General features: G+C 35.4%; 15 protein-coding genes across 24 annotated transcripts; 9 read left to right on the top strand and 6 right to left on the bottom strand.

Moving 5' to 3' along the window:
• Positions 1 to 36,896: 36,896 nt before the first annotated feature.
• Positions 36,897 to 77,359, top strand: LOC120777246 (proline-rich protein 36). Its single transcript, XM_040108437.1, has 3 exons — positions 36,897 to 37,885; positions 74,419 to 74,985; positions 75,048 to 77,359. The coding sequence occupies exons 1-3, from the start codon at positions 37,021 to 37,023 to the stop codon at positions 76,049 to 76,051; spliced, it is 2,436 nt and encodes an 811-aa protein (XP_039964371.1). The 5' UTR covers positions 36,897 to 37,020; the 3' UTR covers positions 76,052 to 77,359.
• Positions 77,360 to 82,300: 4,941 nt separating this feature from the next.
• Positions 82,301 to 102,311, top strand: LOC120776649. 4 transcript variants are annotated; one of them, XM_040107485.1, is made up of 9 exons: positions 82,310 to 82,999; positions 83,116 to 83,315; positions 89,248 to 90,338; positions 90,421 to 91,707; positions 91,895 to 94,369; positions 94,459 to 94,696; positions 94,760 to 96,598; positions 99,316 to 99,711; positions 101,747 to 102,311. In XM_040107485.1, exons 3-9 carry the CDS (start codon positions 90,303 to 90,305, stop codon positions 102,178 to 102,180), a joined length of 6,705 nt encoding a protein of 2,234 aa, XP_039963419.1. In that variant the 5' UTR covers positions 82,310 to 82,999; positions 83,116 to 83,315; positions 89,248 to 90,302; the 3' UTR covers positions 102,181 to 102,311. The 4 variants fall into 4 exon arrangements, with proteins under 4 accessions (XP_039963421.1, XP_039963419.1, XP_039963418.1 ...); XM_040107484.1 differs by having other exon boundaries at positions 82,310 to 83,315; positions 89,248 to 90,129; positions 90,185 to 90,338; XM_040107486.1 differs by lacking the exons at positions 82,310 to 82,999; positions 83,116 to 83,315 and adding an exon at positions 87,745 to 88,179.
• A 13,719-nt stretch (positions 102,312 to 116,030) lies between these two features.
• Positions 116,031 to 117,598, bottom strand: LOC120778672 (vacuolar protein-sorting-associated protein 36). Its single transcript, XM_040110605.1, has 3 exons — positions 117,400 to 117,598; positions 116,619 to 117,344; positions 116,031 to 116,521 (listed from the first exon to the last, which is right to left on the bottom strand). The coding sequence occupies exons 1-3, from the start codon at positions 117,493 to 117,495 to the stop codon at positions 116,141 to 116,143; spliced, it is 1,203 nt and encodes a 400-aa protein (XP_039966539.1). The 5' UTR covers positions 117,496 to 117,598; the 3' UTR covers positions 116,031 to 116,140.
• A 377-nt stretch (positions 117,599 to 117,975) lies between these two features.
• Positions 117,976 to 119,750, top strand: LOC120779084 (metaxin-2). 2 transcript variants are annotated; one of them, XM_040111235.1, is made up of 2 exons: positions 117,976 to 118,068; positions 118,162 to 119,750. In XM_040111235.1, exon 2 carries the CDS (start codon positions 118,201 to 118,203, stop codon positions 118,960 to 118,962), a length of 762 nt encoding a protein of 253 aa, XP_039967169.1. In that variant the 5' UTR covers positions 117,976 to 118,068; positions 118,162 to 118,200; the 3' UTR covers positions 118,963 to 119,750. The 2 variants fall into 2 exon arrangements, with proteins under 2 accessions (XP_039967169.1, XP_039967168.1); XM_040111234.1 differs by lacking the exon at positions 117,976 to 118,068 and having other exon boundaries at positions 118,075 to 118,952; positions 119,445 to 119,750.
• A 109-nt stretch (positions 119,751 to 119,859) lies between these two features.
• Positions 119,860 to 123,067, bottom strand: LOC120779083 (26S proteasome non-ATPase regulatory subunit 2). Its single transcript, XM_040111233.1, has 3 exons — positions 121,854 to 123,067; positions 120,868 to 121,704; positions 119,860 to 120,803 (listed from the first exon to the last, which is right to left on the bottom strand). Exons 1-3 carry the CDS (start codon positions 122,922 to 122,924, stop codon positions 119,976 to 119,978), a joined length of 2,736 nt encoding a protein of 911 aa, XP_039967167.1. The 5' UTR covers positions 122,925 to 123,067; the 3' UTR covers positions 119,860 to 119,975.
• Positions 123,068 to 123,611: 544 nt separating this feature from the next.
• Positions 123,612 to 124,850, top strand: LOC120777497 (exosome complex component MTR3). The gene is made up of 4 exons (XM_040108843.1): positions 123,612 to 123,858; positions 123,918 to 124,035; positions 124,092 to 124,408; positions 124,468 to 124,850. The coding sequence occupies exons 1-4, from the start codon at positions 123,714 to 123,716 to the stop codon at positions 124,767 to 124,769; spliced, it is 882 nt and encodes a 293-aa protein (XP_039964777.1). The 5' UTR covers positions 123,612 to 123,713; the 3' UTR covers positions 124,770 to 124,850.
• Positions 124,785 to 127,156, bottom strand: LOC120777496 (U4/U6 small nuclear ribonucleoprotein Prp3). The gene is made up of 2 exons (XM_040108841.1): positions 125,787 to 127,156; positions 124,785 to 125,640 (listed from the first exon to the last, which is right to left on the bottom strand). The coding sequence occupies exons 1-2, from the start codon at positions 127,006 to 127,008 to the stop codon at positions 124,889 to 124,891; spliced, it is 1,974 nt and encodes a 657-aa protein (XP_039964775.1). The 5' UTR covers positions 127,009 to 127,156; the 3' UTR covers positions 124,785 to 124,888.
• A 417-nt stretch (positions 127,157 to 127,573) lies between these two features.
• On the top strand, positions 127,574 to 166,188 carry LOC120776620 (chromodomain-helicase-DNA-binding protein Mi-2 homolog). Of its 2 annotated transcripts, none has more exons than XM_040107416.1 (6): positions 127,574 to 127,707; positions 156,962 to 157,038; positions 157,895 to 158,138; positions 159,076 to 159,371; positions 159,674 to 164,885; positions 164,958 to 166,188. In XM_040107416.1, the coding sequence occupies exons 1-6, from the start codon at positions 127,671 to 127,673 to the stop codon at positions 165,110 to 165,112; spliced, it is 6,021 nt and encodes a 2,006-aa protein (XP_039963350.1). In that variant the 5' UTR covers positions 127,574 to 127,670; the 3' UTR covers positions 165,113 to 166,188. The 2 variants fall into 2 exon arrangements, with proteins under 2 accessions (XP_039963350.1, XP_039963351.1); XM_040107417.1 differs by lacking the exon at positions 127,574 to 127,707 and adding an exon at positions 130,927 to 130,954.
• On the top strand, positions 130,383 to 156,162 carry LOC120776621 (RNA polymerase II elongation factor Ell). 2 transcript variants are annotated; one of them, XM_040107418.1, is made up of 4 exons: positions 130,383 to 130,528; positions 145,055 to 145,328; positions 145,432 to 145,611; positions 146,347 to 156,162. In XM_040107418.1, exon 4 carries the CDS (start codon positions 149,885 to 149,887, stop codon positions 153,656 to 153,658), a length of 3,774 nt encoding a protein of 1,257 aa, XP_039963352.1. In that variant the 5' UTR covers positions 130,383 to 130,528; positions 145,055 to 145,328; positions 145,432 to 145,611; positions 146,347 to 149,884; the 3' UTR covers positions 153,659 to 156,162. The 2 variants fall into 2 exon arrangements, with proteins under 2 accessions (XP_039963352.1, XP_039963353.1); XM_040107419.1 differs by having other exon boundaries at positions 145,055 to 145,336.
• A 2,991-nt stretch (positions 166,189 to 169,179) lies between the features above and the next one.
• Positions 169,180 to 171,635, bottom strand: LOC120778062 (adenosine kinase). Of its 2 annotated transcripts, XM_040109744.1 has the most exons (5): positions 171,323 to 171,414; positions 170,727 to 171,056; positions 170,173 to 170,656; positions 169,932 to 170,102; positions 169,180 to 169,875 (listed from the first exon to the last, which is right to left on the bottom strand). In XM_040109744.1, coding segments are annotated over exons 2-5 (1,023 nt in total). In that variant the 5' UTR covers positions 170,729 to 171,056; positions 171,323 to 171,414; the 3' UTR covers positions 169,180 to 169,509. The 2 variants fall into 2 exon arrangements, with proteins under 2 accessions (XP_039965678.1, XP_039965677.1); XM_040109743.1 differs by lacking the exon at positions 170,727 to 171,056 and having other exon boundaries at positions 171,323 to 171,635.
• An 877-nt stretch (positions 171,636 to 172,512) lies between these two features.
• On the top strand, positions 172,513 to 173,425 carry LOC120777238 (40S ribosomal protein S12). The gene is made up of 3 exons (XM_040108429.1): positions 172,513 to 172,623; positions 172,814 to 172,948; positions 173,015 to 173,425. Exons 1-3 carry the CDS (start codon positions 172,607 to 172,609, stop codon positions 173,280 to 173,282), a joined length of 420 nt encoding a protein of 139 aa, XP_039964363.1. The 5' UTR covers positions 172,513 to 172,606; the 3' UTR covers positions 173,283 to 173,425.
• Positions 173,426 to 173,452: 27 nt separating this feature from the next.
• Positions 173,453 to 175,379, bottom strand: LOC120777237 (zinc finger MYND domain-containing protein 10 homolog). Its single transcript, XM_040108428.1, has 6 exons — positions 174,956 to 175,379; positions 174,652 to 174,899; positions 174,315 to 174,580; positions 174,106 to 174,257; positions 173,599 to 174,041; positions 173,453 to 173,544 (listed from the first exon to the last, which is right to left on the bottom strand). The coding sequence occupies exons 1-6, from the start codon at positions 175,154 to 175,156 to the stop codon at positions 173,490 to 173,492; spliced, it is 1,365 nt and encodes a 454-aa protein (XP_039964362.1). The 5' UTR covers positions 175,157 to 175,379; the 3' UTR covers positions 173,453 to 173,489.
• A 74-nt stretch (positions 175,380 to 175,453) lies between these two features.
• Positions 175,454 to 177,352, bottom strand: LOC120777236 (Golgi reassembly-stacking protein 2). Its single transcript, XM_040108427.1, has one exon. The coding sequence runs from the start codon at positions 177,188 to 177,190 to the stop codon at positions 175,718 to 175,720; it is 1,473 nt and encodes a 490-aa protein (XP_039964361.1). The 5' UTR covers positions 177,191 to 177,352; the 3' UTR covers positions 175,454 to 175,717.
• A 4,133-nt stretch (positions 177,353 to 181,485) lies between these two features.
• Positions 181,486 to 188,493, top strand: LOC120778564 (chitin synthase chs-2). Of its 3 annotated transcripts, none has more exons than XM_040110428.1 (13): positions 181,486 to 181,621; positions 181,682 to 181,920; positions 182,385 to 182,530; positions 182,616 to 182,742; positions 182,811 to 183,011; positions 183,089 to 183,273; positions 184,147 to 184,680; positions 184,861 to 185,077; positions 185,412 to 186,493; positions 186,557 to 186,704; positions 186,759 to 186,907; positions 186,967 to 187,503; positions 187,940 to 188,493. In XM_040110428.1, exons 1-13 carry the CDS (start codon positions 181,572 to 181,574, stop codon positions 188,423 to 188,425), a joined length of 4,101 nt encoding a protein of 1,366 aa, XP_039966362.1. In that variant the 5' UTR covers positions 181,486 to 181,571; the 3' UTR covers positions 188,426 to 188,493. The 3 variants fall into 3 exon arrangements, with proteins under 3 accessions (XP_039966362.1, XP_039966361.1, XP_039966363.1); XM_040110427.1 differs by having other exon boundaries at positions 181,572 to 181,621; positions 182,364 to 182,530; XM_040110429.1 differs by lacking the exons at positions 181,486 to 181,621; positions 181,682 to 181,920; positions 182,385 to 182,530; ... (1 more) ...; positions 182,811 to 183,011; positions 183,089 to 183,273 and having other exon boundaries at positions 184,594 to 184,680; positions 184,824 to 185,077.
• A 7,537-nt stretch (positions 188,494 to 196,030) lies between these two features.
• On the top strand, positions 196,031 to 217,747 carry LOC120778210 (delta-1-pyrroline-5-carboxylate synthase). The gene is made up of 12 exons (XM_040109967.1): positions 196,031 to 196,286; positions 204,053 to 204,208; positions 206,948 to 207,091; positions 207,169 to 207,276; positions 207,339 to 207,506; positions 207,593 to 207,781; positions 210,071 to 210,263; positions 214,058 to 214,299; positions 215,138 to 215,395; positions 215,530 to 215,755; positions 215,872 to 216,150; positions 217,439 to 217,747. Exons 1-12 carry the CDS (start codon positions 196,188 to 196,190, stop codon positions 217,696 to 217,698), a joined length of 2,322 nt encoding a protein of 773 aa, XP_039965901.1. The 5' UTR covers positions 196,031 to 196,187; the 3' UTR covers positions 217,699 to 217,747.
• Positions 217,748 to 218,418: the final 671 nt, after the last annotated feature.

The raw sequence follows: 218,418 nt of genomic DNA, 5'->3' as shown, positions 1-218,418 counted from the left end.
ATATACATTTTAAATCCATTATATTAAAAGTTTGCCACCGTTCACCTGAAACAATTTAAAATGTATAAATGTGAGCCTGTCTACAAATGTGGATTTTAATTAAAAAATTCTAGAAATAATTTTAATATTTTCATCAGAAATTATCAATAAGCGAGTCTGCTTGTCTGGCTAAATATCTGCACTCACATATTCCCCTTGACCTTCAACATTTGCTAATATTAACTGACACGGCAAAAAGCAATACTCACAGCCTATTATTTAATGTTAATCTCGCTTGTTTATACATTTTGTTACGTCCGTGCTTGTGTGTGTGTGTTGGTGAATTCTTTTAAGAAAGCCGCTATCAGTTTCAATTACTTTTAGACTCTAATTTAATTGCAAATTCTCAAACGCGTTCGTTAGAGCGCATAACAACAGATATTCAATTTGGCGAAGCGAATACAAGCGCACACACATACACACTTCGACTTTGATTAGTAAAAATCGCAGAATTTAATCTTAATAAATGCTCCGTTTCGGCCTTAAAAGAATCTAGCTAATTAATGTTACGAAATTTATTTCATATTTTTAAGTTTTTTTTTTGTGGTTAGGTTCGGGGGCATTTATACAAATATGTTTGTTAAACGAGCAGATCCAGACTTGAATTCCCGCACAATAAATAAAGCGAATAATTGCTGATGGCGGAAGAAAGCAAAATATATTTATCTTGGGTATATACTTTTAAGAGTTTTGTTTTAAACAAGTGCGGCATAGTTCGGTTATTTTTATACGCTGAGCAGAGTATATCAAGTTTGCCACGAATTTTGTTACACCCAGAAAAATAAGATCCCATCAAATATACTGTATATACTGTTGTGGGCAAAAAATGTATTTTAATTTTATTTAATTTCAGCATGGCGTTTTGAATAGAGGTCCTTTTCTCCCCAAGTAATTATTACTTCGCAGGATCTTCAAGTCTCATTTTCGTAAAGTATTTCAACCGTTTAGAGGAAACTTAAAAGTGTAGAACCCTCAGTGTGTCGATTAGCACTTTAGCTGGAAGTCACAATACTATATTTACATAAGAAGTAGAGCAGTATGATTTTCAGGATATATAAATTTACTCTATTAGATATTACCATTAAAACTTCCACAATCAATCGCTCACAGAAAACCACGATCCGACATAAAAATTCGTTAAATGTCTTCTATGATTATCAAAGTAATCCTAAGTCGCAAGATTTTACCTAAAATTGATGGAGAAAACCACGATCCGGACAAACCACGATCCGGACAAACCACGATCCGGACTCCGTCCAACACTCTTTTTCTGAATTTTAAATTCTTATGAATTTGCAATAGACTGAATACTAAAATGGTGAATTTTAGTTTATATTTTTTTCTCTTAGGCATAAATCGATCAGATGAAACTCGTGAGTCGTTACGAAATTTAGATCTTTCTCCATAATTGGAAAAAGTACGTGTGTATAATGCTTATATGAGGCCTCCACAGGTTTGTAAACTCTTTCTTGGAGTCCGTTTCTTTAATTTAAGTAACAAAAACTAATTAGAACTAAGACCAGTGTTCCAAATGATCTTCTGTTCTAACGAGCAGCTCTATGAACTTTATTGGGATTACACAAACGTCAGTAAATACGAAGTCAGACTACGCAAGGTTATTAATAGAATTCAGTGGCAAACTTGATAAACAGCCGCAAATTACCATTTAGATTCTTAAAAGATTGCTTAAGGCAAAGATCATTTTAGGAACATGTCAGGCCTTGTAACACTCCCAAAGTTTGCGTACCACGTGCTTACTTTGAAGTAATGTGAAAAGTGAATCCCGAAAGTTTCTACAGCACGGAATCAAGGAATTATTGTAGTATTACTTAAAAAACTTGATAAATTAGTTCTTAAAGTGGAAAGACCTTATAAAATTCATCATATTCACTGAATTATTAAATGTTAATTTGTTGCGTCTCTCTTGGAGGCACACTTTTACAATTGCTGTCTACATCTTTGTTCTGAGGCAATTAGTTCCACGTAAACGGAACGGAACTTGATTTTTAATCGGATGATACAACGTAAACTCTGCATCATTCTACAAAAAAATTTGGCAAAGGTTTTATGTCGTTGCAACAAGAGGTAATAAGCCACAATGATAGCTGAGAAGAAATATTTCCGGAGTAAACTCAACTTGAATATTAGTATTATTGCACCGTAACTTTTCAACAAATGGTGAAAATATGAGAGAAAAGTGAAAAGCTAATGTTGGAGAAATGCTCATTAGAGAGAGATACCTGAGTTTGTATCTTACAGGCAATTATACCTAAGAGGAGATAACTTTGCATTGCTGGAAGAATTCTTCAGAAAAGAAGAACAAAATAGCACTTATATATTTTTCTATGAAAGTGAAAAGTCGCTTCACCTCGTAACGAAATCTCGTGACGATGTCTTTAAGGCATTTTGTTGGAAAGTAGTGCGAAGATGGTCTAGGCAACTACTTTCCCACACAAAGTAATTCGTTTCTATGAATTTCAAAAAAACTTAAATTATTGACTTGCTTTTCATCTCCCTACCGTTATCTTTTTTATTTGTGTTTTCGTAATTTATTAAGCCGTTGAATTGTTGACAAAAATCTGGCACTTCTCTCATTAATTTCTATAAGCAAGCATATTAAATCAAATATGCAGATCTTGTTGTTGTGTTTTTTTCTTATAGATTTTTTGGTGTTTTTTATTTAATCTTTTTTCTTGAGATCTTATCATTAAATAAATTAACGAGTTGTGTTAACAGCGGAAATCGAGCGAACTGAACGACAACAGTGGCAACGTAAGCAAATTCATATGTATTTATGCATGAATATAAATATTTATGGTTATTAGTATTGTTTTCCAATAAGCGCTACATACAAGCATACACAAGGTATAGGCGAGTGACACGAAAAAGAAACTTTCCCACGCCTCAGTAAGCCCGGCGCGTAGCGTCGAGACCCGTTTGAATGGCGTCTGGTCTATTTTCATGCAAATCGGTGTTTGAAATTCGAAATATTTTGCGATTCTTATATTTTTAGCCGAACTGCTTTTGTATTGCTAATTTTCTTGTCAGCCGATTTTTAAGTACTAATTAGCAATTTAAAATTTTTGGACGATACAATTTTGTGAATTCTTAATGTTTTATATAATTCTTCTTTTCTCGCTCTTTCTTGCAGGTACGTACAAATATGTATATTTACCAGTTTGTGGTTTTTGTGTGCTTCCTCGCATTTGGTGGGTAAGTTCCAGCTTCGAAACGCACATTTACATTTCTAAATATACTAATATGAGTAAATATGTATATACATAGAAAAATATAAAGTTTATATGTATATATAATACACGTATATACTTTATATGCTCCTACAAAAGTCACAAATAAACAATCAACTAGACAATTGATCAATCAAAGCCGGTTTCTATTTACATATGAAAAGCACTCAGCCATCGATCCCAGCGCGCTTGGGTCTTCAAAAGCCGTCTTCATAATATAAATTAGTCACACTTTATGTTAATAATTAAATTATTACTAAATTTGGTGAGCGTTTATTAGTTTAATGGCATCGCTTCTTTTCTATAATTTTTTTGTTTTGATTTTTGTTCATTTTTTATCACTTGAATATGGTATTTTTTGTTTTGTTTTGCTGAATTTTAAGTTTCACCACAAATGCTTTTTGAATTCATATTAAATTTTAACCATATTTAGCATGAGCGCGTGTTTCATTAATTAGCAATAACCAAATCTGCAAAAAAAGAAAAAAATAAATAAAAGGTATATCCAGAATCATAAAATATTTGAGATAAGCAAAAAATAAAAGCGAAAGAAGAACACCAATTAGGGTGACTCACATAAACTGGTGCGCACATTTTAGCATGGACCCAAACCATGGTAAAGAAACGAGTAAAATAAATAAACATACAAAAATTCTTAAGCAAATTGTCCGGTCAAACAACAAGAGTTGAATCATGCCCATGATATTGTCCTTCTGTGGCTTTTCACATTTTTCTAAAAAGCGCGTACGCATGTTGGAGTTCAAAACAAAACTAGGCGTCCAATCTCGTCTACAAGAACATATTACTTGGAAATAAGTTCCTCATGTTTCGATGGTCGCACACGGGCAATGAATCGTAAATATTTATTAGACTACCTCATACGCTTAAGCTTCAAAATTCCACGAATCCCACGGATAAGCTTTTCAAGACCCTTATAAAATTCAACGAAAGTGGAAAGCTAACCGAAAGGTCATCTGTTAACCGCGTTCAGTATTCGCATGCAATATAATTATTGGTTAGAAAGTCAATATTTTAAGGGGGTATTCTAGTCGAGAAATGCTATTTAACGGCATTTTTTAAAGTTCAATAAAAAAAACTTAGAACATTTTTAGTATCCAATTTTTTATCAGATATTTATTGATATTTTAAGAATACAAAAAAAAAATAAAAAAAATTGTTTTTGATAATTTGATTAATTGCGGCGTGGTGGCGTGGCGGGGGTTGAAAATAAGGGCGCGCCCCACGTTTCCAACACTTTGGGTGATCTGAAAAAAAAAATAAAAATTTTTAATCAGTACAAATGCCGCTATCGTCTGAACTAGGATAAATAAAAACAAATTTTAATTTTTTGCCCGTTTTTTGGCAAAGATCAAAATTTTTTAAAAATAGTAAAATATATAAAGAAGGTACACACCAAATTTCTAGTTAATCGGTTCATTAGAACTTGAGAAATCATGTCAGAAGTGTTGAAAATAGTAGTTTCGCGAAAAATGCGATTAAAGATTTGAGTCTAACTGCAGGCAGTCTATACTTACATTACTAAAATAGCTACAAGTCGGTAAATAATAGGAATTTTAAAAATTCCTTTGGGGAATATATTCTTAAAGGTCCAGTCTTTAAGAATATGCAAAAAAAATCGATTTTTTCAAAATTCTAGACTAGAATACCCTAATGCCATCATTTAGTATTGAAACTCACTTGAGGCCATTTGCTGTGTCATAATTTAAATAACCTAAATCAATTTGTTGCTTATTTTAGCAGTTTCGCCGTAATCTCGACAGGTCTTGATTAATTGGTTACCACACCATAAACGGTTTTTCGCTTAAGCTTTTTTGTCACATCCGAAATCTCTTTATTTATTTTTACAATTTTTCTTCTTTCAATTATGCCCTGAACAGAGTATAAAGGTATACCCTATAAAGGTATCTAATATTTAAATAATCAGCGTGGCGAGCTTTGTAAATACGCGAAATAGTCCCTGAGTTTTGAGATATCGGAAGGATAACGACACACGCCCGCTCAAAATCAAGTTTTTGCATGGAACAATATTTTATTTGACATAATACCTTTTTTCATTTTGACATGAAATATTATCCAAAGGCAACGATACAACCTCCGTAGAAATTTATGGGATAGGACTCCCATAGCACATATCTGCCATAAAAACTAAACGATCAAAATAAAGTTATTTTTTATTTCTAGTAAAAAAAAAACTTTTTTATTTATGAAGGGTATTACATTTTCGCTTTAACCGAAGTAACGTTTTTTTTATTTATTTTTTTTTTTATTCAGCTTTTGGTCAAAATTGTAGTCAAGTGGTCTTTAAGTTTAGCAATCGCCATAATTTATCATGCCATACATTTGACATTTCGAAATGTTTACAAGCAGTGTTTTAGTTCAATTCTACAAGCTTAGTAAATTTGCATAATCAATCATTTCCCGCTATAAATACGCGTATTCGAAATTGGAAGCGAAAACGCTCAGAAAACGAGCAGTTATTGCTTTTCTACCTTTTTGTTTTTGCACTTTTTTATATTTTTTCCCCACTGCGGAACTCACGCACTTGGCATAGAATTGCAACAACACTCTGCGTTTGCGACAGCGTGTGTTGCTGCAACATGCACCACTTTGGCAACATGTGTATTTGCAATTGCTCTAGCATTCAACTAAATCAGACTACTTTTGCTCTACTATTCGCCTTGATTTGTTTTTGTTTTTGCTTTGCTCTTCCCTCGTAGCTTTTTTTATGTATGTACTCACTTTTTTGCTGCCTGCCTCATGACTTCTCGTTTTGTTCCGAAAGTGTTGCTAATCAACACTTTGCCAACATTTATGCAAACACACAAAAACAACAATAGCAATAGTGACACAGATTAATACATTGTCTGCCGATCTAGCTGGTCCATCCAGCTTGGAGTACTGGATTTGTGCGTGGCACATGTTGCATGAGTTGCTCAAATAGTGTGATGTCACGTGGGATGTAATGTTGCAAAGCAAGTGTTGCCAGATGACGGAAAATAATAAAGTCTTATTAATTTCGAAGCTATCTACACTGAACAAAACTGAAGTCGGTTTAAATTATTTTCAAATATCCACACCTTATGTCTTCGAATAATTTTCTTTATGCAGTGAGGTAGCTCACAATAACGTTTTTAAAGGCTTCGAGCAGGTTTTTTACAAGCCCTCAGACTTTCTAAACTAACAAACTAATGTTTTTTATGTTGTCCTTCGTTCGCTCCTTTGGAAATCATACCCTGATATTTTCCAAAGTATTGTCTCTAGGTTCTCAATATCCTAAAACAATTTTACAGTGAAGTTTTGAGTGGCAGTCTAAAAAAGGGCAACGAAGAAAATCAAAACCATTTCTTCTCTAGAATATCCTTTCCTCCCAGTATTTACTCTCCTATGTAAATAGTGCAATCCTCGTCTATCTAAGTCAAAGAAAATACAAGAGTGTTTTTCGAACATGAAAAGTTGTTCCAGAAACTATTCGAACGAGGTTTAAGATCTGTTGAACCAGCCATTTCATGTACAATAAACCACATCTATTAACAAGTTGGGTCCAATATTTGCTTTAGACCAAAGGGCGAACTAAATTGTTAATGGAACAAGTTATTTACTTCATAGAAGGCAATATCGTGATCTTTAGTATTTACAAATTTTTGGTTCTAAATATCCTTGTCCAACGATAGAGTATCGCCACCACCCTCCCTTCACCGTTCATTCACGGACGACCTGAATATCTCGCTTCCTCAATATTTTCTGCCACTACACGAGCATCACAAACCGCTATTTTTGGATCTCGCACTCATAACATTTTGAGGTTACAGGTCTTTTTTGACACCTTATTAACCAAATTTCGAAAAAGTGGCAACACTGTTTATGCTTCCTCAACAAGTGATTCAAGTTCTTGCGTTTGATAGAAAAACTGTTATTTTTATTTTCCGCTCGAATTAATGTTATTGCTGCAGCTAACGACTATTGTTCTCTGACTTGTTGCCTTACATATGACCAACTTAGACATGCGTATGACGGCGCATGCGCACACATTGGGGTCAATCGAACAGGCAGTACGGCGCAGTACACAAAAACAACAACTACATAATCGAGCAATCGCCGCTTTGGTAAGCGTATTTCGCGGTTTCCGAAACATTGAGTCATCGGCATCGCTACAACGAGCCACCGCAATCGGCACACATGCAACCTGATGCCTTGCCAGCGAGTTTTGTACCAGATTTGCTCGTTTTTATTGTTTTGGTTTTTTGTCACTTTGCCGCAATAAAGTGGCAAAGATCTAGCAATAGCTGTTTCCTAGCAACATCATGTAATCATAGCACCATTTTCCGGTCGATGAATTGTTGTTATTAGTGTTTGCTTACGGTAATTTCGTGCGTTCAACGCACAAAACATATTATTATCGTAATTTGCGCTCACACATCAATCAAGCGGTCGGATTCATTTTCCTGCGTTTCGTTTTTGTGCGCTTTGGTGATGTTGGTAGTTTTAACGGAACATAAAAGTTCTTGAATTTTATTATCTATCGATTGTTGTGGTACTTTTGGTAATCTTAAAAGCTTTCATTGCTTTGTTTCATTTTTAATATGTATTTCGGTTTTTTTTCTCGCTAGAAGCCTTACTTCATGCAACGGCAGCTCCTCAATAAATGAATATTTTCATACTTAACTTTCTTACTTACTTACTGAACTTACATAAAATCCTAATTATTTTCTATTTGTACAAATTTTGCGATTTCAAACGACAGGTTTGCACTTTAAAAGCTATCAAACTATTTTGTAACCCAATTAACCGCTTTTCTCCAAACTGTTATCATAACCTCTAAAAGACTAATTTGAAATTATGGTGTATGGGTCTTTGAAGTTGGATGACTCTTCCAATCATAAACTGTTCTGTTCAATAAAAATCGAAACCAGTTTATACTATTGCGAAGGCGTCTTAAAAATAGCTTGCAGTAGCACACTTTCGGAACCTTTTTTAAAAGAGAGAGTCTTCGGTGACAAACAAATCTTTGCTATCTCCATCTGTCTATGTATAAAAAATGTCATATACCATATGTGATTATTGAAAATATTAAATTTATAAGGAAAGGAATAAGGAGAGGAAACTAATTTTGAGTGCCTGGTTTAAAGATTAGACTCTATTATACCCTGAACACGGTATATTTAGTTCGCAACGAAGTGTTTAAGAAGTTTAGACCCTAAAAAGTAATACATACTTGTATATAAATGACCAGCGTGACGAGCTGTGTTGATTTACCCGCTTCTGTCTGTCTAGTCTCTGAGGTTTTGAAATATCATTCTAAAATTTTTCACACGTCTTTTCCTCAAATCACAGCTATCATACTAAATAAACTGATCGTCAAAATCAAGTCTTGTTATGAAAAACTTAACTTATTTATTTCACAAGATGTCTTCCAGAAATTCGACATGTATAATTGTCAAAGACAATGCAACAATCTCCGAACATATTATTGAGATCATTGATCTGACTATAAACTTCTTCATAAAAACTTTGTTTGCCTCATAAAATAGTCGTAGTTCGGATTTCGTGCCTAGAAAGAATTAGTAAAACCTTTTCTTATTTAACATAGACAACTGTGGTCAGCTTACCTCATCTAATATTAAGAATCTTAGATCTATGCCTTAGATAGTGTAAGTTGAAGTAAATATTAGGCCATCAAATTGGAATTTGGGACGAGCTTAGTTCTTTTTACGCTCCCATGACGTTTATATGTAGTCGAAACGAAGACCGAAGACTTTTGTTATCGCCTACTCGACATTTTTACAAAATTTTTTAGAAATGTTTTAAACAGCTAGCTCAAAAAACCATAATTCGAGTATTTATTGAAACAAGGATCAAAATTTAAACATTTTCTTTGGATGTGAAAGAACTTTTGTTTTAAAAAATATTTCGAGTCAATAGCACACATGAAGCTTTGATATCATCAGCGGGAATACAATCATAAAAATGAAGAACACCTTAGTTTTGATTAAAAATATCTCTCAATATACATGAAATATTTTTTTCCTGGCACAAATTTGTTGAGGCTTCTAATATCAAATCCAGCCCATTCGCCTGGTTCGCCAAAGGTATTAATGTCGAGTTGGTTTAAGCTCAGTCGCTCCATATGTGGAATGATTTTTCACTGGAATACCATAGTTTTTAATATATCTTCCCGGTTTCAATATAAATATTCCCTCACTTGTTAAAACCGAAGCTTTCGACAGCTCAACGCTTCCCAGAGGGTATTTAGTTTTATATATTTATACTCGCATTTGCACCCAAGTATTACTCGCCTTATAAGCCGCCAACAAATGACAATTCTAAACTGTTGTTGCTGAAATCAAGTGTACGTGTGTATGTATATTTGAAATGATGGCGATACTTTAATGCGCAAGCGCCACAATTTACATCACAAAAATAACAACAACAACCTGTACAAGACACCGTTCACTACAACTCGTTGCATTTGCTATTGTTGTTGATTGTGTTTTTTGTTGTTTTAGCAAAGGGCTTATACTCGTTTTGTGAAACACATCAAAGCTGATGATGTTTGACGGACAGGAAGTACACATTTCAATACGACTTGACATAATAATTCCTTGCGACTGTTCAAAATTTATTGATGTACATATGTATAACAGGAAAATATAGAGACATGCTGAAAACAGTAATATTACCACTCAATTTGAATTTTTCTTTTATATCCACAGAGTTTATTGTTATATAAAAATGGTTTTAAAACAATTAATCCGATTCTCTATGGTTGACCTCGGTTGCAGTTCAACTAGATTTGCTTGCATTTACAAAAAATTGGCACTGTGCGACTTCTTTCGGAAAATTACATTCTTTCGGAAAAAATTAAGGCTTTAAACATCTCAGTTTCTTGACGATATAGCAAATTCTCAAAGGACTTGCGTCCGACAACTGCTTTGCTACCTAAAGCTAAACGAATACGGATTTATGTACAGCTGAGGGCTTCTCCTCGGCAAAATTCCACATCCCTTTAGGGATGGGATGTTTAGAGGTTAGGTATAAGGGAACTGTGGGACGGTATTTCAAGCTCCTTACGTACGATGAGGTCCGTCGTATCGCAGTGGAGAGAAAGCAGCAGACCTACCTTGCAATGTTGTGATCGCCCACAACACGAGCGGGGTAAGATAGATACCGAGAGTTGAAGAGGGATGCGAGACGCATATGCAAACAAAAAAGAGAGAGGCCGAAATCCGTGAGTATGAAGAGCTTGAAAACCAGACAGTAACTACACATCAGAAGAGACTTCCTCTCATAAAGAAAAGATCTTTTATAGCTCCGCTAGTTCTAATTAACTAATTTAGCTAATTCAAAGTTTTTAAACAGCTGATTGGATGAGCTGATTGATATAATTTATCTAAAATATTATATATCTGCTAATAAAACGTTCTCAAAGAAACGAAAAATTGTGTGCTCTATCTAAATTTTTTAAGATAGGGATTATAGTACGTAGGTTGCTATATATATTTCTGGCCTAATAATGTAAATAGGCATATTTATCAACGAAAATGTTTTTTATTTTTATTTTTTTTGTTTTGTTTTCGCATAAATTCATGATTCGTCACCTGTGGCGATCTTATAAACGTCTTTTGAAGCACCGCGACATCACACGAGCCTTTTTTTGAGCGATTGTCAAATTGTGCGGGATCCAACGAGAACAAAGCTTTTTTACGGCCAGGTGTTCATGCAATATCGAATGTATGCTGGTGGGAGAAATGCATAGGCATGCCTCTATCTGAAGGTATGTTACATGACGGTCTTGCATTATCAGTTCACGTACGGCATCGATGTTTTCTGGCACAACGGCTGTCCCAGTGAAGGTGGTCATCAATGGTTGTAGGTGCAAACAATGATCCATCTCTTGTTGTATGCGAATCTTACAAGAGATCTGTTATCCCTTTAGTAAAATAATTCCGAATTCCTTCCGGTAGTTCTCGCTCATCGTAAAAAGGCCAAAGTCGATAAATCTACAATATAACAATGGATAACGTAACAGAACAACATATTTTATTTCACAAATTTGTTTTCTTCACTTTACCATTTACTGTAGTAAGTTCGCGATAGAGTTATGTAAATTGTACTTCAGTTTCAGCACATCTAAAATCATACGGAAGTAAGAAACTGTTAATTCGATCTATGTTTTCGTGACAGGTCGCAAACAACCACATCGTATCAACTGCAGTAGTAAATCGATAGGTCAAACATGCATTTATCTCAAAATATGGAACGTTAGCATTATCAGCTGGAAGCTAAGAAAAGCAGTTATGTAGATTTTTATTTAAAAATTATGTTTCGAGTTTCACAACCTCTGTAAAAAACGTCGAACGCTTTTTTTGGACTGATAAAATGGTGCATGTGTCATCAGACGTTGGTTTTACAAAATAGTTTTCTTATTACGCCATGGTATCGCATTGCATTACTCATTTCGAAAATATTACTGATATTTTATAAAATAAAAAGATGGAAAACAACGAGATCATTGGAGCTTTTCATAACAAGTCAGCGCAACAGTCATGCCAAACGTTGAAGAGGAATGCAAAACTCGTACTCGAAAATGAGTAGTTGAAGCATTATGGCTCCGAACAATGATTGGGCACGCGTCTAACGGCTTGCCGTCCGCCATGCGTCGCATCGTAACTCTGCAGACTGAGTATGTCGACGGTACATCATTGAAATACAACAACCACAGCGATAAGTGTTGCACAGAAGTCTATATTTTTCATTTCAATATCTGTGGCGCATGACTCAAATGAAATTTTGTTGTATTCCGTGTGCCCGTCTATTGTTGAAGATACGAGTGTGCGGCGCACAGTGTTTTTTGTGGTTGGAATATACAAAAAAAATGTTAAAAATCCGATAACTAAAATCGAAAGAACGGGGGTTTCTTCCAGTTAAATTACAAATAAGGGAATATACTAAGGAATTTGGATTCTACTTGAGAAAAATTTGCAAACAGTCGACACAAAACAGTAAACGCAACTAAACTGACCCAGTTTCGACGCCTCGCTACCAATATAACAATCCTAAATGCGGTACACAGGGTCCACATCACTCTTGAGCACTTAAATTTGATCAAGAAACCTCGAAATCTTTGTCGATCAAACCTTCCGGTATTTTTCGATCTTTTATCGAGATGTAGTCTAGGATTAGTAGCTGAACAAATATTTGTATATATATACATTACTATCGATAAATACAAAACATTAAAAATCAACCATTTTTATCGCTTCTCACTCCAAGTTTCAATGGACACTGTACAATGAAACCTCAAATGTCATTGTTTTCAAATCAAAACGTGAAAAATTGCGATAAATTGCCTCCACAGCAGTTTGCTGTCCGAGCGATATTTAATTAAACTATCGATAATAAATATATTTGGATCAATCGGAAAATAATATTTCGCTCTTTCTTGAGCGTTTGAAAATAATGTAAAGGCAGTCTTAGTAGCAGTCCAGAGCCGCCGTTGGAGTAACGTAACGAGCCTCTGAACCCTGTCCATTGGCTTCCGGCAAGTGGATTTCCGTGGACGCCTATGGTGGTTACAGCACTCTAAAGCAGAATTGGTTTCAAAGCTGTGTAGCACCAGTGCATGAGAGAGAGAGAGAGCCTCCTAGGATATGCCAGAGATCTGTCTACATGCATATACAGCATTGCTAGCTTTCCTTACTCTTTCTTCTACGTTGTGCCTCCACAGCAGTTTGCTGCCCAAGACTACCCCAAGGTACTTGGAGCGGTCCTTGAGAGAGCGTGTGTCCCATTTATAGAAAGGAACATCCGTAGAGAAATTTTGTGTTTTCTTGTGAACACAAGCAGATCCGTTTTCTCGGTTTAAACCCAATTCTGGACTGTATTAAGGGTGGTAGTAATAATACGTATACTGCTAATGGTCTGTAGATTATTATTAAGATAACAATGTCGTCCGCCTGCATATATCTTAGGAGTCTTGCCTTCAAAGTTTCTTAGCAGCTTATTCACCACTAGATGCGGAGATAGCAGGATCAACACCTATTGACTGGATACTGTTCATAATAAATTCCGTAGAGACGTTGTTGAACGCTCCAGATATGTCCACGAATGCTGTATTCCATATATTCAAGAGCCCTTTCGATATTAAATATTAGTGTATGGAGTCTTTTTTCATATTTAAACCTATACAAGTTTTTAAACACTTTTAATTTAGAAGAAAAACGTAGATTTTCTCTCTTCTCTCTTTCCGGAATTCTAGTCTTCTTTATTTTCTCCTTTTAAGCATCGAAGTTCGCCAACACACCCACTGTGCCATGTCATGCCACAAACCAAAACTCTTCAACGCGCTCCAACCGACTCCACGCCACTTCAATTCACCGCACTCCACTACCCGCCACTCGAAATCACTTGAACCTGCACACTTCACCGCTTCACTGCAGCGCCCGACTCCACTCAACTGCACCACATTTACCTCACTTAGCTTTATTTTCTACTTTGCCTCCACCAGACCTACAACAACTCCTTTCTCTGTGCCTGTGTTGTGTATTTGTATATGGAACTGTGCTGCATCGCTTTTCATTAATGTTTTGCTATTGTTGTTGTTGTTGCTTTTATACAGCTACTGTATTGAGCATTGCGGGCAAGTTTTCTTATACAACATGTCTCTCAATATAGAAAAAACAAGGCTTTTGTATTTTTATCATTTTGTTGTTGTTGTTGTTGTTGTTGTTTTCTACTTACTTTTGCAATGTTTATTGCCGACGGTAGTAGTACAAGTCGTGCGTAAAATTTCATGGGCCTGGTATTGAATTGAAAACACGTTTTTTGCATTTGACTCGGACTTGAAGTTGGCAAACAATACAGACAGACATACATACATGCATATGCAGCTACTAATGTATGTATGTACGAAGAAGTGTGGCCGGCGGTTAGGCGCGCGCTCTTGGCGGTGATGGTAAACGTCGTACCAATACAAAAACAAAATAAAAATAAAAATAAAAATGTAAAGCAACAACAAAAGTTGAAAAATACAAATAAAAATCTCGAGCCTAGAAACTTAACTCTTAAAAACCCGCTCGCTCGCTTGCACTGTCGCTAAAGCCAGCGCTGAGGCACCCGATCCGGCCACTGTGCCAATCGCCGGCCGCTCCAGCGTCAAACAACTTTTTCTGCCGCGCTGCGCAACTTTGTTGTACAGCCAGCGCACGGAGAACGGGTTTCGCTACCACGACAAAAATAAAGACCAACAATAAAAGTAAAAACAAAAAAAAAATTAAAGAAAAGTAATACGCCGCGCAAGAACAGCGTGGACTCGCTCTTATACGGACTACATACACGTATGGCTACATTGTTGTTTGCCGCAATGAATTGCAGCTTATTGGCAGCTTTGCCTACTCGCGTAGTATCCACTCGTCGCCCCCTACCGTTTGCAGCGTCGGCAAGAGGCGTGCACGGAATGGGCGCGAGCGCGGCAGTCACAATATCAAGTTGAGTTCACGTACTGCGTCTCGTACGTCGCGTCGGCTCGGCTCCAGCGCTGCGAAACTGGATTTTGTTAATCTTGAATTGCCAAGCATTTCTAGTAGCTGAACTTATTTGTGGCTGTCTTCTTGTTTTTGTTTTGCCTTTCTTCTTTTTAAATTTATTGTACACAAGATATCTTGTTTTTTTGTTTTTTGGTTTTCACCTTATCTCTTGTTTTCTCCTTAATCCCAAGTCTGTTCGCTGTGTCGTGGTCTGTTCGCAGCTTGTAGTGAGTCTTGGTTTACGTTTTGAAGTGTCATTAGGAAAATGAGGAGGTTACACATTACTCTTATGCCTTAGAAGACTTAACAATTACTATTTTCTAGGAGGACTCCTCATTTCGGCTGTGTAAAAATGTGAGATTTAGTTGATATCATATAGGTTTTTTCTAAGATCTTATGTTAGCAGCTGAATGATATATAAATAGTTTAAAAGCGGTTAAATGGACCCTACGTAAAATGTGCTGGCTGTATTTACTGTAAAGTTTCGTATATCAAGCTATCGGCTGCTAATATACATACTTGTCTTACTCTTAACAGAAAATAACCGCGAAGGCTCAATTTAGAATTAAGGTTTCGAAAAACGACAATCACTAGCAATAACTTAAAGACTTTATAGCTCATTGGTTGGAGCTTTAAAGTACTTTTGGCTTTATTTTCGAAATAAAGATCTATGCCGGTCTAAGTGGGCTCCTAAATTTAACTACTGAGAAACTGTGCCCTCTAAAATTTTAAGGTAAAAGAGGAAACGTAAATCCTTTGACTTGGAAATCTGTGCTTAAAGCTGCAGGTGAGCAGATATCTCGGTCTTAAGATTCCCCAACCGACAGTTTTCGGTTGATCAAATACCCCCTCTTCGAATAGATTGATAACCTATGTGAACCAAAGATCCATAACCTATACGAAACCAAAAATTTGTAATTTTTTTCCCCTTTTCGGCACTAATATTTGGATCAAGGTTCCTCTATCTAATCACCAATTTCAACTCGCCGTTATAACATTGTAGAGTGAATCTTCAAAGATACTCGAGTCATGCCAATTATTTTTAATGCTCAGAATAGCTCTCGACTTTCCTTTGATGTTCGCTCTGTTGGTGATGTCGACCTTATCAAAGAAAGCCATCGGTATCTCTGCGCTAATGACCATCAACTTAGGAGCTGTTGGTAATTTTCCCTTTCCCATGCTTACTTAGGAAAGCTAAAAGTCTAACAATAAAAACAATGTTGTCCAATTCCTTGGCTTTCATAGTCGTAGGCATATGTTAAATGGCTGATCTAGAGAAATCGCACGTGAACTGCTATATGTAGTCCTTTGTGAAGCCATAGAAAGAAGAACTCCTGTATTCGAACTTATAAATTAGCAAAACGCTTAGTAGGTAATACAAACTATTCATTGGCGTTTAATTTCCATTCCTGGTCGGTGGAATGCCTGAAGATATGCGCTCCCATGTGTTTAAGTCTTGACCTCCCAAACGCAGGACAGTCAAGAAGGAAGTGATGAGTTGTTTCCACCTCATCTTCTTCTTAATATTCCCAGGCTTACAGCATAGACGTCAATAGGGCCTGTTAAAAGCCCCATAACTAGGGAGAGGCAAGTCTTACTGACGGCAAAGAGATCTTGCGAACTATATTGGACCCAAAAGTTTTTGCGAAAGTGCTGGTCACGCTCTCGCGGAGCCCACCTTTCTAGTAGTAAAACACTAGAGGATACGGGAGCACCGACCCGCTCCCTGTTACCCATAGCCGTACCAGTCTTGTCACTCGATGCTATTGATAGCGAGGATAGGCACCTCGATCAACCTTGAACGCACTGTTAATGAGTTCAAGGCTAGTATTGCCGCTCTGCTATTTGAATGAATGGTAACTTCTCTGAAAGAGGGTGCCCTCCGGAGCAGTAAATTTACTGCTTCCTTAATGGCTGCAACCTCGTCTTGGAAAACACAGCAATATTCGCGAAGTCTGAATCTGGTGTTGATAGAAAGCGCCTGACAGTAACCCCTTCCACCAACATTTCCCCAAACTTTGACCCATCCGTAAAAAAGCTCAGTGCCCCTCTCCTTCAACGCCTTCTCCCATATTATGACTTACAAAACAATATCACTTAGTATTTTTAACTTTGTTTTTTCATAAAAAAATTCAATTGGAAAATATGCGTTCTTACAGCCATTCTCTCGAACAGTAAAGAAGATCGTTAAGGAGCGAAGCTTCTGGGGAGCATAGATTAGAGAATGTGTTAGAAGACGAGGGTTCCACATTGCTACAAAAAAATCGATCGTCCTTATTTTCTTCCCAAAAGGGGTTTCATTTTCCATTACTACTTCCACTGTCTTCCCACGTGCTTAAGCCTCTCTTCTCCACACTCTTTGCTGGCTTGTTATTGTAGTAAGCTTGCTTACTTCCCACACAAACTAATCCCGCAGCTTAGCGGCGACGCTTACAACAAATACATGCAACACTCGTGTTTTTCGACTAGTCTCTTTCCTGCACAAAAACAACAGTAACATCGGCGTGATGGTACAATCAGCGTATTTTCTTACGTCTTCAATTTACTATTGCAGTTATATGTACTTTTATTTTACTATTGGTTTTGTTGTTGTTTGCTTTTGGGATTGTGATTGTACTTAAGATACAAGGAATAAACATAAAACACAATACATACATACATGTATACATACACCGCTTACTACTTACTAAATATGCCGGCGTTCATGGCTGAAAGACGTCATCGTCAGCATCACAACAACCAGCTTCGGCGTCGACATCAGCCACGGCACCGGTAAGCGTTGGCCACTTTGTTTTCCTTTCCAACTTCGTTGTGACTGCCGTCGTTGTTGTTGTTTAGTGGTTGGCGCGCGCATGCGCACTTTCCATTCACGATTCATGCAATCGCCTGAACACTGCACCGACAACGAACTTGTTATTGCCATTGTTGTTGTATAGTAAGCGAGTTGTTTGTACAGCGTTTCTTGCAGACCCACTGCCATCCGCTCTCTCAGTTGGCCCCTTCTGTTTTTGTCTTTTAACATTTTTTTCTCATTTTGGTGCACTCGAATTTTCACCAATCTTCTCTGCTTTCTTGCACTTCACATGCCTTTCGTTCGCCGTAGTGACTTTCTTACTTTTATTTTGTGGCGATTTTGCAGCTATCTTTCACCAAACGAAGTGTCATAAAAATAGAGTTAAAAAGGTTCAAATCATCAATTACTCAGTCTTCAAGCGATGGTCTCGTGCGCTGGGGCCGTAGAGTTCAACATTTCTTTTGTTGATCGCCAATTTTTTGGTTTCGTTTGTTCTTCGACGAACTTGATTTCCGCTTTATTACCCTAATCGAGTAGTTTGTTGTGATTTATCTCTTTCCTAACTATTTGCTCAGTTGTTTTCTTACTCCCCGTTACTCACAGACAGGGCTACTACTTTTCTTGCAAAGTTTTATGCCGGTCTGTGGCTTGAGTTTTCTTTTTAATTATAACGGTTTTTTCGGAGAACTACTATTCTTCGTACCTCTGTTGTTTATTTTCAAAGTTGTCTAAGAAGAAAGCTAACAAATCTTGAGGCCTCCAAAAAACTATCCTCTGAAGTTGTAGTACATTTCGAGCTCCTCGTATATTTCTAGGTTTTGAACAAAGTGAAATAAATACTCCACCTTCCTTCTTTAAACCAACTTATAGGGAATCTTTCAAGATAGTACAACCATGATCATTGTTTGAACTACTACTCTTTGCACTATATTTTATTCTGATCTTTTATTAGTCAATGACTATTACAATACCCGCATATGGTGGCGACAAATGTTTTTAAATTAATCCAAAGTAAAGTGGCAGATGCAAGTTCTTGTCACTTCTTAAACTTACAAGTAGGATATACATAGTATGTCTGAAACAAGGGGTGAAAACTGCAGGTATATAAGGCTTGTTAGTTATATGGAGTCAAATTTTCACCCGATTTTACTCATACCAAGCACAAAGATGCACCGTTATTAGAAAAGCATGCTCTCCCAATTTTATTATGGTAACTCACATTTTGGCCGACATATAAAGTATAAATTAGTTCAAAAATCTTCTTACTAGTTATACGTATGTTAAAAGGATTCTCTCCAAATTTCAATTATATATCTCACATATTGACTGATATTTTCTATAAAAAGTCAAATAAATGCACTGGGGTCCACATATTCGTTACCTAGGGACTTGAACAGTTTCGGTTCGATTTTGACATATTTTGGGCATAAGAGAACATACTTCAAAAGGACTATTCCTGTAAAGTTTTATCTCGTTATGTTATTTGCTTCCTGATTTGTATACTGGAAAGTGATATATATATGTATATATAAATGAGAAGTAGTGGTTGCAGCCCGACTTCCCATTGTAACATAGGAATATTAGAAGAATGTCATTTACCGAATTTGGTTGAAACCTGAAGGAGATCGGTGCCATGTCCATCTTCTAATTTTGATCCCGGTTACTCTAAAAACCCTCTCATACCATTTCAAGGGTAAAATTTATTGTCTCTGGTGTATTTAGTTATTGATTTATCGCGCTTTTAGTAGCTTTTAACAGTACCGTTATATGGGGAGTGGGCAGGGTTGTCATTTGATTTAATTCATTTGTTGTAGTTTTAGTGGCTTTTGATATATGTGCATTAAACCAATAAGAAGGCGAGACTACGCCCACTTTGCTTTAATTTTTAGACCACAGTTGCCCCTCGATACTCCGATCCCCTGCACCAAAATACACTTCTCTATTTTAATTTAGTGCTTAGTTATGGCGGTTTGTAGACGTGGCAGTGATTCAATTCCGCCCATCTACGAACTCTCTCTCTATTTTTTTTTTTTTGTTTTTGCAAAGGAACACTTGTACCAAGTTTCATTACAATATCTCAAATTTTTATTCAAGTGACAGCTTGCATAGAAATACGGTTGGACAGACAGACATCCGGATTTCAACTCGTCTCGTCATCCTGATCATTCATATATACTCTGTGCCCAAAAAATAAGGGGACATTGTATTTATTTTGCAAATTCATTATTTATTCTTCCAAATCAATTTCATCCCCTTCAAAGTAATCCCCTCCCGATGCAATGCACTTATACCAACGGATTTTCCAATCTTCGAAACACTGGTTGTAGTCACTTTCCGGGATGGCCTTCAGTTCCGTCTTCGCTGCGGCTTGAATCTCCTCTATCGTATAAAAACGGTGTCCCCGGAGCGGTCTTTTGAACTTGGTGAACAGCCAGAAGTCGCACGGCGCCAGATCAGGTGAATACGGTGGTTGCGGAACGATATGGGTTGAGTTTTTGGCGAAATGATCACGAATTACGAGGGCAGTATGGGATGGTGCATTATCGTGGTGTAAAAACCAAGAATTGTCTTCCCATAATTCTGGCCTTTTTAGGTGGATAACGTTATTAATATTCCTTGTTGACTGTTTTACCGGTTGGAAGGAATTCATAATGCACAACACCACGATAATCGAAGAAAACAGTCAACATGACCTTGACTTTTGGCACGATATTCGCTCGATTGATCGGTTGTTTCGGGGTCGCAAGCATAGATCCAAGTCTCATCGCCAGTTATAATGCGTTTCATGACACCCTGGTAGTCGGAAAGCATCGTTTCACACACTTCAACGCGACGCCTTTTTTCCAAAAAATTCAATTTTTTCGGTATCAGTCGAGATTTGACGCGCTTGAGGCCCAAAACATCCTTCAAAATGGTATTGGCTGAGCCTTTTGATATGCCAAATCTTTGATTTGTTGGTCAACAAATTTCGACATCGCAAAAAACGAAAAACTCACTTTTAGCAGCTCACAAAAGTGTAACTGACAGTACTACCAACCCAAAAAAAAATAATTTTCCAAATCCTTCAATGCGCGCAGTTTAAATTCAAATGTCACCTTATTTTTTGGGCACAGAGTATACTGTGATCAATTTGAAAGGTGGAATTTGTCCTTTTCATCTTCTTCAAAGTAATCCTCTCCCGCTGCAATACACTTATGGCAACGAATTTTCCAGTCATCAGACATAGTAAAAATTGAAGAACTCATTATTCATGAAATTTAGCATAAATGTCATTAACAATACTACCAACTTACAGAAAAAAAATTACCGATTCGATAAACACTGGAAGTATAAAATAAAAATTCACCTTTCAATTTGATCGTAGTAGTATAACATTAAATCTAACTCGGTTAATTTTAGTTGATACAAACAGCATTTAGGTGAACAAAACTATTACGCTATTTTAGAGGTTAGGTCTAACTACACAGCTACACTTTGTACCATTGGACACACGTTTAAGAAACTATAACAAGAAAGTTCTTTTTCCACCATTCGGGAAAAATACATTTTTTCAACCGCGATGAGTCAGACGACGTCCAAAAATCCTTTTAATTCGGTTTGTTCACATTTTTACGATCTTCACTAATTATATTAAAGCTAATAGAAAAATGTCCGAATCTTTAATAAGTCCAAAATAACTGTTGAGAATGGTTATCTACCAGGGATGTTGTTAAAACAGAGGTACGAAAGATGATTAAAAATTACTTATTAGCACATTTAGCCAATCCAGTGACTCGTTGAGGCGGCAATCCCTGAAATAACGGTGTCTGATGCCAGCAATCTACACTATCTCAGAGGCAGTTCATGGACCTCATCAAGTAGTTCGATGAACTTATAATGAATATTGTGGCATTCTTACGTTGGTCTGAGCTATGTAGTAGGAATGGGCCCAGATTTTTACCTGTGCGACGGCTTCTACCTCAGCAGAATTTCAAAGAACTATTTCAATATTGCTTCTTTATTTCTACGACAACAGAAACCATTCCGTCGTTGCCCTTTCAAAAAACATTTTCAGCTTTACCGCTACTCTGCAAACTTGAGCTTGAACTTGAGCCAAGGTATCCTCAATTTCTTATTATTATTGTAGTATTCTGGCATCAGCTTGAATGATGCTGGTGATCGTTCCGTCGCAATAATCATTTGTTTCGTCGCAGCACTGTACTAAAACCCGAATCACTCAATTTCAATTTCAAACCATCGCACTGAGCGACTTAAACCAAAGTGTTTGCTATGGATTAGCTAAGTCTACACGCTGGCGACAACTAAACTCAGTTTCACCCCAAGGAAATATCCTAAACGCTCTAATGGAGTCCACAACAAAGGAATCCATTGCCAATGGCTTCGCTTTTTTACGATTTGTGAAATTCCCTTTTAAAAGCTCTGACCATTCGCGCCACAGTAGCCGCTACTTTAATGCTTTATATCCCGATATATATGTATGTATGTATATGTGTATTTGTTGTTTGTGTGCACTAAGTTTTATTGTCGCTGCATTCTTTAATTTGAAGTAGTAATTGAAGTGTGAACGTCTGTAAGTCCGTAGATTTGTATGCAGTCAATTCATCGTATTATTTTCCGCATTGCAATTTAAACCGACTCTCATGATAATATAAATTCGTAGCAGCCATTGGTGGCTGCTGCATTTTATGAGTTTTTAGAACTAAGAAAGTATTTTAGCTTCTTGCCGCACATACACCCCACACTCCGAGGCATGCTTCACACAACCGCCGCAAGTCCACACGAGTGCTTTGTTTAAGTTTTTTCGGTAAAAAAAGAGTGTTTTAATACCATTCTTAATGGGTGATACGCTCGCTGTGGCGAATGGCTTTAAGTGTTCGCCATGGTTGCGGAAGGGTGAGCGCACAGGCGAGTGGGCTAGTGCGCAGTTGAGATGGTACTCATAAGCGCTCGAGTATATGGCACTCTACACTTCTGAATACGACTGGGTATAGCGCGCCATAATGGTCCACTGTGGCCAACAGCCACCTCAGTCAGCAAAGCGTTAGTGGTACTTGCACTCTGTCGTTCGAGCTTGTGGCATTCCCATTGACTTGCATTGATCCGGCATGAAGCTCAGCACAGTAGCCAAATAGCTATTTGCTACCGCACATTTATGACAGTTTTAACTCCACCGCCGCGGCGACAGCACTCCGCGTTCTCTTACAGCTTCCTTCTGCACCCGCCAGTGGTCAAGCGTCCGCTGTGGCCAGCGCTCAACTCTATTCATTTAAGCCTTAGCGCTTTTATTATTACTACTTGGCTTTTTTATTTGAAGCTTTTGTATCTAGTCGGCTTTTGTATTTGTATTATATTTTCCAAGATTGCTAACTTGCCGGCTGGTTGGCTTTGTTTGAGATATTCTTTGGAGTTCTTTGGAAAATTCACGAAGTTTACAAGGAAAATCAATTATCAGCGCTGCTCCAATGGTCAAGCGTTGAGTGCTGGCAGCAAAAGAGCGGAAAATAACCCTGCAAGCGACCAACCAAATAGGTGTCCAACCGTATATCCGCACAATATTTGAAGTACGTCATAGACATTAATGTGGGTCGCATTGTGGGGAGCATGTACTCTTTCCAATAGGTAACCAAACTTCAAGAATTGAAGTAAGCAATGGTTCACTGAAAAGTCGTGTGGGTGATATATTGGATCCTTTCTTTGTATGTAAATTTGAAATTTTCTCTTCTGTGCAGTTTCGTGAATTTGAGAAGCGTCGATTCAGAAACTCTCCACTTTTCTCTCTCTCGCTTTTGAGAAAGTGAACCTCGTCCAAAAATTATTGAACGAAAATTTCTAACTGTTTTGAGTATTAATAATTCGAAATATCAGCGCGGAAACTAGGGGGAATACTTTGCTTCACAATATGTCTTATTCACAGGCATGACAGAATGAGGAAAGAGAACTCCGAACTTTGCAGAAAAATATCATTATTTACCCAATTTTTCGAAAAGAATATCTGAAAAGGACTCTTTGTTGAATATTGATTAGCGATTGGACTCAAATAAATGCATACGCTTAGATTGGCATACAGAAAATTTTGAAAGTGCTTCAGAACCTTCTGCAGACCGGTTATTTTGACCATTCATCCATTTAGCAAAAGAGATAAAAAAAGCCTTAAAAAGAAAAGCTCCAAATTATTTCGTATTCATCGTCAAGTGTTTGCTCTATTCTAAACTTATTAACCTCCCGAAATATATATAAATTTTTAAATATAGAAATTATAAAAGAAAATAAAGAGAAATTTATGGCTTCGACCATAATTTACGTTTTCTACAAAGTAAATTCAGTTTAGAGCTTATCGAAAGTAACACATTTGAGAATTGTTTTGGAGTAATGCTAGGTGTCAGACATTGCGGTATCGACAAAAATAGAATCTCAGGTGATTTACTACGGAAGGCCCCTCTGAAAAGTCAGAACTTTTCTGTGGACAGGCTCTAAGGACATCCATATGTTAAAAAGAATATAGAATTCAAATTGATCCAAAGTAACTCATTATTTATCTGCTCAGATAAAACTGTTTATATTCGTATATAATATATACCAATTTTTTTCACTTTTTTTACACAAAATATACTAACTACCATATAGTTTATGAAGAACTTTAATTTAAAAACTTTAATTATATCGATTCAATTACTAAGCCACCTTAATGAACATACGTCTCTACCAATATGGACATACTTATGCATAATTCTTCCACTCTTCACACTTGAGGCAACCGGTACTTGCTCGCGTATTGATATTTGTGCTCGTATGTTTGCATATAACAGCTCGTCTGGCGGTATCTTGTCTGCTCCGACGGCGTTGTCACTCTTGTCACCGGCATTCGTGTCCGCCTTGGTGGCATACGAGAGTATGTGTGTATTCTTTTTTCTTTCTATTTTTATATGAAACTTAAGCGTTTCTTCTAATCATTTGTTATTCAAATTAAAGTAGTTAATTCTTATTCAGTAGCACGCACAGCCAAGTGCGTTATTTCATTCTTCTTCTTTTTATTCTTTAAATGTTCTTTGAGTTTTTATGCACTTTCGAAGTGCTACTTGTCATACCTATGCTTTGTTCGCCATCGACGTGGGTGTAGTATTTAAGCTGTAGATAATCATAAATAAAATACTATTATGTGCATAAAATATGAGACACGAGACACATACATAACTAACGGTGTTCCGGTACACGGCGATTTTGGGCTAAATTGTTTGTCAACGATTCTGTGGAAATATGCAAGTCATAAATTTTCGTTTTCCTCTTGACTTAATATTTAATTATGTGTACACATTTTTAAATTATAAGAAAAATTGTGAAATAAATAGCAGCGATTTCATCGAAATGTGCCGGTTAATTCTACGAATCATAAAAGAATATATACTTGTAGGCTTTGACAAAAACTTACACAAATTCGGCACATGAAATTTCCTCAGTTTTCCTTTACTGCATTTGTGAAGATCCCTTTACTCAATCAGTGAATTAGATTTGTTGTGAATAGAAAGTGTAACTCTAATCAATAATCAGTTACTCACAGATAAGCTTTGAACCGGATATTTATTAAAAGACTCAAGAATGCATACTCTATCGGAACCGGATGTAAATGCGAATTAGCTTAAAAGAGTAACCGAATCATAACCCTCTTATAAACTGATGTTGACAAAATTTTATACAAATGAAAGATTAGGTTAATCTGTTAGGCCAATGAGCTATGCACAGTTTCAGTTCTTTGCGATACCAGATGGAGTTCAATGAGGAGTAGTCTTCCCTTAGGACACCTGCGCTTGACGCGAATTTTAATAGAGTCTGTGGCCTCACTATCGATACCTACTCCAGTATATCATACCGTGGAGACCCCAGCTGCTTACAACGTAGTCCAAGGACAAGTGCGCAAGAGATGCTCCAAACAATCTGCGGCCGTGTGTCGCTACCAGTTAGTATTCCGATCATGTTTCTACAGTCTCTTCTTTTTCCGATCTACCGTTTTGCAGATGACTTTTGCAATTTTGCATCCAGGTAGCTCATTCCATCGGGTTTAAGTTTTCTTTAACATGCTTGTGTCCACATCGTCATAGACAATGCATGGGTTTCCCAATGTTGATTACTTTATAAAATATTATTACTTTTAAATCTAATTGCCGCAAAAGTTTGGCATTAAATGTATATCACTTTTTCTGAGATGAGATTCTGCGGAGTTTCGATTATTCTTCTCAATGTTAACGTATCAAAATTTCACTGATATCCGCTAAATTATAGTTTCAATTTATATATAATCAGTGTTCAACATGTTAAAATGAATATGGCTAAGCAACCTCCGAACTCTCATAAAACTCATTAGATGTCGTGAGAGCGCATGACGCGTTAGATATTAAAAACAAAACGTATTTCCCTCTTTTCACTGATGCTTTCTGACTTCACTGATAAGTTATAAGTTAAATGAAGTAAACTCGTGTTACTTGGACGCGTATTGATTATGCGAAAAATGTTTAATTTACTTCAACGGCTTTTTCATTATCGAAAGAGGTTAAGGCGATGAAGGTGAAATCTGAAGACTTAAACAACGAACTTGATACGAAAATTTAAAAGAATATAAAGCCGATATCGGACAACTATATAGCATACAGCTGTCATACAACTTCCACTTTAGTTTTTGTCGTTGTAAATTTACCACCATCACCTGGTTACTAGAAAGGCATTGAAAAGACAAAATTAAAAATTATTTAATGATAATGATGTCAGAGGATAGAGTCATGTGTGAAGTTCACGCAAGTGAGGAAAGTTCTCTGGTCGCCATTCACTTGGGAGTGGCTAGAAACGGTCTTTAACACATGGCTCAAGCAGATCAAGGCTTCCGGTATTTGACCAAGTATCCTCTGGGTAGCCTAAGAACATCCGTTCGAAGGCGAGCTAAAGTGAGAAAGCGAAACATCCCCTACATAGGGTTGTGCGATGGGTTTGGGACCCGCAACGTAAAAAAATCTACCAATGAAAGATTACCAACAGCCTCGGATGAGAAACCCCCCTTTTGTTGACGACCATAGCGAACGAAATAAGAAGATGTTCAATAATAGACTTTTGTTACTTGATTTTTTAGGTTTTTTTTACTTGTATTTATATATACATAAATTGTTTACATATATTTTTTATATAATGCTTAAATAGTTTTTTGCTCTGATAATAAAAGTTTTTTTTCTATTTGATTGATACACAACTTAATATATATAAGTTGCTGTATTTGTATATGTGTAAACTGTTTTACTTTTCAGTTTTTTTTCTTTTTTATGTTTCAAAGTGTACATACACAATTTTAATAAAAGTTATTTTTTTCTGAAATTGATTTTGTAATTTTTTTTCGTTTTTTATTTTAATTTTTTTTTTAATTTTTTTAATTTTAATTTTTTAGTTTTAATTTTTTTTAATTTTAATTTTACTTTAGTTTTATTAATTTGATTTAATTTTTTTAATTTGTTTTTTTTTTTTTTTTTAATTAATTTTTTTTTATTAATTCAATTTATTTTGTAATTAGTTTTATTTATTTTTTTTAATTAGATTAATTTTTTGTAATTAATTACATTTTACATTTGTTTCATTCGAAAACAGGAAACAAATTGTGTTTTTCTCAATTAGTTTGCTTTTTCAAGATTATTACTAACATCGCTATTGGATTTACGTAAGACTTGAGGTCAGATGTATAACTACAAAACAACAATTAAGCTTGTATGAAAATCAACTCGATTTAATTATTTTTTTTTAAATGTTAGGAATCGGAAATTACCTAAATTGTACCATATTATAATGGAATGTGGTGTCTCAGTTTAGTGACCTGAACGAAATATTTCAAATTCTGGTAGAATTTTATTCTGGTTCTAATAATGAGACAATTTTTCCACACCTTTTTCACATATAGCATGGCTGCTTAAAGTATTTCTCAAACGAGCTGTATCGCCAATGCCACATTAAAACAACAGAGCATACCACCTACTTCACTCCAAATGCCAATGATCCTAGCTCTTATGCAGATTTTCTTCCACTTCTTGTGTGTCGTGAGTTTGTAAATCTTACTTCATTATATTTCTCCTTTAACTAATCAACTCAATCTTCACACCAATTTGCTCGGGTAATGTGTATGCAATCAATGTTGCCAATCATATAATGTACACCCAATAAAATTTGGGTCAACCAAGTTGAGATTTCCTTCAGAAGGACGTTGACTTGCTTTAACATATGTGGCATGGCTAGTATTACTTTTCTAAAAGGAAGGTACATGAACACATATACTCGAACATAACCTCATTCTTTCGAAAACTCAAATACTGACATAAGTTGATAATTGCATGACAGTTGTACGAGGACAGAATGATAAGTTTGTTATTTTGTATTAAGATGTACAAGTTGCGGTAAAGCAAGTGATCGAGAGAATTTTGTGTTAAATTTTTTAGCCTCACTGGATAGGTTTCAAAGAGAAAAGATCCCAACTATGTATATTCGAAAAATAAGAAAAGCCAATGGTTTTTCTTCGGTTATGAAATAAGAAACATCCTATAACCAAGGAAAGGATCACTTTCTTGGGGTTGACCGAAATCGCTTAAGCTTAGTTTAAGGGTCAAGGTTAATTTTTTCTTGAGATGTTGAATTTGATCTATCTTTAAAGTGCCAAACTTCTCATGAACTTTCCATGTCGAATATTATTTCAACAATTTTAACCGCTAACGGTAGTACTGAACTAATCCAACTTATTCAAATTTGCACTGACTTATCACACCCCACTCATATAAACATTTAGTTCCGCTTATTTGTTGAGTTTTTCTTGTCATTAATTAGCAAGGCACCAGCAATACCTGCCGCAACACCCTGCTAGCCCACTGCTAAACACCATACGCGGGGCCCGCGTGGCCCCTTGCTTGTGACGAAATGCCATCCATACAAAAGTTATTACCTATTGCTGATTGTGTAAGAATTTTACGCATCACGCCCGGTAATTGGTTTCCCTAGCTGGCGACTTTGTAGCGACATGTGTAAGTCTGTAAATTTCCATGTCTGTATTACATGATAACATTTGCTGTTTTAACGTTTTTGGTTTTAGCGTGACGTCAAAAATTAACAAGAAGGTTGACTTTGTTGCATGCAACACAAATGTTGCAAGATAATAGTAGAAAATGCTCAAGCAAAAAAGCGCTAAAACTCCTCAAAATATTTATGTTTTATTTTTTTGAATATACATATAAATAATTTGAATTTTTTTATTTTCTTTTCAATGAAAATTTAACGGCATCCCGGTATTGTATATCCAGTTTTTCTATATATCTATATATTTGACCTAATGAGAAGTGTATTTTGACATTATCACTGTGAAACAATCGATTCGCAGCGCAATTAAGTTCTTACTTAGTTAAGTTTAAATAAGACTTGGCTAATGCAACTTACACATAAACAATTACATATTTATAATAGAAGTTCAGCAAATAGACACAGTGGTGCTTGGAAAAAATTGCAGCGAAAATCATACGAAATACATACAATCGGATCAAAAGTATTAGGGCCTGACTGTATGATCGCAGCACAAATAGAAATCTCTATCCCTATGCCAGATCCTTCTCCTCCACCTAATCCTGGTACTGCGTCAAGTTGGAGTTTTTCATTCATTCGGACGACAGTTTGCTTGCTTGCAAACGTGATTCGATTCGGCTAGCGTAGCCGCGGTGCTCTAAATTCGCTGAACTATGTCAATGTCGTCGGTATAAATCCCATAAAGCTCTATCCTTCCATCGACTTCTGGTATTTGCCGCTGTTACCAATGCACAAAGGACCGGACCATAAGCCTTTCACAATCGTCCATTCCCTTTGCCTTGTAAATGTGGACGTAATTCATGTCAAAGGACCGGACCATTTCGTCGCATAATCGTCCATTCCTTTGCCTTGTAGAATGTGGTCTTTGCTCGTCGAGAGAACGCTTCACTCTCGACCTCAATCCGGCACGTGTTGCACAAGAGTGACTTGCGTTGATATTCGCTATATTGGTATTAAAGATGCTGGTCCCAAGATAGACGAAATTATCTGGAACTTCGAACTTATGACTGTCAAGCAGATGTGGAACACTAAGGTCGCGATTGTGGACGAGTGTTTGTATGATGATTTAAGGAGACATTTCGTCTTGTTCTCGTTCACAACCAGACCCACACACTTCGCTTCCTTATTCAGTATGGAGAAAGCAGAACTCACGGCGCGGTTGTTGAGGCCAATAATATCAATATCATCGGATATCATATCATCATAATAATAATGTCACTCGTAATAGAAGTTGGTACCGTCTCTATTTAGTTCTGCAGCTCGAACTAGATTCGAGATTGAAGTCGCACGATAGGGAGTCGCCTTGTCTGAAACCTCGTTTGGTATCGAGCGGCTCTGAGAAGTCCTTCCCGATCCTGACGGAGTATTGCGGGTATTGCTTAACGTCAGCTTACACAGCCCCTTATCAGTTCTTCGCCGCCGCATTTGAATAGCTCAGTCGGCAAACCATTTGTCGCTTTGTTGTTCATCAGAGGGGTAAGAGTTATTCGAACTTCTTCATGGCTAGGCAATGGAAGGTCTGCTCCATCGTCATCGATTGGGGAATCGTCTTCACCATCTTCTGGTGTTATACTTTTACTCCACTTCGCAGACTGGAGAAGCGTTCAATAATTTAATAATGCTCTAGGCATCAGTCACAGGACCACCTCTAGAGGGTTCTGCAAGGGTATGCTTCGGTCTTCTGTTAGTCGTCGCATCTTTTCGTAGAATTTTCGAGCAAGTTACTCGTTAGAATTATAGATCGTCAAAATGTAATTCTAATGCATATTCACTGGTTTTAAGAGAAACTAGTAGCGAAGTTATTATTCGAGATCTTTTTAACAAATAATTTTAGAAAAAGTTACCCAAAAAATGGACTGCCGGAAATGACATCAAACACCTTACATATAAACAAGCAGTAAATGGTTTTCACAGAAAAAATTTATCGGCTTCTAGACTATGATATTGATATGTTAGTTTGGTAATTAGGAAATATATATATGTAAATATATATTACATAGTAAAATTCATGATCTTTTCGTTAACGAAACTGTTGCTCCCTTCACACTCGAGACTATGTATTGAAAGACTCGAATTTCTATCCAGGAAAGGACAGTCAACAGCAGCATTTCTCACATGAGATGTAGACCTCTAAAAATATATCTATCAGAAGTTTGATTAAGCATCTATCAATTGGGTATATTCAAGGATAAAATACAGTGCTTATTCACAGCTCACTTGAGTTGTGACATTCGTAGAATACCCAGTTGTAAATACGGTTAGAACACTGAAAAAAAGAGTACCAGAGCTGTTGTCGCCCCAAATCGAGTATACCACCGTTCCCCACGACCCTGCGTCAGCTCTCAACTTGTGCCTAAAGCGTCTTCGGCGCGTGACACACATGAATATAATACCAACCCACGTAATGTGAACCTTTTGGCATTCTGGCTGCCGCTTTGATACCCCGCCGCAGAGCAATGAACTGCCTTACTTCAAATTTATGATGAAATCTAGTGAAACTCGTATAAAATTGTGTGATTTTGCTACCTAATTAATTAACAGCGCTATTTTTAGGGAGCCACTAAAATTAATATCGATTATAATTTCCTTCAGCAGACCATACACACACACACATGTATGTGTCGTTGCTTGTGCAGGCAAGCAAACTGGATTTGCGCCAACGCATTTCCAAATTCATTAACAATTTTAAGCTGAAAATAAAAATCCAATAAACAAACTATTTCAGATTTGAATATGCTAATGTCAGCTTTATTTCTGTAACGTCTGGGCGTATATGAATGCGTTTGGGTGTGCTGTTACACACCTAGTGCCAAATGCTGTTGAACTCGAAACTGAAACCATTTGCTAGAAAAAATAAAAAAATAGAAAAAGATTAGATGAAATGAAGATCGAAATCAATAAGAAACGAGGTGAGTGAAATATGCACAACACGAAAGGCCAACTAGCCGTTGCTGTAATCATTATCGACGCGCGGCGCTGCGGCAAGATGACGCCGTATTGAACAGAATCAATAAAAAATATGATTGAATTGGAAAAAAGTTGGCATAATAAAAATCAAAAAACAAACAATAAATAGCGGCAGTGAGCGGCGCGGCAAGCGAACGAGTTGGACGTTGAACAGCGATCAACGCGGTGAACCAAATGCAGCGGCGCGAAAATAAACTTTAATGTGCGGAGACTTGAAACGACGGCAGGCGCAAAAATAAAAGCAAAAAAATATAAAACAAAATATAAAAATGAAATCAAATACAAACGAGCAATCAAAGCAAATCACTAAAGCGAAAATTCGCGAGCAAAAAGTACGCCTGTGACACACCAGGCGGCGTGAATGGCGGCAAGAAAGCAATAAGTCGGCGAAAATAGATATCAATATAAAAGAAAATAAACAACGAAATAGAGAAAAGACGCAACGCAAAAAGGAATACAAAAATAAAAGAAATTAAAATAAAAAACCAACACTTGATTGCGACTGCAAGCCGCGGATGTCCAGCGGCGGCAAGCCATAGACCAGCTAGCGCTTTGCAGCGCGCACTCGCGAGAGCGACCGGATAGAGAGAGCGCAGCTTTGAGCATAAGAAAACGTAAGTTGGAGTAACGCGCACCAACACACACACAGGCGCGCACTAGCTTAAACGACACTCAGCGTTTGGAGACTTGCGAAGACGCGCTAGATAATTGCGCGGCTTAGACAAGCGCTGAACGCGCAGCGAAGATCAAATGTGGAGTGGTTTTCACGACAATAATTTCATACAACTTGTTAAGCGGCCGACTGACTCATGCCAGCGCCGCGTCCAAATACAGACCCACAAGGAATGTAAACAAACGCGCACCAAAGCCAGCAGCTCGCACAGTACCCAACAGCGCAGCGCGAGAGCGCCAACGCGGTTGGAGACTTGCAGCTGCTTGGCTTGGCTGCCATGTATGTAAGTGAGTGGCGTGGAGCGCGCCTCCGACTTGACTTAAGTAGACTTGAACAGACTGCGCTGGTATTGCTCGGTTGTGCTTGTATGTGTTTGTAGTGGCGGCGTACAGCACTTAAAGATCGTCAATGTTTTGAGCTTAGTTTCGGTTTGTAGCTACTCGATAAAGCACGACTTCGCGGAGAAAACGAGATTTTTGCGCGCACCAGCAAATGCAACAAAAATAATTGAAATAAAAAAGTAATAAAAGTGCACAAAAGCAACTATTGTTGGAAAAGTAGTTAAGAAAGAAATTATGTAAGTGCAAAGCACTGAAAATTGTGGCGTTTAAGGCAAACGCATGGCAATAAAGAAATGCAAATGCGAAAAAATATTTTTTTTTGTATGAAAGTGAATTGGCAAAAGTGTGTGTCTGTGTGTGCAATTAGCAACATGAGCAGCTGGTTATTGCTGTTGTTTTTGCTGCTTGCCCATTGCAACTAATCAACGCCGTTAGCGTTGCCGCCGACTCAACCGCCGCGTAATGCAAACAACTGTTTCCGTTTAACCTTAATTCGCAGCGTCCAACACCAACTGGTAATTCCACGGCTAAGCGACAATCCTGACCTAGCTCCGGCTGCAATTGTCGCCTCCCTTGAGCGGTTGCATGCGCAAATGCGGCCGCTGCAGCGTTTACAGTTACTCAGCATGCGGCGACTGTATTTGCCTTGCTAGCGCGTGTGTATATTTTTTTTTTTTTTACTTTTTTGTACAACAACAAACTCGTATTGTAATTGAAAACCCCCACTCAAGTTCAGGCAAAGTGTAATTGATCGAGGCAACAACAAAGCGCGTACTCAGTCGCAATCGTCTTCTGACGCTCTATTGTTCAGCGCGCGCCCCCTACACCCACGCTGCCCCGCGGTGTGCGCGCACGACGCACACAGAGGCGCGCATGCGTCGATAACTAAACAGACGGCTTGTCAGTTGGTGCGTCAAAACGCGACTTCAAGTGACTGCTTTCCATGCAAATGAAGTGCAAAATTGCTCTTTTGATTTTATCTCGTGTTTCTTTTTTATTTAATTATTCAAATGTAATTGTAACCAAAGCAAGCGAGTGCCACAGCGCGCATGTGTGTGTGCGCTTTGTCTATCTCAAGCCAGGCAGTGACAGAGTAACAAAGTGTCGGCAAGCGTCGTGAATGTCTGCATAAAAGATAAAACCGTTGTAAAATAAAATGTGGCAAAATATTAATGTGAGCCCTTGTTTGCTGAGCTTTTTGTGCGAGTTGATAAAATGAGAAATGCAAATTATTAAAATTATGTTCAGATGATAGGAAATGTTTATTGAAATGTAAGAACGCATTAAAACAACAAAAAGTGAGACGAAAAAAATATTTTGAATTCATAAAACACACAGAAAAAAAAAAAACAAAAAATCATGCATTATTATATAACAAATAAATATTATTAACAGTGGTAAATAAATATTAATAAAAAATATTCAAAATAGAAAAAATTAATGTAAAAACAAAACTGTGTAAGTTTTAATAAAAAACCTTAATCTGTTGCAACTGACAAAAGGCGTGCAAAAGAATTGAACACAATGAACTTAATTAAAAAGAAACTAGAACCTCGAAAATTTTGTTTTTAAAATTAAAAGCAAAATAGCTTTAATTAAAAACTGTGCAGAAATAAAAGCAAAAATGAAGTTATATAATAATAAAAAAATTTGTGCAGAAATAAAAACAAAAACGAAGTTATATAACAATAAAAAAATTAATTTACCAATTAAAAAAATATAAAAATTAAAAAAATAATAATAATAATTTCCAAAAAACTAAATTGTGAAATTTTAAAATTTAAAATAATTAATACAGCAGTTTTCTAATTTCTAAAAATTGCCTTTTTACGCTAACATAGCAGATGTGTCCTTAAAATATATGCTATAAGTGAAATAAACTTAACTAAGTAAATTACAAAACTCTAAAACATAAACTAGAATAAAATTTAAAAAACTTTAAATTCAAAATAATTGATCGTCACTCTTTGCGAAAAATAAAAATTATTTTTGAAATTTGCAAACAAAAAGTCTTTTAATTAAAGAAACAATTAATTTGAAATTTGAATTGAAATTTTTAAAATATAAAAATATATTCAAACTTTTGAAAAAATGTATAAAAAAATAATTTATTTTTGATTCAAAATAATTAGCTTAAAAATGAAAATATTTTTTTTACAACAACTAAATCTTAATAAGAACTAATAAATTTGACAAACTAATAAAAAATATTTAATATTAATTAATAAAGAAATGAATACAAATTTAAACTTTAACCTTTAAATATAGATAATTTACAAGAAATCAAATCTTGAAAATTCGTATTTTCAATTGGAAAACTCCCTAACCTATACCTACTTGAAGAAAAAATGTTTAAGGCTTCAGCTACTAACTTTATTACTTTCCCTAACACCATTCAAAGTAGTAACACCGCAAAAGTGAGGTTAAAATCTTTTTCTAAGCCTCCATTTGCTCCACATTCGTTTATACGCTCGAATATTTTGCAAAATGTGCTTCCACTGAGAATAATTTCTTGGCAGTACTAAAGCTAGTAGACTATACCAATCGAAGATATGAGCAATGAAAATTTCAAAACAAAGATCGTGGTATTCCTGGCTCAATCCGTTGTTAAATCTCAACTGAACGCCGCTGAACTCGAATTGTATTGCATCTGTGAATCTATTGGTCTGAAAGCGTAATTGCTCGGAATCAAAAAATTCTCACTTTATCATAAGCCAATTTAATATCGTCATAAAATTGTCATCTTCTGCCGTCAGATATAACCAATATATAACCATTTTATAACCAAAACTCAAATTTCGTTTTAATATGAATGGTTTCTATTATACCGTTTTTCCTTCGCCTGTAAATGTATGAAAAATGATGTTACCTTATGTTTCAATTTAGTTGACGATATATGTATTATCTATTGATGGCATTTTTCAGGGACCAAACCTCCTTGAATGGGGTTTTTGTTAAGAATAAACTATATTGCAGATTTCTCATATTGAAGATTTATAGAAAGACCATAATTAACCCAGATATTAGCACTTAATCAAACCTTATGATCTCTTACTGCGGTTGCTAAAATTCTCAATTACACATATTTCTCAAGAAAAAATTTAAAAAATTCATAAAGAAACAAATATAAATAAAATAAATTTAAAACCTTTAAATAAAGTGCAGAAAATAAAGTGTACGTAGTTTGATAAAGTTAAAAAATATCAGCAGATGAATATTATTATAAAGCCAACAAAAAATTTTAAATTTTTAAACAAAAAATACTAAAAAATCTAAATAATAATATTTCGAATTAAAGACACAAAAATGTCTTAAGAAGGCTTAAACATTCGTATCCAAAAGCAAGATGTTGTTGTAATGCAAATTTGTTCGCTTTTATGCTTTAGTTGTAATATGCTTTAATATGCAAAGCACGTTTTCGCATATTATTTCGTATTGAGGCAACATTTGAATGCTGAAAAATCGAATCGTGAACTTCAAACGATTCGTGAAAACAGCGATTACAAAACATACATACAAAGACACATGTACATAAATACATAAATATTTACTGGCTTGGAGTTGCAAACGACACATTGACACGTCTGCGTCGCCAAATATGGCAGCAATGCGCGCATGGCAAATTATAAATTTTTTACTCGCAAAAAAATCAAAAAAAAATTATCAAATAACTCTGCGATGGCCACAAATACCATTATGAATGCTACAATTATTAAAAATGAATGCCTTTTGAAAGTCACAAGCATTTTAATATGATGAGTCATAAATGTTATTAATGCAGAAAATCGAAAATATAAATCGTACCTACAAATTTTTATTTTGAAAAAATAATAAAACATTAACAATAAAAAAGTTTAATTAAAAAATAAACACTAAAACGAGAAGCAAAATGAACTAAAATCTTTTGTAATATTAACCAAACAAAAAACCATTACAGTTACGAATTATGAGAATTATTTTTTGTTTAAAAATTTATAAATTTTTTATAAATAATTTTTTTATTTTCTATAGAGTGTCAGAATCCTTCCCAATAATGAATGAATAAGTGAAAAACTACTTACAATAAAAAGTTACAACATAACCTTTAACGGTATTAACTTAAAAATAAAAAGTGAACTTGTGAAACACCAAAATTATTTTTTCAATAAAAATCAAATTACAAAAACAACATTTAAAAAAAGTAAACCATATATTTATATAACAAAAATGGGCGACTACGCGTCTTTTGTGTGCTGAAACTCTCTTGAAATAATTATTAAACTTGTTGTGGCACCCATTAAAACACAAATATACACCCTGTAAATCGCACACTTAACCCCGCGTTGGCAAAATGGAGTATCTGCTGCTCAACGCTTTCGAACAAAACTACTACAACCAGATCAAGCAATTTGAGCGCGTCGCCAATGCCGCCGCGGCAGCGACAGCGGCCGCGCAGAACACGCTAGCGGTGCGCAACCACACAGCCCTTATGTCCACTAACAACAACACTGCAAGCGCCTCATCCGCAACCTCTTCCAACTCACCATCGACCTCCTCCTCCGCGGCCTCATCTCTATCCTCTTCACCAGCATCAGCTGTGGGCAGCAACGGCAGCCCAACGGCAAGCATGCATAGCAACCACTACACAGCACAGACGAGCCTAGCGCATGGTAAAGATACGGCAACGGCAACAACAAATGGACATAAAGGTACGCAAAAGCATGCGGCGGCGACGGCGCTGCAAGCACAACCGCTTTCAGCGCGCCAAATGCCACAGTTCACCGCGGCACAAGCAGCCGCCGCCATGGCAGCACAGTATCACCTGCAACATTTGCAGCATGAGCAGCAGCAACATTTGGCACAACAGCAACAGCAGTTTGCGCTTAATCGCGCGAGCACGCAGCATGCGAAAGCGACAACAACAACAGCAACAGCGCAGGCATCGCCATCGTCAAGCGGAGCAGCGGCGCATATGCATCTTGCGCATGTATCAGCGCTGCCACTAACGCTACCGCCACCGGCGTCGCATCTGCAGCAACAACAGCATCATCATCACCATCACCACAACCAGGCGGAACAGGCGCATGCGCATGCGCAATTGTGGCACGCGCGCGATCAGCAAAACAATTCGAATGTGGCAAATAGTTTGTTTTGGCAACCATGGCGTGAACTACACCATCACTTGTACCAACAACAACAGCAACAGCTGCAAAAAGGTAGGCATTCAGCGGAAATAAGCAAGATATCTGCATTTCGTTTAAAAATTTGGTGTTTGTGTAGGCTCCGGTGCTTTCTTAACATCCTTTTAGCAAATACGCTCTTCAGTAAACTTTTTCTGACTAAACTGTATAATATGTGACCTCCGAAAATTTGATTTTTCAATTAAAAACTGATCCGGCGAAAATCTTTTCAACAGACACATACTTTTCCGATTAGGTTATCGTACTTTTTCCAGGCAGGTGCGAAAAACGACGAGAGTTTTTAACATATTTTAGCCACCCACGACGCGGAGACTGTCGTAAAGCTCATTTACTCTATTATTTTATTTACTCTATTTTCTCCAAATTCACTGCTTCTCACTTGTTGTCTGCTGTGTTTGAGAGCGGCACAGTTCATTTTTTACACCTTTGAGAAAAATGGTGGATTCATAATTATAGATTAAGTAGGTAGTAGAACTTGTTTCGTTTACTGTGGTCGTCATCAAATGGGAGTCTCTCATCCTAGGCAGTTGGTATCTTTTCATTGGGGACGTTTTTTACGTGGCGGGTCCCAAACCCACCTCACAACCCTGTGTAGGGAATATTTTTCCTTTCACTTTAGCTCGCCTTCGAACGGATGTTCTTAGGCTACCCAGAGGATACCTAGTCTAAAACCGGAAGTCGTGAGCTGCCTGAGTCATATGTAGAAGAAACGTTTCTGGCCTCTCCCAAGTGAATGGCGATCAGAGAACTTTCCTCACTTGCATGAACTTCTACACATAACTCCATCCTCGAACAAAAATCAAACTCTATAAGTCACTCATTATTCCCGTCCTGCTACATGGTGCAGATGCTTGGACGATGACAACAACTGATGAGTCGACGTTGCGAGTTTTCGAGAGAAAGGTTCGGCGAAAGATTTATGCTCCTTTGCGCGTTGGACACGGCGAATATCGTATTCGATGGAACGATGAGCTGTATGAGATATACGACGGCATTTACATAGATCAGCGAATTAAAAGACAGCGGCTACGCTGGTTAGGTCATGTTGTCCGAATGGACGAAAACACTCCAGCTCTAAAAGTATTCGACGCTGTACCCGCCGGGGTACGCAGAGGAAGAGGAAGACCTCCACTCCGTTGGAAGGACCAAGGGGAGAAGGACCTGGCTATGCTTGGAATATCCAATTGGCGCACAAGCAGAAACGACTGACGCGCTGTTGTTAACTCGGCTATAATCACGTAAGCGGTGTCTAAGCGAATAAAGAAGAAGAAGAGGTAGAAGAACTTCTCTAAATTTTGAAATAACTATTAATGAATTCAGTTTCATGAATTTTTCGGATTTATTTTTAGTGACAAACTCACTATTGACCGATTTAATGGGTATATCATTCCCATGCAAATAAAGCAGGTCAATTTGTCAATGCCATGGGAAAATCATTTTCTCAGATGTTGTCACTATTTCCACGAATGTAAACAGAAATATATTAATGTGCATGCAAGTGTGCATTTCCGTTCAAATTCAATGGATTCATTGGGTGAACACTTCGGTGAGCAGATAATTTCACGTTTTGGACCGGTCGACTGGCCACCAAGATCGTGTGTTATCACACCGTTAGACTTTTTCCTGTGGGAATACGTAAAATACAAAGTCTATGCGGACAATCCCGCTCCGATTCATGGCTTAGAGCAAGACTTCACGCGTATTATTCGCCAGTTACCAGTCGAAATACTCGAACGAGTCATTCTATGATAGACCATCTGAGACGGCCAACATTTGAAAAAGGTACACTTCAAAACAAAAAATGCCAAAAAATTCCCCTTTAAATTTTAAGTTACTGTTCTGTAGGGAACCTCGAAATGGTTCACCCTTTATATAGAAGTTATAAAGTGTAGGAAGATATACATATGTTATGAACCACTAAGCAGCGAAGTAGAGTCATATTAAAAACCTAGTGTGGCTGTTTTACAAAAATAAAATCAGTTTCGAAACCAAAATGAAGAAATGTATGTATTACTCCTTAAGCTTTGTTAAAGATTTCTCTGAAATATTTCCAATTTTACTTCTACCATGACATTTCATGCTTTGTACAAAATACCAGTTTTTCCAACACTTTCGCAAGCAAAAGTTTCTATATTATAACAATAAATTTCACCTTAATTGTTCATTCTCATAATAAATTACATTTTAATTAAATTTTTGATCATAAATAGTAAATGAGAATAAATAAATAATAAACTGGATTGTTTCTTTGCTAATTTATTATCTGGATATTTCGAACTTTTATTATACAATTCTATACATTTTCTATTGCAAAATACAAAATATAATAAATTAAATATATTCTGAAAAAATTGGCTTTGAAGTAATAATTAAAAAAACATTAAAAATAAAAATACAAATTACAAATTACTAAAAATAAAAAAAATTAAATTCTAAACGAAATTGCATTAAAAATAAAAACATTAAATTACTAAAATTAAAAATATACTGACACAATATTAATTCCCAAAATAAATTGCATTAAAATAGCATTTTTAAAATAATAAAATTAAAAAAAATAGTTTCCGAAAGAAAATAGATTTTTCATGATTTTTTTAATTAACTCATTAATTCTTTTTTGGTTGTTGCTTATATTTTTATTTACATATACAATATTTTTTAATTTTACATAAAAAATATATTCTGAAAAGCAAAATGGCTTTGAAGTAATAATTAAAAAAAAAACATTAAAGTTAAAATTTGTAAATTATTAAAATTAAAAAAAAAAACTTAAAAAGATTTATTTCTAAAAGAAATTGTTCAATAAAAGTAGTATTTTTTTTGATTTAATAAACTCATTAATACTTTTTTGGTTATTGCTTATATATTAAGGGGTATTCTAGTCTAGAAATCAAATTTTGCGCAGTTTTTTGAATTTTATTTAAAAAGACACCAAAAATATTTTTACTATCCATTTTTTATGGTGTTTTTATTGATATCTTAAGAATACAGAAAAAAAATTTACAAAAAATTATTAAAAATTAAAATAATTAGAGGGGGGGAGACAGGTGTAAAAAAATGGCGCATCCTGATGACATTGATCCTGACTCTCCTGGTGGTCTGAAAAATACAATCAAAAGAAATTCTTAATCAGTAAGGATGCTGTTATAGTCCCTACCTCAGGGAACACGAAAAAAGAATGGCGACTGCCAGAAAATAAAAATCATTTTTTACGTTTTTTTTTGAAATTCCTGAATTTTTTTTAAATATTAAAAACAAAAATTTTGACGCGATGCTGGTAGGAACGATAAAGGATTATATAAAGAAGGTTCACACAAAATTTCAAGTAAATCGGCTGTATAGAACTTGAGATAATGCCGGTACCGTGTGGAAAAAAGTAGTTTCGAGAAAAAAATACGGCCGAACCGGGCTAGGTATTGCGTCACTAAAGTAACTGTAGCTCTTAAAATAATTTTAATTTTTAAAAATCCTTTTGAGGATATGTTCGTAAGGGTCTAAACTTTAAATATATGAAAAAAATCCAATTTTTCAAAATTCTAGAGTAGAATACCCCCTTAATTTAAATATTTTTTTTTAATTTTACTAAAAAATTTGGGGGAAAACACTTGACGCAGAATTAATCTTTAATATTCTCAATCAACTACATTTTCTTGTACTTTATTACTTACATTTTTATTTCTTTACTTTTTTTAATATATTATTTGAATTTCCTATTTACTTACATATATTTTTTTCTTTTAACGCCGCGAAGGTTCTTTTGCTTCTTGTGCCACTTCTTCATGGTTAAAATTTGCCTGCAACATTTGTCGCTGAATTATTGTTTATTTAATTTCACTTCATTTTTTATTTCTATGCAATTCTAAGAAATTTTCCGCGCTATTTTTGCGAAAAGCACAATGAAAGAGCATAGTTGCTTATGTAAACACACATACAAACAGATGTAAATACATTTTGTATATGTGACGATGTGTTGTCAATGCTGCTGAAAGTGAACTCATTGTCGCAGCTCAATGAATGAAAGCTTTTGTTCCCTCGTCGCTTATTTAGTTAGATTGTCGCGTTTTACATTGCCTTAGGTGTGTTGTTTTGGTGAATTTGCAAATTGGTGTTTTCGTTGGTGTCAACTACAACAAATGTGGGTCAAGTTATCTATCTACATTTATAGAGCTTTATATGTGAATAGAAAAATAAGAAATTCAAGCGATCAGCAAAAGACCAAGGGAAAAAACATATTTCACACCACTATTTATTCTGGTTTAATTGCGCACATTTATGAGAAGTTTTACGAATTCACAGATTTCTTGTGTACTATTTTTCCAATGCAGTGACACATTTTTTGAATGACACTGCTTTTAAGCTGTCCAATTAACTCTCACCGGTTTCATACTCGATTTTGTGTGCTGCTTATCTTTCTTTTAAAAATTTATAATTTTATAAAATAAATTTAAATCACTTGAATCGCTACCAGATTAACTAACTCCAATGTAGGACTCTTTCATGGCAGTAAATTTGGTGTCTAAGTTAAACCTAGATTAATATTAATAAAATAAAAATCCGATTAGTTAAGCTGCCTACTGCCATGGTCAAGAACTGTTTTTAACTGATTATATGTGTAACTGAGCCTTTATCATGCTTATTCATATACACTGCGTGTTACCAGGTTAGCACACCTTTATAAAGCCTTCTACAATTGCTTCTGATTTCTTTGTTGTTAAGTTTTAGCTACTTTACTGTTTTCTCTTTTTTTTATAAACAACCACTGGTATAGAAAAGATGCGATAAGAATGTCTCATTACATAATTTTTGTTATATTTTGTTAACTATATTTAGCCGAAAAGCGTCCTCACGTTAGCTTAGGCAATCTGATTTTTTCCGAATTTAAAAGTACAACATTAAAAAATATGGCGAAAAGGTAAAACTCTAATTGTTATTTTGTTTAGTATAAAAATTATTTGTTAATAATCGCTAAAATGTTTAGAATTGTAGATTCTTTGGTTTTGGTAGAAATTTAACAAAACTATTTAAGCGCAAATCTGCTAATCTAATGAAGCGCAGTCTAGATATTATTCGAAATTCAAAGTAAAGTAATAAGATAAGCTAGAAAAATATTGGAGTTGAGAGTGAGTAGGTATCGAACTTGTATCAGATGGTTGCAAGAAAAAATAACAGAACTATTGGAACCTAGGAAAAAATACTGGACCAATTTCACATTTCTCATTCGTGGTCAAAACAGTAGTTTGCTGCCAAGCATATACATACATATGTACGTGAATATCTAAGTATCATGAAAATATTTCTCGTGTAAATTTCTCAGCTGCTTTACGCTTTCGTGATAAGCGGTAGTGACCATTAAAAACACTCACCACCCTCTCGAAAGCCCCTCTCATTATTTTCCTGCGCGGTAATGACTCATAGCAAGTGCTAAGTATAATTTGCTGAGTAGAAACCATTTTATAATGCAATATAAATCACAAATGTTTATCGCCTTATTAATAAAATCAAATTTACTATGGGAAAATATTCAACAGTTTAATTGCTGCTTGAGTTATTTAGGTTTTCCGTGTTACTTTTACTCATTTTAAACATTTTTTTCGCGAATAAAACTCTCATACATATATAGAATTATAATAAAATTAAAATGAAATAAATAAAAAAACAACTACAAATTCACGGCAAAATAATATGGCATTTATGCACACATAATTTTGCTTAGCTTCACAGTTTTTATGTTCACCACAGAGGTGTATTTTGTTATTTTTTTACCGGCAGTTATGACAGCAATGATCGTTACGTGCTCGCAAGCGCATGCATTCACACATATGAATACGTATTTATACATATGTATGTGCATTTGTGTTGGTATGAATGTTGTGTGTACATATATTTAAATATGTTTATGGCAAGAGCCATTTAACTGCTGCCAAAAAGGGTTAACAATTCCACGCTTTTGCAATTCAGGCATTTCAAAGAAAGCAAGGAACGATTCGCCAACTCAACGAAACATCCGACAATTGTATAAAAATAAAAATTACAAGCGCACACAAATTGCAAATTACCATTGACAGTTGGCAACTGTGTGTTGTAAGCGTTAAATAATTCAGAAAATGCCACAAATTGTGGAGAGAAGAAAATGAGTAAAATTAAAAAACTATTTATGAAAAGAAAAAGAAGCTAAAAATGTAAGGTGTACACCCAATGTGAAATTAAAAACAAAAAACAACATTTTTTTTACTTTTCAAATTGTAATACAAAACCCATTTATAAAATTTCAAATTACTTTTTTTATATTTCACGTAATTTTTTATGTTTCTACTTATTTTTATTTTTATTTATTTTCCATATTTCTTACTTATTTTTTATTAATATTTTTTAGTTTAATTTATAATTTTTTTTATTTTTATTTATTTTTTATATTTTTTTAGTTTTAATTTTATTCAACTTTTTTTATTTTTTTTTCCTTTCGATTCCCTTCACTACATCATTCGCTCGCCATTGACAAGTGTGGCAATGCCATAAACGTCAGCAATGACATTCTTGCAAGCACTCAATACTTTAATGGCTATTTCTTATTTTTGCTACCGCATGCGACATTCACTGTCAATTTTCACGGCATTACACTTGTGTTCATACACGAGTCCATACTGGTGAGTGTGCGTGTGCATGTGTCTGTAAGTGACAACATTCCCTTTTACGACGAGTGCAATGGGTCCAATGCCCATCCATGAATATAATACGAGTCGAAAGCATTGTTTTACAACAGCAACAAAAACACAATAAATTAAGTGAAATGTTTTTGTTTCATCCATATTTTTTTCTCTATTTTTACACCGAACAAAATGATCGATGGCAAAGTGTGGCAATAAAAAGAAATGTAACAATAAAAATGGTTGTTTATTATGTAACATTCTCCTTCTGTTTTAATACGTCGCTATACATATACATATGCACATACATATGTGAATATTTACATTTGTGTATGGCAAATTTTATGCATGACTTTTTCTTTTCGAAGCGTCGAAACAACAAAATGAGCCGGGCGTCATCATGGCTGATGGATCAGTAATGCCGTTATCTGCATTTGTAGACCGTTACTATCACCTCATAGTAGGTAACAAAATCGCGGTACTTTCAATGAGGAACCTACAAGACTCCTAAAATGAAGACTGTTCGGAATGGCTTACGGGTTTCCAATAGATAAATTCTCATTGCGATACGTTATTGCTATTTTCGCTGTTGGTATCCAGTTTCTATCCGAGCTCAGATATTTCTCCTCCCATATAAAATAGGCTGAGGATCCTGCCAATTTCAAGTATTCAAGATGTTGCCGATAACGTATTGCCGATCTGATTCAATAGATCACACAGATCCCGTTACGCCATAATAAAATAAGAGATCTATGGTTAATATACTTCCGTTTTTCACGTGGGTTCCTTGGGATTTTCTATAGGTCTAATAAATTCCAATCAGATCATTTTAAAGCAACTTGGACAATCCAAAAAATAAGCATATAATCTTGTTCTTTCCATAACAAGTTGTGCTGAACAGTATTTTTTCCGACCGATCTTTCCAACAGCAAAGAAAAAAGCATCAGACACGAGAAAGCATAACTTGAAACGAAGGCGCGCACAAAGACAACTTCCTATATACATATGTATGACTTCGGTGACACCCAGCTCGAACCTTACCGCCCAAGCGGTGATTAGATGACAGTTACAACAACAACAACCCCTACCTATGTACATATACCTAATTATATTTTGTAAAAGGGTCTGAGAATATAGAAAACTAGTTTCTAAGCACAATCCAGTCTTCAACACTTGAGTAAATGTATATTGTATAATATACTATATAATTAAATAATTGTTTCCTTTTTTTTGTAATTTAACGCACTTTTTATTAAAAAATATTTCGCAACAATAAGTTGTGTTTGTTGATGCCTTTATGACACCTGGTGCTGTTGGGTTAATGAACGCTAGTGATTGTTCCCTACAGACTTTGTGGTTATGACTCGAACTCTTGTATGTACATTTATACATTTGTATATTTGTATATAGACAATTGCGCAGAATAAAAATTTATATTTTGCTCTCTCACTCACAGCTCTACAGACCAGACAATCAAAGCACAGTTCAGGAAGTCAATAATAAAAAATAAATAAAAAACAACAGTCAAAGCAATAAAAATTAGCATAATATTAACTAAAAATATGTCAACTAAATAGAAAGAGCAACAACAAAACCGAAATTACGAAAAACACGAAGAAACTTCAACCGAAGTTATAAAACTCTTCACAGGTGCATTTCTTATAGTTGCATAAGACGGTATACACAGATCTTTATATTAATTTCGATAGGTCAGTTTGTATGGTAACTTCATATATACCAACGTGGTGCGATTCCAACAAATGAGCAGCTTCTTGGGACGAGAAGGACCTGAGTAAACTTTCTGATCGACATCTCAAAAATTAGTCACTACGCGTACATAAAGACAGACCGACATAACTAAAACGACTCTGCTCGTCACACTGATTGTTTTAGATATTTACTCTCCGAGGTTTCATTGTAGGGGTTTCAAACCTCGTGGCAAACCTAATGCAAAGGTCAACGAGTGACGAAAAATAGTATACGAAAATTGTAATTGAAAGGTTCAGACAAACGGTGGCCAGACAAGCAGACAAACACCGCTGTTTGTAAGCTCTGACAATAACAAGAAAAAACGTTAACTTCGGCTGCACCGAAGTTAATATACCCTTCACAGGTGCATTTCTTTTAGTAACTATGCGTCCAGTTTGTATGGAAGCTATATGCTATAGTAATCCGATCTGAACAATTTTTTCAGAGATTTTGTTATTATCTTAAGCAGTAATCCATGTCAAACTTCGTGAAGATACTACGTCAAATGCGAAAGTTTTCCATACAAGCCCTTGCTTCCGATCGCTCGGTTTGTATGGCAGCTATATGCTATAGTGAGCCGACCTGAACAATTTCTTCCGATATTACATTATTTCTACGAACAATAACTCATACCAAGTTTCGTGAAGATATATCGTCAAATGTGAAAGTTTTCCATACAAGAACTTGATTCCGATCGTTCAGTTTGTATGGCAGCTATATGTTATAGTGGTCCGATATCGGCAGTTCCGACAAATGAGCAGCTTCTTGTAGAGGAAATGACGTTTACAAAATTTCAAAACGATATCTTAAAAACTGAGGGACTAGTTCGTATATACATATGTAGACAGACAGACGGACAGACAGACGGGCATGGTTAAATCGACTCAGCGCAACATAATGATCAATTATATATATACTTTATAGGGTCTCCGACGCTTCCTTCTGGGTGTTACAAACTTCGTGACAAACTTAATATGCCCTGTTCAGGGTATAAAAACAACAACAGCATTAAGAGTTAAAATTTTTCAAATGAGTACAACACAATTGTCGGCTATTGCTCCAAATATTTTGTGCAATATATAATTTTCTGGTTATTTTTTTGTGCAAATATATAGTTGTATGTACATATACATATATTTATATACAATCAGCCAATCAATTGTCTTCCTCGTTATTATTTATTTGGCATAATAGCTTAGACACGAACCACGAGCACGAGCTGACGCATCCAACGCATAGCGCGAGCTAATGCGCCAATGAACGCGCGATTCTTTAACAACAAATACACACAGCCATGCACAGAGTTGCGAAAAACAACAGTGAATTATTCGTAGGTTGGCGAGTCGGGTTATGTTGTTAGCAAGCGTGTAGAAAAAAACACAAACAAATAACAGGGAACGTGCGGGTTTTAAACTGTTTTAACGGACCATCAGTCACTGTGTCAACCATGGAGCTGCCCGCTAACAAAGCTACAGTAGGACTTCAATGTATGGTAATGAGTGTTCCTGCATTTTGTTTGTGTATGTATGGTGCCATATTGTAAACGAAAGTTGGTAGTACGCGCAGGCGTATACTTAATTACACAAATATTTTGAAAAAATTACTAAGCGCACATGTAGTTAAAGATGCACGCTTGCCACGAGCCAAATGTGATGAAAAGCTGTATACTATATAACATGCATTATAAATTTGTGTATTAGGGGTGTACTAAACATTTTCATACTTCCGAAAAATATTACATTGTTAGAATTGCGCAATTTTTGCTTTTTTGTATTGGGAGATCCTATAAAGTTTAATGGTTCAGCTGTAGTTTTAGAACAACTGTCAGGTGTTCTCTTTAAAGTGTTTCAGAAAATCTAAATTTAAATAATGTTTAATGTGGAGTACCAAAATCATCCCCAAGCTGAAGTTTATGGTACTCGTATAATGTGTGCATACTATAGTGCATGGCTCGGGTTACATCAAATTTATAGACAAAAATCACTAATAAGAGCGAAACCTAGAACTAGGTTGTTTTTAAAAATCTTGCTAGTAAAAAGTTCTTTGAAATTTCAGATCATTATAACCTCCAACATAACCTAACCTAATTTTTAAGGGGGTATTCTGGTCTAGAAGCATGAATTTCAGGTAATTTTTAAAGTGTCGTAAAAAAAGGCAATCAAAATTTTTACTATCCATTTTTTTATTAGTTATTTGTTAATTTTAGAAGAGTACAGAAAAAAATTAAAAACTAAAAAAAGTAAAAAATTTCAAAAATTATGAGCTGACGAAGTGGGGGGTCTCTAAAAATTTCAACGTGACCATACCCATGATTTCAACCCTCCTAGTTATCTAAAACCAAAAAAAAAAGATTATTTATCTAGAATAATGTCGCAATGGCCGGAACTACGGAAAAGTGGGAACATTTTTTTTCACAAAATGGCGACTGCCTGAAACAAAAAAGTTTTTTTAGATCACTTTTTCTGACTATTTCGAATTAAAAATTAAAAATAATAAAAATAAAAATTTGGAGATGGGGCTACTTCCAACCATAGACAGGCCTATACAGAAGACTCTATAAAAATTTCAAGTAAATCGGTCGAGTAGAACCTGAGAAATCGTGGGTATCGTTCCGAAAAAGTCAGTTGTGAGAAAAACGCGTTTAAAGTTTAGGACACAATTCTAGTGAACACGGACGTCACGTCAAAAAATCGGCTGTATCTCCGAAAATAAGTCGAATTTTGAAAAATCCTTCCAAGGTCATATTTTTGAAAGTCAAAGCTTTCAAGATATGCAAAAAAAATCGATTTTTTCAAAATCCTAGACAAGAATACCCCCTTAATCCTACCAAACGGTTTTAAAACATTTAAATTTTCTAGACAGCTTTTTTTCTGGAAAAATTTATTGATATAGAAAATATTATAGAGCTGGAAATAATTATTCATTGACTCACTTGGAAGAAAATCGAAAATAATTAAGAACCATCGAAGTACAATACATTCAATAATCCACGAATGAGCATACATAATAAAAAATAAAAACAGTTTAGCAGACGTAATGTTAAATTAATAAAATAAATGTGCAAATCAGCACCAGGTAACTTCCAGCTGCCGGCTAGCTGACGAGTTAAAAGTTAAAAGCAAAGCAAAAACCGCCTACCTAGCTACTTTGTAGGAAATCACTGCCCGGTAACAGCTTGTATGTGTATATATGTACATATGTATGTACATATGTATAGGTTTATACCGTCGGCACCCATAAAAGGTTAATTCTCGCACTTAAAACGCTTTGCGCGTACGCTCACTTCTGACTGATTTTCAACGCTGTTTTTTGGCAGCTTCCAATTATATAACTGCACACTCATACATGAATATTCGTTGTTAGTAAATTGGTATTGAGGCATTTTGAAGTTGTAGTTTACTCATTGGTTTTTTATTTTTTGTTTTTGATTTGTTAATTTTTAATTATTTCTCAATCTTTCACTTTAGACTTATTTTTCAAGCGTTGGCGCGTGTTCAATACGAGCGAGTTGTTTAATTATTTTTGTTACTAATATCGCGATTTAAATTTTTTATTTTTTTTCTTCTTTTTTTAATCTGTACCTCTAAGTTAAAACTTAAAAATAAAACTGAAACTGAAAATCTAGATTTATACATTTTATGTAAATTTATATATTATTTTGCTTTACAAATTCTCTTGCTTTATTTGAGGTTTGAACTCTTAATGTTAATAATAATTAATTTTACTAATAAATAAACCTTTAGAAAGTTAAGAGAGATCAGATAATTTTTAATCTCACAAAAAACGTCTTTTAAATTTTACCGCAATTCTTCAAAAACTTGATTTTTTCTAAACTCTTTTTTAAATTTAATATTCAAAAAACGTTTGCGTAAGCTTTTTTCGAAATAGTTAGGATAAAGCTTTCATTGAGCTTTCACGTTGGAAAAGTCATAGCTTTTGATTTATATATATTAGAGAAACATGTGAATACATTTATCCACGCTCACGAAATATATTTTAACGCCACAGCTTAATTTGGAATATTTGTAGCAAAGCTTTCATGTAAGTTTCATGCTTGACAAGATCTTTTATTAAACACTGCCATTTGCATCTAATTTAATATTTCAAAAAATGTTGCGAAAGTTTTTTTCGAAATAGTTAGTATGAAGCTTTCAATGAGCTTTCATGTTGGAAAGGTCATGACTTTTGATTTTTCTATTTCACAGAACCAAGTGGATACATTTGTCCACCACTTTCCGGTCACGAAATATTTTTCAAGGCAACAGCTTAGTTTGAAATATATGCAGTGTAGCTTTCATGCTTAAAAAGAGCTTTTATTAATGATTACCGTTTGCAGAAGTTTCTCCAGAACATTCCGGCCACCAAATTGCCAACGCATAATTATTTTTTATTACACAACTAACCTCTACAGTAATTCATTTTATTTCCTTTAAGCAGTATTATCTACGAATATGCTTAAAAGTAATAATAAAATGTAAAAAAATTAACTGCCACACATTAAAATATACATAACTATATGAATATAGTATATTTGCGCACGTGTAATAAATCAGCAATAAATAATAAATAAAATTAACGCATGTATAATATTATTATTTGCTTTGTGCAAATCTTTTACGGTCGATAAGTAACACGAGCTCACGAACTTTGCGCCAACCATGACAAATTTATTAAATTATGATTATTTAAATGATTCGTCATACGAGCCCGTTATTTTTATAACTTTCAACTAATTTTCACTTATTAGTTATATTAGCAGACATATATTTTTCAATAACACTTGGAGGCAATATGATGAAAACAACAACAACAAAATATATATATATACATATATATTATAGTATTACCGTAATTTTGCAAAGTAGACAATTTTTACGTTCGAATCATATTCACGTGTCTTACACGACTCACAAACAACAAAATCAGACTTCACACTGCTGCAGCCAGAAGCACACCTGTCCCAATTGCGCTTTAAATTATGTATGTATGTACATCAAACACGTGTCAATGGTACACTGCGATAAGCCTAATCGCCTACAAAGTAATAGCAAAAGTGCATTTGCGCGTGCTAATTATGCCATTTGCTCATCACCAGCGAACATATGTATGTAAGTCCTTATTTACACTTTTATTTTTTTATCTATTACACTTATTTCGTGCACAAATTAAAAAACGAAAGTAAATATAATATAAGCAGCTTGGAATAATTGTATGGCTTGCCATTGTTCTTGGTGGGTGACTCGACAGCTCAGTTTGACGCAGTTGCAGTGGCACTGTTATCAACACAGAGAAATTATTCTCAAACTGATGTTCGTTCTGTTTTCTATTGCAAAAATGTAAACATTGAATATACCATATTTAGTAATGAAATTAATTATTATTTTCTATATAACTGCCACTAATTTTCTTTTTGGAACAAAAATATCTAAATAATAATCAGTTAATTATTATTCCTGATTTTTTTTCTTTATTTCCCGAAATCAAAAGAATTGACATTCTAAACCAAACTACAAACAATATAAAAAATCCCGAAACTTTTGACAAATTTCTGATCAAACTCTTTTTTGTATAGCCCTGAGATTTCGGGATTGATATTTTCGAATTAAATGTCGTACACTACTTTCAAAAAAATCGTGAAACATCATTACTGACGGAACCAATGAAATGTAAAGTAAAATGTATATTTAGTCCAGTCATTATAGTAAGTTCACCTCGGAATTCGATATACCCATTTATACATAAGTCTGTAAATACTTGTATATTGACACCCTAAAGTTGTCTCAAAACCTACATATGGTAGGGTATACCTGAGTATAGTATTTACAGACATATAAATGGGTATATCGAATTCCGAGATTCTTACCTAATTTAAGCTTAAATGACTGGACTATTTCTAATTGATAAAATAGTAATTATTCGAAAGGAAGCAATTCGGGATGGTTCTGATATATGTACATATGTATTAAAGATTTATGAAATTTTTAAATATCTTGTATTTATAATTTTTCTGATTATTATGACTGCATTAGTTTTTCAGGTCGAACCCGTTTTATGTGCAGTCCCGAAATTTCGGGATTGATTTTTTGAAATTAGATGTCGGCTACTATTTTTCTGATAACTTTGACTGCATTAGTTTTTCAGTTCAAGCCATCTTTTTGTGTAGGCCCGAAATTTCGGGATTTATTTTTTGAAATTAGATGTCGGCTACAATTTTTCTGATGACTTTGACTGCATTAGTTTTTCAGGACGGGTCCGTTTTTTGTGTAGTCCCGCAATTTCGGTGTTGATGTTTTGAAATTAAATGCGCTTCCGAAAATTCGTTAAATGTCATTCCTTATGCGATTAATGAAGTATGAAGTCAAATAGATGATTCTAACGACAAAATCAATTATTTGAAACCAAGCAATTGCATTTTTTATTTTAAACCGAACACTACATACATATGTATGTACAAGTATGTATGTACTACATACATATGTGCAAAGAATATTAAATTGTAATTAATCACTCTTGCCTCCTGCACACTTGGCGCTGCGTTTCCAACAGGCTGGTTAAGCCCTTCGATATACTTACTTACATATGTATGTATGTATGTATATACTCATACATACATACATATATATGTATATACAAACTAAAACCACTTTAAAAATCATTCGCCCAAAAATCACTGCAAGATCTGTCACAGCAACACGTGTAATAATTTGCTTACATATTTTTTTGCTTTTGCTAACGTCATTTGTCATTGAGACGTCATTTGCCTGTATCAGCAATGTCGTCATTACTAGAAACAGCTTGTCTTCAGTGGCAATAATAAAACACACTTATTTGCTTATGCAAATTTATTTGCGAAAAGTGCTTGACGCCTTACCTTTTTTATTAAACTGTAATTAACACTTTGCAAGCCTATGCACTAATTGTGATTTGTAGACAAAACAGGGTGCGCTAATAATACAAAAATTAATTAAGATACATTTTTGTATGAACAAATTTACTTAAAAGCGAGAAAAGGCTAGATAAGCGGCAACAGCAACAGCAATAAAAACAACAACTAAACACTTAGTGTGCCATAAAATCTAAAAATAATTGCTTCAGCTACTATTAGAAGTGTTAATGGCAATGAAATCTATATATGTACATATGTACATGTATGTATAAGTAACTATCCGTTGAAAACAAGAGAAAATCTTATATTTTGCTATAGTCATTCAAGCATAAATATAAACATGTTTGTTTTCATATAAATATGTAGATATGTATGTATTTTAGCAATTCGCTTTTTCATATTTCTTTCGCAAACACGTGCATTGTATACAAAAAAATGAAATTATTTGTTGTACCAGCGCATAATCAACAAAAAACATGCTAATTCACATGCTGCTGCTGTTGCCGTCCCGCCGCCATCGCCGTCGCCCAATTTAATTTGCCAACTTTTGACTTCATTGAATGACTAGGCTGCTTAGGCGAGCGAGCACGCTAGCCAATATTTTCTTTAGCTGCCACGCTACACTTAACATACGCTTAACACAAATAAACATTCATACATGCATATGTGAATATACTTATGCATACACATATATACATATGTATGTACATATATAAAGTCATGTTTACGCACACACACCAAACGCAGTGCCGCTTGCCTGTCTCCGATCAGTAGCTGTCTGGTTGGTTGGTTATTTAGTTGTTTGACAGGCTAACTGTCTATGAGACTGACTCGCAAACTGGCTAACCTGGCGTGCTGGGGGCCGCCATGGCGGTTGATGAATCATGCCACACAATTTGGCCATGGCAGATTTATATCTGTTTGTATGTATGCAATTTAATAAAATAAATATGAATTTTCGATGCAAACATTGCGTTTCAACTATGAAACCGGTGTGTTGGAGCGAACATAGAGCGAAATACGAACACACATACATACATACATATAAGCGGTGTTTCTTGTGGAGCTTTGCATATCGAGTAGTAGACTATAATTTAGACTAGATTGTGGCTCCCGGGAATTTTAAATAAAACGAAAAATATTTAATTATTCAACAATATTTATTTTGTCGCCTTCAAAGTAGTCTCAACCAGCTTTACATTTATGCCAACGATTTTCCAGTCCTCGAAATACTTTTAATTAGCACTTCTTGGGATGGCCTTCAGCTCCTTCAGCGAATTTTGTTTTATCTCTTCGACTGATGGTGCCATGCCGATGATTGTTGACTTTTTTGCATGTCAAACTCACAAACCCTGTAGTGATACCGAAGCTATAATACCCCTCATAGGTGCATTTCTTATTGCATAAAAATGTATAAAAACATGTTTGTCTTATGTTCGGAGATTGTAGGAATACCTTGGGCTATAATCTATGCCAATTTAATACATGTTTTGTTATTAAAACATAACTTAACAACTCTATCAGAACAACACCGAGCAAGAAGGCTTTCGAATAACTACTTTTACTATCAAAAGCAGATCTTCTAATTTACAATTCCGAAATTGTTATGAAAACATCAATCTCGAAATTTCGGAACTGAAATTAAAAAGGGATCCGTATAAAAAATCAATGCGGATATTATTATCAAAAATGTAATAAATAAATAAAAAGTTTAGTAAATTCAGAATTGTGGCGATGAATCCCGATCTTGCAATTGACAATAACCGTTAATTGCAAAACCACTATTAACAAATTTTCAATACAAACATTTATTAATTTAGCTTTGACATACATACATATACATATTTACATATGTAAGTCCGTTCATATAAACCAATACTACCATAGAGAGAAATGAGTAAGTCGAGTGGCATGATTAAAACGGGCCCTTTCCACATTTTTTTTTTTTTTTTTTTGCAACACCCACAACCAATTAATATTTACTTGTCAACCACAGGAATTTTACGGCGATATCTGAGAAAGCGAGAAATATATAAACAAATAGTTGAATGCACTCGCACTAACCCCGATTATGCATTACTCACATAAATACCAAATATGTACATACATACTTACATATGTAGCAAATGCGTAGTAGATGCTGCTAATGAGTCAACGCTGAAGATTTATATGTCGGCTGTGCATACATAATCGGTCCTGCAGTTCCTCCTAACTCACATCCAACCTTTTATGTACCTCCACTGCAGTCCAGTCGTCGACCTCTGCAGTTTGTGGTATTTCTTGTATTTCTGTATGATGACTCACCTCATTTTGTCACATAATGTACGTACTTATAATAGTTATATTTTGCATTTACTGCATCACTACTCGAACGCCTTTGCACGAGAACTCGATATTATTCTGTGATCTCAGAAAAACAACCGAATGCGAAATTCCTGCGATGATCGATCATACGATGTTTTTATGACCGCACATTTCGTAAGAAGAGACATGCCTCTTAACTATATTTCATAATTCAGTTAATTGCAAGTACCTCTAAATATTAATAAGTAATTACTTAGGTATCAACGGCTTGTTCATATATTTAATTGTAACTCTGAACAGTCACGTTTGCATATTTACACGCTTTTTTATGGAAAAGGAACGAACGCAACTTTTGCAATTTCCCAGAATGCGTAAAAATATCAACAATGAAATCACTTTCGGGAACTGTGTTTTTATTCGCTCGTATCACTTTATTATTATTAGGTATTAGGGAACTTCTTCAGCTACTTAGACTTTCTTACAAACCCCAAATACAAATTTATTAGGTAAGGCTGTTAGTTTAGGTGAGACAGCTGATCAATTACCGCACGTAAGTTGCTATATGTAGAATAGAAGAACTCCTGTGTTCGGACTTTTAAATTAGCAAACGCTTAGTAGCCAACACAGATTTCTACAGGCCCGCCAGCTCGATAAGATGCCTCCCAAGTGTTCAAGCAAAACGCGGGAGACTGTTAAGTTGTTTTCACCATCTGCTATCTGAGTAAATGGTCACTTCTCTGAAGGAGGCCGCACTCCGGAGCAGTAGATCTACTGCTACCTTAATGGCTGCAACCTCGGCTTGGAAGACAGTGCAATACTCAGGTATGAAGCTGGCGTAGATAGAGAGCTCCTGACAGTAAGCCCCTCCACCAACCTTCCCCTTAAGCTTTGTCCCATCCGTTAAAAAGCTCACTGGCCCTCTCCTTCGACGGAGAACGAATCGCCAGAATTCGGTTTGGCAACTCCATGATTCAAATTTTCCGGTATGAAGTCAAAGTCTATGAGGATATCCGAGTGTTCAGATACGTCCATCCGACGAATGTCTACGGACGTTAAGGGCCATGTTTGGAGTGAAAGCACCACACATGCTATTGAGCGCCGACTGCTACTCAGCTCAGCTGTTTTAGGATGCCTTTAGGGCTGTGCTATATGCAGTAATTTTCCTGTCGCAACGCATAAAATACCATAAAATAAGGTCAAATCCAATAAAACTTTTAAAACACATTGTCGATCATTGATATTTTAAATTATTTTACTCTAATTATTCATTACTCTGACACCATGTAAAGTTGAACGCTGAAAGTTTTGTTATTAGAGATGAGTTTACACTAGATATATTCCTTAGATATGGAAGACAGGACAATAAGTGAGGTCGAAACATCAAAAAAGTAAGTGATCTGATCTGAAATTAAAAATATAAATAACGGAGCTTAGATAGTTTTTGTAACCTGGTAAATTTATTCTTTCATTTGCATCATTTGAAAGAGGTATTTACATATTTCATTCAGATCAAGAAGTACAGACTGACTTGATAATGGGTAAGGCTGTTCAATCAGTCTAAAAACATCGAACTTTTAATTTTGACATTTCAATTGGAATGAATACAAATCAATATAAAAACAAGATAAAACGTTAACTTCGGCTGCAACGAAGTTAATATACCCTTCACAGGTGTATTTCTTTTATTAACTATGTGTGCAGTTTGTATGGAAGCTATACGCTATAGTAATCCGATCTGAATAATTTTTTCGGAAATTATATTATTATCTTATTACTGCTTATGTAAGTTAAGTTTCATGTCAAATTTCGTGAAGATACATTGCCAAATGTGAAAGTTTTCCATAGAAGCCCTTGATTCCGATCGTTCGGTTTGTATGACAGCTATATGCTATAGTTAGCCGACCTGAACAATTTCTTCCGATATTACATTATTTTTATGAACAATAACTCATACCAACTTTCGTGAAGATATATCGTCAAATGAAGAAGTTTCCCATGCAAGCATTTGATTACGATCATTCAGTTTGTATGGCAGCTATATGCTATAGTTAACCGATCTGAACAATTTCTTCGGATATTACATAGTTGCCTTAGAAAATAATCTATACCAAATTCCGTAAAGATACATTGTCAAATGTGAAAGTTTTCCGTACAAGAACTTGATTCCGATCGGCAGTTCCGACAAATGAGCAGCTTCTTGAAGAGAAAATGACGAATGCAAAATTTCAAAACGATATCTTAAAAACTTAGGAACTAGTTAGTATATATACAGACGGACAGGCGGACAGACGGACATGGCTAAATCGACTCAGCTCAACATACTGTTCATTTATATATATATTTATAGGGTCTCCGACGCTTCCTTCTGGGTATTACAAACTTCGTGACAAACTTAATATACCCTGTTCAGGGTATAATAATAGTAGCATGATTATAAAGACGGATTATAGTTGGTGGGGCCGGAAAACCAATGTGAATATTCTTAAGAGAAGGAAATAGGTAAAAAATTTTATTTCATTCTAAAGTTAAAGAACTTAAATATATGATTTGATATGAAGTATATATTATGGAAGGTTTTAGCCTTTTCATTTATTATTTCAATTAGTCTATGGGTTTTTTGATATATTCTGAGCAATACCACGAAAAAGCAAAAAGTAGCGTTCTGTTAAAAGTCGTAAGACTATATTTAACGTTATTTAATTAATTTCGAATTTAAGTTGGCACTTTTTCATAATAAAAAAATAATTAACTCTATAAAATAATAATTAAAATACACTCATAAAAAACGACCTTTACTAAGAATCCAATAAGATGTAGATACAAGAATCCTCTCACAAAATTTGTGTATAAATCAAAATGAGAACATAAACCGAGAAATTGCAACCACACACTTCCGTCCCTAAAGTTTGCCAAACCAGTTTAGTCACACATAAAATACGTACATATGTACACACATACATGAGATTTTAACTGTCGCCAAAAGGGGCCAACAAAATGTGACGCCATTCACATTGTGAATGAATTTTGCAGCATCCTCCTTGTTTGTTGAATGAACTCATGAGCAACAACTGCCGAAAGGCTTGAAGCGAATACTTTCAATTTTTATGGCTGCAATTAACAAATTTGTGAAAGAGTGTACCGAAAAAATTACTGATCTATTCCGCTTGTATTATTTTTTCATATTTTTATTTAGTCTGCTTTTTGGTTCTTTTCGGTTTTATGTCTTTTTCTGCTTGAGCAATACATTTTCACACTATTACCGCATTTGTGACGCCAAAGATGACAACTTTTATGTAACAGCACTTTTTTAATCAACCGTAAAAAAATAAAATTGTTGAAAAAGACTGCAAAAATAAAAAAATAATAAAAAATATTAGGAGTTGTTAAAAAAATTCGAATAATATTTTATTGGATTGGTTAAAGTTTGATTTCAAGCAGAATCTTTCGGGTTGTGTTGGAAGTCGCATTTTCGAGGTTCAAACTTTAACGCTATTCATTCCTACCGCAAATGAAGACGGGCATATAAAAGTGTTTTCCACATCTCAAAGTGCTTTAACCAAACAAAGTATGAGAAAACTAAGTTCCTAGCACCCTTTGGCCTCAGTTTCAGAACTTCAAATCACTTTTTATACCAAAACCGAGAATATTCATTAATATTGTATTCGAGGCCCTATGGAATCACCATTAACTAAAACCCCAAAATAATAATTTTTTATTTCTTTTTAATCCCAACTACTGAATTAAAAAATAAAAAAGACAAATTTTAATTCCAAGCATACATACACATGATTAAAAAAGAATAGAAATTGCTTTAGAATTAACATTTTCTTGTTAGCGTACTTCATTCATATCATAAAATAATATTTTCAGTTTTTAATTCCAAACATCTGGGAAATCTAGTTTTTAATCCCGATTTCTGGATTAAAAATTAAAAATCTAGTTTTTAGTGCAACATTTTTGAATTAAAAAATTGGCAACCCTGACCTAAAGAAATTTGGAGATTTTTCTAAGTTAATTGGAAATTTATTTTTTGAGCGCATTTATTGCTGAACAACCCACTGTTTCACACAAGTAAGCAAGCAAAAAATCGACTGACAAAAAACAACTCCACCAAAATTGCTGCAATTACTTACAACACTAGAGCAAGAATTGGTCAACAGCCAACAAAACAACAACAACAATAGTAAGTCAGTCAGTCAATCAGCAAAGTCGAGCGAAACTTGCTGTCGAAAAGCGTTCAAATCGGCCGCCAAGCATCTTCCCTGTGCCGCATTGTGCAGTTAACTCAATCGACTGAGACCGCTTTGGTCCAGCCTAGGCACCTCATACTGCACCTCACCGCACTTCATTGGCTTACGCTGTCGCGGGTTCGCTCGCTCGGTGACAACGAAAAATAAGATAAATTGACTGGCAAGAAAAAAATGTCTGGCACGACAAAGCAAGCAAAAGACAGCACATGCAAAAAACAACAATAACAACAAAAGCGAATGCGAACAAGAAAAATTAAAATTGAAATACCAACAACACAATAGCGAGCACCGAAAAGGCCAGAGATACAACAAGCAAAAGCATGCACAACAACAAAAGCAAATTAGCGTGCAAAAACGGCAAACAACGACCGGAAATGTGTAATAAAATTTAAATGTTTCTTCATGATTTCCCCCATTTTCGACTTTTGCTGGTTTTTTGCGTTCGCTTTTTTGAGTTGTCCATTTTTTGCTGAATTAAAATGTTGTAGTTGTTGTCGCTTTTCGAGTGTGCTCTGTCTCTTTCGTGCAATCTTTTTTGTTGCTATTATTATTTTTTATTTATTTCTTTGTTTATGTTATACATATTTTTTTCTGTGTATCGCGGATTTTTCCCTTATTTTAGTTCCACAAAATCTACAATGAGCCAAATGACGCGCGGCTTTTGCAGTGCAGCGAGCTAGTAAGTCTACATTGAATTGTGTTTAAAACGCATGCGCAACCGCTTCCAACGTCACGCGATTGAAGAACTCTGGCAGCAATGTTTTTATCTGAGGTGATACTGCATAAATATATATGTAACTATTTATTCCTTATATACAGTAGAGGCCCGCTAATCCGGACATGGCCTAATCCGGTTTCCACTGTAATCCGGACAGGGTTAAAAAACTCAACATTTCTATTATGTCCCTTGTAATCCGGACCGACATTCTATATCCGTATTCTCTAATCCGGATCACATGTTTATTATTCACTATATTCGCTTTTATGCTTTATTGGTTTAAGTTTTTTTTTTTGTTTTTTTGGAACATGTGTATTATTTGTTATAAAAAACAAACAGAAATTTATAAATATTTTTTCATAATACATAGTTCTGATATGTCTTTGGTAATCCGGATTTCCTTATATTCCGGATAGGGGCCGGTTTTAATTGATCCGTATTAGCGGGCCTCTACTGTAGTACATATATAAAGTATCCCGGACGCAGGCAGAATGGGCTGCAATTCACAAACTCGGCATTATAGAAAACCGAGACTCAGATTACCTGTGGTTTTTCATACACTTTTTCTAATTTCATTGAAATATTTTTGCATTTTGTTAATTTTAAGGTTGATATGGGTGTATAAGTTTGAAGCTCACGTAGATTTCCCAAATTAAAATCTGTCGTGCCACATCTTTATTCCAGTTTTTTGATTTCGAAAGGTGAATCTCAGTTAAACCACTAGCAAAGGTTCAAATTAGCAAAACAGTAGACAAAAACGGAAACGGAGTGTCAAACTAATACTTTTTCTTGGACAAATATCCAGAACAAATTTATATCCTTACAAAACATTTACGTTATTAGTATGGTCCCCAGGACTTGCTTTTCTAGAATTCTGTACTGCTGTTACGAAAATTAAATAAATTACAAATATAAAATTTTAATATCAAAAAACCATAAACATACTCTGAAAAATACTAATTTCTAAGAAAAATTTTGAGAAATAGAATAAATAATTTTGAAAAATAAAATGTAAAAAATTAATATAAATAATTTGGAAGACTTAAAATTTGAAAAAATAGGAATGAAACAAATTTTTAACTTACTATTTCATTTCATAAATAGTTCAAAAATATTTTACTGAAAAAAAAATTAAGAAATTAATATAAATAATTTGGAAAAAGTAAAATTTAAAAAATTAAGAAAGAAAAAAAGTTTGATTTATTATTTTACATAAAATAGACAGTGAACTATTTCATCTCACATAAAATAATAATCCAAAATTTTTTTTCCAAAAAATTCTCATGGGAAAAATTTAACAAAATGCATATTTGTGTCTGAAAAAAATAGCTCAAAATTTGGATCTGAACAACTTAAAATCATTTGTATTAGCCATTTGCCCAACTTGCCGTTACTTGAATTCAATTTTACCAAAATCAAAAAACAAATACAAAAAATATATAAATTAATTATTCAACAACTAACACCTGCCAACAAATTTATTTCGTGTTCCCACAATTCGCTGTCCATTCCCTAAATCTGAAATTTCTCATAATGTGGTACACCAAACATACATATGTATGTATGTACATAGGAGCAGAACACAAAAACAAAAATAATTCAAAATATTAACTACAACGCCAGTACAGCAAGTTGATATCTTGTCTCACATGTATACACATACATATATAACTGCATTTAAGATTTCTCAGTCCAAATTTTCGGCGAGACTTGCATTTTTCCCACTACACAAACATATCAGCAACAAAAACCACTTACACGCTCGCTCGTTCGTTCATTTATTTGCATCCATTCATAGCATTTCGCTGAACGCAGCGGAGCAGCTTGGCGTAATTGTTGCTTGTTGCCGTGTTGTTTATGAGTCCTGTCCAACGATTGACCGCCTCTCTCTCCCCAACGTGTGCACACTCGCACACACACACACACACCTATGTAACTTTGCAAATTTCCACCTTCCTGCCCACACATACGCAGCAACCATTTATTTCCCCCGGCTTCCACTTCCATTTCCACTTTTGCTAGCTTAAGTTATTGTTGTTGTTTATTGTTACTCGTACTCCTGCTGGTTCCGTCCTTTCTTCCATTATCTTCATTAAATTTATTTGTCAGTACGTCAGTATCGCGAGTTCATCTCAGCGTTGTTGCTATTGTTGTTGTTATTTGAGGTTCTTCATCTGCCAAAGCCCAGCTCCAACTCTTCTCCACTTCAACTCGCATGAGTCGCGCGCAACTTCCTTCGCTCGCCAGGCTTGTTGTTTATTTATTGTTTTATCGTCTGTTACCGCTGCGTTGTTGCATGTTATAATTTTTTGCTGCTCCTTTTGCGGCAACTGCAACTTACGGCTGCGCGCTGCTCGCTGCTCGCTGCTCGCAAAATCCAGTAGCCGTTTGGCAAGTTTCTTATTATTATTGTTATTACTCGTATTCTTCCCGTGGCCGCTTTTGTTGTTGTTACTATTATTGTTGTGTGTTTTTTGTTACTTTTGTTTCTTATTTGAGTACAACATCCCATCATTCGTTCAGCAGCAGCTGCCGCTGTTTGCTGTTTATTGCTATCATCATCATGGTCATTGCACCGCCTCTCTGCGCTCCACTCCCCGCTCCTCCTGCTCTCTGATCTTTCGTCTTTCTGGTTAGTGGCGCACTACGCCTTTCATCTTTCTTCCTTACCATTTTTTACGTCTTGTTTTGTATTCACGCTGCGATTCGCCAATCCATATGTTCGTAGCTTGTGAATGAAGATTCAAGATTTCTGCTCAACTCGGTCCCTGTCGCGGCAGCCGAGCTTGTTTCCTTTTTTACAGCCCAATATACACTCGAATCGCCAAGCCGCCATGTCGTTGGCTCTGCACGCCGCCACCAGCCGCTGGTGGAGTATCATACTTTGGGGTTAATCCATTTGCTTTACCACTTGCACTGTTTATTAGCGCTATCCGTCCCTTTACGTGATTAAATGTGTGTCTGTTGGTGTTCGGGTTGGTCTTCTTGCGTCGCGATCTTTTCCACTCGTATGCGGCACTGTTTTTATCGATTATATCCGCCGTCTTGTCCCCGTACTCGTTGCTATTCTCTTCGTACTTGTTCGCTTTAGCCAGAAAGTGATTCTCTTGCCAGCCGTCCCGAACTTCACAGTAAATTCGACCAATGACTATCTAGTCAATTTGCGTTGGCGGCGTTGTTCGAACTGTGTCTACCCGCGCTTTGTTGTCTTGCACTCGTTTACTCTGTCACTGTCGCAGTTTACACAGCCAAATTGTTGCTTCTTTCCGTTTGCTTATATGCCATTTTTTCAAATAATTTATTTTTTTATCTTTTTCATTAATTCCATAGAAGCCCTCAATTAAATAGATTTTTTTAGTCGACTTTTATTTTTTTCTTTTCTCAGAATCGTTAGAAATTAGATTGGCTACACATTTTGTATTCTTGGATTTAATATTTGACTTTATCACGTGATAATTTTGAACCGACCGCCACTTCATTATATCTGCAACAAGGAAACAAAAACGAAGAATCGTAATAATATTTCAAAGACAACCTACTTTCCACCACAAAAACAGCTTCTCTGAAATAGTTATTTTTTGAGCATCGAGTTTTCGCGGAGAAAATACGTAATCAATTTTGAAGAAATAAGATATATCTTAGTTGTAAGATGCTAACTCTATAAATCCAAAGTGAATTTACTGTTGAATAAACCTCAGATTACTAGATATCAAATGCTTATAAGTGAATTTTACGTTAGAACTTCGAGACTTTCATTTATATAAGGGTTTGTTTCAAAGCATAATCAAGAGTACATTTCTTGGAAGTCCAGAAGGGTTTAGGGTATGTAAAAACATGTTTCCGAGGTTTTCATACGAGTATAGTGAAAGCGGTAAGCCACGTCGGTAAATCGAACCAACGACAAGTGCAAGTCTGATCAGAATTGAAGATCAGTTGAGACATATCTGACTCAAAAACTAAGTTTTAATATGAAGTGTCAATTGTTCCGCTCTGTTTTGATTAGAAAACATCCTTGACACATCTATTCTTCTATCATAAGATTTTTAACTTCATAATTTTAGAAAACTCTAGATCTCGAGTTAAAAAGTATCGCACTCAATCTTAAGTTTACACGCGGAAACACCAAGGATTTAAACACGTTCTTCTACTAAGGAATAAGATGAAAAAAGTATGTTTATGAAAATTGTACTTAGAATTGGTTCCCATTAATTGATTTCCATTGAATACTCCTTTAACAGGAGCTTGTATATTTTTGAAACTTGTAGATGGATAATTGGTAAAGTTCTGTTAGAAGCTTACTGTCTCGATTCCATGTCAAATAGCCTTGATAGACGGCAGCGTTAATCCGGATTAACTGCAAACTTAATCAGATCTAAATTTGTAGGTGACAACGTCTGATTGTGTTTAACGTGGGATACAGCTGATTGTCATTTTTATAATATTTTCAATGAAAATGGATAGAAGATACACATTGTGGTTGTTAGCCGACCAATTTTTACAAGACCATTTTTTATTACAAAAACATATCAACGCGTTATTTTTAAAAATGTATCATAACAAACCATCATAACGTAAAACTTCTTGTTCTTGTTCTTGAAAAACAGCTGTCAGTGTTGCTTGTTTTTCATTCACAATAGATGAAAATTGGCCATTTTTAACAATGTTATCAACGAAATCGCGGCTAACTCTCTAAAATTTTGAGGAATAAATCTGAGTTAGCAACGGAGTTATCTTCAATAACTCCTGTATTAAAACTGCATTAATCCGGATTAACGCTGCCGTCGGTCAAGGCTAAAGATAATACGCATGTTTGATGTACTTGCGAATATTTCTACTATCCAATTGAGTTTCAGAATTTGAAGTACATTACTTCCCTTACTTCGACCGAAAATATATTAAAGATACTCTAGGCCATTCCATTGGCTGCAAAGCTCGGGTTCATTACGTATGCATTAATTTAATTCCAAGTTACTTATCGTTGGAATTCACGCTGAAATACCGAGTACTGAGCGCAACACAAATAAAGGGTATGACTATATATACATATATATATGTGAAGCAAACACATTCCTGCTGGCAATATAAACGCCAACCACCGATACATCTTCTCCATCCACCAAATCGACCAAACAAACTGTCAAACTGTTGCACGTCGCACGTAAGAATCGCTTTGGACAGACCACAAACAAGCATGTCCGGTATGCATGCAAAAATGCAACAACGCCCTTCCTTCGAATATTTGGAATTGATGCAGCCATACTACAGCCTCCAGTGAAGGTCTCACATAGCAGCCTGCACTATACATACAAAGCGGCAAATTTTAGGGCCACTACTTGCAGCAAGGCAGCATGAACGTTGTCTACTACATACACTCACTCTAACTGCTACCTGCTACCCAACTTCCTGCCTTTATGTTCTGCCATGGCATCCATTGAGTTGCGCTGCCGGCCACTTTGCTCCGCCAGTGATTCCATTGATAATGTTGATATTTATTTATGCCTTTACAGTCCTTTTGTTGTATGCTTTGTAAAGTCAAATACCTTGCTTAAAGCCCTTAGTGGAGCATTCGCTGTGGCATGCCGGTGATGCAATGTGTGGCATCCGAAAGAAAACCACACATCTGCGTGAGGGGTGGCCGATAGCCGGTGCACGGGGCAGGCATCAAGGTTGTGCTGCAAGGCATGGCAACAGATCAACTCTACCGATATGCAGGCAGTGCAAAAGCAATGAAATAAAATGCGATGTGCGGCGAATTTCCGTTTGCGCATGCGTGCACGCATGGAAAAAATTGTGAAATATTTATGCGCAGCATCAGTGGACGGGTGTCGCCGTAAAGGAGTTGCTGCAAATATGTTGTGCTACATTTAGTGATTTTCGTGCTATGTGAAGAATTTTAAGAAAAGTGCATAAAATACGGCATAAGAGACACACCACTGTAGGCCCCGGTTAAAGTAAACACACGAGTGAAAATAATCCTATTTTGGTACAACAAAGCTAAACCCAACAGGTTTGAGTTTAATTTTCATACTCACTTAAACTCCAGAATCTAACTATCTTAGCCAATTAGTTAAATGATTTCTTTGATTCTGTGAGAAATTGGAAAATAGTCTTAAAAAATTTGTTCAAAACTAATTTAGTAACAAGGAAATAAAAAACATTATTCTCTAGTCACTTGTCGATATGAGAGACTAACTTTCCTTTACCGGACGATTCATAAGTGCCAGGAAATTTCAGAAAGGGGATAGTTCAGAGACAGTCGCCATAAAGCTTCCAACTCTGACTTTCTTTCTAATTCCAACACTATTCATTGGGTATCCAAATTTTATAAGTATAAGTGCATAATTCATATGGAATAGGATATTCGAGTACGCGTATGGCCCTAGGCAAATCCTTCTCAATCTATTCAATTACAAAATTGTATTTATTGATAGTTTGGACTGCTGAAACTTGATCTAGAAAAAATTATTTTAGGAATTTAGTTCCAAATATTAAATAGACAAAAGCATACATTGTTGCATTTGTATTAATATCCAAAGACAAATATAGCCTAGAAAACTATATATATACTTGTATACTTACCTTTAACCTTTCTTTATGTTGGTCGGAACTAGCATCGAACCAAATATTGAGGGACAACACAAGCATACAGACTGCTTTAAAATTACAAATTAATAAATTTTTTTGCGGATGAGGGGTTTCCACCTACCGCATCATCAGTGCTGCCGTCACAGCAACGGTATGTGCCACTTGCAAGTCACTAAAAACCCCTCCTCTCTAAAGAACCGTCGTCTACTCTAGAACCACATTTGCATTGCTTCAGAGTGGCATTCCAAATTTCTTATTGAGAGATTTACATGAGCGCACCTGCGTCCAGGTCCCGCTTTTCTGCGTAGCAGAATTGTTGGGAATTTCTGGACAATCTCCCACTCTCCAGCATGACGCTGTTTAAATTATCCACGTATATTAAGCCAAGCTGGTCTTCTACGGCGATGCGTTCTCGTTGCCATTGCACACATTCAAAGAAAGTGCATTCAGCGTCTTCTTCTGTCGCGTCGTTGTTTAGGCATGACGGCTCTTCGACTTTTCCCATTCTGCGGAGGTACTTTTTGAAATATCCGTGACGGGATAACAGCTGAGTTGTGTAAAAATCGACTTCTCTGAATTTGCGGCTTATCCATAAGTTTAGGTCTTTTATTAGTGTATTTAGCGTCCATATGACGCGACTCTCATTATCCCATCTTCGTTGCTATGCGCCTATCGTGTCTTTCTTTATTCGGTCAATTGCGCTTTTGTTGTTTTCGGATGTTTTCATTAGCTCCCACAGCTTTTTCCTTTCGTATACCAGAAGGTCAATTGGGGCATTACCGCTTATAACTAATATTACATCGCCTGACACTCTTCGGTAGGCTGATACAACTCTGAGGGCTGCGGTGCGGTACACTCTGGCCACTACCTTACGCCGGTTTTTCTTTTTAAGCACATCTGCCCAGATCTCAGCTCCGTATAATAGGATGCGAATTGTCGTCGACATTAGGAGCTTGTGCGAGTCGAGTCATGCTTGTGTTCGTATCATGACCTGATTAAGCTTTCTTCGCGCTTCTTCTGTGTCTCGTGCGGTAATTACTGCTGCAATGTCGTCCGTGTAGCCAATTAAATACGATTCGTCTGGCACTTCGAGTTTTAGTATAGCGTCGTAGCTGATGTTCCACAGGTCTGGCCCTAGCATGGATCCTTGTGCTGCTCCTGATGTGATCGCTCTCTAGTTTGGTACAGCAGTTTTCTGTTACTCTGTTATTACTAAGGTACTAGGGTAGCTTCGCACCACAGCTCTGAGGAAGTTGAAGATTTTGAAGGCGTTCCAGACGTCTAAAGTCGCCTACAACACTATCTTATGAATTTATGCCATCAACGCTGTGCGGCTTCTACACTTTCAATGAGGCATTTTATAAAGTTGATCTGCCGCGTCTAAAGCCGTGTTGTCTAGGGGAGAGTCCTTCAGCTGCATTGATAACTGTTTCGACTCTGGATTTAATAAGTAGCCTCTAATAGAGCTTTCCCGCTGCGTCAAGCATACATAGTGGATGGTATGCTCATGACGAATTGGGAGCTCCATCAAATTAATAGATTGTATTTCAGAATAAAATTATTATTATTTCTTTTCAATTCTCCATTTTTTTAAAGAGTTTTTTCTTTAAATAACCATAACTAAGTATTTCTGCAATAAAATATAAAATTAATTTATTTTTTTTACACACTTTCAATGTAGACCTTTTAAAATAGCAAAAAAGCGACGCTCGCTTTAACAATTTATCGCTACTAAAATACTTTCGAAAATCATCGATCGAATTTCACGCTAAACAAATCTTTTAACGAAGACACAAATCTCATTTGAATTACGTTATTAATTTGTGTGTGTTTTTAAAATCTAAAAATTATTGAAAATAGTTAGAAACCAATATGATGCAGTAAGTAGTAATCATTAGTGAGTAATTATTACCATACAGCAAGTAATCAATATAATAATGGGTTGTCAAAAAAGTCTTGCGGTATTTTTATTGAATTTTTTTTTTATTGAAATTGAAATGAATTTTTGATAACTCATGCCCAGCTCTTGACCGATGCTACGGCTGCTACTATGCCGGTCTCTTTCGACCAATTCAGCGATTTTATAGCAATTTTCCACGACAGGCCTTCCGGAGCGTGGCGCATCTTCGACCACCTCTACACCAGAACGAAAACGTTGAAACCATCGTTGTGCGGTGGAAATGGAAACTGTATCGGGTCCATGAACTGCACAAATTTTATTGGTGGCTTGAGATGCATTTTTGCCTTTATCGTAGTAGTACTGTAAAATATGCCGTATTTTCTATTTATTTTGCTCCAAGTTTTCGACGCTATAACTCACGAACGACTTTAAAGAAACGTGTTAGCGCGTGAAATGAGCTTTCCAAAAAGGTATAGCATGACCGGATGCGACGAATAAAACTAGAACTACGCGCTTTCAGCGCCAACTAGCGAAAATACCGCAAGACTTTTTTGACAACCTATTATTAAAAGCACGAACCCCAATACTTCGACTTCTTACGAATCTTACCAGCAAACCACTCATAGAATGCATCTTTATTGCTACTTAAAATTAATTTTTATTCGAAAATGGTTTACTTCTATTTGACCTGCTCGTCAACATTTTGGATTTCAACATTCCACGTTTGCATAACGTTATTATTATAATAAATCTTTGTACTGAAAATACGTATTTCCTTATGTGATGCATATTGACCAACATAGGGGTATTTTGCTTCAAAGTGTTTTGGAATTTCAAAAAATGTCACGTACGTATAAACGAGTACATATAGAAATATTGTATACTTGTGCATACACACATATGAAGCGCGTACATATTTATGCTCGATTTATACATATGTATATACCTATATACTCGTACAGTTCGTTTAAAAAATCGTTGTAGGTCATAACAGTTTTGTTTAGGGTTAAACTCTTAATATTTTAGTTTCTGATTCTATACACAGCCTCAAATTATAGAGAATTTTCGCTTATTAAGTTAAATAGCTAGCAATTCTCAGAATATTTTTTAGTTGAAAGCTATAGGAAAGCATTCAACTGGAACTCAATTAGGGAGTGGCCAGATATATAAATTGTTCGAGAATACATATTAAATCTTACTGGAAAACATTTAGGAATTCAAATTAGACCCTACTGAGAGGGCTACTTTAGAATCAAATTGGCGGCTTACTTCTTCTAGATTACGAGTTCTTGACCCCGTTTGATCGAGAACGCTGTTTCGTGTTTTTCCCTATACGAAACAGAGAGGTTAGAAAAAGCGGCGAGTTACCTAAGTATTTTCTAGTCGTTGTCTTTCTTCAAGCCCCTTACCATTAAAAATAATTAACATCACTTTTCAAAGGTTTATGGACGAAGAAAAAAACGATATAATAGTAACCACTCAAATTGAAAGAAATTCGAGTTTTGGTTATAAAATGGTTCTATATTGGTTATATCTGACAGCGGAAGCTGAAAATATTACGCCATGTACATATATAGTGAATCGCAAGCAACAAAAAATCAATTCCGATTTTTTGATGATACGTTGTTTTGCATTTTAGATGACGATATGTACAGTAGAGGCCCGCTAATCCGGATCAATTAAAACCGGCCCCTATCCGGAATATAAGGAAATCCGGATTACCAAAGACATATCAGAACTATTTATTATGAAAAAATATTTATAAATTTCTGTTTGTTTTTTATAACAAATAATACACATGTTCCAAAAAAACAAAAAATACTTAAACCAATAAAGCATAAAAGCGAATGTAGTGAATAATATACATGTGATCCGGATTAGAGAATACGGATAGAGAATGTCGGTCCGGATTACAAGGGACATAATAGAAATTTTGAGTTTTTTAACCCAGTCCGGGTTACAGAGGAATCCGGATTAGGCCATGTCCGGATTAGCGGGCCTCTACTGTATATGTAAATGATCACCGTGACGACCTGAGATAACAATTTAAAACTTTGCTAACGTCCTTTTCTTTCCAAGAAGCCGTTTTATCAGTGCCACTGATATCAGACCGCCTTTGTACTTGTATATAGCGACCATACAAACTTATCGATCATCAATTAAGTCCTTGCTATAAAACCCTGCGAAGGATATTGTGAAGGAGGGTTAACACTTTTTCTTCTTTTACTCGAAAAAGCTATATGTTTTATGAGTTAAAAATCTGTTGTTATATATTTTTCAAATAATTACATGTCTAGATATTTTGAGAATGAGATATATCAGCAATTTTAGCGCCTCATTATCCTCTTTCGCTTATGTGCGTCTTCATAAGTCTATTGAGAGCAATAAAATAATACCAAGAAGTGGTAATTGTTATTTTTTTGTTTTATCTTTCTTACGCGTGCAAACCGTACTATTTAGATCATAAGCACTTTTATTGTTGTTATTGGTATGACTTTTTGACTGGCGTTTAAACAAAGTATTCACACTTCTGTCTACTAGAAACCATGACTGCCGGCATAACTATAAGTATATAAGCATATAGATGTGTCGGCACTTATGCACAGGCACAAAAGTGTATATGTAATAAATGTATGTTTGTATGCTGCTTGCGTGTAAATTGCCTTTTTATTCCATCATAATTTTTACACGCATCGCGGCTGCAAAAAGGCAACAAAAAAAATTAAATTTAAATAAAGCGAAAGCAAAACAACAGCAAACACACGCACAATACACATACAACATAGTGGCAGTGGTTGCGAAAGGTGGGGCACGAACGTGTATATGTACAGTATGTAAGCGAAAAAGTGGAAACGCCAAGTGCAAAAAATTAAAGAGCAAAAACAAAATAAACTTAAAAAAATCAAATGAGAAGGCAAAATAAAGTCAACATGTTTGTTGAAATTTTGATTGCCACCGCTGTGGCGTTGTGGCACGGAGCAGCGGAGGAGGCGCGCGTATTGTGGTAGCAAACTGGTTTCCTTTCAACTTGATTTCCACTGGCTTTTTACTTGCTTTTTGTTTTTGTTTGCAATTATACCATTTCTTTTAACTTTTTACTTATATGTATGTATTTAGTTTTAGTCTTTCTTCTGTGTTTATTTCTATAATTTTGTATGTGCGATTTTAACTCAGTTTTCTGATCGCTCTTCTGATGTGCTTTCCTTGTTCTTGGCTTGTTGTTCATTGTGTTGTTCTTTGTTTATTATTTATGTGCCGATTGTTGCTTTCTAACTAAAATACTATATACTGACATGTTAATTTGTATAAATGTATATAAATATAGTTCTAGCGTCTATATGTACATGTGTATGTATATTTGCGTAATGTGCTCAGTTTACTTGCTTTTCTTTTGTTTTGGCATTTTTAATTGTTTTCATAGTTTTGTTTTTATTAAAATTAAATTTTAGGCAAAATAATATAAAACCAAACAGCATAAAATATTAAAACGTGTTACAGTGAAAATATATTAAAATATAAAAAGATACCAATAAGTAAATGAATTAAAAAAATATATATAGAAATAATTTGCAATAAAAAAATTTTGTTTTTATTTTCATTCATTACATTTGCATAAAATATTATTTTTTTTTTCAATTTAAATTTTTTTATTTAAAATATAGTTATTTTTTTATTTTCCGATCTTATATAATATATTTTTTATTTTAAAAAATTTCTTTTTCAATTTTTTAAATGCGAAACGATTCAGTGTAATAAATATCATAGACAAAATTTCTTTTATTTCTTTTTTGTTTCTTTTCAGTATTTTTAATTATAAATAATACATTTTAAATTAAAAGTTCATATAATTAGTAAGAAAAACCAAATATAACAGATATAAAATCAGTCTACATCGAATATATGTAATAAAAAAATTTACAAATCAAAATAAATTATAGTAAAAAATATTTAAGGAATAAAACAAAAAACAAAAAAAAAATAACAAATGAATTCGTGAAAATAATTTAAACAAATTTAATTTAATTAAAAAATTAAATGTAAAAGAAATTGAAAATTATGTAAAAATTGGAAAACTACAATCGCTGTAAAGTTAAAATAAAAAATTATGCAAAACAAAAAAATTTATATAATTCTAAACCATATTAAAAACAATAATTGAGAAAATTATATTTAAAATATAAAATATTTTTAAATCTATTAAATATAATCTAATAATTTAAATGCGAAACGAATTCAGTGTAATAAATATCATAGACAAAATTTCTTTTATTTCTTTTTTGTTTCTTTTCAGTATTTTTAATTATAAATAATACATTTTAAATTAAAAGTTCATATAATTAGTAAGAAAAACCAAATATAACAGATATAAAATCAGTCTACATCGAATATATGTAATAAAAAAATTTGCAAATCAAAATAAAATATAGTAAAAGATATTTTAGGAATAAAACAAAAAACCAAAAAAATAACAAATGAATACGTGAAAATAATTTAAAAAAATTTAATTTAATTAAGAAATTAAATGTAAAAGAAATCGAAAATTAAGTAAAAATCAAAAAACTACAATCGCAATAAATTGCATACATAAAACAAAAGACTTAAGCAGCGAACTTTTGTATTTTTTATCAGTATTGATCAGCAAGAGCAAGAGTTTATGTTCAAGAATTACAAATTCTTCACTTTATTTTTGTAATATTTAGAATGTACAATGAATTTTTTTAAATATGACTTTGTATTAATTAAAAAACAACAAATAACTCTAACAGGCAACGCGCCATAGCGTAAATTTTTTCCACTTAATTAAATCAAGGCAGTTTTCGCCAAGTGCCAGTTAAATGTTGAGCTTTTACACGCCATGAAATTTTGTGTACTCTACTCATGTGACGACGCCCTTTCACATAGCGTATCATGAATCATAACGCCCACGTTTCGGCCTGACAGTGATTGCTTGTTGTTTGTTTTTATTATTGTCACTTGATATTGTTTATTTTTTTCGCATTGCTTTGTTGTCTTCGCAATTTTCAACTTGCGTCCATATATATTTTTATATTGCTGCTAGGAAATATGCGCAAACATGTCTGAATGGCAACCAAAACAACAACAACAGTAACGTCAACAGCCATCAACAACCAACAATCAACAGTCAACGTCCAACGCCAAAGCCAAAGCCAAAATCGAAGCCATTGACGTTGCCCGCGCCGCCGCTCTCGACGTCGCAGTTGACGTGTTGCGAGGCGCTGTGATGAATTCTCAATGACTAGTTTCAGATTTATGTGCACACATTGTTAATTTTTGTTTATTTTTGTCCGTGCCATTATATAATTACATTTGTATGTGCCTTTCAACTGTAAAAATGCGATTTAGAAAATTTAGCTTTGGCAATAAATGGCATTCTCAGCGCCCACAGACACATTTATATAAGTCTTTATTACATACTTAGCACTTACCTAATACGCCCATTATTTTCTTGTAAAAAATTTAAATAATTTTTTAAATTTAACTCCATTTTCAGAGGCGCGTATTTCTTCAAAGGAACTGCCGACCGCGCGCTGGCGCCGTGAGCGACGCTCGCGCGCTTGTGAATACCCCACTATAGGCAGTGGCGCGGCAACTGCTGCCAGCAGCGCCTCAACCTCAAGCAGCCTCTCGCCGGCGGGCACACCACCACCGCCTGGTGTCTGCGCTGGCGGCCTAACATCGCCGGTGAGCGCGCATCATCATGTAGCGGGCTCGCTGCACAGCGGCGTACCGCCACCAATGTCCATTATGATGGCCGCGGCGATGCGTCCACTTTGTGAATCCACCAATCGTCCAACTCCACCGCCTTCGAACTCCTCAGCGGCGGCTGCGGCATATCATCATCAAAGCGGTATGGAGAGTCCCATTGATATGTCAGTGTCATCGTCAACGCTAAAGCATCGCTCCTCACCGCCACCGCCGTATCGCGCGCCTCTACCAGGCTCCACATATGCCACCGCGCTCGCCCGTCCCAGCGTAATTACACAAGCGCCGTCGAAACGAGAACGCGAAAGTGAACGCGAGCTGTTGGCTAATCGTGAGAATGATAATCGCAGCAATGGTAAGTATTTACGCTGAAGCACATAATTGAATTGTACTAATTTGAATTATATTTATCTACAGAATCCGTTTCGACTTGCGACACGGTCATCGATGAGCATTTTCGCCGCTCACTGGGTCCGAACTATGCAGCACTCTTTGGCAAAAAGTCACCCGGTCACAATCCAGGAACACCATCGCTACAGCCGAGCGCAGTCGCTATGACAACAACAGCGGTCATCAATACGCCCACCCCCACACCACCACCAACGCAGCCGCCTTTGGCACCATCCTCATCGTCATCGTCACTGCCACAGCTACAGCCGCAGGCACTGGTTGTGGCACACGGCTCAACGCCAGCCGCATTGCCACCCTACCATGCAACTGTCGTCGCGCCACAAGCGCTCATCTCACCAAAGCCGGCAGCGGTGTTACTTTCCCCGGCCGCCATTTACGCGGCTGCGGCTGCAGCTGCTGCTGCACCTCCGCCACCACAAATTGATGCTCTATCGCCGCATCATGTGGAGCATGTGATGGCTGTCGATTTGCCGCCACCACAACAGCAACCATTGGCTTTGTCCACTACGCAACGCAGCAATACGCCGCAACCAACAACACCAAATGTTGATGTTGGTGGTCCAGCAACGTGTTCATTGCCGTTATCACCAACAAACGCCTTACAAACATCACCGCCACCACCAGCATTCCCCGCGGTCACACTGCGCAGCCAGACATCAATGGAAGCACACTCAACAAGTAACTCGCGCTCACCAGTGGCAACGCCGCAACAATCACCAAATTCTATAACGGCAACGCCGACAATGGTGTCCTCTTCGACGCCCCAAACAACTACGCAGACAGCAACAGCAACCGGTGGCTCTGCAACGCCGCCACCTATAATGCCGGCGATTATGCGCATCAAAACCGAACCGGGACTGACGGCAACAAACACGCCGCCAGCTTCACCAACGTCGACCTCATCCCCCACCAGCATTACAGAGGTGACTGCTTCCGTGGATGATCACTTCGCCAAAGCGCTGGGTGACACTTGGAAGAAGTTGCAGGAGAACAAGGAGGTGCGCAAGTGAAATACAAGGTGCCGCAGGAGGCGAAAAAGGTTTGAATACGTAAATGAAGAGTGAGAAGGTGTGGGCGTTGCAAATGTGTGAGAGCATACCAGTAAAAGAGCTGACTACATGTGAAAAAGAAAAGCAAAAGGGAATAAAAAAAATGTTTGAAAAAAACCGGTAATTTAATAGAAAAAAAGAACAAATAAAATGTATAGAGAGATAATAGAAACACTGGAGTTACAACTCTACAATACTCTACAGCGAATTCCCAAACGTAAAAGTGAAAATGTATTAGATCCTTTGAAAGAGTCTTCTATCCTAACCTATAACAATTAAAAAAATTGTGCTGTCAGCATAGACTATAAAAGATAATTTCTTTGCTCTGGAAGTTTGGAGATTATAAGCAAAACTTTAAATTCAAAAACAAAAAATCAAAATATAAAATATTCAAAAATAACGCATATCTATAAACAATTAAAATAAATATACTTTAGTGATAAAAGCTTGTGGAAATTCTAAAACAAAGAGTACATCATGACAAACTCTAAGCTGCACTTACTAATATTTTAAGTGCATATAAGAAATTTAAAAACATAGCATCACAAGAACGACGTACTTTCTTTAGCCCATACATATTTTGAATCGTTCAAGCAAATGCTTTAATTTACCACTGGAAATGATTCGTTCAATTTCTTAAGTATTAGAGGAACATCGAAATGCTTGTTGGATAAACCATATGTTTCCTATTTGTACATCTTCACATCCAAATTAATAGTTATTGAAAAGTAAACAAAACCTGCTGATCCGTACACTAATGTAAGTTTGCTTGAATGTCAGTTGCCAATGCAATACTAAAATAAACATTTCATTTGGAATATTTTTCAGAAATATTAAAATCAATTATACTTCTTACTTTTTTAATTTTTCTTCTTTTTTTCAATTTTTTTCCAATTGTTCTGCATTATAAGTTCGACTCGATTTTATCTATTAACTATTATCATGCCATATACTAAAAAATTGTTCCCTTGCGTTTCATTAAGGTACCTCACATACAATCACCACTCATATGGAGTAAAGACAGCCAAATGTTCGAAAATCCTGTTATTAGTTATATGCGGGCTAGGTCAAGTGTTCACCCAATTTTATCCATTTTAGGCAAAAAGATACACTGTTGTGAGTAAAACAAGCTCTCTCAATTTTATTAAGATACCTCACATATTGGGCGATACAGAGTATGTGGTATAAAGTCACCAAGAAATTCCAAAATCTTTATATTAGTTATTTACGCGATTCAATCCACTTGTGGGACACAGACATACAGTTGAATTTTAATTATAAATCTGACACATTGACCAATATTTTTGGTAAAAAGTCAAGTATAAGTACTGAGATCCAAATATTCAGTACCTAGAGGCTTGAACAGTTTTTATTGGATTTAGACAATTTTAAGCCATAAAGTGACATACTCTAAAGGGGTTATACCGTTATATGTATTGCTTCTTAATTTTTACACTCGGAAGGAAAGAATCAGATGGAATTTAAAATTGTGTTATATGGAACGTAGGCGTGGCTTGTATCCGTTTTCGCCCATTTTCACACTGTAGCATAAAAATGGAATGCCACATATCAAATTTGATATGTGTTTCACCTAAATGTGGGCGATGCCATACCCAACATCCAATTTTGACCCTGGCCCCATTAACGACCTGTCAGTTTCATATCTTAATTTAGTGCTTAGCATTGTATAAGTTTTCGACTAATGGCGTTTTGTGGGCATGGCAGTGGTACGATTACGGCCTTTTCATTCCCTCACGCCTTTTCCAAAGACCATGTGCACCAAATTTCATTGAAATATCTCAATTTTTACTCAAGTTACAGCTTGCACAGTCAGACAGACAGACGGACGGACAGACAGTTACTCGGAACTCAACTCGTCTCGTCATCCTGACTATTTATATAATAACCTTACATCTATCTTGATTATTTTCAAGTAATTCATATACATATGTAGGTGAACAATATTTAACTCTGTAGCAACATGTTGCAAGAGTATAAAAATACATAAACAAGAGCAGTAAAGAAACAGGCCTACTTTGACATTTTATGACTTCAGGAGCGGATCGTTAACTTTATTTAAATTATACCGCGAATTTAATTTATTAACCAAATATAAGTAGATAATTTTGTTTATATACAATATCAGCATTCCAACAGCGAGATTTTTCAAAAATTCAATTCACAAATTTTGTTAATGCAAAAAAATCTATTTTTCCAGCAGTACCAATAAAAGTATGTGCGGTTAATTAACCATTATATAGTACATACATATATCAGACAAATTAGTGAGAGTGATTATTGAATTCGTTTATTAGATGCATACATATGTATGTATCTTTTCATCAATTTGTGTGCAATGTTTGTAACCCGAAACTATTAGCAACTGCACGGTACCAAATTCAAATGTTTATTGGTTATATTGCTACTTCCTTCAACTAATGAGCAATATTTTAAAACATTGCTTTTTACATTTTAATAACTTCTTGCATTTTCGGATTGGTTTAAAAATATGGATGATTATTAATTGTATGCAGATGCTATATTTCTTATATTACAAATATAAAACCACTTAGAGAAAACAATAGTAGCAACTGACTACAAGCATATACCATATTTAAGCAATAAATAAAACTCTCTAAAAATGTTGTAAACAAATACAAAAAGAAAAACAAAAAAAGTAACTATAACCGTACACTAATTGAAATTAAATTTAAAAATAATATTCAACTGGACTAAAGTCCTACAAAATTTATTATATATATAATAAAATAAAAATATAAATATAAATATTAAAATTAAAATTAAAAATAATTAAACAAGTAATTAGTTATTGATTTATAAAAAATAATTAATTAAAAAATATTAATAAATTTATAAGCAAGAAAAGTAACTGTATAAAGATCTCATTGAATGCAACTTTTGTGAACAATTTAATAAACGCAGATTTTACGTAATTATTACTAACACTAACACAATGGCTTGCAAAAAAGCATTAAAAACTTAATAAAATTGTATTTACATGTTTGTATGCATACATATGTACATATATGTATATGCGTACAATATAAACTCATATTCGTTTCAATTTTAGTTTTATTGTATAAGCTGGTATGGTGATTTATTTGAAAAATTATTATACTATTATTTCTCGATATACTTTAGGGTTATGTAGATTTACGGAGAAAACAAAGTTAATATTACAAATGTGCATAACGTCACGTTAATTATTTCTTAAGCAGAACCAAAAGAAAACAATACAAATACGTGCATAAATATTAAAAATTAAATAAATTAAAACAACAGATACGTGTACTAAATAATAAATATAATTATAAAAATATCTATGTAACACAACTACCGTTTCTGCAATTGATGCACATTTACTTTTTTCACATTTCAAAATTAAAGGTATACGTAGTACTGAATGTATGTAAATAAATAAATTATAGTTGTTACTAATATGAGTATTTCTTAACTTACAAAATATTTTATATCGAAATAAAAATAAAATAAAAACTGCTTAATAACTTCATATAATATATAACTGCATATACATATGCGTTTGTGTATGTTTAATTAAGAATATATACATTTTAATTTTGCTAACAAATAACTTTCTGCAAATATGAAAACAGTTTGAGTTTATATAAACATTTTTTATGTGTGAAAATAAATATTAAATAATATCTTAATAAGATGATCTACAACACACATATAGTATATACATACATGCATTATTCATTATGATTGCTTAAGATTTCGTATACTATTAATATAACTAGTAGTAAGCGTTGGCCAATGTATTCCTATTATTTTGATAAAATAAAAATTCAATTGCTTTATAAAATAAAACAAGTTTTAAATATGAGAAATAAACTTGTTTAATTTTTTTAGTTATGTATTACTAAGTGCAAAAAATATTTGTATACCTATATTAAAGAGATATAATTGGTTTGTTTATTAGTTGAAAGTAATTAAGCTGAAGAGGCCAACAATTTTGATTTCGATATTTTAAGAGCCACACTTAAAGTGAGATACTAGAGAAAGGTAAAAGACATTATCTACCAGCAGATTTGGTCAATACAGTGCCTTACGGTCCAAATAAATCAAAAATTAACAAAATGGCGTCGTTTTAAAAAAGTTGAGTTTTACCCAAAATTTTGACCATTTTTGGTCAGAACCTGCCCAAAACAGAGATAGCAATTAGATGTTTCTCCGAATGAGGAAAAAGTTTTTGAAGATAAGCTGACTGAGTTCGCTGACTGTTCCTCAAAACCTATTTGAGATGTCGTTTTAAAATTTTAGTATGTTTTTTTTTAAGGTCCGTCGAAATACGATCGGTCAATTTCTCGTTCATAACTTGACGAAAGCAAATCAGAAAATTGGATAAAGGTCGTTTCGAGAAAAAGTTTAAAGTTTCAACAATATATATTTATACCTGCGAGCTTTTTAGAACACTGTTATTCAAAAACTATTCAAGATGCGACCTTGCCGATTTCACAGGATATTGATTTTTTGAAAGTGTCACACTGGTATAGATCCTTAATTAACTTAAACAACTCTACATTTTGCATTGATTGAACTTTGGGCAGTTAGTTGACATAAACCTTGCTGTTCTAACTGTTCGCTTGTCAGTTTTACTGCAATTAAGGCCCCTATACGGTTTTCATCCAACTGCATTTCGGTTGAAATTTGGTATTATGGCTTTCAACTCCACCCGCCAAAGAAATTTTCGTGAAGTCTTGTCAAACTTCAACGTTTTTTAGTATTACTGAAGTTAAACATTCATGAATTTAAGAAAAATATTAATCAAAAATGAAAATGGTTAACTTAAAAAGGATTATTTATAACTTCAAACTATTTTAATCAATTATTTAGGGGTTTCACGTAGTCTCATAAAGTTATAAGTTATAACGATTCGAAAACATAGCGTTCAGAGTTGTATTTGCGTATGCAATCCAACAACAAATTTTTTTAACTAGTATACAAATTTATGATTTTACGATGCTTTATGACACGTTGTGAGTGCCCCAATTATGTACAAAATCATAGAAAGTTCAAAATTTTGTTGAGCTCGTGGAGTCAAATTCCAAAACAGGACGAACAAGCTACAATTTGAAAACATTTAAATAAAATTAGAGGACTATGGGAAGCGTTTGGAATAAAATTAAAATTTTTAAGCGTATTACTCCTCTTCAGTCATTGCTGTTTTATCCACAACGCACAAAAAGGTTGCTTCAGCCTAAGGTTAAAATTATTTAAAATAAAAGGAAATGGGCAGTTTTTGGTAACATTCCTTCATCTCATTGAGTAAAACAGCTAAATGATTCCTCAAACGCAAATAACTTACGAATCTACAATATATGTATGTATATTATTTAAAAGCCATTTAATAGTCAACATTTCGTGAGTGATCACAAAGACTTTTTTCTTATGTGAAGCACATACATATGTCATCGCAATATATGTAATTCAAAACTAATGTTAGTTTTTATAATTATTCACTTTTTCGTGAGCAATCACTAAATTAAATTGTTTTAATTTTTTGGTTAAAAGTTTGATTGTCTGTCAAATATTCATCTTTTAGGTTGACAACACAAATGAAGGAAACTTCGACTGAAAATAATTGAAAATCGTAATATCAAAAAGAGTTGGGCTGATCTGAGAATAGCTTTAACTTCAATTTAACCTAGTAGAATTGATGACCGTAATGAAAATTTAAATTTGCTCCTACTCTTTTAACAATTTGAATATCACTAACTTTATACAGTGATGTCAAAACAAACTTAGGCAACCTTGCCATATAAGAAATCTTGCAACGAAATTAACAAATTTTAATAATAATATATTTCGAAATAATAAGATAAAAGTAATTTTTTATCAACAAATTTCATTAATAAAATCGGAAAATTAAAATAATTGCTACCTCACTTAAATTAATAGTCAATCTTAACCTTGCTCGTTTTGCCACAACATTGTAAAATTCTCAGGTAATATAATCCTGTAAATTTTTTGAACTAAACATATATTTTTTCAGCATTAAGGTTACAACAAAATTTCTTTACATAAAGAGCATGTAATTTCAGAACGATAAATACAATATCATATTTCAGTAGGCAAGCAAAAATAATACAATTTAACAGCTCTTCCACTGAACATGCTATACTCGTTCGAGTTTCCAGCTGTCATTCGTACTCGTTGTCCCCGACCTGTCATCGTTGAACGAGAAAAACACCTGCGGCGAATTCATATAACTTCACAATTATTCGATTTCTCTCTGACACACGCTATACCCATGTGGTAATCAAAAATGTTATTATTACCGACAACATGCCATCTCTTTTGCACTCATAACCAAAAGGAATCCTTCGCTTTAACAGCAAACGGTCAAAACGAGCCAGACTAGTTTGTGAAGCGATTTCGGTCGTATTTCCATCGTTGTCGTTTTCTCCATAATTGCGTTATTTTTTCGCAATTCGTGAGATTGTGTACACTATTGCGAAGTGTACAGAATGACAATTCTATGGGTTGTTTATTGTGAATGAGTGAAATCGTGTACATGCGAACAAAACATTATTAAGAATTTTATGTGAGAAATACTTGTAGACGAAAATTGTTCGGCGTTTCCCACACAAGTACCCTGCAGTAGCAGCCACAGTCGCAGCCGCAGTTTCGCCCCTCGAGCGTCTTGCGTAGCATTTCGCACAGCTGCTATGAAATAGTGTTATCTCGTTCCGTACTATGCACTCGATGCTTATGAATGTGAAGAACTATTCACATATTCGGTATTAAAAACATTACAGTGTACTCGTTCCGATGCGCAGTCACAATATATTTGGTGGTTTTCTGTGCCTCTGTGCATCATCTCGTATAAAAGTGTGTGATATGTGCATGCGTGCGTGCGAAAACGTAAGAAATAGACATTACGAACAAACATCGCGAGTGAATTGATGCTCATCCAGAGAACGTGAAGTACTTTACATTCTCTGGCTCATCTGTTTATTTGTTTTCATTTTCATAAACAGTGGCGTGAATAAAAGAGTGCTACTATAATGGAGTCGCCATTGACGTGAGCGAGCGGGACTGTGAAGAAATTTCAATCACGGAACATTGTGAGCAATGGAACAATATATTTGAAAGTAAAACCAGATATGTTACTCAAATGTTGATATTATAAAGACTTAGTACATTAAATCATTGGATTTAAATAGCAGAGTAAATAATGGTAAGTTTTTTGCAGTCATTTTAAATTTAATATTTGCAATTGATATTAATAAAAAATGTATCAACATTTCATTCTTTCTACAATGTTACTTTCTTATAATAATAAAAAGGCATGCATGGTAACCAGAAAATATGCGGATTGTTTTAGTAACAAAATGTTTCCTTCCAATTACATATTATTCTGTTATTATCAATAACAGCTGTTTGTAAGGTCTGTTGATAGATTTAATTGTAAATTTACATTTAAAATGTCCAGATTAACCATAACATTACAAGTGGTCTCTAATGTGGTAAACCTTGCATTGCATAATTAACTTCTGTTCTATTTATGTTTATAAAAAATTGGGAAAACCCTTTAAATACTGTAAAGAGCGAACATTTGTTTTAAATTATTTAAAAAATATACAGAAATAATTATGAAAATGAACGTTTTGAAATAAAAGTGCTCGTTTTAAATTCCATTTAACAACGACAACTATTTCACCAACTTATTCAGAGGAAAGGCCTTATCTTAAATATACAAAAGTTTATACCTCTGAAATACAATAATAAAACATCCCTTTTTTTTACTGGTCTAACGTTGTCTAAGCAGCTCGTTTCCGGTCGAAACAACCGGACTACAGCAAAAAAACCGTTATCTTCCGTTGTAGCGAAGCATATACTTCACAAATAAAAAGTTGCCATTCAATGAACTTAATTTTGATTATTAGCAACGTTGCTGTGTGAATCATGTAACCATTCACAAGTCGAAAAGTTCATTTGAAAAATATAAACTTTTGCAGGATAATTAACTGACATTTCACTGATCTTAAATAATATGTAGTTTATTAATTTAATTTTATTCTACTTGTTATACAATTTATTTTCTTTTGGAGAAATGATATTTGTTGCTTTAAATCTGCGAGCATTGTTTCAATTAACTTCTCTCATTTTTTTTTTTGGAAATTGCTTCCCATTCGATAATTACCTTTTCCAATAGTTCGTTGAAAATTTCGACCTTGTGCAATCGAGCCTTCGTTTTGAATTGCTTCCAGAGATTGTCAATGCAGTTAAGGTCTTGACTGCACGAAGGCCAGTCTAATAAATAAATCACATAATCGTCCATCCAACGATGACTCTTCGCAGTATGTTTGAGTTCATTATTTAGCTGAAGCAGCCAAGTAATATTCTTATTGCCGTCGAAATATGGAAGTATTACATCCCTCAGAATAGAAATATACAGGTGCTGATTGAGCACCCTCTTTAAATCGCGGATGCCGATCTAAAATTTTCTGTCTGGTGAGAGTATATTTTCCTTTCTTTTTCTCTCCTTTTGAGTGCAATGAAGTTATTTCTTTACGAATTCAAATCGGTTTTTTACGATTTCGCTCATACAGCAGCGGCTTCTTCATAGAAAATCATCCATAGAGTTTTTTTTCCTCTTAAATGTCTTTTGACAGTTTCAACCAGTTCTCAATAATTCAAACGCGAATTTCATTTCCAGTTTTTTGGGGCTATTTTTTTATTCGCACACCATTCGCTCGTTTTGTTGTAGCGGCAGAAAACATTCCTGAAGTAATTTCGAGGAATAGTGCCGAGTGGACAGTCCATAGCCAAATAATAATCCAGCTCCGCTCCGGTTACTTAGACCCGAAGATCGTGGGAACTATCATCTCTAACGGTGGTTATACGTGGTATTTTCTTGTGTGGCACTTTCGCTGTAGTTTTGTGGGTTTCAAAGTACTGAACACCATGGTATTAGAAATCATTAACATTTACGAAATCTCAAAAAAGGAATTCTCATCATCGCGCATAATGCTATCGTACTTTCGTCACAAGATTTGTTTCTTCCCATTTTACACACCAAGATAAATATACACTGTACTTTAAAAATTTATTGTAATATGCATAAATTGAAGAAACTTACCTAAATTATTTGTAAATGTGGATAAAAATGTTTTAAAATACTGCGTTGCTAATTGTTTGAGCGACGAAACATCAAAATACCGGCAAAATTTAAATATGCAGCTAAATCAAAATACCGACAAATCAGAACACCGAAAAATCAAAATACCGACAAACCAAAATGCCGACATGTGAAAAATGGGAAAACTGTATTATACCGTCCCAGTATTTCGGAAACAAAATGGGAATGGTCGGATAGAGGAGGTTCTCCAGATCAAGAATATATATATGTAGTTATGGCCGCAGGAAACTTATAGTTTTCTAGATAGTTGCGTTTAAATTTTTGGGAATTTTAGATCTACATATGTCTTCAAAAGTGAGAGACTAGTTCGCATATATACCGACAGATGATGGCGCAAAAGTTAGAAGATGATCAGAAGATGCTATAAATTTTGCAATTGACCTCTAATGTCAGTTCTGTTTTGACATTTGTGTAGTAAACGCCTACGAAATACACGTAAATAAACAATGATACGCTACACTGCGTACCATAACCGATATGCTGAAGGATACATTTTCCGGGCGCTTAATCTCCCGTTTTGGCGATTTGCACTTGCCAGCAAGATCGCCTGATTTGACCGCACCAGAATTCTTTTTGTGGGGCTTTTTGAAGTCGCGGGTTTATGTTAACAAGCTCTGACTCTTGCAGCTCTTGAAGACAATATCCGTCAAGAATGTGAGGACCTATCGCCGGAAGTTCTGGCCAAAGTGATGGAAAATGCCATAAAAAGGGCTCAAATGACAATTAACTGTGGCGGCGGTCATTTACATGATATCATATTCTCGACTTGATGTAAAAAAATTTAAATGGTCAAATAAGAATAATCCACAAGCAGAAACAAAGTTTTTCATTTTTTAAAAAAGTTTTTCATTTTCCAAAAAACATCGAAAGGTAATTTTTGCGCCACCTGTTATATTCTTTTCTATACCCTGAATGGTTTCAAAATTATTCGCAATCAATCAAAATCTCAAAAATTAGGATTCCGACAATCAAAATACCGACAAATCAAAACGCCGACAAATATACGATACAAATTGAGATGATTTCCGATCGGATAGAATTTTTCGTCCACATTATTTAAAGCCCTGTCCATATCAATTCTACTTGTTAACCTGAAAATATTTTAATATTTATTCTATTGGTAACGATACATTTAAAAATGTAATGCTTAAGTGATAAATGATTATGTATTATATTGTTATTTTATTTATGTTTATAATTTGCAAGAAAGAAAAGGTTTAATTCTGAACCCTTGCGGAAAATTTCTTGTGTGTTTTTCTGGTAATTTTCTAAAGTTTTCTACTATTTAAAATTCCCTTTGTTTAATAAATTATTCTTAATATATGTATGTATAGCTAGCAATCAGTGTACAGAAAATTAAAAATATATTTGAAAATATATTTTTGTAATTTTGGCTATTTCAAAAAACGTTACTTACGTATTAACGCCAAAGCAGCAAAAATGGTCAACACCGTGTTATCCTTAGTCCTTTGGCTTGATACTTCTTTTTGCTTTGGTGGCGTTTCACCAAGATAATCCTGGTGCATCCAACAACAGGATTTCCTTATTACTTTCGCGTAGAACTCTCTTCTTATAACCCTTAAATTTTTTGCTGTGGTTGCGTTAATACGTAAGTTTCGAAAAAGCAATCCTAAAAATATTACATAATTATCTATGAACTGTTTTAATCTTTATGGCTGTATAACAATTATAAATAAATAGCATTCAATAAGAAACGGCAACCTTTTCTGAAATCAGCTGATTTATTTTATCAGTTTCATTTTCCGCTGTGAATATAAGTCGGTATGAATTCCAAAACAGCTGATTCACAGTTTGTATGTATAAGTTAATGTAAATTAAATATTTGTTACTATAAAATTTTAATTTGACAGTCATTTTCTAAACCTAGTATGTATTTGTCAAGGAAGAGTCTCTAAATAAGTTAATAGTAATTCAATAATATTTTAATAATAATAAAAAATATATATTCGGACATATGTATATTATTAGGTAATAATAGTTAATTATTAGTACATAAAAAATACTTATGCTTAAATAATTTCTTAAAATAAACTTACGAACATAATTAGGAGTCAACAGGATATTAATATTTCACTGCATTCCTTTAGAGACGATTATTTACTCAGAAGCGTTCTCTCACTCATCTAACAGAAGCTGTTAATAACATTTGTCCTAGTGAATGGTAGATAAAGACAAATGCATTTAACTCTGTTAACAGACACATATACACGTATTTATTGCAGCCGTTTACATATGTTCAAATGCGCTGCAATACTCGTATAATTTTACTAATATAACACTGGCTCAATTGCATTTTCGCTCTGAAGATACTTAATCGCCATGAATAGCGAGTAGTGGCCGTAGACGAAAAGTAACGATAAAGAGAACTGTCAGAAACATCAGTCAAATCTGAATGCAAGCAAGAGGAGAATAAAGTGAAATTCACTCGGATGAAAAGACATCGTGAAAGCGGAATACAAACTAGAAGTATTCGGTTTGTATTTTTTGTTTAATAAACAATTTTGCTCGGTGCGCGAATATAAATTTTACCAAAACAAACTGTATATAAAAGCAAAGTGACGGAAAACAAGAAACATTGGAAGTATATTGAATACAACAACAAGAAGACAAAAATATAATAAGTGGACAACAATAGAAAAGGTGTTAACACGAATGCGACACCGAAACCACGACGAGGCAGTGACAAATAAAGAAAAAGTTACATATGCCCAATGATAGATTAAGGCATCAACCAGTTATATTTTCAGATGTGCTAAGTTTAGTTGGTTTAAATTGTGAATAAAAGTGCAAAGTTTTGTGAAATTTTAAGTAGACAAACCGAAGAGTTTGGCAAATAAACAATTACGACGGCGAGAGAAAAAATAATGGAAACAGCATGGTATGTTGACAGGACATTGGTTTGATTGAAGTTAGGGAGTGTTGCCACGTAATTAATTACGTTATCTTCTAAAATGATAAGCCTGGGAAATTGGTCAACTTCTTAGTTCCTCTGGTTCTTTGAGAACCACAGGGCTGCCAAAAAATGCTTCCATGGATAACAAGTTTTGATAGAGCTTTCAGTTCGCTGAATTTTAACTTAACTTAATAATAACTTAAAAATATAACGCTAAAAGTTTTGTTTTTATTGTGATAACAATAATCTTAATTTATAAGAAAACTTGTTCAAATAAAAAACAACATTTTGATTACCAATTTTATGAAGTGTATTATTTTTTAAATAACAAAAATAAAATATATTTGAAATAACGTTGAGCGCAAACTAGTGGAGCTTCCTTCAAGAAACAATTATATTGGTATATTTTACAATATTCAAAAATATTAATTTTAGTTGTTATTTTAGTGGCAACACTCACTTCGTGCTGAGTGAGAGCGAAGAAAATACACAAAAGGAAATCATGAAAATCGTGTCAAATGCAAACATTGCAAAACTTTTTCACATTTTCATAAAGAAAAATATTTTTAAAGGTATTGTTTTTAAATAAATACAAGAGATATTTATAAGTGCATTAAATATTTCTTTAGCGGTGCGTGACCGTCTAAATTGTGCTTATGTTAGGTCAGAAGTATAAAAGCGCAATGAACATTATTAAACCTGGCTGTGTACTTACAAGTTACGCGATATGTTGTGATTTGGTTAAAATTTTATGTGAAAACAAAATATCCTTCAAAAGAAAAAAATACATGTAATAATATTTAGCTGATATTTTGTATTTTCCATGATTATGCACTGACTTCGGATAAATGTGTATGTATTTGCATATAGAAATCAAGTGAAACATAATTATGCAAAAGTAATTCGTAACGTTAAATAGTTTATAATGTCTATTCTTCATAAAATATTTGCTATTCCATTCTCTATAATTATAAAAGTATATTCATAGTGTCATAATTATGCAGAGTTAATTTTGTCATAATGTATTCTATCATTTTCCTCTTCCATTTTCAGATTTCATTAACAAATTGAAGAGCAAAACAAACCAAAAAAGCTAAAGAAAACGGTTAATAAGCAATTAATACAAAAAGGGAAGCAGTTGTTATAGTATAAAAAAGCAATTGAATAAAATCAGACAGTTTGTCAAAAATTGGTAAAAGAATATCGTGTAATTTGAAGGAAGTTGGTGCACAAGAAAAAGAAGAAGGAAACTACGTAAGAAAGCGTATACGTAAAACGGTTGTGGAGCGCAAATTCACTCCTGGCTCAATAGCACCTTCAAAGGTTAAATAAAAAGACAACTACAAAGGAAACGGCATACCTCTAATAATTTAATAAAAATATATAAACCCGAACAAATCTGAAGGATACATAAATATGTATTTTAAAATACTGAATAAAATATAAAAATTACTTAATCAAAAGAGGCGAAAAGTGAAAAGCGCAAACTAGAGGCAATGTGACTATACTGTGCTACCTACCCACCATAATTTGTTAGCATTAGTAAAAATACCTTCTACTATTAAAAACATCCTAACAAAGAAACAACAGTTGTGGTAATTATTCTTCAGACTTGCCACTATGCCAGCGCTACCACACGAAAAAACTAAGCGAGAAACATTAAACAAAAATATAGTTTCAATAGTCAGTGTCATTTCTAAAATGCCAAGATATAATAACTTTCATTTAACTGAGTAAAATCATCTATGTACTCCCATAAGAGTGAAATCCTTCTGACTGTATTTTCCGCGCCATTTAATTATTAACTTGTTGATTTGTAAATTAATTAATACACGTTTAAAACAAGAAATATAGAAAGAGTTGCAAACACTACGTCATTCCTATAGACTGAAGTAAATCCTCTGATTATTATAATAAAACTTATGCTTGAGTCGAGTGAGTACTGAGTATTTTTAACCAAACTAACTAATCAATCTTGCAATTAAATTAGTGTGTTAAATTCAAGACAAATAGCCGACTGATTTAATGCACAATTCGACAAAATTGAATTTAATTTGAATGTCGTCGGTGATTAGGTTTTACTGTAATAGGAAGGACTTACTGGCACCATGCAAAGCTTGGATTCATCATGTCAAGAAGCTGATGTAAGTAGTGATAATTAGATAAAAAGCTATAAAATATATGAATATATATTAAAACTTTTATGTGTATTTTTTATAATTGCAGTTTATAATAAATGACACGCTTAAAAAGCTTAAAGGCTCCAATACTAGCATAAATAGTAACAGTAATTCAACAACTTCAGCTTTAACATCTTTGAATTCAAGCGGAAGCAGCAGCAGCAGCATACTAAGGCATCAACATCCTCACCAGCAACTAATCTATCAACAACATTCTTCTCTTCCTCAACAAACCAAGCAGCCACAGTACTCGCATTATCAGCACTTACAGAGCGCACTGCAGTGTCCTGCACCGTCACCGCAACCACAACAGCTCACAACACCACCGCCACCACCAGCACCATTGAGCAGCGTTACATTTCCCACGAAAAGTTCGTTGCTTGACTCCAGTCTGCTACATTGTAACATCACACAAATTCCTAGCCAACCGCCGTATTGTATTTTCGACGATGGAACTGAATCGCCCAGTGAAGTTCCGCCTGCTGAAATACTCGCAACTAGTAGTAGCAGTAGTGTTGGTGGTGGCAGCGGTAATATCGGTAGCTTGGACGGAATTGTTCTACTCGCAGAGCCATCGGCCACAACATCAACGCATGCAAATACTTCGTCTGCGGTGCCATCTCCATCATCATGCTCATCATCTACAAATCTTTCCAACTTTAATTCGATCACTTCACCATCGCCGGTAGTGCCCGATTTATTGTTATCAACACCGCCGGGCGTAAATTCCTCATCATCACTTGGCGATTCAACTGCTAATACCAGTTATGGTGGCATCGGAACAAATGCATTTCTAACATCTTTAACGCAGTCATCACAATTTTCTACAACAACAGCAACGCATCATAGCAACAATAATAATATTACAATAACCAGTAATAACAATAACAAAAAGGCTGATAAACGTCCTTCCGCGTCTTTTAGTACTCAACAGCAACAACAACAGCACAGCAATCATTCACACCATCACCAACACCATTACCAGCAATCATCGACGCATCATCATCCACCGCAGCATTTGTTAAATATATCGTCGCCATTGGCAGGTGCGATCGCATCTTCATCGCCCACCTCTTCGCCTAGTAAGCGGCAGAAAATTTCTAAAGATGCAACAAGCCGATCATCACCATCAACATCAACGACGCGTGCGTCAACTAACAAACGCGATGGCAACAACACTGTCCCAACTAATAGCACAACAACAACAACATCTGGTGCTAGTGGAACAATATCGGCGACAGGGTCATCTAAGTTTTTCAACATACATGATAAGATTCGAGAAAATTATTTGCAATTGCTGGCTAACGATTTAAATGCGTTTACGGAAACTGGGGTAAGTATATGTTCTACTATAATATAGCATGTGACTGTGTAAATTATCAACAATTTCGATGTTAAGTAACTCAATTTTATACCCAACGCAAAAAATTACAAATCATAAGAAAACAAATTAAATGAAAAAAAGAAAAAATAACAGCAAACCTTTAAAATTATAATTATAAATTTCTTACATTTTGCAGCTCAAGCAGCGTTCACGTGCTTTTGTTTTGGAACGTTTAGTAGAGAGCGAAAAATTAAACACTATCGTTGTAAACCTATACCCTGGTAATAAAGGATACTCATTAGCATTACATTATGATGAGCGGCAGTTGTTGACAGCTAACGGTGAATTAGTGCATGGTGGCGAGGCGTCCGGCAATGTACCGGGCGTTAGCGGTACTGAAAGCGGGCTAGTTGGCATGGGTATCAGCTCCTCTGCCAACATATATAGAGGTGCTTCTAGTCGGAATACATGTAGCAGTAACAGTAGTAGTAAAATGAGTTTGGCCTCCATACCGCCAGATTTAAAGTGCGGCACCGACTTCGATAGTACAGCTGAATTAAAGCTGAAAGCAGCCGGTAGGGCTGATGATAATAGCCAACAACATGAGTACGCTTTAATCGAAGTATTGCGTTGGCCCTACGAGAACGATCAGTTGTTGCAGTGCATCGATCGTGAGGTAATACCGGACTTTCTAGTTGACATGTTGAATGCACCTAGCCTCACACTGAACGCTTCTCAAGATGATAGCGAACCCCGTACCTACGCTAAGCCAAATGTATTTTACGCTGGCTGCGTGATTGCGCAAATACGCGATTTTCGACAAACCTTCGCTATATCGACGAATATCTGTGATACGAAACACGTCCTCCTGCGGCCCACAAATGCTACCATTTTTTCTGATATCCAGCACTTGGCAAGCACAACGAATATGAGCATAAATCCAACAATACCCTCAATGGTTGGTGCAGCAATTTGTGGCGCAGAGGACAAATTACAACTAGAAAGTCAGTTAGTGTTGGCCACTGCGGAACCGTTGTGTCTAGATCCCGATCCTAATATTGGGCGTTTCGCCATCAATGCACAGAATGCACGTCAACTATTTAATACACACGAGTTGCGGCGACAAATGAAGAAGTATACACAGATATCGATAAATCGAAAACGGAAATTGGATCAGTTCACACATCATTACGGACTGGAGTTGTGTGATTATTTGACGCGTTTACGCGCCAAACCACGTACCAGTAGTAGTGCAAATGCCAATACTACAGCGGCAACAGCACCCAGCAATAATCCATTGGTGAGTGCCATGCTCACGTCATTCTCGTCGAAAGTGCCACGTCGTCCGCGTGACGTCATACGACCTATTCGACCGCCACGTCTAGAGTATCCAGCGAATCTAAAGGTGCCCGAGCAGCTAATAAGTGTGGAAAAGTATGCCAAAACGTACGAACGGCCACGCGAAACCACGGATTGCCAGCCGCAACTGATCGAGGAGTATGTGCTGGAAACCGAACGCGAAGAAAATGCTGGACGTCGTGTGATATATCACATAAAACTTTCGATTTTCCAACGACCCTCAAATTCTGAGTACCTGGGTGAGCTGTATGTTGATCGTGATTATCGTGAGGGGGAACGAAATGGCGAGTCGTGTCGCTTTTCGTTAGGTACACGCATACATGCGAATCGCTACATACAGCAATTCACAGAGATTTTCACCGAAGAGGGTCGCAAAGCGGTTAAAATAACGCATTTGATGCCGGGCCACTTGCCTAAGGTAACGCATACGGGGATAACACCGGAACAACGACAAGCTCTGTTGCTGCAGCAACGGCAAGCTGCTCTATTAGCAGCACAACAACAGCAACAGCAACAACAGCATGTGCAACATACTTCAACCGCAAATGTGAATGCTCAACACGTGACCGTTGCATCAGCAACAGCAGGTGGCAATCAACAGACGCAGCAGCAGCAGCAGCAACAGCACGTTGTGTTGGTAGGACCGAATGGACAGCAGCAACACATATTGCCCGCTACTGTGCAGCATATAAACACTGTCGGTCTACAGCAAGTGTCACAAAGTGTTTGCGGAGTGGGCGGTAGTGTGCAACAGCAACAACAACAGCAACATATTGCTATTACGCCAACCGGCAGCAATTTGTCGAAGAATATCAATATTGTCGGTTTAACTGCCAGCAATGCTGCCGCGGTGCAGCAAGTATTGCGCCAACAACAAATGCAGCAGCAGCAACAACAACAGCAGCAGCAGCAGCAAATTACAACCCAATTTATAGATGCGAACGGCTCAACGATGCATGTGCAGACGAGCGGTGTGCATGCGCAGCAACAGCAGCAACAACAACAGCAAACACAACACATACAACTACATTCGGTGGGCGGTAGTAATGCGCACACTACAACGCAACTCAGTCTCAGCAATGGTTCTCTAGTGTTAGTGCAACAACATCCTATAACGCAAAGTCAACAGCAACAACAAACACAAACTATACAACATGCCGGCATCACTATACAACCTGCCAACGTGCAACAACAACAACAACAACAGCAGCAGCAACAAAAGACTCAGGTTATCACGGCGGCTCAATTGAATGCCGTTGCTGGTGCAAATTCAGCACTGCGCACACAACTCAGTTCCAGCGTGCCAATATTGGTATGTTGCTCAATGTATTTATTTATTTACTTAAACTCATTGCCCAATATTTCTTGTTTCGTACTTACATAATACACTGACCATTGTAGCAAGCGCAGCTGAAGGCCGCGCCTTTACTCACTGCACAGCAGCAACAGCAGCTTTTGCATAAATCTGCACAACAACAACAACAACAGAGTACTGCCAGTAGTAATTCCACTACATTACACACCAATCCTGAGATAAATGCAATCTTCACAAACATCATGAATAGCGCCAATCAGTTCCAACAACAAAAACAACAGCAGCAGCAGCAACAACAACAGCAACAGCAGTTGCAGCAATCCTGTAAATATTTACCACCTTACACCAATGTTATATGCAATTTTTATCACTATTGATTGATTGTAGCAAACAACACTGTGAGCAGCAGCAGCAATGTAAAGAATAGCAGCAACGCTTCCATACGCAGTCTGTTGAATAGCGCACCTGCTGCCATGACAAGTACGCCTGTGGCAAGCGGCACTTTCACCACTTCCACTGGCCAACATCAGACTGTCACATTGGTGCAACACACAAGTTCGACGCCTCAACAACAGCAACATCAAAGCATTGTTAGTGGTGATAGTTTTGTCCAGGTGACAACACAGCCAACCACTGTCTCAGCGGCAACTACAACCGTGCAACAACGTAAACCAACCAACAATGAAGTGTTGCAGAATCTCTTGCATACTAATCGCAAATTCAATATCGTCACCAGTGGTGGTAATATTGTAACTGCCAGTACTGGGGGTACTACCTTCCGCACTGCAGCCGGCAATTTGGTTGCTGTCAATCTGAATCAAGCAACACAACACCAAAATCAAACGGATGGGCAGCAATCGCAACAACAAACGACCGGCACACAAGCTCAGCAAACACATCAAACGGTACGCGTTTCAATGTCGGCACTCGCCTCACAGTTAGCCTCCCCGCCAGCCATTATGACAAATCCAAATTCGGCAAACTTTGGCTACACTGTGAACACTTTGGGTGGTAATGGTGGTACAGTGAATGCAGTTAACGCTGTGAGCGGTACAACCGGCAATAGTATCAAAATACTCAATAGTGGCGTCCAACAACAGCGTGTGGCATTGGCAAATGCATTGCGACGCGACTCGAGCAATACGGGTGCACCGCCAAACGCTATAGTTGTTGGTGTGGCAGCACCTTCGCCGGGCAGTGATTCGAATGCATCGAATGCTAGTGGTTTCGCCGTGCCACAGCCAACTAGTGCCACCAACTCGGTGGGCACCGCAACCAGTTTGACACTGCTCGGTGCGGCCACACCATCCCCATCTGGTTCGGATCATTCACAATCGTCGCAAACGCAAAATCAAGTATTGCTTGAGCGTTTGCACAACAATAGTGCCACTACAGCGACGGCGATACCGAATATGTCGCCACAGCAGCAGCAACAACAGCAATCACACGCACACACCCAGTATCTAACGAAAACGCTGGTGCAATCGCCAGCTGCTGCCTCATCCATACACTCACCTATGTCTAGTCCACATCCACAGCCATCACCATCCCCACAGCATCATCATCATCAGCAGCAACAGCAACAACAACAACAGCAATCTACTGCCTCCAATACTACCACCACATTGAACTTACAAGGTATTAATTTATTGCAAGGCGCCATAGCCAATTTCCCCGGCCTGCAGAACGTACAACTACAAATACCGGGCTTGGCGCAACCGCTCTCATTGCAATTGCAATCTGCTGTACAACAACAGCCACAACACACATCACAAACGAATGCTGCCACTGTATCGTGTGTAGTTAGCGGCGGCGGTGGCAATGCTGGTGGTGGTGGTGTCACTGCTTCCTCTAACAACAATGTTGCTGGTGGCGCCGGTAGCAGTAGTATGGGTCAACAAACACATATACAGCAACGCAGCTTATTGGTATCAGTTCCTGTCTCAACACACAGCCAACAGCAACAACAACAGTCGACACAACAGCAGCATACGATAACTCTGCAAGCGGCATCGGGGACGCAGCAAACACAAAATCATGTGCAACATGTTGTACCGCCCACGGGTACGATTGTTAATCTGCCAACTGGTGGCACTGCCACAACTGCTGGCACGCAAACTGTAGTGCTAACGAATACTGCGACAGGTGGCGCAGGTGCTGGTAGCAATGTGGGAAATGTAGTGGGTGGTGGAGGCACTACAACAACAATGCTAACCTTGCCAATTGGTAAGTACAATTAGTAGTGTTATTCAGTTAAATTTCTTACATTTAAATAAATTTTGGGAAAGCTTTAGAATACCCTCTCGGGATTTTGAGGATAAAATGGGAATGGGAATGGGCGGGAAACTTATAATTTTCGGCATTTTTGCGTTAAAGGTTGAACATTTTAACTATGTAAAGTCCATATTTTTTCGATTTAAAATGTATTTTACATTTAAAATATTTTCATATATGTACATATATAAAATTAAACAAAATGTAAACAAATACTGAATTAATGCTATTTTTGTACTATATTAAGTGAAATAAATGTGTACAAATTAATGAGTGAAGTACTAGAGTATATAAAAATGACCAATGCAAATGTAAAATATATTTTAAATCGAAAAAATACATACTGTAAATAGTTGAAATTTTCAACTTTAAACGCAAATATCTCGAAAATTACAAATTTCCAGTGGCCATATCTATATACATTCTCGATCTGGAAAACCTCCTCTATCCGCCCATAGCCATTTTATCCTCGAAATCCTAAAACGGTATTCTAAAGCCGACCCGAGTATTTTTTAGACAATTTGTAATTTTACAAAGTTAAATCTAACTATGAATTATTAATGCATGTATATACATACATACATATAAAAATTCTGTAAAGTTGAGGGTATGCTTTTATAGTAGAGCGGGTTTTTGTAGAATTTGGAACATAACGGTATAAGTGAGATCTTTAAGTAAGACTTGTTGTTATTATTAAAAGAACAACATAAATATATTCACTGCTAAATTGTTAACGTTCCCATGGGAGTCGAGTCTACGTACCCGAAAACTGACTCCCAAAATCTGTTTACTCGGCAGCATTCTTCAAAACTATTGAGGGTATATTTCTAGCGTCACAAAATAATTGCTTAGAAGTCGGAAAATAGGAAAACCAAAAGGAATTTATTTTGTTACTTAAATTAACCAAAAAATATCTATTGCAAGTTAGTTACATTAACTGAAATATACCAAAGCAACAAGTCTTTAAGTCAACAGTCTTTATCTTGGTAAAAAGTTTACCAAGATATTTGTAACACGAAAACGTCAAGAGACCCTAAAAGTATATAAGTATGAGTATATTTGCGAACTAGTTTCTCAATGTTTGAGATATCAATCTGAAATTTTGCACACATTCTTTTCTCCCCAAGCAGCTACTCAATCGTTTTTGGAGAGGAGTGTTAGATGAGTGGAATTTGCTGGGCATGCAAAGAGGTAGTTTGGGTCATGCGGGGGTTCTTTGCATGCTTGACTTTTATTCGGTATGTCAGTTCTGGATAAGTAGGGATTTTAACCTGTTACAGTATCCAGAACGAAGCTGCGCAAGGGTCACTCTAGGTTTTCGCGGCAACTCGAGCTCTTCGTCTGCAATGGGTGGTGGTTTTGACTCCAAGTAGACCATTCTATGAAAGGGCTGGTGAGCTGCTTATTCGTAACACTTACCGATCCAAAAGGGGTTAGATCGGCAAAATAAAAGGCCTTGGCCGGATAAAATCCGGGTCAATTACCGTGCGTAGAATCGATTCCGGTTCGTCGGGACCGCCGGTACCGGATATCTATAGCATATAGCTGCTGAACGATCGGAAAAAAGTGTTTGTACGGTATATTTACAAGAAATTATCGCCTAAGCCAATGATGCAATCTTCAAAGAGCATATAACTGCGATACAAATTGACCGATCACAGTCCTTGTAAATAATGTTTGTATTTGTATATACATACATATATATTGTATTATTGCTTTGGTATAACCGAAGTTAACGATTTTTTACCAAATTTAGCATACATTATTGTCCAAGGAAACTCTAAAAGCTCCGAATTTATTCAAATCATTAAGTATAGCTTCCGTACAGCCGAAATTAATGTTTTTCTTGTATATCTAGCTCGGATTAAAACTTTAATTTTAACTGAAGATAGTTCTTCTTTAATATATGATATATGTGCATTCATATGTTTATATGCATATGGTTCCTTAGATCATAATTACTTATTATATTTGTCGTACAAAAGAAAACCACTAAACCCTACGATTTTACAAAAAATATTCCATTCAACTTGACGAAATTACACTAATTCTATTTTCTTTTCGCATTTTTCATTGCTTATGGACGAAAATTCCCTGTTCCTATCCTCGAAAATACTGCTTATATCCTTAAACACAATTATCACAATTTTTCTCCAACATATTTACACTGCACATTATCATAATTTCACCGTAAACAAAAAAAATGTATATATATATATATAAAAGTATAAAATTATTACAACCGATATGTCGCCGTAAATCCCTATGAGAGTTTAGCTCCCAACCATTTTGCCATACAGAAACAAATGTACATACACATGTATAATATTTATTTAATATCAAGCATATAAATACCCACAAGCTAGCACTTACAAACTCTTGCATTTCGTTGCTCTTGCCCGAATCACATTAAGATTCGATTCCCATCGCTGCACTCGCCATATACATACTTACATATGTTACTAACATTTTAATACTCATTAAATATTCATCCCCAAAAAAAGATGTATGTATATATAAATGTTTTCGTGACATATTTAACAAAAAGGACAAACATATTTATGATAACCTAGCGTCAGTCAATCAATCAGCCAGCCAATTCATTTAACCAATAAATCAGCAACAAAAAATCAAAACAACAACCCGCGTACTTCCCCTTTCAATTCCAGCTCAATTTGTTGGTCCCGGTGTACAAAAACTCAATCCTCAAACAATTCGTACCTCAAGTGGTGGTGGTGGTGTTGCAGGTGGCAGCATAGTTCTTCAGCAGCAACAACAACAGCAAGTGACGCAGCAGCAACAGCAGCAAGGACATCAATCGCAACAACAGCAAACAACGACAATAAATGTGAGTGGTGTTGCTGCGGGTAGTAGTGCGGCTGGTGGCAGCAGCATAGTCAGCAGTGGCCAGCAGACGGCAATTCAATTGGTCGGCACCATACAGCAACGGCCGCGCAACATAGTTGTGGGCACAAAGCAACTGAGCGGCGCACAACGGCAATTGATTGCAACGCAAAGGAATATAGGCGGTTCCACGCTGAAGATCGCAACAACGCCAATAAATGGTAAGATATTTTTTAACGGAGCATAGCACACAATCATAAATCATTTTTTACATATACATATATACATATATAGTATATTTTGAATAGACTAATATTATGCAATATTTATTTATTTCACATCATTAAATAGTTTTTACTTTAACATTTAATCATAAAAAGTGCAGAATGAAAGTTTTCTTAACTTTAACAAATCTCAGTAAAATGGAAAAGATGAAACCGCAAATATAGAAAAGAAATGGTTAAAGAAAAGTAATTGTTGTAAAGAAAGTTATACCCTTCATGACATTATTAATTGAGGTCGATCGATCCTACACGGGGGTGTTCATAGTTCTTTCGCGTCGAACTACTTGCTAAATTCTTTAATTCTTTTACCGTCTTTTGTCGAATTTTCCTTGATTCTTTTTTTTTTTTTTTTGTCAACACTTTTAGTAGCGTCGTCACTTACACATTTTTGATTGCGGCAAAGTTCTACTAATGCTTCAGAATATGGTTTAACCTGACCCGCACCCTGGGCACATACTCTACTTAAGACTTCGGTTTCCCTATCAGGTAATTCCTCAGCAGTATTAACGTCAGTTACAATGTCAATATTAATATTGTGTTCTGTATTAACAAATTCAGCGATTAACAAAAGTCTGACCTTGCTGATTTTCATTTAAAAGAGTTATCAAAGTCGATATTGTCGATATGAGAATATTGTCGTCTTCACCGAAGTCAGAAACCTTTTTTTGAAAACCTTAATCTTAATAAAACAAACAACCTGATATTTATTTTATATTCTGTATAATGCGCTGATTGAGGGGCTGACATACGGATGTTATATTACAAGGGTAAAAATATGAACTTTATGTTATCAAGTTTAATATCTCGAGGATGAGTTGTGGCATTATCGAAAAAAAATAAAACTTTTGTCTTCTGAAAACCTATTTTTTTTACCAAACGTTTTCACAAGACGTTGAAGCTTTAGGATTTTTCTTCCAATCAACTGTCGGGCATGCTGCTTTTCAGATCCCTAGCGGATGAGCTTTATCTCTAGTCATATTGGCACACTATAGTACTGTTAATCTTTCCTTCGATAATTTAGCGCCAACGCATTTTTCGTAATTTGTCAAATCACGGAAGAAAGTCTTGTTTTCATCTGCGTTAAAAATATATTTTAGTCTGTTGCCCAAGAACCTGTCTTCTAGCTTTTCTTTGAATTGATGTATGTACATGTTCGGTATTAACCTTATCAGATTCCCCACATACGCTTTTGAACTTCACTTTATGTCTCTTGATACGGAAAAAGGTTAAACTCCTAATGGAATAAATGACACTGATATCTTTTGTTGACTGGTTTTGATAAACCACCCAAACACAGATTGGCTATTTTTGAGCCATCTTTACTTCAGATTCTTTTCATTCATGTTATCAGTGATATTCTTTTAATATCTTCCTTTTGCTACACAATAGTGGCAGTTTGGGTTTTTCCAATATCGAATGTCTAAAAGCAAACAAATAAAATTAAGGAAATGTGTGTATGTACTTATATTGCTCGTATATACATATTATTTACATACATAGATTTCGGTTGTTCGGTTTATTTACTCAAAAAAAAAATAGTTAATAAAGTCTTCGCACCCGAACATGACAATGTCCAGGTGTTAGAGTGGAATTTGTTCTAAAACTTGGTTCTTGAATTTTTGTCCGGTTAAGAGAGATGTCCTCAAGTAGAGGTTTCACTGTACACAGCTTTATACTTTTTGTATCCTTGGCAAGTAAGTATTAAAATCCTGCCCTTGGTAATCTAGTCACCCATCATAGCTTGCTAATTAGTTAAGCCTAACAACGATTTTTTGAATGTACATCCTGCCAAAGACTGTATCGTCAGCAATTTTGGCTTAAAACTATTTGTTAGAAGAGTTTTTTGGATAGACAGCAGCAACATAAAATATTTCAATAATATTATTGCTACTAGACAAATGTTCTAATAATATTATACATATATTATTTTTCTAACCTCCTGATTTCTTACTCGTCTTAAATCCATTTTCAGCATCGAATGCGAACACCATTACAACAACCACAAATCTAACTGCCACTCCCATTGTGATGTCGACGCAAAAATTGCAGCTGAAAACTATCAAAACGCCACAGCAACAACAACAGCAGCAACAGCAACAGCAACATGCGCGCATATTAAATCAAGTGACTGCAACGGCTGCATCTCAAACGCAAACCACGCACCAGAATCAACAGCCACAGCAGCAGCAAACGATTATAATAGGTCAGCATTTAGCCGCGGCGCCAACAACACAGCAATCACAACAACAACATATACAAGTTGCAGGACGCACCGTAACCACAACCGGCAATGCCAGTCTAAATCAACAACTAATTTCGGCATTAGCCAAGGCTGCCAAACAGCAACACCAACATCAGCAACAAGCAGCAAATCGGCGAAGATCGGCAACTGATGTAAATAAATAAATACATATATATAAATGAATAGAGTGAACCAACAACAATTGGGTAGCGACAGTTGGCTGAAGTGTATGTGTGTGTGTGGTGTGTATTAGTGTGTGTACGTGTGTATGTAAAATGTATAATGAAAAATTATATAAACAAACAGAATAAGAGAAAAGCAGATATTAAAACAAAGCAAAAACAAAAAAGATTATTAAGAAAGGAAACTCAAAAATATTCAAAATAATTGTATTTGCAAATGCAAACAAAATACGAAGATTTAATCTAAGGTATTATATTATACTTTGCCCTAACTAATGTACGAGTAAATTCATCTACTCCTAACACATACTCCAACAAAAAAAAAACAAAGAAACGAACAAACAAACATATATATAATGAACACCCATTACCGTTATTCGCTCATCTCACACTGTTAACGGCAATCAAAACTTCAAATTGACTATTTCTAAACAATTCTAGGGTTGAGGGTTAAAGATGCTTAAAAAAGTAGTAATGCCGATATACATACATATGTATGCATGAATTGGATTGTAAATAAATATCCTTTAATCGGTAAAATATTTGAAATTAATTTCCTTAAAATTATGTACCATTTATATATAGATGTATAGAAGGTTTTGATGAATTCTATTGCATAAGATCCAGCTATATTTGAAACGGACACTTTCGCATGATAATGAAATCTAAAAGTGCCCACTTTGATAAATATCAAAATGTTATTGCAAAACCAAAAACAAAAAACATTAATTCGGTTAAACACCACTCTACCCTAGTCATCCTACAATCTACAAACATACATATATATGTATATGTATGTGTATATGTTTGTTATTTAAGTGGCTAAAGTCGTTGTTAGTAGTTATTTTTAAGCACCACATACAACATGCATACATACATACATACATACACAATAAGAATCCCAAAAACTAAATTAAATAACAATATTCGCGCTTTTTTCCCCGCAAATTCAGCGCCACACTCTACCACAAAACGAACGCCTTTAAACAGCCAACTTTGATTCCAGGTGTTTATTGTATACACATGTATGTACTAATAGCTCGTATCGAAAGTAAAATTAAGCTAACCTAAAATAATTAAAACAAAAAGAGAAAAATTAACAAAATTTGCAATCAATTTAGTGCTGTGTTTTTCGCCGTTGACGAAAACAAAATTTCAGAACTCACCCTGCCCCAGAAGTGGCGACGCACATTGCTGGGCGTTAGGTTGTTTTAGTATATATGTATATGTATATTTTTTATTATTTATTTATTCCCTTCGAGAACTAAAACATGCGTATGCATACATACATATTATTCTTGCTGCTCTAATTTGCACTGCTTGTTGCAGGTACATGTACATGCTGGAAGGAATTGCTACTCTTGTAATTTTCGAAAGCAAAAAACAAAAAAAAGATTAATTACAAATTATTAAAAACGAATTGTTAGAATGTGAAGTGCGCTAATTATCGTAAGCGCATGCGCGCAGCATACCATTACAACTTGCTTAAAAAGCAAAAGTGAATCAATCTACACAAACAAACATACATATATGCATGTGTATGTAGTAAAATACAAAAACACTCACAACACCCTCGTTTGAGTAAATATATTAAATTATATATATACTATATATATATATATATAAACATATATATTAATGTATATATACATACATGTATTTATAGTATATGTAAAGAAATGTTATACTTTGACTATTGCAACCAATTTTTTAGCGGAGTTATTATTTATATAGTTCTTTCTTTCTTAGATTTCGCATTTGTTTATTGTGCGAAATGTGTCACACATATGCATACATACATACATATATATATATAGATATTGTACGCTTGTAAAAAACAGTTAATTCATACGTTATGTTAATTAAATAATTTAATTATATTTAATTATTTAATATTTGGCAATTAATATACGATTAAGCATAAATAATACATTTAATTAAAAATAAATACAAATATCAAGCTAAACGAAAAAATACAAACAAATGCAGCAATAAATTATAAACAAACCTAAAATTAATTAATAAATATAATTTAGAGAATACAAACAAATTATGAATAAATGCATTTTCTCTCTCTCTCTCTCTCTCTCTCTCTCTCTCTCTCTCTCTCTCTCCATATACATTTCCGGTCAATAAAAACGCACCACTACCACTTTAGTTGATTATCTTCAGCTATAACTGTAAATTTGAAAAAAAAATTCTAGAACTAACTAACAGATCTAATAGTCACTGAGAAATGAGTTATTTTTATGAAATTGGGTTGAACACTGTTCAGTTATAGTCGTGTTTTGGTTATATATTTGAAAAGTCCCAAATAATTAGTAGAAATTAACGCTTGATCAAAAAATTCGCATATTTGGCTTTGGTGGTTATGTGATTTTTGTTGGTTATAATCCCAGCTTTGGTAGTAATGTTCAAGGAGGTAGGCCTCGTAGCATGCTGGACATATAATTGGTACTGTATGCTGGGGTCGATTATGGATAAGTAGGAGTTTAACCTGCTACAGTATCCCGAACGTCGGCAATCTGAGGTGGTTTGACTCCAAACACATCATTCACTGAGAAGGTGTCGTTAAAAGTGTTAATGGCAACACTCTGAATGGCGATCAGTGCATGTCCGAAGTCTGGACAGCGTACTGTATAAAGTTGTCGACGTAGTGTAGGAAAGAGGCGTATTGTATGAAGTTGTCGACGTAGTTAGGAAAGACTTAGTGATCCTAGGAGACGAAAACACCCCAGCAGAAACTGCTTGAAGAGAAGTTCGTTATGTTTCGTAACTTAAAGCCTGCAGTTCCACTGTATAGGTGTTCGATCGGTGACATCAAGAGGCATCCCGTTATAGTCCGGAGTGCGGTGTTTTGACATGTCTGAAGCTTCTTCATCTATGTTTTACTGCCTACAGGAGAACCTTTTGGTGCGGCGTAATTAAGGACCGGCCGGCCGATTGGTTTGTACGTTGCCAACAATGTTTCTTTGTTTTTCCCCATGTGCTGCTGGCTAGCGACTTGAGGATTTTGTTGCGACTCTTTACTTTGACAGCTATCACGGTCATATGGGGAGTGAGAGCACAGGCTGTCTAGTGTCACACCTAAAATCTTAGGATTATTGACAGTCGAAATTTTAACGTCACCGACTGCAATGTTAAGGGCTAGTCTGTACTCCTTCGTCCAGTTCTTATCGTTATCGATTCCATTGCCCGACGTCAATATAGTGCAATCATCGGCGTACGAGGCGATAGAAATTATCTCTGGTGGTTGAGGGAGTTTTGAAATATAGAAATTAAACAGTAACGAATAGAGGACACCAGTCTGCGGAACCACCTGTTTAATTCTTATTAATTTGAATTTTTTACCTCGAAGTACGGATGATTGCCGACCGCTCAGATGATTCATAGTCCACCTATTCTCACCTTCTGCGAGCATGGATTGTTCAAAGTGTTAAAGTAGCGTTGTGTATTTGTCTGTGTCAAAGGCTTTTGACAAATCCAACGCTACGAGGTTTGTCCTTCACAGGGTGATTTTTGGTTGAGACCATGAAATATCTGGGTGTTTATGACGCTAAGTGCAGTGGTGGGGCTGTGCACTTTGGGGAAACCATGCTGGGGGTTTGCTAGACTCAATTGGTGAGTCAATGTCGGCAGTGACAAATCCTTAAGTGTCTTCACTACTGGGAGAAAGGGGAGTAATCGGTCGATAAGACTCCCCTTTGTTGGCGGGTTTCCCGGAACCAGTCTTCCATTTTTCCACACATCAGTTAAGGAGCTTACTCCCGTCGAACTGGGTGCTTTAGCGTCAGCATGTTTATTTCATCTGGGCCAATGGATTTAGAGAATTTGCTTTGTTGTCATCGGTGAAACTAGGTTGTGCACAATCTTTTTGTATTTTGCGCAGCTGTCTAGAAACACAGCTTTTGGATTTGTCTGTCGAGGGGTACAATGTGAATTGGCAGTTCGCGCACTTCTTCGGGTCCGAAGAGTCATGGCCATTGATTAAATTTCAATTCGTTCATCATATCTCTTCGGGTTAGACAAAGCCTTGACAATAGTCCAAAGATTTTTCACGTCGGTGGAGAGGTTACAAGACTTCAGATACTCTATCCATTTTGTCTGCCAAATTGAGATCCCTTATTCGGGGATCACAAAGATCAGCATGGCGTAAGGTGTCGCGCTCATTAGCTTAAAAAGCTGCTTCGGCTGAGAAATAGGGAGGAGTTCCACGATTCATCCAGCCAGGATAAAGCGAGTGGTAGAAGCTGCGATCACCTTGTGGAAATGACGTTCGCCAAAGGTTACGTCCGTAAGAATGCGTAGGCGGTGTTCTCGTTTAGTTCAGTGAAGCCGGCCCAATTAACTTTGTTAAAGCTAAAGGAGGTACGGTTGTCCACAGAAATAAAGTCGATAGGTTCGGCGATCGAAAAAATTATAGGCAAATGGTCTGATGCGAGAGTTAGCACACGTCGCCTGGTTATGCTATTATCAGGCCATAATGCTGGTTGGGGCTTGAACAGATAGAAATGCCAAAGAGGGGATGTATATATTAAATATTTCGAGCTCGATATCGCCTGACCAAACAGCTATACCCTGAGATTCAAGTATCCCTGCGATCGAGGTGGTCATTGATGAGAAGTTATTGCTCGGTGTTGTGCAGTATGAAGGCTAGGCCTCCACCATTATCTCGCTCGCGTTCCTTACGTAAAAGTCTGCATCCAGTACAAGAATTGCTCTTGACTGATGTGACGCTTTGTCGTAAGGCGATCTGACACATGGAACAGACGAGGAACCAAGAGTTGCTGAGTGCTTCGGATTGCACAGTCGTAGAGGCTAATATCGCAGTAGTGCATTGGCAGCATAGGGCCACGTAACACTGATGTGACTTAAGATGGCCCCATCCATTGCATGTATTGCACCGAAACAAGCTGGAGTTGGGATGAAGCCTTCTAGCGCAAACGTGGCAGAAAAATTCCTCCGGGCCCGAGTTGGTCTCAATGCTAACAACCCTGCTGCTAGGAGTTGCTCCAATGATGACAAACTTAATCTAAAATCACCTATCCAAGCAGTGTTAGATCGTCGAAAAACAGACCCTGCCCGGATAAAATCCTAGTCAATTCCGATAACGTAGAACCGGTTGCATTATCCATATACGAATAACTTAATCTTCCAGGAGGGCTCGCGCCATGCCTTCGTGCTAAATGGCTAACTTTGGATTGGAAACAAATCTTTCAAACTCGAAAATACTTATGGCACAAGGTGGTGTGAAGTTGTTAAACAAAAGCCAACAAATAAAAGTGAATTGATAAAGATTTTAGAACTAGTTTTCTTTGGTCCCGTTATAAAGAAATCAATTGAAGTCATAGTGTATTCAGGAAATAAGACAGTTATTAAGGCTTAAAGAGGCACGACTAGTTATTAGAAGAGCCTATTATGAAACATATGTTTCTAAGGTTAGTGGTGAAAGTGATTAAGTCATTTTAAAGTAACTTCACATTGTTTTCTTTTAATGAATCATTAATATTAATTTCTTAACACACTAGAACTTTTACGTTTCCAAGATGCCAAAATGTATAGTATACATAAATACATAGATTTAGCCATGTCCACTAATGAACTCAAGCCCAAGAAGCTGTTTTTTTTTTGTCAAAACCGCCGATATTAGAAGACTATATAGCTATACATATTGACCGATGGAAATCAAGTTTTTTTTTATTTGACAAACTATCTTCACGAGACTTCGCTAAGGTAAGCCAAAGCAATTGTTCCAATCGGACCACTATAGCATCAATAGATGAAGTTCTTGTAAAGATGTGTCACGCGACGATTGCCCAAAATACCAAGAGACAGGGCGTTACTTGCTTTTACCGATGAGGAGGTTTGGAGTGTCAAGGCTAAATCATGCAAATCCGTTGGCCCAGACGGAATAACCAAGTGGATGATAAAACATCAAGACTCGACGGGAGTAAACAATATAACCAAGGTTTTCTACATGTCGCTAACCACTCTTTAAATACCTGATGTGTGAGAAGTCGGAATAATGGTCCCACAACTGTAACCTGGAAAACCCGCCAATTAGGGGAAATCTTATCGTCAGATAACTCCACTTTCCACCGTAGTGCAGACACTTGAGGCCTTGCCATTTCCGACATTTACTCACCATCTGCGTCTAGCAGATCATCAACTAGACTTCTGTAAAGTACACAGCACCACCACATTACTTAGCGTCATAAGCGTCCAAATAGTTCATGGCCTAAATCAAAAACTATCCTGTCAGAGGACGAGCTTCGGTACGTTGAACTTGCCAAAAGCCTTTGCCACAGGCAATTATTCAATACTACTTGAGGACATCGAACAAGCCACTCTCCCCCCAGAACTGAAGAGGTGGACTAAGAACTACCTGAGCGGTCAGCAATCATCCTTACTATTTTGAGGTCAAAACTCTAAATTAAAAAGAATTAAACAGGCTGGTGTTCTCTACCCGTTAACCACCAGAGAGAATTTTCATCACTTTGTTCGCAAATGATTGTACGATATTGACTTCAGGCAGTGGACTCGATTCCATGTCTTCAAAACTAAACGGTATCTCTCCGATCTTTCTCGATTCTTCTTTACAAGGAGCATTACAGTCTTCCCCACTAAACCTAGGGGGACCATATTCACGAACTGGACTTAGGAGTACATTTAGTCTGTCACAGTTAATGACGTTAAAATTCAGACTGTCAACAACCTAAAGATTTTAGATTCGACAGCCTGTGCTCCTTTAATCCTCATACGACCTTTTTAACTAAAGTACATAGTACATATCGTTCAAGGAAAATTGTGAACTCCTCTCCAACAGTTTCTCCTGGGATGTTTTCGCAGAAACCATCTATGCAGTCGTCTGCTTGAAGCGAAGCCACCCCCTAGGAACATCAAAAGAGACGTTAACCAGAATTCTGGCACAACTAACTTCAGACACGCACTGACCGCAACTCACAGTGGAGCCATAGGCACCACCCGGGAATCTTGAGTGATCCTTTCGCAACTGTAACAGCATAAGAGAAGAGCGAAGTGTCGCCTTTTTTGAAATAAGCTTAGCTCTCACTTTAAAATAAAATTAAATTTGCAGTCTTCGGAAGAATTAATGAGAGCAAGTTTCTCAAGAACAAATTGATGTATGTAAACACTCTCGTTGGAGAATTTCAATTTAATTGAAAAAACTCTCTCGTATTTAGCATACCTTTACAATTTACATACATATGTATGGCTTTTCCAGCCGATTCGTTGGGAGGGGCTAGGTGAAATAATAATAAATAAAAAACAAATAAGGAAAGGCTATGTTCGGGTGTAATCGAACATTCCATACTCTTGCAACTTGCAGGACCACAGCTGGGTAAATACCTTAAGGTGCAAACAATAACTAACGAATATAACGAAAATAATTATAAGTAGTGCTATATTTGGGTAATTCGTTGACCAATTTGACACATTTTTGGCATTAAACTATAGTATTATATATCCAATATTATACGTTAGTTTTGACGAAATCTTTATATTAAATATTTAGGAGATTTTATCTATTTTTTGCCAATACAAGACTAATAAAATACTGCCGAGGTTCATCAAGGTTCCTCACAAACAATCAAGGCTAGGTCAAGTTTTCGCCCTATTTTACACATTCTAGGCTCAAAGATACTACACTGTTATGAGTAAAACATACTCTCTCATTTTCATTGCATTTAGCAAAAAATAAACATCAAATAATCACTATTTTTGATCAAAAAATATAAAAATTACAAATATTAATTATTTTTGATTCTTTATTTTTGCTTAAAATAAAACTCATTTTCAGATCACAGATGCATTGCATGTCATTTTAGGTCAAACCTCAAGGATCAAATTTATGTTATGGTATTGCCTCTTTCCGCACCTTATTGAGAAGGCGATACATCCCCTCCACAAGGTTGTGTGCTGGGTTTGGGACCCACCACGTACAACCCGCCCCAATGAAAAAGTTTAAACAGCGAAAGTATGAAGAGCTTGACAAGCTGGCCGACAGGGGTAGTGCTCGAAAATTCTACGAAAAAATGCGGCGGCTAACAGAAGGTTTCAACACCGGAACATACCCTTGTAGAACCCCGCGAAATGATCTAGCGACTGATGCCCAGAGCATACTAAAATTATGGAGGGAACACTTCTCCAGCCTCCTGAATGGCAGTGAAAATATAACGCCATGAGAAGGCGAACCCGATTCCCCAATCGATGACGGTAGAGCAAACGTTCCATTGCCCTACCACTAAGAAGTTCGAATAGCAATTACCCGCCTGAAGAACAACAAAGCGACAGCGGCTGATGGATTGCCGGCCAAGCTATTCAAACATGGCGACAAACTGATAAGGAGCATGCATCAGCTTCTTTGTAAAATATGGTGAGACAAAAGCATGCCCAATCCACAAAAAGGTAGATAAACCTCCTCAACATCGCGTATAAGGTTCTATCGAGCGTAAAGGTTAAAGCCCACCCACAACAAACTGATTGAACCTTATCAATGTGATTTTAGACCTGGCAAATCAACCACGCGCCAAATCTTGGAAAAGACCCGTGAAAAGAGAATCGACACGCACCACCTCTTCGTCGACTTCAAAGCTACCTTTGACAGCACGAAAATGAGCTGCCTTTATGCCGCGATGTCTGAATTTGGTATCCCCGCAAAACTAATACAGCTGTGTAAACTGACGTTGTGCAACACTAAAAGCTCCGTCAGGATCGGAAAGGACCTCTTCGTCACTCATTATTTCCGCCCTGCTATATGGTGCAGAGGCATGGACGATGACAACATCTGATGAGTCGGCGTTACGAATTTTCGAGAGAAAGGTTCTGCGAAAGATTTATTTCAGCGAATTAAAAGACAGCGGCTACGCTGGCTAGGTTATCTGTGCGAATGGACGAAAACACTCCAGCTCTGAAAGTATTCGACGCAGTACCCGCCGGCAGAGGAAAAGGAAGACCTCCACTCCGTTGGAAGGATCAGGTGGAGAAGGACCTGGCGACAAGAAGAAACGACTGGCGCGCTGTTGTTAACTCGGCTATAACCCCGTAAGCGGTTTTTACGACAGTAAAGAAGAAGATATATTAATATATATTAATAGAGGATTTTATAATACAACGAAAAACGAAAATAGTAGTGTTGTTGCCTTGCTTAAGAAAAAAGTGCATATACATATGTATACATAATGAAAAAACAAATACTGTTGGAAAATTTATTTATGTAAATATAACCTAGCCAGCGTAGCCGCTGTCTTTTAATTCGCTGAACTATGTCAATGTCGTCGTATATCCCGTACAGCTCATCGTTCCATCGAATGCGATATTCGCCGTGGCCAATGCGCAAAGGACCATAAATCTTTCGCAGAATTTTTCTCTCGAAAACTCGTAACGTCGACTCATCAGTTGTTGACATCGCTCAAGCCTCTGCACCATATAGCAGGACGGGAATTATGAGCGACTTATAGAGTTTGGTTTTTGTTTGTCGAGAGAGGACTTTGCTTCTCAATTGCCTACTCAGTCCGAAGTAGCACCTGTTGGCAAGAGTTATCCTGCGTTGGATTTCTAGGCTGACGTTGTTGGTGGTGTTTACGCTGGTTCCAAGATAGACGAAGGTGATTCTCTACGACTTCAAAGTTATGACTGTCAACAGTGACGTGAGTCTCCAAGTATTTTTTCTTAACAAAAACCCAAACACATAAATTCGCGAGTGTCGACGAAATTGGTTTTGTGACAGTGGACATGTTTATTTCATTTAGCTAAATAGTCTGAAACTTGGCATATGTCCTTTTCTCCTCAAGAAACCCTTATGAACTAATCGATTAAAATCAAGTCCATTTTGGAAAACTCCTTTATTAGACAAGATATCTTCTTCTTGCCCAAGGTAATGGTAAGCTTCAGTATCCAATCTCATTCTCAGGAACTTAACGTAATTGAACATATTTGGGTCTACCTTACAGAGAAAGTTTTTGAAGCAATAACCGCAGCAAATAAACTTGCTCGTACAGTCTTTTAGGATATATGAAGTTATTACAAACAAAGAACTCAGAAAGCAGGAAGGTTAGGATATGTTAGATTATACTTACATATATGTATATACTGTCACGTCATAATTAGACCTACAAACCCTTTATAATGACAGATAGAGGTTCAGTTTAATACTACCTGAAATGAAAATTAACATTCTTCTTCTTCTTCTTAATTGGCGTAGGCACCGCTTACGCGATTATATCCGAGTTAACAACAGCGCGCCAGTCGTTTCTTCTTTTCGCTACGTGGCGCCAATTTGATATTCCAAGCGAAGCCAGGTCCTTCTCCACTTGGTCCTTCCAACGGAGTGGAGGTCTTCCTCTTCCTCTGCTTCCCCCGGCGGGTACTGCGTCGAATACTTTCAGAGCTGGAGTGTTTTCATCCATCCGGACAACATGACCTAGCCAGCGTAGCCGCTGTCTTTTAATTCGCTGAACTATGCCAATGTCGTCGTATATCTCGTACAGCTCATCGTTCCATCGAATGCGATATTCGCCGCGGCCAATGCGCAAAGGACCATAAATCTTTCGCAGAACTTTTCTCTCGAAAACTCGTAACGTCGACTCATCGGTTGCTGTCATCGCCCAAGCCTCTGCACCATATAGCAGGACGGGAATTATGAGCGACTTATAGAGTTTGGTTTTTGTTCGTCGAGAGAGGACTTTGCTTCTCAATTGCCTACTCTGTCCGAAGTAGCACCTGTTGGCAAGAGTTATCCTGCGTTGGATTTCTAGGCTGACATTGTTGGTGGTGTTTACGCTGGTTCCAAGATAGACGAAATTATCTACGACTTCAAAGTTATGACTGTCAACAGTGACGTGAGTTCCAAGTCGCGAGTGCGACGACTTACAGTGTTGCGAAACCGGAATTTTTTGGAAATCATATTGCCTAAACTGTAATTTTAATTTTATCGATGAGAAACTTCTACAGATTGGTCAGAATGAAATCCCAAACAGAATGAGTGAAAAAAAATTTACACCGAAAAAAATTGTTGGGTCAAATTTTCAACAAAAGTCAAAAAAAAAAGTTGTTCGAAAAATTTACAAAAAAAATTTATTTTAATTCTTCTTTTATTTCTGATAAATACCCTATGATTAGTTTTTTAAATTAAGTATAGGGTGGTCCGAACAAGAATTATAAACGTCAAATTTTCATGATTTTTCGATATTTGTTGAAAAACTCTGAAATTTTATATAAAACTAAAATCTATTTCATTTCTTATTTGAAAGGTGGCAATAAAAGCCTTAATTTGATACCAGTCTGAAGTCAATAGCTTCAGTTTTAAGAGAGTTATGCTCATTTTTGTGGAGTGCTAGAATAGATGTAGAATAAAAAAAAAAAATTGAAGATACTTTTTTATAACACAGGCATATTTTATTGCATTCTACAGAAAAATTACAAATTATCAGTCATCTACCAATAAGTTCATTGCTTCCTCTGATAATTTCAGGTGTTTCTTCTCCTTCAGTATTCTCCTACTTGTGATTGCGGGATCAGAATTGGCGAGCAGATAACGTAATATGTCTTCACAATTGTCTTTTCTTGATATTTTCCTCGCATGGTAAGCCTTGTGTTTCTGAAGTGCTTGTTTCCTGCTTCCAATGCTTCTTCTGATCGTTGCCCAATGGGGACCAAAAATGAACGAATTATTTCGAAAACCAATATGATTAAATTACTCAATAAGTGATTCCAAGAATTTCCGTTCTATTTCTATGGAATAAATACTGCGAGTGATATACTAAAATCGCTATAACTCCCAGGAGGGCAGGTATGGGCAGCTGATTTTTTCACAGTTCGTTGAAAACAAATCATGTAACATTTCTGTAGTGGTTTGGAACTGGGACTCTCTGGGACTTTTTAGATATTGCTTACCTAACCCAATTTTAAAGGAAAAATTTACCTTTAGTCGGGTTTTCGCTCTAAAAAAGGTGCATATGAAAATGTCTCAAACAACATTCCTTTGTTTTACAGAAGATACTTGTCCGAAGGCAGATTTTTTTTTCCGGAACAAAATTTCTGTCACCAAAATCAAATGAGATCATTTTGAATACAGCCCTGAAATCCCCTCTTTTCCTGAAAATTTTGTATATTTGACTTCTAAAATCAATTAAAAATCAACGGGCCAACATAAAAATAAGCTTTATGTGTTTTTTTGTTTACTTGGAATGTCTGTGACAAAATTGCATCATTAAAAACATTGAAAAAAATAATCGGAGAAAAGTTACTTTTCCACTAGCCGCAACACAGTGCGACTGTTTATTTGATGACAGGAGATATTTCGTTTTGTTCTCGTTCACTGCCAGACCCATTTGTTTTGCTTCCTTGTCCAGTCTGGAGAAAGCAGAACTAACGGCGCGGGTGTTAAGGCCGATGATATCAATATCGCGTCTCGCTTCCCTCTTCAACTCTCGGTATCTATCCCGTCCCGCACGTGTAGTGGTCGATCGTACCTTTGCGAGGTAGGCAGCCTGTTTTCTCTCCGCTGCGACACGGCACTCCTCGTCGTACCAGCTGTTCTTTTGCACTTTCCGAAAACCAATGGTTTCGGTTGCAGCTGTACGTAAGGAGTTTGAAATTCCGTCCCACAGTTCCCTTATACCGAGTTGTTGACTAGTGCTCTCAGAGAGTAGGAGTGCAAGCCGAGTAGAAAATCGTTCGGCTGTCTGTTGTGATTGCAGCTTCTAGACGTCGAACCTTCCTTGTGTTTGGTGGCGCGCAAGATAGTGGTCCGAGTCGATGTTAGGACCTCGGAGCGCACGCACATCTAAAACACTGGAGACGTGTCTTCCGTCTATCACAACGTGATCGATCTGGTTGGTAGTTTTTCGATCCGGAGACAGCCAGGTAGCTTGATGAATCTTCTTATGCTGGAATCTAGTACTACAGATAACCATATTTCGGGCCCCGGCGAAGTCAATCAGCCTCAACCCATTTGGGGATGTTTCGTCGTGGAGGCCGAATTTACCGACCGTAGTGCCAAAGACACCTTCTTTGCCCACCCTGGCGTTAAAGTCGCCAAGCACGATTTTGACATCGTGGCGGGGGCAGCCTTCATAAGCGCGCTCCAAGCACTCATAAAAGGCATCTTTGGTCACATCGTCCTTCTCTTCCGTCGGGGCGTGGGCGCGGATCAGCGATATGTTGAAGAACCTCGCTTTGATGCGGATTGTGGCTAGACGTTCATTCACCGCAGTGAATGATAGTACTCGGCGACGGAGTCTCTCTCCTACCACGAATCCAACACCAAACTTGCGCTCCTTTATATGGCCACTGTAGTACTCGTCTCTGTCCTTGTCCCGTCCATCGCATTTCTTGGACGGCGGTGATGTCAGCCTTTGTTTTTACGAGGACATCAACCAGCTGGGCAGCGGCACCTTCCCAATTAAGGGACCGGACATTCCAGGTGCATGCCCTCAAATCGTAGTCCTTATTTCGTTTGCCATGGTCGTCATCAAAAGGGAGGTCTCTCATCCAAGGCTGCTGTTGGTTTTTCATTGGGGTGAGCTTTTTACGTGGCGGGTCCCAAACCCAGCGCAAAACCTTATGTAGGGGATGTTTCGCCTTCTCACTTTAGATCGCCTTCGAACGGATGTTCTTAGGCTACCCAGAGGATACTTGGTCAAAGACCGGAAGTAGTGAGCTGCTTGAGCCATGTGTAAAAGAATCGCTTCTGGCCACTCCCAAGTGAATGGCGATCAGAGAACTTTCCTCACTTGCGTGAACTTCTACACATGACTCCATCCTCCGATATGTATTAAGGTAAATTTTAGTACAAAAAATTAATCAATGAATGAATCAAATATATGAAAGCTTTGCAAGTTTATTTACTTTTATGTTTTTACGCACAAATTAATTATTCAATACACACTTTTCTACTTTATTCTACAAAAGGAATCGTCTTTTAACTATCTCGGTATAATAGCAAATTCGGATAGAAGCGTAAGCCTTCTATTGATTCGTCGCGGCACAATTTACCTAAGCGTTCAGCAGCAAGTAGACGCTCTTTTGCTAACAACAATGAAATACCTAGTTCTTTAGCCAGTTCCTCGACAGCTAATGATTTTGACATTTTCACCTTTTCCAATGTATCAGCTGCTACTAGTTCATCATCTTGCGATTCTAATTGCAATACCATTGCCCCACTGGGAAATTTTCTTAGCTTTATCGGACCATTCAGTTGTTGACAGGCGTGTAGCAAATCCTCCGCAGAAAGTAGTTCCAGGCCTCGTGCACGATTTACACGACAATACACATCGGCCAGCGACATCATGCCACCTTGTTCCTGAAAAGCATTACAAATTAATAAAATATTGCTCCGGATTATAATTTATATTTAGGCAATGAACGAATGTTTGTTTTCTCGACTAAACAACTCTCACCTCGATAGGATCCAAAAGCAGTTCACATATTTGTTGCGCCAAGCTACGAAAATAATCCGAATTGCTACTGAAATTCTCTCGCGTCACTGGGTCTTCAATACCCAAGCTCAACAGATAAGATTTAAAACGCACTGTTTCATCGTCAGATATTTCTCCTTTTTGTTCGCGTATTTTTGTACTTATCACCTTTGATATGGCTACCATATCTTTTGCCATTGCCATTAGTACATTAAGATCCTGAAAAGCCAAAGCTATGTTGTCATCTGTTTCTTTCGCTTTAGCTTCAATGGAACGCTCAATACCACCAATGCCAGTACGCATTTTCAAACGTAATTGTGCTGGATTGTCACCACCAATTGAATTTTGTGAATTACTTGCCACTGAAAATGGTTTCGGTATTACTAACACTTCCCATATTCTAGCTTCGATTGTTTGACGTAAAGCACTTCCGAATTCTTGTGTCAATCCATTTTTTCCCGATAGTTTGATATGACTATGAGGACTGTGATCTATTGGGCCAGGTGCTTTATCTGGCGGGGGCTCCCGCAAATATAATATATAACGGGTCTTGCGTCCAAAAAAGTATGAACTGGCTGTTTCTTCACTAAGCGATATCACATGTCGTAGGGAAAGGCAAAGTGTTGTGGCAGCACGAGCAATTTCACCTGGACGGCCCCAAAATAGACGATGAGTAGTGAGAACAACCTCCCCTTCTTCATATTCCGTCTAAAAAGCATACAGGAATAAATTAATGTTTTATGGCTAAGTTTAACATACTTACTTTGTGATCCCCATCATAAATTTTAACATTCCTGTCACGACTCACAAAGGTTTCATCATCATGCAATCGTGCTTCTACATATTCAAAGCGATTCATCTTCGCTTTACGAATTACAAGATACGAGAATACAATATATTTACAAAAAAAAATACAATTAAAATATTAGCAAAATTTAAGCCGTAAATAACGTCATTAATGTTTTGCCAACAGCTGATGTTTGGTCTTACTAAGGTGTCTATAGACAATGCTGTGCGTTGTATTTTAAGCAATTTACATATATAACTTCAAACAAAATTTTACATGAAATAAGACAATTTTGGTAAATTTCAGCAGAGTGGCTTTTCTAAAAAATGGTACAAAAATTCTTGTTTTTAACCGCATGGTCTCATTTATTGTTAAAGTAGAATTAAAAACAAAATTTTAAGATATTTCCCGTCAAAATTGGTCCATGTTTTCAGAAAAACCGTTCTGCTGAACAATTACCGCTTTAAGCTGAATAATTTACTATTTTATTCCAACGTGTCCCATTTTCTATTCAGGAAAAATTACTTTATTATTTGTTAACGAAATAAGTGCGCTCTACAACACTACTAAGTAAGCAGCTGTTGTGACATTTTTACTTGTTGTGTTTTAGAAGAAATCCAACCCATCTCGGAATTTATCAGTTGTGTAAGCAATTTATAAAATCACAACGAATTTCTTATTTTCAAAAGATATTTATACATATATGTTTGATTTGAAAAAAAAACATTCAATATGCAGTCCTCACAGTTCCTAAGTCAACTGAACGCCTTCGAAAAGATGAGCGATGAACCGTGGCCGGAGGATGCAGTACTTTATCAGCCATATGAAGCAGAGCAGATACTTTTGCCGGAACACGCTAGCTGCTTAGCTGTAAAAGCGTATCTCAAAATGTGCCAACTACCTTTTGAAGTTCGCTCATGTGCAAATGCTGAATACATGTCACCAGGCGGGCGTATGACAAAGCTGCCATTTATTCGTGCCGGAGCATTCATAGTGGGTGAATTTGAACCCATCGTCAATTTTATTGAGCATAAAGGCTCCGCTATCGGGCAGTGGTTAGATGATGACAACAAGGCTGATATGCGTACCTATGTATCATTGGCTGAGAACATATTCACAATGGCCGAACTATATATCAGCTTCGTCAATAAAACTGTGTATGAGAAAGTGACAGCTCCACGGAATGGCTGTGTTTTTCCATGGCCACTTAATCTCATACAAAATTATACTAAACGACGAAATACACTGCGTTTGCTGAAAGTATATCAATGGAACGATATGACAATTGAAGATGTTATCGAAAAGGTGGAAAAATGTTGCGAGACATTAACATTGAAACTCGAAGAGTCGCCCGATACACCGTTCTTTTATTCGGACCAGCCATGCGAATTGGACGCTATTGCTTTTGGACATCTTTTTGCTATTATAACAACGGATTTACCAAATATGGCACTTGCACAGACAGTGCGAAAATTTAAACGTTTGGTAGAGTTTTGCCAATTTATCGATGCAAAATATTTCCAAATGAGGTCTCTATAAACTGTTTTGTGTAATTTGTTATTATTTGCTTGCACTTTAGGCAGATTTTTAGGTGCTAATTTTTGTGTTACTAATTTCCACGCAAATGAGTTTTGTTTGAATGTGCTGCACACTATTTGTTCTCGTGTCGTATATCTTAAATACATATTTTAAAATGAAAATAATCTTCCACATTAAACCGTTTGCATTTAAGTACTTTTTATTGCCCACAGTTAATATAGCTTTTGTAATTTAGCCGAATACTCTCTAATAAATTATATTTTGTTGAACCCTATATATGTTACATATAGCATGTATGTGTATGTTCATTGAAATTTTTAGTCAATACTAATTAAGAAGCTAGAAAAAACTTGGTTTAATTTACTAAAAAGTTTAGTTAAAATATGGTGCACATATAATTTGTTCTAAGTTTTAGGAATATATATATTTATATATGGTATATACTTGATTATCGAAACTAATTTTATTGTATTAATTTTCAGTAAATGAATCTGAATTGCTAAGCCGATCCAAGATGCGAGCAATCCCACTTTATTCATATTTATCACTACACATTTTCTATAAAATAATATTGAGATATACATACATATGTATGTGTATACGTACATATAAATTGTTAATAATATAAACCAATGGAATTATTTTTAATAAAACCTTTCCTTAGACATTTGATGACAAAAACCATTTGAAAACAATGTAATTGGTATTTCATTTTGCAGGAATACAAACTGTAACGTAGTACAATTGAAAACATTAAACTTCTGTCGAAAGCAATGTTTGCAAAGAAATATTAATAAATTTGATTATACGCAAATTAGGTAAGGTCATAATCACTCAAGATGTACACTAATAAATAATAATGTGGCAATACAAGCAGTACAATGAAATGATAATGAATTGGTTTTCATCATATATAATGATTTAATTTTAATTTATTTTCGTTTACATTTTAATTATATGAAATTACCAGCATAAATAATTAGTAGTTGCAATATCAAAATGTTTATATTACGTTACTTCACGAAGTTGGGGTTTTTCTTCAATATAACAAAACCTTCCATAACTGGGGTAAGAGAAATGTACTCATCTGTGGCCAATTCAGCACGTTCACCCATCGCAAGCAGTACAGGTGTTGTATGAGTTTGGAAACCGGTAATGGTTTTGGGTTTACCAGCTTGACCAACCACATCGATGGCAATACCAACACGCACTGGCACTTGTAGTTGATTCAGTTCTTCATCAAAAGTGATTAACATACGTGCCTGCATGGCTGGCACCAAAGTGTAGAGCAAGTAATGTGAGCGTCCCAGAATTAAAGTTTTAACATCCAGCAGAGAAACTAAAGTAGCCATTAGGCCAGCTACTGCCATTGGATTCATTAGCTGGCGATCGCTATGGTAAGGGCTAAGTGTCAATGTTCCTTTCCCTAAATGTGTTAGACTCTGTGCAATGCGAACCATGAACAAATTACTCGGATCTTTCGAATGATATTGCGCCAATTGACGTAGCATAGATGCTAAGCGAGCATTGTTAGTGCCAGCACCTATAAGACCCATAGCAAAAATGGCATTATGTGCAACTTCGGCATCACTATCATGCGAGAATTTGCTTAATGTATCTAATATATTCAGCTTAGGGTTAGAAGCAGAGATTAAGCCCAAAGCTAGGGGCACTGCACGTCGAATGCATGGCTCGCAATATCGAAGTAAATTTCCGAATGAACGAAAAGCCATCTCAGCTCCAATGTCTTCACCCATAGCAATTAAAGCTATACCTAAAACAGCTATAGCTTGCGTTGCGGACAGATCTTTCTCCTTTTCTTTCTCTTTTTCGGCCTTATCCTAAGAAAAAGTATGCATTTTTATTAGTATTATTTCCATAACATGGATAAGTAGTACAATTTACCTTTTCCTTATTTTTATCCTTCTTTCCCTTTTCATCTGCAGAATCAGCGTTTGAAGACTCATAATGATCAGAGCAAATATGCAACAACTGTTGTATTTTCAACACATTTCCAGTACCAGCATAGGCACAAATATCGACCATAGTTGTGGCCATTGAACGATATGGTTCATCCAGTACTTCCAGGGTTAACATAACAGCTTCAGTTGCTTTTTGACGTCCCAAGTACAATAGACCTAAGCCTAACCATAAGAAACGCGAATAAGTATCCTTGAGATCAGACTTTGAGAGCCCCATAATGGTTTGAAGTAAAATTTCTGTTATTTCGGCGTTACAGGAACCCACTGATATTAAACCCAACGATAATGCGGCTATTCCCATAATTTCCACATTGGCCGCATTTTTACCATTAGCAGTAAACACTGTTTTCAACGTATCAATGACAATACCACGATTTGAGCCTGCATATGCTATTCCTAAACCCAAAATGGCACCAATACGCATTGAAGTATTCTGATTATCAATATAATCGGCGAGTAGTGCATGGGCAGGGTCAACCTCATTACGTATTCCACAATTGACAATACCACAAGCTAGTAATGCACCGGATTTGATATAATCGTCGGTAGAATAAAGATATTTATCAATCATAGTTAAGCCACCATCAACATCCCATAATAAAATGAGACCAAGGGAAGCAGTTGCTGAAAGCATGCCATGTTCTTTATTTTTGTACAACCACTTATTGCCATCTTCAGAGAGTAGTTTGTCCACACCAAAACCAGCATTTACAAAACCATTCACAAAGCTGGCGGCCAAATTCTGCTTCGCAGAATCAACCTAAAATTATTTTACATTATTATTAATTACTTATTGAAGAGATTTCAAGTAAACATTTCGTGAATTGATAATTTATATACTATATGTAAATGTAATTTAAAATTGGAATTAAATTTATCATTTTACTATTACAAGAAAATAATTATTACCTGTATTGAGGCAAATCGAGTGCGCGCATTATCTAAATGCGATTTATAAATGTCCTCCGGAGTCTTGGCTTCCATTATATCAAGTTCTCGTGCCAAATTTAAAAAATGTTTATTCAAGTTCGTGTTAGACATAATTTCCATCAAATCATCATAATCCGGCACAGATTCATCCAATTCTAAACAAACTTGCTGACGTGCTAGCATGAAAGCAAGTTGCTTTTGCACAGCAGCGTCTTTAGGTTCCTTGAATATTTCTGAAATTTTATCCATATCATTTAGCATTAATGCTAAACGCAATGCTTGTGTATGTTGATTAAATTTACGAGCCAGCTGCAGTGCTGTTTCCAAAATTATGGTATTATCAGGTTCGGGTACATATGGGTAGCAAGATTGTAAATATAAGCAGACGCGTGGATAAGCTGATTCGTCAACATAATCTTGCAATAAATGCAAATGATCTATCTCAATTAATAAATCGCAAGCATCTGCCTCAGCATTGTGTTCCATATTGTATGGGATAATTTGTTTCACCAACTCGATTAGCTGTGCTTGAAATTCCCCTGAGGTATCTAAATAATGCGATGCAATTTCACCAGACAAATGGCGAACATATTCATGTCCCCAGTCACCAATTTTCTGAGACCGGTCGCAAAGAAAACGGTAAGCCAAACAATCCTTACCACTACCCATTGTCATTGAGAGCACCGAAATGATATCGGCGCACAATTGCCGAGTTTGTTGGTCAGGCATTTGCTTATAAATTGTTTTCATTGTCTCGTAATGTGGTCGCATAAACTTCAATGGTTTCGGTACTGAAGTCATAGATGTAGTAGAAGCGCGAATTAGTTTTGCCAACATTTCCAATGCTGGCAAATACAATGACTTATCTGGTTCTTGTAGACGATTAACCAGCATCTCTAATTCGTCTTGAAGTTGTTGATCTTCATCTGAAAGCTCCTGTTCCTTACCTTCATCTTTAGCATCTTTAGTTGTTTCTTTTTCGGGTGTCTCCTTTACTTGGTCTTTCTTCACCTCAGTAGCAGTTTTTTCATCTTTCTTGGGAGCAACCATTTTGCGAAATTAATTACACTATTAAAATTATTCGAATATACTTTTAACTTTTAATAATACTTTTTTCAACTCAGACGAAATTTTAGTTCTGCAATGTTCACCAAGAATTACAGTGCGTTTTTTATATGTCAAACCACTAGTATTGCGTTGCCAACAATTGACGAATTGTTTATATTTGACAATATGTGCCAAGGATTACAAAAAACTATCAGATGTTTAATCGACTCGAATAGCAAATGAAAATTATTTTTCTATTATGGCCAATTCACATATAACTTTTCTTGCTTTGCGTGACAGTTCAATGTTTTTCTCTAATAAAAATGGTGATCGTTTCTTGGAATAGCGTAAAAAGATGAGAGTTGGTTACTTGGTTCGGATTCGCGTCGAAAGCTTTCATGTGAATGTGCGCATACAAAAGCATACCTCGAAATTTTCTGCTAAAACAAATGTCTAACGCAAAGCGTGGCAAAGTTCTGTATGAATTGGCCTGTGGGTTTAGTAAATAAATTTTACCTTATATGATACCATTAACGGAAGGGCAAAACAAATAAATGTAAAGTACAGTTTGATTGATGTTACTATTTCTATAACATACTTTATTCATGAATTTTTTATTCCACAATTTTCAAAATAATACACAGAAATAAAAAAGAATTGCTGTGGCAACGTGTAGTATTTAACACGTTAATAGATGTCACTTGTTTGTACTTTTTCAAATTAGCTTTGTTTATACTTGCTAAGAGAAAACTTTTTATTTATACTACTAATAATTTCTCAATATAAATTACTATGCCACCTCCATCTGCTAGTCGAAAGTTTATGTATCCTGAACAATCAGTTCCATATTCGGTATATATAAAACAAGAACACCCTGATGATTTATTTGCCAAACTTGAGAAACCGAGCAAATTGCAATTGGAGGAGAGACCAACATGTAGGTTTAGTAAATATATATATTCTTTCAACAAACCAACAATTTTGATCGCATTATAGTCTTAAAAGTTGGTGCACTTGCAACAGTCAAAGGTTCCGCATACATGGAATATGGCAAAACGAAGGTAATGGCATCGATTGAACCTCCACGTGAGTTGAACAAGCAGACCAAGAAAATGTGAGTAAAAGTTTTTTTTAATTTTTAATTATCGAATACTTACTCTACTCTTTCAGTGGAACTTTGGGTTTAGTTACGTGCACATTAAAGTATGCCCCATTTGCCGTGAAGGATCCAGCATGTATACCGAGAAAGGAAACTTCTATGGCGTTAGCCTTAAAAAAAGCTTTGGAACCTGTTATTTGTCGTCACGAATTTCCATATTTTCAACTTGAAATAAAAGTATTAATAATAGATGATGACGGATGCGCACTTAGTACAGCAATTAATTGTTGTGGTGCGGCTTTGGTAGATGCTGGTATTGCTACATATGACCTAATAACAGCATCGACGGTGTGCAAATATAAAGATGTGGAATTCGTAAATCCAAACGGTATAGAAATACCACTTATATTTTTCTATTCTATTTTAAATTTAAGTTTTTTTATTTAGCTGTTATCGAACAATTGGTTTCAACGATAACCAATTCTGAAAGCGATGAAGAACATGGCATCGTTGTTACCGCTAGTTTGGCCGCAGTTGACCAAATAACTGAATGTTTTCAAAAGGGATATTTTAAGCCGGAAACGCTCCAACAACTAACGGATCATACTTTGGCTATCAATGAACGAATATTGGATACAGTACGTTATGTGTTATTTAACAAGGTCAAAACACTATTGGAAAAAGAAAAAGATGCAAGAGAAGTAATTGAAACTATCAATACTATTACTGAGAGTACAGTTGCGGAGTAAAAAAAAATATAAAGCTGTTTTACGAATTAGAAAATGTTTATTTTTGGAAAACTACAATATATCAACATTTATATAGTGAAATGTCGTCCTACATGTTAGACACAACTTTAAAGTATATTTTAAGAATCTGAAGATGCTTCCAACACCGCGCCAGAATACGCCAAATCCCAGTAATGTTCAACTTGATGTTTTTGAAAGAATTCGCGAGCCATTTTCTCCATAGGAAACACCTTAAATTTAATTTCTCCAAAATGTCTTCTTTGACTTGTACCCTCCCAAACCAGAACGCATGAGTTGGGTATTTCATGACCATCAGGACCTTTTACCAAATCCTCCTCCCACTTTATACGATGTTGCATTAGTCGTCGATATTTTTTCTGTTGTTTCGGTCCGCCCTCTACAACTACTACGCAACAATCGCGAAAAAGAACCACAGTACCAGTCATATGCAGTTGTTTGGCATTGGTTTCCACTTTGAATTTTTTACTTGCGTTGTCTTGCAAATCGCGAATGCGGTAAACACTAACGTTGACGCCACACGAAGTATCTTCTTTGATTTTTCGAACTTTCTTTTCACTTTTCTGTTCTGCTGTCAACTTTCTGGCATTGTTGGCATCCTCATGTGCCTTTTGTCTCTTAGCCATTTGTTCTCGTACATGTGCTTCAATTTTTGTTGGGTCTTGCACAGCCTCTGTACCTAACACACGCATTAAATTTGAAATTCGTAACTTTGGTTCAGGTGGTGCAACAAGACCTAAACGAATTTTTTCTTGTTCTTCTTTCCAAGCTTCACGACGATTTTGGCGACGAAGCTTTTTTCGCTCTTTCTTTGTGAGAAATACAGGTAAATAAACTGGTTTTAATGGTTCGTCTGAGGAATTAAAAATATTTTAGTGTTAGAACTGCTGAGCAATTATTAATTACATACGTATTTCAAAAGTTTATTAAAAGTCTGAACTCGAGATGAAATTAAAAACTTAATATAGAAAAAACCTGTGAATTTAATGGAAAACTTACTTGGCGGTTTCATTTGGGTTGGATGCTCAATGAGATTTGTAATTGCTGACTGTCGAATACTGATCTTCCCTTTATCATCCAACGTGTTCAAGTCTTGAGTTAAAATTACAGAATCCCACCACTCCATGGCTGGGACATCGTCAGGTGTGTCTTGTTTAGGTGCAATGAGTGCCAACTTTGTGGCAGAGCTTATACCAGTTTTGCGTGCAATTTGGGAAATTTCATTTTGTAGTTTTTCCAACTGTGCCTTCATCCGCATTCTTTCAGCCAATTGTTGAAATTTTCCTGGTTCATGGAAGCGCAACGAACGCTTAGTACGTACAGTGGGTTTTTGGGCAATACGGTCGTCGAAAAATTTCAATGATTCCTCTTGCTGTGAATGACGATCTATATGTACTTGATTTTTGTTAAATACCTCTCGTTTTTTCGCACGAATATTGGCCTTCAAGGTTGGCGTTAGTGTTGGGATGTTGACGGCTCTACCACTTTTGTCGATCGTTCGACCGTCTTCATCCAAAATTAATGGTTTCGGTCGATCTTGAACTTGTGGGGGTTGAATTAGATTAGACAACTTTGCACGAATTTGAGCCTGTAACTCTGCTATTTTTTTTGCTTTTTCCGAATCTTCCGGAGCCGTTTTCTTCGCAAGTGCTTGAGTAGCTAGAGCAACTGGCAATCCTATCTGCGGAACAGAAGCTAAAATGGGATCTTTTGCTTTTAAATTATTAAGAGCCCGTTTTCTTTCTTCTATTTCTCGTTGAGCATTTACCATCATGAGTTTAATTTGTGTCGAATTCAGACCAGTTGTGGACGCTGCAGGCGTAGTTGCAGCAACAGCATTTATATTCGCTGCAGCCACGGATGCTGCTGCCAACGGTGTTAATACAGAAGATGCGCTAACAGGATTGCTTTTCTCCTTCATATCGAAACGAGACTTTTTAGGCCCATCAGCGCAAGTTTCATCACTAGCATTACGTTTTTTACTCTTACGTCGATAGTCGTCCAATTTGTCCTGCAATTTGTCAGCTAGCCTTGAACTTTGTTTTGCATCCAAGATCTTTTCCAATTTTTCCGCAATACGTCGGCGATCATATCCATTGTGTAAACAATGTTCGATTGTAGTTATGATGCGGTCTTCTTCACCACCAACAGCAACTCCCTTTGCCAAAGTAGAGATATCTGTATGCAATTCATCGATCTCCTTACGCGTATAATAGGACATAATTCGCAATTAATTTGGTCTGAAATATGTTTAAATGCTATTTACCAAATTCGCATAGGTTTGTCTGGATAAACAGTGATTTTATGCAACCAATTTCGTGAAAACGTTGAAAATCGTATCCAAAACGTTCATGTCTCGAATAATTTGGATGACATTTGCAAAACTGCCATATTTTTAATATAAAAAATATGTAAAGATAAAATGACATGCTTAATTATAAGCTGTCTGCACAAGAGATAATGTTTCTGCTATCATTTTTTTTTTTCTTAAATAATATATAGCTTCCAGAAGAGAAGGAATTGCTTAAATACAAAATTACTTTGGACAGATTTTGTGTAAGCACATTCATAACGTAAAGCAAAGTTCTTAAAAAATTTTATAAACTTCCGGCTAGATACTTTTACTTCTAAAAAATTTATTGATTTAAATGCTGCATAGTTTAATGGATAATATTTTGAGCTTTTTATAGAATCGGCAACTCTATAAAATACAGTCCTGATTTTGATACATTGTTCCAGTACATTGGCAACGTTGGCAAGATGGTTTGTTAAAGCGGCTTCGTGAGTGGATTCTGACGTGCGTCAATTTTTAGTGCTGAATTTTTATAAATTTATCTAATTTTTTGTGAATTAATCATCCGGAATTCGTGAATATCAGTGAAAATGGCATCTGAAGACGACAATGATGATACTTTTCAAGGTGAGTAACATTTTGAAAGACTTGTTTTTGTGGAAAGAAAGTAGTGAAAAAAGTTTTGTGGTCATTCTTGGCGACGTCGACGTCTACGCGTTCGAGGGCGCAACGAAAACCATAGGCCATGGCGCTGAAATCGGCAATAGTCGCAGCAGCAATTTTCTGTTTCTTATAGTCTGTATTTTCGTTGTTAATACATGTGTCCTCTGGTCATGTGGGACTAAATTGCGCCAATTTTTCTCAAGTAGGTAATACTATAGAATAGATTTGTGTGCAATGAGTTTTCGAATATGTTGCCGTCCAAAAAGCAATATAAAATGTTTGACTTTACGCTGCATTTGGCTGATTTCATTGCATTTTTGCCCTACGTTTTCGCCATTTTCATAAAATAAAGTCACATACATCTTTCTCTTTCAGTCTGATGTATATTTAATATTATTTATCCATATTTTGAGTGTATTAAATTCAAAGTAAGTTTAGTGTGCTCACTTTATTGAAAAATGCATATGAAAATGCAATGAAACCTCTCTGAATTGTAACATGAGGGAATCAAAACAGAAGAAAGCATTAGGGCGAATACAAAGAAAACATTGAAGACAAAGTTTATTGTGTTTTTTAATGTATTTATTGATAAAGTTTTCTGGTATATATTTTACAAATGTTGCCTTTCTTAAAATATGTACAATAAGTATGCTAATATTTGTATTTTCTTTATCAAGGTTCACTTAATGTCGGAAGTGCTTTGATTAAACAGTTTTATGTGACATTACGTTGAAATAATTAAACAAAATGGTCTAATCTCCGTTAATTTGATGATTCCGGTTAAATTTTAACAATATTCGTTTTAATACAAATAGGTTGTATTATTTTTCTCTACCCATTAATTGAAATTAAATTCAAGTGTGGACAGAGGAGATAAATGCAATCATATTCATATTAGACTTGGAGTTATACGTCAGAAGGATAATCCTTTTAAATTGTTCGCGATATTTTTTAGCAATACTGCATATTGTTGAAAGACCAGTATATGATGAAATATATTTTTGAAAAAAAAGTTGATGTATTATTGTTAAATTCCGTATTTCACTAAGAATAGTGATTTTCTTCTTTTGGTAGATTTCGTCGTAAAGGGTTTTGTTGTAGTAGCTCACTGAACCCAGTTTGATGAAAGTTTGGCTAGATATTGCCACCCCTCGAGGTCATCAAACGAAAGCTCTGGAAATATGACTGTACAGAAAGAGGTTTAAATTAACATGTAGATAATTTGATGTGCCTTTTGTATTCAAGACATAAGTTTGGTATGCCATGGTCAAGTCTGAATAATGAATAGTAGATGTCTACCCTCGTTACTCAAGGTAACTCGAATTTATAATAAAATTCTTAAAAGTGGCAATAAATTAAAATATTTATTGTGTACATAATTTAAAATGTACATACATACATCCATCCTCTTAACAAATCTTTACGAGAATCTTTTTAATAAAACTATTTTAATTTTGTTCGGTAATTCGATACTTATTTGACACATATAATTTAATAAAAGAGGTTCAATCCTGCTCCATTATTCGGTATTCCTTTGATAATAATTTATTTTATCTGTTAACTTGGTACTTAACTAAAGCCACTTGATGTGATATCTCCTCCCTAATACATGTTTTTTTTATTCGTATTACATCAGTACCGTTCCCAATAATGAACATTCCTTCATAAGGAGAAATTCGGTAATTGGAACAATTTCGTTTCGTTCTCTTAGTGATAACAAATATCTTGAAATGGTAAACAATTGTGAGAGTTGCAATGGAAAGCTGTTCTCCGTCTATAAAATGATTGTGTCAAAACGGTTGGAATGGAAATATCACGAAATATATTCTTATATATTATACAAGCGTAGTTGTCAATCTGAATAGTTGAGCAGAGAGTTGGGTGATGATTTTCAAAATATATGTTTGTATGTAAGTATCTACATATGAGCATACATTGAAAGCTTTACTTCTATTTTTCGATTTGACTAACTGAGCATACAAATTAAAGGTTATTTATTATTTGAAGGTCTTGTTTATTGACGGCATATTTTTTTTATTGTCTTATATAAAAACTCTGTTTTTCTGTTAATTTGGGAACACCTACTATGTATGTACATATATGAATCACAATACTACCGAATAATTTCCGTCGTCTCTTTGATTGACAATTTAACATGCTGTTGCATGCCATATCTATATACCTGTTACCTTTTCGTATTAAGTTGAGCCGGAGATCATTTCGAATATGCTAGTGTTGGCTCTTTTACACTCTTAAGTATTCAAAGCGAAATTAACACGAAGTCTTAACATGCGCAGCAACCCGCTTGCAAAGCAATATAGCCGTACACTCAACGTTGTTCCAAAATCCCAATTATTCCGGCTTTTGTGTCATTTGTCAGATTAATAAGTGCAAGTATTCAACATTTACAACGGACTTTCCTTTTTTTTAGTTCATTTGTTGATATTTATGACCCATTGGTGGTGGCTCTTTGCTTTTGTGAATTCCCAAGCACTTTGAGTTACGACTGTTTTCATATACACATGCTTGGAATAAGGTGTTTCATATATCACAGCATCCCCTAGCGAGTCCTACAGTAGTTGAACGAGCGAGCGAGCGAGCGAGTTAGTGTGAGTGAGTGAAGCGTAACGAGTGAAGTGGGCCGCTGTGAGTATTTTTCGATTCATTGTTGCTTGGACGTGGCAGCCATGACGTGATTTCTGATTTCGACTTGGGGAACTTGATTGTGAAAATATCCATAAATTCCTTAAAATTTGCGTTTTTATTCGCGTAAATAGCTAATAAGGTGTGTAATGATATTAAAACTTTGATTGCGAGTGAAAATTTAGCGTTTATGAAACAGTGTAGTGATTAATTCTAAAATTGTGAATTTTTAAGACAGCGAAAAAACGTAAAGAGAAAATGTGTGTGCTCTAGAGAAAAAGCACTTTATAAAGTTTTTAAGGACAAACAAATTACAGAAAAACGCTGTTAAATTAAATTAAAAGTTTATCCATATATAAAAATATACATTTCGAAACTTTTTCTTCGTAATAATTTCTTACTGTTGTCGCTCGCTCGTTATTTGCATGTAGTCGTATTCGCTTATGTTGCTACCGTCTCGTTCCCGCTTGAGTCTCTGCTTCCGTGACTTTATCTTATTGTCGTGGTCGTTGTCAAAGTCGCAACCGTTAACAAACGCGCCGTAGTCGCTGTCAGATGTGCCGTCGTGGTATGTGTAGTTGTTTGTGTCACCCTGCTTATACATATGTGTTTCCTAGTGTTTCGTGCAAAATCGCTCGTCGTCTCGTGTCTCACAAAGTCGTCTTCTGCCCGTCTCTTGTTTGCCTCGTTTCGACACGATTCTTCAACTTTTTAACTGTGACTATAAAAATAATACAATTCGAAAATAGATATCCTGGATTAAAAATCTCTTATTTCTAACATATTTTGATTAGGATGTTGACTAGGGGGTGTGGCAATTCTTAGAAGTCAAGCGAAAAGGTATACTAAGTATAGGGACTGCTATTAAAGCCGATATGGCTGATTTCACCACCTTGTGAGAGTAGGGGTAGAAAATATGCCAGACATTTTACTTTCATATATACATATTTATATATAAATGTGCAAATGCCTCAAAATTTCCAATAAGTTTTAAAAATGTGCTGAAAATTAATTAAATTATTGTGAATCATTATTTTGCAAATATAGAAAGAATTCTCAAAGGTTATATTATTTTTAGTTCTTATTAACTATGGATTTCCCGTTTCAATTGTAATGAGCAAGCATATGGTCATTATACTGGTTGTGTGAATTTTGTTGAATGTGTTTATAATATTTAATGATACATTATTATGGCAAATCAAAGATTGGATTTTTCATAAGATAAACTTGTCTCCCAAGCGTGATTTTGAAATTTACAGTAACCATTCTGAAACATTGTTAAAAAAATTGGCTGCGATTTAAAATAGCATCCCCCGATTTCGGGGTTAAAATGGGTTTGTACGGATAGAGGAGGTCCTCTAGATCAAGAATATACAGTGTCGGACAAAACTCATTGGACTAACACGAGTGCCTCATATATTCCGTCATAACTTTTTACATAGATGCATTAGAAGAATATTTTTTTTTGTAAAAGAGAGATCACATATTCTATATTAAGAAACAATGAAATTTTATTTTTCAACTTTCATGTAAGATTTATAAATTATAGTAGAATGGAAAAAAGTTAAAAATTCGTGCGACATAACTCATTGGACTTTAGCTAAATACGAAAATAAATTAGTTTTAATTTAATATTTTACTGAGTAGCCGTTATTTCTTTTGATTACAGCATATCTTTTAAGCATAGATGAAATTAAATTACTAATATGTTTTTCATTTACTCCATTCCAGGCTCGTTTTAAGGCATCAAATAGCTTGTTTTTATAACCGTGAACCTGTTCCCTGTTAATTTGCCTGTTGACAATTTTCCATAAGTTTTCAATCGGGTTCATATCAGGAGACTGGTCGAACCATCTCATAATATAAACTTATTATTCCAAAAAGCAATCCTTCACAACTTTGAGGGTGTGTCTGGGGTCATTGTCATGATGAAACTGCCAATCAGGCTGCATTTTTTAGATAGCGTGAAGTAACATTTGGGTTTGCAGTATATTTTTATATTGGAACCCGTCCATATTCCTTTCTATTCTGTAAATAGGTCCTACTCCTTGACCAGAAAAGCATCTCCACACCATTATATTACTCCCACCATGATTTGCTGCACCCTGCAAATGTCGACGTATAAACGCTTTCCTGTTGGTCTTCGTACACCTGTCATTCCATCTGAGATCTGCAAATTAAATTTGGACTCATCTGAAAACAATATCGACTTCCATTGCTCTAAAGACCAATTGAAATGCTTTTCGGAAAGTCCAAATGTGCTGACCGATTTTTTGGGAAATACTTTATGGTTTTTTTCGCAGCACGGAAGCTAAAAAGACCAGCATCACCGGCGCGTCGTTGTACTGTACGCATACTCACTCTAAGTTGTAAGCTATCTACAACTTTTTTTGCTGATATCTTTGGATATTTTTTAAACTCGCCCACTATTCGCATGTCATCCTTTACCGAATATACTCTAGGACGTCCTCCAATATTAAGTTTTGTAACGGTTTCTTCAGCTTTGTTCTTGCGTAAAATAGCAGAAACAGTTGATTTCCCCAGAGAATAATTTTTGCAAAGCTCCTTTACCGCACATTTTTTGAGAATTCCCTTAAAATTAATAATTTAAGTTCAGCTGAACGTGTTTTCAAAACCATTTTTAACTAAAATAATTTTTTAGTAGCATTATTCGGGAAAAGTTTAAATATTTCACAACACACCCGTTCTCATTAAAATAAACAATTCGGAGACGAGTGATCTACGATTTATAATTGTAATTACCTGCAAAATTCTTTCCCCGCCAGATAACGGCAAATTAATTCATTGGAAGTCGAAATAACGATATACAAAGTGTTAGTCCAATGAGTTATGTCGCACGAATTTTTTGCTTTTTTCCCTTCTGTTATAATTTATAAATCTTACATAAAAATTGAAAAATAAAATTTCATTGTTTCTTAATGTAGAATATGCGATCTTTCTTTTGCAAAAAAAATTATTCTTTTAATGCATCTATGTAAAAAGTTATGATGGAATATATGAGACACTCGTGTTAGTCCAATGAGTTTTGTCCGACACTGTATATATGTACATATAGTTGCCGCTGACTTATGGTTTTTGCGATATTTGCATTTATAGTTCAAAAATATCATCTATGCGTGTTTCTCCGATTTATAATGCAATTTACACTTATATTTAATAGTTTTATATCCACTAACACTTCACTAATTCGTTTCAAATAATTTATTTTATATTAAATAGTGCAAAAATAACTTTAATTCCATATCAAACTTTAGTTAATATCCATTTATTCATAAAATAAGAAAATGGTTGTAAACAAGCAAAAAATTACTGTTACCATATTTTGTAATGGAATAAAATAAGAAAAAAGAATGATTATGACGTCATAACTAAATTCATTATCGTGTGATGATTAATGTAAAATCTTTCTGAATTCTCATTATCTTGATAAATCCCGGTATTGGATCGGTATAAATCCCGACCAAGGGTTATTATTTTGAAGCGCGGCCGAAGGCCCCCAACGCAAAAAGGAGTTCAATGCAAAAAAACTGAGCACACCCAGGTGTTGGTCCGAGCGAGGGTTATTTTTTTGAAGCCCAGACGAAGGCCGTCAATGCAAAAAGGAATTCTATGCGGAAAACTAATGTGTTATATATTTCCTGTCATTGGGGTGTTATTTGTTTTCTTTATTTCTTTAGGTTCTTCTGTAAAATATGAACGTAAGGTAGCACTGATTATTAGGTAGAATGCATACGTTATTGTAGGAACAACAATAAATGAACAAAAGTTATTTTTGCACTATTTAATATAAATAAAATGGTTAGAAACGAGTTAGGGAGGTTTTAGTGGATATAAAAGGTAAAAATAGAACTATAAAATTCGTTATAAATGGGAAATAAATCCCTATTCTTATGATCAGTTCTAGTAAATCTCAATGATTCTGTATGTATGTTTTTGCACTTCCATTTAATACTCGTTCGCTTTTATAATGAAGAGTGCTTGTTAAAATTAATAATTAAACAATATATTAAAGATGATTATTAAAGCAAAGATAAAAGTCCATTACATAATCTATAGAAGTAGCTAATTTCGCTTAACCCCTAATTAGGAATGATTCCGGTAGTATAAATAATAAAGCAAAGTTTGTTAGATTGAACTGTGTGTTAAATATAATATAAGTATGTACATACATATTGTATGTTGCTCACGTATTTTTAATTGTCCATGTTTTTATATTCAACTGGTATATTGGTGTAAAATAGAAAACATCCGAAATTTTAAGTTCCTAGCTTTTTGTAAGCTAAAAGTAAATATTTTTTTAACTTAGATAGAAATAGGTGAATTTAGTACGACATTTACTTCTTTTAGTTTTCACATTAATATTAAAAATTATTTAAACCACAGTTTCATTACGCAAAATAATACTTAAAATTTCTAGACTGCTTTTATTTCTAAAATAGTTCGTAATATAATTGGTAATAAATTATTTGAAGTGGAAGTGGTAGATAAGCATTTATCGTCCCCGAGTTCACAGCTCTCACGGGTTAAGAATTCATTTACCTTGTGCTCACATATTTATATTAATTTTAACAAATGACACCAAAAAGCAGAAAGAGAAGATGAAACGTGTGTCTTTGTACGTAAATACACCTGCATGTACATATGTATATATGTAGTATATATAATGAAATGCAATCGGTCAAAAAAATATACTAAAATTACATTTTCATCGGGAATTGGCAAAAATTATAAATTACTGTAGGCAGATATAGCAGAAAAAAGCCAAAGTAAATTAAAAAAACGCACTGTGGTTGCTGTGTTGTTTGTTGTTATTGCTGCTTTTGGTATGGTATCTATACCGTTCGTTGAATACGCGAGACATAATTTGTATTCGCTGAATTTGAAGAAAAAATATATATAAAATTATACAGCAACAGCGTTGCAAAGTAAAGTACATATATGAAACGAAAAGCAATCTAGTAAAACAAGCTGAAAAAGAATTACAAATAAAATTACAAAAAGAAAAAATGTTCGAAATAAAAACGCAAAGAAGTGAAAGTATTGTTTGTGCGACGACGATGCAGCATTCATAAAGCAATTCGTCTACACATTAAAACTGGCGTCTATCCGTACATTTGTCGTCAGTCTGTTTTTATGGTCGTTCGTTCATTGGAACTTCTGTGCAAGTATGCAATCAGCTCAAAACAACAAGAAAATATGTAGCAAATTCGACCCAGTCCGAATAACGTGAGTGAATTGCTTGCTCGTCGTTTTGTCAGTCGATTAGTTGGTCTATGGTATTTGGTCATACACTTAATAGTATGAATCCACATAGATTTTGATTCCGTAGTGGAATTTGGCTGCTCTTGTTGTGGTTTCTTTCGCTTGCTCACCTATTTTTCAGTGTGTTCCTATCATCTCCATTTTGGGTCATAAGTGCTCTGCATTGTAAATTAATTCGATGGTCTTCAGCTATTCCATTGGGACAATCCTATGAAAGTCCAGACCCATGGATAAAAATACGAACTAATGCATACATATATGTACATACATATGTAACCTGTTGAGGGTATTCTAATCTGAGTTATACTTATTTATTGCCAAACATAATCAAATAATATCACACGTTTCCTATATTTCAGTTTTATATACAAATTAAAAAATAGTTCTTGACATTTTTAGCAAAGGAATATGTAAAAATCAAATCTTTATACATATATATAATTTATATATTTTTACGTTAAATTATTGTGTGTAGAGTTGCTTTATTTAATCGAGCAGATTTTATATTTCTAATTAAAATTCTTAAATTGGAAATTAACTCGTTTGTAAAATTCGTAAAGGGGTATATGAAACAAATCCGTCTGGTTGTCTGAAAAATTTCAAATTAACTAATATTTAAAGGCATTACATGATTCCAGACAATTTTTTTATATACGAAGATTTCACCTATAATGGAATTATTAAGGAATATAGGAGTATGTGCCTATGCTTCATTGCGGCAAGATTGAGTTAACTTTAAATAAAACAACTAACTGTGAGTTGACATCGGGAATAAATTTGAAATTTGACAGGTCATCATTTTTGTAAAATTTGTTATTTAACATATTAGTTAATTCAAAAATTCAAAACTATATATGTAAATAGAGTTCGTTATTCAAATAATAACAGTTGTTTATTAATGCTCATGCTCTAATTCTTCGTTTTCGATTGTGGTGTGCTGCCAGTGCGGTAGTTGATTATACATTTGTCACTTGCATATAGAGCTACGTACTTGTCTGTATGTATACATCTTGTTATATTTGTATGTGTATCTAAATGGCTCCACATGTGTACAAGTAGTATGTATTAACATAAAGATAAAAAACGGTCATACATATGCAGCACAACCTTAAACCAAAACCCCAAAGCCAACGCCAGTCACCATCGCAGTTGCTATACGAATAGAAACTACTTATATTCACCAACCATAATACAGTGCGTATATAAGTATGTAAATACAATATATACAGTCATGGACAAATAAATAGGGCACTTTTAAATTAAATAATTCAAATTAAAAAAATGATAGAAACGAACCATCATCAGAAAAAGAAAAGTTGATGCTTTTATATGTTCCCGAGATATTATTGCTGAAAAAAATGAGGTTTTAATGTATGCTGTAGATGATGCACAGTTGTTTGGACGAGAAAAAAAGACATTGCTGTCCAATGTACCGGTCCCCGACAGTCGGTTTCACGTAACCGGAACGAATCCGGACTGTCAACTCGGCAGAATTCTGCCACTACAGTAACAACAACAACACTGCTGTCCAAAAGAAACAAGAACACAGCGGAACTTTGCTAAAGAACATTTAGAAAAGGACCTGAAATGTTGGAAAATAGTACTTGCGAGCAATGAAACAAAGGTCAATCGAATTGGATCCGAAAACCATTTTTTTTATCGCCCGTTTAGGACGGCGGTAGTAGCGTTTTCTTGTTACGATTTTGAACCATTAGTGGAGATAGATGGTGGAATTACAACATTCTAATTCTTCAACTCAAACGAGTCTCCGCATGCCACCTCTTTGCATATCCTGCCAACCCTACTCATCTAACACTCCTTTCCCTTTGGCCCGACCCTGTCGAAACAGCACGTTTCCTGGGCCTCCCGCTACGTGACGTCGACGACAACCTGGATAACCCTTACCACAACATCAACAACTTAGATGGCAGAATGACCCAATTTTCACACCTCAACATTCTCCAAATTTTTATGGAGCCATTCGCTTTCGAATCGATGCCTGTGAATTAGATTTTTATGGAGATAATGATCTAACGCACGCAGCTAAAATGTGAGCATGCTCATCGCTGAAAGTACCTCATACCTGGGCGACGCAAAGTCCTTTTAAAATATGTAGATTACTAAGTTAAAATTTGAAAGTGCTGAAGAACTTTGGACACAGATTGAAGAAGCAATTTTAAAAAATTGTAGACATTCTACAAAGTACTGACGTTGCGAGTGCTTAAAAGCAATAGCATTTCAAACAATAAATTTTCGCTGAAGCGGCATTCCGTATTTCTATGTTCAGATCAGAATACGCAATTGGAAACTCAATAATATTTTAAAAAAGAACTATTGAAAAAAAACTAATATTTTAATTGCAGATTTATAACTTCTTATTCCTCAATTTATGTTATACCAATTGAGAAAATGAAGTTGTTTTCTGTTTATATTAATAATAAATGCTCAAAGACGGCTATTTCTCTGTCCATGACTGTATATATAAAGCAAATGGATTTATATATTTCACTGGCTGGCTGTCAGGTAGTCTGTTTGGTTACTGATTTCCTTGTTCAGTTTTTTTTTTGTTAAATTGTTTCTTCGTCGAGCTTTGCTTCGAATTGTCTTAGCTTGAAAACTTGTTTTTTCGCATTTCGCTTTGTTATATTTTTTTCCATTCCTGTATGCCAACTCTTTCGCATAAAGCTTAAATTATATTTCGAATGCAGCTTTAGGGTAATTGGTGCAATACTTTTGTAATTGTTATCGTTTTTAACATATCTTATTTTGTTAGTTTTCGTATACCGTATGTTTTAGTGAGCGCAGTAGATCTTCATACTCGACGGTATTTGGTATGTCCGCACCTATTTGCGAGCGCGTAACTAAGTATGTAATATTTTTTACTTAAATAGTTTGAGTTTTTTTATGGCTAACGTTTTTATAGCCTTGTAGCCCCTTCCAAAAAATGGAATTAAGTTGGAACGACTTGTGAGCCATGTATGCAGTTACGACCGTTAGTAGCGATCGGTAGGTTGATTGGCCAGTCATGGAACTAACGAACGGTTATTAGCTCGTTAGTCGGTCGATTGAACTCTTATTATTCGTATGAATTCTATCTACTCTCTTTTTTGTGTATTTTAGTAACTAGCTCCATATTATATTTGTTTTATTTAGCTTTCCGCATGTTATCCCTAGTTCTTTGATTAGACGATAATTCGCACTTAGCATACTCGCACTTTTCATTGAGTGAGTCATTTAACCTCAACAAAGCCTAAACAATCAATCTTACTTTACCATTGAAATGACGTAAAGTGTGGGTATTCATACTTATATGCAATTATAGGAAAAATAAACAATGACACAATTTTTTTTTTAATTTGTGAATTCTTAAGGATGCTGATTCTTTACAAGATTGCCATCCAGCTACAAATTCGGTTGGTTTTCAATAAAGTTTTTTCTCTCTCTTTACATTAAAGAACAGCGTTTCAGAAGACTCAAAAATATTGGTCTAATTTTCTTTGTTCTATTATATATTTAATTTTTTTGCAGATTCGATCTGTTAAAGTACACTATATACATAGAGTGAGCCACAATAGTTTTAGATTCTTAAAACGATTAATATTTTCGGGAAGCGTAGAAAATGTGGTAGAAGTCAACAAAGTTATTTTAGAGACACGGCACTAAATAATAAAGTCTGTAACGAAACTGTTCGTAGAAGCCTTAAAGAAACGTGGATGAAAGCAAAAACTACAATTAATTCAGAGTTTCATTCTTTAGCTTTGCTAAGTAACATATTAAAAGGCTTATCCCACGATAATTGTCGCAGATTATGGGGTCCCCCTTTTTGGGGTTTGGGAAAACCATAAGCTCGGCCGGTAATCCATCGGCTCCTACCGTTTTGTTGTCCTTCAGGCTAATCGAACCTCATCCTGGTCGGGTAATAGAACATCTATTTCATCATCGTCGATTGGAGAATCGGGTTCGCCATCTCTGAATTTTACACTTTCACTGCCTCTATAACTTATGCTCTGAACATCAGCCACTAGATCACCATTTTGGGTCCTACAAGAGTATGCTCCGATCTTGAAACCATTCGTTAGTCGCCACATCTTTCCGTAGAAATTTCAAGCATTAACCCTATTGGCCAACTTCTCAAGCTCTTCATACTCACTCATTTCGGGGTTTTTTGTATGCGTATGCGTCTTCTTCCCTCTTCATATAATATTAGTTCCACCCTAGCGACATAAATATAAATAATTAATATTCTATTTTTTTTTTTATCTTTGTTTAAACTTTTTAAAATAGAGTTATTTAGTTGACAACCCAATGACCAGCAAAACAACGCTCTATCTTGAATCTAGGTTTTTTTGTTATGTTTTCATTATTCTAATCGTTTTGGGAAGTCTGCTTTGTGACATAGATTTGTTCCAGCAAACTGTACTTGCAGAGTAACATCCAAACCCCAAAAAAAGCATAATTGATGCTAGCTTTCATTTCGTATTGATAATTGTCTGCATAAGCTACTTTACGGCATTTTCTTTAGATTTGGACAAAACTAAAGCACACTCTCGAACTCGAGCTGTTTTCAGGCAATAAAAATAAAGAAATGTAAAATTTTGACGTTTTTCAATGGGTTGCTTACTAACTTTTATTAAAATAAAGCTTTTCATATTTAGTTTTCAAAATTAAATAAGTTAAAACAACAAAATCAAAATCAAATTAACTGGACAAAATTAAGGCACCCATTTTATCGGTTTGAAAACAATATCTGAAAATTAAAAAATAGTGGCAAATCCTTTATTTTGGGTAACTGAAACGCATATTTTAGGCATAGAAGGAATTAATTTATTTACTATATATTATGCGGTATGCCCTTCCAAGCAATTTTTTCAGGTTCTAAAGGTTCATCCTTGGTTTTACAATTTTTCCTATTTATTTTGGTATTGACAATCTCCCATAAGTTCTCGATGAATTTGACATCGTGTGATTACACCTGCAAATCTAAAACATCAACTCTGTAACTTCACAACAAAGTTTTTCAATGCCTAGAGTTATGCTTAGGATTATTGTCCTGCTGGAACCACCTTTTCAGCATACGGTAGCATGTTCTCTTAAATGTCGGTGTAAACAAACCGGTCCCTTATTCCATTTATTATATGAATAGGTCCAGTCCCGAGCCCAGAGAAAGAGCTCCAGACCATAACATTACCACCGCCATATTTAATGGTCGCAATATAATACTTAGGTTTGAGTCCTTGTCCTTTTGGCCTTCTCAGACATCTTATGCCATTCGATTTTTTAATATTATATTTCGATTCGTCTAAGAATAAAATGGTATTCAATTTCTGAATGCTCCAATCGAGATGAGCTGTCGCAAATATGAGTTTGGCCTCTCAATTTTTTGCTGAAGTAAAGCGGGTCGCCAACAGAACAACCCGCCCTCAACAGCTCGTCTTCTAATTGTTCGTGCATTAATTAGTAAACAAAAGTATTTCTATATTTAATTGGAAAAGACTGTGGATAAATTTGGGAAACCTTTTTGATCAATGAATCGTCTATATAGTTTTTTGCTGTTTTCCTCAGCTGTGCCGAGAAAGTGAATTGCCAGTTTGCTGACATTTATTTATTAATCGGGGCAACACTGATCTATTCACCGAATATTTTTAACTAATTTTATTTTGAGATAAACTGTTTTGCCAATCACTTATTATTTTATTTGTAAAGTCTTCTGAATAAGTATTTTCCGCCAATTTTGATTCTTAAACTCTAAATCGCAACTGAACAGTGCGACGGCAAAAATCTCTTTACAAAATATCTCAATAATATTTATAACGGTTTATTGCTAACGTCTTCAACGAATAACGTACTTTTAAAGTAGCGTGGTACTAACAAATATGTATTAAGGGGTGCTTTACTTTTGTCCACTCAGATTTATACTTTTGAAAAGTTTTTTGTTTAAAATTTTGTATCTCGAAAGAATATATAACTAATGTTATATTTTTTATGAATTAATATGTATTGGAACATAATTGTAGCCTATAATAATTGTCCAACTAGTCCTGTTATATTTTTCAAAAATTAAGACTTTAAAAAAACACAGTAGGGGTGTTTTAGTCCCATACTGTATACATATGTACATATGTACATATAAATCTATGATGTATGTACACACGGTTGCAAATAAGTGAGTTCACGTTAGTAGGTATACAAATTTATTAAAAACCTGAGCATAAGCCATACTTTGTCTCTATTACAATATATGTACTTATAACGAAAAAATATTAAACTTGTCTTGCTGAATTTTACTTTTCATATCAGCTGTGTTGAGTTTGAACTAAATGACTCTGCTCTCACTCACTTTTCTCTCTCGCTTATGTCCGATACAATTGTACTAATACTGTCGTGCATATTTGCATCTGCATATGTACGAGCATTGTCAATATACATACGTATGTAAATATCACCTTAGATATTCAGAGCGATACAGACTTGCAAACATACATATATTATTCTCTTCATTGAGTTTACCGCTCTTTGTATCTTCTTATAACTATCTTTTTCACACTTTTAGCATTATGAACATTTGCCTTCTCACTCTGAAGGTCACACGAATCAATCGAACCTCCAACGAAATAATTACTTTTAACTTTTGGGTTTCGTTTTGGGGTTATGAATGGAACAATTATAGTAATATTAAATGTATGCATATCAACAATTTTGCAAACATTTCAATTAAGTGAAAATGTGTTAATTTTAGACACGATCTTGGTATAATAAGATCATTCCACATATTTTCATTTATACATATGTATGTATTTACGTTCTTATGATTATTTGAAAATTATGTGCATAAAGCATTTTAATTGATCAATTGTCAAATATATTTTTTTCTAGTGAATCTTCTTGTATCAAAATGCGATCAAATTACATTCATATTACTTTAATAAATAATGGAAATAGACATAGCACAGTAAGCCGCTTTTGCGTGAGTTAAGAAAATTTATTACAATTGTTCGAAGTGATTGCTTTAAAGCACTCACAACGTTAATACTTTGTAGTATGTCCACAATTTGTAAAACTCTCGACTAACATCTGGTACCTACTTTAGGAATTTTGTAACATGACTCCTCGATGCCAGTCCAAAGCTCTTCAGAACATCGCTTCATAAATTTTGAAGGTGTTTGCATTGGGACTTTGCGCTGTCCAATACTTTCTGCAGTGAGTCAATTCTTCACATTTTTAGCAGCGTGCCCAACACGCACAAAATTCCAATTAACAGGTATCGATTCGAACTCGAATGGATCCATAGTAGTTTTGAGAATCTTGAGGTATGAAAATTTGTCCATTCTACCATCTACACTGGTCCAACGCCGTACTAGGAAAACGCCCTCCAGACCATCATGCTACCAACGTCGTGTTTAACGGTTTTTGTGGTGTAGTTATATGCCTGGGCAGCGGAGAAATAGTTTGTCATCAGATTCAATACGGTTCACCTTTGTTTCATTGCTCCCAAATACTATTTTCCAACATTAGAGATTCTTTTATGCTGTTCTGGTGTTCTTTAGCAAAGTTCAGCCGTATTTTTTCTCGACTCATTCGTCGAATCAACTAAGCATCATTAAGATAAGACCACTTTGTACAAGTCTAATGGATACGCTTAACCTAATATCCTCAATTATTTCATCCTCAATCTCTCAGAAAGGCCTTTTAAACCTCAGCCTTTCTTTTTCTGATGACAACTCTATCAGCATGCTCCGTTGTTTTACGTGCGGGATCACTTTTAACAAAATTTATGGCGTTATATAGCATTTTTCGAACAATTCATAATTTTGATAATTTGAGTTGAATTTTTACCCTTTTTCTGTAGATCAAAAATCGTTCTCCCTCTTTCCGGAGTACAATGCAAATTTCTACTCATTTGTTACATATTTTTTATTTTATTTAACAGTTACAGTTAAAACAATGTCTTTTTCCCAATTAATATTGAGTATTTGTACAAATCAGCTTACCTTTATAAGTTGTAGAAGTCAAGGCATACACTAACGTAGTAAATTATTGCGATGCACTTTCTTAATAAGACCAAAAACTGATTTGAATAATTAATTTTATCGGGTGATTTTTTAAGAGCTTGATAACTTTTTTTTAAAAAAAAAACGCATAAAATTTGCAAAATCTCATCGGTTCTTTATTTGAAACGTTAGATTGGTTCATGACATTTACTTTTTTGAAGATAATTTCATTTAAATGTTGACCGCGGCTGCGTCTTAGGTGGTCCATTCGGAAAGTCCAATTTTGGGCAACTTTTTCGAGCATTTCGGCCGGAATAGCCCGAATTTCTTCGGAAATGTTGTCTTCCAAAGCTGGAATAGTTGCTGGCTTATTTCTGTAGACTTTAGACTTGACGTAGCCCCACAAAAAAATAGTCTAAAGGCGTTAAATCGCATGATCTTGGTGGCCAACTTACGGGTCCATTTCTTGAGATGAATTGTTCTCCGAAGTTTTCCCTCAAAATGGCCATAGAATCACGAGCTGTGTGGCATGTAGCGCCATCTTGTTGAAACCACATGAGTCAACATTTAAATGAAATTATCTTCAAAAAGTAAATGTCATGAACCAATCTAACGTTTCAAATAAAGAACCGATGAGATTTTGCAAATTTTATGCGTTTTTTTTAAAAAAAAGTTATCAAGCTCTTAAAAAATCACCCGATAGAAGTGTGCTATTTCTTTGTAAATGACTGAACATATTATAAATTCCCAACATTATCCATTGCCATCCTATACATTTCTGAATTATTTCCAAAGGAAAATATGGAGAAAATGTATGGCAAGTTACATAATTTACATGTGTATGGATTTTATAATTTTTGTATACGTGTTTGCTATAGAAATGTATTTAGAGGGTTTATTATTTTACCCGAGATAAGAATTATGCAATAGTAATACTTGCATTAAGTAAATTAATAAATAGCCTCGGAACTTGTGTTACGTTTTATAACAGTTGTTTAGTTAACTAATTTTCTCACATTTGATACAACAAATTGCTTCGCGAATTTTTAACGCTTTGAATACGCAAAAAGACAACAACAAAAAAATTTTGGTTTATGTGGCAAAGTAATATATAAAAAGTGAAAATAGTGCAAAATAATGTCAATCACAATAAATAAACAAATAATAACAATCTCAACGGTTCATTAAGGCACTACGATAAGAAATTATGCGCGCAAACGGTATTGCTTATTGCTGACAATCAAAAACAGCATAGCATTTAAACAAAAAAATCTTTCTTTAAGATCGATAAAGTGACATATGGAAACAACGTAAAATAGAGCAAAAACGGCGAGCGACAAATATACATCCTCAGAGATAAAATTATTTTAAATAAGTTTTATATTTTCTTTAAAAAGCACTTTTAAACTGTAAATCACACGTACTCTAACAATCCCAAGAAATAAAAAAGAACATCGGAAAAGAATTCAAAATTAGAACGTCAATAGTCCAAATTCATCATCAGCAACACCACGCCACCAAAGAGCCACACATCAACTCAATCGCAACAACTGACAAACCAGTAACAACAAAAACTGCATTCACGAAAACCGGGCAAAGTAGAGTGTGAGAAGAGAGATAAGACGGCATTGAGTTTGAAAGAGTGCTATTTAGCAGTTTATCAAACATACAGTAAGCAAGTAAATTATCAAATAATAATATTGCTGTAAATCCAATACAAGCAACTCAAAACAATAAAATGTATTTTGCATATACTAATGAAGAAATTTTATAGAAATTTTCGTCATCACATCAAGAGTCAATTTGTATGTTAACAGCCAAGTTTTCTACAACAACAACCCCCCTACACATCTTACATTTCCATTTGATTCCGTTCATCCCGAATTATTCGTCAGTTGCAATTGCACTTTAAACCACAAAGTATCAGTGTGGACGTCACCGAAGGGTACATAAAGTGAGTTGCTCAAATACTATTTGGACGGTGTATATGTGAAAAAGCAATGTATTTTTTAAACCGAATTGAGGTGTTATAAACTCCAATGATTATAGTTTAGCTAGAAGAAAAGTCAATTACTTTAATTAGTTAACATAATTTGAAATCATGGAAAATTTCCATAGCCAGTTTTTCATTTAATAAATTTTTACCAAAATAAACTGCATCTACATATTTAAATGGTAGCTTAACAACTGCTGGAACAAAATAAATACTACGCTATTTTCGTGAAAGTTAGGACACATCAGCCAACATAGAAAAACACAAAAAATGTGCTACTGATGGATACTATTATTCATTTTCTGCTTCAAGAGAAAAACTTGAACTTACAAAAATTACATTACAACTTGGACGTCTTCAAATTTTTATTTATCATATTTATTTTTATTTGACTTGTTTAATCGAATAAACGGGAGAACCCTCTCGAAATATTATTTATTTCATTACTGAGTTAGTACGAATTTCGAATTAATGATAATCATTAATTTAATAATAAGTCTAAAAATGTAGTATTAATGATTATACTATAGATAGACTAATACATACCCCGTTATTTATCAATACACTTGCAATTGAAGTAACAAATGTCTTGTACAGAGCTATTTCGGTTTAAGATATAAAAATTGCATTTTTTTCATATTACTGTCAATAACCCCTACTCAAACATTTTTTTACAAATAAAGCAATTTTTTGTAGAACTCTTTCTCGTCGAGCATACTCCTTCAAAGTTCATTTACAAAACCAACAAGGCAACTCAGCGACTAGTGGAGATTGGAAGCATTTTTGGCAATCGTAAAAGAAAAATATAAATTAAAATATACGTAAACAATACCGTAAAATTAGTATAAGTAACAACAACGAACCAGTAGTGATCGACAAGTTCTCGCCAGAGAGAAGTTGAGAATAAGTTCCAGCGAGTGTTTGCAAAAGTAACTACAACAACAAAAAAGCGGGCGGTCGAGTCAATTCGAAAATAGTCATATTTGTACAAAAACAAAAGATATTTCAGCGTTTTTGTATGTGTTTACGTTTATATACAACACACCCAACACCGCCCCGCTACACCATATTCATTTTGTTTTGTCATTCGCTCGTTAATGCATAATTCGCTCGTCGTTTTTCAACGAACGTGTTTATTAGCCCATCTGGTAAACTTACAGGTAACCAGCGATTTTTGAGAGAAACATTGTCAAGAATGAGAGAGTAGTGGGACCAAGACTATAAAATTTAGTAAATGATCGATTTTATGAGAGGGTGAAAATACATATTCGTGTGTTAAATAATACTGTATAAGAAGAAACTGGTTTGTGTTACAAGAAAAAGGAAAGCAAAAAATTAGCTTAACATCGAACATCACAATATCTGTTGGCCTGGAAAAAGGAAATTCTCTCCGAAGAAAAACCACAGAGTTGATTTAAATTTGTTTTGTGTTTAAAAGTGGCTTGATTAGGGTGCATTTTTTAGAAAAAAAGTATATAATAAGTGCCTGTCGAAAAGGGGAGAGAGAGCAGATTGAAAGAGTATAAGAGGTCGGAGAATGATCGCGCAGTGAAGTGGAGAAAAAGAGTGCATGAAATAGAGAGAGAGCGAGGTTAGAGACTACAAATTGCAAACTTGTTTCATTCGACTTTGTGCTGATATGTCAATATAAAAGTAACAACAACAAATAGTGACAGCAACGTACAAGCAAGCAGTCGGGAAGCAACAACAAGTGATACAAAGCACGTACTAAACTGAAATTAAAGTAGCAGTAACAGCAGCACGAGCCCAACAACAACGATAACCAACCAGCCAGTCAAGCAAGCAACCGCTTGGAAAACAACTCGTTTCGATTTCGTTTCACAGATACCTTTCGGACGTCGATAAAGATACCTTTAATTTAAAATGAACTTAAATTAACATATAATATATATGATTGCGTCGTGCACACCATATAATCGAGCGGTGAGAGTGATTGAAGTGTTATTCAAAAAGTTATTTAGTTAAAAAAAATTCGCATAATTGAAAATTGTACAAATAATAATCGTAATAAGTGCTCCATAAAAATTGTGACTTCGAAACGTAGATTATGTGCTGAAACTGATCAAAATTTTCCAAGAATAATATTCATGATAAGTTTTTTAACCAAAAGCAAAGGCAGAAAGACAGTATATGCATGAAAAAAAATTTGAAAAGAGCAAAAGAAGCAAAAAATCATTAAAAACCCCAAAATCCCCAGAGCACCAAGAGCAAGTCCAACAATAACTAATTGAAGAAACGAGCAAAAATTTCGCTTATATTAAAATGAAACGTTGACAAAAACAACAGGAGATATAGAAGAAATAAAAAACGCAACGCTATTGCTTTTGTTGTATTTTTTCTTTCATTTTGACATTCTACAAGTGTGTGCATATTGAATTAAATATATATTGTAAAAATCATACACAAATGACTTTTAGCAATAACAACAATAGCAGCTGAAATTCAAAGACAACGTCGCCACATATCTATATACTACATAGAAACAAAGCGAAAATCTACCAGAGCTAAGTACATATTGTTGTCTTGCTTTAACACACCAAATGTAGGCAGTGACAGATGGAGATACGTACAACGTATCTTGCAGATACCACAACTGTTTGTACTTTCATCAACAGTAGTTGTAGTAGCAGCAGCAACAGTAGCAATCACAGCCACAACTATAACTACAGCTATAGCTATAATAGTAGTGGCCGTAAATAACAACAAAAAGCAACGACAAAATCTACAATTAATAAAAACAGCAATAACCAATACAATTACACAAATATAAACCAAAAAAAAACATTAGTAACAATCGCTGTGGCAGAAGCAGGGGTACCAGCAGCAGCAAAATCAATGCCTACCTTAACCCAATTAAATAAATTCATTATTGTTTAACAAGAAAATTGTTATTACTTTGTGTACCAATCAAACCAAAATTTAAATGTCTCGAGTGTAATTGCATGTAAAATAGTTTTTACCCGTGAAAAATAAAAGAGAACATTAAAAAATTATCACGTTGATGACGGCGGTGAGCGACGACCAACAGAGCTAACAAGGGCATAACCAATACACAAATAGGCCACACATAAGACGGTGTACAGCGGCTGCGAAAAAGCCCCCTAATACAGACAGTAAACAGATCAGCAGGCGTGCCTGTGTCTGTGACTATTTTTTATTGCACACCCCGCACGCACACATTAACAAAGCGCGATCCACAGTCGAATTAATTAGAAAAAGAAAGAAGGCAATTTTTTTTCATCGCAGTATTGCTTAAAGAATCTAGAATACTATACATATATGGAAAAAAAAAAACATTTTAAAGGTTTAATCAAAAGTATAAAATTGCATACGATCAAGACGCGTCAAGAATTTTCGCCGCAGTTCCTGCAATCGATCCTAACCAATGAAAATCACGCGTAATCATCATTCACAGTGGATACGGAAGTGAATAAAAACATAGTGTCTAAGAAAAGTCGTGAAATCAAAAATTTACAACAACAAAGCCAAATATAATAACGCACCAACAAAGGCAAAAAATTAGTGGTGCAACTAGGACTAATAAACTTGTCGTTAGACAAATTATAAAATAAATAAAAAGTAAAGAATTGTTCGAAAAGATTTGTCCTCCAAACAATACTAGAGCAGACGTTGACAAAATACACGTGAAATCATTGATTCTTCAACAGTTAACAACCTTATTGCAGTAAGCAATTTATAACTTGGCACTTTAAAAAGTTCCACAACTGAAATCGAGTAAAACTCTAAAAACAAATAATCAAAATAAATACTACTGAAGAGGTTAAAATAGAACCACTGCAATACTACAACGTCCTAAGAGTTTGTATTGTTAAAATTCTACTATAGCGGCCAACGACAACTCTTCCACGGTTGATGCTTCCTACAGTAAAAAATAACAATTAATACATAACTCGAACAAACGTTATACTTCCACAGTCGCAAATCAAACTCCAAGCACTATTTAGAAGCAGTCATCAAGTATCAAAGAAAAAAGTAACTCACTTGCGCAAAATTTTTATATATATCAACGTAAATTTGTCCTAACTCTACCAGTAACTGAAGTAGATAATAAATTTGAAAGACTAAGTATTGTACTTCATTGTCAGAAAAGGATAACATAAACAACTTAAGGCTTATAAGTGTTGAAGAGTGTGAATTATCCATTGAATTAAACACAACCAATAATACCCACGCAGTTTGATTGTATTGCGTTATGACAAATTCGATCGCTACTGCAAAATGCCCTTCAGCACTCACGTCCGGCAACTATGGCATGTCACAAAATCGTTACTCCGATGAATCCAAGGACTATTTTTTTGTTAAACTCACAGATTCTGCATATCGCGCTATCGAAGAATATCAACATAATGAGAATACCAAACGCTTCACAAATGGTCAACGTCCCAAAATTCAAGTCAATGGCAATTCTGGTGTCATCTATTTTCCCACATTGGACAGCAATGAAGGTCGTAAATTTGGTTTTACTATCGATGATATTGAGGGATCCCTTGAGTGTATTCAACAGACTTCCGAAGGTCTCGATGTGCTCGGTTCAATACCCTATCGTATGCGTATCCATGCCAACGATGATATTTATGACACGACCCGTACAAAAATGGCAATTGCCGAAGAGACGGAGAAGAGCAAATGTATACGCGAAATTAAACCAAATCAAACTGATATTGGACGTAAGGTAAAAAAATCTGTTCCGTCATCAACAGTCTATCCGCATTTGAGCCACAGTGGAAATAACAATGGCAACAACAACAATAGCAGTAGTAATTATTTAAGTAGCCTTAGTCGTAGTAAATTAACAACGTCGCTGAATAGCAATTCGCCTCCAACCACGCAGCATACGTTCAATAGCGGCAGTGGGGCAAATGAACGTATGAACAGTAAACTTGGTGGCACTAATTTGTCCACATCATCCTCATCTTCACGTTCACCAAATCCCACGCTTCTAGGAGGATCGGGTACAATTGCCAGTGGTACTAATAGCACCAATAATCGTTATGGTAACGGTAGTGCGAGCAATGTATATTCTCAGAACAACTTATCACCGTCACTACCTTCACTAACGTCCGCCTCATCGCTCTCTTCTACTCTGGCGGGTGGCATCACCAACGGGTATGCGTCAGCTACTCAACATAATTCGCCGAACGAATCCACCGCATCTACGTTAGTTAATAGCGGTGTTAACAGCAAACAGTCACGGCTGAACAGTAATGTAAGTAGCGGTAATGGCAATTTCTCACGTGGAGGAGGCGGAGGAGCGTTTTCTAGTAACGGGTCGAAGGCTGGTGGTGGCACTAAAGGTGGCGCAACATCAAATGCTAATGGTGGAGGCAGCAAGTTACCTGACATATCGCGTCGTAAAATACGCGAACGCCTGATCCATTTACTTGCCTTACGGCCTTTCAAGAAGCCCGAACTATATGCACGTTTACAGAATGAAGGCTTACGTGATCGTGAACGCTCACTTATAAGTAATATACTCAAGGATATTGCACTTTCACGCGACAATACGTACAATTTACGGCGCCAAATGTGGAATGACGTAAACGAAAATTGGCCATATTACACTGAGCAGGAGCTGCAGCAGCTGAAACGGCGCAAGCCTCAGAATCTAACTCCACCACTTAGCTCAGATGCGGGCAGTTCTACGTCGGGACAGAGTCCAACTTCAACTCATACGGGCAGTCCCCCGCCACTGGCTGGTGGTATGAACGGCGGCAATAGTTTGAAACGCACTAGTCTAGAGTACGATGAGCCATTTCCGCCGAAGAAGCAACGTATTAGTCATATGGCGGCCACAGGAGCTGGTGTTAATCGCATGACAACGACAAGCAATAATAGCGCTGGAGGTAGCGGTGTACGTGCAGGCGCCAGTTTTAGTACCATTAGCAACAATAAGAATAGTGGTAACACTAGCTTCTCAATGCAGCGCAATAAACATGCGGCGGCTAAAACGTCTACCTATTCTCCACAAGGTCCCAGAATCATCACGCAAAGCAGTGAGAATTCTGTCAATAGCGATCTAAGCTATAATGTGCTCAATAATATGGACGATTTCATGTTGAATATAGAAAATCCTCAAGGAAGTGGTTATACAGCTCATTGCAGTGGGAGTAGCAGCAACGGCAGCAATAATAATGCGCGCAAGTACAACGGTAGCGGCAATAGTAAATCATCTAGCAGTAATCCGAAAGAAAATCGTCACTCTGGAAACAGTGGTACATTCAGCGCAACGACAAACATTTCGCCGAAAAATAATACCAACACTGGAAGCGGGAACAACAGCAATTATAATGTACAAGAGAACGAAGGCAGCAGTAATAATTTGAAGCATACCTTAAAACGTAGTTCATTAGCAAGCTCGCCTAAGAGTTCCTTGCCATATGGTGTTAATTTTGTCCCAGAGTCCAGTAGTAGTAATAGTAGATCAGCGGGACGCGATAATAGCAATCGTAGTGGCAGTGTGAACTACCGCCACCAGTCGCCAAACTATACGCAGCAGCAGCAGCTAAAACAACAAAAGTCAAGTAATAGTGTCATATACTCGCCAAAAATCCAAGCCACTACTAACATCGGTAAAAATGAACGAGAAGATCATGTGCCGGCGGGCAGAAGTAGTAGCAGCAGTAAAAGTCAGACAACGTCACGTTCAATGGGCTCATCAACGGCGACAGCATCAGGAAGTAACAAACAGCAAATGCGTGGAGTTGGTGTACGCACACCTACGCCACCTGTACAAGAACAACAAAGGTACTTGCAGCAGGGTACACATTACCAATCGCAACAAACGCATTCCGCCAGCACAAACTCTCCAGTGCAACGGCATAACAACCAACCCCAACATCTTCATCAACAGGAGCAGCAGCAGCACCAGCAGCTACAGTTCGAAAGCAATTCTCAACTGCCGGTAACGCAGCATTCCGTCATCACTGACGCAGTTGACGTAGACGCCGCAGAAACGCCCAATTATGATTTTAGCAGCTACACAGCTATCACAAGCATTGAACAGCGACGCCAATACAAGACTGAATTTGAACGGGACTATGATGAGTATCGCCAGCTGTTGGAACGCATAGAAGATGTACGTCGCAACTTCCAGGTTCTTGCTGATCAATTGCAACGTGCGCCACAAGGTTGTTCTGATTATGAGCATATTAAGGAGCAAATTGTGGCCGAATATGAGCGTATAAATAATGAGGAAGAATTGAAGCGCGACAAGCAACGTTTTGATTACTTGCATGCTAAGTTGGCGCACATAAAGCAGCTTGTGACCGATTATGATAAAACATTAACATCAATGGCGGCGGCTGCTGCTGCGGTGGCGGCAGCACAACACCATCAGCAGCAACAACAAGAGCAACAACTATTACAGCATGCCTCCACAACAGCGGCAATGCATATGGCAGCAGGTGCAACATCGCATTTTGTGGATGGTAGTACCAATGTGTTGACCGCTGCGACTGCGCATAATGCGCGTGTCTCACCAATGGTGAGTGGCAGCGAAAGCAATCATTCACCACCAAGTGGCTATCAAAATCAAACGCAATACTATATCCAACAACAACTGCAACAACAACCAAATCAAATAAAACAACATCAACAAGAACAATATCAACATCAAAACAATGATGAAACATTACATAGAAAGAAAAAGCATACACACAACATCTTACAACGACACCATAACCAACAGCAACAGGAGCATCAACAGTACTATTTGTCGCCGGAAAATCAAACACACGCGTCATCTTTTGATGAGCAACATAGCGCACAGCACCACCAGCAACGGGAACCGGAACAATTCAATGGACACCATCATTACCAGGGCAATAATAATAATGATGATTCCGATTCAGATGATTCTTCCGACTCAAATGATGAAGACTCGAACGATGATGATTCAAATGATGACGACGATAATGGTTCGGATCATGACTCGAACAATGATGATGACGTTAGCGAACACTTTTGATTTTGTGCTTATTGGAGTGAGACTTCTTTAATATAATACCTATATAAAAATAAAAAGGCATAAGTAACTGAAAAGAAGACGGATGATTGAATGAGTTTGCAAACGAGGCGTATTTATGCTAACAGTGATTGTCCCTAGTTTTATATTTGAAACGTAACTCGCTAACGGTTTGCATTTGTTGGTATTTCTTGCTATCATTGTATTTTTAATGAGGGTTCGCCAACACACCTAAAGCAAAAACACACAAGTGCATATACATACATAAATACTTACTATATAGTAAATATATTGCTTTTGTAAATATGATTTTTTTACTATAAAAAGGATTAATTATTGATCGTTTTAAATACGCCCTGATTGCAAAATTTCCGCAAAGTTGGAATTTTTTATTAAAAAGAAAAAACAAACAGGAAATGAATGCGATAGTGAATTTGAAAGTGTAAAGAGAATAAAATTTCCTAATAACAAAAAAAGGAAAAAAATATTTTATAAAAGAAGAAACGCATATGTATGTATATCGTAAAAATTTACTTACATTTAAAAATAGTATACACATACATAATTAAATATATTTTTAAATCAATTGCAAAACAAAACAGCAAGCAGAAATTTTAAGGAAAGAAGTAATTGTGTAATAATTAGTTTTAAGAGGCAAAGGCCCATATTTGTTTTAGTTTTATGCTTTTTCTGCCGTTTTACTACCTGTACAATACATAATTTGGAAATGTTTATTGCAACCGTTTAAGTGGGCGGGCACAGATGTAATAATTAAATAATTTACAAGTAATTGTTGAATTTGAAGTTAAAAAAACAAATAAAAACAAAATTTAAAAAATTAGTTAAATTTGGTATAAATAGTTTTCTTTATTTGTTACAATTTGTTTTTGAAGAGGGAGTGTGCTAAAATTGTATTTCGAATACATCCTCCATCTACGACAAATCTTTAGTTTAATTCGCTTTTTCAAAATTTAAATATTTGGCTATACATATGCATATACGTACATAAGTATAATAATTTAAAACTAACAACACCAAAAAACGTAATAAAAGTACGCAGTTGAAAAAAGTAATTGAAAATCGAGCTCAATTCATCCTACGCATTTTGCTTGCAAAAATAGGAAAGCTTAAAACAACAAGTGTTTTTAACACACACGTACTCTCACATGCATAAGCAAACCATGCAAAAACAAAAAAAAAGAAACAAATGATGGAATTTCCTAGTTAGTTTTTTGTATATTATTTCTGCAGACTATTAGATGCATTTTGCCTTATTTTCTCGTTTAATTATTTCTTTCTTTTTAGCCTTTAATTGCATACATTCATATGTAGGTAAATAAAAATAATGCTAATTGTGCAATTTTTGTGGCAAATTTGTGAAAGTTATACTTTTTAATTGTTGTTGTTTTGAAGAATTAGTGTGCTAATTTTTTCTAGCCGCCACATATAATATGTACATATATACATATGTATGTACTACATACAAATATTTTTCTTAATATAAGGATCTTAAAAGTGTAAAGTCATTAATTCAAAAAGAAAATTGATTCCAAAGAGTCCCAAGTATCCAATTATTTGTGTTAATGATTTTTGTCGTCAAGGCAAAAGTCTGTACTTTGATAAAGACAATACTTCAACGTGAGTCTTTGAAAGTCAGTATCCGTATGCATTGTTTTACAAGCAATTTTCCCTTAACATTTAAAATGTGTATTTTATTTGGTACACTCGTGTATATCTGCCATTTAATTTGATTTAGAGTACTTTCGTTTGTACTTCCCTAATCTTATTTTCTTGCATAGATAACGTACGTATGTATGTATGTATATAATTTTTTGTCATGGCGGTTAAGCGGCTAATTAAGAAAGCATACGCAAACAACAACTATAATGGAAAGATGATTTCAAAACACATCCTAGCTAAAAATGTCAGTAGAACCCTTTTTTTTTTTATAGTGAAACTGATATAAACTACGTTATGCCTGTTTATTTGTTATACAATTAAAAATTGACAACGTTGCAAATTTTTTAATATAAATATACAGTAGTAGTATATGTGAGAACGGTGAATGATTGATATATGCCTATGCATTAAGCAAAAGAAAAACGCAAACACTTTTCTTTAAATTTCAATGTTGTAGTGACTACACAAATTGTTTGCACACTATTAATGTTAAGTTAATATTTTTTCCACTTCTTTGCTAACAGTTGTTAATAGCGATTTTGGAAAATTCGAAATTTTCTTAAATAGTTTATGAGACCTTCTTTAGGTATTTTTTTGTGTGTTGTATTTAATGATATTGTTAATAACTGAGTAATTGAGATTAATTTAAAATACATAATTAATACACTTAACGAAATAAAAAAGAAATTGTAATAAAAACAACAATTTTGTGTTGTCACCAAACAATATTTTGAATTTGCTTCAGAACTAAAACCGAAACTAAATGGCAAATTTACAACCATTCGTACGTGAAGGAAAATGGTAATGGAAATTGCAAAACTTGATAATGCACATAGAGCAAACAGAAAAACTTAAGAAATAAATTTGATATATTTCATATAATTATTATTATTTAGTATATAGTACATAAAAACACACGTAAAATTGCATAACTAAAATACAAAAACAAAATATGGTAATGATAATGACAATGATGACGATGGCAATTATGATTAATGTGAGGTCATGATTATAATGAAAATTTATTGATAAACTTTAAATATACATACATATTATATAAATATATACCTATATACATAAAATATTAAGCGCAGAACTGCTGACAAAACCAGCAAAAAATCAATTGAAAAAAAAGATATTGTTATATTCTTAGTGTGTAAATGCAAATGAAATGGAAACTGATGAAAAAACAAACACAAACATTAAAAAAACTACAAAAAATATAAATATAATTTGAAAAAAAATATTGTTTTTTTTTATTAACATATGTTGCTTAGGGCATACTGAAAATAATATAGTAGTTGGCAAAATGATTTAATTGTTATAGAAAGACTATTAAAAACTCCATAATTCCGCCAGAGTTTTGAAGAAAAAATTACTTTTTTGAACAGATACCGTTATGTCGTATGTATGCAGAACTCACTCGTAAGTTTTGATTTTATATAGTTGTGTAAGTATTGATAAATTTCGAATATACAATTCAAAAGACCACGAGGTATCAATTAAAAATAAAATGAAAAACTTACTACGCCGGACCACAAAACCCAATAACTACTTTTTTACTCAAATATTTAGTTCCCATTTATATGCGCACAACATTAATCATTTTTATTATATTATATATAGAAGAGGAAGAAGCACTCGATGAGTCTGCGCAAGTAGCTGAACTGTCAAATGATTCCGATGCACCATTAAAGCCGAACGTAAGTAGTGATTTCTTTATTTTTTATTTTTTTCTTTTATACTCTGGGCACTCATCTTTAAGTGAAAACTCATACTCCAGGACCTGCTAAACCAACTTCATCCAAATTCGTTAGGTAACATAATTCGTTGCGAAAATTGGCGTAGTACTATAGAATCATGCTTCCAATATATCATAATTTCATATGAATATTCCATTACACTATACAAAAAAGCTGAAATGAATATATGGAGATAAAACGGTATACATATAGTGCCGTACCTTAAAAAACCATTTCAAGTCGAAAGATTGTTAAATTAAAACAATAACCCCATTACCTACAGCTGACATTTTACCGAGAATATTGAAATACGGATATAATCTTTTTCTGATAATACAAAAATGGATAAACTTTAATATATTTGAGATATCTTAAAGAAATAATAACAATATCTCTATCTAATAACATGCCTAATATGGATAAAATCAACATAAGTAATTTCTTCTTCTTAGCGCTGAATATGAATGAAGTTGGTCTAGACTGTGGTTTAAGCCCTTTATGCCCATTGTTATGATTTCCGTTTTACTGGTTGATTTTATATCACATTCCTCACTTGAGTTACCTAGGTTAATTTTAATGGCAATACCTGGGATATGAAGAAAAACATAGTAATGAGACCTAGTGTGTCTACGATTTTAATATAAGTTCAAAAAATAATGATTGTTAAATTCTTTCGGAACATTTTTTTTAATATAATGTTTTGCCAAAGTTTTTACCCCGCTTTGATAAAATATTCGGTTCGGTTACTCCCGAACTTAGCTCTCCGTTACTTATTTATACTATGTTTGCAACTTATAAATTAAACAATTGAATATAGAATGATGAAGATGATGATTATGATCCCGATGACAATCGGAAAAAGAAGAAAGGAAAAAAGCGCAAAACTAAAAAAGGAGAAGAGAAAGGACGCAAGAAGAAGAAGCGTAAGAAGAATGACAGCGACGATGACAGTGATTGTATGCAGCATGATGAAGAGGTGGATTATAGTACAACAAAGCGTGGACGCAAGCGCAAGGAAGCGGAGAAGTCCACAGCAAAAGAAAAGGAGTCAACAAGTTCCGGTGAGTTTATTTTTACAGTGAATAACAATAGTTATAAAATTTAATTTATTATAATCCTTGAGGGGTCGCAACTTTTAACGGTATAAAAATATAGTATTCAATTATTAAATACTTTGAAATTATATGTACATATATGTACATTCAATTCTCTATATTTCTGATGAAAAAAAATTTATTCTTGCATTATTTTAGAATTCAATATATTTTACTAATAAACAAAAATGTACATACATAAATAATAATAATAATAATAATAATTTTTCGTAGAAATAACTATTTTAAAAAGATAAGTGTAATAATCATTTATTATTCGAGTATATGTATGTATGTCCATACATATGTATATATATCTAAGATATGCTTAATATTTGAATTGCTATCTGATGATAATTTTTTTCTGCTTAAATAATAATAATCTCAAATACCAAAGACTTTAAATATAACTATTTATCAAAGTTTTTTATGAATAATTATAATATTAATTAATTTTATTATAATATAAGAAGGTTAGAAAATTAGGTAATGAATTTAATTCACGATCTCAAATATCCATATATCGCTTTAAAAAATCATAAACATAACTTTTTTTTATAAAAGTTTAAAAGTCAGAAATTTTTCAAAAATCTTCATAATGATTTTTAGTTAAAATTTATGCAATAACTGTTATTTTCTAAAATTTCGCTGCTTGTACTTATGACGAGTATGTACTACATATACCTTATATAGGTAATAGTTAAAAAATGTACTGATTTTTACAAAATAATTATAGTTTTTTTTAATACCTGCCTCATAAATGTCTGTGTATGGTCGTACATTGGACTTATTCACAAACATTATGATTATGCAATTAAGCATATCCAGTAAAAGTTATGATGGTTCAAACATTTTTATCCGAATTAAAATATTGACAATTGAATGTAATATTATTTTGTTTAAGGCATGCCATCTGTGGAAGACGTATGCTTCGCCTTCAATGTCACCGATGTTGAAATCAATTACAGCGAAGCTGATATGCAAAATTTAACATCGTACAAATCATTTACCCAACACGTTCGTCCCATATTACAAAAGGAGAATCCGAAAATACCAGCACCTAAGCTAATGATGTTAGTTGCAGCCAAGTGGCGCGAGTTTTGCGAGGTTAATCCAAATTTGCAGTCGGAGCAAGGTCGCAGCACAGGCGGTGAAGAGGCTGAAGAGCCACGTTCGTCACGTTCTTCACGTAATGAAAAGGTTAGCATCACAACTGAATGTCGTTATTGGAAAATAATATTTGAAATTAACAAGTTTTTATTCAGTACTCCTCGATTAATTATGCTGCAAAATTTTACGTAACAATTATTATTAATCCTATAAATAACTATAACTTATAGTTACAAAAGGTTGCACTCATTAGTATAGTTTATATTTGGCAAAAATGGTCAAACCAATAATTTTCTATTTTTAATTGCAACCATTTTGTTGTAATAACTTATGGTATATATTCTTCTTTGATTTTTTAAATATATAAATTTATGTTATTCTCTTTCAAATAGCCGGACGATATATATGAAGAAGAAGAGGAGGAGGAAGATGAGGAGGAGGAAAAAGAAACATCACGTTCTCGCCGTAAGCGTGGTGGTCGCTCAAGTAGCAAAAAGGGCCGACGAGCCGGCAAAGTGCCAACATTGAAGATTAAATTCGGCAAACGTAAACGTGGCAGCTCTGACGAAGATCAAGATGCTAGTGGAGCTTCCGAACGTGATTCCGACTTGGAATTTGAAAAAATGTTACAAAAATCCGATGATAGTGCCGATGAGAAAGAAGTAGCCGCTCCTGCCGAAAAAATTGAAGAACCTGCCGATGATGCTAATGCTGCACCTGTTGTGCGTAAAAAAGCAAAAACCAAAATCGGCAATAAGTTTAAAAAGAAGAAGAAATTAAAAACTACCAGTCGATTCCCAGATGGTGAAGAAGGTGAACATGAACATCAGGACTATTGTGAAGTATGCCAACAGGGCGGTGAAATAATACTTTGCGATACATGTCCACGTGCTTATCATTTGGTTTGTTTGGAACCAGAATTGGATGAAGCACCGGAAGGTAAATGGTCGTGTCCGCATTGTGAGGCAGATGGTGGTGCTGCCGAAGAGGAGGATGACGATGAGCATCAAGAGTTTTGTCGAGTGTGCAAAGACGGCGGCGAGTTGTTGTGTTGTGATTCATGTCCATCAGCCTATCACACTTTCTGTCTGAACCCACCATTAGACACAATACCAGATGGCGATTGGAAATGTCCACGCTGTAGCTGTCCGCCGCTATCGGGCAAGGCAGAGAAAATTATTACATGGCGTTGGATTGAATCAAATGAGCCGTCAACATCGAAGAAACCCAAAACTCGAATGCGCGAGTACTTTGTGAAATGGCACAACATGTCATATTGGCATTGCGAGTGGGTTTCTGAGGTTCATATGGATGTGCATCATCCACTAATGATACGTTCATTCCAACGTAAATATGACATGGAGGAGCCACCGAAGTTCGAGGAATCCCTAGACGAGGCAGATTCACGTTATCAACGCATACAGCGCCACAAGGCAAAAGGTGGCATTCAAGTCGAAGATGAGAATGAAGAATACAAGAAGGATTTGGAGGAGCGCTTCTATCGCAATGGTGTGAAGCCTGAGTGGCTGATTGTGCAACGCGTTATTAACCACCGTACTACACGTGACGGTACAACTATGTATTTGGTAAAATGGCGTGACTTGCCTTACGATAAGTCTACATGGGAGGATGAAACTGATGATATCCCTGGTCTAAAACAGGCGATTGATTATTATCAAGACTTACGTGCGGCTTGCACTTCAGAGTCGACAACTTCACGTGTTGGTAAGAAGGGTAAAAAGGGTCGTAAATCGAAGGTAAAGGAGCTTGAGGATGAAGAACGTGTACAACGTCGCTTTACACCACCCCCAGAAAAACCAACAACAGACTTAAAAAAGAAATACGAGGGTCAACCACAATTTTTGGAAGAAACTGGCATGCAACTGCATCCTTATCAGATCGAAGGTATCAATTGGTTGCGCTATTCTTGGGGTCAAGGCATCGATACCATATTGGCCGATGAGATGGGTCTGGGCAAAACTATACAAACGGTCACTTTCTTGTACTCTTTATATAAAGAGGGTCACTGCAAAGGACCATTTCTGGTAGCAGTGCCATTGTCCACCATCATTAATTGGGAACGTGAATTCGAATTGTGGGCGCCAGATTTTTACTGCATCACATATGTGGGCGACAAGGATTCCCGTGCCGTAATACGCGAGAATGAGTTATCGTTTGAAGAAGGTGCCATACGTGGCGGCAAAGCATCACGTCTACGCACCACTCAATTTAAATTTAATGTATTGTTGACCAGTTATGAGTTAATTTCCATGGACGCTGCTTGTCTGGGTTCAATCGATTGGGCAGTGTTGGTCGTAGATGAGGCACATCGCTTGAAGAGTAATCAAAGTAAATTTTTCCGTATTTTAAACAGTTACAATATTGCATATAGGATGTTGCTGACTGGTACACCTTTGCAAAATAATCTAGAGGAGCTGTTCCATTTGCTGAATTTCTTAAGTCGTGACAAATTTAGCGATTTAAATGCTTTCCAAAATGAATTTGCCGATGTATCGAAGGAAGAGCAGGTGAAACGATTACATGAAATGCTTGGACCGCATATGTTGCGTCGTCTCAAAGCTGACGTGTTGAAGAATATGCCGTCGAAATCGGAATTCATTGTACGTGTGGAACTTTCGGCTATGCAAAAGAAATTCTACAAATTTATTTTGACCAAAAATTACGAGGCGCTGAATTCGAAGAGTGGCGGCAATTCATGCTCGCTCATCAACGTTATGATGGATCTGAAAAAATGTTGTAACCATCCTTATTTATTCCCTTCGGCATCCGAAGAGGCACCAACGACCGCTGGCGGCATGTATGAAATAAATGCATTGACTAAGGCAGCTGGCAAATTGGTTTTACTCTCTAAAATGTTAAAACAACTTAAAGAGCAAGGACATCGTGTACTAATCTTTTCACAGATGACGAAAATGTTGGATATATTGGAAGATTTCCTCGAAGGTGAAGGTTACAAGTATGAACGCATTGATGGTGGCATCACTGGCAATTTGCGTCAAGAGGCGATAGATCGTTTTAACGCACCTGGAGCACAACAATTCGTCTTCTTGCTCAGTACACGCGCTGGAGGTTTGGGTATTAATTTAGCTACAGCTGACACAGTCATCATTTATGATTCTGATTGGAATCCACATAATGACATACAGGCATTTTCGCGTGCTCATCGTATTGGACAGGCAAACAAAGTGATGATTTATCGTTTTGTAACACGTAATTCTGTGGAGGAACGTGTCACACAGGTGGCGAAGCGTAAAATGATGTTGACCCATTTAGTGGTCCGTCCCGGCATGGGAGGTAAGGGCGCGAATTTCACCAAGCAGGAGTTGGATGATATTTTACGTTTCGGCACTGAGGAACTCTTTAAAGAGGATGGCGATAAGGAAGAAGCAATTCATTATGATGATAAAGCAGTTGCTGAGTTGCTAGATCGTTCGAATCGTGGTATTGAAGAAAAAGAGTCCTGGGCTAATGAGTACTTGTCCTCATTTAAAGTAGCTTCATATGCCACCAAAGAAGAGGACGAAGAAGAAGAAACGGAAATTATTAAGCAAGAAGCTGAGAATTCTGATCCGGCTTATTGGGTGAAATTGCTGCGACATCACTACGAGCAGCATCAAGAAGATGTCAGCCGTACCCTTGGCAAGGGCAAACGTGTGCGTAAACAGGTCAATTACACAGATGGTGGTGTGGTCCCGGCGGACACAACGCGCGATGACGGTAACTGGCAGGACAATGCATCTGAATATAATTCGGATTACTCGGCTGGCTCTGATGAAGATGGAGGCGATGATGATTTCGATGAGCAGAATGGTGGAGGAGAAGGCCGTAAGGCGAAACGTCGTGTTGAGCGTCGCGACGATCGTCCATTGCCACCATTATTGGCACGTGTCGGTGGCAACATCGAAGTATTAGGTTTTAATGCGCGTCAACGCAAGAGTTTCCTAAATGCCATTATGCGTTTCGGAATGCCGCCACAGGACGCCTTCAATTCGCAATGGCTGGTGCGCGATTTACGCGGCAAGTCTGAGCGTAATTTTAAAGCTTATGTTTCGCTTTTTATGCGTCACCTTTGTGAGCCAGGCGCGGATAACGCTGAAGCTTTTGCTGACGGTGTTCCGCGTGAAGGTTTGTCACGGCAACATGTCCTGACACGTATTGGTGTTATGTCTTTGATTCGCAAGAAAGTGCAGGAGTTCGAGCACATAAACGGTTACTACAGTATGCCAGAACTAATATTGAAACCGTGTGAGCCAGTCCGGGGACAAATAGGTGGACTGCCAAAGCTGGCGGATGGTCAAACAGTAGCAGTTGGTGCTGAGACTGAAGCGTCGAAAGCAATTGAGGATAAGAGTGCGACGACTAGTACAAGTGCCACGCCAGCTACCAGTGCGGCACCAAGTCCAGCGCCAGCATCCGAAAAGGGTGACGATAAATTGGGCACTGCAGGTACAGCTGCTGGTGATGAAATCAAGAAAGAGAGTGAAATGGGCACAACTTCGAGTGGCGATAAGGAACTAACGCCAGATGTGAATAGTGAGACAAAAGATGAACACAAGGTCGAAGTGTCCTCATCTAGCGGTGATGTGAAATTAGAAAAAAGTGACGAGAAAGATAAAACAGTGGGCGAACTTGACAAAGATGTTAAAGTTGAGACGGCCGAAGGTAGTGATATGAAAAAGGAGGTAGAGAGTGCTTCCACAATAAGGGATGCAAAGGATTTCAAGGAAGACGCCAATAAAACGGTTAAAGATGAAAGTAAATCAGAACAAAAGCCTAAAGAGGAACCAACTACGACCATCATTGATGATGATGACGATGACGTGATGATTGTCAAGGAAGATGGAGAACTGGAAAAACCAATAGCCAACACTTCGAGTGGTACAGCCGGCAATAACAATGCTAAGGAACAAAAGCCGAAGATTGAAGAGAGTCTCGAGGTATTGAAACGTAAATTTATGTTCAACATTGCCGATGGCGGTTTTACCGAATTGCACACACTTTGGTTAAATGAAGAGAAAGCTGCCGTGCCAGGTCGTGAATATGAAATCTGGCATCGTCGACACGACTACTGGCTGCTAGCAGGTATAGTGACACACGGTTATGGCCGTTGGCAAGATATACAAAACGATATTCGTTTTGCTATCATCAATGAACCCTTCAAAATGGACGTTGGTAAAGGCAATTTCTTGGAAATCAAAAATAAATTTTTAGCGCGTCGTTTTAAGTTGCTCGAACAAGCGTTGGTTATTGAGGAGCAGTTGCGTCGTGCCGCCTTCCTGAATTTGGCGCAAGATCCTAATCATCCGGCAATGTCGTTGAATGCACGTTTCGCTGAAGTCGAATGTCTTGCCGAGTCGCATCAACATTTAAGCAAAGAATCTTTGGCCGGCAATAAACCAGCTAATGCAGTACTGCACAAAGTGTTGAATCAACTGGAGGAGTTGTTATCCGATATGAAGAGTGACGTGTCACGCCTACCAGCCACACTGGCACGTATACCGCCCGTGGCGCAACGTCTGCAAATGTCCGAGCGTTCAATACTTTCCCGTTTGGCTGCAACTGCCGGCAACACATCCAATGCGGGTATGTATTTATAAATTTTATCTTTGCAGCATAAATTTTTATTTTAATATTTATAATTTTTTTCTCCAAAAGCGCAATTGATGGCTCAGTTTCCAGCCGGTTTTCAAGGCACTACTTTGCCCGCCTTTGCTGGTGGGCCAGCAGGCAATTTCGCCGCCTTCAGACCGCAATTCTCCGTGCCTGGACAGTTGTCGAACGCTTCTGGCAGCAGCGCGGCCAACAATTAAATTATTTACCTAATTATTTTGTGTTATTTTTAATATATATACAAATACAAACTTTTCCTACTGTTTAATTTAAAAATTTTAACTCATGTCTTATCTAGATAAACATGCAATGAGATGTATTTAAACATTCATACATACATACTATGTTTAGTGGTAAACTATCGAAATGCAGATCTTAACTATTAAAACTTATTTTTACAGATAAAAATTTATTTGTAGCATTTAAGTAATAGACTTACAATAATTATATACCTACATACATACATAGATGACGACAAATTGCCAATTTACGTGCTCTACAACAATCATGCTGATACATCACACAACAATTACAGATATCAAAATAATTCGTAATAAGATTTATCAAATTTATAAAAAAAAAATTAAAACTTCAAAAAATTAAATTCAATTCATAAAACATAATGATGACAAAATAAACTAAAAGAAATTTTAGCTTGAGTTTACATAGAACATTAACTGGAAAACAATAGATATTTCCATACTTATGTTCAATATGTATCCTCCAAAACATCTCCAGATAATTTTCTCAAAACAAGTTGATGTGATAAAAATAAAATAAATAAACACTATTATGATTAATTTTGATTCTAAAGATAAATGAGATTTTAAATGAAACATGAACTCTCGACAAAAAAAAAGCTTATACATAGCAGGTTTTGTTAGTAAACACATTCGAGATAGTACTTCGTTTGAGCTTACTGAGTAGGAAATGTTGTAGAGTACATGAAATTTTGGTAGTTCTGAAAACACGCATTTTTCTCAACAATAGTCTCCAAATATAAACATGTATTCCAATAGTAATGATATCCATAATCGAACCATCAATATACAATTTGAATTATTAAATCTCAATGTCAACTTATTCAAACAATAGTTATGCAAACATAACAAAAATAATAATTTTTAAGGTGTGTTTTACAAAGCATTCATCCAAGCTACTAGTATTCGATTCCAAAAGACACGTATGATTACATTACAATAAATATTGCATTATTAACGAACATTAATCTGTATGTGTAATAAATGGGAGAAATATAAAATGCCTATTCTTTTTAGCATTTTGAGTGTGAATTCGATTAATTTACATTAGACTGTTATTATACATTTTTGCTTTTGCATTGAGATATTTAGTCTTGACATTAGTTATCGGAACGGAACCAACTATCAACACGAAACAAAGGCCCATTCCCATGACAGTCGGGTTTACGTAACGGGAACAGACCCAGATTTTTATCCGCCCAAATACTGCCAACCCGACAGAATGCAGCCGCTATAACCACAGCAACGGAAAGGCCTAACAACCTAAACATTTTAATTTTTTTGTTGCTTAGTGAAGGTTAGGCACAGCTTTTTTCGACATCAACGGATGTACACACATAAGTATAGTAACAGAAATAGTTTAGTTTGTTTCAGTTTTTATTTTAACATGTGTATGTGATCACATGTCGACGCAAATTTTAATGGAAAACAGCTATTCCGATTTTCAAATTCAATTACGTAAAAAAGTTTTTTTTGTTATATTGTTAATATCATCGTTGGTACTAATTGTTCCTATTATGAACTCTTAGTGTATTTTAAGCCTACGATATCCAATTTGTTTTTTTTAGATTATAGCACAAAGTTGGAAAAACAGTTGGCAGAACAGTAAAGGGAAATTTCTGCCCAATCCACTGTAGAGTCCAAGCGTTTGAGTCAAATCAAACACCTCATCACGTAGGAGCTTGTATTTCTCGAAACTGCAGTAATGATAGAAAAAAATAATGTAATATGGAAGTACATAAATGTTCATCACACTGATTGGATTTAACCTTGTTCGTCTGTATATAACCCAACTAGTCTTTCAGACTCCACACACGTCATTATATTCCCAAGAAGCTACTTATTTGTCGAAAAAGGTCAAGCTAAAGATCCTTTTAAACCCTTTTATGCCAAAAGAAATGCACTCATGAGTATTATATCTTCGCTGTTTTTTTGTTGTCCGGTTGACTGTCTGTCTGTCCGTCCATCCGTGCAAGCTGTAACTTGAGTAAAAATTGAGATATCTTGGTGAAACTTGGTACGCGGGTTTCTTAGAACAAAAAAGTTCGAGTTCGGTGAAGCGCGTAATCGGACCACTGCCACACCCACAAATCGCCAGAGCACCTTTGGGAAAAAATTTTGAAAAAGTGGGAGTGGCTCCGCCATCTAATAAGTTGAATGTATATATCTCCTAAACCACTTAAGCTACAACAACCAAATTCGCTCAGCTCGAATATTATAAAAACTCCTACCAATATTGTGAAAATGGACCAAATCGGATGAAAACCCGTTCACTCCCCATATAATAACGCTACTGTTAACCGTTAGGATGGTGAGGGTTATCTGTGTTGTCATCGACGTCATCTAACGGGAGGCCCAGGAAACGTGCTGTTTTGACGGGGTCGGACCAAAGGGAAAAGGGTGTTAGATGAGTGGAGTTGGTAGGGCATGCAAAGAGGTGGTCAGTGTCATGCGGAGACTCGTTGCATGCAGGACATACATACATTGAGTATGTCAGGGTCTATTCTGGATAAGTAGGAGATCTAACCCCGTTTGGGTCGGTGAGTGTTAATTTGTGTTTGAGAGAGCTTTATGAGAGCCGGTGTGAAAATTGGACCTCCACTTTTTGGTGAAATCCCATATCTCGAGACCCGACTAACCGCTTTCGACAAAATTTGGTACGTTGTATTGTTTTCATATTATTTCACATTGTGAAAATGAGCGAAATCGGACAATAACCACGCCTACTTCCCATATAGCACAACTTTAAATACCATTTCATTCGTCAAGTTTCCAGTACACAAATCAAGAAGCAATTAATATAACGGGATAAAACTTTGCATTAATAATGTCTTTAGTGTGTGCCACCTTACGATCAAAAATTATTTAAATCCAATAAAAACTGTTTAAGCCCCTAGGTACCGAATATATAGACCCCGGTACCTATAGTTGACTTTTGATCGAAAATTTCGGTCGATGTGTGATATACATATATATCTGAAATTAAGAAATAATCCTTCTCTTATAATGGTATGTCTGTATGTCAAAAATGGGTTGAATCGGACCAATACTTCCCTTAGTCCCCATAAACTAATATCAGGGTTTTCGAACATCCGACTGACTTCACTCTATATGATTGGTTTTACACCTTAAAGTATTTCCCCGGCTTTGATTTTTGCAAGTTGCAAAATGTTCGGTTGCACCCGAACTTAGCACTACCTTACTTGTTAATTTTACAATTGATGCAGCAATTTTTTTAATAAAAAAATAAGATGAGGCCAAATAATAAAAAGTTAAAGAAATAATACAAACGCAATCCGATGACAACGGTAAATTTTTATCATTTACGACATGTGAGAAATTGTCCATCCTAGTACACATATACATACATACAAATACATATATACAATTGGTGTAAGATCCAATTTAAAGGCTTATTACTTGATTCTGACATTACGGCTGATGTTTGCAAAAGTAGACGATGACGCAAATATTGACACAAGGAATTTTGAGGGAGAAATTATTGAAAGATGCTTAATCCACTTACCAACAACTTTTGACAACGCAAAAATATGCTTTCTTGACAAAAAAGCAGAAAATTTGAAACCAAAAATAGAACTAATGATCTAAGTGACTTCAAACCAATTGGTTTTTATAAGTACATGTGTTCGTTTATATTGTTTTTATTTTTGTAAGAAATATTTGTTTTTATTTTTTATTTAACTATTAAATTTAATACCTATCCCGATTATTTACATGGTAAGATAGCCTCGTTTCGCATTAAGCGAGTCTTACCGTAGTTCAATTTTGTTTTTTTTTTCATTATTGATACATTTCCAAATTAAAAAAGGTTTTTTTATTGTCTGTATAATTTTAGTTTTACAATGGAATATTAACAAAAACATATTAAAGAATTTTACAAAATCTTTTTTAGTACACGTTACTATTTCCCTACACCCATATTAGTAATAACAAATCATAAATAGGGAAATAACCCAGAGAAAGCCCATAAACAAGATACAAGCATATGTATTTGTATTTACAAAAGTTTTTAATTGCCTTCTTTTTAAATTTTTATTAGTTAACTTTCATAATTTGTCAAAGAACAATGAATTTTTGTGCACCATCAAGCGTATTGCCATAAAAATCACTCATTATTAAAATTTTATTGCTTTGCTGCAATTTAAACTCGTCTTTGTTAAGTGGTAGCGTTTGTAATAGACCTTAGGTAATCAACAGGACAATAATGCGTACGCGGTTTTTAAGTAGTACAAAATTATTTTTTCGAATCATGCGAATCGAATGTATTTAATATAAAAAAATTCGCGTTTTTATTGATTTCTTTCTAGTCTGTATAATTATTCCTTGAAATCAGGTAAACCGTCGAACGTGCAGCCACTACGCTGGATAATTTGTCTTGCTGCCCATATTCCTGAGCGTATGCAGACGCTCAGTGGCTTCTTTTGTATGTACTGTGCCAAAAAACCACCAACGAATGCGTCGCCAGCACCATTTGTGTCGACGATTTCGTTGGGCTCTAAACGTTCTACTGGAAATTCTTCAATGGAATTCTCTTGTATGAGTAATACAGGTAAATGACCTTGTGTCAAGACCACTATACGTGGTCTATTGGAATTCTGTTTAGGTAAACCCAACATTTTCTTTCCAATCTCTTTCAATTCCTTATCATCCCAACCTTGAGCAGCTGCGAATGCTTCCGCTTCCTGTGGAAACAAAACAATCAATACAAAATTGAATTTCATAAAATCACAATTGCTACCAATTCATTCCCGAAAAGTATATCCACGTAAGGTAATGCAGCCATTAATGGTTCACGGAAAAATTGCGATAAGAATGGTGCACTCAAGTTCATAAGAAAAGTGCGATTATGTTTGTGCGCATGTTGGGCAATATGCTGAATGCTTGGCGGGCTAACCGTAAGGAAGAAACCCTGCAAAATTGATTAAATATTAATATGAGCACACAAATAAACATAAAGAGAATTTAGGTAATACACCTACAGATATATAAAAATACTCGGCATTGTCCACGAGCTTCTGTTTTTCAGGTGTAAGCAAATGGTCTATGGTAAAATGATTGGCCGCAGCTAAGTTTGCACATAACGAACGATGTGTGCCGGTAATTAGAACACCACAAGTACCTGTGGGCGCGTCATTGGTACGTTGATAATGTACATCCACGCCGTTTGATCGTGCTCGCTCATCTAAGATATCTCCATAACTATCATGGCCAATGCAACCGAAGAATACAGCCGTATTAGGCTTCTGCAACATCCACTGACATACTCGTAATGAATTCTGCACAGAACCACCAGCAATAAATTCAGCATTATACTTCTCCACTAACTCTTTGTAAAGCGGCATATGCTTTTCAGCAGCCAATATCGCATCATTTGGTTTTAAATCGTACTTTTGCAGAAAATTGTCATCCACAGTTGCCGATATATCGAGCAACGGATTTCCGCACCCGACCAATATTCCTTGCCTGGAGAAAAAGATCTTCAAATAATTAGAAAACGAGATTAAAATATTTATGAAAACACTCAAATATTTACATTTGTGTGTGCGAATGCAGTATAAAAATTTTCGGAATTTCAAGTTTTTTTCCGAAAGATCGTTTGACGTAACGTAAGAAATCGCAATAAGTAAAGTTGAGTGGATTGAAATCCCAATGGGAACATTGGGTTTATATGCACGCATACATACATATGTTTACATATTTATTATCGGATGTGGTACGCATACGTAAGTTGGTGTGACAATTTCCGGTCGAATATTACAAGCAAGATCAATTATCAGTCAATAATCAGCTTAATGACGTCAAACTAAAATTCCAAATCATGCTGAACATCTTTTGAACCAACTCAAATAAAGCAGTACGTCAACTATACATAATAATGACAAAACAAAAGTCAAATACGATAATATATAAAAGTGTAAGCTAAGTTTTGAGCACAGCAGACTATATACATACAGATGTGTACATATAATTATTTATATTTATGAACCCATAATTTAGAGATTAATACTTATCAGTTTACACTTATCTCTGACAAGGGCATAAAAAATGTTTAACCTTCCAGTAATAGTAACAGTAATATATGAGAATCACGATGAGACCTAGTCATTTTGTAATATTTATATGGCATACCTTAACTGCTCGCTCATTATGTAAATAGCTGCAAATGTCAACCCTTCTGTTAAGTTTCAGTAGTCTCACAACCAAAGTGACGAGTTTTTGTACACAAAACTTTATTAACAAGTTAGAAAAATTATAGGAAAACTGCGAGTAAACTGACCACCTTGACCACACGTTTACCCATGGAAGCAAGAAAGCAATTAGAAGAAACCGCTAAAAACACATGGCACTTGATACAATCTCATACCCATACTAATGAAAACATAAACATATGCAAAGGGGTATGTTGCTTGTGTTCAATTTGAATACACCCAACTGTCAAGCTTCTACGGGGTATATATTTTATATAGAATTTATATAAATGTTTTTCCACGTAATTTTGTGTAGACGCCAATTTATAGATATACTAATTGTAAATGTTATCTTTTTGGAAGTAAATATCGGTTACAATGATAATTTACGACATCCACCAATCACTAATAAATGCTAAAACAGATGGCAAGTTTGACCTACAATCATATGTTATCAAATGTCTCATTTTGTTCCAATACAAAGGTTACACGATGGGATCATTAATATATTAATATTCAATAATTATATATTAATTAAAACGAAACCATTAAATCGCAAGGTCTCTACTTATATAAACAGCTGAATACTCATTCTTCTGCGTACCGTAGTTGTTTCTACCGCATATACGGTATTTAAAAATAAAACACTTGCTCTTACACTGATCATTTTTCATATATTCACATCGCATATTTGGATGTAATTGACTCTAACATGATAAAATATGATTTTCCTCTTATTCTATTTATTTATGAATTAAAAACGAGAGGCTTTCATTTTATTTTCGGGTTTTTTGAGGACAGTTTTTTTAATGTTAGGAACTGACCGTCTTATTGAATCGCCGCCGATTCGTCTTATTGAATCATTTGTTATGGTTGAATTCGATTATTGCTTTGAAGTGAATTATAATAGTTAAGTTGTTGATTAGGTAACAATAGTAGCAAAATGCAATCCATTTCTAAACGAGAACTTTCCGATTTATGGCAGCATTGCCATTAACCCTTGCTTGATAAACGCCACTGAAGTGTAATTTGACATTTTGGCTAAATGAAGTTGGTTGCTAAATTGACACCTCCTTTCTTTCCGGTTGTCAAAAAGGTACGAAAGGAATGAAATTTTTAAGCCGAAGAAAATACAAAATTTTATTGTATTTAATGAAGTGCATCATACTTATAAGACATTTTTTGTTCTCTTATTTCAGTGCAGAGACGACTCATTTAGTTAAAAATGGCTGACGTTGATGTGTAAGTTAAAAAGTGATTGTTTATTTAAAGTCTTAGTAAGCCATAGTTTAGGTATCGGCAATAGCTTAGCCAATGCTATTTTAATTACTACTGCATAAGAATTCTTTCTGAAACTATGCTGCATGAACAGATTTATTATGATTTTTACACGTTCCGAAGCGCTCATTGATATTAATACATATTTTTATAGTGATGTTCCCTCCGCTGCTCCAGTCATTGGAGACAAAATGGACATTAATACCGCCTTACAAGAAGTGCTGAAGAAGTCTCTCATCGCTGATGGTTTGGTGCATGGTATTCATCAAGCTTGCAAAGCTTTAGACAAGTAAGTTTTAGCAGTGTTTTTTTGTTTTCAAGATTCGTAATTAATATTTTTTGTTTATATGTTCAGGCGTCAAGCTGTTTTGTGTATCCTTGCTGATTCAATGGATGAAGATCTTTACAAGAAACTTGTAACCGCACTCTGCCATGAACATCAAATCCCTCTCATCCGTGTTGATTCGCACAAGAAATTGGGTGAATGGTCTGGTTTGTGCAAGATCGACAAAGAAGGCAAGCCACGCAAGGTCAGTGGATGTGCTGTTGTGGTCATTAAGGATTTCGGTGAGGAGACACCTGCTTTGGATGTTGTGAAGGAGCATTTACGCCAAAATAGCTAAACGCACTGTGTGTGTCCTATTTTAAAATAACAACAAATATAGTGATTTGTGACAGTAAATGAACACGAAATACAAAACCCGTCGTGTTTATTTGAGCAGTAAAGTTCTTTTATAAATAAAAAATACTACAAAGTGAAAAAGAAGGAATTTTTATAATAAATTTCGATTTAGTAAAAGTGGTTTTTAGTTAAACGCGTAGTGATGTGTCTACACTTTAATGCAATTCCTTTTGTGTTGTGGCCAATCTTCTTGTTGACATTTTCTGCAAAAAATATCAAATTATATCTGAAAGTTATATAAAATTTAATAATATTACTTTGAACAGTAGTAAATGATTTTACAATTAGCGCATTTTTTCACCGCACTAGTGGCACACATTTTACATTTCCCCGTTATTACGCTTTTATTTTCAACGTTAGTGCTGGCTTGTGCTATTTCTGAAGTTTTATCTTCGATTTCTGCCAGCAAATCTGTATTATAAGCAGTGTTCAAACGTTTAGCGATTTCAAATATTTTATCTTTATCAGTGCACAGAAATATTTCTTCTTGCTTTTGTGCTACAACAACGAATCCACCAATACGTTCTGCTTCAGCTATGAGCTTTTCTCGTATTTCTGGTAACTCTTCAAGTACTAAATTTGTTTTCTGCTTCTGGTTTTCACTAAGATTTCCAGAAACACTTAAATTGCAAAGGTAGTGCTTTAACTCAACCAATGGTGGGATTTGGTCTAATAGAGTTTCTTGTAAGAGTGCTTGACACTGAAATCACATTCGCACAAAATATATTAAATTTGACAAGATTACTACTCATAATGTATGTCACCTTTGACAGATGCTTCCTGCGTTCCTCGTTTAATTCATACGATGTCATCAAAGATTGGTTAAATAGCAATTGTTGTATGCAGAACCAACTCTGCGCCTCTTGTTTAGATATCTTCGATATATCGGCGCCCTCAACTGCAATCCATTTTTCATCTATAATAATTATTATTTTACTATGAATTATTTTATAACCAGGATAATCGCCAATACCGATAAATCGTTCAATGCCTTTGTCGGTTCGTCTTTGCCATGGTCGGAACAATAGCAAATCTGCCATTAGCCAAGGTACATCGTGTGTGACCACCATGCGACGTGAAGCGCTTAACGATATTGCATCAGCATGTTCTGCAAGATAGCATAAAATTGATATGCAACGCATACCAATTTTATAAATCAGATCGCGTTTCTGCCGCTCTAATTCTGTCAATACAGCCTCGTCAACGTCAAGTTTCGATTGGTTTTCATGATAGCCCATGCTAATTTACCACAGCAAAATAATTTTAAAAAAATCAGAAATAGCTTAATAGTAAAAAAATGTTATTTATACCTGACTAAGCCTATTACTTGTGCCACCGCCAGTGCGCAATAGTCAACTAGATCAATAGCTGCATCCTGCAATGCTTCACATGCACTCACATGAAAAAGGGATGTATCCAATAGAGAAATTACAGCGCCTTCATGAAATAGTACCGTATAGATGAGAAAAGTCGCTTGAGGATTGGGATCGATCTCAATTAAGTGTGGTAAGACACGAGTCTTCCACAAAAAAACACTGTAGGCTTCATGTATGAGTATCTGCCATGATAAATCAAAAATATAAATATTAACATCTAAATTTAACACACCATCACCTTCAACTTGTCACGTGAAATAAGAAACTCTTTCACTTCCTCCTCACGATGTTCGCTTGCTTCGAGAATTGCTTGTTGACTTAATTTTATAATCATCTCATGAACATCCAACCATTTTGAGCAGCCTATATCGACCAATTGAAAAGGACGAATACTCTCAATAAAATAGGAAATTTCTTCGGGGAAAACAAAATTAGCCATAATGTTCTGTTCCTCAGTCAAGTTTTTCTATTGTAAATTTTAACAAATGACACTTTCTTTCCCCGTTGCTTGATCGATTTAGTTTATTATTATGATTTTCTACAGGTTTCTAAGGTGATTGTGAAAATATTATGTTACAACGAAGTGGTGAAGCTTTCTATGCCGTGGTTCCCATGACAGTTGCGAGAACGAAAGCGAAAATGCTCTTATTTGTAACAGACAGATCATCGTTGTAACTTCATTCTATACAAAACTTTATACATGTATTTAAATAAATGTTAATAAAACTACGATATGTATTGTTTGGTTACATGCAGTTATTTAGTAATCAATATATTTTCCAAGATTTCGAATCTATTTTTCACATTGCCATTTACATATATAAATTTAATAATTCGTCTTTAATATAATTTTACTAAATCATTCTGTCAGTCAACTGTAAATATTGTTGACCTTTATAAACAATAAGCAAAATAAAACATATACATACATATATAAAACACAAAAAGTTTAGTACAAAGATAAAAGTTAATATATCTGCATAAGATCCCTTGTGTTTAACTAATTCGCAAATGTTTGTTGTATAGCTTGCATGTGTGTCACGCTTGTTGTTGGAACATTTGCTGCCTGAGGTGTGCCGGTAACGGTTGCATTCGATTCTGGTACTGACTGTGGCGCATACATTTGTGGCGGCATAGGTGTTGGCTGTGTCGGATAAAGTCCAGCTGTTGGTTGTACTTGTGGATAAGTGGGTACTGTTTGGGCAGCTGGATATGATAATGCCATTGGTGCAGTCATATATTGTTGTTGTTGTTGAGTTGCCATTGAATACATTGGTACCGTTGCGGTTGAAACGTATGGTGTATTTGGTGGTAATGTAGCCTGTGCATACGGCAACTGTGGTGCTGCAACAGTTGACGTTGTTTGTTCACTAGCTCCGGGTATAAACAAGCTCGCCGGTGGTGGGACATTAGAAACGTAGAATTGTGACGATTGTGAATTGGGAGCAGCAACTGGAGCAGAAAATTGGGTGCTAATAGAAGAAGCGATATTTGACGCGTTAGCTTGACCAATCTGTTGTGTCTCGGTTGTAGTTGTGTTATGTATTGTATCGAAACCACTGCTGGCTGTTGAGGGTATCGCATCTGGATTGAAATATGTTTGAAAAACACTTGGCTGTTGCGAAGCTGTTGTTGTTGTTGAAACCGCAATGTTCTCAGACCCAACATTTGCGTTTGAAACATCCGTTGGCACATTAGTTTGTGGTTGCTTAAATGTGTTTGTTAAAGGAGGAACATAAGGCAGCGAAGGTGTTATAACTGGTGTTACGTTTGTCGAAATCGGTGGTATGGTGTTTGCCGTATTCGTTGAGTGTACGGGTTCAATTGTAGTGGGAGCTTTGATAACAGAGGCCACTGCCTGTACTGGGATACGATGTAAATATCCATAACCAATTCCACAACCTAACGCTCCCTCACCTCCCCAGTTAGAATTTGGTTTAATCGTTACCTCACGACATGCATCGTCATCAATGTTGTAAACGTACATTTTAAGCGGTTGTTGTTCATGTGATTCGATTAAAGTAAACAAATCATCATTTTCATGTCGTATTGCATCCGCACCAATAACGTAATCGGAATATGCACGTAAACCAGCAATTTCAGCTGGAGAATTGGGATGTACTTCGAGAATGTGCCATACGTTTTCATTTGCACCCTCAAATGAACAAAAACGTATGCTCACACCTAACAAACCCTGGCCACCCCAATTTTTACTTGGAGTTAATGTAAGTTCGCGCACTGTTTGTGTTTTACTTGAGTACACCGTTAATCTTACAGGTTTGTCAACATTTTGACGCAATAATTCCTTTAACATGTCGTTATCCTGATCAAGGCGTGTTCCAGCTATGGCTACAATAAAATCGAAAAAAGCTTCTAATCCTGCCTTTTGACCAGGGGAATTATCCTGAACCTTCAGTACATGGTATCCCTCAGTGCCACCGCCTGGAACCTCTACACTATGGCTTGAACCCATTTTGTTTGATAGAGAAGTGTGTAACTTCTTCAAGCTCTCTCACTACTTGGTGTTAAAAAATAAGTGGATATGTATTCTTTATTTGTTTTAAATAAATATATGTAAAATAATCCAACTTTTTAAACACTATTCTGAAGTCTTTGCGTGGCACAATCAAATAATAAGCAAATAATTCTAAAATTTTCCCCTAAATGTCAAAATCAAATCTTGCCATACAATGGAAATCGTAAATAAAATGTATAATTAAATGAATTAAGAAAACGCATAATGTAATACTTGCAAGTTTTCAGCAAAATTCCTAAAATATACGAATTACTAAGGATAAGAAATAAAGTTCTAGAAATTTATTAATAAACTGAATCAAATTGTATTCTTCCATCAAAACAACTTTATGTCTTAAATATTAAATGCTTTTGAAGCCAAGAAAATATTAATGAACCATCACAAATGAGAATCATAAAATCCGTTCCCACGACAGTCGGGTCTACGAAACCGGAACGGACCCGGATTTTTATCCGGCCAAGGACTGTCAACTCGGCAGAATTTCTGCCGTTACAACAACAACAGAATCATAAAATATTAAAACGCCTACTAATATTTTTGTATCAGTGGTATCACCAAATTATTGACAATCATTTGCAAATGACGTGTACCCTTGATAAATGTAGTAAAGAAACTACCAGCTGATAAATTAATAAATATTCACCACAGAGTATTGTTATGAACAAACAAGCAACCATGTCACATAAGGAGTTTCAGAAAATGCATATTCAAGGCAACTAAATGCAAGTTTTATAATAATCCATAATTTAACTTCACCATTATCATCAGCATTGAAGATAATCAAAACCCGAATGGAAATCATAAATGAATAACAGCAGCACAACGTAAAATCATAAAATGTTAGTGAATAGAGAAGGCGCAAATCTGAAATCAAATCTTTTTGGGTACTAATTTGTAGTCTTCATATTAAAAAACATCGAAAAACACAACTTCGAAAAGAGAAATACACCATGCCATCAGGAAATCGAGAAAAAGGCTATAAATATACACAGATAACATTTTCATAGAAATTATAGAGGCGTATGACTTTTTAGATATTGCAACGGATTTCTCGAGTTCATCACTGGATTGTTAAATAAAAGTCTCAATTTAATGCCTATTCACTTATCTCTCTTTCTAATTCCATTTGTTAATTGTACTTTACGCTTTACTATTACTACTTTTACCCACCTTATAGCGTGATCAGCCAACAACGTAAGCCCGTGGCCCGTGTCACCTGATACGACCTATCTTTTGGGAGCGCAATTTAAGTGATCAGCGAAAAACGCTACTCCCTTCCGCTTTGCCGTAGGATGCCGTAGATTTCCACGGCATTTGGATTTTTGCCGTAGAAACGTGTCAGCTGATTGCTCTCTCACAACGCAGGGTTGCCAGTATCGTTATACTGTAGTAATTATAAAAATTGTCTTCAATATGCTTGAAATTTTCTTAAACTAACTCAAAATCAGAGTCGAATGCTATTATTTATAAATATATAAACTATTTTTAATAGTTTGTTTTCAGTTTTGATATTTTATATTATGAAAAATTGTAATTGAAAACTTAGATGTGTACAAAACTATGAAAACAAACAAAGGTGGCTGATTTCTACGGGTTCAACTTTTGACACATTTGGTCGCTAAGGATGGCAACTGAGGATGGGAGTAGCATTTTTCGCTGTTCCTGCTATTACGCTTTACTATTACTATTATCCTCATTAACAATTTCTTACTTATGTCTGATTTGCTCTTAACACGATAGCACTCACTACACTAACTAGAACTGTGTCTGCGTTACAACTCGGCAACGCTTATATACATACTAGATCGTTAGCCAACCTTCGCCAGTCAAACATACTGGCAACTACGAATTATACTAGCTTATCTAGCGAAACCGCCAAATCGTCAGCGTAGGCCATAACATGTATCCCATTATTTTTTAGATCTTACAGGAATTTATTATTATTATAACAGCCCTCCTTGTCCTTCCAGGTGTTCAGGTCTTTAAGCATGCCCAGTATGGCCACAGGCTGGAAGTTATTAAAAGCACCTTCTCTGTCTAAAAAGGCAACTAGGATGTTTTCTTTAACCTCCAGATATTTTTCAATTTCAGCTAGGTTGCAGCGGTCTCAGCTTACCACTAACATAAGTATTTCTGGATTCCGTCATTTCAACCCAAGAGCAAAGAGGATCTAAACTTTTTCGTTAAACAATTCACAGAATCTTGCCGGCAAGTATTAAAGATCTTTTGTCAAAAAGCATGTAGCCGGGAAATAATTAGACCACCATGGTAATCTCCCAAAAAAGAGGTTAGGTAGGGAAAAAAGAGTTCTTTGAAATCTGTTTCCAAAGATATTAAGAATATGGCGGAAGCGTCTCGAATTAAAAAAATAAGGGAACAATCGATGCATAGCATCGCATACCTTCAAAAGCCAGACCACAGCTGGACGGGTAGTCTTTAGGCTTACTAATGGATACCCACTTCAGACAACACCGAGGAGGAGGTACATATATGTTCCATTCCTGTAGATATAGTGTCACAAATCATTGTATACTCGGCTATAAAATCTTTCAAGCCAATTACAACAGTCCCAAAACTACATAACAGCCTGGTTAGTACCCATTCTCAAGGGACGCTACAAGTAAACTATATTCCTTCGTTATGGAGGAAAGTCAAGGTAATACATAGACTGCTATGAGCAAAAAATAGTAAGACTTTGTTCTTAATTTTAAAGTTCTTAATTTATTCTTAAAAATCTATGATGTCCCGCTCAAAATCCCCTTGGGCCAAATGCACTTGTGCTAACATTTGTTCCAATCTTCGAAATAGTGGTTTACGTTTACGTTTAATGTCTTTAATTGACTCAAAACGGTTTCCCCGGAGCGGTCGTTTGACTTTGCTGAATATCCAGTAGTCACACGGAGCTAAATCTGGCGAATACGGTGGTTGCGGCACGATATTGGTTAAAAATTGGCGAAAAAATTAAGAAAAATCAATAGAGTATGCGACGGTGCTTTATCGTGGTGCAAAAACCAAGAGTTGTCGGGCCTCTTTTTACAAATACACACAAATAGAATTCCTTGTTGACAGTTTGACCGGGGAGAAAGTATTCAGAGTGCACCATACCTCAATAATCGAATAAAACTGTCAATAAATTGATTGATTGATCAATTGATGACAATTGATTTCTGACCTGTTTTCGAAAAAAATTAGTGATTTTGTAACCAATCGTGCTTTCACTTCTTAGGCCAAAATTATCTTTCAAAATAGTTTTAACTGATCATTCCGATATCCCAAGTAAGACCTCTGACTGTTAATCGTCGACTCTTAAGCACTAATTCTTTCATTTTATTGACCTGTTGATCAACAGTTGATGTTGATGGTCGTCCTGGACGTGGTTCATCGTTAATGCGTTCTCGATCACTGATCGGAATTGAAGGATTGAATGGGATCTTTTGCATGTTTAACAGTTTTATAGCTTCGGCGCAATGGAAGTTAACGTTTCTTGTTTTTACTTCTAATTTCTTCATTTAAGATCGCACTTTTTTCGCTAAATACTGCCTCCTGGATTTATTTTCTTTTTAACAGAACCATGCACTCCTCAAAAGAATAAATAATAATATAAATAAATGAATATTTACTCAGCAGCAACAAAATAATCAAGATAGATAAACAGTTATTATACTTGTATATACCAATAAAAGGATCTGAACGACGAGACAGACGAGAAATTTAAGATATTTTAATGAATCTTGGAACACGTGTTGCTTGGCACTGAGAGGAGGTCAGTATGTAGATGAGTTTCCAAATCAACCCAACGCAATCAGGATAAGTCCTTCCAGCTCCTTCTCAGGAAGTATGAAAATCGGATGATGTTCACGACCACCCACCATATAACAGTTATGTTGAAAACTATTAGGTACTAAAAAACCATTACTCACTAAGTTAATAGGTCAGAATTAATAGATTTAATAACATTCATTTACTCATATTATATTTTATCATATTATTAAAACATTTTGACTATTATTGCGTAACTTTAAATACTCGTTTTGATTTATAAAGGTTTATGTAAAGCCTTTAAGCAGTGCTGAAAGAAGTTTTTCTCGTGTGCAATTCTGCTTCTTCTTAGCATTTATCACAACTGCAAATATTGATTTCTTTATCAATAAAATGTTTCGAAGTGATCATTTTTCGATATTATCAATGCATCTGATAATAATTGATGAATCAGTTTTGCCTTAAATGTTGAACGTGAAAGTCATTTTGAGAGAATAATTGTTCACATTTTAAATCAAACATAATAGAAAAATAGGTGTACATAAAAAAGCTCACAGTTATGAATAGCTACACTACAGAGTGTAATGATGATGGCTATATTAAAAATCGGTATAATTATAGAGAAAAATAAGTTTCAATTCACTTAAGTTAATTTTTATTGAAAAACAGAAAATCAAAGGACAAGCCACCGCTATGGGACACTTTTCAGGATCCCCCATCAAGAAGGGCGACGGGATCGGCAGCGAGTTGGGCGAAGTTAGGATGTCTTTTGAAGTTTTTTAAGTTGCTAACATATGTGTTTGTCTTTGTTGTGGTTCTTGGAACTGCCGTAACGTCTAAGTTATCATTGCTAATGATGGTAGCGCAAGTTCGTGCCAATGCTCATGTGAAGATTTGCAACACTATGGGTATGTAAAAATTATTTTTCATATTAATGCCAAGATACGTTTAATGAAACTTGGCCGTAAAATGAAAAGGCGCATTTTACTCTAATTTCATAAAATACAAATTTGTTAAACAGGTTTAATACTCAAAATGCATTTTTATCTCTTTATTTCATTTTAAATCAAAAATACATAAGTACATAACAGGTAAATATACTAATTTATAAAATAATGTCAGACACCAAAATCCAATAATAATATACTTATGTTTAAACAAAAGTGAAACAACTTCACATTGGATAAAATATGTACATATGTATCATATATGTACACGTAGAATTTTGATATTCTTGCAACATATTATTTCTACAGAGAATAGTAGTTTTGTTCACCTAACGGTTGTTTATATCGCCTAAAACTAATCAAGATAAGAACAAAATATACTACTTCTAGATAACATTTTGCAGATGAAAATGGTTTGTTTACAGCATCTTTGCCCAAGGAGGAGCAGTATGCATGGCTTTGGGCTCTGATCTTTGCATTTTCGGCCCCTGAGGTGTTTACATTTTTTCGAGCTCTGCGAATTTGCACTTTCAAAGACGTAAAATCTCCCACTTGGACGGAGGTTATGCTGGTGTGTTTTTATTATTATAATACTATTTGTAACTAAGTGCAAGAGTGGAAACATTTAAATTCCCATATGCATAATTTTGCTTTAGGTTATATTATTTGATGTTTTACACACGATCGGTTTGGCTATTTTACTCTTTTTCGTAATGCCTCAACTGGATTCAGTCCGCGCATTAATGCTTTGTAATGGAGTTTGTTTCATACCAAGCATATTAAGTAAGCTCCTTGCTTGAAATTGTTAAAAATCTTTAATTGTCGATTTTATTTATATTTTTCTACAATAGACCTCGGATTCGAACATCATTTCACTTGGAGATCTGTTTGTCAATTAATAATAAACGTTTTGGCATGTGTTGCGCAACTGAGTGCCTTTTTGGTGTGGCCAGTATTTTCAACAAACTTGAGGTTACAAATAATCGCCCTTCCACTAATACTTGTTTCGATGCGTTGGTGGGAAAATTACATCACTTCATATAATTTCGTTGGTTTGTAATTACATATTTTGATTCCATCGTTAATATAGAATTACTAATCTTTATTTTAATTTGGTATGACTTTATAGCGCAAATATTGCAAACGGTTCGTCGTAGTCGTTCTAGATATCAGACATATCTTTATCTTTCGCCAGCGAAAATTATTGTCTTCGCTTTGCTTGGATTTTATCTTCATGGACAACCTCTAACCGAATACTTCTCTTCTTTCATGGAAGCATGGCAGTCGCATGATATATTGGTGTATCGAAATACGGTGAGTGCAACTGAGAATTGGGAGCAATTCAAAGTAAGTTGGTAGTACTGTTAGTGACATCTATGCTAAATTGCACGTCAAATTGAATTCTTCGATTTTTACTATGTCTGAATTTAATGAACAAAGAAGTGCGATAATGCACCATCTCATATTGTATTGGATGTTCGTGATCATTTCGCCACATTTTCAACCAATGTCGTGCCGCAACCACCGCATTCTCCTGATTTACATCCATGTAACTTCTGGCTATTCAGCAAAGGCTCATGACCACTCCGAGAACACCGTTTTGACTCAATTGAGGATATAAAAGCTGAATCGAAGAAGGTTCTGATGGCACCAATGGAGGATTTTTCCAAGTGCTATGATGACTGTAAAATTCGTTGGCATAAGTGTATTGCAGCGGGAGGGGACTACTTTGCAGGAGATGAAATGGACAAAATTCACATTTCAATTTGATCACAGTAGTATATATGTATGTACATATATGTATAAATGTATAGTATATGCAACTGTATGGCCCATCTGTCCGAATTTTTCCTATGAGCCGAGTATATACATATTGCACAAATACATTCTCGTATCGTTTATAAATAATATATAATTATTCCGCTTTAAATTTATTAATAATCTTTATTTTAGATCCGTCTCTTTTTAACTTGTAATGCTTCACAATTTCGTTTTAATGCACTCGAAGTGGAATTAAGAATTTAATTTCGCACTTTACCATATAATAATTAGGGCTTTTTTGTTTAAAGTCTGAAGAATATCCTTTAAAGTTAATTTAGTTAACACTTAAGTTATCCATTGTCATGGCAAATATCGGGCAGTTCAGTTTAAAGAAAATTTTCATTTGTATTTTTTTCTTTTCAATAGGTAAAGAATGAATCGATCTTTGCTGTACGTAGTCCGAATTATTCATCACGAATTTTTAAAATATCAACCAATGCTAATACAGTTATTTACGTTTTATTATTACAAATATGTTCGTCATATTTATGTTACATATTTGCGAAATTTGCTTGTAAAATAAAAATACAAGAATTTAGTTTTTCTCTGCCATTGAACCTGGTGGGGCCTGCTTCTGTTGCCGTTGCTATATGGCAGACAACTCTACAAGGGGCCAATGTTTGTGCTTTTCATGCATTTGTTCCTGATTATATGGGGCTAATATTAAGTGACCATAATAACTTATTCGACACACTTATCTCAGATAAGCTTTGGTTGTGGCCCTTATGGTGGCTATCTCAACTTTGGATAACTCGACATATTTGGCGGCCACGAAATGAAAAGAATGCACCGACAGAAAAACTGTTTATATGCCCGTGGTATTGCGAATTTTTGGTGGATCAATGTATATCAATGAATAGGCGAATAATAGATTTCAATGATGAGTACGTCACGAGAAAGGTAAATAAATATATTTTAATAATAAAACAATAATTAAATTTATGGAAATCCCTTTTTTACAAAACGGGCATCATTAATACTTTTTAGACAATAAGAATATATTAAAAAAAATGATTGTTTACAACATTTAAAATTATAATTAGGAAGCTTGTAATTCGTCTTTATTGTGACGTCTTTAAGGTGGACTCAACGCAGTCCAATGTGCCGACATATATAAAAGAAAGCGACAAAATACCACAGTTGATTGTGTGTGCAACAATGTGGCATGAGAATCAAGAAGAGATGATGGAGTTCCTAAAATCAATTGTGCGACTGGATGAAGATCAATGTGCACGGCGTATGGCGAAACTTCACATCAATGGTGGCAAGTCCGATAATGAATACTATGAGCTTGAGAGTGAGTACTTCTGTTTACTTCAGTAACTATTTATTATCTAAAATTATTGATGGACAAAGCCAGGTCAAAGGCAGTTAGAATCATGTAATTTATGGAATTCATCCCTTTAAATGTGTAATTGCTTAATAATTAAGTAAAGTAATAGTTATTACTGCATCTACATTTAATTATTTCTCTTCCTTTGCATTCATTAACATTTTCTGCTAAGAATTCGTATATGTTATTATCTCGGTATAGTTAATCAAATGCTTTTGTTCTGGAATGTGAGGAAATTAAAACACTTGAATATTTTATTATTTAATGAAATTTAATTTAATATGCTATATTACTTTAGCCAATATATTTTTCGATGACGCGTTTGTGCTGGATGAAAAGCTGTGCGAGAATTCTCGAAATCCTCCAATGAATGAATATGTAAAAACTTTAATTGTCAGCATAGAGAAGGCATGCTTCGAAGTATATGGGGTCAACATGAAGATCAAGTCTCCAGTAAAAACCGAAACACCTTATGGTGGTCGCCTCGTATGGACATTACCAGGTCGATCAAAAATGATAGCTCATCTAAAGAATAAAGATAAAATAAGACATAAAAAGCGTTGGTCTCAGGTCATGTACATGTACTATTTACTTGGTTTCCGCATTATGGAAATTGAAGATGTATCGGCACGACGCAAAGCGGTTATTGCTGAAAACACATTTCTTTTGGCATTGGATGGCGATATTGATTTTCAGCCTCAAGCCGTACATCTTTTGATTGATCGCATGAAGGCCATAGACGAATTGGGCGCTGCTTGTGGCCGTATTCATCCAGTCGGTCGTGGACCTATGGTCTGGTATCAAATCTTTGAATATGCGATAGGTCATTGGCTGCAAAAAGCTACGGAGCACGTAATTGGTTGTGTGCTCTGCAGTCCCGGTTGTTTTAGTTTATTTCGTGGTAGTGCACTAATGGAAAATAGTGTAATGAAAAAATATACTACGGTATCGAGCGAGCCCATGCATTATGTGCAGTACGATCAAGGAGAAGATCGTTGGTTATGTACATTGATTTTAAAGCAGGGCTTACGTGTAGAATATTCAGCTGCATCGGACGCATATACTCATTCACCCGAGATGTTCAATGAATTCTATAATCAACGACGACGCTGGGTTCCCTCCACAATTGCGAACATTTTTGATTTACTTTCCGATGCGGACATGGTCGTGAAGAATAACAGTTCCATTTCAACGCCCTACATTGTTTATCAGGCTATGCTAATGGTTGGCACAATTTTGGGTCCAGGCACTATATTCTTGATGATGGTGGGTGCTTTGGTAGCTGTTTTCAACACAAGTATTTGGAGCTCATTCTTGTGGAACTTCGTTCCTGTGTTTTGCTTCATTCTGTCGTGCATTTATTTAAAACAAAAATTTCAGGTAAATTACATTCTAATATCGATCTCTTATTCAGATTATTTGAGAATTTATTTTCAATTTTAGCTTTTGCTTGCCTTTGTAATAAGTTCCTTGTATTGCTTGGTGATGATGGCTGTACTGATTGGCATAATTATACAGATGATAGACGATGGACCTCTGGCACCGGCCTCTTTATTCTTCCTTCTGGTTTTTATGCAAATTTTCATCGCTGGTATTCAAATTACCACCCAATTAGATAACAATTATTTACATTTCCTATTTGTAGGCGTAGTGCATCCCCAAGAAGTCGGCGCTTTAATATGCGGTTTCATCTACTACATCACCATTCCATCTATGTACATGCTCCTTCTTATCTACTCAGTCTTTAATATGAATGATGTTTCATGGGGCACAAGAGAAGTGACAGTAAAAAAGGTATTGTTGTTACAAATTTTCGAAGTTATATGCAGTTTCGTAAACTTAATTTTTACAAGGATGACGATATTGGTCTAGTACCGGGTGATGATGTAGAAGATGGCAGTCGAGAGTATTTACCTGGTTGGGTCAATGATCCCTTATTAGTTGATTCAGAATTGGGAGAGATATCGCTTAGAGAAAAACGTTTTTGGAAAGATTTAATTAAGCTTTATTTGCGTCCACTGTTTCATACGAAGGACAAAAAGTCCGAGATTGCGGAAAGTTTGCGAGAATTACGTAACATGTTTGCTTTTGCTTTTATAATGATAAATTCAATATTTGTTCTAATTGTCTTCTTGCTCCAATTAAAAAAAGATTATTTACATTTGGAATGGCCAATTGATCCCACTGATTATATTACATACGATGATACAAATTCTCAGATTTACATATACCGACGTCATAAGGAATTAGATCCAATCGGATTATGTTTTGTGATTTTCTTCGGATTGATTTTGGTTATACAATTTATTGCAATGTTTTTTCATCGTTTTGCTACCGTTTCACAACTTTTAGCTACCACTCAGTTAGATTGGTTTCGAGCACCAAGTACCGTAAGTATTATAGTTCTAAGCCATTTCCATTATCATCAAAACCACGCGAAGTTAAAGTTCTAAACCAGTACTTACAGCGATTTCACAAAATCATTAAAAACACAAAATTTGGTCTGAAATATGTATGAACATTTATCTTAATATTAGTAATAACCGCAAAATGCTCTCACAAACCTACAAAACTCTAATCAAAAATAAGGATTTCAAGGCATTTCAAATCCGTTATTAGATGAAATTGCATACATTTTTAGTATCATATTAATTAATGCCACTTGTCATGTGCGTACTTAGTAATAAATAAATAATACAAGTATATTCTAAAAAGTCGAATATTTATATCAAAGTTGAAACATATAAACCATTATCTAGCCGAAAATAAATAATATATTATAATAATATTTTCTTAAGTTAAAAATATTAAAGGTTATTATTTTAGATTACAGATGAAGATGCGGCACAAGAAATACGCGGAAATGCCGTTAATATCGCTCGCCAGCTACAACGGCCGAGACGATTCGATGATGATGATGAGGATTCGTCAGATGGCGAAGACAATTTAAATGGCGACGACAGCCACGACAAAAGCAATAGCATGGTTCGTCGGCATACAATCTTTAAGTTGCACGAAAGTCGGAATAAAACACAACCAGATTATAGTGATTTGCCACGAAACTTTGAACGACGGTTTCTTGGTGAAGACGAGTTAAAGGTTAAACACATTTCGATGAGTAGAAAATCACAGATTATGTTAAACGAAAAACGTTCTGTGGCAAAACGACGTCTAACAGAGCAAGTGAAGCGTAATACTGACTTTAACAAAAACCCTTTGCCCTTTGTACAGACGGGTTATATAAATGCAGCTTTTGATCCGCCTCTTGATATAATACCTAACAACATGAACGGGGATTGGTCGATTTCTTAAAGTATTACATATTTATTGAAGTTCGTCGTGTTTACAAATGACGACTTGAAAATGAAATTGTGACAATAAAATTGGTAAAATATATAAACATATTATGCAAAAATAGTGTATATTTGAGTAAATAAACCGATTTAATTAAAAAACCTAAGAAGGTAAGTAAACGTTTATATCCCTTATCTTATGAATCGAAACTTTGCAGTTTTATATGAATATATATTTGCATACATATATGATGCAAGTTGCGAGAGTATAAAATGTTCGGTTGCGAACATTTGCCCTTTCTTGCTTGTTTGAAATAAAGTTGTGAAAAAAGCTAATTTAAATCTTATATTTACGAATATAGCATCGTTATTTGCATTGATACAATCGCATAGACGATGAGAATTAAATTGTTTATTTCATAAATTAGGGGTATATTATATTTCACTCCAATTAAATAGCATTCATTAAAGTTATTATTTTTTTTTTGGCTAGGCTCCTTTTCGCAACTTTTGTTATTCAAAAACACCACAAATTTGTAACAGGGTTGAATTCTACGCTTTGGGCAAACTTGTCGAAACTTTACTACAATTGTACAAAACCTAATGCCTGGTTTCACAGACCATACCTAAGTTGTGCCCATATAAAATCTTAGCTAAGCATTGTTGCAGACTGAGTAGTCGTTTGCGTTTCACAGTCAATGCTTAATTTTCCCATTTTCAGTACTTAAGCATAGCTTAAGTATGAACTGTAAAACACTATTTTCCTGTTTTATCTTAAGCACAACTTATTTATGGACTGTGAAACCGGGTATAAGTCTTCCACAACATATATTTGTTTTGTGGGCCATTGTCCTGAAACAGTTCGTTTGCTTAAGCCATAGATATGATCAAATACAAACTAAATTTCGTTCCTGGTCGAATAATTTTTTAAAAAGTCTGTATTATACATCTTCGTCATCATATTATTAAAGATATGCACTTTACCTAGCCCTTTAGAAGAGACGCACCCCAAACTCTAACCGTAAGTTTGTTAAACTTTAAAATTGGTATAATATTCATTTGTTCTAGAACAGTATTGGGTTTTATCAAAAGCAATTAGTACTTGGTATATTGTTATAAATCAATATTTAAGTTTTGTTACAAAATATGACATGATCCCAATACTCTGCTGACTTCTTAATACGTATGCACAATCCAAAACTTCACACTTTTTTCAATATTAAGCACAGAGAGAGACATTTTTTTGTTCGATGAGTATTCATGGGATTTTGGAGCCGTTCTGATATTCTCGTTTAATACATTCGCCTTCCAATATATTTATCAACTTTGTCAAACTTATTTTGGGTTTATTGTTTAAAAGCTTCAATACCTCTTTTATTATATTATTATTATTATTATATATCCATATACTTATGTACATAAGAGTCTAGAATCGAAGGAGCTTTTCGCTGGAGCATCATCTTCCATGCGAACGACGTGGCCTAGCCAGCGTATTCGTAGAATTTTGTGGGCTTACCTATATCCATGCCGCCGTATAGCTTATACCGTTCGTGGTTCCATCTTCTTCGATACTCATCGCTCACGCGGGCGGATCCAAAAATTTTCCGAGGAAAAGTTTTAAATGCTCCTAGTGCTTTCTTGTCTCGGGTCGTCATCGGCCATGTTTCTGCGCCGTATAATAGGACGAGAATAATTAGAGACTTATAGAGTGTAATTTTTGTTCGTCGAGAGAGGGATCTGCTTCTCAATTGCCTACCGATCCCAAAGTACCACCTGTTGGCAAGAATTATTCTGACGGCTCTGTTAATATCATCTGTGTACCCCAGTGGCATTGTACTGTTAGAGTAGACAGTGTCACTGCGGTTCAGATTTGCAGCACGTATCACTTTTTCCAGTATTATATTGGAAAAAAAACACACGAGAAAGAATCACCCGGTCTAAAACCTCGTTTGACATCAATCGGCTCTAAGGGATCCTTTCCGATTTTAACGAAGCTAATGGTTGTGCTCAACGTCATTCATAGCCGTAAGAGTTTCGCTGGGGATTATTTCTTCTGAATTTAATATGTAAGAAATCGCGCCATGTTTCCTTCAAGCGTTCCATATATCAGATATAAGAACTTTAGTGATGTTCAAACTCTATGTACATACATATATCTTATTAATATTAATTGAACATATTATGTTTAATATACTGTAATATCATACCTAAAATTAATGAAATCGAATGAAAATGGGTTGAAGTTGTAAAAAATTCGTAAGCTTTTCTATAATAATGTCAATATTCTTGGAAAGAAATTTTTTAAAAACTTTTATTGGAGTGTGGAGTTTCAGCAGAGAGGTCCCCAGCATATGCATGGCTTATATTGGCTTAATAAGGCTCGACCATAAAGAATTGGTATGCTAAGTTTAGACGTGGTGAAATTAGCACCGAAGACGGTGAACGCAGTGAGAGCCCAAAAGAAATTGTTACCAATGACAACATCAAAAAAGCCCAGAAAATAATTTTGGATGACCATAAAGTGAAGTTGTTCGACCTAGCAGGCATTCTAAATACTATATATCAAAAATATCAACTGAATGTGTACATCACGAAATTTTTACCCAAATACACTGCATTATTTTAATTAAAAGAAATATTTTTTCTCCTTATATTGACCTATTATTGGAAAAACCCTAATTTTTAATAAAAAAAAGTCAAAATATTGAGATTTGTTTAAAATGTGAAATGAAAAAAGGAAATGTGATGTTTTTGAGCAAAGAAAACTTGAAAATGTCTTGGAAAGTCTTTATAGTAAAATAGACTTAGAAGAAGGTGCACAAAATGAATTGACTATTGTGAAAAAAGAGATCAGGGTTTTAGCACTATCAGAAACAAACCCAAACATCAATTTTTTGAACCTGCATGGATCCAATCCAAGTTCCTTGAAATTTCTTTTCTGGGCACGTATAGGTGGTAGTTGATGCCTTTTAGCAATGGCTTTAGCAATGGAAGTTAATTCATTGCATTCCAGGCTTATCGATTTAAAATTAGTCATAATTGATGAAAAACCAACGGTAAGCTCTCGGATCTGCTCGACATTAAAATAAATTTTGAAAATAGTGTTTGGTGATTTAGAGTAACTCTTACCTGTGGGAGATAGATGGATTTTCTCTTATAATCCTAGTAATCCATAAAGATTCCCCTTTGTGGAAGTTTTTCAAATACTATGAATTAAGAGAAAAATTTAGGCATAGAGGGGATTTTTGCAAATGATTTCCATTGTTCCTTTCCAGCAACTCTGTTATATAAGTTATTGGGACCTTCTGTTCTTTGGTAGCGTGAACCCTCATTTTCTGGGAAGTTCTTGGATACAAATTGAAAAGTTATTAAATCATTTAAAAATTGTACGTATGTATGTACAAGAGCTTTCCAAAGTAAACAGGACTTTTTGAATCTAGCGCCCCCTGGTGGCGCCATCTATATGTCGACTGGTGCGTTAGAATCTGCTATCTTTATCGATTGTCCAGTGAGAATTTCATGACATTTCATCGATTGGAAGTGAAGTTATTGCGTTTTAAGTGTCAGTATGTTTGTGTTATCGGTGCGAAAATGAACTTCAAACAAAGAGCCAACATTAAATTTTTTTAAAATTGGTAAAACTTTTACCGAAACGTTTCAATTGATGAAACAAGTTTAGGGCGATGATTGCCTATTCCGTAGCAGAGTGTACGAGTTATTTCAACGTTTTCAAAGTGGTTGTGAGGACATAAATGACGATCAAGATGTGAGTTAATCAAGATCCGTGATCATGGGAAATTCCAACGAAACTGTGCTTGAAATCATCAAAAATCAGGCAAAATCATCATTGAAATTCATGGAAATGGAATTGAACATCTCCAAAACATCGATTTATCGCATTTTGACTGAACATTTGGGCTTAGTAAAGTTGTTTTCACGGTTTGTTCCGACAAATTGACAGACTACCAAAAATTGCTCAGAATCCAACATTCGAAGGACGATAATTTGACCAAAAATCACATTTTAACCATTAACCACTCCCCGTATTCACCTGATATGGCACCGTGCGACTTCTTCCTTTTCGGAAAAATGCATTTGCTCATGAAAAGAAAGCGTTATGCAGACGTAGAAGCCATTCAAAAGGCTTGCACCGGCCAACGAGCTAAAACACTCCTTCGACATGCTTTTGGACCGTGCAAAAAGCTGTATTAAAGCAGAACTATTTTGAACAAAATAAATTGATTTTGCCGAAAAAACCATTTGTTCTATCTTTTTTTTTAAAGTCCTGTTTACTTTGGAATGCACCTTGTATAGTAAATTGGCCGTTTTTATTCGAGCCAGAATGTATAGCGGTTCGATCTTGTAGTGGACTACTACTATTGAAGGCCTCATCATTATAGAAGATTTTGTTTCTGCTTTCTGGTCGCAAAAAAACAGGACTGTTAAAAAACAACAAAAAATTAATATTTTTCAAAAGTTATATTTTTTTATTCAAAGTAGTTTCCTTGTGCTTCGATACAGCGTTTAGCCCGGTCAATTAGCATTTCAAATGAGTGTTTAAGGTCATTCGGAATGCTCTTGAGAATATCGGTCGTCGCCTTTTGGATAGCTGAAATGTCCTGAAACCAGTGTCCTTTCATGGGCAAATGAAGTTTTCCAAATAGGTAAAAATCACAGGGTGCCAGATCAAGTGAGTAGGGTGAGTGATTAATGGTTAATATGGGGTTTTTTGTAAAAAAATCGGTGACAAGCGCCAGGACCCTGCCTTACGGTATTGTGGTCGAGCACGACGAATGCGTGACAAAAGACGCTTCATAACACCAAGGTAAAACACAGCATTAATCGTTTGGCCAGGTGGGACGAGCTCTCGGTGTACAATACCCTCGGAATCGTAAAAAAAAATCAGTATTGTCTTTATTTTTGACTTCTGAAGACGACCGACTTCTGATCGTCACAGAGGTCCTCACGAACTTCTTGGAATCACTTAAACCACTCATGCACATTACTACGGGATAGGCACTGATCACCATAAACTTTTTTCATCATTTGAAATGTTTCAGTAAACGTTTTCCCAAGTTTAAAACAAAATTTAATATTGGCTCTTTGCATTTTACGACCGTTGACCAAAAGCTGCTGTCACTTTTTGATCGATAATATCGATTGTAGTTATCCAATTGTCTCAATAGGTGGCGCCACCAGAACCAGTTATATTTCAAAAGTTCTGTTTCTTTTGCGACAGACCTGGTACAATGGATAAAAATATCGAACAAAAAATTTGTCTAAAACTTTGCATTTCTAACCAAATTTCTTGTTCGGAATCGTTGCGAATGTTGGAAAAGATTTATCAAAAATGCAAGACTGCGATGGGTACAAAGCCTTCAAAGACGATTGAGAGATCTTTGTCAAGAGAGCTAGACATCTCTCGAAATTATGGGGCTAGACCAGTGTGACACTTTCAAAAAATTAATTTTATTTATTATTAAAATATCCTGTGAAATCGATAAGGTAGTATCTTGAATAGTTTTTGAATGGCAGCGCTCTAAAGAGCGACCGCTCGCATGTACAAATCGGATAGTTGAAACTTTAAACGCTTTTTCTCGAAACGGCATTTTTCAAAATTGCTGATATCATAACTCAACGAGAAACTGACTGATCGACTCAAGTTGAAACTGGGTATTCTTTGATATATTTACTATACAATGACCTACAATCTTTGTGATTGGTTAAACATTGTCAATTTGACATTTTTTGTCTTAAAAACGATATTTTTTCAGAAGTATGCCATTTTGTAAATTTTTGGTATTTTTCAAAAATTGAAGGTTATTGTATAGGTAATACCTTCAACTTTAATAACCTTTTTTTATTTTTTTGTACCAGCTACTCATTCGGCCGGTATCATGCTAGCAGTTGGGGAACTTTTTTTTTGGCATCTCCGATTAGCACATAACTCCGTTATTTTTCAATATTTTTGTGAAAAAAATCTTAATGTACAGCTGAATATATACCTTATTATGCCCAAAGAACTTCGAAACATTCGATCACGTACTTTCTTTTAAAAAAGTTCACGAAAATCGTCTAATTTTTTATGGGTTACGCTGGTATAACCCCTTAAAGCCAAAAACGCAATGAATACCATCGATCAACCACTGTTTTCACCAGATTTCACCAGGCGCCGAGTGCTGTTTTCTTGTTTCTCAAACTGAAATTACCGCTCCGTGGAACCCGCATTCAGTCGATTGAAGAGATAAAACAAAATTCGCTGAAGGAGCTGAAGTCCATCCCAAAAAGTGCTAATGAAAAATGTTTCGAGGACTGCAAAAATCGCTGGTATAATGGTGTATTACATCTGGTGGGGATTACTTTGAAGGCGACAAAATATGTTTTGATGAATAATTAAATATTTTGCGTTTTATTTACACTTTCTGGGTACTATTTTGTTACAATGTATGTACATACTATATGTACCTATCATGACAGTATTTGCATCTCTAAAGTTTTCAGACTTACAATAGTACTTCATTTGTAAATGGAATGGTATTAGAAAGGCATAACAATTCTGATAACTGTTTTTAAGAACAATATATTAAAATAAAATATATTAATAATAAAATAAATACATATATAAATATTCTAATTACATATGAATTCGTATAAATATCAGATAGAAATTAAATAGCATGTGAACAACTGAAATGTATATTGTAAGAGAGGTGATAAATAAATACATACTTATATGTTAAAATAAATAAATATGTATGTATATATAGTATCTGCAAAGTTTATACATATATAAATAATATACAAATATGATACCATTTTTTATTATTTTTATTTATTTTTATGTTAAACATGTAAAATAATATATAATTTTATAATAATAATATTGAAATAAGAAATAAAAACTTAAATTCCTTGTCAAAAACGATTTATTTTCATATTCCTCAATTTGCATTTTATATACAATCAGTTATAAGCATATACATACAACAAAATTCAGGTAAAATTTTTCATAATTTTAGTAAACTTAATATACCAATTACTCTAAGTAATTTCCCCTTTAGTTTAAATATATTTATATGGAATTCTTGCATACATATTTCATTTTACCTTGCGAGAGTATAAAAAGGTCGGTTACACCCGAATTTAGCTCTTCCCTACTTTTTCATTGACAAATTTTGCATCACCTGAAAGTACTATATTTCCCAGGATTTGATCTTTGCAAAGCATAAAATGTTCGGTTAAATCCGAGGTTAACCTTCTTTACTGTTGCAAATAAAATCTATTAGTCTGAGCAACAGTAGAAATCACTGGAGTATCAACAAATATTGGAAAGGCAAAAGCTGTGTAAAGCTTTCTTGCTCCAATTGATAAGAGGTTCCAATCAAACTATGCACACATGACGAGTTGTGGGTATGAGGGAAATGTACATGTCTTTGTTTTAAATACACTGTTATTGCCATTGATAACAGCGGCTCTGGTTCAGAAATACAGCAAAATGATTACAAAATCATAATACAAAATAATCAATTAACTTATGAACACTTGTCGGTGTAGTGACCGTAAAATACATGTACTTCACTGATTAATCAACTAGGATTCCGACAAAAGTTCAGTTTAGTCTGATTTGCTGACCAGTGCGGTCTGTTCGCAAATCGACTTCGATCATTTCTATACCTATATTACGCGTGTCTTTTTAACAATTCAACAATTCAAAAAAGAAAAACATAAAAAACTGAACTTTATACTTTTTTTCTAAATACAAACTTAAGATAGAATAAAAAATGTTTTTAAATAAATCATTGGCATCCGTGAACCTGTTGAAGCGCAGCTTTTCAACAAGTGTTTGGAGAGCAGCTAGCCTACAGGGACCCAGACAGCCTGTAAGTGAATAAGTGGAATTCGTTTTCTTCAAAAAAGATTTACTTTATTTAATTAAATAAAGTGATTTTATTGTATCCTTGTAATAATCAGTTATAGCAAATGTATATTAAAGTTTGTTCCTTGAGCGTATTTGGGAACAAAATTTGGTATACCTGTATGTATGTACATATGTGTATATAAGTTCCTTAAACTGATAAGCAACCCCAAACTAGATAAAATGAGATATCCTCACTACTACTCGGATTGTAACGGGCTCAGTTTTTTTTGTGAAATATACAGTTTCAGGGAAATTGTCTCACTGTACATGTAAAGTTCTAGTCAGGAAATATTCAAGTTTGTAAGTGAATCGAAAAAGGTCTTATTGTAAGACGATGTATTTATGAATTACTTTATTTAACAGTGTGTTGTTGTTTTTTCATTTAATCAGATTTCGGAAATTCGCTCGATCGATTAGTGAGGCATACTGTGGTTAATGGATTACAAAATTTTGCATATAGTTTAATAAAGTTACGCAATCATAAAAATAATAAGTAACACAATAGTTGATTCATAATATTGAATATCTTATCACCAATTGGGTTATAAGAAGCCTTTGTAAGTATTACATATGTATATGGAGCTAAGCTGGGATAGTCAAACAAGTTGTTGGGACTGTTTAACGGTTTCGTTATTTTGATTTGACGAATAAAGAAAAAAAAATCGAAATAGTAGTATGATTTCGTTAATTTTATACTAGATCAGTACCTGGACATATTTTTCATGGAATATCAATTGATAAGTGACAGATACTTTTACTTTTTCAATGATGTCAAAATAAATTGGTTAAGCTAGTTTGTGTATATCTTTCATAGTACAGATAAATGTAGAATTTTAGTATTATTATTTTCTAATATTTTTTGCAATCAGGAGCGGAAGACATGATTGGTGTTTTATTGGAATTTTAAAGTTTCTTCGCACGCAAGTTCTATTCATTCCACTCCGTTTATTTGTGGGAACTTCGCGAACTGCATCAATAAATCTTTGGAGGCAGTACCATATTTGGCCCAGATATCCATAACCTGAAATGTAAAAATTTAAGACGGCCACAACAAATCGACACTTTTACGGTCTTACTAAGGACCTTTGTATGTTGTAAATGACCTCGAATTTTGAGTGCAGCGGCACGAATATGTGTATGGTGAAAGTTTTCAAGTACTGTGTATACCATATGTATATTTACAAAGTACATACATAAGTATTTATTTTCTTAATGCGTCCTCGCTTTGTTACGGTTGCGATGTACTTTTAAATACGATGAATAAATAAAAGTACACATGTGAAAACTTGTAACCATAAATGTAACACAAAAAATTCGATTTTTTGAAGATATCGTTCAACAATTCCGGCGAAGGTTTACTTACAGAGTACATTAAGTTTGCCACGAAGTTTGTTAGACCCCGAAGGAAAAGTCGGAAGCCTTATGATGAACTAAGTTTATTTAGCCATGGCCGTCTGTCTGTCTGCATAAGTACATACATATATGCAAACTAATTTCTGAGTTTGTGAGTTATCGATCTGAAATTTAGCACAAGTGTGTTTCTCTTCATAAAGCTGTACATTTGACGGAATCGATATAGCATATAGCTGCCATACAAACTGAATGATCGGAATGAAGTGCCAGTATGGAAAACTTTTTGTTCCTCTGAGAAATAGTCTGTGTTTGTGAAGAGTATTATAGCTTCCCTCCAACCAAAGATAACATTTTTCATTTTTTTATTGAAATTGTAATTAAATTCCCCAGATAAAAGTTATTTCAAACACTGTCCATAATTACTATGCCAAATACAAGAGCGCGATCTGTCTACCAGTTTGTTTGCAACAGCTGCTTAGTCGGTAGTGCATATTGTAATGGATAAAAATATCGAACAAAGAATTCGTCCCAAATTTTGTGTTTCTAATCAAATTTCGTGTGCAATCGTTGCGAACATTGCAAAAGGCTTACGGTGATTCAAAAACAGAAGTCTAGGAGTGGTACAATGCCTTCAAAGACGGTCGAGAGATCGTTAAAGACATACCCCGTTCTGGACGATCTTCGACCTCTTCAAGTGATGATAATATAAAGAAAGTGAGGGATATAGTGCTTTAAAATCATCAGCCAGTTTTAAAGAGAGAACTCGCCATCTCTCGCGAGTCCGTTCGAATGATTTTGACGGATATTTTGGACATGAACCGCGTTCTTGCTCGACTGGTCCCGATAAAGCTGATTTTTTTCAAAAAGAATACCGCAAACAAGGTCTTTGGACATGCATGATCGTGCGAATTCGAATTCCACATTCAAGGAGAGTATTATAACTGCCGATGAGACACGGGCTTATGAGTTTGACGTTCAAAAAAGTCAACAATCATCGGAATGGCAAAATTCGCTGAAGGAGCTGAAGGCCATCCCAAGGTGCCTATAAAAAGTGTTTCGAGGACTGGAAAACTCGTATGCATAGTGGTATTTATGTATGCATACACCCGTATTAATTGGTTTATAAATTATCAGCATCAGAATTGTAGAAAAATTGGAATTGAAAGTTTTGACATAAACCATATGTTAGACGCTTTAAGCCATTTTTACAACAAACAGGTTATACCGCCTATGAAACTATAAAATGGACTCACTATTCAATTAACTACTTACATAAAAACATTCTTAACCGGTTGAAAAATCTTTGTCCTAACCGAGAGACTGATTAATACTAATTGAACGTTTAATGGCATTTGAAAGAATCGCTCATAAAGTGACGCTGCTTCTGCTTATTTAGTTTGAATAAACTAAATAAATTAACCTAATGTTTTAATAAAATGTTACTTTATAACAGTGCAAAACACATCATTGAGGCAAATCACATTCAATGATGGAGTATGGTCGTAACACTAAAAAACATTACGAAAATACGTGAAATCTTATTGGGTTATAGTTAAATGGAATTGAGTATGTCAAAGGAACGCATAGATTATATAATTCACAAATTTTATGAATAGAAAAGTATCGGTCGGCCAGTTGGGTTTTGGCCATTTTTGGGATTCACATTATGTTTATGGACTACATCGAACATGATAAAAAAGTTAAAAAAAAAAACTATTTTTTTTAACATTATTAGATCTATTGAATGTCGAGGTCAAATTTTGATAGTATATAACCGTAGGTTGTGTTATATTATAGTTTTATAGACATTTTCTAATAAGTGGGATAAATGGTTTAAATAATTTTTCTCCTTAAGCTCTTAAATCCTATATATAAATAGTAATAGATAAATAAAAACAACGAGTAACAATTTATAAATCAATGTGGAAGCAACAAGTGTTTTTATTTTAGCTTTCCTAATACATAGCATATTTGCTCGTACATGAATGTTGACTATCTCTCAACTTGTCTGCTATAGCCTGAGTAACTCTTTTGTTTGCACATACATTCAATGCTCAGTGGTTATAGTTATCAATACAAATGAGAGAACTCATATTGTTCCATTGTAATATACGGCAAGGTCTCTCATCCGAGGCTTGTTGCTTCCTTTCATTGGCAATTGAAAAGTAAAGTCCTCTCTCGACGAACAAAAACTAAAGTCTATAAGTCGCTCATAATTCCCGTCCTGCTATATGGTGCAGAGGCTTGGGCGATGACAGCAACCGATGAGTCGACGTTACGAGTTTTCAAGAGAAAAATTCTGCGAAAGATTTATGGTCCTTTGCGCATTGGCCACGGCGAATATCGCATTCGATGGAACGATGAGCTGTACGAGATATAGACAACATTGACATAGTTCAGCGAATTAAAAGACAGCGGCTACGCTAGCTGGGTCATGTTGTCCGGATGGATGAAAACAATCCAGCTCTGAAAGTATTCGACGCAGTACCAGCCGGGGGAAGCAGAGGAAGAGGAAGACCTCAACTCCGTTGGAAGGATCAGGTGGAGAAGGACCTGGCTTTGCTTGGAATATCCAATTGGCGCCACGTAGCGAAAAGAAGAAACGACTGTCGCGCTGTTGTTAACTCGGCTATAATCGCGTAAGCGGTGTCTACGCCAATTAAGAAGAAGAAGAATGACAGGGATGAGAAGCTTCCTCCATTTTTCCATGATGAAAAATTGATTGCCATGTATATTATTGAACCAATCTAGTACGTATGGACGAAAACACTCCAGCTCTGAAAGTATTCGACGGAGGAAGCAAGGGAAGAGAAAGACTTCTACTCCGCTAGAAAGAGATCAGGTGGAGAAGGACCTGGCGTCGCTTGGAAATTCCAATTGGCGCCACGTTACGAAAAGAAGAAATGATTGGCGCGCTGTTCTTATCTCGGCTATAATCGCGTAAGCGGTGTCTACGCCAGCAAAGAAGAAGGAGAATATACTTAGTTAATACTAATTGTGAAAGTATAAGTTCAACACTGCCAACGGCAGGACGATATGATTTTTTATACTGGGCTATTATTGTGGGATACCGAGGCCTATCAGTTCGCTTATTTGTTTTGACGGCGCTTGAACAAGCTATAAAGCGTTATCTGGTTCTCAATTGCTAAGTATAGTATGGGCAATCAGCTGCACTACAGTGCCCTTCTCGCTGGCATTCCGTCATTTGATACACATACATATAATATACATAGTGGCTTGGAGGTTTCGTTATTTTTTTACCGTAGAAAAATTTAAAAATATGTTTACCTAAAATGCTTATTTTATGTATATTCAATTTTTTGAAATAATTTGTACTATAATGTTTCGATGTAATCAATTTCTTCGGAGTTTGCTAAATTTCTTGAAGATATCTCGTCAAATTAAAAGGTTTTCCAGGCAAGCACTTGATTCCGATCGTTCAGTTTCTTGGGTAGAAAGCGACGTGTTTGAAATTTCAGATTGATATCTCAAAAACTGAGACTAGTTCGCGTATATACAGACAGACGGATATAAATGTATGTATGTATGTATCATCTCTCACGCTCCCTTCTGAGTGTTACAAATTTCGTTGCAAACTTAATATACCCTGTTCAGGGTATACTATAATAACTTCGAATGCTTACGCCTGTGATTTTGTAGAAAAAGTATGACAAAGCTTTAAAGCCTTGATTTAAGTATAATATCATGCATTGGGTTTGAATCTTCTTGAATTTGTATACTATACTCAGAAGATTGCATATATTTTTAATATTTCTGAACTTATTAGATCATTTAAATAAAACATTATTAAGTCTTTCTGCCTCCAAAAAAATTTGAGTAAAACGCAAGATTTGTAGTCCCAAACAAAGGGATATCACAATACAGTGGTACAACTGTTATCCTAATTTCTGTTAAGTTTGGACATTTTAGACCAACATTTTTAATTGATTGTCAAAACTTAAGACTCGATATAACTTATAGTAGTTGACAATCTGGTATATAATCAAAGACAGTTATTTATATTTGCTTCTAGAAGAGCAAGAAGTTAGGTAGGGAAGCAATATTTAAACGTACTCATTATTTATTTATTTGATTTGGTGGTTATTTCACGTTAACTTTATAATTCGTCGATTTTTAATTAAATTTTAATTAAGAGAAAACACACACACATCAATAACCAAATATATATGTTTTACACGTAAACATATATATGCTACATACATACATACATGCTCAATGAATACAATAAATAAGTAAATGAGTTTGTTTTCGAATTGATTTTAGGACTTTATGATTGGCAATGCAATCTCCAGCGAGCAAATAAACAAATAAATTTGTGTACAGTTGTTACCTACTCAATAGTATTTAATAATTAGCATTTGTAGATAAGAACTTGATGAGGCAAACGCGTTCTATATTGTTGCGCACATACAAATAAGTGTGAGCTAGTTATGCAGCAAATGACATCGATAAATAGTATGGCATGTTTAAGATTATACTTTGTCAATATCTTATCACGATCATGAACTGTGTCTGGCAATAACCGCCTTCAACACTCAAATTATATTGCGTAATAAAGTGATAGCTAGATAAACGATTAACTCAAGAGTTGGAGGAATTAATAATATTGCATCTTAAGGAGGGAAGGAATTTGAGGAATTGATTATTATCATTGGTTATACATACATATTTTAATCATTCCTTTATATACATATATATGAATTATATAATACATATAGATAAATATACATACATTGTCTAGTCGATATAAGTAAGAAATTAACAGAATAAATGTAGAAGTGCGAAATGTGCGAGTTTTTTCTGCAATCGAGTTCTTATGGGTTGTTGTCGTAAGGTGTAATCTCTTGAAAAGGTTCCAGTAGATAACGATGGCAAAACAATGCAATGCAATCTAAGAAGTGCTCCCTAGTAACGTCTAGTTATTTGTGACAGAAATTTTTTTTTATAAATTTAACGAATTTAATTTCTTACTTTTTGTGAATAAAGTTAGAATGATTAAGCTGAGAGGTAATATCACCATTCCGTTCATAAATCATAACACATACATACATACAGTGGACCAATAAAGTTTACATACACCTAGTTCTATTAAATTACGACACGTTTATTTGTTATAAAATTAATAAATTTTGTGGTTTTTTCTATCCATTTCAAAAGATGTATATTTAACATTAAATTTAGCATACCAATCGTGTTGTAATTTAATAGAGAACTAGGTGTATGTAAACTTTATTGGTCCACTGTATGTATGTATATACATATGTGTATATTTGTATTTATGTAAGTAGTGAAGTGAGTTTTCAATATACTTGTATACATACTATGTGCAAAAAATAGTAAGACTTTGTTCATAATTTTAAAATTCTTAATTTATTCTTCAAAATCTATGTCATCCCCCCAAAACAATCCCCCTTGGCACAATACACTTGTGCCAACGTTTTGTCAAATCCTCGAAACAGTTGTTAAAGAGCGAAGCGATTCATGTTTAATGTCTTCAATTGACTCAAAATGGTTTCACCAGAGCAGTCGTTTGAGTTTGCTGAAAATCCAGAAGTCACACGGAGCTCACAAAGAATCAATGCGGGCCATAAGTCCCGCCACTTTTTACGACGCGTAGCACTCAAATAGTACTCCTTGTTGACTGTTTGGTCGGTTGAAAGGAATTCGGAGTGATCCACACCTCGATTATCGAAAGAAACTGTGAACATAACCTTGATTTTTGACCTGCTTCGACGTGGTTTTTTTGGCTTTGGCTCACCTTTGCTACGATATTCGGCCAATTGATCGTCTGTGTCCGGGTCGTCAGCCTAGATCCAAGAGTCACGCCAGTAATTATACGTTACATGACATCCTTGTAGTCGGAAAGCACTGTTGGAACCAATCGTGCTTTCATTTTTTTCAGGCCTAAATGATCTTTCAAAATGATTTTTACTGATATTGCCGATATTCCAACGATGCCAGTAAGATCTCTGACTGTTAATCGTCGATTCTCAAGCACCAAGTCCTTTATTTTATTGACGTGTTGATCATCAGTTGCTCAGACATTTGATTGCGCGCACAAAATTTCATGCATAATTTCACTCATCGTAAAAATCCCCGAATGCACTTTTTCAGAAAGGCTAATGATTCGATGTGAAATTTAGCACAGATGTTACTGACAGTCATACAAACCCAGAAAAAATTATTTTGACGAATGGGATTTCACGCGAAATTTATATTAAAAAGTCTTACTATTTTTCGGCCACAGTTTTACTAATGTGTTTGATGTAGATATCAGGCCTTATAATATATGTACGTACATATATATAGCATGTGTATAATTGTACCATAATTTTACGTCTGATTTATTTTTAGAATATTTTGACTGAAAAGCGAAAACAAGCTACCTTTACAGAGCGAAGTCAACTGAAATATGCACGCCGTCTGGTGGTTAAACTTGGAAGTGCCGTTATCACACGTGAAGATAACCACGGCCTTGCACTTGGACGACTGGCCTCCATTGTTGAGCAGGTTAGTTTGTTGTATACCATACATACCTGCGCTCATTGAAATAGCAGTGCAACAAAACCGAAAAAATACAACTTTTTTTGCTTATTCCTTTGCTTAAGTATTGCCTTTTCCACATCCACAATTTTTTGCTCCAAGAAAGAGAAGTAGAGGGGAAGGAGGTATATACAACAGAAAAAATAAATTAGAACCAAAAAAACTAAAAATTTAACCAAAACCATACTTTTATATCCTCAAGGTAAATAAAAGCAGAGCTGAATTTAGGAATTAGTAACGTTTCTGAAAAAGACTGTTAAATGAAAATTTTAATGTACGAAGACCACGAAAGGTACCTTTACTTAGGCAAAGACACATCAAAGTGCTGTTGGAGTTTGCAAAAAACTATTGAAACTAGCCAATATCAAGATGGCGTAACATTCTTTTGACAGATGACTCCAAATTGGTCTTGTTTAGTTTTGTTTTTTTTCACTATTATGTTGATTAATGAGTTATGGTAAATTTTTAATTTTTTTGTTAGCACTGTTATTTCACTGAACACAACGTTTTTATGTTATTATTCATCTATACTTAAATATTGAATAAAAGAAAAAAACATAACTTTTAAGTTACATATACATATGTAGATATCTTAGCAAATTTATTCATGAAAATATTGGATGTGATTTTGTTTTGAAGAGAATTTCATATCTAATGGGTATTTGATAATAATTAATAATGGGTTGTCAAAAAAGTCTTGCGGTATTTTTATTGAATTTTTTTCGACCAATTCAGCGATTTTATATCAATTCTCGATGGCATGCCTTCCGGAGCGTGGCGCATCTTCGACCACCTCTACACCAGAACGAAAACGTTGAAACCATCGTTGTGCGGTGGAAATGGAAACTGTATCGGGTCAAATGCACAAATTTTATTGCCGGCTTGAGATGCATTTTTGCCTTTGCGACGCTATAATTCACGAACGACTTTAAAAAAACGGCAATCAATCAAACACGTGTTAGCGCGTGAAATGAGCTTTCCAAAAAGGTATAGCATGAGCCGATGCGACAAATAAAACTAGAACTACGCGCTTTCTGCGCCAACTAGCAAAAATACCGCAAGACTTTTTTGACAACCTAATATTTAGTTTTCCAGTCATGATTGAGGTTCTGAGTACTTTCGCGCATGCAAACGTCACTGATTTTTATTCTCAGGCTCCTTACCGAAAATATGCAAGCAATTAAGCGGATTTTTTTAGTTTTTACGTGGATATACATATCTAGAATTACAGTCTACGAAATGACCTTTTTTATTCAATGAAAATCTCGATTCCGTATCAAAAGTAATACGCGTGGACTACTCTAAAACAATGGTGTCGCCAAATTCTCAAAATTAGCCTTCACCAGACTATTCATGGATCTGAATAACAGTAAACTCAGCAATTTAATACATGCTCAACTGAGGAATAATAAAACAATTTATTAAAGCATTGGACATTGTTTCAGTGAAATTTATAGAAAATTTCCGAACGTATGGAAAAGCCGAAAGTTGGGTCTTTCTTGGTCCTCAAATACGGCAATTCATGAAAGACACAGATTTAATCAAGGTTATGACCATTCTGTAAAGTGTAACTTGGGAAAGTTTAGTGCTAATAGTCAAAACTTCGAAAATTTTCAGTCAAACATAAATTTCCAAATTATGAAGCAATTCTCTATAAATTGCTGACAAACTTTAAGTGTCTAAGAGCAAACATGACTATCAAGTTAGATTATATCGTAATCACTTGAATAGATTTTTGAATAATTTAGATAATTATGGTGTGAAACACTGAGAGCTGTTTCCCTGGGATATAACTGATGGATAAAAGGTATCAAGATTGATTGGAAAGGTTTCATAATGGCAGATTACTGCTGTTCCTTAAAAAATATTGCTAACTAGAAAATTATAAAGAAATAACATATAAAATATGCTTAATAAAGATATAAAAGAATGAATATCTTACTAATCATTAATATGAATAGTGACAAAAAACTTAAATTAGAAAAATCTTCTAAACTATATTTAACTTCACATCATTCCAATTCTCTACAAATCAAAATAAACAAGATAGGAAACAGCAATTAACAAGAGTCTGAATAGATTACTATAAAAAACTGTAATTTGGGGCAGGTGATCGTAGTATTGAGGAGCACCCGCTTTCTGAAACTTTATAAAAAGTGACATTTTCCCACCCTCTAATAGGATTAATGTACATATCCCACAAAATACTCAAGCTACATCAACCAAGTTTGTTCAGAACAAATCTTTACGGTAGCCCTTCAGACCGCGAAAATACATAGGTTCAATCAGATATAACCCCATTCATTCTCCATATAACGATACTGTTGAAAAATACTAAAATTGTGATGACACACTAGTTGAATACGTCACAAGAATTGAAATCTAAGCCAAGGTTCTATGACAAGGGGCCAGGATCAAAATTAGACAATGAGTGTGGCACCGCTCACTTTTCGATGAAGTGATATACTGTATCAGAATCTACTATACCTGTTTCTGCCAAATTCAGGATAATGTTATCCTGATATTCCTATATTACGTTACCAAAATGGTCAAAATCGGATAAAATGTTTGACATTAGAGTAGTGTTCAGAGCGAGTCGAAGACAACTATGGATTTTGAAATTGATGTGTAGTTTGGTTATTTCTTTCATAAAAATATACATCTGCATATGTAAACAATTCAAAAATATTTTTTTATAACTTCTAGGTTGCTGAGTGCCATTTAGAGGGTCGCGAGGTTATGATGGTTACAAGTGGTGCTGTAGCTTTTGGTAGTCAAAAATTAGCACAAGAATTACTTATGTCACTTTCTATGCGTGAAACGCTCTCGCCAAAGGACCCGACACGCGTCGTATGTTGAAATTGGATATATGGTAGAGCTTAGCATATGCACACACCAACTTACACAATATTTTCTTTCAATAACAGGAACAGGGTACCCTGCTTGAACCCAGAGCGGCCGCTGCAGTGGGTCAATCTGGTCTTATGTCACTGTACGATGCTATGTTTGCACAGTATGGTGTAAAAATTGCACAGGTATAACAAGGAAACTGGATATTTTAAAATTTATTAGACGTTTTCTGATCGTATTTACATAGGTTCTCGTAACAAAACCGGATTTCTACAATGAGGAAACACGTAATAATTTATTTTGCACACTTTCTGAACTGATCAGCCTAAATATTGTGCCGATTATCAACACCAACGATGCTGTATCCCCGCCAATGTTTTTGAAAGACGATGATCTACCAGTTGGCTCAAAGAAGGTAAGTAAAACTAAAATGTCAAATGACAAAATATGTATTATGTAAAATAATATAAAAGGCGTAATTTTGAAATTATTATGTATCAGGGTATAGCAATCAAGGATAATGATAGTTTATCTGCTATGCTTTCGGCAGAGGTTCAAGCGGATCTACTGATTCTAATGTCAGATGTTGATGGAATTTACAACAAACCTCCTTGGGAAGATGGAGCTAAACTGATGCACACCTATACCTCGAATGACCGACATGTTATCGAGTTCGGGAAAAAGTCTAAGGTACTTACCATACATGCCAACACAAACAATCATATTGAACATTCCGCTGATTTAGTATACTACTACTACTACTTTTGTGTCTTTTAAAAATTCGACTAAAAATTTGTATGTAAATAAGTAGTATTGAAGTTATATTCATCTAACGGGTGCATGAATCACCTAAAACTAAACGAGATAGATATATATTCGTATATGGGCGTAATCGGACCAATCGAATTAAAATAAGATATGGAACTTTAATTTTGCACAGGAGATCGCAGTAGCTAGGTGCACCTGTGGGCTAAAAATTTCGAAAAAGTAGGCATGGTCCCGAACTCTAAGGGCTGCTATATATATTTCTGGCCTAATAATGAAAATAGGAATATTTATCAACGAAATGGTTTTTCAAAATTTTCTCCATCAAGATTTATACACTTCGCATGCGCTCAAACCAATTTTCGAAGCACTTTTTCCACTCCGATTGAGACACCTCCAAAACATGGTTTTTGAATGCTTCAACAGCATCTTCTGGCGACGAAAATCGTTGACCACGCATTATTTTCTTGATGTGTGGGAATAAAAAGAAGTCATTGGGTGCCAAGTCAGGGCTGTACGGCGGATGACCCATCAATTCGACGTTTTGGCCGGTCAAAAAGGCGCTGGTTTGAGTCGATGTGTGAGAGCTCGCATTGTCATGGTGCATAATGATTCGTCTTCTCTTGTTCGTTTTCCGAATTTCTCCGAAGACTTCAGGCAAACAAATGGTGGTGTACCACTCAGAATTGACCGTCCTACTTTGCTCAAGCGGAACAGTCGCCACATGACCGGTTTTGCTTCGAAGTGCTTCTTCCACGAAAAACTTTCGTTGGATTTGGCTCGTCTTGGAAGACCCACACGGTCGATTGCTGTTTAGTTTCGGGCTCATACGCATAGATCATGATTCGTCACCTGTGACGATCTTATAAACGTCTTTTGATGCACCGCGATCGTATTTTTTCAGCATTTCTTTACACCAATCCACACGAGCCTTTTTTTGAGAGATTGTCAAATTGTGCGGAATCCAACGAGAACAAACCCTTTTTACGGCCAGGTGTTCATGCAATATCGAATGTATGCTGGTGGGAGAAATGCATAGGCATGCCTCTATCTGAAGGTATGTTACATGACGGTCTTGCATTATCAGTTCACGTACGGCATCGATGTTTTCTGGCACAACGGCTGTTTTTGGACGACCTTCACGGAATTTGTCTTTGAGCGAGCGTCGGCCACGATTGAACCGGTTTTTCGCAGTGCTATAGGATGGTGCTTCATAGCTATACAAAGATTTTAGTTCATCGATGCACTCTCGTCGTGATAATACACGTCGAAAGCTGTGAAAAATGATCGCACGAAAATGTTCACGAGTTAATTCCATTTTTTGGCCGAGATGAATTTTTTATTTCCCTGTAAATAAAACAATTCACGATTAAATGACAAAACGTTCTGAGTGATGTTATGCTAAAAAATGTCAAACTTTCTAATGGAAATGTCAGATTGCACCTGGCAACACTTAGTGTTGCCTGGGCCAGAAATATATATAGCAGCCGTAATAGGTTTAATGTACGTATCTCCTAGACCACCAAGGCTGCAAATTCTCAGGATAAATATCTTATGCACCACAGCTGACAATGTAAAAATTACTGAAATTGGAAGATAACGCCGTTCACTACCCACATAACGGTACTGTTAAAAACTACAAAAATTGCCATAAATCAATAATTAAATACGACAAAGATATAAAATTTTACACCCGAGATGGTAAAAGAGGGCTTCATTGGGTAAAGACTGGACGAATGGCGAGACAGCACCCACTTTTAGGCAAAATCACATATCTTGGGACCCGACCAACCAATTGGTGACTAAATTGGTACCATGACAAAATTTGTTCGGACTACACCCACTCTTACTTCTCACAGCACCTTTTAAAAAAACAATTGATTTTTTCATCTACCAGAACGCAAATCAAGAAGCAACTGATATAAAGGTATAAAACTATGCACTAATAATTCCTTTAAAGTATGTCAATTTATGTATAACCAAGAATTGTTCAAATCCAAACAAAACTGTTCAAGCCCCCAAATAGATAAAATTGCTCGAAAACTTGACCTTGTTCCTATATAACTAATATCAGATACTACCCCCAACTCTCATCTTTCCCTGAAGAAATTTCTCGGACTTTGATTCTTGCAAGTTGCAAGAATATAAAATGTTCGGTTATCCCCGAACTTATCCCTGCCTTACTTGTTCATTATTCTTTTATTAACATTTTAGGTTGGCACTGGTGGTATGGACTCAAAAGTGAAGGCAGCCACATGGGCATTAGATCGTGGTGTTAGTGTTGTAATTTGTAACGGAATGCAGGAGAAAGCAATTAAAACCATTATAGCGGGACGAAAAGTCGGTACATTTTTCACTGAATCTACAGAAGGTTTCTCAACTCCTGTCGATGTTTTAGCTGAAAATGGTAAGTAGGACATAAATATTTATTACTTTAATGAAAAAAGGTATGTGTATTTATGTCATAATGAAAGTAAACTCTGATATTGGAATTTATATAAAATTTACAGGGTTATTTAATATAATAACGTTTCCTGTAACTAAAGAGTACTATGATTTAAATGTATAAAAAGCCTCAGCTTATTGTTGTGATCGGTGGATTCGCTTTTCTTTATAACTTTTAACTTTATGTAGTACATATATTTAAATTTTATTTCTAAAAATTTTGCTTCAATAAGAACAGTGTGTTTCGCAGTGGAGTTTGGAGTAACCATGCACTTTTTATATTTGTTCAAAAAGTTTGCGTGGCTTTGTGTCTCTTTCATTGTGTTGTAATATCAGAAAAAAAGCAATTTAACTATGAATTGGCAAGCATTTCTACAATGAGGAAACACGTAATAATTTAAGCGAATTTCATATGCTGCTTAAGGGGGGAGCCTGATTTAGAAGCTTCAAAAAATCGACTTTTTTGAGGATGTCTTTAGGAGGGAAAGAATTAATTGATTAAAACGAAATTTCTGGGGTTATATTTAAACATCATTCTCACATTGTTTGAATACAAAATCTTTTAAATTCTGCTTTTGGGAAGCAATTGCCTGATGCATCTCGCAAGTGCATTTGCCGGACGGCGGGCAGGATGCAGGCAGCAATTTCTATCTGAAACATAAAATTTAAATAGATTCATATTTTTTAATAACATATCTTCTAGTTAAACTAAAAAAAGTTCTAAAAAAAGTGGAAAATTCTAAAATTTTTTAAAACTTGAAAAAAATGGGGTTTTTGCCAAAAATTTTCCACTTTATGTTGTGTAAAAATATGTTCAAACATGACTTTTCTTGTTTTTTTTAGTTTAAATAGAAAATAATTTAATGCCAAAGATAATAAATTTTGGCCCAATTCGATCCGACGTTTAGTTTTTTTTCTATCTTGCCCGCCAATTCAGTAATATCGTAAAAATGAACAACCGAGAAATCGCGCGTCAAAGTTTTCGCTTTCTGCCCAATCGCTCATATATGTATCTGCTAGACGCTCGGTCACTCACTCGGGACATATTCTTAGATATTTTTTAAAGAGATTTAAGCAAAAAAAATCGATTTTTTTAAGCTTCTAAATCAGCCTCCCCCCTTAATGATAATTTTGATATTGCATTAACTCTAAAATAGAAGTACATATCTGGATATATTTTGAAAGCAGCCGCTCTAAGTGCCTGAATATGTTCACCCTTAAGATCTCTTTAACGTCCATGAATGCTGCAACCGATTCACTTCACTGCCTTCTATGGCTCTTTGACTTAGTACCCAAATAATGATTACCTAGTCCTCCTCAGATTTTGTTTTTGTAAGTCGTTAAGAGCATATTGGCTATAGTACCATCCGGTCCTATTTAAATAGCATGATGGCAGAGTATATTTTATATTTTAATTATGGGGAACAATTTTGAATAACCACATTTCGATTATCCACTGTATACACACTCCTGTTATGGTATTATTAGCAATGGAATTTTTCAATTTGCTTTGGTGAAACTGAAACAAGCGTAGAAATCCGCTTTTGAACATTGTATAAATACAAATGTATTTTATTAAACTGTCACAGTTATGATTATGCGTCTTGTGGGGTTTCTGTGTTTATACCCTGAACAGGGTGTTTTAAGTTTGCCACGAAGTTTGTAACACCCCGAAGAAAACATCGGAGACCCTATAAAATATATGTATATATGTACATTGTAACAAAAAAGCACCCGAAAACTGTAATTACATTCTCCGGGTAAATGATAAAGTTGGTTGAACTTACTATGAGCGCGATCTGTCTAACAGCTTATTTGCAGCAGCTGCTTAAGTCGTTATACAGAAGTGCGTTACGATTTTTACAATGGATAAAAATATCGAACAAAGAATTTGTCTCAAATTTTGTATTTCTAAGCAAATGTCGTATGCGAAATCGTTGTGAATGTTGTAAACGGTTTACGGTGACTCAGTTTTATCAAAAACACAGGCCTACGAGTGGTACAAAGCCTTCAAAAACGGCCGAGGGATCGTTGAAGACATGCCTCGTTCTGGACGACTTTCTACCTCTTCAAATGATGAAAATGTTAAAAAAGTGAAGGGTATGGTACTTGAAAATCGTCAGGTAAAGGTTAGAGAGATGGTAGGAGAGCTCAAAATCTTTCGCGAATCTGATAAAATGATTTTGATGGATATTTTGGGTATGAAACGCGTTCTTGCTCGACTCATCCCGATTAAGTTCAAATTTTTTTAAAAATACTACCGTAAACAACTCTCTTTGGACATGGTTGATTGAAAGAATTCCGATCCCGCATTCATCGTGAGCATTGTCATCGGAGGGAATCCGTTTTCATTTGATCGAAGATATAAAACAAAATTCGCTGAAGGAGCTGAAGGTCATCCCAAAAAGTGCCATTAGCCATGTCTGTCTGTATATGCGCGAACTAATCAATCAGTAGTTCAGATTGTTTAATATGACCTTAGCTAATTTTAAAAATTTGTGCTTACCGAATACATTATAAGACCATGTATGTATATGTATGTAAACCAATGTTAATGTAAGAAAAAGTCCAGTATACGTTAAAAGTCGACGCTTTCACCTTACATTAAAGCTTTATGTACCATATACATACATACATGTGTATGTTAGAATACTAAATTTTACAAAAAAAGGTGGTTGTTTGTAACCATTAATTACGTTTATTTCTACCATCGGATTTATATGTACATACGATTATACTTAATCCTGCCATAAATTCTATTACAAGTGTTATGATGCATACGGCGAGGTTAGGACTTTTTTAAGTCTCCCATAAAAATCTGCTGGCATTCCTGTGCTCTATTTCCCTTGATAGCCCTTCTCAATTAAGGAAATGTCCTGATGGAACCTCTCGCCTTGCCAGAAAGAAATTCAGATGAGAGTGCAGCATATGTATCTTTAAGGACATATTGCTCCCGAAAGCTTCATCATTCAGTTTTTCTTTAAAACTCTTATTCATTATCAAGGGTTTAACGAGGTCTTCCTTCAGCCGTTGTAATGGTTCTTCACTTCCCTGAAAAAGGGGTTAAAACTGGGGCATTAGTATACCAACAGGTTGTTTTAGAAGGCGTAGCAAAGCAGTTAAGCAATACTCTTTTCGATGGAGAACATGGATCTTCCAGCAAGATTCTGGCCCAGCACACAAAGCCCAGCCAGCAATAGCTTGAAAGCAATATTCCTAATTTTAAAGCTGCAGATGATTAGACATCTGCAAGTCCAGATGTGAATCCGTTGGACTGCAGTTTGTGAGATGGAAAACATGGCATGTCGAATACTCTACAGAAATTTGGAGAATCTCAAAAAATATTTTGTTCGAGCAGCGTAAGCATTACCAATAAAAACTGTACTTGCTGCTATTGATGAATGACCGAATTGTTAATTGGCTTGTGTAAAAGTAATAAGTGAACATTTCAAATAAAAATTTGTGCGTCGCTCATTTAATATATGTATTATTAAATAACATTAACTTTATTAAAAATAATACATTATAGCTTAATTTTTATAAGGACCTTAACTTTTAACAGCACTTATGGCAAGACCAAGTCGAAAAAGGTGGACTTCTGTTTTCGCGAATAGTTTCATTTAACAATGATGCACATTTTTCAGATTTATGACGCTACTTGGCAACACCAATTGGCTTAAGACCGCCACTGTTTTATTTGAATTAATTCCAGTAGTATTATTACTTACTGTTTCTGCTCTTTGCATTTCTCTGCAGCGCGCATTGGCAGTCGACAGATGCAGGCGCTTTCTCCGGAACAACGTGCCAATGCAGTTAACCATTTGGCTGATTTATTGGTAAGCAGGGAAGAATTTATTCTGCAAGCGAACGCAAAGGACTTAGCTGAAGCGAAACGACATGGTCTAGCGAAGCCACTTTTATCACGCTTGTCTTTGAACTCTGCTAAATTGAAGAACTTGTCTGTTGGATTAAAACAGATTGCTGAATCTAGTCTTCAGGTAAGCAAGTGATTTTCCATGCTCATAAATTTCTGCCACTAAAAATAATTTAGCATTTTTATTATGGCGTTCATGGCGTTTACACGGGCGACACGACTCCGAAAACTCGAGTCGGACAATTTTCTGTATTCCCTTCAATATCAGATTCTCAAATTCTTGACCACTTCATGTATTCAGTGCACAAAAATTTATTTGATTAACTAATTTTTACCCTAAATATTTTTTTCTAAAATTTTTCTCTATTATGCATATTTGCATACATTTTTCATATTATATACAAAATATAGATAACAATATTCAAATTGTTGATCATATTATAAATATTAATTTGACAACAATGAAAATAATCTCTAGATCCTATATAGAAGTAGTAAGCATGGGCTAAGTTTGGATGTAGCCGAACATTTTATACTTCCGCAATTTACAAGAAACACAGTCCGAGTACACTTTTATCAGAAAATATTATCTCTGAATTTCAATAATATGTGTAAGTACATATATCTCAGAGATTTACTTTTATTATCAGTAAAATATCAGTTATAGGCATTGTGCTTCATATTGTATATTAAGAATCTGGGGGCCTGAAAAGTTAGGATCCGATCTCGAGAAATGTTTGATGTATGATGCAGGACACTCTTTGTACATAGTACATTGGAACTTCAAGTTTCATCAAAAACCTTGATTTTTATTTGAGTTATCCCTTGCAGAAGTAATCTTCAAAATAATACTTTCCACTCAGTCAAAGCTAAACCTTTATTATATAAAGTATGGGATAGCTATTATTATTTTGAATGAATATTTTTTAAGACAAAAAAGCATTTTTTATTTACGTTTTCAGAATGTTGGTCGCGTTCTACGTCGCACACGACTAGCAGAGAATTTGGAATTGAAGCAAGTTACAGTACCTATTGGTGTACTACTAGTCATATTTGAGTCACGTCCAGACTCATTACCCCAAGTAGCTGCCTTGGCAATGGCCTCTGCTAATGGTCTTTTACTAAAAGGTGGTAAAGAGGCTTCTAACAGCAATAAAGCTTTAATGGAGCTGGTCAAGGAGGCGCTCGCGACAGTAGGGGCGGAAAACGCAGTTTCCTTGGTGAGTTCAGAAAATTTTATATTTTTATTTTACAGTTTTGAAATATTTTATTTTATATTTCATTAATACGTGAGATAATTTCGGTAGTGAATATAATATATGTATGTAAATAATTACATAACTTCTATGTTTAGGTATCCACACGTGAAGAAATTAGTGATCTTTTGTCAATGGAGGACCATATCGATTTAATAATACCACGTGGTTCTTCTGAGCTTGTTCGCACAATTCAAGAGCAATCCGTCCACATACCGGTGTTGGGGCATGCCGAAGGTGTCTGCCATGTTTTCGTTGACAAAGAAGCTGATTTGCGTAAGGCCTTGAAGATAGTCAGGGATGCTAAATGTGACTATCCAGCAGGTATATTAATTTTTTGATTTGAGAGTTGGTTGCTTATTATAGGAGTAACCTACTGCCTACTCTTGTGTTTTTCTACTTACCTTTCATTTGCTCTACTTGTGCGTTTATGATTCTAGCTTGCAATGCAATGGAGACGCTTCTTATTCATGAGGATCTTATGAGTGGCAACATTTTTAATGATGTCTGCAACATGTTGAAGCGTGAAGGAGTGAAAATATACTCAGGACCAAAACTTAGCCAGAAATTAACCTTTGGTCCTCCGGCTGCTAAGAGTCTGAAGCATGAATATGGTGCTCTGGAGTGCTGCATCGAGATTGTGAAGGATATCGACGAGGCAATAGAGCACATACACACATACGGCAGCGGGCATACCGACGTCATCGTCACGGAGAGCGGTATGTATAACAACAACTACAATGAAAGGAAATCAATGCGTGCTTAATTTCACTCCTTCTAATTAGCCTATACGCATTGTTAATTGGTAATTCTTGTTTAAACTAGAGAAATTTAAAATAAAACAGCAGCAATATATTCACTTTTTAAAATAATCAGCTGCTGCCAACCCTACTATATTTCCATAGCATTAACGATCATTAAAAAAAATTTAACTATGTTTACTAGTTATTCAAATTTTTGGCGTTATCGAATACTTTATTTTTATTTGTCGAAATGATCTTCAATATAAATATCCATTTATAGATTTAATCTATTGCTTTTCTGAAAGCAATCACTACGATTCGACTTCCGTTATTGCTTAGTTCCTATGGCTTATAGAATTTTGAGAAGCTCTCTTAGCATAATTAAGGAAACATTAGGGGTATTCGCTTGCTCTTGCAAGATTGCAGATTGCAAAAATACTATACCGAAATATACAAGAGCACGAGAGCATCCATTGCAGAATCTAGTGATATATGAATTCGGTCAATTTGTTGTGAATGACTATTAAGCATGGCTATTGTGAATTGGGGCACCTTCTGCATACATTTTTAAGAAAAAAACTGTAACAAATCTTTAAAATTTAAATAGAAATAATAAAATCCATTTAAAACTTATCTTCCTCAACAATTTAACGACGGAATATGTCTTTATGTAAAATGACAGCTAAAACAGGGTTGCAATTATATTTTTACGTGACATTGCATTCAAATATACATACATAGGTTTTGGTCAGACATATTTTACAGCCATTGCAAATAATTTTCTGCGTGTATTTGTTGTTGTGCCGGTGCACCAAGAGGAAATATATACAATTCTTGCACCGTGCAAGAGTTTTGCAAGAGCAAGAGAATACCCCTATTGTATTACTGGCAATGCAAGTTTTTGTCGCTGCGATGTAGCTAATGTCGCGGAGCGCTCTTCTGACTATCCATCTGCTAACGGGCTTATTTATTTTTTATAAACGCGTTCTTTAATGCCAAGTGATTTTTCCTTTTTAGGAGACGTGCATTCGCACGGTCCAGACTTTGGCAGTCCCCAAAGCTAATACCACTGTTTAACTAATTCTAAGATCTTCTGTTTTCGTACATTTGGCATAGCTTCCAGTGCTGTGAAGTTAGTGTAATAACTATTAAAAAAAATATATTTTATTATATATATTAAAGTTCTTACCAGGTGCAATAAAGCACAATATTAGTTAAATATTTTATTTAATTGAGAAATCATTTGATATGTATTTCTTTGCAGATTCTGCGGCACAACAGTTCCTGTCGTCGGTTGACAGCGCTTGTGTTTTTCATAATGCTAGTTCGCGTTTCGCTGATGGTTTCAGATTCGGCTTGGGTGCTGAGGTTGGCATATCAACGGCAAGAATTCACGCACGTGGTCCGGTTGGCGTTGAGGGACTTCTAACGACTAAATGGATTTTGCGCGGTCAGGATCATGCTGCAGCTGATTTCGCTGAAGGCGGTAGTTGTGTTTGGCTGCATGAACCGTTGCCTCTATGAATTTATACACCAATAATTATTTTTGTACATAATTTATGTATTAATATTTTTATGTTTTTTAAAAGCTTAGGAAGGCAGTAAATACTATATATAATTATATTAAAAAATTCGGGTTAAGGTGTTTTCATTTTATTAGTTGAAAATTTTGAAAATGCTGCTTTGCAGTCGTTGACAAAATTTAATGAAAACAAGTGAGGAAACACTCAGTGCCGTAGCTAGGGGGTGCGAAGGGGGCCGTCTTCGATCTTCGCTGTTTTTTAATATTCAGAAAAATATATCAACAAATTTTTTTACAAAATTTATTATAAAAGATAAAGAGTTGTACACTCACTGATAATAATCTGAATAACAATGAAAAATATTATTACTCGAATACTTCTCAGTCTTTGAATTTGTTTTATTTTTTTTGGCTTTTATCTTTCTTAAAAATAGTGATAGAACTTAAAGATGCGCTTTTCTAGGTTTGATCGCAAAATCACATATCATATCATTGTAATTTAAAGTAATGTAATTAAAATTCCATAGTTTCATTAACCGAACATATTTTGAGAAACCAACGGATATGTCACAGTTGAAGCATAGGGCAAACTGTGAGAGTGACAAATTGCAACGTAGGAGTGACAAAAAAACAGTATCTTTATTTTTACTCTGTCGTCGCGACGTGTCACTCTCACAGTTACCCTATGCTTTGAATGTAACAAATACTTTTATTTCTCCACA

Source organism: Bactrocera tryoni, chromosome 5 (assembly GCF_016617805.1).
Source record: "Bactrocera tryoni isolate S06 chromosome 5, CSIRO_BtryS06_freeze2, whole genome shotgun sequence".
NCBI classification, from domain to species: Eukaryota; Metazoa; Arthropoda; class Insecta; order Diptera; family Tephritidae; genus Bactrocera; species Bactrocera tryoni.
This window is presented reverse-complemented; position numbering and strand designations above follow the sequence as displayed.

What these genes read in the sequence shown, in the direction of transcription:
- LOC120777246 (XM_040108437.1), top strand. Translation starts at nt 37,021, where the DNA reads ATGGAGTATCTGCTGCTCAACGCTTTCGAACAAAACTACTACAACCAG. An exon ending in ACAGCAACAGCTGCAAAAAG is followed by an intron (nt 37,886 to 74,418) that starts GTAGGCATTCAG and finishes CTCCATTTTCAG; the next exon opens with AGGCGCGTATTTCTTCAAAG. An exon ending in GAATGATAATCGCAGCAATG is followed by an intron (nt 74,986 to 75,047) that starts GTAAGTATTTAC and finishes ATTTATCTACAG; the next exon opens with AATCCGTTTCGACTTGCGAC.
- LOC120776649 (XM_040107485.1), top strand. Translation starts at nt 90,303, where the DNA reads ATGCAAAGCTTGGATTCATCATGTCAAGAAGCTGAT. An exon ending in AATGCTAACCTTGCCAATTG is followed by an intron (nt 96,599 to 99,315) that starts GTAAGTACAATT and finishes TTTCAATTCCAG; the next exon opens with CTCAATTTGTTGGTCCCGGT. An exon ending in CGCAACAACGCCAATAAATG is followed by an intron (nt 99,712 to 101,746) that starts GTAAGATATTTT and finishes ATCCATTTTCAG; the next exon opens with CATCGAATGCGAACACCATT.
- LOC120778672 (XM_040110605.1), bottom strand. Translation starts at nt 117,495, where the DNA reads ATGAATCGCTTTGAATATGTAGAAGCACGATTGCATGATGATGAAACC. An exon ending in TTTATGATGGGGATCACAAA is followed by an intron (nt 117,345 to 117,399) that starts GTAAGTATGTTA and finishes TATGCTTTTTAG; the next exon opens with ACGGAATATGAAGAAGGGGA. An exon ending in TGCTTTTGGATCCTATCGAG is followed by an intron (nt 116,522 to 116,618) that starts GTGAGAGTTGTT and finishes AATGCTTTTCAG; the next exon opens with GAACAAGGTGGCATGATGTC.
- LOC120779084 (XM_040111234.1), top strand. Translation starts at nt 118,156, where the DNA reads ATGCAGTCCTCACAGTTCCTAAGTCAACTGAACGCCTTCGAAAAGATG.
- LOC120779083 (XM_040111233.1), bottom strand. Translation starts at nt 122,924, where the DNA reads ATGGTTGCTCCCAAGAAAGATGAAAAAACTGCTACTGAGGTGAAGAAA. An exon ending in CTCGATTTGCCTCAATACAG is followed by an intron (nt 121,705 to 121,853) that starts GTAATAATTATT and finishes AAATAATTTTAG; the next exon opens with GTTGATTCTGCGAAGCAGAA. An exon ending in AGGATAAAAATAAGGAAAAG is followed by an intron (nt 120,804 to 120,867) that starts GTAAATTGTACT and finishes ACTTTTTCTTAG; the next exon opens with GATAAGGCCGAAAAAGAGAA.
- LOC120777497 (XM_040108843.1), top strand. Translation starts at nt 123,714, where the DNA reads ATGCCACCTCCATCTGCTAGTCGAAAGTTTATGTATCCTGAACAATCA. An exon ending in AACAAGCAGACCAAGAAAAT is followed by an intron (nt 124,036 to 124,091) that starts GTGAGTAAAAGT and finishes CTACTCTTTCAG; the next exon opens with TGGAACTTTGGGTTTAGTTA. An exon ending in GGAATTCGTAAATCCAAACG is followed by an intron (nt 124,409 to 124,467) that starts GTATAGAAATAC and finishes TTTTTTATTTAG; the next exon opens with CTGTTATCGAACAATTGGTT.
- LOC120777496 (XM_040108841.1), bottom strand. Translation starts at nt 127,008, where the DNA reads ATGTCCTATTATACGCGTAAGGAGATCGATGAATTGCATACAGATATC. An exon ending in AACCCAAATGAAACCGCCAA is followed by an intron (nt 125,641 to 125,786) that starts GTAAGTTTTCCA and finishes TTAATTCCTCAG; the next exon opens with ACGAACCATTAAAACCAGTT.
- LOC120776620 (XM_040107416.1), top strand. Translation starts at nt 127,671, where the DNA reads ATGGCATCTGAAGACGACAATGATGATACTTTTCAAG. An exon ending in ATGCACCATTAAAGCCGAAC is followed by an intron (nt 157,039 to 157,894) that starts GTAAGTAGTGAT and finishes AATTGAATATAG; the next exon opens with AATGATGAAGATGATGATTA. An exon ending in GTTCTTCACGTAATGAAAAG is followed by an intron (nt 159,372 to 159,673) that starts GTTAGCATCACA and finishes TCTTTCAAATAG; the next exon opens with CCGGACGATATATATGAAGA.
- LOC120776621 (XM_040107418.1), top strand. Translation starts at nt 149,885, where the DNA reads ATGACAAATTCGATCGCTACTGCAAAATGCCCTTCAGCACTCACGTCC.
- LOC120778062 (XM_040109743.1), bottom strand. An exon ending in CCGAGTATTTTTATATATCT is followed by an intron (nt 170,103 to 170,172) that starts GTAGGTGTATTA and finishes TCAATTTTGCAG; the next exon opens with GGTTTCTTCCTTACGGTTAG. An exon ending in TACTTTTCGGGAATGAATTG is followed by an intron (nt 169,876 to 169,931) that starts GTAGCAATTGTG and finishes TTGTTTCCACAG; the next exon opens with GAAGCGGAAGCATTCGCAGC.
- LOC120777238 (XM_040108429.1), top strand. An exon ending in GCTTGCAAAGCTTTAGACAA is followed by an intron (nt 172,949 to 173,014) that starts GTAAGTTTTAGC and finishes TTATATGTTCAG; the next exon opens with GCGTCAAGCTGTTTTGTGTA.
- LOC120777237 (XM_040108428.1), bottom strand. Translation starts at nt 175,156, where the DNA reads ATGGCTAATTTTGTTTTCCCCGAAGAAATTTCCTATTTTATTGAGAGT. An exon ending in GCAGGAAGCATCTGTCAAAG is followed by an intron (nt 174,042 to 174,105) that starts GTGACATACATT and finishes ATGTGATTTCAG; the next exon opens with TGTCAAGCACTCTTACAAGA. An exon ending in ATCATTTACTACTGTTCAAA is followed by an intron (nt 173,545 to 173,598) that starts GTAATATTATTA and finishes TATTTTTTGCAG; the next exon opens with AAAATGTCAACAAGAAGATT.
- LOC120777236 (XM_040108427.1), bottom strand. Translation starts at nt 177,190, where the DNA reads ATGGGTTCAAGCCATAGTGTAGAGGTTCCAGGCGGTGGCACTGAGGGA.
- LOC120778564 (XM_040110427.1), top strand. Translation starts at nt 181,572, where the DNA reads ATGAATAGCTACACTACAGAGTGTAATGATGATGGCTATATTAAAAAT. An exon ending in CTTGGACGGAGGTTATGCTG is followed by an intron (nt 182,531 to 182,615) that starts GTGTGTTTTTAT and finishes ATTTTGCTTTAG; the next exon opens with GTTATATTATTTGATGTTTT. An exon ending in GGTTTCGAGCACCAAGTACC is followed by an intron (nt 187,504 to 187,939) that starts GTAAGTATTATA and finishes TTATTATTTTAG; the next exon opens with ATTACAGATGAAGATGCGGC.
- LOC120778210 (XM_040109967.1), top strand. Translation starts at nt 196,188, where the DNA reads ATGTTTTTAAATAAATCATTGGCATCCGTGAACCTGTTGAAGCGCAGC. An exon ending in ATGGTGTAAAAATTGCACAG is followed by an intron (nt 207,277 to 207,338) that starts GTATAACAAGGA and finishes GTATTTACATAG; the next exon opens with GTTCTCGTAACAAAACCGGA. An exon ending in CGATGTTTTAGCTGAAAATG is followed by an intron (nt 210,264 to 214,057) that starts GTAAGTAGGACA and finishes ATTTCTCTGCAG; the next exon opens with CGCGCATTGGCAGTCGACAG.